At 38.0% G+C, this 288,358-nt stretch overlaps 6 protein-coding genes, 1 long non-coding RNA gene and 1 other non-coding gene across 23 annotated transcripts; 2 read left to right on the top strand and 6 right to left on the bottom strand.

Annotated features, from left to right (window-relative positions):
* Window positions 1-33,702: 33,702 nt before the first annotated feature.
* LOC114480821 (transmembrane protein 151B) lies at window positions 33,703-54,881 on the bottom strand. The gene is made up of 6 exons (XM_028475242.1): window positions 54,358-54,881; window positions 37,787-38,125; window positions 37,563-37,697; window positions 36,727-36,866; window positions 36,251-36,290; window positions 33,703-36,148 (listed from the first exon to the last, which is right to left on the bottom strand). The coding sequence occupies exons 1-6, from the start codon at window positions 54,424-54,426 to the stop codon at window positions 34,937-34,939; spliced, it is 1,935 nt and encodes a 644-aa protein (XP_028331043.1). The 5' UTR covers window positions 54,427-54,881; the 3' UTR covers window positions 33,703-34,936.
* A 2,146-nt stretch (window positions 54,882-57,027) lies between these two features.
* spag17 (sperm associated antigen 17) lies at window positions 57,028-79,450 on the bottom strand. Of its 9 annotated transcripts, none has more exons than XM_028475207.1 (48): window positions 79,067-79,450; window positions 78,848-78,970; window positions 76,899-76,952; window positions 76,657-76,785; window positions 75,908-76,040; window positions 75,587-75,799; window positions 74,463-74,647; window positions 74,180-74,323; window positions 73,002-73,047; window positions 72,752-72,897; window positions 72,456-72,638; window positions 71,391-71,495; window positions 71,142-71,292; window positions 70,883-71,056; window positions 70,065-70,102; window positions 69,874-69,990; window positions 69,629-69,783; window positions 69,421-69,530; window positions 69,281-69,351; window positions 68,505-68,705; window positions 68,283-68,403; window positions 68,064-68,201; window positions 67,865-67,969; window positions 67,182-67,306; window positions 66,967-67,069; window positions 66,573-66,730; window positions 66,344-66,455; window positions 66,067-66,221; window positions 64,791-64,956; window positions 64,331-64,668; window positions 63,986-64,171; window positions 63,381-63,505; window positions 63,162-63,292; window positions 62,876-63,009; window positions 62,599-62,781; window positions 62,356-62,469; window positions 61,671-61,722; window positions 61,426-61,534; window positions 61,307-61,357; window positions 60,985-61,078; window positions 60,597-60,698; window positions 59,978-60,086; window positions 59,793-59,832; window positions 59,640-59,698; window positions 58,621-58,757; window positions 57,460-57,638; window positions 57,324-57,384; window positions 57,028-57,216 (listed from the first exon to the last, which is right to left on the bottom strand). In XM_028475207.1, exons 1-48 carry the CDS (start codon window positions 79,175-79,177, stop codon window positions 57,043-57,045), a joined length of 6,150 nt encoding a protein of 2,049 aa, XP_028331008.1. In that variant the 5' UTR covers window positions 79,178-79,450; the 3' UTR covers window positions 57,028-57,042. The 9 variants fall into 9 exon arrangements, with proteins under 9 accessions (XP_028331008.1, XP_028331009.1, XP_028331004.1 ...); XM_028475208.1 differs by having other exon boundaries at window positions 68,499-68,705; window positions 72,752-72,870; XM_028475203.1 differs by having other exon boundaries at window positions 68,499-68,705; window positions 79,067-79,449.
* Window positions 73,109-73,180, top strand: trnam-cau (transfer RNA methionine (anticodon CAU)). The gene has a single exon. It is a non-coding gene; the product is annotated as a tRNA-Met (tRNA).
* A 6,178-nt stretch (window positions 79,451-85,628) lies between the features above and the next one.
* On the bottom strand, window positions 85,629-88,497 carry LOC114480487 (DNA damage-inducible transcript 4-like protein). Of its 2 annotated transcripts, none has more exons than XM_028474668.1 (3): window positions 88,420-88,497; window positions 88,187-88,307; window positions 85,629-86,711 (listed from the first exon to the last, which is right to left on the bottom strand). In XM_028474668.1, exons 2-3 carry the CDS (start codon window positions 88,275-88,277, stop codon window positions 86,224-86,226), a joined length of 579 nt encoding a protein of 192 aa, XP_028330469.1. In that variant the 5' UTR covers window positions 88,278-88,307; window positions 88,420-88,497; the 3' UTR covers window positions 85,629-86,223. The 2 variants fall into 2 exon arrangements, with proteins under 2 accessions (XP_028330469.1, XP_028330468.1); XM_028474667.1 differs by having other exon boundaries at window positions 88,416-88,496.
* Window positions 88,498-95,221: 6,724 nt separating this feature from the next.
* On the bottom strand, window positions 95,222-103,822 carry LOC114480878 (podocalyxin-like). Of its 2 annotated transcripts, XM_028475314.1 has the most exons (12): window positions 103,702-103,822; window positions 101,048-101,116; window positions 100,589-100,720; window positions 99,179-99,280; window positions 99,011-99,094; window positions 98,834-98,878; window positions 98,695-98,754; window positions 98,559-98,600; window positions 97,458-97,562; window positions 97,342-97,366; window positions 96,254-96,336; window positions 95,222-95,672 (listed from the first exon to the last, which is right to left on the bottom strand). In XM_028475314.1, exons 1-12 carry the CDS (start codon window positions 103,754-103,756, stop codon window positions 95,659-95,661), a joined length of 816 nt encoding a protein of 271 aa, XP_028331115.1. In that variant the 5' UTR covers window positions 103,757-103,822; the 3' UTR covers window positions 95,222-95,658. The 2 variants fall into 2 exon arrangements, with proteins under 2 accessions (XP_028331115.1, XP_028331116.1); XM_028475315.1 differs by lacking the exon at window positions 101,048-101,116 and having other exon boundaries at window positions 103,702-103,816.
* A 5,122-nt stretch (window positions 103,823-108,944) lies between these two features.
* LOC114480086 (serine/threonine-protein phosphatase 2B catalytic subunit alpha isoform) lies at window positions 108,945-209,543 on the bottom strand. Of its 6 annotated transcripts, XM_028473900.1 has the most exons (16): window positions 209,200-209,543; window positions 168,579-168,779; window positions 156,908-157,032; window positions 156,304-156,415; window positions 155,703-155,848; window positions 154,165-154,304; window positions 146,428-146,505; window positions 137,050-137,144; window positions 125,433-125,558; window positions 124,535-124,606; window positions 121,706-121,729; window positions 120,871-120,955; window positions 119,674-119,771; window positions 119,239-119,247; window positions 116,843-116,872; window positions 108,945-110,728 (listed from the first exon to the last, which is right to left on the bottom strand). In XM_028473900.1, the coding sequence occupies exons 1-16, from the start codon at window positions 209,258-209,260 to the stop codon at window positions 110,532-110,534; spliced, it is 1,599 nt and encodes a 532-aa protein (XP_028329701.1). In that variant the 5' UTR covers window positions 209,261-209,543; the 3' UTR covers window positions 108,945-110,531. The 6 variants fall into 6 exon arrangements, with proteins under 6 accessions (XP_028329701.1, XP_028329702.1, XP_028329703.1 ...); XM_028473901.1 differs by lacking the exon at window positions 119,239-119,247; XM_028473902.1 differs by lacking the exon at window positions 121,706-121,729.
* Window positions 209,544-214,602: 5,059 nt separating this feature from the next.
* On the top strand, window positions 214,603-250,874 carry LOC114480483 (B-cell scaffold protein with ankyrin repeats-like). Its single transcript, XM_028474662.1, has 16 exons — window positions 214,603-214,640; window positions 214,933-215,328; window positions 219,373-219,509; window positions 219,612-219,750; window positions 219,845-219,987; window positions 226,179-226,293; window positions 227,860-228,041; window positions 238,935-238,995; window positions 240,556-240,750; window positions 242,286-242,351; window positions 244,705-244,886; window positions 248,425-248,488; window positions 248,615-248,650; window positions 248,892-248,985; window positions 250,248-250,282; window positions 250,346-250,874. The coding sequence occupies exons 1-15, from the start codon at window positions 214,628-214,630 to the stop codon at window positions 250,261-250,263; spliced, it is 1,839 nt and encodes a 612-aa protein (XP_028330463.1). The 5' UTR covers window positions 214,603-214,627; the 3' UTR covers window positions 250,264-250,282; window positions 250,346-250,874.
* On the bottom strand, window positions 215,120-279,429 carry LOC114480484 (uncharacterized). The gene is made up of 5 exons (XR_003676117.1): window positions 279,383-279,429; window positions 279,161-279,231; window positions 219,570-219,715; window positions 215,759-215,863; window positions 215,120-215,310 (listed from the first exon to the last, which is right to left on the bottom strand). It is a non-coding gene; the product is annotated as an uncharacterized LOC114480484 (long non-coding RNA).
* Between the last annotated feature and the right edge of the window lie 8,929 nt (window positions 279,430-288,358).

Below are 288,358 nucleotides of genomic sequence, written 5' to 3'. Positions count from 1 at the left end.
AGTCATGTTTTGGTCATAATGAGAGTTCATCTCTATCTATTTTTCTCTTATCAAATACTGTTGTTTTTTTATATATGTAAATGGAAGTATGATATATTATTATGTAGTTGCATTTTTCACTGTATATTTTATTGTGTTATTCCTGTAATTTGTATTTTTTTAGGGTGACAATTGAACATTAATATTGTCCAGGGACTACACATAAAAAATAACCTTCTGGCTAAATCTGGTACATTTTCTGTCCCTGTTAAATAACCAATAAACAGATAAAATAAATTATAGCTAACTCCCTTTTTATTTTTATTTTACAATGTGATTTTATGTAATAAAATAATTAAATGCATTAGGCATTAAATTTCAAACTGGCCAAATGACTTAGGCAATTTTGTTATGAGGCTGACGATATGCAATAAAATTGTCAAAACATTTAAATAGATACAAGTCTAGTTATATTTATGTGTTTATCAAATGCTATTTCAGTATAAAAAAAAGATGCACTGTACCCTGAGACAAGATTATCAAAACATTAAGTTGTGTAACCATGACAATGCACCTCAAGGATCAACCGTGCATTGTTGTCTTGTCAAAAGTTGTGTTAACCAAAAATAAAAAAGATCCCCTTTGTCTTTAATTTAATGTTTTTGTCCTCCAGCAGAACATGAAAACTAAAGGGAGAGTGATAATGAACTTCATTTGTATGATAAAATGTTCCAACTTTACAGCTGGCAGCGGCTGGAACCCTTTGCACAAACACAAACTGTACTGTCACTGTGAGAGAAATGGGAGAATGTAGTTGTCTGAATCACTAACCACTTTCTCACACCGACTTGGCAAATATTACATAAATTGTTGCTAAAATATATTTTTTATTCTTCACAGGCATAACCGTCTTTAAGAAACAGCTTCTCTGACTGCGTGACAATATAAAATTCTTTTAGCTTCTGGCATACACAAGTACACACTACCTCAGCTTCTGACAAGTCATTATACAACCATCTGGCAACTTTTTACTTATTTCTTACAATTTTAACAATTTCAGAGGCTTGTGTAAAAAATGTCAGATATAAAAGATGGGGGGAGAGAGTGATTGCTGTTTTTTCTTTTTTTTTTTTAGATAATACCTCAACTTATTCCTTCTACCTCATCGTTTATTCTACTGAGCATTAACGGTGTCTCTCCTGCAAATATGTTGTCATGTTTCTATCGTGCACACCACACTTCTGCTGTATTTGTACAATCCAATGCTACTTATTCACACTTCTTTTCAGGTAACCTTTTATCTTTTCCCACATGTTCAAAACTAATGAAAAAATACATTTAAGTTAATTCCCTGCATTCTCAAATTCTCAATTTTATGGCATTTAGATAAAAACATGATTAAATATGATTCGTACTAATAGGACAATTCTTGTCATGGTGTTTCCTTGCTGCATCAGCCCATTGTTTTTAAACCTTCTACTAGTGGTGCAGTTCAACAACCAACCTGAGTGGCAGTAATGAGTCAGCAGTGTTCAACCCCTCTTTGTAAAAACGTAAAAAACTATTAACACATGACTCTCTTACAGCAGAGAGTAAATTGTTTATGAAAAGATCAGGAAGGATTAAAGAAAAAACAAGTAAACATCTTAGCTCCCCGCATAACTCAGTTTTGCCCACCTACTAAAAATACTATATGGCATTGACTAGATGTACTACTGAAAATAGTTAAGTACTTTCCATCAGGTGCCTTCACTGCCCATGTTGTTCTTGCTGACTTGAGACAGGGCAGTCCTACACGTTTTATGGTTTCCAATATTTCAATATTAGTAAAAGTTTAATAGCTAAATAAACACATTTTATAACATTTTCTTGAACATTATTTACTTAATAGCTAAGCAGTTAAAGAACCTGTTTTTGCAGATAGAGGGGTTTCTTATATAGCTGTGTTTCAATTAACAAAGGGATGGTCTGTTCAACCAACATATATCAATATGGTCGAATCATCTAACAGGTCATCCTGATCTGGGCTTATCACAATGTCACCAGGCTCCTCAAATCTTTTCCTTAACTTGCCGCTTAAGGTTATATTAAAGCCGTCTGTCACCTCAACAGCGTGTTTGGTCTTTGGGCTCTAGATAATTAGCACTGTGGTCTGAGGGTGGATATTTGAGAAAGGTTAGGTTGCACATGATGATCCAGTGTACTGAGGTTTATTTTAAACACACCTGAGAATGTTCATTACATTATTTCTAAGAAGTGAAGAATATAAAAACAAAACAAGACTTTTGGCTTGCAAGTACAGAACATGGGGAACATGAGGACACTTTTGACAGTTTTATTTTGCAGAGAGAAATATCATCTTCTTTGCCAGATATTGGCAGCTATCTGAATCAATGATCCTATTTATGGTAACATGATCACTCACTTTTAAGGTTTGGAATAAATTTACATACCCATTAATATTGACAGAGTAGGTCTGAATATATAACCTTGCCTGCAAGATGGATTCTCCTGGTGTTCACAAACACCAGGAGAATCCATCTTGTGCTGCTCCTGCCTTTGCCTTTTGAATGTGATTGGCTAAAACAAACCATGGTGGACAGGCGTTTCGCCCAATCAGCTTCAAGCATTCTGTTCATGTCCCTCCCTGGTTCTGAAAGGATTCACCAGACAAAGACCCAGATCGATGTGGAGAACTCGAGTTAGAGGGAGGGCTACACATCATTCTGGCTCTTGCCAGGTAACCATATTTATGGGCACCTCCAATTTTTTCATAACATTTTGATGAAATGCGCAATTTGGATCTGATCAGGATGAAACTCGAGGGTAATTCAGGAAACAACCCAACATAAGGGAGTCAAATTTCATAAAGATCGGTCAAATACAACAAGTTTTGCCAATGATGAAAAATAGGGACTTTTAGATTGATGAATTTAATCCAGAATCAGTATATTCATCTGGATAGTCTCTAAATTGTAAAAGAATCTTCCATGGCGTGATGTCTATCTTTGGTTAAAACTTTGTCAAAATTTTTTGAGTACTTTTGACATAATCCTGCTAGCAGACAAAAAAATATGTAACACTTTTTTAAACATTATTACTTTGACAGTTTAGAAATTAACTTAATTAATGCCCATTTAAGTTGTGGTCTACTTATGCAACAAGACTTGTGTCAATGACTGTACCTGTAAAATAAAATGCAAATTTTAGGCTCGAAATAGTTGACGTAGTTGGAAAATTAAAAACATACTGTGACTGACATTTACTATTTTGGAGTACATCCAGCTTTAGGTGTGACTTTGGCCATTTTAGCTCTTTAGGAACATTAACTTTTTATACTTTCTAAAAAGAAAAGCAGCAAAATCATTGGGGTCATAAGTGTGGGTATGGAGTAGGAAAGAGATTTTTTCTGCGTTGGAGTTGTGACCTTTTCTATTTTCTCTTAGCATCTCCACTCTAACCTCACTTGGCCGTCAGTAAAATTCCAATGTCGTACTACTACTACACCCCCCCCCCCCCCCCCCCCCCCCCCCCCCCCACTCTCTGCTTTCCCTTCACATCAACACATTTTGCATTTCCCTGAAAACACTTTGAATTTGCAATTAAAGTTTGCATTTATACTTAAACAGTTCTTGAAGAAAGTATTCAGATGAAGTCTATATGCAGTCACACACTTATATCAGCAGTGTGTCAGGAACTATCAATCACTTGCTAATTAATTGGCCACCAAAGTTATCGTTCCCCCGACTAAGTCCATGCAGTAGTGAGACTCAGACCAACAGTCCAACCACACACACCTCGACAGCTGCTTTTGTTTAAAGGGATGTCTTGGTAATACGTTGTGTTGGGACACTATTGTATGCCATCGATCTCATGGGGCTTGTGCTTCGTCAGCACAGATGGAGCCAGGAATCCGTCTACCAACTTAGTAAATGAGGATGTGCTTTTTGCATTCTGATTGTTGTCTTGCACTTGCTATTGTTTTGTTGATTAATTTCTAATCAACATAATTGCTATTTTTTCCCTCTCTGGAAAGAGCCTGTGGAGTTCTAACAGGGTATTGAGGCCAATCCCAGCTGATTTAGGGCACAACCTGGACAGGGCATTTTACTGTAATCCATATTATTGAACGAGTTTCAAGCTTGACAAAAAATATATTGATACATTTCCAGCAGTTTTTTTTTTTTTTTTAAAAGCTAAGGTCTTCCACCACTTCTGCACCATTTGTAGTGTCTCAATCACTTTAAGGCCACACTGCCATCATTAAAACATTTATTTCAGAGTAAAGTAGAAGAGGTGTTATCCCACCAATTATATGATCAATAGTAAAGGTGGGACGATATGTTGTGCAGCAAGATGTCATCACAAGATGTATTGTCTAGGGTATGAGTGGTATTGTGAGGATGAAGGGTAAGAATAAGGCTTATTGAAAAGACACCAGATAGCCATTATTGGCTATTGTGTCACACTCAGTGTATCGTCCCACTCCTGCTCAATTAATAATTGATATGCATTCATATATATCCTTCAATATTAAACTCACTAGTCATTAGATGGAGCTAATCAGGAATAATCTACATTTAAAAGTCCATAAGTGAATTCACATGGTATTTGAGTCTTTAAACTCAATATATTTGCACATAATTTTGCACACAGTGAAAATCTGAGCAAAATTCTGCAGCTTTGACTACACTATCCCCAATCCTCCTGACATGTATCAAAGATGCAACTCAGAAATGACACAAGAGTGTAAGGGAGGCAGACTTCCCCATCAGCCATCCGTCATGAAGTATAACTTCAAATTAAGTCTGCAGGAGACTCCAAGCGTTCACTGATGCGTCTTGGTATTGTGTTTCATTGCTGCAGTCATTTGGGGATTAGAATGACAGCGATTGATAGTCACCTCCTTCTACAGGCGACTTTCCAAAAACATCACAATGTTTGAAACAGACTTCTTTAACAATCCTTGCAAGCTTGGACATCACGTCTGAGAGCAATCTTAAACACCAGGCACTGAAACATGCAGTCAAATCAATTATTAAAGCAGGCGTTGCTGCTGGACTGCAGCAGCTGTCCAACCATATGTCGATGAAAACACCTTGATGAAGAAAAAGCTGCCTTATTAAATTGTATATTAATAGGCAGACAAATTCATCAGCCAGTACTAAAAAGCTGTAGCTAATGCCCCAGGGTCCAAGAACTACACATTGTTCACCTTCAAAACAAATACCATCAAGCAGCTGAGCACCATTTTTTCAACGACGACAGCAAGTATTGCTTTTGTTCAAGCCTGACAATCATTATGGATCTTTTATAATTCCATGTAAATGTATTAAATGATGCAAAAAAGCAGTAGCACTTTGCAAAAAACAATACAGACAATCCATCTCTAGGTAGCTGCAAAGGTGGAGCTAACAGCATCTACACACCCGGTGCTTTTTGTGGTGTGTATGCAGATGTGTACGAAGTAACTGAAAAAAACAACTAAATAAAAGTGCAAATTCAATAACTGAAAAGGACTTTGGTAAAAGTGAAAACCACATAAATGTTCTGCCCTTGTTCTCTTTATTTCACTTTTAGGTAAATGAAAAACACAGTTTGTTAAAACAAGTAACAAGTTACAGTAAGTGAATCAAGCGTCTGCCTGAGATGATGATGGATACTGACTGTTAAGAGCAACTCCTTAGCTTTCAGAAACTGGTGGGATTTTTCAGATAGAGAAAATATTAGCAAAGTTATGTTCTTTTAAATTAACGTGTTCTCGGGATGCGTTCAGGGTCCCTGGAAAACCTAGACATGTTGATGAGTTTGTAAAATCCAGCCCGACGGTCCGGACAAGACGTGAAAAGAGGGTATGTCTGGGTAAAAATTGACATATGGTCACCCTAATCAACAGTAACTGCTGAGGTAGAATGTGTATCTTTGCCGTTTCAAGCATCCCATTTACGCCATTACCGCCAATCCGCGCGCAAACTGGAAGTTGTTCTTTTTGTACTCTTGGACATGCCCATTCCAGATAAATTACCGGTATATTCATATTTTAATTTGTAACGAGGAGGCAAAAATAACACTAACGAAGTAAAAGTATATTTTTCAACCTTTAAATGTAGTAGAGTAAAAGTAAAAGTGCTGATTAAAAAAAATAAAAAAGTAAAGTATTGTTACAAAGTACATTTACTTCGTTACCTCTGTGTTTGTTTTTAAAGATATATCACGCAACAAGTAGACTTTCTTGAGTGTCTCCTATAGACATATATAATTAGTAGAAAAAGATGGCGCCCACAGGGAATTCTATTAGAAAAAACTGTCATCAATGATCGACCATCCCATGTGGTCCTGACCACATGTGTATACAACAGCAAATGATCTTACCAACATGCTGTTTTCCTTCTGAATAATTGACTTGGGCAGCTTGGGGTTTTTTTTAATATTCATTCTGAGGTGGAGCGCAACAGCTGCAGGCACCTGATGATCCCTCTGGTGAAGCTGCAGACGGCGCTTTGGGTAAGAAGCCTGGTGCTAATCTCATCAAACATAATTACACATAAACCTGTGTGCAAGTTTCAATCAGGATTTCTTTGGCTTAGCAGTGATTCCAAATATTATATTTTACATATGGGGTCATTCCATGTCATTTCAAAAATGGCAACAATAAATGATTATAAGACACAGAGGCAAGCTATAATAGCCTCATGTGAAGGATTTCCAATATCCTCGAGTGGTGAAATAACCCAAAGTTTGGGTCCAAAATAAAAATGAAGAAGTCGCATAAAGAAAAACTGTTTCATATTCCAAGAAAGAGTAATCATTATACTATGAATTAAAACAGAGATCAGATTTTTTTGTTGCATTCCCACATGCAGTTAAGGGCCAATGATAATAGTAGAGAAAAAGTATATTTTCAGATTTGTCACCAAAGAACCAATGCATATATCTGACTAATCATTAGTGATCTGAACAGTCTATGTTTACCATGTTTGACGGGCTGGCATGTCCACCATATATGATTTACAGCAGATATTTTTGTATATTCTAAGAGAGTAGGTGGAGCTGTATTAATATTCTAAATTTCAGTTTCCTATGTGATGTTGTTCCTGAGATATTGGAAGCAGAAAATGGAAGGAAAATAAGGACGTGCGAAAATCGACACATACCCACCCTCACGCCATACCTCAAAAAGTATTCATCCAATCAAACTAAAAATGTACAGTGTCCCAATTGAATTATTACGATCCATTGGTAATGTTTCTTAAACAGAAGTGCGTGGGGTGTCCTCAAAATGTGTTGAAATGACATGGAATGACCCTATGACGACTAGTGCCTAGAACACCAGCAAGCGTCCATCGCTGTTGGAAAGTATTGCTTCTTTGAAGGCCAACAGTAACAAGATAGTAAATCAACAACATTACAACAAAATGTTGTGTAAACAGACTTTAACAACGCCAAGAGGACTCAGTCGACTTAAGCACAGCACTTCCAGCTACAGAACTCAGGGTCACCTTAAGAATACTTTAGGCCTTTAGTGCAAACCCATTCCTTCCTCCACTCTGATCTCACATCAGTGTCTGATCAGAGCCTCTTACATGCTGAGCTTCAAACCCTGATACTGCTTTGACATCACTTTTCTCCCACCAGGAGTCCCAGTGATAACACCAAAGCAAACTGTCGCTCAACCCTTGGGGAAATAAAGTGTCGCCTTATAAGATAGAACCATGGAAGCTTATCCCCAAGGAACACACTTTCTGCTGAAATCCTGGTCATTACAGGGTCATTTTATGAGCAAAGTATTATCAAAATTCATGGCAAAAACTTACCAAATCCCAAATAGACTTTAATGCGAAACGAAAAATCACAAAGCGTTCCATACCTGCTCACTTTCTCATTTCTCAAAGCGAGAAATAGAATTAAAAATTGGTTTAAAGGTTTACAGAGGTTTATGGTCAAAGTCCATCTGATACTGCGGTCAAATGAAATACATTTAGACTTAAAAGAACACCAGTTGTTGAGTTTTTAATGGATAAATATCAGTACCAAATAGTACATGGAAACCTTTGCACATTCAGCATGCTTCGCAAGTACAAGACGACCCAGCTTCATCATAATAATGAAAACCTTTTACTCTTCCATTTGTTTCCAAAGTTAAAAAATGCTTTTTACGCTACGATGCAGTATCAATTTTCACAACAAATTTTGATTTAGTTTTAGTAATAGTCTCTTGAACTTAGTTTTAGCCAAACTTTAGTCGTCTGGACTATTTCAGTTATAGTCTAATTTTTGCCGACTCATTTAGATTCATACTTTTGTTGACTAAATTGGTTACCAATATAGTCCCCTAAAATATAAGGCATGAGCGTATGCATCTATTTTAAATATTTATTCAACATTTATCAATCTGATATAGGATGGTTTTAAGGTTTTCAAGTATACACGGACAGATTTGATCCTTATTACCCAAGCATCATTGATCATATTTACCTTTTCTGTGAAATAACAGCAAATAAACAATAAAAGAAGTTATTGTTTTATTTAAATATAATCAAATACAATATTCAACCTTCAACACTGTTCAGCGTTTCAACTGAAAATCCCAGTTATAGTCAATCTAAAATAAATATTAGGGAATTTTACTCAATATAAAGATAAAAACACCTTCAAAGGTTTTAAACAAAGGCGGTCAGTGTCAAAGTGCAATACTTTCATTCGCCTTTAGATGTCATGATGGTCTCTCCATCCAGTTTATGTACCTTTTTTTGCCTGTTTATATATCAAATGTAAAGTTTGTTCACACATCTGTTCTTCTTTCTGGTCCAGCATATGACATTTTTGATGTATGGTTGCATAAATTATTGTCGTATTGGCTTACATGTAACAAAAGAAGTGTTGGTTGGATACGTAGACCGCTTGTTCCAAAAACAAAGTTAGTTCTGATTTGATTCCGTCCAGTGTAAACATGTTTTCATTTTTATTTGTTAACAAAAGTATCAATACATTTTGATAAAGTTTTTATTCAGGTGCATTTTTGTAATCCAGTCATTGTCTGTTTTTTTGCCACGAGAAGTAACATCTACAAAAACAATGACGTAAATTTTTCATCAACAATATTAACGCTGCAATAATGATGTTTTGTATCGTTCCCTACATACTGTACACATAAACTACAGTGATAATGCAGTTTATCATTGGGTTAACTCGCAATTTGTTGCTCCAAAGATTTCTGGGCATATCTTCCTTGTGAAACCACTTTTCCGAGGTCATGGCACTGATGTTGGATCATGTCAAAGGCCATCCCATCACCTACAAATATCCTTATAGACCAACACTGACATGCAATAACAAAGCTCGCAGGAAAAAGAAGATACAGTCCAATCCCACAAAAAAAAAAAAAAACTCCAAACTCTCGACTTGTCATAAAGCAGCCAGACAAAAACTGTTCCCCTGGCAACTGCCAAAGCCAGACTCGAATTGCAAGACGGAGAAGCAAAATTTGTCACTCCACAGAACACATGCAGTATTCAATGCTCAACAGTCCAATGGCAGTATGCTTTATTTGCCTACAGGCGATGCTGCACTTGGTAATGTAGTGAGAGCATGCAGCGGCTCGGCCATGAAAACCCATTCAAATGAAGCTCTTTACATAACTATTAACTTTTATTTACGTAACTACTTCACATCAATACATTTTGGAAAGTCTGAAGCAACTGACCGCAGGCCGTTAGCAAAAAAACGACTTCTTTGGGGCCTACTATTTTCTGTGATCGCGGAAAACAAACAAACAAACGTAAATCACGTTCTGAGACAGAAAAATCAATCTGACACAAAAAAAAAGCTATCAGACTCTTTCTCTCTCTCTTTCTCTCTCTGACATTGAAACGCCCAACATGCAGGTTTTAGGGCAATATCATGCATTTACACAGTAATTTTTACAGAAAAATGAGTGATGACTCTTTAGAAAGTGTAACGTATGAACGAATACGTCCAATTCTGCTTATAAATATGTTACGATGAGACCAGTAATCGTGTTCTAATGAAGAGTATTTTTGATGTGTTTTCATGAACAAGCTGCTCAGATTATTATTTCTGCATTAAAATCTGAAAAGGTTCTGGTATACAAAGACATGTTTAGCTGATTGTGTTAGCTAAACTGGTGATCATTTTACCTGGTGACACGTTACAGCAGAAGCATCTACAATCACATGGCTGTGCAGGATTTTGTGCAAAACTTGTGGGTGATACACCAGTTGGTGGTAAATAAAGGTTTTAAAAATAATGCTTTGGGACCATATGAGATCATTCATTTCAATGGTATTTTCCCTGTTAAATGATTGTCTGAGGGTCAAAAGTGTTGCGAACAGACATGTTAAAGCTCTAGTAATTTTTTTGCGTGATTTCAGCGTAACGCTCTCGGTTTCTGAGAGCCCATTTGTAGCAAACAAAATGTTTAAATTAACTCTATTCAGCATGTTTGGTACAATTTCTAGCCAGTAAAAACATATAAAAAGGGAAAGATGATGAAACGAAAACAAAAATTACACTAGACTTTGTAACGTGACCCTAAAAACGAAATGAGGAATATGTTAGCTGGATAATTGGAGGACCTACTTTTTGCACACTGGTGCCATAGAATCGGAGCACCTGAAGTCAGGCATATGGACGGGTGTCTGCCTGTTGCCAGTATGATGCAAGTGGGATAAAAGGAATATATGAGTAGAATGTTCTTCAGAGCATATAATGTAAACAAACTGTCCAAAGCGTTACACTACACAACTTTCATTTAACATCAAAATACCAAAATGCCATCACCTGGTCACCAACACACCATCTCTTATAATCTCCCCTACATTATTCTCTTCATAACACTAATTCTGCATTGCTGGAGGTGCTACTTCAAAACATTTGACATTGGCCAGCAGCAACTCTCAGTCGCCTCCCCTATTAAGTATTAAGCGAGCATGACGTAAATCTGCTTCTCCTCAAAACAGGATTGCTGAAGTATGCTGGAAACCACAGTCGGCAGCACAATGAATAAAGGAGCTTTTCCTTATGTAAGGGCTGAAGTACATGCTTGAAACTGTATTCTCTTAAGACATACATCACTGTTTTATAACAAAAAAGGAGAAAAGACGTGTGTTATTATTGCCTCATACTTTAGTCATATTTGTCTATTTCAAGCATTACCACATTACATGTAAAAGACCCACAAAACTGGGAGCCGAATACAAATAACTAACCTCATCAAAAGCAATCACTGCCTTCTCACACAGTACATAATGAAGTGATTAATGACAACTAATTAACAATGAAAGAGGCATGCGGAACAAGATTAGAGCAAACACTCTGATTACAGCTGCTGAGATTATTGCTTGCATTGAGATAATGATGTTTGTGAACGATAATGGAAACCATTTTTTTTTTTTTACCCCTAAAACTTCTTTGCATACTGGGGGGCGAGAGACCACCAAGCATGACAGAGCAGTTCACTTAAGTTAGAGCTTGTTGGCAACACGTCACACCTCAGGGAACCCCACAATCCACCAGGCTAATGCTTAAGCCTACAGTGTGGTTAAAAATTCATACTGGGTGTGTGCTGCAGTGTGCACAAAGCTGGCTGCTGGAAGGAGGTCACTAATTCTGTTCCCTTTGGAAGAGGGGAAAACAGTCAGAAGAAAATATACGTATGTACCTAAAGCGCTGTGAACACATGCATCTCAAGCATTAGTTAATCTATTGCTGAAACAGAGCATGATCATCATTTTAAAGTGACAATAACGAGACTATGACTAGTTTTTAAAAAGATACATGTCAAAGAAAACTACATAAAAATATACTGACAATTTTGTTAACAATAATAACATAACAATAGTTATGTGACACGGGAGGAAATTCACTCAGAACTCGTGATCTAACGCATTGATCACATCAAATCTGTCTGTGGGTATTTACAAACATCAATACCATCACATATCAGGTAAAAGGGAAATTAATCTTGAGAAATGCATAAACTCTTATACTTTATATGTAAGTCGACTAGATCTGTAACCGAATTAGTAGACTAAAAACTAGACTATAACTGAAATAGTCCTGAAGACTACATTTTGACTAAAACTGAGTTGCATTTTAGTCAAAAGTCTATGATTAAAACTAAATCAAAACTTGCTGGTCCTAATTAAACTTTTTCACTTCCAATACGATACCGATATTGCTGTGTGGGGAATTGGGTGAAACTAATATTGATACAATATCAGCACGGATCATACACACTTTTCTTACTTATTTTGTCATGTGGAATGTTGGAAAAAAGCTTGATCAAGTGGTAATACTCAAACAGAGAATAGTCATTAACAGTCGTTATGAGAAAAACCAATAATCAATGGCTTGCATACATTCTAACCTTAAGCATAAGAATATTATACAACTGAATGAAATCAATTCAAAAAATAAACTGAAATTCTGTGAAAAATAACCTCAATAAATCCAGTAAAAGCAACACAAAATAACGATTTAACTTAAACATAAGAATATCCTCTATTTGAATAGAATACATTAACAATACATTAGAAGACCCTAAAAAAATAACAATAATAAATCAAATTTCTTTAAAAATGAGTGCTTATATTAAGATTTTAGATTTTAGGCCGATATAATCGATACTATTTTTCATTTTTTTTTGGCTGACATTGAACCAATATCAGATGTTGTTGTTTATCATTTATAAATCTAGAAGTACTGTATAAAGCTGTCATTTTTGTAAATCGCAAAAAAAAAATTATGCAAGGAAATCTTTCTTTATGATTAGTTCCCATCTTAAAACTGACTCCACCAAAGCACAACGACCTTTCAATAAATATTAGTAAAGACATAAATGCATGCGTTTGTGAGCCCACTTAAAGAATGATTTATCACCATGTGAATAATCCCAAAGTATTTTATATTGTTCTTCCCATTCACTCTTGAATGCACAAAGCATTAGGTAATTAATCAATACATCTATGCTGTCCTAGGAGCCCCAATCACAAACCCAAACCCATCCCCAGTCCCAGCATTCCCACAGGAGCTGAACTGACTCCGTTCTCAGTCTGATGCGTAGGAGATTCCTACCTCATCTTTGATTTCATTCACATTAGTCACTTCATTCTTCCACTGCCTGATGTGTCTATTGATCCCTGTAAAAAGAAAAGAAAGTAGACAGTTTGAATTGTCTTAATACAGGGGCAATACATAAATCTATCTATGAATCTAAATGCAGACGTTCTGCAAGATAAACTGTCTGTTTATGGTTTGTCGTAGAAAGAAATCCTTGAATCCTAAAATCCTTTTATTACCAAAAGCGTGGCAACGATATAGAGTTTAATGGATTATGTCAACACGGCTGTGCATTTCCCATATGGTGTTCGTTCTGAACAAGGACACAACTGTGTAAAAAGTACAGTGTGTCCCATATAGTGTGCAAAGCATTCACTCACAAATTCCTATTTGGAGGTTGCTTTTTGATGGCGAGCCGAGCTCCCCTGGTTATTTGTAGCAGCAGATAGAGTTCTGCTCAGAGACTGACACCTCATATCACACTGTGTGACAGATGTATTAAGTATTCTGAGTGAACTCCACTCGCCTAGAAACCGTCTCTGGACTCACGCGTTTTGTACGACTTTAGGATATTTGCTCTTTCCAACCAGGAGGAAAACATGACTAAACTATTCAAAACGAGGTTCACAGTTTTTTTTTTCCAGCACACATGAATTCAACATGTTTACAAGCCAATTACATTTACAACAGACAATTTCAAAAATCAAAGGTCAGTCCAGTATTTTAAATTCCGGGTGAATCCTGCAGCATGAGAAATTCTTTAAATCACACGATCTCCTTTAATGTAATCACAGGACGTTGATAGCTATCAGACCAAGGATAGGATTTCTATTGAATGATAAGCATTACAGGTGAAAACAGAGCTCAACACTTTTACCTCAGGGTTATTGTGTGTTTTCTTGCCATTTGTGAATTAATTATCAATATTTGTGATGGATTTTGTCTCATGTTATGACACAATTGAAATTCAAATGGTCAAATATTCACATACATTAAAGATATATCTGGTATGCATCACTTATCACAATGTCAATGTCAAAAACGGACAATTTATCACCCCAATGTGGGGCCTCCGATTTTCTGCAATCAGAGAAAATAGACGGAAAACACGCAATTTATGTTCTGAAACACAAAAAGCAATCTGAATCTGTTTTATTTTTTACCCCCATCTCTCTTTATTTCAAATCTGGCCCAAACATTACACAGAAATACCTGCATTGCATGTAAAAGGATAAAATCCTGCACTTACATGCTATTTTTCCATGGAAATCAGGCGACTGAACGTCTCGCAATTGTGGCAAGCCGACGATTATGTCCACGTCTGCATTATGTGTTCCGGTTTGACAAGTGATCATGTTATCCTGTGACCGAAAATAAATGCAGAGCTTTATCTGAAGTGTGTTTTTAATGTGTGAGGAACAAGCAGTTCAGATGATTGACAGCATTCCAATAAAAAGGCTCTGCTGGACAGGTTTAGCTGATAATGTACTAGTTTTAACTGGTGGTCATTTTATCTCCATGACACATCATGGCAGAACCATTACATCACACTGCGGTTGGCAGTAATTAAAAGTTTCACAAATAATGTTTTGCGACCATATTGCACAATTCCAGGGTATTTCTCCCATGAAACAAGTGGCTTTAGAGCCAAAAGTGTTGCTAATAGACACGTTAAAGCTCTCGCGGCGTAATCTGCTTTGTTTTTATAAGTCATTCGAGGCAAATACGTCTAAAAATCAAGAACAGTAGTTGACCCTTTTTAGCATGTTTGATGTGATTTTGTAAATTGTAATAGCCAGTAAAGTAATTCAAGCATGGAAAGAGTGTAAATCAAAAAACCAACCAAAACGTGAGGCGGTAATATGTATCCTCTGAAATGTAATTGGGGAAATTTTGCAATGAATAACCCGAGCCCCGACTCATAAACATACCATACAGCTGAATGTTTTTAAACTCCCCCCGACTCGTCATAAACACTCACATGGCAACACTTCAAAAAACTCTTGACAGAAGGATGTTGTGATCTTCCTGTTGTGGTTAAAAGGGAGTTGCTTCTTCCCAGTGTCGCTAAATGCTTGTTCATGGGGATCTTGTCGGGTTTTCTCTTTCTTATTATGAATTTTTTATTTTGATAAGCGCATTGAGATGACTTTGTTGTAAGTTGCGCTATACAAATAAAGTTGAATTGAATAGTTACACAGTTAACATTCATGCCCTATGATATGTGTGAACTAAGAGGTGACTATGTTAGTTTAACATTGTTTCCAATCATTTCACATGCATGCAACTTAATTTATATCATCACAAGACGTATTGCTTATGTACACTACTCGTAATGGAGTTTTGACATTTAGTATTTAAATCTACCCAATATTATATCTGAACAGTCCTATTTGTCATCCAGCTCATATTGTAATATATAATTTGATAGATTGTTATTAGTTATGTAGCTTTTAAATGTGTGTATATTACACACAGAGAAGAAGAACATAAAGAAAACCATCGACTGATTTTGGTTTGAGTGCAGCCTTTAGCAACTTAAACTCAGCAGCAGTTTGAAAGAAGAAAAGATTTAACAACATATAAGAACAAGGTGGTTTTCAGTAGGCCTGTAGTAAAGGTGTAGACATGGTGTTTTATCATTTTATCACTTTGCTGGTAAGAAGAATAGATACTTTATCCACACCGATGGCATTGAGATTCCCCACCATCACCTTCTGTCAAAGTAAACCTAAAGCTTGTGGTTTATCAAAGGAGTTTGGTCATTGTTGCAAAGATCCAGATTTCACTTCTAAAATACACAAAAAAGTGACTAAATATGCAAAGTTAATTGGTCCTCTTAAAGACTTTTACACAGTGTATTCTTCTTTTTGAGGGCTATACAAGAAACTAGTTTTACACCTTCATTACTTTAGAGATACACTGTTAGACAACCAAACTATAAGGCTATCGATTGACATTTCTTATTGTCAAAATTTGTGGAATATCAATTCCTGTCTGTAAAAACAACAACACGGCAGAGTAGAAGAGCTCAGTGCGCTGACACGCTCTGGTGGCTGAAGTTAGTGAGTAATAACAGACTGTTGAAGACACACAAACCCTGAGAATAGAAGTCCTTTTGGGCGGGAGTCCTTCAACAGTCCATGATTTACTTGCTAGCTTCAGCCATCAGAGCATCAGCTGTGCACTGTTTAAGGGGGAGTTAAGGTCTCTTAGGAGAGCTCTTCTTCTCTGTGTCATAATCTCCTAACAAACCGAGAGTTGGAACCGTCACCCCCTGAGGTAACAGATTATTTTTCGGGTCACAACTGTTTTTATCCTCTTTCTGTAAACAAAAGAGGGCTACATCAACATCCTTAACTTTACCTAATTATTTAGAGCAACCAAAATTAGCACAAATTGTCATTTTGACCGAAAAAGCTGCTAAATGTTTTAAAAAGCAGGCTGAATAATTCACTCCAATAGAAAATAGCAAATGGGGCTGTGAGACGTCATTAATAATGATGTGATTTCAAGATGGCGGAACACAGGTTTTAAAACACTAAAATAGTCCCATTTTTAGAAGTTAATGAAACTAATAAGGTGCAAAATGATGCGTTTCGTTAGGCTTAGATCTTCTCATAAGAATATTTCAAAAATTTTAGGCCACATCTGTAAAAACGGTGGAGGATCCCTTGAAAAATAACATTTACCTTTCTTTCAGCAGATTGAATCCTTTAGAATGACTCGACTCTACACCGGGTCAGGATGAGGCTGGACTGTCTGGTGATGGTTGCAGAACGCGCGACATTGGACAAACTGCTGGAATTTAGGAAGAAACATTTCACCCTGTTATTAGCAACAAGAGGAACCTGTTCACTGCACCTTCACTGAAAAACAAATCAAAAGAAATCATCAAGTCATTCATTGTGTCTTAAGTTTCACTTGCTTCATTTCTCATCATTTCACAGTCGACAAAGTGTCGCACCTTACTCCAAGAAAGAACAAAATTTAAAAAAAAAACACTTGTGTTTGGTAGCAACACCTCCAATAGCAATAGTCTCCACACAATCACTGCCAGAAGTGGAAATATCCCCTCCTGCTGTTGCAAAGTAGCCACCCATGGTACAAAAGGAGCCCTGCTGGTGCCTCAGATTAAATTACTATTCCCACCAAAATAAAATAGCATGCTGAGACACTCACTCCGTACATACAGCCTTTATGAGGTGAAAGGGTACAACTTAACCATTTTATCAGCTTGTGCTTGCATTTAAAAGAAAACTTTAATAGTTGTTTCTTTGAATATTCCCAAAATGTCATTTTATTTTACATTTTGAATCAGAAAGAACTAGGAATGTAACGATTAATGGTAAGGCAGTTAAAAATCGATTCATAGGTATCACGGTTGATATCGATTTTCTGAAAATTGAATCGCAGTCCTTTTTTTAACCAGCAGAGGGCAAGTGTACAAGTGTAGGCGGCGGGCGGAGTCTGCTAATACTTTCTTTCTGGCTGCCTTCTACTCTTAAATATGTTAATAAATGATTCATTGCCCCTTTAGCATCGAAAGAATATCTGTAATATTACTTGAATATCTGTAAAAGTCACGTTTTTCTATTAGCTCTGTCTGCTAGCATAGCTTCTCTTCTTCACTGCAAGAATTTCTGTATGCCAACCAACCACTGTGTTAAAAGCGCCCTCTGCTGGTCCAAACAAATATGACGTAAATCAGTGTAATCACGGTTTTTTTTTTTTTAAAGTCCAATTGTTAAGGCACAAAATACATTTTCAGTTGCACTTTTAAAAAGAAAAAGAACTATTATGCAGTTTTGCATTGTTTATTATAGAACCAGAATTAAAATTAATAGGCTTCATTTTCATTTCTATTATTCCTTTATTTATTTCATTCAAGATTTATTTTTAGTTAAATTGCATTGTTTTGAATAGTTTATCAAGGGATTCTTTTGACAATGAAATATAAAAGGAAAATAAGACAGTATTTTGTCTACATTCCCATTTTGTAAAATAAATCGTGAGAGAATCGTATCGTGAACCCAGTATCGTGAATCGAATCGTATCGGGAGTTGAGTGAATCGTTACATCCCTAGAAAGAACAAATATTCACACATGAATGAGTTATCTGATTCAGTTTATGCAACATGGGGAAACAAGTCATTCTTAAAGGTTGTGTTACATGGATTCGATAATCGACTGTGGGTGGATCCTTTTTAAATCACTTATCTAATATCAATTATAATAGAACACATTATTTGCCTCAATGTGGATGCTTCAACAAATCCAATCAATTTAAAATACGCCTATAGCTGCCTACGGACTGTGTGTGAGAAAATAACTTCATCTACATAACTTAATTTTCACGAAGCCAATATCCTCTTGTTTCCTTTATTGTTATCAGTATGCAACAGTTATTGGTTGATTCGAATTACCAGCTGGTGTAGTGAACTGCTAGTTTGTGTGAGAGCTGTGAAGGCATCGTTGTGTGTACACCTCTGTGCTTTGGCTTTACGAGGCTGTCTGAAAAGCCGTTTTCCTCTGTATCACATTAAACGTCACCTGTGGGATCATAAGTGTTGTCTTTGTCAAAGCTAATTACAACACCAGAGATCCCACCGCTACATGTGCACTGAATACAGTCAATTCAACACAACAAGCAATAAGCACAGCCTGATACTGTATGAGATGCATTTTCAGCATCGTTAGTTTAAGTCAGACATCTGCAACTGGCAGCATGGGGGCCACATGTGGCAAAATGTACACAAAATGACAGAAAAATACACAAAAAACTACAGCAAAATTACACAAAAACACATTAATACATCAAAATTGTACAAAATCACTCACAAATCACACAAGAAGACTGTACAAGTACACAAAATGATAGAAACATACGAAATGACAACAAGAAATAAACAAAAGGACAGAAAATTACACAAAATTAACCCAAAAACACAATATGACAGCAAAAAAGGGACACCATTACTCACAAAACAACTACACAAATACACACAAAATGATAGAATAAACAAAAATACAATAAAAACACACGAAAACAACAAAACTACACCTAATGAATCCAAAACAGAAAACACAACAAACCATAAAAGGAGAAAAACATACAAAAGGACAATGAAAAATACACAAAAGGACAGAAAATTACACAAAATTAATCCAAAAAAACCAATATGACAACAAAAATGCACAAAATCACCAGTACTTACAAAAATAAAAAATTACTGCAAAAGCACAATATTGTAACAAAACTGTACAAAATCACTCACAATTCACAGAAGAAGACAAAAATACAATAAACACGAAAACAACAAAAAAAAACACAGGCAATGCCTCCAAAACAACACAAATAACTATAAAAGGAGAGAAACACATACGAAATGACAACAAAAATATACGAAAGAACAAAAAATTACACTAAATGAACCCATAAACACAATGACAACAAAAAGGGACAAAATTATTCACAAAACACACAAGATAATTACAAATCTACACAAAAACACAACAAAAACACACTGAATGACCAACAAGAAAAATACACAAAACAGCAACAACAACAAAATAAATACACAAAATGAATCTAAAAACACAAAACAACAAACAAAATGAGAGAGAAAATATGCAAAATGACAACAATAACACAAATTAATCTCATTGTTATTTTCTGTATTAAATCAGTTTGGTCATTATTGTAAATTAAATAATTTCCCCCTGGGATTATTAAAGTATTTCTGATTCTAATTCTAATATGATTGTTGATAAGTTGGCCCTCAGATCAGAGACAGTCAATAGCTTCGTGGCCCCCACTGTGATAAAAGATTCCCATCTCTGGCTTAACTAAACCTGCTGTCAGATTAAACATTAATAAATACATCTGCAGAATATAGAACAAGAAAATCATGCAACGTTGAAAACACGCACCTTCCCATTAAAAACAACATGGAGAAAGCCTGAAAAGCTTGAGTACAAAAAAAAAAAGCCTTACCGAGGCTGTTAGTGTGAGAAAGTGCAGCGGGTCTTCAAGTGGGATTCTTGAACAAGCCACAAGAAGTCTTTATAAATCCAAACACAAACTTCTCTTTGGCCCAAAATAAATTCTAAATGTGTTTTGTTTTTGTTTTTAACAAAAGAGAGGCTGAGTAGTTATGGACGCGCATCCTCCGGTAATTACAGTAACCAGACTCAGGTGGTGATCAGCGCAGCAGCAACTGACCAATCAGAAACGAGAGTTTTACTGGTCACATGTTTGTTTGTTTCTTGCTTAATTTTTTTTTTATTTCCAATATTCTTCAACATGCATTTGTTAAAGATAGCCAATTGCATTACTTAAATGTTTTTTTTTTTTTTTTTTAATCTCCAATTTTCTTCCAAAAAAAAGAGGTATTTTTCTAATTGGTTATTTATTTAATAATTTCGTAATTTACTTATTCGTCTTCTTTATTAATTCATTTTATTCAGTTTTTTTTTTTTTCTTTTCTTTTTTTTTTTTTAGCTCACCGCCAAAAACAACAACAAAAATGATAATTAAAAAAAGGACATTAAAACAATAAATTACTTGCTGGAAGAAAAGCTTCAGGAAATATCAAGCAAAGAAACACATTAACTAAGTAATTAATTAATGATAGAATGAATAACTGAAAAGGTTAATTAATTAATTGAGTTAATAACACCTCTGTTGCTGTGTGTGTGTGTGTGTGTGTGTGTGTGTGTGTGGATAAACTTAAGAAAGCCATCCAACCATTTTCATCTAAAATGATAAGTTAAAGAGCAACTGCTTCACTCAAGAAACATACAATTATCTTCTTTTTTATCTAAACTCTCTCTTGTTTTTTAACTATTGTTATTATCCAAAATTGTTAGAAAAGACCATCTTAACAATTTCCCTGAAGTAATCAAACCAAATATCCACTGACAGTCGTCCACAGATGGCTGCCCCTTTACTTCTGAGGTTCATCAATCTGGCACGCAGAGTTAAGAATTAAACCTCATACAGAGTCAAGACTGTTTCACAGCAAGCAGCTCTGCTTTCCTGACTCTTATTTTGGTGTTTTAGCAGCCGTGTGTTCGTCGCAGCACGTCTGTGTCCATCTGAGGGCCCATCTGTCTGTCTGTAGGCCTGTTTGTTTGTGTGACATGCAACACGTTTGCCATCATTTCCTTAATGATCTTCAGATCCTTGGTTGCTCTCATCTCCTCAATGGGTATAAGATATAATTTAAACCCCAGATTATTTATGTCAGGGGTGTCAAACTCATTTTAGTCAAATAGGGATCCGCTTGATCTCAAGTGAGCCACAGTATTTATGTGGGAAAACAAGTCATTTCAACATTATCAAGATCTAAAGATTCGAGATTCAACGTGTTTATTGTCATCGTGCCCTAGTTTGCGTTTCTACGTACTAGCACGTAAGGAGCATGTATTGCTATAGAGAAGTGGGAGGGTAAGTTGCTTTTTCATGGATGGCCAAATTAGGTTGTGTTTGAAGGTTGGACGTCATCACTGTGGAGGTAGGACCGATGACATCATCACTGTGGAGGTAGGGCTGATGACATCATCACTGAGTCCGTAGACTCAGGAGGTGGGATGTTGCACACCCTTGAACCAAGCAGCAGCCATGTTGAAACTCTCATGTCAGTCTGATCCTGATACGCAGAGATATTTGAGGAACACACACACACACACACAGAGATTCCTTGCTTTTATAGAGATATATAAAATACAAAATATGTAAGAAACCAACCATATCCAAGCAATAAGTGACAAATATCAGTCCCAACAGAATTTGACATTTCCTAGATTTTGTGAACAACTTCTATTAAATTAAGGGAAATATGTCATTATTTCAGGAAAAAAAATTTCAACAGTACAACATAAAAAATGACAGCAATTGTGCAATATAAGCGTTGCGTTTCATTTACACAATGATTAATGTTGTCTTTTTTTTTACTTTCTCCTACGGGCCGAATTGGATGCTCCAAAGGGCCCAGATTTGGCCCCCGGGCCATGAGCTTTGCCACATGATTCATGTGAACCTCTAAGTGATGGTTGAGTTAAAAAAAAAAAAAAAACCTGCTTACATCAGCAGGTTTATGCATAAAGGCCATGCAGAAATGTAAGAGGCTTATCGACTTGTGAGTACACAAAGAGGAAACACAGCAGGAAGGAGAGAGCGGAGGATAGAGAGAACACACAGTGGGATTTAATGCTGGTGTAAAACCGAAAGAATTACAATGAAAACAAGTAGTCACTCGGTTCAGAGGTGAGGTAAAGATCACAACCCACGCATGCTGGAAGAAGAAGAAGAAGAATAGATCAGGAGCAAGAAGGAATGGAATTATAAGTGAAGTATCTGTATATCATCCTGAGGCAGAGGGAGGAGCTGCAGAAGGAGTGAATAAACACCAAGTGTGAAGACCATGAGCATATGGAATGGAAAGTGAGAGGAAAGGGGGAATGTGACGAAGAGAAGTGGGAAGATGGAAGGAAGGAAGGCAGGAAAGAAGCATCAGAGGAGCAGCAGGAGTCAGAAGGAGGAGAGAGAGGTGGGTTAAAGATGCAGAGGTGCTGCTGCAGGCATGTTGTGTTTGTCACTGTGAAAGAGAGGAAAACTTGACCAAAGCCTTTCCTCTGAGAGAAGGAAAAGAAAAGGGATCAGACCCTCACGTGACTGCACGGACTGAAACTAAGAAGAAAAGAAAGAATGATGGATAAAGCCTGAGCAGTGGAAAAGAAGAGTAACAATACACAAAGTGTTTTTCATTCATCTTATGCACCTGTTTATCCTGATCATCATCACTCACTTCCTTTTCTTTCTTTTTTTTTTTATTACCTTGTCTAAATACAGTGCAATTTTTTCGCAAGTTAAATAAATACATTTATTTTTATTGCATAATCACCAGCCCCGCCTAAGGAAAGATATAAAAGTGATGGGGGAAAGAACAGGGAAGAGGGAGTCAGGGTAGGACAATGAAAGGGGTAGGGAGGAGTTGACTATTTTAAGTTGAGAGTGCAACGTGATGTTACAGTTGTGCTTATTGTGCATATTGGGTGGAATCAATTAAGCCAGTCTGGTATCATCACTAAGGATGTAAGAAAAAATCGATTCGATGATATATCACAGTTTTTCACCGCGTGATTATTGTGTCGATCAATAAAATGTCCAAATCTATTTTTTTAATCATGTTTTTTAAAAACCGATCATGAACCACATCAGACCTTGTTGAACTACCTCACTCCTCAATGCATTTTAGCTTGGAAGCACTTTATTGGTCTCTTTGATAGATTTTTAAAAATAATTTAAAACAGAATCAGAATTTTGTTGTAGAAGCAAAACTTAAACTTTTCTGAAGAATTTAATTTGACACTTTGGTAAACATACAACTTGTTTTTGAATGTTGGTGCTTGTATTAAAGTTAGTTACCATTTTTACTTGTTCTCACAAGTTTAAAATAAAATAAATAAATTGCATTTCATAACATTTTGTACTTATTATTTGTAATTATTGATATTGTGATATATCGCGACGTATATCGTATTGTTTGGTATCAGGATATATCGTATCGTGATATGCAAATCATGGATCGTATCGTCAGATTCATGGCAATGCACACCCCTAATCATCACTCACTTCCATTACTACTGACCACATGTTGTTTCTTTATTTTATATTGTAAGAGTAAATTAAAGCATCTTTAAGGAGAACATGCAAACTCTTCATTGGAGCTTGACCCCACGATCCACACATTGTGCATTATTATTTATAATAATGCAACCACTTTATCATTGACATTTTCAACATATAATGTGATTAACATACGAGAGAGTATAACTGTTAAAATTACAATGCATACAACAGGTCGGGGTGGGTGTTTTTCAATCACTAAGCCATATTAAATTTGATTATTATAATTACAATTACTAAAATGCCCCCCCCCCCACCCATGGTCAAAAGTTACATTCATTTAAAATAATACAATTCCTAATATAATGTACATAATATACAATATATATATATATATGAACTCATTTGTTGTTCTTTTAAAAATACAAGTAATTTTTTGCCACTCGAGTCATGTGACCGTCATCTTGTTCAGTTGCACAATTCTTCTTCACAACGTAAATGGTTTGTTTATTTATTTGTTTATTCATTGTGGATCTCCATTAGCGCAGTCAAGCTGACGCTATTCTTCCTGGGGTCCAATAGAAATAGTTTTGTTAAAATACAGAAAAAGTAACTTCTTCCAATACAATCATCATACATTTACATTATCAAAAGAAAATTCAGTTCATTAATAAGTTATCTCACAATCATAATTCATCAAATGCAAACTCCATTTCATTTCCATTTTCAACCATAATACAATAATGTTATACGTTCTCAAATCTCTGCTATGTTCATAGTTCAGATAGGTTCCTTAATGACACAAATAGAACACTTTCACACATGGTGAAGCGACACTACGCCCAGCAGTTCATGTATGGTGCTGCAGCAAAAATGAATTGAAAGCGGCCGCCGGCCTTGATTTTATCATTAATTTACAACATTAAACACTGAGTCGATGCAAATTTTTGCAGTCAACATTGTCAATTGTGTTAGTATTCATTTTTGCATTCTTCCCAGATAGAACACATACATCTCGCCGACGTCGGCACGATGAATGAAGTTGCAAGGCGAGAGCGTTTGCTCGTTGGGCAGACGTCGCGGAGACATCGGCGTTTGGCCGATGGATTAAGGATGCTCAGCGCGGCCTCTCTACAGCTTAAATCTTACCTTTATTTAGCTCGGATCATTCAGTTAGTATAAATATCTCCATATCCATAGTCCAGTATTTACTTAAATCTGATAGGAATATGGCAATATCACAACAACAACAACAAACAATATACTAACACTAAATAGCTTAATATGTGTGGACAAAATAAATAGAGACACAGTTCATGATCATAAATGTATTTATAACAGCGTAGCCAAAAGAGCCCCAGCACAAAAACGGCTTCATGGAAGTGACATTTTACAGTTCTACATATTTATAAGTGGTATCACCGATTTGGGGGAAAAAACACACAAAATGACGTATTAGGAGTAGAATGCCGATGCACGATCTGAGGCCGACATCGGCGAGACGTACGCGTGCTATCTGGGTTGTATAATTTACACACATTGTGGTTGGTGAAAATTTCGAGAAGGTCAGTATATTTAGTTCTATTTTTTTCTTTTGTCCCCCCTGGCAAGAATCTCAAACTCCACCTATGCCAGCAACCCTGAACCTTGACTCCGTCTCATTCGTCTCAAATCGCTGCAACGGTAGGTAATTAAATTCTACTCCATATCAGTAGGTGGCAGCAGGTCACAGTAGTGCAGAGCTGCCATTTGCTGCTGATGATGCCCTGCAGCGCTTTGCTAATGCATGAATTGGTTGGTATCTTATATTATGTGGGAAACCACTGGAACGGGATCAGATACTTACATTCCTCTGTATGCAAATGAAGGGATCCATCCATCCATGAGTAGTAGTACTGCTCCAGTCCTGACTCCTGGGTGGCACCATGCTGGGGCCTATCCCAGCTTAGTGGGACCAGAGGACCGCGTCACCACAAACACACACATTCACCCCTGCAAAGATATTTAGAAATTCAATTGCATCAAACCAAGGCGTTTTTTGAACTGTGAGAGTAAAGTCTTGACTTTGAAGCTGTGAGGCAGCGATGTTTCCCTCTGCTTACCGAGGGCGCCAAAAAACACATATGAAGATTAAAAATCTAGGCCAGTCTCACAGGGCTTAATTTTACCAATTATAAGTAAGCTTCATTTCCAAATGTATGTTAATCCTGTTTGTCTATTGGGCATTTCAGAGGAATTAATAGCTACGGCCTTAATGTGGCGTTCTGCTGCTTTTTTTGAGACTCTGTGTTTAAATTGCAGTGCTTGTGCGCCACCCAGTGGTCAGATTAATTATAGCTGATTATAACCAAAGGTAGAGTATGGGAAGTGGGAGTAGCACAAGACAACAATTTCTCATAATAATTCCAGCAAGTTCATTTTGTCTTCTTTTTTGAATAATATGTTAAGGTTTCATTTATTCAGACATGTTTCGACAGCCATCTGTCAGTCTTCCTCAGAGGCATCCACTGATCACTTTCAGGAGATCAATGTAAATTTCCTGAAAAAAAGTTATCTGTATAAATGAAATACATGATATATAATATATTATGATTTATTTTTTGTACAAGGGGTTAATTGTAAGCACCAGTTTTTCTTGTTTTGTTTGGCCAGCTACTTCTACAACTTTTACCACAGCGGGGGGGGCCACAAAAATGTGATTATCTGATCCAAGGGCCACATTATCAACATTAGTGTCAGCATTTAGAACAATTATCAATTCGAACAAAGGGTTTGATTGTTTTTGAATCTGTTTTGTGTGTTTTTGGAGTCATATTGTGAAATTTTGTTACTGTTTTGCGTGTTCAGTTTATTTCTGTTGTCCTTTTGGAGTTATGTATATGTATGTACAGTATATGTCTCCATATAGCTGCCCCCTTTCATCTGGAACACACTCCCTGTACATATTCAACACTGTACCGACCTTTCAACTTTCAAACACTCATCATCACTCATCCTTTTAAACACGCTTTTAACTTGAGATTGTTGTGCATTTTTGACTTGTTTGTAATTGTTTTAACTGTAAAGTGTCTTGAGTTTTTGAAAAGCGCTTATAAATGAAATTAATTACTATTTGTGGTGTTGTTTTGTGTATTTTCTGTGTAATTTTGTATAATTCACAATTATTTTGTGTCTATACTGTATGTATTGTCTGTGTATATTTGTGTATTTACTGCCAATTTGGAGTCATTTTGTGTATCATTATGTGTGTTTTTGGTGCCATTATCTGTGGTAACTTTAGGTGCCGGACAATACTAGGCCAAGGGCTGCATGTGTGGCCCCCGGGCCCCCAGTTTCCCATGTCTGTTCTCGAAGGTTTCCATTCCCCAGTCTTTCCCTCCTTCTGTTTCTTCCAGTCTATTGATGATGGGAGTTATACAAACAGCCTGAGGTGTAGCCAGTAGCTTAGCACGGCTCAGACAACAAAGGCAGATCTGAAGAACAGCCGCTTCTCCAGCAGTCAACAGCAGCTGCTGATGGCTTAGGAACCAGTGAAAACAAACAGGAAGACATAGACATTAGTGCCAGAAACAAATGTGTCTGGAATCAAACAAAGATTCTTCATCCAGACAACGCCTTCAAAATGTCTTCAGACTTTTACCAGTTCTGACTCAGTGGGATTGGCCTTTGTTTGTATGACTTTAGGCCTACTTCCTCTTTAAAGCACCAATGTTCTCCACACATGAAATATCCAATTAATCCAGATTTTAACCCATGACTTGACAAACATGACGCCAGTCTTATATTTTCTTTAGATGGCAACACTACTGTGGAGCTCTTAAACATTCCCGTGGGAGGAGAGAAATGCAGAGAAGCTCTACATGTTTTCAGTACATTCTTTGATAAACAGTCTGTAGGATGCAATTCAGACAACAAAAGAACTCAAAGTGAGCTGAGAGCATCAATTATAGGCAATAGTGTGTTTACCAAGACAAGCATGTTTTTTTAAACACACTATAATAACCCTTCACAAACACAACATACTGCATCTAATAGTCAGTGGCATTGCCTTAAGGAACATAACAGACTTCTTATGAGACTAATGCTACTAAGAGGCTTTGGCAATGACGTACCAAGCAAGTAAAAAAGCAGAAATTTAGTGTAAATTGTGAAATCAATGTGGCATCGACTTGAAGTACGGAAATCACTTCCATTTATGTGAAGTACTTTTTTTTTATTTCTTGCTGTAATGTCCTTACAGTGGGATGGATAAAGGTGTATCTAATTTTACAATGAAGGGAAAAATCCCATTTACCAAGAGGACTGTCATTATTTGTCTAATATTCCAGTCATTCAATCATTTATCAGTGATAGAGCCATTAGCTTTTTTCAAAATTCATATATAATATATATAAATTCATATTATACACACATTTTATATACTGAGACAGCTTTATTTTCTTCTATTTTTTACTTTTTTTTTTCAAATTATGGACAAGTTTTTAACATTTATTTAAGTAAGAGAGGTTTATCTCTTAAGATAAACCTTACTTAAAGATCTCAGCTCTTCATAGCTGAGATCGGCTATTTTTCTTTACCTTGTTTTGATCAGACAGGCTTTATACTTTTAGCAGGGGTAAAACTGTGTACATATTTTTCAGTTGGGACAAATTTATTTATTTATTTTACTTTGCAAGATATAAGACAAAAGACAGGGACAAACAACACGTTTTTATTCATTTCAATTTTTTTAGCTTAAGTGGGCATATTTTTAATTCAATTTCTACCAGATAGATCTGTTTTATTTACTTTTTATAAGCTGTGACAAGTTTGTTTTTATTGACCCATTTCTTAGCTGATAAATGTTTAAATAAAAAACAGTAATTGAAAAAAAACGTTCATCATGCTATGGTACTGCAGTAATGGACCGCTTGATCAGTTCCTGGTTTGGCCAGTAAGGGGCACTGTTACCTTTTGTAGCAGCATCTACTAATGCTACAGTAAATGTTATTTGTTATTTATTTGTCCCTTTGTGGGCATTTTCAGATTCAGATTCTTTCCATTTGTTATTTCTTTAGTATTTATTTACATGCAAGAACCGAAATCTTGCTTCTCCTTCATGACGCACTCCTGAAAAGAATAGAAAAGAAATAAAAATACAAAACAAAATAAGGATATAGTAAGAAGACATATCATTATTTTTTTTTTTAAAGTACGCATAAATAAAAAAATACATTAAATAATTTATGTACACAAGGACGATACACTCATAATGCGCGCACGATAATGATATTGTTGGAGAGGAATATTAGCAATATTAAAAAATAAAACCAACCATTAAAAATTGTGTGATAGATACCACTTGTAACCTCGGCGACACATCTTGCAAAGTTTTTATATCATGTTGTTGCACGATACATCGTCCCACCCTTAATGACCACCAAGAGTGTTGTTTAACGTGATGAAGGTGGACATTAAGGGGCCAGTGCAGTGAAACATTGCTCAATTTTGCAAAGACGTGATTAAATGCAATACATTTTTTAAAAACCTGACACATTAAAGTCGCTTTATGTTATAGAAGAAACTTAAACAACCAAACCACCATCCTCTGGATTCCTTTATTACACATTTGTGTCGTAATGAGGAACAGACAATGATTTGCGTGACGGAAATGAAGGCTCGAGTCACAAAAATGTGAGTAGTTGTAGCTACCGATGCAGTCATTTCCATGACTGGAGCTCCTTGTTCTTTTTAAAGTGGTTCAAAACTCCGAAGCTGCTTAGCAACACCTAAGAGTCCAGCCAGAAGCGAGTATACGGCTGATATTGCTTTGCAACACATTCAGTCATTTGTCAAAAGGAAGTCGTGGGATCAGTGGAGATGGAAGGAGATAAATGTCATCCAATGATCTCCTCACATGTGATTGCTTTTTTTTTTTTTTTTTTTGACTTAATGAATAATAATATGATCTTATTGGGCATCACAGACATGTGGAGGTGAGTTCACCAAGGATATTACAGCTGATTGGCATTTCATTTCAAAACATGTGAGTTTTCAGAAGCACAATACGTTTCTTGGACTTGGAAAAACGCTTCAACTTCAAATGAATGCCTACACTTGACCCATTTAGTCAAAACTCAAACAATTCCGTGCATTACGTAATTTAAGTACACTTTCATCTTCATATGTGAAAATTACTTTGATAAAATCCTGTTTTAGTCCTCGAATAACAGCTATAATGTTGCACATCGACCCGTGATGTCTTCACACATTAGAGTTTTGTTCTCTTTTTTTTTTTTTTTTTGCTTTTATCAATAAATTGATGTCACAGGACAGCAGCCTTCTAACTCAAATCCAGAGCAAAAATAAAGTACACGCAATGTGAGACACAAAGGCAACAAAGACTTCCATGCGTTCAATGTGCAAACTTGTGACTGCAGGTTTTTGGGTTGAATAATGTCCCTTTAAGATGAAAAAAAGCTGTGTATAAATGCGGTTTAACTGCTGTGGTGCTTAAACATGCAAGCACCTGTGTGATCCAGTAAGACATCATGGGCACAAAGTCCTCTTGGCAAAACCTGAAGAAGCAGCTGTGAGATCATAAAACAGCGAATAAATAGCAGAGAATCATGTTAGTGTCGTACAATGAGTAAACAAATATATAAAGCACATTTATAAGCTGATTACAGACACTGGCCTCGGTTTTAAAACAGAAACCAAACCTCATCGTTGTCGTCTGAAACACACAAAATGTGTATTTCATATTTCAAGCATTGCTTACAAAGACCTTATCGATAATAGAGCTAATGACGGCGTGGATGACGTGTTTTCGTTGCTTTATCAAACAGAACCACAATAAAAAATATGCAAAACATGATTTTAAATTTGCACAAAAGTGTGTTCAGTGCTTTCTCAGTTTCTCAGTGTTTTTTTTACCTAGAATAACTGACACATTTCCATACGCAAGTGACCCGACTGAGATGATGATGTAAAAATAATTATCTTTAGGTAATCTCTCGTGTTCTTCAGTCATACAATCACTTGCGATCAATGTCTTCTCGCTGCCTTCTTGTGCCTGGGTTTGGTTTGGATGCATTCAAAGCTACAGCCGATGCAGAATGTGTAAATGTGCGTCAGTATTGTGTGTGTGTGTGTGTGTGTGTGTGTGTGTTAGTGGCTCCTGTACCAAACCAGGACTGAAGACAGGATGTAGTGTTAGTTTCCTTCCAGAACATTGCATGGAGAAAAGCGTTTCCTGGCTCAATCTGGACTGGATGTTGTCGTCTCCGTGTTCAGTCTCACGTCACATGAAGAACTGAATTCTTTAAGTGTGCTTGTTGCTAATCTCCATAAATTAAAGCCTAACAGAGAGCAGCTCAAGTGATTGTGTTTCCAACATTAGGACGTAAAAATGCTGCTGACGGTGTCTACAAAGCAGTGATGACTGTACTAACTACGTCAATAGCTTACGGTACTCTGAGTTATCTTTTCTATTAAAAAAAAATATATATAGCTCTCACACAGCACGCCATCAATTTTTTTATTGGCTGATAACTTTGTGGTTCTTTATCCCTACATTTTTGCATTGGGTTTTCCATTTTTGCTTTGCAGCAATTAGCTGTAGTAGCCAAGCTGCTGTACGTGTGGCCCACTTTACCATCACTTACATTTAACTTACAGAGGGCCGATGTATTTTTAAAATATGGAGCATGAATTTCCTTGTCAGCACTAGACATAGAAGGCATTACTAGTTAGATGTTCTCTGAATATATTTTGTACTTTAAGGATATATTTTCCCATGCAGACAAACCCTGGGGATACGATGGAGGAAGAACTGAGCTTTCATGGCTAAAGATGAATTAATGAATTAGAATATAAAGGGAGCCTCGCTATTTGGAAAAACAGGTCATTTTTTTTTTACTTAACAGGCCTTTAAAACACTATATTGCCAAAAGTATCTGTGTTTCATGGAGAGAACTATAAGATCAAGCACCTCAACATGCATGCATGACTGTCTCTAAACATTTCTCACAATTGGCGCACTGCAGTGGTGTATAAGAGCATCATAGAATATGAGTGCCATGGTAAATGTCTGAAATACTGGTTTAAAGCCACTGAGACACATAGTGGCAATGTCCTGAAAGAGTTTGGGTTCGATGGTCACCAGATACCTGCTTAATGTACGTCTCCACGTATTTCGATATGAAAGAAGAAAAACCTTCATTCGCAGTCATTAGTACATTTGATTGTAATAGCCAGGTTTCAACCCATAGAGAGCAGTCACTCTAACATTTTAACTACAAAATACGCCTAATTGAAATACTTTGACTAAAATGACTGCAAGGCCCATAAAAACCTGGATGAGTGAGTTTTAACTGGGTAGAAGCCTGACTGGGAGCATGCTCCCAGATTAAAGTGTAAGTACACCACTTTTTTATGTTGAATACATATATGATTATTAGGTATGAAGTAATGCAGTTGATTGATCCTCGTCCCCCTTTTCACATTTTAGTCTAAGTATTTAAATATAGTGTTTTTAGTTGTAAAATGTCAGTGACTGCACTCTATGGATTTAACACAGGCTATTACAATTGAATTTTGCTATTGGCTGAGATCAGGCGTCACAGTGGGCCCCGCCCCTCCTATAAATGATGGGAGGAGGGACTGGTTTCCTTCTCTCACAGCCCTCAGTGAGCATTGATTGACAGCTACATGCGAACTGTGCAATGCTGTGGGGGCAGGGCTGCTCTGACTGGGCGTGTCTTAACTACTCTAGGAGCCACGCCCATAATCAAGGCATTTTTTAATTTCCCCCTTGTGGCAAAAAAACTGGGGGTGTACTTACAATTGATCTACATCCCACCTTAAAGGGGACATATCATGCTAAATCCACTTTTTTAGCCCTTAAATGCGCTTTGTTGTATATTTAGAGTGTTTAGAAGTACAGAAAAGTTCAAATTAGTCTCTTCAGGTGCTCCGTTGATATCTTTATATTCTGTTTTGGTCATATTTTTCAATCTGTTTCGATTTTTCTATTCTCTATTACGTTTTTTTAACAATAACGTCACAGTATTTGCAGCAGAACTGCCAAACTAGGACATCGACTCCAGGCCCAACACTTTTTATTTCTCGCTTTTATTTTGTAGTCCAAGCTCAATGATGCCGAAGTTACGAGAGGATAAGTCAAAATGTTTGGTTGTTGGATGTAGTAACCCACACGCTTCATTACACCGTCTCCCAGCATCAGAACCTTTTCAAAGTGCCTGGTTGAGTTTTATTTTTCACGGAAATGTACCCACATCTGTGGGTAAGGTCATTTTTGTGTGCATGAAGCACTTCAAGGATGACTGCTTCAGCAACCTCCGCCAGTATAAAGAAGGATTTGCTGAAAGACTTTGTCTGATTGAGGGTTCAATTCCTTCTATCTTTGGAGACGACGAACAGAGCACTTCGGTAAGCTGTAAATAACGCTAAAAAGTGTGATGATAAGACGTCCCTGTCATTGTTTTGTTAGCATTAGCAGTTGCACCGTCTTCATATGTTAGCGCTGTGTGCTCGTTTTAGATCCTTGATGATATGGCCTACGTGATTTAATTTAAGTCTAAAGTTTTCAGTAGTCATTTCATTTTGCCGTTTTTGTCTCCGAAAAAGACTGTATTAAAATGCATTTCGTGACGTTAGCTTGGCGCTAGCGTTAGCTCGGCGCTTGTGTTAGCTCACTTGTTAGGGTTCTGCAGGTTCATCATCTTCACTTTCATCTCGCTACGCCGGGTCCGACTCTGGCTCGAACACGTAAGGCTGGATGGACAAGTCTTCCGTTGTTGACATTTTGTAAATAACATGTGAATAAAAAGTTTCTGCGCCGTTACATAATCGTATCTCTTCTATCAAACTACAAAAATGGCCGAACAGGGTGGAGTTGAACCAAGTGTCACCTCTGCAACCTGGAGAGGGGGCGGGGTATGAAGTGTCTCATTTGCATTTAAAGAGACCGCACCAAAACGAGTTGCTCTCAGAAGCACATCAGAAAAGGGGTAGAAAAGGGGCCTGTGGAGCTATAATAATGAGGAATTCAGACCACTTTATATAGACCACAACTGTATGATTTATATGTAAAAAGGAAGGATTTAAACGCATGATATGTCTCCTTTAAAGTGTATGTGCATGTAAGAACAATTTCCCAATACTTTTGGCAATATAGCGTAATTATTTCAAATCTCCAGATTCTGAGGTTGAAGTGTGCTAATGTATCATTTGTGATGTGCGTTCTCAGTGGATCTTGTGATTTAAGGAATGATCTCTGATGTGGGAATGGTAGTGTGCACAGAACGGTATATCAAAGAAACTGCCATGCTCATAAACCAAACATTACAAAAGTAATCCTGAATAATAATATCAAATAAATAGCATTTCCTACACTTACATGTTTAAAGTAAGGAAGTGAAGGCGTTGGAGGACAGGGAGGAGATGGAGCAAAGTGAGTTGATGCGCAAAGTGTGGTGAAACTGGTAAATGGAGGAGGAATATGCTCCACATTCCCTACTGGCTCCACAGTAATAGTTTGAGTGGTTGTGAGGCTAATGGTGAAGTAAGGCATTATGAAGCAAGATCAAACCCTGACACAGCACGCTGAGAAGAGCTGAGTGGGAGGGGCCTCTTTAAACCTGTAACATTTATCTGAATTTGGGAGCTGATTTAAGATTTTATCTTAATTTTTTTTAAGTTACACAAATTAAAAGAAATTGTGCTCAAGTTGCTTCTTTCCTTGTGGACAATATACTAACAAGGTTTCTCCGACTTAGTTCAGCACTATATGCCATGCTTGACTTATTCTTATTGTTTGTCACTGTTTAGCTGACTGACTCAGCGGGTTGATTTTTGCTATTCTAAGGTTTCAACTCAGTAGACTTGCTTCCATCCTGGTCTGTTCTCTCAGAGGTTAACTCCCTCTCTGCTGCTTTCATCACTGCTATCTTTAGAGCTGTTATGCTTCTCACTCTGCTCATGTGTGGCTTCTTCTAAAAACAGTTTTTGGTCCTTTTCTAACTCTGTCTCTCTGTTCCTCTCAGTTATGTGTAATGGGGAAGATTTTATCTTTTTTTCCAGTCTCTTTTTTCATATTACACCACCTTTCGTTAACACTTTGTGCATGTATTATACAGACCTAGCCGTACCTACTTGCTCGCCCTGAATCCTGCAGGTTTTCCCTGTCTGTCTGTCATTCTGTGTGCTTGTTCTTTTCCTTTTAGCCTCTGAATGAGTCTGTCAGATGTCGTCTCCGGCGTGGCAACTCTCCTCTCCATGAATGATGAGGACAGGAAAGAAGAAAGCATCCTGATAGGACGGAGGACGTTCTCTATTGCCCTCTCTCGCCTCTCCTCCCCCTCTGCTGTCTTGCTCCGCCTCCTCGTCCCTCTCCCTCCCCTGTCTTGCCCCATCCTCCCTTCTTCTCACAACTTCTTCCTGCTGCTCCTCTTCCTCTCCTTCTCCTTCCAGTACTCCTCTGGTCTCCTCATTGTCCTGTCTTGAACCTAAACCCAGGAAGCCACCTCCTCCTCCTCCTCCGCTGCTGCTGCCCCCTCCACCGCTGCTACCTCCATCCTCCCTGCTGCCTCCCAGTCCTCCTCCCATGCTTCGGGAGTGAAACAGGGTATTTTGGCGTCCACTTCCAAGTCTCCCAAGAGAGAAGCCGCTGCGGCTGAGTACCAGGCGTCCCCCGATGCCTCCCGCTCCTTGCCCTGCCGCCCTAATCCCAGCCACAGTGGCGTTCAGCAGGGCAGTGGTTCCCATGGGGGCCCTGAGCCTGGAGGGAAGACTGGAGCTGGACGTGGTCCTCCGACACCGAGGGCAGCTCTGCAGCAGGTACGCAGAGTTAAACACCACAGGCAGAGCCAAGGGGGGCGGGTTGGTCCCTTGGCTGGGGGTGGTGCATGAAGGCCCCGAAATGGGTGTAGAGGCTGTAGGGTTTGTTCCCCCACTTAGGTCCAAGTCCATAAGTAGGGCTTCAGAGTAGCTGGGAACCATCTGTTGGTTACATCGGATGTGCCACTCCAGCTCCGTCATGTCCACCGTGTTAACCCGAGAAATAGCTCTGTAGCTCGCCCCGTTTAGGCCAACACCAAGACTCATTCCTCCGGAATGGACTCCATTCTCAGTCCCACCCTCGACTCCGTCCCCTCTCCCTGACCCCCCGCCGCCAACTCCTCCACCCCCGACTCCGTCCTCATCCTCCCCAAATAGCTTCTCCACGTGGTAGTGGACGTACGCCGTGCGATACTCCGACACGACCCGCAGCGGCCACGACAGGAGGAACGCAGACGCCAGCCAGAATACTCTGTGTCTGGAGAACCAAGGTTGACGAGTTGGATCTGGGAAGGCCAGGATGTGTTCACGAAAATCCACATTCTTCAGGTGCATGCCCTCTCTGGCCTCCATGTAGTCGTCCAGACCTTCATTCTCTCCAAAGAATCGTGCACGCTTGCAATCAGAGCCAATTAAGAAAAACATGTTGTATAAGTATTTGATACAGACACATATCAAGCTACTGTATGAACTTAAGTATTAAACTAAACATCTTACCTGGGTGAGGTAGGCAGCTTCAGCACGTGCACTAGAGAAGCTAGAGAAAAAAATACAGTAAATACAATTTTGAGTCGACCATCCCCAATGATCTTTTGTGCAAGTACACCACAAAATATCACTATATTCCATTGCCATGGCGATGACCAGAGGTGTAAAAAGTACTTTGCATTACGTTTAATCTGATTGGTCTGCTATGATGTGATGCATTTGATTATTTGCACCTCTCGTGATGAGCAAATGTTTCTTTCCATTATTGTGATGAAAAAACTGAAAACCCTTAAATGATAGAATCAATCAATAAAATGACCACCAGCTGAAATATTTTTTGAAAGAACTAGTGGAGTTAGCATACTAAAAGATACTCGTGCTATCCAGCCAACATGGCTGCAACTTGGGCGTGGAAACATTATTATTATGACATGGACATATATGGTAGAGCTATAACAAGTGAAGTTCAACAACTGTGTATTTACCTGAAACATTTGGTGAAACGAAGGCGAACAGCGGGATGCAGCTGCAAGTCTAACAACTCCTTCGATACATCTTTCACACCGTAGCGAGCGTAGTCAAACTCTGAACTTGATGCATGAGTGTTCACACGCTCGTGGTAAACCTGACCGATGAAGCAGCACAAGGAAACAAAATGATAAAAAAGGAAACAACAAGGGGACACGGTTAACATATTGTAAAACACCATGAGCTTCACATAAATATCAGCATCAAAGTTTAAATACTAAAGACAAATTAAAAAAAAAAAATGTTTGTATGGACTTGAAAATGAATTAAAAATAAACATTTAAGAGTGGAGAGTAAATATTGTTTACCATTTGCAGTTAATATACTAGCTTTAGTAAAACCCTTTGTATTCCAAGTTGCCCATTACTGGAATGTTGTACCTGTAAATATTAGGGACACTCCCACATATAATTAATTTGGCTTTTGAATAATACGATCCGCAATAATCAGCCCTGATAGTCAGGAGTTCTCCTACATTTTATTGTATATTTATATTTAAAATATGTATTGAACAGTTTCATGAAACTGACTTATACATTTTTAGGAAGGTGAATGTTTTTATGAATGTATTTATGATGTGACATTTTTTTATTGTACTAATGTTGATAGATAGGCACCGGCAGACCCCATCGACCCTGAAATGGATGGATGGATGGATGTTGACAGATTTTGTTTTAAGGGTGACTTTTAACAGATATCCAGAGACAGCAGATGAAAAATGAATGTACATTGTCCCTGTCAAAAAAAACAAACAAAAAAAAAACATGTTTGTGCGTTAAAGGAGGCGACTCACCTGTGTGGTTGTGTATGCATCTCCGTTTCGATACCTCGTCACCTGTCTGGTCCTCCTAACGTAGTGATAGCTTATGGCCTTCCACCATATGCAGGGCGTGGCCTGCTGGAGTCTCTGCACGCGCTCATACACCTCCTGCACAAAACAGTTACAGACGTCACAGGGGCCAAACCTCTATTCTGTTGGAAAAGTGGAGTTTCAGAAATTTTCCGTGTCAATGTTACCTGAAATTCAGCATGGGCCAACATGGCGGTCTTAGAGAAACAGTGCCAACACTCCACCAGGTAAACCACATAAAGCATGGCCAGGAAGGCTAGTGGGATGTAGACGTAACCACTGGAGCACGGGCTCTCCAAATGCAAGATGTCGTTGTAGTAGGCCGCAGAGGCTGCATCATCATCGCCGCCCAGAGACATGGAGGTGGAGCCTAGGACAGGCACACGACACAGAGCGCACCAAGCCAGCGTTGCAAAACAGCCGAACATGAGCAGGGTCAGGAGGAGACACTTCCAGTGGGACTCCCGGCACAGGGAGGAGGTCAGGGACTGCTGCACCGGCCGCTGCTGCACAGACACAGAAGTTCGAAGAGAGTTAGCCTTAAAAAGATGCCATGCTACCTGTCACAGTTTAGTTAGAAGTTACTGGTTAATATTACTGTACAGCATTAAATAGAAAACGACAGTTGCCTGGCTAGTGGCTATGTACATCAGGTTTGATGGACTTTCCTATCCGGACTTTAGAATCACACATTCCTCACACCCTACAGACCCTATAGAGACTCCTACAGGCTGACCACAGTGCAAGTAATATCAGACCATTATAAATGGACCATACAGGATCAATCCTGAAATATCAAAATGTTTTGATTTGGCCAGGATCAATCATCTACAACCCTCAGTTTTTTCACGTTTTAGTTCTGTCCAGTTTAACTATCCACAGACAGGATTTTCTATTTTCCAGTTGACGAACACTGGCAGGACCATCGCCTACTCAAGACCACACCAGGTTGGGAAGTGGTTAAACAGCTCTTACCTTGCTCTGCACAGTGAGTGCTGTCTTCACTGCCGCAAGGCACGTGGAACCTCCGAGCTTCAGCTCCGGCTGACTGCTCCCTCCGACGCTGCTGCTGTGGTGCACGCATCGTTCCCAGCGGCCTCTCACTCCGGTGACAGCCCTGCTGCTAGCTCTGTGCCGCAAGGCCGGAGCTCACGGACCTCAGCACACCTAGCTGTCGTCCTTAACCACCTCAGCTGAACCGGGCAGATATCTCCTCACTTGACGAGGATGTCCTCGTGATCTGTGGAGAATTTGAGGACTCCTCCGACCCACTCCTCTCGGGTGTGGATGACGAGGACGAGCTCTTTGTCATCCGGGCTCGGGACGGACTGTCGGCTGCCTTTGCTGCCTCTCAGGGGGACATGGAGGGCTCAATGCCCTTCCCCCATCCTCAGAGCCTGGATACGGCAGGTGTTCGCAAATGTGCTGCCACATGGCTGGCCATTCCTTGGCCCGCCGTTGTGACTGCAACCACCAGATCCCGCTATGAAGGGAAGAAGCTCCCTGTTTCCAGTGGCGCTCTGAGGCAAAACCTCCCCATCATCCCTGAGCTGCTCATAGAATTAGCGCATCCCTGGGGTAGTTGCCCTTTCACCCGGAGGACCCCGGTGGCATGTGCCTCCATCCTGGACTGCGAGGCAATAGAAAGGACTGCTCAGGATGCCGCCGGTGGAGCCGCTCGTAGCGGCTCACCTGCTCGACCTTGCTAAGCTGACCTATGCTGAAAGATGCGACATCCTGGATGCTCCCATCATTCCTGAAGGAATCTTCTTATCGTCTTCCATGCAGCGACGCTGTGAACCCAGGAAGAAAGATGTTGAGGCTCTGCGCCTCAGTCTTCCCAGGGAGCCCCTGCTTGAGTCTCCTCCGGCACGGCGGAGGAAATAAGGCCCCGCAGCCTGCTCTCCAGGGTCCTCAGTTTAAAACACAGAGGCCCTCCGCTCCACTTGCACAGCCTAAGCAAGGCCCACCTCCGGCCCCAACGGAGCACGTCCAACGCACATAGGCAAGTAGGAAGAAAAAAGACGGTCTGACCGCTTTCTTCTCTCCCCCCAATGTTACAGCTGACTGTTCCTCATTCGCCAGCTTTGACTTTTTCGCTTTCACGCGTGCTCCCATGGATGTCTCATGCCCCGTCCTCCCCTCTGTCAAAACTCAGCCCTCTGATGATCGGGAGAGACAAACATGTTCTGCCGAATGTTTGGCTGTTTCCCCTCACTGTATGTCCACAATCACGCACTAACACACCTGTTCAAACAACAGTGGTGGGTTCATCACCTACACCCCTAGGCCAAAATAAGCAGGGTGGTGACGGGACCTGTCATGCCCACCCGGGGGGAGGCCTTGGCCCCCTCTTGGTTGGGTGTAGCGGGTCTCCCATTGTCACTTTGTCCCCTGGAACGAGTGGGGTACGCGGAGACTGGAGCGCTTGACCTCTCTTTCCCTGAGGAAAGACTGGTGGAGAGCGCTCGTGGCTCCTCCTTGGGTGTTATAGACAATATCAAAGGGATATAGGCTGCAGTTTGCATCTGTTCCCCCAAGGTTTGCTGGCATAATACACTCACAGGCCCGAGGAGATTCGGCCTGTGTGTTACAAAAGGAGATCGCCTCTCTGCTGCACTAGGGGGCTATCTTGGTGGTCCCTCTCGCTCGGTCCCGGGAGGGATCCTAACTCAGGTATTTTCTGGGAGCGGGATCCACCCTATCCTGGATTTACGGGCCCTGAACAGGGGCCTCAGAAAATACACTTTCAGGTCGTTCCATTTTGCATCTGGTGTACAGAGCAACTGGTTTACATATGTTGACCTCAAAGATGCGTATTTCCACATTCCTATATATCCCCCTTACAGAAAGTACCTAAGGTTTGCTTTCCAGGGGATAAGCTACGAATACTGCGTACTCCCATTCGGCCTCTCTTTGAACCCGAGGATGTTTGTGCGCTGCACGGATGCAGCGATTGCCCTGCTGAGGAGGCAGGGCATACGCTTGGCCTCATATCTGGATGACTGGCTGCTCCTGGCCCAGTCGGAAATGGAGCCCAGGACGCATACACGCATTTTGCTGCATCACCTGTCCGATCTGGGATTCATGGTGAATATAGAGAAGATCATGTTGTCCCCTACGGAGGAAATAGTCTTACTGGGCCTATCCCTGCACTATGTACCTTTCACCACGTGCCTGTCGGTGGGGCGGATGAGGTCGTTCGGGGCGTGTCTTACGCTGTTCCAACAGAACAGGTCTGTTCGGTTCAGGTAATGTCTTCAGCTACTCAGGTTGATGGCTTCGGCCATCTTCGTGATCCGGCTTGGTCGCCTGCACATGAGAATTCCAGCTATGGGTGGCCTCACATGGGATCAATCCTGCGTCATGGCACACGGAGAGTTTTGGTTACGCTAGAGTGCAGCACAGCGGCACTGGTGGGCCCCGACTTCCTGACGGAGAGGGTGCCTATGGGCACTGTCACAGCCAAGAAGGTGGTCTCCACAGACGCCAGTCTATCAGGGTGGGGTGGGAACCATGAGGGCAGGTCTGTGAGGGGCCGCTGGGATGCGGTCCTCCAGCGTGCTCACATAAACTACTTGGAGATGTCAGCGGTGTTCCGCTCGCTAATTACGAACGGGCCGAGGTGGACCTGTTCGCTGGGGTAGAAAAGTGTGCAATGTTTTTCTCCCTGGGCAACTTTGGGGATCCCCTCGGCATAGACACACTAGCATACGATTGGCCGAGCGTGCTTCTCTATGCATTTTCCCTGTTGGCTCTGATTCCCCCCACCCTGAGCAGGGTGAGGGAATGCGACCACTCTGATTCTGGTGGCTCCCCATTGGCCGGCCATGCACTGGTTGGCGGAGATTTACCAGCTGCTGAGTGCTCCCCCCGGCAGCTCCCGCTGTGCAGAGAACTGCTGTTGCAGGCGAGGAGCACAGTTTTTCATCCACACCCAGAGCGCCTGGTGCTGTGGGCTTGGCCCCTGAGTGGCGCAATCTGTCATCCGTAGGGTTATCACAGAGTTTGATCTCTACCATACAGAGCTCCCGGGCCCCCTCCACAAGATCTCTTTATGATTGCAAGTGGAGGGTGTTTGAGGAATGGTGTCTCCAGAGAGGCCACATTCCCTTTCAGTGCCCGGTGGGTGTGATTCTGTCATTCCTGCAGGTCCTGATTGACAAACACCTTATACATACATACAGTATTGCATGCTCGGTCACTAGGTGTCAGTAAACCACCACACCAGACCTTGTGAAACTACCTCACTCCTCAATGCATTGCTTGGAAGTTGATGGCACTTTAATTTCATAAAACATACTGGTCACTTTTATAGACATATGCAGGGAATTTAAAAATTTTTTTTAAAAAATTAGGAACTTCATCAAATCAGAAAGTTCAACTTTTTAGGAAAACATTTATTTGACAGTTTGATAAACATACCAATTGTTTCTGATATTGGTACTTGTTCTCGTAAGTTTAAAAAATTTAAATAAATTGTATTTCATACCATTTTGTACTTGTAAAGGTTAAACTTGTAATTATTGATATTACAATAAATTGCAATGTATATTGTATTGTTTAGTATCATGATATATCAGGATATATCGTATTATCAGATTTATGGTAAAGCACACCCCTAGTAGACAGTGTCCCATTCCATTGTGTGTGTAAGGTGAGGGCCAAACCAAAGGAATGCATTACACTGCCCAACACCCATCACAGGATAAGTGCTCTGCATATTAGGCGCACATGCTGTTTATGCCACTCTGAGTGCGCACAACCTGACTTGCACTGTGAGGACATCCGTGCACAGTGCACTCAAGCACACACACGCACACAGTCTGGGAGGATCGACATAGATGCTCTAATGTGCCCCTCTTCTCTCCCTCTCTCTCTCTCTCTATCTCTATCTACACGGAGGCCAGCATCCACATCCTCAGCATTGTAATGAAGCCAATTGAGTGTATGTGAATAATTTAGACAAGAACGATGCTTCTAGGCTGTTCTGAAGCCAACTGACCCCACTCCAACATTTGGAGAATATAAGAGCTGCTGCAATGTGTGTATGTGCATGTGAATAGACAACTGGAGCCAAAAGAAATAAGGCTTGTGTATAATGTATGCCATGTGAGTGCAAGCAGCACGGAAACATAAAAAGAGAAGGAAGCAGTTAACACACACACACGCACCTGAGCAGTTTCATGTATCAGCAAGTGTGTGAACTCATGTGGGACAGTCTCATTTTTAACCTCCGCCGCGCGCAGAATGCGCCAAACCAGGGGGAGTGACAAAGCAGATGACGGGATGACACGAGTGTCCTTCCCTCCTCAGGGTGAAGTTCTGCTTGTCTTGTCAGCACATCCCTCCCTCCCTACATTTATCCAGAGCCCTCCCTTCCTCCTTCTCAACCTATTTCACACACACACTCATCTCCTTCAATGACTCCATGTCCAGCACTGTGGAGCCACAATCTACTCACTTTCATGTTTGGTGGAACTGGAAAAGCGCACACACGCACGCACGCACATCACACACATCACACACACACACACACACACACACACACACACACACACACACACACACACACACACACACACACACACACACACACACACACACACGGACACGGACACGGACACGGACACGGACACACACCTACTGTACACAGAAGTTAAGCAGTGAAAGGCAGAGTGAAGGGCACCTTCACATCCCTATTCATTCTAGCTAGCACAGTAGCACTTCATATAAATTAGCTGTGTGCTTGAAAAGAAAAAGGAACAAAGAAATCATCTAGTGCAGTGGTTCTCAACCTCAGCCCACGACCCCCAAAATAAAGGTGCCAGAGACCGACCAATGAATACTGATAAACAGTCATGTGGAGACAGGGCCATCTATAAGCAGGAATAAAGGGGGGAGCTTTTTGGGGCCCATCCATACAGTCAACAAAATGATGGTCCATTGTTCTATGAATCTGTGATAACCACATTTATTTATCTGAATAATATCCACTGTTATCCAGGAAGTTTATTATTATTTGCGCCATAATATATAGTCATCTTAAAGATGTAAATCCTTGTTTTAATTAGAAATATGGCAGAAAAGGTGGTTAAATTGGTTAAAAGTTGCAAATTAGAGTGGCCAAAAACAGACAGAAAAAGTGTAAAAGGGTGGAAAGGGTTTATATAAGTGCCAAAAATGTATTGAAAGTGAAAAAAATGTGCAGAAAAGGCATTTAAATTTGATGGAGAATTGGCAGGAATGGGGGTAATGTAGCAAAAATGCATTTAAAGGAGCAAAAATATCTATGGCAAGAAAAGTGAAAATATGTTAAAATGTGGCAATTTTGGTGTAGTTGCAGAAAAAGGGTAAAAATAAGCAAAAAGTGGCTCAAAATGTTAAAATATTCTTAGTTTCTTGAAGGCCTCTAGCACCTCAAGGTTAAGAACCGCTGATCTAGTGTACCAGTTTTAACAGATTTATAAATGATGGCGCTTTGCTTCTTGCTCTCCTTCTTTAAATCTTATTTAATCTTTTTGCTTCCTATCCCTGAATCGTCCCTCCCACCTTCAGAGCATTTCCTCTCAATCCACCAAGCTCACATTCTGCATCCTGCTGGTCCTCGTCTATACAACAGCTGTGTTACACCTTCCTTCAAAGGCTGATCATAAAGAAAGGCAGAGAAATAAAGAAAGAGGCTGATGGGTGAAGAGTGTAAGAGAAAAATATTCATGAACTTTTAATGAATGAACGTATGAAAGGAGCCAAAAAGGAGAGTAAGGAGACATCTGCAAAGCAAGACTGCACCTCTCTCTAGGGAACTCCGATAGTCTTCTCTTTGTCCTTCTCTTTTCCTCTCGGTCTCATATCTACCCAATCGCATCGACTTTGAAAAATGAAAAGAACTGTCGAGCAATATCAAAGAACTCAGGTTTATAGTTCACCCTATTTATCAAGCCTGTGCACGGCCACTGCAGGGAACATCAGCTTTGAGACAGGACACAGGACCAAAACGATTGAGACAATCTGTCAGTACGGTCACCATCAGTGTTGTTGTTCATTGAAGAAGTCTAATGAACTTAGAGTGGTTTGATAATTGATTAACTACTGATCATTACAAAGCCAAGTCCTAACTCAGCTGTCCATGTGCAAACCTCAGTCCTCTAAACACCATTAGCACCTCATGACATAAGGCCTCCAATAATCAGAAATCGCCAAATACAGGCGGAAAAAACAGAATTCACATTCTTTATAAGAAAAATCAAGCAATGGACCCATATCTTTTTCTCCAACATGACATGAAAATGCCTCATATGCATGTTTTGGGACAATGTCACGCATTTCCATGGTATTTTTTCTGATAAACGGGTGTCTAAGGTTCTATCAGTGCTGCTAATGTCGCTCTTGTGATGTAATCTTGTGTGATTTCAGCATAACCATCTTTATTTTGTAAATCTTCTGACGCATGTAAAATTGAAATTTAACAGTAATTGACTATTAATCCTATTGAACATGTTACGTGTGATTTTTAAGTTTTCTAAACAAGGAAAGATGACGAAACGGAATTGAAACAGAAAAGTGTAACGTGAAGCAGAAACAGAAAATCAAAGCCCCCTAATGTTACTATAGGCAACAAACAAACACTTCTCTTTCATTTCTTTTTCTCTTTCTTTATCAGTTTATCACACAAAAAGTTTCAATCACAAACAGGAGGTTGCCTAAGCCCAACATAGAATAGCGTGGGTTAGCATAGGAGCTAGCATTCTCAGCAGCAATGCTAATGTCTTATTGTGACAATGACTCAGGAAATAGCTATCATTTTAAAAGAATTGTTTTATACTTGTACGTATAGAGATGGTGAGAATAAAAACAGCTGTGCTTTCAATATTTCACATGCATAAAAAAATGGTTAATAAATATTAACTGAAATAAACAGCTGAGAAATACATTCAATTATCATGGCTTTCAAAAAATTTAATTCCACTAATGCAAGTACTATTTTTTTAATATGAAGCCTTCATTTCAGAATTAGGTTTTTTTTTTTTTTTTTTTTAAATCAAGATCTACTGTAACTCTTAATTTTCAATTGTACTCTTACTTGTGTGACATTTCATGAAGTCATGTCATCAAATCTTATACATTTCATAGCCAACTTTGAGGTTCAATCCTTGTCAAGAGGCTTAAAATGAGGCAGAGTTACATATTTTTCCCATTTATTTCAATATGTGCTTCAACTGTTAATACCAAAAAGATAAAATTCCACTTAGACATTGAAACATTGTCATCAATAATATGTTGTACTTGACAAAAAAAACCCCTAAACCTCACCTCGGATCAAATTATAAAGTGTAATGTTGAGAGAAGACAGTTGGATGAGAGGATGTGGAAGGAACATTTCATTAATTTAACAGATACTAACAACTACACTCTTAGAGGCGGATTAATTAAAATCTGTAAAAAAGGGTGGTAAACCAGGTGCATCCCTAAATCCTTTGGTGGTGCTGTTTGCTCACCTGCTGTGGGGAATTCACTAACATTGCGGCACTAATAGGTGCACATATAGACGTGGTTGAGACCACCCTATTTAAATGAACATTTTTGTTCGTTTAACGTGTAGAGGTGAGTGCACAGAAGCACAAAATGATATTTGAAGAACTGAAATTGGAGGCAGGTGGACTTCTACATTCAATACTGTAGAAAACAAAATAAACCAATACAAATGCAGTTTAATAAACTTTAAAACCTAATGTTATTTCCCCCCCTAATTTAGTGCGGCAGTCCATGGAAAACATCATCCAGCAGGTATGAGCTCCTGAGCAGCGCTGTGTCACGCACACTCTCAGATGTGAACATTGTTCAGTCATTGCGTAAATTTCGCAGCTGCTCAGCTGATTCTGGCCTGATGCTCCTCAACATCAACGTAAAACGAGAGTTTAATGGTCAAAACATGGAGAGGAAGACACAAAAGCTCACTGGAGCGGTGCGTCCAGAGCGACATCCATGGAGCTCTGCGCACAGCAACCCTCCGCACCGCAGAGAGGATGTGCATGAAGCCACACTGACCTCCAGCTGTTTCTCTCACTCACACACACTGTACTCTGTGATTTCTTTCAGTGGCTGTTAAAATTGACAATTGTTTTATTTGAATTATTTTCTTATACTAAAAAGGTTAACTTCTCCACTGTGTTTTGTGTCAACATTCAGTGCAGCGATGATCTCTCCGTGTGTGAGTTTGCACCTGCCTGTGCCGTCGTACTATTTTCAGCGCAGAAACAGTCACTGCAAACAGTTCCAGATTTGATGAATTGCATTGCGCCCACTGCATTCATTTATTTGCATTTCCCCCTCCGATTTTTTTGTGCCCCATATGAGCTCCGCCTACTTTACATATTCATCAGAGGGAAACGCGCTAAATGGATTGTGGGCTGAACACGCGCAGTCCTGATTCCCTGGGGTTAGTACCCCTTATTAGTGTGTGGAGTGACGTTTGCACCCCTAAACTTTTAGTGAATCTGCCCCTTAAACTAACCGCTTAGCTCAAGGAGAAAAAATAGACTTTGACTGGTGCAGCATTTTAAGGTTGACCAAAATCTTCTGACCTAATCTGTGCTTCTCTCAAAGATTAGTAGAAAAATCCATTGGCTTGGATAGCAGTTCATGCTAAAAACACCAACAGTGCCTTTGGGTTCTGATCCTGTTTCTATTGCAGCTGCTTCTACCGTAAAGCCACGGCTCTTATGTCGAACATATCAAAGTCGAATTTCCGTCTCCTTGACATCATTATGAAAATAAATCTATACAGCCCTGTCTGGAGGGTGTCAGCTTTCATTTTCACAAAATGAAATTTGTACCTCCATGCCTTGCTCCATGCTAGAAATCGGTGTAAAAGAGAAATGTTAAAAAAGAGAGAGAACAACGCACCATTTGTTCAGAGAGAAGCATATTTGTTTACACCTGTCTTTGTAATAAGGTGCTTCTCCCTTGGTATCTCAACTCCTACGGATTCAGGCGGTTAAGGGAGATAGGGGGAGGCTATAATTAGCAATGCTAGCATGTGGGTGGCAAATGAAAAGTATAAGTGAAAAAAGACAATGTACTGTTGATGCCTGCAGTATACTGTTTGAAAAAGAAAAACACTTTAAAACATAGTGAATCCTTCAGGAATGATATATTTTAACTAACTCAACCACAAAAAGAACAAGATAATCTGAATTTATGTGATGCCATTATAAGCTCACAATAGTAAACAGGGAAACAATGTTCTGTAACAATAATGAGGTTAATAAGGGGTAGATATTATGTAGATAATATGACATGGCCTTTGACATTGGCTGAAATACATATTTACATGTTTGTAAAATAATAAACACCAGATTCAAACACTGGTTATGTCTGCTGTCTAGTAATGTTCAATTCTAAAAGTCTAAAGCTCACGTGTGTAGCTCGAATGGAGTCAAATGTAAAAAAAAAAAAACGTCATATTTAAAAGAGTATATCTCATCATCAGCATCAATGGTCAATCAACAAGCAAAGTTTGTCAGTGTTGTTATGAGGACGAAAAACGTTCTAAAAATGTTCTAACTTTATACACAATCTTACAAATATCTTTCAATTAATTTCTAACAGATTTAACTTCGAAATTTCATTAATTTGACAGCGGCATCACCCTGTGAGTGGGGTTTGTTAATCAAACAGCACATGTATCTGAAGACCTGCTCACTGGATGCACTGGTTACAAACAGAGCCGTATAGAGAGAGAGAGTTGTGACGACTCCGTTCACTCCAATGGTTCGTTTTCTTTTACAGCAACGGCAGCTCACGGAGCACCACATTTTGTCCTGGAAGTGAACAGTTTACCATTATAGCGCATTGAAGCTACAGCAGATCAGACAGTTTGTGATGCACTTTTGAACTTTAAGATGTTTAAATAATCATAATGGATATTATTATTATTATTATTATTATTATTATTATTATTATTAGCGTATCTAAACCCATTAACGTGTAGTGTTTTATAATTACTCACTTATTAAAAGAAAATTAAGGAAAATTTAAAGCAATGAATACATACTGTATACAATACATGTTAATACATTTTTAACCAAATTAATGTTGGCCTTAACTATGTCAAAAAAGGCAGATAAGCTAGCTTCTATAGTGAGGAATACAGATATTAAAAAAACACAAAACTGAGAACAGTTACAAAAGAAAGGTACATTTTAGCTCAGGGTGTCGGAATATGGAACAATCTAAATGATAACATCAATTATTATATTATTATATAGCTCCCTTAAATACACAGACAACTTGACTCAAAGAAATTCACAAAATAACAACAAATACACTGAAAATACCTCCAAAAAAACATGAAAAAAAAGGAAATACCAAATACACAGAAAATGACTCCAAAAACACACAATAACTCCAAAAACACACAAAAATAACGAAATACCACATAAATAGACAAAATGACTCACAGTTTGAAAAAAAAATTCAAAGCAATACATACTGTATATAATAAATATGAACACATTTTTTAGCCAAATTAATGTTGGCCTTAACTACATCAAAAAAGCAGGTAAGTTAGTTGTTTACACTAATTATTAACATGAATTTACGTTAGGAAAAAAAACTATTTATGGAACTACATAAACATATATTGTATGTACACATACATATTAGGTAGGGATGTAACGATTCACTCAACTCCCGATACGATTCGATTCACGATACTGGGTTCACAATACGATTCTCTCACGATTTATTTTACAAATTGGGACTGTAGACAAAGTATTATTTTCCTTTTATATTTCATTGTCAAAAGAATCCCTTGATAAACTATTCAAAACAATGCAATTTAGCTAAAAATAAATCTTGAATGAAATAAATAAAGGAATAATAGAAATGAAAATGAAGCCTATTAATTTAAATTCTGGTTCTATAATAAACAATGCAAAACTGCATAATAGTTCTTTTTCTTTTTAAAAGTGCAACTGAAAATGTATTTTGTGCCTTAACAATTGGACTTTAAAAAAAAAAACGTGATTACACTGATTTACGTCATATTTGTTTGGACCAGCAGAGGGCGCTGGTAACACAGTGGTCGGTTGGCATGCAGAAATTCTTGCAGTGAAGAAGAGAAGCTATGCTAGCAGACAGAGCTAATAGAAAAACGTGACTTTTACAGATATTCAAGTAATATTACAGATATTCTTTCGGTGCTAAAGGTGCAATGAATCATTTATTAACATATTTAAGAGTAGAAGACGGCCAGAAAGAAAGTATTAGCAGACTCCGCCCGCCGCCTACACTTGTACACTTGCCCTCTGCTGGTTAAAAAAAGTACTGCGATTCAATTTCCAGAAAATCGATATCAACCGTGATACCTATGAATCGATTTTTAACTGCCTTACGATTAATCGTTGCATCCCTAATATTAGGAGTGTGACAATAGCTCGATACGGCGATATATCGTGATATTTTTCTGCACAATTGATTATCGATATGCTCCCGCTAAGTATCGATTTTTTACCAAAAACTTTTCTGCTTTTTCACTAAATGTGCAGGTAGTCACTGTTTGTTGAAGGAACCAATATATTTGTTTACTGGAATACTGCACTATAATGGTGTCACTGGTAAGAAAGACCCTATTTTTTTGTTTACAAAAAGCACTATTAGAGATACTTAGTTGTTTACATTGGTATGTTGACACTTATTTACAGAAATGTTGCACTAAAATAGTGTCACTGTTCATAGGACACTTTCAATTTATTGTCTTTCAAAGATATGAAATAAAAAATTGTATTTTTTCACTTAATTTTTTTTTTTCTTGTTATGTCAGATTATTGTAGATTGATTTCTGACCAATATATCGATAATCGCAGCATCGTCATATCGACATTTGTTCCCAAACAAATTGTGTTCAATGAAAACAGTATTGTTTCAAAAAATATATATAAACATCCACACAGTGATGCCAAAAACGGCCAAAATAGTAACTTCTTTGCGCCCTTTTGTATCAGCGTTAAAGTTAACATAAACAAAGAAAAAACAGCGTGCATTACATTTACATTACGGGTAACAAAGAGCAGCTGAAAATTGTGAGTGAAGGATAAATTGTGAATACGGTAGCGTAGAAAGTTTAATATGTGTATCGTTTCACCAGTGTGGATAATTGTTAGCAGGATATCTCAAAAAGTTCCGAATGGATTTAAACTAAATTTGGTGACCTAATAGACAATGTCAAAAGGAAGAAATAGTTCGATTTTGGAGATGATCCAGAAGGTACTGTAGATACAGTACCTCTAAACATGGCGGATGTTTGCGCTCTGAGTGCTTTTGTTAGCCATTGTTTTTAACAGTTAAAACAACACATAGATGGGGAAAAAAACTTCTTCATAATGAACTGTGTTCATATAGTTAACTAGTCTAGAAAAATGCCCCTAGTTTTGCCAACAGAATTACTCTAAGGAAGCAAGAGCTTTACAAAGGATGAGCTCGGGCTGGGCAATTTTGCCTAATAAAAAATAAAATAAAAATAAAAATAAAAAAATCGGAAAAATTTGAGTTTGAGTAAAAAGTAAATGAGGCTCTGTCATTCAACTATTTCAAGCTTTAACCCAGATTTAAACAAAAGTGCAACAGCAACTTCACAGTAGCTTAAATTTTCTGATTAAGAAATCAGATAACTACATATTTTATAACATATAACATTACAATTAAAAAAATAATACACTCTTCCCATAGCATCTCAGCATAGTGTGAATAAAAAATGAACATGCCTGTGGCACACATATAGCCTACTCAAAGGGTAAACACATGTAAACAAAGAGGGGGCTGGCTCACATCGGAACGCCAAAAAGTCTGAAAAAACTGTGGTGGAAAAAAATAATAATAATAATAATAATAAAAAGGTTTTTAAAAACTCAAATTTGCAAAATAAAAATCGTTTCAATCTACAAATTCCATTAATCGATTTTTTTGCCCAGTTTTTTGTGTGGTGTGTAGGGATGTAACGATTAATCGTAAGGCAGTTAAAAATCGATTCATAGGTATCACGGTTGATATTGATTTTCTGAAAATTGAATCGCAGTACTTTTTTTAACCAGCAGAGGGCAAGTGTACAAGTCTAGGCGGCGGGCGGAGTCTGCTAATACTTTCTTTCTGGCTGCCTTCTACTCTTAAATATGTTAATAAATGATTCATTGCCCCTTTAGCGCCAAAAGAATATCTGTAATATTACTTGAAGATCTGTAAAAGTCACGTTTTTCTATTAGCTCTGTCTGCTAGCATAGCTTCTCTTCTTCACTGCAAGAATTTCTGCATGCCAACCGACCACTGTGTTACCAGCGCCCTCTGCTGGTCCAAACAAATGTGACGTAAATCAGTGTAATCACGGTTTTTTTTTTTAAAGTCCAATTGTTAAGGCACAAAATACATTTTCAGTTGCACTTTTAAAAAGAAAAATAACTATTATGCAGTTTTGCATTGTTTATTATAGAACCAGAATTTAAATTAATAGGCTTCATTTTCATTTCTATTATTCCTTTATTTATTTATTTAATTCAAGATTTATTTTTAGTTAAATTGCATTGTTTTGAATAGTTTATGAAGGGATTCTTTTGACAATGAAATATAAAAGGAAAATAATACAGTATTTTCTAGTTTTTTCCCAAAAAAAAATTTGTCTACATTCCCATTTTGTAAAATAAATCGTGAGAAAATCGTATCGTGAACCGAATCGTATCGGGTGTTGAGTGAATCGTTACATCCCTAGTGGTGTGGTGCCTTATGTCTAGTTTCTCGTCACCATTTTAGGCATTAAACTGTGTTTGCAGGGGTCTGTTTCTGTGCCATATGTCTTTCTGTGAATTTAATCATAATGTCTCATGTCTAGCTGAGTCAGTGAGTGTGAATTACACTTGAAGATATGAGCCTTTAGGTGCATGAGTGATAGAGCCGTGTGGGACAAGGCTGTAAACAGCCCAGTGGCAATAAACAGGAAGGAGACCAAGAAGGGAAGATCATGGCAGAGAGTAATGGAGTCAGAGAACAGATTCACATTAAAATGATTGCATTAGATTACACTCTCTGCACTGCAGGAAACAGCGTAACAGATGAAAGCGGTAAAATTAAGAGAAACTCCATTTAACAGGCTTAGTGACTCAGTATATCATCTACCTGAAGCTTTGAGTTACTGCTAAACAATAATCAAAAACCTTTGTTTTGCTATTATAGTCAGCTCTGTTTTCAAGATGTTATGCTTAAAAACCTCCCAGACAGTTATTATGACAGATTCCTGTCAAGATTATTTAAAAAAACTGTCCCCCCCCCCCCCCCCCCCGTTTTTTTAAGCTAACTGAGCTAAAACAACCCATTAATAAAACACACATTTATTGGGAAAGAAATGAATGTTCATCTCCATTTAAATGTGTGAAAATAAAACATGTTACTTTAAACAAACATGACACAGCTGGTTCCTCTCATAGCAAATACCCATTTTCTCTTGTCCCTTCATCTCAGATACACACAAGATGCTTCAATGTTAAATTTTCAACATATTGAATTTGTTATTCAAAAGTGGAAGTGTCCTTGATATAGATTTTGTGTAAATTTCAAAAATCTGTCATGTGAATACTATAATACAATGATTTATGAGGTAATGTGTGTCTAATAAGACAAAAATAAACAAATGACAGGTATCACGTTACTAAGAATTTAGAAACTGGATCCTTTGAGATCTTAGTCTGGTTTTACAGGATGGGTTTCATGAAATATTGTCATTTTAAACATCTGCTTATGTAAACATTCTCTGAACTCCAAAACACGTTGTAAACAGATCACAACAATATCCTGCATTAAATGTAAAGTACACATACAAAGAGTGAGAGGAAGAAATTCATTCTGTGTGGAAGGGAAGAAGAAAGTGAACGCATGGTGTCATGTGACAAAAAGGGAGCCGCTATGATGGACGGTTTGGAGAAGTGAGGCTGATATATGGCAGCCGATAACAACATGCTGAGAAGAAAAATACAATACAAATAAAAGGAGCAACTCTTCAAAGGAGTTTGCAGATAAGGTCAGATATTGTGTAAAATTGAAAAAGGGTGAAGGTTTAGGGATGTAGAGATTAGAAGAAGTATATAAATATAGTTGGTGTTTGCAAACAAACAAACAAAACAAGAGGGGGGGGGGGGTATTTTCAAGGTTGTTATGTTTTCTGCTCATGATGAAGGCTTTTATGTCCTACAATTGAAAAGACAAAGACTCTTCAGTTAAAAAAAAAAAAAAAAAAAAAAAAAGAGCCTTAAAACTGGATCTTTGGGAAGGGCCGATCTCAATTATTCCAGTTGACAATGAATATATTAGCACTATTAAATGTTTACATTAGTTCATTAAACGAGAAAGTTAGAGAGGAAATATTACACATATGAATGGAAATAATGGGAAAAAGACTGTTTTTGTTATTTATTTCATATTGGGGTCACTGAGGGGGATCTTTGTTTAGAGGTGGGTATTCAAACTATGACGTCACAGTGTGTGTGTGTGTGTGTGTGTGTGTGTGTGTGTGTGTGTGTGTGTGTGTGTGTGTGTGTGTGTGTGTGTGTGTGTGTGTGTGTCAGACATGTCATTCAGCTTGTGTTTACCCACACATGATGTCACACATGCATTGACATGAAGGTATTTTCTAAGTGTAATAATGCATAAAGCAGGATAATATAAAGCAGTCTGATACAGTGTGTGTCCTTCCTACCTGCTCTCGTCCTGAGCCTTCCTCCAAAATGGGCTCTTGTGCAGCGGCCGTCTCCTCCTCCGTCTGCATCTTCCCTGCTCCGCTCCTTCCTCCTCTCACAAGCGGCCACGGGCGGCTCCTTCCCGGGTAACGTCCGACGGCGGGGGTTCGGTCACCCCATCCGCCGCATGTCGGTATCCAATTTCACGATGGCGCGGCCTGCGGCAAATCAGCATCCTCTGCACGGGTTGTTCCTCCTCTCGTCCCCCCCTCTGGCAGCGGCTCACCGTGTGTCCTCCAGCCGCTGCATCCTCCAGGTCAAACCAAACGTGACTAAGCAGCATCCACCACGGGTCAGGGCAGCGCGAGGCCCTCCTTCACGCGCCGTGGGGGCGCGTATTCGACAGGCACGAGGCGCGTGTCATTAACTCACACCGGAGACACGCACGCCAGACCAAACAGACACCGGATGAAAGGAGACGGTTTCACTTCAGCTCCTCAAGCTGACTGTGAAAGGACTACCTACTGCTGGGTCTGCGCTGACGTCATACAGCAACACCCCCCCCCCCCCCCCCCCCCATCTATTCACCTGAACACGTGCTGCTCCCAGAGACATCAGAAAGTGTTTCTCAGCCTTTCAGAAGGTGAGACCCTCAGCTTCATCTAATGGAGGCTAATCCCAGCCTGGAACTGCAAAGAGTCATTAGAAATACCAACCCCACCTTCCATAAAGACACCCAGAAACCTCCTCTGATTTATTCATTTATTTATTTATTTATTTTATTTATTCAGTTTATTTCCGACATGGTTACATTCCCTTTTTTTTTTTTGTACATGCCGAAAAAGGAGACGAGAGAAGCAGTTTGCTCCATTCATCCTTTCCACATTCTCCAATACATCTATCCACTTCCTCTGCATATCCAAACTATTTCATCTATTTCCGTTGTGCTCCATAAACTGTTCCTCTGATGTCATCATATAGCAAAGTAGAAAGCATCAACATTTTCCCCTACTGTAACTAAGGATGTAAGAAAAAGAAAAAAAAAAAAAATCGATTCAGCGTAATATCGCGATATTTCACAGCGCGATTATCGTCTCAATCCCAAAAAATCTCCAAATTAATTTTTTGAATCGTGTTTTTTTTTTTTTTTTTTTTTTTTTTAACTATTTCATTGCGCTAACATATGCACAGCGTGTAAACGCCCGGTCACTAGCTATCAGTGAACCTCGTTAAACTACCTCACTCCTCAATGCATTTTAGCTTTGGAAGTTGATTGCACTTTATTTTCATGTTTATGTTTTGTTTTTTTTTAAAGACGTCAACAATTTAACAGAATGAGAATCTGTTGAAGCAAAAGTAAAACATTTCTGAAAAATGTAACTTCACGATTTGATAAGCACTTGTTTTTGACATTGGTATTTGAATTGCAGTTCAGACTCAAACATACTCGAGGGGACACCTGCAAAGCGGAGTCCGTGTGGACTTCGCATGCCAATTGAATGCAAAGCTCATTTTACTTTCTCGAGGACTGCGCCGCGTAGTTAGTGTCACACAAAACACTGCTCGGCATCGTATCGACGCGCATTAAATGTAACACCGACCTGCATTTCACCCTCCTGGTGAAACAGAGCAGGAGAGATGAAAGAGAGGAGAAGCTGGCAGACACCTTCAAAACACATCCCAGGAGAACAAGGAATACAGAGAAGTGCTAAGAATCATGGGACATGTAGGATTTTAATAGAAACTACAACACGGTGGTTCGTCCGGGTATGTACAGTAAGCTCTAAGGAGAGCGTACAGTCCTGGCAAAGTCCGTTGTGTGCGGGGTCCACCTGAGTATGTTTCAGCCTTTAGTTACCATTTACTTGTTCTCGCAAGTTTACAAAAAATCAAATGCATTTTATTTCATACCATTTTGTACTTGGAAAGGTGAAAAACCGGTATATTGTATTGTTTAGTATCGGGATATATCGTATCGTGACATTCAAATCGTATCGTATCGTAAGATTTTTGGCATCCGGCTGTAACTGCTAAACAATAAGTTCCTTTTTTGGGCCAACAAGGGAAACATGCACACTAAAAAAAAATTCCAATCAACCCAAGATTTAACATATTAGGCCAAAATGCTAAACACAAAATCACAATGATGCTATCCTTTAAACTGGCCATATTACACACTATCAAACAGATACTCCAAATGTGCATTAAAAAAACAATGTTGACATAAAATTAAAACCCTCCACCCATCAAATTAAAAAATGTGCTCCCTAAACATTTTACACGTCATAATCATGCATTTTTCAAGTCCACTGAGTTGAAGAATGGATGTATGAGCAGACTGAAGATGGTGCCATTAATAATATAACCTGCAAAGGAGAAACAAGCAGTAATAGTTACCATAAATGCAAAAGTGTAGTATTTAGTTGGCTGTGTGGGTGACACAAACTGACCTGTGTTTACTGTCGGAGCAAACAGGAAAAACTAGTTTCCTCGCTGCAGTGTTTTCCAGTGACCGGGAAGGATATGACCTTCTGGTTTGGTCCTTTAGATAAATGTCATGTAGTTTCACAGAGATGACAGGTGGCACTGATAAGGACCAACACTAGTTTGGTTATGTGCTACGTAACTCCTCCTGAACTCCAACGTGATATAAATGCAATATAAAGTGTTAAAATATAACAAGAAGAGGTGTTCCTTTAAGGATTTTATTGACTTAGATTGCAGAGGATATTAGCAGTGACAGGCAGATGCAGGATTTCTGTCTCAGTGTGAATGATGACATCCTCAGAGATGGATGTGTGTGGCTCTGCTACACCTGTCTGAAGTGCACGCATGGCAAACAACTGAACCTGCAGTTCTACATGCAAACCTGCTGCTACCTATACACATAGTGAGACAGAAAAGAAGCCGACAAATTACTTCATGACAAAATGTAGAAATGTTTTCAAAAAAAAAAAAGGAGGGAATCAGTTTGATGGTAACTTACCGGTCCATGATTGTAGTTGACACGGAGGCCAGTGATAGAAGAAGGCTGTTTAACCTTAAACCTGATGGGACCAAAGTAAATAGACTCAGTTATGGGTTAACGGTGGAGTATGATTTTCTTTTGGTCGACACCATACCTGCATGTGTCCACGCCCACATTCCTCATGATTACGGTAACAGATGAAGATGTTCCCTCTCGCACCGTACCAAAGTCAACCCTGGAGGGGAGAAGCTCAAAGCCCCTGATAATAACAGTGGGGTCAGCGAGAGAAACAGTGCGACACATCCTCCTCACTGGCTGATCCACAGCCCAGAACTGGAATAAAAAGAAACACCCACAAAATACAGCAATGGTCATGCAGACATCAATAATATCTGCTATTCCTGAAAACACATGATAACAGGTGCAACTTCTTCTTTGATGGATAGATAATATGCAAAAGGTAAAAAGGAAGGGTAAAAAGATGTAGTTTTATTGTCATATACTGTACACACAAATATGAACTTCCACTTCTGATCTTTCAAAATAAGAGCCCTGGATTACACCCTCAAATGATTGATGACTCACGTTCATTATCATAATATTAATTAATAGAGCAAACTGCTTCTCTTGTCTCCTTTTTCGGCATGTGCAAAAAAAAAAAAAAGAAAAGAATAACAAAACTTCTGTGAATGCATCCATGTCGGAAATAAACTGAATAAATAAATAAATATTGTTGATTTTTTTTTTTTTTTTCAAAAAAAGAAAAAAAAGTTTAATATTTAAAAAATAAACAAGTAAAGCCCCTCATGATTTTTGTTTAAAAATGCTATTTTAAGGTTTCATTTATTCAGACAACTTTTTTCAGAAAATGTATATTGAAATTTACAAAGAACTCATGAGGACACATGAAAGCGATCAGTAGATGCTTTCCTGAAGGAAGTACTCATAAGGATACATCAAAGCAATCAATAGATGCTTCTGAGGAAGACTGACAGTTGGCAGTCGAAACATGTCAGGAGATTAAAGTAAATTTCAAAGTACATTTCCTGAAAAAAGGAAATGGAACTGTAACGTATTATTTGAAAAACAAAGACAAAATGAACTTGCTGGAGTAAAAAAAAAAAAGCTATATTTATTGATTAGCCACTCGCTAGCTACATTTTCTATGACACAAGACGTTGTGCCCATAATCTATTTCAAAGTAAAAAAGTGAATAGATGACCTATATACAAACTACATCTCATATACCAATAAATATGATTTAACTCTGATACTTTCTTTATCATGCACTAAATGTGTGATTAGATTTGTGTACCTGTGGGTTTGGCTCACTGATGGGTTTGGAGCTGAGGATGGCAGCTGGCAGCCTGACTCTAGTTTTTCTCGGTTGTCCCGTCACGTCCACCTGTAGTGATCTACACGACCTGCCTGAACCCCTCACACTGCTTTTATCTGCACACATGACCGGGGACGCACAATTATGCACACATGTACAAAAATGCACAAACAATGTGCTGTATCTGTACGTCATCTAAAGGTTGCTCTCATAAATACTCTGATAGGGAACAAATGATGAAGGTAGAACTTTTTTTTTTTTCTCCACCATAAACAAACGGGCTATTGTAAAATGGTCATGTGACGTCAAATTCAAAACATTTTTGTACACTGCATTGTGGAATTTTAAGTATTTTTACTTAAATGGTAGCGTGATTTCATTTGTCTCTTTGGACACTTGACACCATGTTTGGTATTCTTTATTTACTGTTTTCCCCGTGATTGCCTATGGCAGTGGTTCCCAACCTTTTCTGGCTCATGACCCCCATTTTGTTATATCACAGATCACCCCAAAAGACATTTTTTTTTTTCATAGAATTAGTTTTTGATCATGTTTGTTTTACTGTTTTACAAATACAGAGTCGCCAGACTGCATTTTATTAGAACTAGATTTCTATTTGAGAAAGTGAAAGTATTAGAATATAGGTAATTAGGGTTATGTGTTGGGTTTTAGTTTTTTTTTTTATGAATTACTAGACATTTCAAGGGACCCCATTTAAATTCTAAGCGACCACACATGTGGTCACAACCCCAAAGCTGAAAAACACACAGATTTCGGCCATAATCCGGTGGTTCCGTGGAAGCCAGAATATCAACATCCACCATTATAAAACTACCAGAAGTGTCCCTTTGGCAGGGTTTTTGGGGTCACTCCGGCATCAGTGGTGGATAAAAACTTTTGGATGACATACTGATAGGTAATTTAAAAAATAAATATGATTCATGTGGTTATGCAGCTTTAAGATTGAGTCGTTAATGAGGGGAAGAAAGGTCACAAACCAGCACTCTGCAGGGTTGGATTGGTGGATCTCTTTTCAGGCTTCCTACTTCCTGCATGGCTATGAGGGAAACAATGTGAAACATAACAATGGAAACTAAACCCGTGATAAATATAAAAACAAAATAAAATAAATCACAGGGCGTTTTTATTACCTAGCTGATTGTGAAGGTGTTGGGTTTAAGGGTCTTGGGGCTGTAATAAACAGAGAATATTTTTACAAAATTCCACAACACATTCAAGTCAGTTTCTTATAGTAGATGGATGTCACCCAGGAGCCGTTTTAAAGCAGGCTTCTTTTAAGCGTCTCTCGGTAAACGCTGAGCTCTCAGTGACTTACTACTCTCTTGTGGGACATCGTTCAGGAGAAGCTCCTCACTCTCTGACTTTATTGTAGTGAGATCCGGGGATAGACTCCTCATGTCAGGTTTCTGGAGCGGCTGCATACTCTGGAAAAAAAACAATTGTGTGTCTCCTCCAGCATTCAAGTACCAAACTGATATTGTGGATTGCACCAAAATTCTTTTTGTTTTCTTTTTGAATAGGTTATTGTTTCATTCATTCAGAGAACTTTTCCTTAGGAAATCAACTTTGATGTTCTAACATGTTTCGACTGAGAACTGCCATTCGCTTTGAGTTTCCCTTTAAGTTTCCTTGTCTTCTGCGTAGCAATTTCAGCAACCTTCTTTTTGAATATGTTAAGGTTTAATTTACTCAGGCAACTGTTCCTTTGAGAATCTTTTGTCTTTTATTATGTGGAAGTCACAGAAACTTCAAAAGAAACATCAAATTGATTAGCAGATGCCTCTGATGAAGACTGCCAGTTGTCAGTTGAAACATATAAGGAGATCAAAGAGGATTTCCCAAAGAACAGTTGTCAAAATAAATGAAACTATAACATAATAGATATTGTGGAGCTTTTTCTCCAGATCGATGATGTGAAGTTATAGATACAGTACCTTGTATAAGTTGACGTTTTCTGGGTGAACAATAGGAATAACATTCTTCTTCCTCAGAGCTTCTTTAAGCATTCTCTCCTCAGCTTCTTTAAGCATGCTCTCCTGAGGAACATAAGTATTTTAACACCCTGCAATTTTGCTTTTAATAAAAAAATTAAAAAAATCAGGAAATCACATTGTATGATTTTCAAATTGATTATTTCCTGAATTTTAAAAAAAAATCTCTCTCTCACAGTGAAAATGCACCTACGATGTAAATTTCAGACCCCTTCAAAATTTCGAAATGGGAAACCTTGCAAATAGCAGGGTGTTCAAATACTTATGTTCCTCATTACAGATATTGTGGAGCTTTTTCTCCAGATCGATGATGAAGTTATACATACAGTACCTCATATAAGTTGACGTTTTCTGGGTGAAAAAAAGGAACGACGTTCTTCTTCCTCAGAGCTTCTTTAAGCATTCTCTCCTCACTTAAATCCCACCTGAATTTACACACATATAGTTATTATTGCAGATTCTAAATGGAGATGGATGCTTTTTTTGATTCTGTTATGCATCATTGTAAGCTACACCCTAGTAGTTGCATTAATTAGATCCATTATTATTGATATGAAACTTAGTTAGAAAAGCTCCTTTAGGTCAAACATGAAAAGTTGTTTTGATTGATGGAATAAAACATCTACAATCCAACATCTGTACAGTCTATGTACCTGATTTCTCCAAGTCTTTCATTCCACTTGGAATATTTTCTATCTGAAGAACTGGAACAGAAAAAGTATTACAAATGCAGCACATTTTAAGGCAATCGCATGTTGGATCATCTACACACCATTTGAATGTTTCCAAGCTGTCACTGGCTACGGTGGCTGTGTCGTCTGAAACATCTGAGTGCTCGGTTAAAGCTCCAATGCCTTGGCTGTACAGGCTGGCAATGTCCACTGTGGAAGCACAAAGAAGGAACATTTCCACAAATGCAGACATGATTTTCTAAATTTGATTCAGGTGGAATGTTTGGATTTTTGTTCCCATGTTATTGTTTATACAATTTTTCAATTCAAAGCTTGTGTTACACACCTGAAGTGGTTTTATGGACAGATGGACTTGTGTCATCCTCCTCTGTAAAAGACTACAAAAAGAAGCAATTATTTAATTTTTCGTCATTGCAGGCAAGTATTTAATGCTGCTGGAGATTACATTTTTTTATCCAATAAATGCATAGTGTGGATCAATAAATCTAAGATAATTCGCTCAAAAAAAAGATGTCAAAGCTTGAAAGACTGTTTTGATCTCCACAGTAAACGCTCTTTTATTGACATCGTCGGAAATGCTCCACGCAATGTATTGTGGGATGTGGAGACGGGTGCATAGAAGTGTTTTTGCTTAATTGTGATATCCCGAGGAATACGGGGAACAAACTACAACAAAAATGATGTCACCGTCGTCTTTGTATGGTGAAGAAACACAAGAATTCACGGTAAGAATAAAGTAAAAAAAACTGTACGTATCCGTTTACAGGACTCCACATCCCACAATGCAATGGGCAAAACTTTTCCGACATGTCAACAAATTGAGTGTTTATAGTGCAAAATCAAAAGAAAATTTTGGGCGGCAATTTCAACCTTTCCTTTAACATCTTTTTTTGAGAAAATTATCTTCAATTTATTAATCTATGAGGGCTAAACTACGTCTTAGTCTGGTAAAAATTTATCATCTTTGAAAGTCAAAGTGTGTTAAAGTTCAAATGTGTGTGTACATTCACCAGAATCAGATTTAATAGGTTGCTTGCATGAGCTCTCTCCTCTCCAGTGCGAAGCTCTTTAGGTTTCATGTCTTCAGATTGCAGTTCTCTCATCATCAAGATCTGAAGGAAATCCTGCAAGCGGATGAACATTTGATTAATTGTCACCTTCAGATTCTGCAATCGCCTCAAAAAGCTCAGAACTTCAACTTTTTCTTTGTTTACTATAACTTTTTCAAACTGTGAAGATAATAAATGTTCCACCTTGAGTCGTGAATCTATAACGTCCTTTAGAGGTGTAGTCAATGGTCGGTGCTGATGCAGTTCCCTTATCTCCAAAACCTTTGGGCAGCTGCAGACTGGTTGAGGTTGAGCAGTGGAACCACCTAACTGTACATTTAGTCCACGTCCTGCATTAGTTCCAAATTCAGGACCTGGGCTCTTTTTCTAGAAGCAACACAGTAGAGAGTATAAATCCATGATTATAGTATAGTTAAGTAGCACATGTGGTTCGACCTGAAACATGTGAATTGAGTCGTACCTCCACTTGGGGGAAGCTGTGCCAGCTGCGGTTTCTGAGGTTAGGAGGTGTGATGTCAGGACTCTGTTTATCAACTAACCAATGAGACCACACATTCTGGTGGCTGGGCTTCAGGATGGTTATTCCAAACTCATCTGAAAAAGACACACAATATATATTAGAAATTCCCATGGTTTTGTGCAGACATATTTTTAATTTAGCAATAAAGTGAGTGGTGCATTGGCAAACACTAGTTATTAGTTCATCTTCTCCTTGAGCACATGACTCAATTTGGTGGTTGTCAAACCTTGTGTGTCTGTCAGAGGTTCCTTCAGTAGTGCTATCCTGGGATCAGAGTACGCGTGGTAGAGCAGCTCCTCAACAATATGAGAGTTCAACAGTTCTGTGCCAGAGCCGTCCTTATGCACAATAAACAACCTAGAGGGAGACATGTTATCATACTTGGAGTAAGACTCTAATATGTTCATTTACTGGAAAAAATATTAGTACTCGAAAGGAACATTACCTGGGATAATTCATGACATTAGTCACATCGCTTTCCTCCTCTTCCTCAAGCCCATCTTCATCCTGCTGAGCTGTCCTTGGTGCTGAACCGGGGTTTAGCACCGACACCTGCCCATCGTCCATCACCTGCAACACAATTGCCATCATTGTATCTGATTCTGCACACAATGCTTAAGCATTGTTTGTGTTTGTCAATAATGATCAGGTTCCTCTCGAGAGAGAAAAAAAAAGGAAAAAAAAAAGAGAAAAGGAATGACAAAAATAATTGAATTAAAAAAAAGAAAGAAAAAATAAAAAGGGGGAAACAGGAAAGAAGAAAAACAAAAATGAAAAGAAAAAAAGAAAAAATGGGAAAAAAAATAGAAAAAAAATGGAATTTTTTTTTATTTTAAATTAATTAAAAAAAGGAAAAAAAATCAAAAAAGGGGAAAATGAAAAGAAGAAAAACAAAAATGAAAAGAGAAAAAAAGATTAAAAAAAATAAAGAAAATGAAAAAAGACAAAAAAAGAAAAAATAAATAAAGAGAAAAAAAAATGAAAGGAAAAAAGGTTTTCACTTTGAAAGGTTTTCTCTTCGAACCCATCAGCCTTTCTGTGAAAATTTACCTTGAAACAGTTCCCTTCCAGGTCTGTGACCTCACAGGCTATCTTGTCAGTGTGACTCATGGTGTATATTCCTGCACTGTTACTGGGACTGTCATCCCCTGGGCTGGAGGCTACAAACAGGTCAGAGGTGTAAACACACTTTCCGTCACTTTGAATCTGCAGCAGTCCCTCACTGGATGGAAACACCTGGGATCAACATGTGAAAAGGAAAATAGAATTAGAAACCACTTGATGATTTGTGGGAACGTATGTGTTGACTGTTTTCAATTATCCCCAGTTGGTAGTGACTTTATTTGATGAATTGTAATAGAAGTAATGTTTGATCACACAGTGCAGTGAACACACCTCGTACTCTCCTTGGTTGTTCCCGGTAATGACAGTTCCATCTGCTAAAAACGCATGAGCCAAGTGTTGTTGTGGATACATCACCACGGTGGCATAGCCCTCCTTCTCCACCAGCACCACCTGCTCTTTATTGGCCACTGTCATCTCGTTGCTCTCCCGTGGGCTCCTCTCCTCATTCTCCTCCACTGTCTCCTTCTTAATGTCAACCTCACTAATGTCACTGCACTCCTTTTCATCAATTATATTCAATTGCTCACTTGTCTCTCCTGTGATGTCAACCTGAACACTGCGAGTGACACTGGAAGCTGATTGGTGGGTGGCAGTCTCTGGTCGCTCTGCTGAAAAGGAAAAGATACATTGGCTCAGTAATTTAAAAAACACAATCTATATTTAAGCATTCATTATGCAGTAAAGCTGGTGTAAATGTGTGCACGCTGTTGAGGAACTGGCGTGTGCTCACTGCAGCACGTCTGCTCGTCCCCTGTGAGCAGCAGATGGTGAGAGGAGGTATCTTGACATTTGTCTCTAAGGAAGCTGGTGATCCTGGTCCCGTCTGCATGATCTACACACACAGATCCATCGTGGTTCTGAACAGACACTACCAGATCCTCTCGGCTCAGCATCACCTGATGAAGAAAGACGACAAAGAAGAATGGTTGTGAAGGGCAACACAGAAATAAATCAAGTTAGGAGGCTGTTTTTGTTTAAACTAATTTTGAAACATAGCATTAAAGGTGAGCAAATAATTAAAAATCTACATGTTAGGCAGACACATCAAATCCATCTATTAAGCTGTAACAATCTCTTAAATCAGACATGGGCAACAGGCATTCAGAGGGCCTCATGTGGCTAAGTCTAATTTTGTGTGTTATCTAAATAAACAAAATTACAAAAAAAAAAAAAATTACAGATTTATACACAAAGGGACAAGAAAAACATCAGAAACATCTATAAAACTACAATAAAAATACATAAATTGGCAAATTACAAAAGACAGGAAGAGGATGCAGCCACCACCTTTCCACTGTAAGTGTTCAAAAAACCTTACAAAAAATAAGTTTAAAAAATAAATAAATACTCAAAATTGCAACAAAAATACACAAAATTAACCATAAAAAACCCCCAAACAAAATAGTTGTGTTGTACATGTGTTCATATGTGTGTATATATATGAACTGTCTGGAACAAATTAATAAATAAAACCATAAAACAGACAACAAAAACACACAAAATGACTCCAGAAATACACAAAATTAACCAAAGAACAGAATAACCGAAAACAGCAGAAAGAAATTTCCAACAAAAATACAAAAAGTGACTGAAAATATATAAATTACACAAAAGGACAACAACAACAAAAACAACACCAAATACACTAATTAAATTAAAAGTTGCACAAGATGAACAAAAACACAAGAAATAATAACAAATATACACAAATATACCTTAATGATACACAAGATAAATAAGAAGAAAAACAGAAAAGTAAATAAAACCACAACACAATTCTAAATAAATTATTCCAGAAACTAACCAAACAACAAAACACACACACACAAGCCCTTTGCTCTTTTTCCCTGTATCCATGCTCAGTTTGGTCATTATTCTAAATGCTGACATTAATGTTGATAATGTGTCCCTTGGATCAGACAATCACACCACTGTGATAGAAGTTGCCCATCTCTGTCTTAAATCATAGAATCCTTTGTAAAAAAAAAAGCTGGAACTATGTGAACCTGCTGAGTGATGGGGTCCACGGCCTTAATGGTAAGCAGAGGAGTGGTGGGTATCAGCTTGTGTGTGTTCCCAACAGTAGAAATGCGATGGCCTGATGGAGTGGTAGTACACCAACACCCTCTCTCCTCCTGAGCATCCGTCCCTGCGCACTGATCTGTGAACACACACAATACTGCCGTGTTCAGCCACTTAATTATCCTCTTGGCAAGTGGACCATCATGTTTATTGGAAGGTGGAGCAAACAATGATTTTCTTTCTGTGCTGATTCATTCTGACCTTCACCGTCCTTGGCTTCCTCTCCAGAGATTACTTTCTGAAGCTCGATGTCTGGCACCCATACCGGACCAGAATCCTGACTGAAACTAACGGAGCCGTCTGCAAACAGCACCTGCAGATAATAGAATATGTACAAATAAAGGAATTTACGACAGAACTAACTGGCCATTCATACACAAATCGTTGTTGATGCTGATGCAAACCCTCATCAGTGTTCATAATGTGTTACCTCTGTGGATCCGTCCCTCATGCTACGGATCACAGCCCCCTTGCTGGTAATAAGACGGGATTGCTCTTTGGAGAGTGATGTGTCATGCAGGTATCTCTGTTCCTCTCTGGGAGCGTGCAGAGGAAAGCTCTGTCTAATTAGAACACCCTTTTCTTCTGCTGAACACACACACACTGGATAATTAGTGATTCACACAAGCAAAAAAAGCTACAACTTTAGGTGTTAGCCTACATTTTTGATTTTACAAATGCAAAGCAGGCTGCATATGAATGGGTAGGAGTGTGAGTGTGTGTGTGTGTGTGTGTGTGTGTGTGTGTGTGTGTGTGTGTGTGTGTGTGTGTGTGTGTGTGTGCAGTGCATTCCCAACACAAATCTAATAAAGTTTACTTCTGACCTTGAGAGTCCTCAGGCAGGAACTGCAGCAGGAGGCCATTGGGAACAGACACGTTGAGACTTTTTATCAGGCTTGATGCCAGACCTGCTTGGCTCGTATCTCCCTTTAACACAGCATTACTAAGGTCAATGTCACTGAGAATGGTTTTGTATGGTTGAACAGTTTAAAGCAGAGAGAATATAAGATTGATTTGGATCTATGGGAGTGGTGGGAACCTGTGCATGTGGAGGTGTGTCCCCGCTTTGTTGAGTTTGCGGGTCTGTTTCCATCAACTGATCGGTAGGAATGGGGTCATTAGCAGCGTCCTTAGATATTTCCCCATTAGTCTCCTTGGAATTTACTAAAACATCAATAACAGGAATGATTGTTAAAAGGTGGAAGCAGCATTCCTGTTCCAAAACACTTTTTGTTATCTTTGGTGAAATGGTCCTTTAAGTCTGACAGTAGTCAAAACATTATGAATTCAGAAAAAAGGAACAAAACAATCAGAGCTTTGTAGCAGCTGTAGTCCTTTAACAACTCTGACATATCCCTGCTATTCGGGACGAATTTGGCCACTCTAATTTGCAACTTTTAACCAATTTTTGTGGTTCTTAAAATCCCATTTCACCACCTTTTTCACCATTTGTGGTCACTTTTAACCCATTTTATTTCCATTTAAAACAAGGATTTACATCTTTAAGATGACTATACAGTATACTATGGCACAAATAAAAATAAACTTCCTGGATAACAATGGATATTATTCTACTATTCTAGCTTTCTTTGATTGCAGACTGTACCTTTAACCCTGTTTAATGAAGGTCAAAGGTGCAGTGTGAAACTGAAGTATGACTCTTTTTGGTAAGACTAGAAATAGATATTGAAGCAGGATGTTATGTTATGTGTCTAGTAATACCTGTGCATTCGCCGGTGGGACCATAGGAACTGTATGAGAGGTGGATTCCATTGTCCAGCAGAGCAGAGAGGGAGCCCTGCTTTACTGGTGTCACCTTGTCACGCTCTGCCAGATAGAAACAGACACACAAACATTACCATTGAATAGTAAAGAATAGACATTATGAAGGTAGTTTTAATGCTCCTCTTCCACATTTTACCATTGTCAGTGGATTCAAGGTCAGCAGGTTTGTCATCCTGGGGTGCAGGCACAGCTTTTACTAGATCAACAAACTGATTGATGTGTGTGAAGAAGTGATGCCCATCCTTTTTCAATGCGATTTTCAATAGGCTGGAACCTGCAATAAGATGAAGTACAACAAATATTAGATTTTTAAAATTAAATTATAAGATACTAAATGGCATCTATGGCTGTGTACCTTCGACAAAGGTGGTAGTCTCCACTGTGATCTGTCCTCCATCTGATGGGTAGAGACGCTGAAGCTGGCCTGAAACATGAATCAACTTTCCATCCATGTTGTAGCCTGTGAAGGCCTTCACCTAAACATACACGAAGACGAATTAAATGAAGCTCCATACAAACTGTCTGATTTAGCTAAGGTAAATTATGACAATGAATGTGAAATCTAATTTACAGGTACATCCAAAGACTCCTCTGGCAGCTGCACATCCTCAGGAGGCGCTGTGGGGGACTGAGGTCTGCTATTTGCAGATGCAGCTTTATTTTCCTTCTTGGATGTGGATCTGTCCTCCTCTTTCTCACGCTTGCTTTTTGGCTTATCTTTCTTTGATTTTTTGCTTAGTTCCTCTTCCTCCAGCCGCTCCTGCTCTAATTTCCAGGCCTGCAATGCAATGAGGTTAATTTTGTGATAGCAATTTTATTGTTTTTTTGTTTTTTTACTCATTTTATTACATGTTTTTGGCACTCAATTAACAAAGATTTCCACATTAAAAACAACAAGGATCAAGGATAAACCAAAAAAGGTCAATAATAACAGTAGCAATGATAGTAATAGTGGGAATAATAGGGACAATAGTGTTAAACAAATAATCAAGCAGAGCAATAGTTCTTGAATACCCATGACATTAAAAAGAAGAAAAAAAAAGGTCACACAAAATTAGAATGTACACATATATATGTATATAGATACCCACATACCATAGATATATGTACTGTAAAGAAAATTTACTAAATGAATTAAAAGTAAATAAATAAAATACACAGAATAAAAACAGCATACTGATTTTTAAAATAAAACTAAAAAATAACAATTAACTAAATAAAAATGAAATTTGGGATAGATCAGATGGTAAAGAGAGGTTCATCTTTCCTTCAGATTTGAAATGTGAGATTAAAATGACACTTATTTGCTTCAAATTATGTACAATTTGTGTTCCAGCATTAGTTTGGACTCACTTTAAGGGATTCTTTCCTGATGATTGGTTCCAGAGACTCCTCCTCTTCTTCTGCAGGTCCATCTATTTCATCTATTCATGGAAAAAAAAGACAAGTATTGTATTTCCATGTTAAAAATGCAACTGTTGTAAATTCATTACCTTTGACAGATTCAGTGGGACTCTGTGCTTTGATTTGAGTTTCATCTATTTTTTCCTGCTCCTCTCTAGTCCAATCTGAAATTGTCTCTGCCACATGCTCCAGATACTTCCTGTCCAAATTAGACGCGACACAAGAACATTTAACGTCACTTTGTTTGAGCACTAAACCTTGAACAAGAAGTCACAACACAAGGCCTTCAGCACGGACCTGAACCTGACGTCTGTGTGCACAGTCTTATTCCAGAACTCTTTGACCTGACGATGACGAGTCATAGGATTGTGACAAAAAATGAAGAGTTTGTCATTCTGGCTGCTTCTGAAAGTGTCCAAGCAGTGGTATTCCTCTGACGCTGCCTGGAGAACCTGGACAAAAACAAGGTGGCTCATGAAATAAATGAGTTCATAATAACATTGCTGGTCCTGTGATCAATTTAAAGCTGCTGTCTGAAGTACCTGAGGGAAGATGGTGGCATCATGGTGTTCAGTGTAGTGCCAGTCAAACAACGATCGCAACCGACATCGCTGTATGTCAGATACATCCAACTGTGGACACACTGCTGCATTAAACTGCTGAAAAGGGAAACATTTACACAGTTTTTGTACAGAAAATCAAAAAAAAACCAATGTTTTTCCAGGTGTTATACCTCTGTGTTATCAGAGTCCTCCCTTAGACAGGTGAAGCCTGTGGTCACAAAACAAAGAAAGCAGAGATGTATGAACAAAATACTTTAACTCAGTGTTTTCCAACCTTTGGGTTGTGACCCCGTGTGAGGTCGCATGAAATGTTTTGTAATTGGTAAAAAAAATAATTAATTCAAAATTTAAAAAAAATATTGTAAATATTATTCTTTTTTAAATTAACACAACACACACAATATTAAACAACTGTATTTTAAACTTAAACTTTTTCAAATGTAAATCCAGTTCAAATAAAATGTGTCACACAATATAACAGTGGTTCCCAAACGGGGGTACAGCAGCACATTGCAGGGGGTACTCAGAAACGCCCTACCATGCCTGCACCTGCAGGCATGGTAGGACGTGGCCCGCACCACCCACCCCGGAAGACCCCCGCTATATTTTACCGTATTTACTTAATATTGAAGTAATCACATAAAAGTTGCATGATATTTAAGAATATGTTTTGAATTTGTAAATCAAGCTTTGGGAAACCAATGTTCAAGACACAGTAAGGGGTTTAGGAGAGCCCGCTGTTCCAGAAATGAAAAAGTATGCAAAATTATGGAGAGGGTACTTAAGAGGGGGTACACATGATTTGACAAAAATGCAAAGGGGGTACATGGGACAAAAAAGAGTGGGAAATACTGCACTATAGCAAACATGATCAAAAACTAATTCTAGGTCACCAGAAATTTGTGATATCAAAATAGGGTCACGACCATAAAAAGGTTGGAAACCTCTGTTTTAAGTCATAAACAATGAAAAAGGAAGCGATGCAGACCTTTAGTTTGCATGTCACTGAGCTGCTGTTGGGCGTAGAGTAAAGGATTGTCCCAGCAAAGGACTGGTGGCGTTCCTGGAGGTTTCAAACCGTGCTCAGTCACAGTGGTGAGTGGCATCGCCTCAAACACACTCTGATGAAGCACGTGCTCCACATCTGACCATGACACAGCATCTGTAGAATCAGATGCATGTCATTACGTCAGATAGAGAAAAGATATCAACAATGGACAAAGAGGTTAAAATAATAAAGGTCTGACCATCTGTGAGGTAGTGTCGTAGCTGCTGGTTGAGGACCATCCGACTGGAGTTGTTGTTTGGCTGCTGAGCTACAGACTGAATCAGCTCACACACAGAGGACAGCCTCATCATGGACACCTCCACCTCTACTGGATCAAACCCCCGCACTGCCTGAAAAGTTCACAACCCAGAAAAATACCCTTGTTGACAGGTTTTATAAAGACAAATATGTAATTTTATGAGAAACAATATTTTAAAAACTGACTCACATTGACATCCCGCAGGCGTAACTCCCTCTTATTACAGTGTCTGATAACCACAGGTTCCTCTGCTGTCTTCTGACTTCCTGTTCCTCCAAACTTCTCCACTAGACTCTGATCAGAAGAAAGTATATTACTGTTATGGACATACAGTAAAGGATATTCACTAAAAGCTCAGATAAGACAGTTAGACTTCACTTCAACCACTTTTCATTCTGCAGAAAAGAACGTTCAGAATTGTTCATAATGTTGATTTTGGGGTTCACACATGACCTGTTTTCAAAATCCAAAATTCTGAAATGTTTTGAAAATATTCAGGAAATGTTTCATAAAAGAGAGGAAGGTTAGAATTTAAAAGGGGAATCAAATCTGTGGAGCTAAACTGTGGAACAAACTGAGTATTGAATTTAACATAATTCCGAGCATAATTCTGTTTAAGGCATAAAGAAATAATTCTTCAGAGGTATGTTGATAAATAATTTTGTGATTTGGAGTAAAAAAGTTGCGGGATATGGTGCATTGTTTGAAAATTAGGTGTAGTTAATGTGAAAAACAATTATTTGCATGGTTTCTGTGTGAGTATTATATTACATTGATTGTTTATTCACATTATAGTTTATAAATTGTTAGTAAATTTAGACTTTGTTCACGTTTAAGGAGAAAAAATGAAAGAGGTATGATTAGATAAGTTCATACTTCTTCCTACTCCTTCATGTAACTTCATGTAAACTGAGATGCTTAAGAATTTGAAGATGCAAGATACTGTTTTGTTGTCATTTCTTGATTTATTTCGTTTTATTTTAAACTGCTTTTAAGTTGTCATTTTACATGATCAAAATAAATAAATCAAATCAAACTTGATATATTTTTTCACATCTACTTGGTATCTATTTGTACTCAAAAGGCAGCTAGAGGTAGATGACACAAATCTACCTCCATACTTATGGGTCTACTACTGTTTTCTAATTATGTAGTCTTTCGCGCCATCTACTGGTAGTTCAACAGAATGCACATCAAAAACAAAACATTCATGAAATGAATGCCCAAAAATGCATTTACACTTGCTCATTGTACCTTCTTATCCTCCTCAGATTGTACTGTAGTTAGGAGGTCATTTATGAGGAAGTTACTTTCCTCCTGTGTGTGGATCAGAGGCAGGAATCTCTGCAGCATGTCGCTGACCACCTGAGGGCTTAACCAGGGACCAGTGGATGGTTTGGGCTCCTCCACAACATCACACTCTGCAGAACTCACCGCCTGCACACGGAACGCATACATTCATGCTTAATTCATTATTTTTCTTACCTCATTAAAAAAAAAGACACAAAGAAAACATGTTTAAATTTCATTATTTAATTATAAAGTATCACCTGACTGTCGCTCGTGTTCACAAATACTTGTTCCAGCATGCAGTGTAAGATCATGGGTACTGAGCAGGTTTCAGGGGGAACCAGGTCCAGCAGAGAGCGATAATGAGTCATGTCCACATCTACTGAGAGTTTAGACACTTCAGCCACTGGCAGCAAGGAGAGAAAACACGATCAAACCCGGGTTTATACCAACAACACCAGGTCTTTTATGTAGGAGAGGGAGAAATGTAACAAGACGGTAACAACTAACCCTGGTTTGATGGATGTTGCTTCGTGGTGGACTTCTTCTTGGATGGCTGCAAAGGATCAGACATTATGCTAGGGTTGTAGATCGTGCCTGCTTCCATTTCGCCGCGCAGCAGAGTGGCGCAGCGGAAGCGTGCTGGGCCCATAACCCAGAGGTCGATGGATCGAAACCATCCTCTGCTAACCACCTTTTTTTGTCTTTGCAATTACAATTATCCATAACAGCTTGACAGTACTTTATTTTTAAATATTCATAAATTATGAAAAAGATGGGCGCCGATTTGTTGCACATACTAAAATAAACAGCAAGTTTTTGCAACATTTAGCAACAAACCACATATAAAAAACGTATGTTTTTATGTTACTTTTGACCAGATTTAAAGCAATATTTGTGAAATTAATGATTTGTTTCTTGAATCTAAAACTAAATGTTAAATCTAAATGTTACATTTAAATAATTTTTTTTTTTAAATATAAAGGCTAAATTTTAAATACAAATGTTAAATGTAAAGCTTAAATGTTAAAACTAAATGCTAATCGTTACATCTAAATCTTAAATGTAAATGTTAAATGTTAAATTTAAACGTCAAAAATTAAATCTAAATGATAAAGCCAAGTGGCACGAGTGAAACTAAATATTTATCTTTGAAAATTGCTGTTTACTTTACAATGGGCAACCTATTAAAGATTAAAGATTAAATCGGGGCTTTCGCCTTTAATTGGCCATGTAATGTTATTACATTAATGGAATTTGTCCTCTGCATTTAACCCATCCCTGAGGAGCAGTGCGCCTGGGGAGCAGTTCGGGGTTAAGGGACTTGCTCAACATCCCACAGTGAAGCTTTTTGATCCTCATATTTTTTCCCATATTACAAATAACAAAGGAGAAGATATATTGTAAGGGATGTATGGAAGTTTAAGGATTATTTTTGCATCATTGTATATTTTAGTTATTATGGTATTAAATTGTTGTTTGTCCGAAATAAATAAAACATATCAGTTAAATAAAATAAAAAAAATAACTCAGGAAAGTCTTTCAACTACAGTTAGACTCAATCTTTTTCTGACAAATGTGAAAGTTGTCAAAAATGTTATTGCTTCAATTACTCCTGGTACACATGATAAATCATCCTAGTATTGAAAAAGATACAGTTGCAAATATTTTAGTGTGTGTGTGCGTACCTCTTCAGGTATTAAATCCCTCTCAATTGTAGGTATGTTGATGAGTTTCACATTGTTTTGGTAATGCTGATGCTGCCTCCGCCATTGCAGACAGTCATAGATGATGTTGGCCACACCATCAAAGATATGTCTTCCCAATTCACACTGGAAACACACACACACACAGACACACACACAGTATGTTTCCTAAAGGCTTGAGTCCATTAAAAAGCAGCAGAACTAAAGGGGGGTAAAAAAAAAATCTGCAGTGTGTAGTGGTGTTTGAAACCTCAGCTCTACTCACCACAGCCTCTGGGTTTTGTTTGTCGAATGAAAGTAAGTTATGTGAGACAGTGAAGCGGAGATGAGCCACATCCTGTAACTTAGAGTCTGGAGGACCACTTTCCAAAGTTGGCCTCAGACCAGACCAGAAATGATCCAACCTTCTGGCCTGCTCTGCCAGCATATCAGCACCTTCATCAGTTTCCTCTGTGGCACACGGTGGAAACAATAACGTGAAATATATCAATTTATAAATAAACAAGAACATGTAGAACAGTGTTTGGCTGTGTTCAAAAAGGAACATTCCATACTATACACTACAAACTCAATGAGTATATACTGTCTACTATATACTATTAGTATGATTAGGATGATGAGTGTTCTGAAGCACTGGAGTATACTTCAAAGTTTCCCAAGATGCATTTCAAACCTACAACAAAAACCTGAAGCACACGGAGGCAAAATATCTCTGTTGATTCTCTACCTTTGAAAGTTCTGAAATCCTTTCATACTGGGATTTTAACACGTACTACTTGGCTTTACTGGTTTACTGGGCTACTGCTAACACTAGGCTAGTGCTAATACTAGGCTCATGCAAGGCTAATGCTAGGCTAGTACTAGGTTAATGCTAACACTAGGCTAATGCTAGAAGCATTTTAAGCGAGAAAGTGACCAAGTCAAATATCAACATGTGGTCATTTGATCCATAAAACACATTTCATGCTGACATTTCAGAGATTTTCAGAGACCCACCATTGTGCAACTGACAAAACGTCAGGTTAACTTCAAAACCAGAGCCCTATTTACAAGTGTTAAAAAAAAAAAAACTAATGGAAGACAAGAGGAGATGCTTTTGTTTTGAAAAGGGAATGTTTGATTCATAGCTTGAAGCCAGTCTCAGGATCATTTTATGTTCCGCTCGCAATGCATCATGGGGTGGTTGAGTATGACTAGTGTGCCCACCATGTACACTCGAAAAATGTCCCAATAGTATATACATCCAGGTATTTCTCATTTACTTGTTCTTTCCATACTATCTAATGTGAATGCACTACATACTCATCTAGACGTCAGACTTAGTATGAGTAGTATGTTAGTATGACATTTCAAACACAGCCTTTGATTTGCTTCCTTAAAGCCGTTTACCTGCATCCAAAACAGAAGAAGCTCCTGGACTTTGCTTAGTGCTCTTAAGGCCGTCTGGTTCTTCTGAACTTTCAAAACTTTGGATGTGCTGTGAGTGCAATTCAATGACATTAGCTACATGTACACCCATGCTATTAAGCTCACTGATCAGGTGAGGTTGATAGAAGCCCATCAGCAGAATGTAGTGCTGTGGACCATCCCCCGGCTCATCATCTGTATATAGAGAAACAAGGATTTTTTTTAATTTTATTTCATTTTGACAATTGATATACCGACTCTAGTTAATTTGGTATTTATATTATTTTCTAAGGAGTTATTTACCAATAAACGTAGGTGGCTCCACATAATCCCTGCGTTTAAGATTGGTTTTCTTTTCTTTGGATGGTTTGGCAGCTTTCTTTCCCTTTTTGTCAGCACCTTTGTCTGGGGGATGAGCAGCATTTTCTGCTTCCACCTTATAGAACAAAACATGAGTTAGCACTTTGAAAACGAAAAGCAGCAAAAAAAAAACAGCTTTATTAGCACGATCAAACAAATTTACTTTGCCAAAGCAAAGTGTGACAGGACGATGTACACACAAAATGAATAAATGTGAAAAAAAGGGGCAAGATTTGTGTTGTGCAAAAGAATAAAAACAAGGTTTCACTATATAATTTGATTTAATTTTTATTTCAAACATAAACAGCAGTGTATTTACCACAATGAGAAGGTAATAATCAAAAATCTAACAAAGCAAAAAGAGAATAAGTGGTTGCAAAATCCTGCATGTTTAAGCCTGTACCTGTTTGAAAAGTATAAACGTATAATAATAATAATAATAATAAATAATAATGCATCAAATTTGTATAGCGTTTTTTGGACACTCAAAGATGCTTTACATGGGAAATACAAAAAAAAAAAAAGACTCAAATACGCTTTATATGAACATAACTCATGTCATATACACGAACACTTGTATATATATGTATATATACATACATGCATGGGCAGACTATTCATATATACAGTACATAAATGTAGTGTGACTATATGACCAGTTTCCTGGTCTTGGTCTTCGTCACATCCCCCACCTGCTCATCTGCCCTCCGCTGCTGATCATTGGCTTTGATCTGCAGCAGCTGGAACTTCACCAACTTTGCTATCAGGTCACATGGTATCTCCTGTCCTGCATCTGTCAGCTTCTTAACAGCCTCCGTGACCTGCACACCCGTGTACACGCACACACCACAATCACAAAGCCATTGGAGATTGTTGGGGAATATAAAATATCTGATGTGATAATGTTAAATATTATTCTTCTGAAACATCCTACCTCAGAGAACATGGGGCGCTGATCAGGTTTTTTTGACATCTTCAGTTCATGGATCTGTGAATAAAAATTCCAGAGTTTATTACATATGCCTTCTTCACTCAATCTATGTATCAACAGGATAGACATACTGTATTCCATAACTCAGTTATGCCAAAAAAAGTGCTGATGTTATAACGAGAGTACTGATATATATACTCAAGTATAAGTACTATTACTTGATTGAAATTGTACTCAAGTACACATAAGTCATACATAAAATACTGAAGTACAAGTAAAAAGCAGCTAAATAAAATAGTAAGCATAGTAAGAGTTACTATACTTTCACCCCCACATTTATTTTTGGTAATAAATCGTTGCCACGGTTCCCTTGCATACAGTAAACATCTCATGTAAAAACTTAAAAAGTAAGAGACCAAATCTTGCACAAATGGAACTTAATTTATTTTCCACAAAGGCATCCGTATAAAATAAAAGGTTTGTCAAAATGTACAAATATGTTTAAAATAAAACACCAATTCATGCAATTCATAAATAAATAACTTCTCAAGCTCTAAGACTAGCTAAATGTATGAACTCTAAAACAGTGCCATGCCACATGTGCCATGTGGGTAACAACATAACAAGTAGAAAACCCAACCTGAACTGAAGGAATGGCATGACTAAGAACATATGGATTATATTCAAGGTAGTGTCTCCTAGTATGTAATACTCATCTATATACCGGCAGTCTAACTGTACGAAAGATGATGTTTCCGGATCTTTTCTACATAATTGTAATGTTCCTGTGATATCACCGTGTCAGGATGGCCGAGTGGTCTAAGGCGCCTCACTTAAGGATTCTTCCTTCCACTCCCGTAGGTTTGAATTCCACTTTTGACATATATATATTATTATTATTATTTTTTTTTTTTCATTTTAACATAATTAACACGGCAAATTCCACCTTTAAAAATACATATATGAAAAAAAATTACTTTTTAGGGTATTTCCTGGGTTAGGGCTAAAATAAAAGGGTTAGCAGGGTAGCTAAAAATAAATATGAGCTAAAATACAACTGACGGAACTTTAAGTCATGTGGTGCACATATCACGTGACCTAAACTGACCAATGAGGGGCGCTGCGTATGCATAGACTGATGGTCAATTGACACGTATTATGTACTGATGACAGCCACTGCCTATATTCAATGTGCCATGAAATGGAAATAAAAAAAATAATCACCAAAAATTATAATTTACTCAGCAATGTTTGGATGTATAAATGTAATGAATTACTTTACTTACTTATTTTAAAACATGATTAAGCACAAGTAAAATTACTGATTTGGAAAAATACTCAAAAAAGTACCCATAGCAACTCAATTAGAGGAACGTGAGTACTTATATGTATATATATATACTTAATAGGGGTGTCCCGGTCCAATATTGATATCGGGTATTGGTCCGATATCAACCAGAAAATGAATATCGGATTTTATCGGACTGCATCTAAAATCACCTATATAAGCGCTCCGATAAATTGTTCCGCTCCAGCACTTCTATCCATAGGTGACTGTGGTTCACACTACAACAAAGTTTTTATTCAATTGTAGATTACTGTAGTTATTATGAAGGTTAATATTTATGTAACCGATTGGTTAATAATAAATGGGTCAGTTTCTCATACCTACTGTTGCTGACTATTCTCTGTTTGAGTAACATCACTTGAATAAGCTTTTTCTAACATCCCACACTACAAAATAAAAGTGTGTATGATTCATGCTGACATCGTATCGGATCAATATCGGCATCGGTTGATACGCAAGGGTGCAATATCGGTATCGTATCGGAAGTGAAAAGTTGTATCGGGACATCCCTAACACATTTGGTAGTTGAACTAGTTGTACATGTTAACACAGCAATGGCTGCTGTTATTGACATAAATAAATAAATAAATAAATAGTTAGTTACCTCGTCCCATGTGAGTGAGGTGAAAAGCTTCCGTTGTGGTGATGCTGAGGCCAGGACTGGGAGCAGATCCTCCTCTACTGGACTCTTTCCAACCACCATAGTCACACAGGCCTGCCACGAGTCCTGGGACACAAGTCCATCAATCAACCACCACCAGGATGAAATACATTAAGTGGGTACATTTCTGATAGAAAAGTGACCGAAAACTACCGCACAAACCTCTTCAAACGGAGCTTGAATGAGCCCAGCCTCCCAGTTCTTGTCGACAGCTGCGGCTCCAGCACTGTCCGCTTTCTTAGCAGAGCCTTTTTTATTTCCCTTCGGGGCCATTTTGAGCTCGAAGTGTCTCTTAAGTACATTAGGACACACACGGCATTTAACTTGGCCTGTGGTCGAACTCTGACGTCATAACTACTATATCGTGATGCCAAATTCGATAATGTGCAAAGATTAAGTGCGCGAGAAATACCCGAAAGTACACTATGGCCGTGTGGTAAATGTCATCCTACTGGAGAAGTTGTTTCAACCAGTGACGCTAAAGTAGCCGATGGTGTGCAGGTGTTTGCGTTGTCCCTGGCAACAGCAGCACCGCGAGAAGGTAAAGCAGAGACATTTCCTCTACACCTTCAAATTAAAAGCTCGATGAACCAAAACCATTCATACTATGGAGGGTGAAACTTGCCAAAATTCAAATCAAATTAATGCGTAAATAAAAGGGAAAAAGGGAAAATTCAAATCAAATACAAATAAATACATATAAACCCCGCCACCATGAAAACAGGAACAAGCAGGTCAGAAAATGGATGGACGGATAAATATAAGTAGGGGGAAAAAAAAGTTTGAATATAAGTACATCATTAAATATATAAACGCTAAAAATATATATATTGTCCAAAAATTAAATATAGATTGATAAACAAAAGTTGTTTTATTATTATTATTATTATTATTATTATTATTATATTATTATTATTATTATTATTATTATTATTATTAATAATAACATTTACTTTTATTCATTTAATCATTTATTGTATACATATAAAAAATATTTTTACTTTTGTTTTTATTTTTACTTGTGTTCTTTTATTTTGAATCTTGGCAGGTTTTGGTCCTCCACATCATACAACGTGTGTCATTTTGTATATTTTTCCATACATTTTTTTTTTTAATTTTTTTTTTTTAATTTTCTCAACTCAGTTTTACGGAAAGGGTGTACTGTATTCAGTAAAGAGTTGAATTTAAAATTCTTTTTAGAAAAAAAAAACAAAACTTTATTTTTCATTATTATAAACAGAAGCTATATATTTTACACACGAGGTTCTTCTAAAAAAAACTGATTTATTTGATATTACTGCTATTCCTCTTGTTGTCCACTAGATGTCAGAATATCACAGTATATTCTGGATATTATTACTGTACTCAGAATCACAATAATTCCCTGGCCTGTGACTTATTAGTGGAAAGATGTTGTTGCTTGACTACAAATCTTGTAAGAAGCTTAGTCAATATTTTTCACCTTCCATTGTTTTGTTTCTTAATCTACTCAGTCAAGCACTAGGATTAAAATGAGAAAACAAGGTCATAAAATGTATTTTTCACAATGTTTTGATGTATGCTGAGCATGCTGAAATAAATATCATCTAATGAAACTCAGTGTCCTACAAACGATACCAAGGTCACACATCCTACCAACAGCAGATGACCAGACTTTTATTTTGGAAATAAAATTATTATAATAAACATGGACATCATGCATCTGCTGGACTTTTAAAAGATCAGATCTTTTTACATCATGTGACCAAAAAAAATGTAAATAAAGCAGGATTCCTGAAGAGGAACTACTTGTAAAAGTCATCATGTGCTTACAAGCTGCCTGGACCTTTATTTAGAACAGTGTTTGTCAAATGGGGGGTACGCAATGGCACTACAGGGGGTACGAGAGAGAGAGAGAGAGGAAAATTAACAAATAAAAGCATCAAAAACATGTTGTTTTATCATTTTTATTTTTAGTTAAAAATGATAGTCGTACTAAATATTACCAGCAAATCACAGAAAGACAACAAAAACACACAAAATAAGAGAAAAAATGTGCTGAATAATAAACAAGAGCAGACAAACAACAGCGAAATACACAAAATGACACCATGAACACACACACTAAGAGAGAAAAACACTTAACATTACCAGCAGCACACAAAATGACAGTGAAGACACACTGAATGAGAGAAAAATACACACTATCACCTCAAAATACACAAAAAATAACAGAGAAACATACAAAACGACACAAGAAACAACAAAATTGCACCAAAAACACACACACTGAGAGAGATTAATGTAAATTAATACCAACAACGCACAAAAACGACAACAAAAATCACACAAAATAACAGAAAAATACACTGAATAATAAAAAGAAAAGACAAACAACAACAAAATTACACACAGACACACACAAAATGATGATAGAAATGATCTTGATTAGAACATGAACAGTGTCTTGGTCCAGAAATAACAAAAACTATAGAAATAAATCTATTAAGGAGGCTTTAAATACTATTTAATTCATTTATTTACAAAATCATATTTAAAATGTGTTTTATCACTCATTTATTCCATCATTATGCTCTATAGTTGTTTTCTTTCATAGAATTCTGAGCAAAATGTTGTAGCTGGACAAAAAGGAACTTGGATTCAGAAATAAGAGAAAGAGAAAAAAAAAAAAGGTTTGAAAACCATTGATTTAGAATATTGATAAATAATAGTCATAATAATGTCAGCAACATAACACTTTTTATTGCAATCTCCAATTTATCATCCTGCAAATGTCATGCTGCAGAAATTGGACCTGCCCTCAAATGTCTTTTATTTTGGAGGTGTTTACCTGCAGAGCTGAAAGCACTCAGGGTCACACTGACCTGCTCACTGCTCATGTGTTTGGATGATGGCGTGTGTTTAGGAAAGTCACATTTAGAAATTCCACTCAGGAACATGTTATTCTACCAGCATTAAAGAGAGGGACACTTTGAAAGTTTTAAATGTCAATAAATCAAAATAATTTCATAGAAAAGTTTTACTGCGAAAGAGGAGGAGAAAGTTTAGTGGTCCAACTCTTTCTTCTTCTTCTTCTTCTTCTTCTGTGATGTACAAAAAAAAACTAAATTCAATAAAATACAAATACAAAGAGATAAAAAATAAAGCAAAATTTAAATACACAATTGTTTTTTTGGTGTCTTAAATATCATAAAACATTAATACAATGCACCATTCACGTGTATCCATTAGTGCACAGTTTCTCAAACGGGGGTACGTGTACACCTAGGGCTACGTGATGGCACTACAGGGGGTATTTAAAAGAGAGAGAGAGTGGAAAATTAACAAACAAAAGCATGGAATAACATTTTTATCATCAGAATAATGATGAAAAAAGTTTGATTAGAACACAAACTGATAAAAAATACTGTTTTTTTTCCCACTTACTGTATTTACAAAGTTAGTTTCTTTAAAATGTGTGTTAATCCTCTTTCATTCCATAATCATGCTCTATATTTGTAATTTTATACAGTAAAATGTTTTAGCTGGACAGGGGATATATATATATATATATATATATATATATATATATATATATATATATATATATATATATATATATACATATACACAAATAAGATGACTAACATGTAAAATAACTCTAAACTTGTGCCACAATGGGTGAAAAACATGTGTACTAAAAGTAAAGTAGCATTGTCGAATACAACATAATATTAAAATGTGTTTTAATGGCACATTTATCTGAACGTACTGTAAGTGAAGCCAGACGGCTCGTCTAAAAACATTCTTGATCTTATGAAATTTAATTAGACAAAAAAAAAAAACAAAAACATTCTGTCCGTGCCAAACCCTGAGCATCAGAACTGTAAAGACAGGTCAACATAGGGACAAATCCCAGACCAACGTCATCAGATTTCAAGGCTTTGCCCCACAAATGAGGAACAAACACACCTATCAGGTGACTGAGGGGAATAAAGAGGCCCCCTGTGTGTTGGTGTGTGAACAATGACTGGATGATTATTATACCACTGTAGATGCCTGCCTATCCCCGTGAGAACAAGGAAACTGCACAGTCAGCAACAGAATGAGTTGAATCCTGTTCATAGCAGCAGTTTGACAGTTTATTGTAAAGATAAAGCTTATGGGCCCAATCTAGAAACTGGGTCACTTTTTCATAGTCCATATATTTTAATCATTCAGCTAATTTTTCTTTCATTTGAGACAAATACATGTAAAACAGCATGTTCTATACCATTGTTAAAAATGTGTACACATGAAAAATAAATCTAAATGTAAATGTCAAAAGTAAATGTTAAATCTAAATCTAAATGTTAACTGTAAATCCAAATGTTTAATCTAAATGTTAAATCTAAATCTAAATGTTAACTGTAAATCCAAATGTTAAATCTAAATGTTAAATCTATATCTAAATGTTAAATCTAAATCTAAATGTTAACTGTATATCTAAATGTTAAATCTAAATGTTAAATCTAAACGTTAAATCTAAATCTAAATGTTAAATGTTAAATCTAAACGTTAAATGTAAATCTAAATGTTAAAGCAAAATCCAAATGTTACCTCTAAATGTTAAAGCAAAATCCAAATGTTAACTCTAAATGATAAATGTTAAATCTAAATGTAAAATGTAAATCTAAATGTTAAATGTAAATCTAAATGTTAGATCTAAATCTAAATGTTAAATCTAAATGCTAAATATAAATCTAAATGTCAATCGGTAGCCAAGTGTAAAGCTAAATGTTTGGAAATTATGCAAAGTGGGCAGGTCAGCGTCTGTCCATCACAAGGCCCCACCCACACCACCTACTGCGGTTCAGTAAGTGAGGAGAGGGGAAGAGCAATTTAACATTTGGATTTAGATTTAACATTTAGATGTACACTTGGCAATCGATTTAACATTTATATTTACATTTAACAAATAGATGTACCATTTCGATTTATATTTATATTTAACTTTTACATTTAGATTTTATTTGTCACATTTTTAATAATGACATAGTACATGCTGTTGTAGATGAATTTGAAACAAAAGAAAAGTTAGCTAAATGATCAAAATATGTCGGCTATGAAACTTTATCCCACATTAAGCGCCGGCCAAAAAGCTCAGGCACGCAGCGACCAGCCCCGTATATTTTATAACGTCTCATAAATCAATCTCTGACACTTGGTTGGCCTCAGGCAACAAACCTGCTTGTCTGACACAAAGCAATAAAACAAAGGTCTAACCTACTTTCCTTACTTGTTTAATTATTTACTAATGCTGATGAGGAATACAAAAAACACACACACTCGTCCCACTCGAGTGTGGAAATCTTTGGCTCGTGTGACTCGGTGTAGCAGTAACAGCCTCCATTTTATCCAGTCAGTGAAATGTTACATAAGCTCTGCAACTACAGCAGGAAAAGCAGTGAATCCTGACCTACATTAGAACATCGATAGTTCAGACAGTTAGTGAAGACAGAGCAAAAACAGCCTGTAATACAGGAGTAATGAGGGTGAAGTCTGGTTCTAAGAACACAACGCTAAACTAAAGCACTCAGAGAAGGTCCACCATTGATTAAAAGTTAGTCCATGAAACACTTTTCACCTAATCCTGCTATAAAAAAAACCCCAAGGTAAACATGAAAGTGGATACAAAGGAGCTTAATGATTTAAAGCTGCAGTATGTACGTTTTTTTGTTTTGTTTTTTTTGCATCATTTAATAAAAAATCCATAATAATCATTGAGCATATTGCTATTTAAAGTGTTCTGAGTGGACACTGGGCCTCTGCTCCTTCTAATAACTCTGTATTCAAGCTTTAGAAAACAAGGATTGTTTTACTCTTACAGCCAATCAGAGATCTTTTAACAAAGGGCTCCATGAGGTGTTTTGGGCATTACTACTGGCTGCTCAAGAAAAGTCAATGTGTGTTTACTTCTTGTAGGTAGTAAAGGGTCAATGAACATTCCAGACGCTCTAAAACATCAGAAAACTTTCCAAAAACACAAGAAAAAGTCACTAGTGAGAAATTGACAGCAAATAGCTTCAGTCGTGCGCATTCGTGAGAATGCTGGTGGATTCGAAACAGGGAGGGGGGAAGCGTGGTTGACTCCATTCCAGTCTCAAGATTCTACATACTGCAGCTTTAATGCCTATGGACTTTAAATAAAAAAAATCAGCACAAGCATTACTCCTAAGCAAATATTTAATTATTCATTCAGGTCAAAACTTGATAGGTCACCCATTTCTTACGGATGGCAAGATTTTGAAATGTCACCAAATGTATTGGTGACATTTTAATAGTGTTGAAGTGATAATGCAAGGTATTTGTTATATTCCGATTGAGCTGAAAATGTCCAGAGTTAAATAAAAGCATAGATATTTTTCCAACTGCAAACCTTGTGGAGTTCTATTATATTATCACGGTCACTTAGAACCCATCATCATCTATTGTATTGAGTTCTGTATTGTTGCATGCTTTAATGTTACGCAAAACTAAGGAACCTATAAACATAGGTAAACTGTACAGTAGTTCATGAGCTGCATGTGGTTAAATACAGACACTTTATAGCTAAAAAAAAAAAAAAAAAATACTAATTAAAATAATAAAATGTGTCCTAGGCTAACAAATGTTTAAACATCAAAAAGTCTCTTCCATTGTTTGACCACAGCCAGTCACACAGTCACAATCTGACAAGGCAACGACTCAAGCACATACACCGGTGGAAAAAGTAAAAATATTTTATTGTCTGAGACAAATAGTTTTTAATTTGAACATATAAACACATTTTACAACTTAGGCAAATTCTTGAGGGAACTGAACTTTCTATTAATTTTAAAGGTTTTGTATTGTGGTGAATGAATGGAAGCAAAGGAAAAAAAAAAAAAAAAATGTTTAAACTGAGATTAAACACATCAACTGCCGTCCAAGTGGAGAAACATATGATATTTAAGGCATTTATTTAGTGTGAGAATCTCACACCATGAATTACAGCAGAATTAAACACAAACACCTCAACATTTTAAAGTGTTGCTGGCTTTTCTATTGGCCCCCATTCAGAGATCAGACAACATGGACACCAACAAAGTGCTAAACATTTTTAACTAAAGTGCACAATACCATGTGATCAGAGCTTGTGTTTATCAGTAGGAAGTACCATTTAAAATAGTGTTTAGGCTACAAACGCTTCCATAAAGACAACAAAACATGAACATTCAGGTTTAAGAGTTTGCTGAAAGCGAGCAGACTTTCATTTTACAACAAACAGACCAAGAACAAACAGAACAGCATTCAGATTAACTATGTAAAGCCACCACAGGTCAACACTCCTCTATTACTGCTCCAGAGGAAGAGTACAACTTCTTCTTCACCAGCCTGAAACCTGGACTGAGTTTTAGTGCACGCCTGAAGTTTGGCCCGAAACAGGTTCCCATGTAGAAGAAGTCTCGTAGACTAGGCCAGGCTATGCCGTCCTGCTTAAAAACAAGGCCCAGTTCAAAGGTGGGCACCACCGTGGGGTCATAGGCAATGCGCTCCAGCTGCTTGCAGCACTTGTCCAGCTCCAGGTGAACGTAGAGGACGCAGCCGCGCAGGCCGCACGGCTCGCCGGACGCCAGCCGCACCACCTCCGCTGCTATCCTATGCGTTAGCTTCTCTGGTACCAGCACAGAGGAGCAGTGCAGGGTGGTCTTCTTAGCCCGGGACAGGCAGTTCTCAAACACGGTGGCTAGCTGCTGACAAACGCGCTCTTCTGAGGCGTCAGCGTTTCTCTGGAGCTCACAGGACGAGTAATCCCACGAATCAAAGCCTGGAGGGGGAAAAAACAAAAACAAAACATTTACTTCACAGAAAAACTCAAGGTTAAAAAAAACAAAACAATTGAACCTTCATTACTACCAGGGTTCTCAGCGTGAACTTTTCACAGATTTTGAAATGTATAACCCTCCGAGGGCCAAATTTTGTAAAGGTAAAGTTTGAATGAATTATTGAAAGAACACGATGAATGTAGTTAGCTACTCATGCTTGGTACAGGTCCTCCTCTAATAAATACTCAGACACTGTAGAGACAAGAAATAACATTTTATTCAAAAAAATAATTTGAAGACACACTTTTTGAATTTAAATGAGACCCGCAGTAACATTCGGACTAATGTGGACACGGGGTCCTCAGACAGAGACGGGAGTGTCTGAGCAAATCGCCTGTATTAAATAGATGGTGGAGGTGATGTGTGCAGATTAAAAAGGGAATTAAAACAACCCGTGCACGCCTGGAAGTCCCTTCTGTGTCCAAGTGTGCAACAAAATCACAACATAAAGGGCCCTTATGCTCAACAGCACTGGTGAGAACCCTGACTACTACTATACTTTGACAATTACTGCCCTGTGTACCACTAGATCCCTTAGAAATGTACAAAAACGGGTAGTGCAAGCAAATCTCACATTCACTACATAATGCCACAAGTATTGGAACATGCATTTTAATACAGGAATGTGACTAAGAATTGATTTAAATTAAACTTACCTTTAACAATCCTGAATTTGTTCATATTTGTATATGTAGTGTACTGTACAAATAGTCAGTATAGCAAATGATAAATGACTTCCTGGAAACTTAAATCAAGTGGATGATATGAATTAAAGGGGGAACAACTTAACCTAGTGTTCAAAAGTATGAGCATTTCTGTCTGTAGGGTAACACAGGAACGGACTAGATAAACATAAAAATGAGCAAAAAACATTAAATATAAGATGAGGGTTTACAGTAAAGGGTAATAAACAAAACACTGGTGACTATAAAGGGAGAGTAAGTCAGAAACGAGGCCTTGAAAAGCTTCTGCTTCCTCCTCCTACTTCTTTTCAGTCACATGAAAAACACTATTTATTTGTTAAATAGAATTCTGGAATTGAATAGTTGAGTTTTTTTATTTTTTTATTTTGTTTGTCTAAAATCAAGCAAACATGTCCTTCCTGTAAGACCTTGACCTTATTTAATGCACAGTCAAAGTAGTCAGTGCATGTGTGGATATATGTCACTACAGTCTCCTATATAGTCAGCTTTAGCCTAAATAAAAATTTAAAAAATTGACGATAATCAACACAGGCTGCAAAAATGTGTGTAAGTTACAGCAAAACAAAAACATTTAAAAAAAAAAAAAAAAAGTGTTTTCGCAGCAAATGAGACTGGAGTGATGTGATTGATTGGCTGAATTAATGACGTCACTGCTGCAGCCTGGCATTGCATACACAGAGAAACACAGTGACAGGTGGAGGACGTCATCTTACCTTTCACTTTAGTCACGTGCTGTCTTTTCTCCTCTGTTTTTTCTATGATGCATTCACTGCTTTTGGTCTTTAATGTGCCTGTGGCCACCATGATGGCAGTACTGCCTACACACACACACAACTAAACACACACACACACACACAGGCATAATGTTAACACCAGGAGCTCAGCAGCATTACGTATGTCGTTTTATAAAAAATAAATAAATAGTAGTTCTGGTAAAGTTACTCACCTTAAAAACTATTATGAGGCACAAACAACAGCTTTCCGTTAATAAATAAAACACACAGAGCACTTCCGGTCACAGACTCACACTGACGTCCAAAAACTCCTGAGCACTATTTATACTTTCTACCCCTCAGCTGACCCAAGGGCTCGACCAATCAGAGCGAGGCGAGACACAGTTCTCTGCTGATTGGCTAGAAAATGAAAAAGTGAAATAAATGGCCAATTATAATAAATGAGTTAACTGTTGCTAGGAAGGAGCGCAGACTGGATGTGACGTCACAGATCCTACTAAACCCTGTTTATATTAGCACACAGAAAAACAACATATATGTATATATTAGATTATTAGATACAGAAGAAGAAACACACACACACACACATATATATATATATATATATATATATATATATATATATATATATATATATATATATATATATATATATTAGGACACAGAAAGAAAGTTTCTTTTTTACTCTCCAAATGAAATGCACCTGTACTTGAATAATGTCAAATAAATATATAAACGTTTTGTACAAATGTTATATATATGTTTGTGTGTGGTGTTTGCTTATTAACTTTACATTTAAAAAATATTAGCACACAAACATCTATTTATCTGTTCAGCGGAAAACTGACCATACAACACATTTTTACAATCTAAAATAATGTTTTAAATTAAATGACTTATAAATAGCATTTATGGATTACAGCTGATAACTAATAAATGTAAATATCGTATTTTTATGGCAGCTTTTGCACTTTCTGCACCTGATTTTATTTGAATTTTTGTTGAGCTGTTATCTTTGTTTCTTATTTATTCTATTTAAAATTCTTGTTTTCACTGACTGAAGGGCTTTTGCAATTTCTTTGCACTTGTTGCAATGGCAAATAAAGTTATGTTGTTGTTCTTCTAATTTAATATACATCAAGTGATGAAATTACTTTTACTCATAATACATATAAAAAGCATAGCATTTTACACTGAAAGCAAAATGAGCGGTGTGGGAACAAGGGAAATAATGAAATTAATTCAGTTAAAGTTTCAATCCCACTAAGAACCATTTTTTATTTACAGAAAATAATGTTAATAATTAGTCACTCATCATTTGTGCCTATTTTATCCTGTACATCACAATGTGTCAAACTTAGGGCCCAGGGGCCAAATCTGGCCCTTTAGAATATCCAATATTGTTTATGATCAATAATTCAGTTGTAGACATCTCAGTCCCTCTAAAGTCATAAATTCAGTGAAATGTCAACATTTGCAGGGGGTTGGTATCTTTGTTTCCCAGTTCAAAGTCATCATTCAGTTTGAAAACAGTTGGTTTACAGCATGAAAAATGAAATATAAGGTCAAACAGAAACTGGTGGCAGAAAACGACCAAAAAATGTCATTTAACTAAACCTATACATTGATACTATAACCAACCAGTGCAGAGGTTGCTCTGGGAATGAGTGCTGTGAGACAAAAAAGGATTTGATTGTGAAGTGTGTGCACACTGAGTGCAGTTGTTCCACTCATCAGCAGCTTGTCTCTGGTCACACACCGTCTCAAATGTTGTTTATCCGCCTGCAACTGGATCTGTCGCTCTTACACTGGGCCGCTCTGCTGGATAAATAGTAATGGAAACCAGTCAGTGGAGGGAGGGTGAGCACACGCTCTCACTTGGTCACATGAAGGAAGATTTCCTGAAGTAAAAAGTCACACTGTATGGGGGGGAGGGGTAGGTTGGATGTCATTTATTATTTCACAATCAAAATCTGATATGTGCAAAAAGCCTTCTGTACAGTGAACAAATGATTCCCCTCATTATTCCTTCATGTTTACATCTTTATCACAGACAGTTTATCACAAGACAAGTAAGTGAATTAAATTAAACACAGGTTAAAACATATAATTACTAATTTGTTAAGGTTTCATTTATTCAGACAAACTTTTTTCAGGAAATTTACATTAAAATTGATTTTGATCTCCTGACTAATGTTTTGACTGCCAACTGTCTGTCAACCTCAGAGGCATCTACTGACTGCTTTTGCTGTATCCTTACAAGTTCTTTCATAAGGAAAGCATCAAAGCATCTACTGATTGCTTTGTTGTATCCTTACAAATTCTTTCATAAGGAAGGCATCAAAGCGTTTACTGATTCCTTTGATGTATCCTTAGGAGTACTTTCATAAGGAAAGCATCAAAGCATCTACTGATTGCTTTGTTGTATCCTACGAGTTCTTTCATAAGGAAAGCATCAAAGTGTCTACTGATTGCTTTGTTGTATCCTTGTAAATTATTTCATAAGGAAGGCATCAAAGCGTATACTGATTCCTTTGATGTATCCTTATGAGTTCTTTCATAAGGAAAGCATCAAAGCATCTACTGATTGCTTTGTTGTACCCATACAAGTTCTTTCATAAGGAAAGCATCAAAGCATCTACTGATTGCTTTGACGTACCCTTACGAGTTATTTCATAAGGAAGGCATCAAAGCAACTACTGATGCTCTCCTTGTGAAAAAACTTGTAAGTTTACATCAACGCAATCAGCAGATGTCTCTGAGGTGACTGACAGTTGGCAGTCGAAACATTTCAGAAAATCTAAGTAAATTTCCTGAAAAAAGTTTTTTCTGAATAAATTAAACCTTAACATATTATTATTAAAAAAGAAGACAAAATGAACTTGCTTAAACAAATGCATGATAAACTAAAAAGTGATTAGCGTTCTTGTTGAGTCATTAATTAGATGTGATGAGCAGCACATCATCAGCGTTGGTGGTAAAAGTAGGATTATCTTCTTCATTATCTGAAAATCTACAGTTATTGTTTAAACTTTAAACTCTATTTAAAAAAATTACTAAAGGAGAACATAGAGAACAACACGGTAAGAAAATGTAAAGCTTTGAAGTAGCTTGTAAATAAATAAATCTGGATTTCAATTTGAGTTCATTCATAAAACAAGGACAGCAAGCTCTTGATTGCAATGTTGTCATTAATGTAAGAAGGAATCACCGAAATTTGTAAAAATTTATTTTTGAATTTTATTTTGATGGAATATTAACATTGGTATGATTCAAAAAAGCAACAAGTGAAGACGTCTACTGGTCTTTTCTGTGAATAACTTGCCATCAATCAAAGAAAACGCCTCATGGACTGCAGTTAAGTTTAAAGACGTAGTTGCATTTTCACTCACAAAGGTTTTACAAGCGGACAGATAGATTTGTAAAGACAGTATATGTAAAGTCTGCATGTAAGCGTTCAGCTTTACGTGCAATACTGCACATCTTTGTAGGTTAACAAGGTCGACGCTCCTCTGGTTACCGTGATGTTTACTGCAGAGGAAATTAGGACGACTCAGTGCAAGTAACAATCTTCACATTCTCTTATTTATAAACACTTGATTGAGGATTGACATTAACTTTCTTAAATATATTTCATATATATATATATATATATGCTTGTGTGGGCTAAGAAGGGTGCAGCTTTAATGTCACATATTAAATTAAACATTTCACTGCAATCCCAGGAGACTGAAATAAATTGGCTCATCTGAGTGGGATTAACTCTCAGATCGCATTCTTCCATAGCAGTAATACGGCACGTGGTTTGAATCTGTATCAGGTATGACAGCTATGTGTAACACAAGCAGCATTTGGCTCCTATGCACGTGCAGCACTATAAGGTCAACTGTGTACAATAAGACAGCCTTAGCTCTACTGTATAGCTTCAGTGTGAAATGTGTAGTGTGTTGGATTACTGATGCACTGCACTTTAGACACAACTCCTGTCATCACATGTCAAGACTAATGCTCTGACAGCCTGCTGCTGTTTCTGACCTGCAGGGGATTCACAAACACTTTACTGGTTGTTAAACAATAATGAAAGTCTATAGATAAAATGATAATATTGTAAACATTAAAAAAGGAAAGTTATTTAAAAGCAAATTACTTTTTTTTTTTAACAAATTAGTTTATGTGATACGAGTCAAATCAAAGTTGAGTCCTAGTACCTGACCAAAATCATGAAAAAACTCTTTAACTTCAAATTTATAAATCTGATTTATCAAATGATTACAATTATCTTCATATATACATTTGCTATATTAACGTGAGCGTTTTCAGACATTATTCAAACTCTTCTTAATACGTTATAAGATAAATTTTTTTCAGACAACTGTTCGTAAGGGAATCCACTTTGATCTCCAGACACGTTTCGACTGTCAACTACGAGCCTTTGTCAGAGGAGTCTGCTGATCGCTTTGATGTTTCCTTGACCTCTGCATATTAATTCAGCAAGATTATTTTTGTCTTCTGCAGGAGATTCACAAACAAAAAGACAAAAAGAATCTTCAAAGAAAACATCAATTGATCAGCAGATCAAAGTAATCAGCAGACAACAGATGTCTGAATAATTAAAACTTAAATTATTCAAATAGGAGACAAAAATTATCTTGATGGATTTATTACGCGGAAGTCAAGGAAACTTCAACGGAAACATCAAAGCCATCAGCAGATCAAAGCGATCAGCAGATTAAAGCAATCAGCAGACAATAGAAGTCTAAATATCTAAAAACTTAACAAATTATTCAAAAAGTAGACAAAAATTATCTTGATGGATTTATTACGCGGAAGTCAAGGAAACTTCAAAGGAAACATCAAAGCGATCAGCAGACGGCAGTTGACAGTCGAAACATGTCAGGAGATCAAAGTAGATTCCATAAGAAACAGTTGTCTGAATAAATGAAACCTCAACACATTATTCAAAAAGAAGACAAAAAAAAAATCCTGCTGGTCAAACTTTCTTAATTCAAAGTGTTAAAACAAACCTTTTCATGACTTTTTTCTCATTGCTGTTAACCAGGGTTAACTGTATGGAGCATAAATCAAATTTATCTGATTTTGAATTAGTAACAAAAATCAAAACAAGCATTTTAATCCACTGTAGAGACCAAATCTCTTGCTAAGGTTTAATCTCTGGGTAATATCAGGAACTTGTCAACAGGGTTGTAGCAGAGGGTAACAGTACATCTAATTACATGCAATCATTAGTGATCATCATCAAAAGCCAGAAGGACTTAAATTAGGGAGAGTTGGAATCAAAAACAAGTTCGCTGAAGAATTGTTGTGTAAACTTGTTTACAGAAAGTTGAAGTTGGGAAACAAACTGTGTGTATATCTAATATATGTGAGGCCTTATCTCCTTAAATAAATTATATAAGAAACAGTTTTCAGGTTTATTTAGTGTAACATGTAACATATTATATTTATGTTGGTAATTATCTACAGAATCAATAAGTGAGAGTTTTACTGAGGCCTTCCTCCTGCAGCTCCAGCTTTATTCCGAGGGTTAGTGCCCTCTAGTGGTGACAATACAGTTTACAGTATATTCTCAAAAGTAACAGCTTTATAAAGTCTAAGATAATAATATATACATACATATTTATCTATTCTAATAATCTCAAACAACAATGACAGAGAGGTCAGTCATACCAAAGTAGGAAGAAAAGCTTTAGAGAATACAGTAAGATTTTAACACACAAAATACAGTGTTGCTGATGGACCTTTCTGTGTGGAGTTTGCATGTTCCCCTGATGTTTACATCGTCTTTCTCTGATATTAATCTGTGACCTTTGATCCATGAACGAAAGCTTTGAAAACTCTGTAAATGACACGATTAGAGAAATCAGACGCATATTAGCTCATAATGGGTGGACACAATAATAACTACTTTTGTAGACATTTATTTCAAGAATTTGAGGTTTACATGAAAAAAATCCAGCCATAAAGTATTTACAGCAGAAACAGACCTTTTTCTACCATTTTTATTTTTTATGTTTAAAGGATGACATCCATATTTCCATGGATCATTCATTTTTAGAGATTGAGTTCAGCTTTACAAACATAGATAAAAGTTGAAAGAGAAAAAAAAAGTGTTGTGGAAAGACTTCAGCGATAACAAAAAAAAAAAAAAAAAAAAAAAATACACACACACACACAACCAAAGTGGGCTGCAACAAACAAACAAACAAAAAACAACAATAGAAAACTTAAAATGTAAAAAAGAAGATCTGAATATAATATGTGGAAGTGAGCTCAGTACATGATTAAGTAGACATGTTTGGAGTCCTGAAAGTGTTTTTTGCAGAGAAAACAAGATCAAATACACACGCATTCACTTGAAGAGGGCGACATCTAGTGGACAAATTTTAAAATACACGTGAAGCATTTGAAAATACTGTAATTTTTAACCCTGTGAGTGTTTTTAGGAATGTATTCAATAGTTTTAAAGCATCAAATAATGGAAAAAACTTATTATCAAGTTTGTGTGACTCTTCAACTAAATAAAGACAATGTACAATTGGTCCTAAAATCCACAAGTAGCTGTTGAAAACAGCTTTGAAAACAGCTGGACACATTTGTAGGTTTTGATTATCAACAGTTACTTTAATATTGCCCCTTTTACGTGTACAGTATTGTATTTTTACATGCTTTTTTGTTGTACAGTAAATAAAAGGTGTCAAACACACGGCGTGCGGGCCGAAAGCAGCACACGAGAGGGTTCAGTTGGGCCCGTGGAATGAAATGAAAGTGATAAAATGTGAAGAATGAAGTAATTAAACTTTAAGTGGAACACTGTGTTGTTCATTTCAACAAGAAATTGGTTCTTATCAATCAATTGTGTTCGAAACTCGTCTTTATATTTAAAATGAAGCGTCAGAACCAAAGGGTTTTTTTTATTTTGATTTGTGACATTAGCTATTAGCTTCCTAGCAAGGATTTCACTGCATGATATTTCATAAAATGGGCATCATCAGGGAAGATTTGCATGAATATCATGATGGAAATAAAAATAGAAATACTTTGAAATCTTATACACGACTACAATATATAACTAAATCAGAGCAGGAAATACATTTGAATAAGTTTAGGGTAATTTAAATAATTTAAAGTTATGACATATTTGGCATATTTTTATGCATTTGAACCTTTTTTTTTAAACTAAAAGAAATGCAATTCGACAGAATATCTAGATGTCACGTCATTAACCTATTAAAAATGTTTGGTTCAGAAAAGCTTTTTTTTAGTTATTTATCATACTTTAAGTTTGGAAACTGAACTTTAACGTTTTAAAGACCTTCGTAGCTCCTCTTTCTTCCCAGTAAAGTGTCTTAACGTGAATCTTTTTGGATCACACATATAAAAAAAGCTGTGAGAGTGATGATGCCTTCCGTAAGTTTTCTTTGTCTTCTTTTTTATCTCGCTGCAGCTGAAACACACAAAACAACACAAGAAATCAAGAGATTGTTACTTTATAAAAAGTGGTCATGATACACATCAAGTCGATGAATTCCCTAACTTCCTTTAACAAAATAAACATCTTAGAATTCCTAAAGCGTGATGTAACTTCCTGCTGAATCTCACCGTGAAACTGTCAAGTTGTGATTCCTTCACATTTATTTTGGACCACATGTTTTAAGGCAGGGTGAGGAGGATGTGTGTTACGCATGCGCACCTGTGATTGTGCGAACGTGCACACACCCAAACGCCCACAGCGCTGACATTTACAGACTGCACAATAGCCCCCGTCCAAAATAATCAGTGTTTATGGGAGGAAGTGCCCTATCTGTCAGGGCCGGCTGCTCGCTGAGGAAATATCACAGGAAACACCTTCGGGTCAAACAAGCACAGCAGCAGCACAGGCCGTACAGCGCAGAGAGGACAATCACACGCTGGCTAAACGCAGCGTGTTTGGGAAGAAAAAATCCTCACGGAGCGATGGAAGGAATGGAATAACAGGAGGAACCCGTAAGAAACCCAGGCAGGAAACAGGAGGAGAGGTCTGCTCACCATTTTCCTCTCCGCTCGATGACTTCACCCCGAGGAGCATGACGCCATCTTTGGTGATTTCAGGCCTGCTCTGGAAGGACGCGCTGCAGCACCACACATGCACACATTAATAACATCTGCTAAGGGTTGGGGTCAATTTCATTTTTTAATTACAGTTATGCTTACAATTATCCATGTTCAATTACATTTTTCCCAAATTTTTTTTTCCTTTAGTACAGTTTTTTACAAAAGCAAAGCAATATTTCTAAAGTTTCAACAAAATATAATTGTGCTTTGAACGCGTTTCCACTAAAGGTTGTTTTGCGCAGGAGCCTCGTCGTAACTCCCGTGAAATCTCATCCCGCGAGACTTCGCAGCAGGAAGATGGACGCTCCAAACCTCCTTATAACACATATTCCTTTGATGTTTCACGTCTAATGTGGCCCTAATAATTTTTTAGTATAATGCTAAGAAATGTATCAGTCCCCTCTTCTGTCTACATGTACTTTTCCATGTCTTCTCGGAGTGAAATGGTCATGTGACCAGGTACGTCACGTTTTGTGACTTGTATTTGCTGGAAAAAGTGTTTCCACGTTTCAATATCGAGTGTTTTTTCGAAATTCAGGCTTTTCCATTATTAGTTTTTATTGCGCTATTTAGATTTTGCGCATTTCCAAGGGTAATGGAAACCCAGCCAATGATGTACTCAATTACAATCAATCACAAATATTGAGCCTAAATATCCCCATAAAACGCAACTTTCCTCTTGTGTTAGCATCTCTTATGACAAAGGGACAGTTTTGACCTTTTAAAATACACTACAACAATTACCTACCATCTAATTTGTTTTTCATTTAATAATTAATGAAGAATGTGTAAGCCATAGAACTGTAACATACATGGTTTACCAGTTATGCATTTAATGAAATTATAATTACCATTTCCTGAACCCAATTAGAATCCAATTAGGATTACAAAAGTGACAGATTTTTTTCAATTACAACTACAATTATAATGAATTATCAATTACGTGATTACAACTATAATTGACCCCAACCCAGGCTCTGATCCATTATAAATCCAAAACACACTTTAAAGGTTTAACTTACTTCTCAGTTCCAGCGTCAAGAGTTTCTTTTCAAAGGAAAACACAAACATACGTTAATACCATCAAACCAACATGGAATCCATCTTACGAGAAGCTGAGATCGGGGTGGATTCATACCTTGGTGATTGTGGACTTTCTTAGATTTGAACTTGAGGATGATAGCAGCAGCAGCTCCCACCAGGAGGACAGGAAGCAGAATCCACCACAGGCGTTTGTCTGAGGCTGAAGATTATCATCAACTTATCTTAACTTAATACTGGATGTAGAGGTTTCATTTATTCAGACAATGACTGCCAACTGTCAGTCTTCCTCACATGCACCAGAAAGAACTCATAAGGACACATGCAAGCGACCAGTAGATACATCAAAGCAATCACTAGATGCATCTGAGGAATACTGACAGTTGACAGTGGAAACGTGTCAGGATATTAAATTTCCTGAAAAAAAAGTTGTCTGAACAAATGAAACCATAACATACATATATATATATATATATATATATATATATATATATATATATTTTTAGCAGTAACTTAAAAAGCTAAGAAATGGTTAAGTTTCAACATGCAATGCTTTATTTCTCCCAATTTATGCAACTGTAACAAAAACTTAAAAAAACCAAAAAACAATTAACATTTAAAAATATATATCATATATATATACAGTATATCATAATAATAGCTTAGATTTATATAACACTTTTTTCAAGGAGACTTAAAGGGCGTACAGAAACTATTATTAATTCGCACCTGTCACTCACATCAGTCATACCAGTGGTAGTAAGCTACAATGTAGCCACAGCTGCCCTGTAGCTTACTGACAGAAGCGTGGCTGCCATTTTGCCTGCACAAATCATACCCATTCATATGTGGCATTGTGGGTAAAGTGCCTTGCCCATAGACACAACAACAATGACTATACACCATAATATATATAACATACCACTGATCATACACCAGATCTGCAAACGTTTCGGTAAAAATAAACATTTAAAGATGGTAATTTATTACTAAAACTTCATCACATGCAGCAGTATTTACCTCTACAAAGTAATAACTACATTTGTTGTATTTATCTTTGTGAGTTTAAATCCTGGAAAGTAAATCATTGTTTAGATAAAGCTCATTGGTGACGAGAGCTCCTGAAGGCAGCTCACATGGTCCACGAGGGCAACCTGTGCTGGTGACCCCTGTATTAGTGTGACTGAGGATAGTTTACCTGATTTAGGAGGTATTTTCTCCTCACTTCCTGTCTGCAAACCTTTGAACAGAAGAAGAAAGAGACTCAATCCAAAACAGAGGCACACAGGAGCAGACTTCATAAAGAAATACATCATCACGTATGCTGATGATACCTCTGTCTTTGGACTCTTCTTTCTCATGTGGCTTTGCAGGCGTTGATTCAGTGTGGTGTGCTTTTAAATAGATTTTTAATCATAATTAGTCAATGCAGCAAAGTGTGTGTGTGTGTGTGTGTGTTTTATCTTTACACACCTGTTTGGGGCTTTTCGGTGCTGTCAGGTTCTAACAACTTGGTTACTATTGGAGAACAGATTGTGAATATATTTATCAGAAACAGACAAATCAATGTCATATTAAAAAAAGATGTGCTTTAAATCCTGCATAGAACAACATATGTTGTATCATCTGGTGTAAGTTGAAGCAACTCACAATCCTTTACGTCTGTCTCTTTTTGGATGTCTGAAGTGCTTCCTGTCCTGAAAGGGCGATTACCTCTCACCTCCAAACCGCCGGCTGTCAAAGACAGATCAGGAGATTTAACAGATCAGTAGATTTACCAGTTTTATGCCTTATCGCCAGAGTCAGTGAGAGGCTGACTTGTATTGGTTGTCATGGTAACAGCTGCAGATGTGTGGGTATCTGTCGGTGCTGCTGAGGAAGCAAGGGTCTTCACGGTTGAAGCAGGAGGAGCAGTTTTTCCTTCAAGGAACAAAAGGAAACAGATTTATATGGAATGAGTTTACATGGACTGGACAAATAGGAAATTTGAAGGCTAATAAGTTAGATTCTTTTTTATTCCTTTGTACACCACAAATCACTGTTAATTTTGACAGCTACTTTTGATTTAGTTGTAGTTATAGCATTTTGGCTAAAACGTGACCTAGTTTTAGTCAAAATGTAGTCATCAGGACTATTTCAGTTACTGTCTTATTTTAGTCAACTAAATGATATTAAGATTTTAGTCGACTGAATTTGTTACAGATATAGTCGACTAAAATAGAAAGCACAAGAGCTTATGCCGTTTTTAAAGATTGAATTAGCATTTATCAGCCTGTTATGGGATGCCATTGATGTTTGTAAATACACACAGATAGATTTGATGCATAAGACCACATTAGATGTCATACAAAAACACAATCAGTTTACTTCCTATTGGATCACTTACCGGCTTGTCCCGCCTTTCACACAACAAAAGAAGCTTGAATTGGATACTGTCCAAAAAAATAAACTTAGTTCTGGTTGGATTTCATCCCATGTGAGCATTATAGTTCAGGTTTTTTTTTTTGGTTCACGAAAATATTATTATATTGTATTGTATTTTCTTTAATTAGTCATAGTGACATCATTATGACTTATTTTAGTCAACAAAATGAACACTGCCACAAATTCAAGAAGCAGAGAGTGTTTTTATTTTTTCAAATTGCACAGCCTTGATTCTTGGGTATCTTGTTAAAGGTAACGGACACAAACCACCTAGAAACTGAGCTCCTCTTCTTTTAAATATACTGTTCATGTGCTGCCTGGTACGAGGCTAGTGGATGCAGAATATAAAGTGACAAAAAACACCAACAAGGACTGGAGCAGTGAAGCTGGTACCCTACAGAATAGTTGAAAAGGCTCTCCTCATTGTCACGCAACCACACTGAAATGATGCACATGCTAGCAAGCTTTAACACCCCCCAAATAACAATTCACAAGAACCGTCTCCTCCTTCCATCCATCCTGGTCTCTGTGGCCAAATACGACAGCTAACCAGCTGTTCCCTTTTAGATACCAAATTACAAAAGTATATCTATAGTAGCAACCAGGCAATCTGATCAAAAAAACACATCTAACCACACCCCATTTTGTGTCACCGCCCACTCTGCCAGTTGTAAGAGCTTTACTAAAAAAAAAAGGTGAAAGAAACCACTAACTTTACCTTGTTTTTGATGTATTTACAGGCCTTTGAATGCATAGATATGACACTGAGTGTAAATGTAAGTGTGTTGGTTGGTGTGTACTCACTGTTTTCTGGAGTAGTAGTGATGGTGGTGGGAGGAGGCGGGGCAGCAGAGGTTTTCCGGGCTGTGGTTGGTGTTAGATGTGATGTGGTTCTTGGTGATGCTGGCAGCGTTGGTGCTGGTGCACTTAGTGCTGCTGATATGTGAAGATAAACACTGACATGTTCATACTTTTTCAGATAGTGGCCAAAAAATAAATAAAAAATCATTAATCAATGCATCTATCCCATTATGGACTTGAAATGGAACTGACATGACTAATCCTTGGTGAAAGAAATATTTGATTTACTCATTAGTTATACATTGGAAGTTTTGCTTCACTGAGGCACTAAAACTCTTTATTTGACTTGCAGTTTCAGGTTCTCCTTGTAGTTGTACTCCTACACAGTAGAACCAAATGGTTTGGTATGTCTGTGCTACTGTGTGGTTTATACTCTGACACCTTATCGTCTGATGGACTGACCTGTGCTAGATCCAATTACTTCCTCAGCTGGTGTCGTCGCCTTGTGCGTCACTTCATCAGGCGACGCCGCTACAAACGTAAACACCAATCAGAGCACTGAAGTGATTTCCTGAATCTATTGTTTCAATGGCTGTGTTTTGTCCTTATCTGAGGCCAAAGCACAACATATAAAACCAACATGTCATCCAGGAATTCTGACATCTCTGAGACAAAAAACCTGTGTTGTTATGGTAAGTGTATCTATTCTTGTCCTGTAGTTGTGTATCTCTATAAATCCTGTTTGGCTCAGGTTTAAAGAACAGTGTGGGGATAAGTCAAGCTCAAGGTGGAGATTTCAGAGAGTCAAGCTGGACATCCTCTGCTTTAGGAGGAGCAGCAGAGCGAGGCTGCATCCTGTCCCACACACTCTATTGTTGTCCTGTGACCTGTGTCAGTCTTCCTGTCTTCACTCCTGCCAGACTCAATTCCATATATTTTAAGCTGAAAAAGCCGCATGGCATGTTTTGGACTTGGCCACATGTTCTGAGTGAATGAGTCTCATCAGGAAGACTGAAGTTGCTTCTCCGGCCAAAGACGATTAACGTGAGTCACAGGTTTTAATGACAAATGACACCTTAAATTAGACACAATGTTATAGTATAGTATAATGCAATATATACTAAAGTTAGTAAGTAAGTAGGTGAGTAACATTGTTTTCTATAGCACCTTTCACAGACAAAAAGCCACAAAGTGCTTCACGACACAGTTTAAAACAAAAACAGTACACAGTATAAAAGGCCAAGACAACATAAAACCATAGCAGCCCAAGAATAGCTAATTAAAAGCTTGAACAAATAAATAGGTCTTAAGTTGGCTTTTGAAGGTGGCGACAGTCAATAGAACGCAGAGAGCGCTAACCAACTAGCCAAAAGTTTGTTTTTTGGTCTTGTTTTCATTGTTAGCTACTCTAACATCTGTCCTCAATCCAGCAAGAGATTGGTCAACGCCTCCTGTACCGATGGTCAACAGGATGCGGCTTGTTGACCATCAGTAGATTAAACTGTTGATACAGAAATTCGTGAAGCACTTGAAGAGTCATGTGTAGGTAGCCTAGCCAGCCTATTTGTGTGTTTTGTAAGTTACACAGTCAACTTAATACTCAATACTTAAGACTCTTTGTGGGCAATCAAAACACTAAACCAGGTGTCAATCTCAAGGCCCGGGAGCCAAAACTGTCCCTTTAGCATTAAATCAAGCTTGCTCGACGGTAAAAAATATAGAAAAAACATAAAACATGTTGTAAATAACCAACTAATTCAGTTGTAGAAATTTCAGCCTCTCCAAATACACAAATTCTATTAAAACACAATATTTGCAGAGCTTCAGTTTTCCAGTTCTTATATCTTAACCTCAAACTGGTCCATATTTGGCCCATGAACTAAAATGAGTTTGACACTCCCTGCACACAACCAATTAGAAAACAGGCGCTCTCTTAGCTAAACAATCTTGAGCACAATATTCTACACAGGAAACACCAACATTGACACAATACAACAGCTGATCCCTATAGATTGTATATTTAAATGGTATTTTATGCTGTTATCGATCTCTGGAGAGACTGTCCTGAATGTTTTCAATGTCAACATGAACTGAGAAGCAAAAGTTTAACCTACTCATCCCATTTCAGTGGTTTAACGCAAAAAAAAAGGCAGGACACTGGATATTCAGGACTGGATTTGGAAAAATTTGGATTTAGCCATTTGAGTATATATGATAATCTGATTTGCTTTCAAGAGAATTAGAAAAGAACATGAAGTAAACCAATCACTTCTTTGTAAAACTGACTTTGCACCAGAAACATCAAGCTTCAAGATATGGTGATTCAGTAAAATGTGTTGTTTTTAGGAGTATCCCAAGCCAAACCCTAAACCACAATTAATTTAAAGAACAATGAAGTCTAAAATGATCTTGTTTTGAAAATGTCTTTCTGAAAACCAGCTGATTAGTACAGGATTAAGTCTTAAGACTTAATGATCTTTTCCTACGTGCTTCCTCAGCCTGGGTGAGGTTGTTTCCTCCAGATGTTTACCACAAAGGGCTGGAATCAAGTTCGTAGCCACTGGGAAACAATATGTGGCCTCTTGATAATAATATGTTTATTTTGAGAGGGTAATCTGTTCTGCTGTAACATCACTGAAGTGAAGATGCGGCTGAAGTGCAGACATATTTCCAGAGGTTATCAGAGAGAGAAGGAAAAGACGGATTCTGAGTGGACGTCTCTGAGGAAACTTTGAAAGTGTGAGAGTTTTGAAGCCTGCAGTGATCTTTATCGTAGCAATGACTGAAACCACTGAACAAACAACAAAAACACCGACACACTGACACTGGGACTGTTTTGACACCCACTTTTTTCAACTAGTTTTTGCCAGGAGGTTGAGGGTATGAGGTTATCCCAGTGTAAATCTTTCTGAAAAGTTTTGATGTTTTTTTCTAATTTGCTTACACAGTTTTAAATCCTGTGACTATGGACCGGCACACAATCTAGGGTGTAACCTGACCTTCAACTGGAGTAAACTGAGATATGCCCCATCAATTCTGAAGAAGATGTACCTAAACATGAAATGTAAGAATTATTATGATTGAAAGCCTTTTTCTCAAACAGAATGATGACGTACCTGATATGAGGACCTGATGGAGCAGGAGGAGGACAAAGACCCTGAGAGACTTCATGGCAGCTTTGTGCTGTTGAACCCTTGGACGTGTCCCACAGCCAGCGGTCAGTGTGAAAGGTGTCCGGGCTCTGGGCAGCTCTATTATGGCACTTCCTTTTAGATAAGGGAGGGGGGGGGGTAAATGCAATGACTTCCCCTGATGACGTAAAGTGGCTAGATGTGGAGACTAGTTCGTGCTAACCTGAGACCTTTACACCATGACTGCTGGTTTGAGAGCAAAACACCCATCACTTTATTTTCCTCTGCTCTGAACTCAACTGTTTGGAAGGTCATTGGTTAATGGTTTGGGCTTGGAATAAATCTTTCAAACATAAAACTACGAAATGTTGACGAACCTAATGTAGGAAAAAGTATTGGGATAGACAATTTAAATGGACAAACTTTTCCAATAAAGAAACATTCCCTGGCCTCCCTGTAGGATACATTCGTCCATGTCAAATCAGCCTGCAACCCCCCAAAATAAAGGTGCCAGAGACCAGGGAGCCTCATTGTACCTTAAAGAAGACAAATCATGCATTTAAATCCTTCCTTTTTTACATATAAATCATACAGTTGTGGTCTATATAAAGCAGAACTGCAATGCTTGGGTCTGAATTCCTCATTATTATAGCTCCACAGACCCCTTTTCTACCCCTTTTCTGATGTGCTTCTGAGAGCAACTTTGTTTTGGTGCTGTCTCTTTAAATGCAAATGAGACACTTCATACCCCGCCCCCTCTCCAGGTTGCAGAGGTGACACTCTGTTCAACTCCACCCTGTTCGGCCATTTTTGTAGTTTGTGGGAAAGAGATACGATTATTTAGCAGTGCAGAAAATGTTAATTCACACGTTATTTACACAATGTCAACAACGGAAGACTTGTCCATCCAGCCTGACGTGTTCGAGCCAGAGTCGGACCCGGCAGAGCGAGATGAAAATGAAGATGATGAACCTGCAGAACCCTAACAAGTGAGCTAACACAAGCACCGAGCTAACGCTAGCGCCACGAAATGCATTTTAATAGTCTTTTCAGAGACAAAAAAGGCAAAATGAAATGACTAATGAAAACTTTAGACTTAAATTAAATCACATAGGCCATATCATCAAGGATCTAAAACGAGCACACAGCGCTAACATAGGAAGTCTGAAGACGGTGCAACTGCTAATGCTAACAAAACAATGACAGGGACGTCTTATCATCACACTTTTTAGCGTTATTTACAGCTTACCGAAGTGCTCTGTTCGTCGTCTCCAAAGATAGAAGGAATTGAACCCTCAATCAGATGAAGTCTTTTGGCAAATCCTTCTTTATACTGGCGGAGGTTGCAGAAGCAGTCATCCTTGAAGTGCTTCGTGCACACAAAAATGACCTTAGCCACAGATGTGGGTACATTTCCGTAAAAAATAAAACTCAAGCAGGCACTTTGAAAAGGTTCTGATGCTGAGAGACGGTGTAATGAAGCGTGTGGGTTACTACATCCAACAACTGAACATTTTGACTTATCCTCTCGTAACTTCTGCATCCTTGAGCTTGGACTACAAAATAAAAGCGAGAAATAAAAATGGCGGATTGCTTGAAGTGTTGGGCCTGGAGTCGATGTCCTAATTTGGCAGTTCCGCTGCAAATACTGTGATGTAATAGTTCAAAAATGTAATAGAGAATAGAAAAATCGAAAAAAGATTGAAAAATATGACCAAAACAGAATATAAAGATATCAACTGAGCACCTGAAGAGACTAATTTGAACTTTTCTGTACTTCTAAACACTCTAAATATACAACAAAATACATTTAAGGTGGATTTAGCATGATATGTCCCCTTTAAGGTGGTTAACAAAGACATGGACATTGAAGAACTGTCATGTGGAAACAGGGTTGGGTTCATATAATTTAAAAAAGTAGAACAATAAGTTTTTACTGGCAAATAATGGGCATGACAAATCGTAAATGTAGTTAAATTGGCATAATAAGCATGAATTATGGTAAAAAAGAGGTTAAAAGTGACGATAGTAGGTCAACGTATGCAACATTAAGTGGCAAAAATGGGAGTAATGTAGCAAAAATGCATTAAAAGATCAAAAGTATGGCAAGAAAAAGTGATGAAAATAGGTTAAAGGTATACATTTGGTGTAGTTGCAGAAGAAAGGATAAAAATAAGCAAAAATGGGAACAAATTGTTGAAAAAATATTCTTAGTTTCTTGGAGAAATCTGGCAACCCCCTCCCAGTGTCTTGAGGCCCCAAATGGGATCCTGACCCCAAGGTTGAGAACCCCTGATATACCCAACCGCACAAAGATCCAATGATGACAAAAGCTGACAAATACCAGCCATGGCGTCTATCCATCAAGAAAATAAAATAAAACCCAATATTCACTTTAGTTCCTACACTCTAGGATCTGGTTTAATCCCATTCCTCACGTGAATTGAAGGATTATCTGATTCTGATGTCACTTTCGGAGCAAGCTTTTGTTTTCGTGGCTCTCCCAAAAAACAGGATGTGAGGGTTTACTTCCCGTCTGTGGCGCATTGTGTTCGGTTGGAGCTGCAGCTAAAATAAAGAAAGAATGGAAACTGAGGAGTGTGAGTTTTGATCTTGTAAATGTAAGCGGTTTCATTCTCATTCTAAGTGTTTTGTGCAAATGTTTGCTTTTAATGCCTGGTAAACCCAGGACTCTTTAACTCAAGCTGCTGTAGAAGTGGAGTTTACAGCAAAATTCAAGAAAATAGGAAAACAAAAAGGATCAATAGTCTACATCAATCCCAGCAGAGCTTCAAATATCATTCAGAAAGAATCTGACGTGTCCTTCACTCACGCTTTCATGATGAGGAGCCATTGTATGGGTGTCGACAGTTGTTAACCTGTTGGATGGAGAACCTTCAGGAATTATACTCCTGCTTTACCTTCATGAGAACCTTTGTGATTGCCCTTTGCTGCAAAAACACAGCTTCACTTATTCATTATATTCTTGTCATTTTGGTGCGGAAATACATGTTTTTGACTTACCAACCATAATGTGATATAATGCAGCATCTTCATGTTTACTGCCTTTGCGTGTGCTTGCTTACACCTGTTGCTAGGTTACAGTTGTTCACTCATAGGGTTCATTGTCCAATCAGATGACTTGAATAGTCAAGATTTCCAAAGACGCTCCAAGTGTTGAACCAGCAGCTTCAAAGGGAACTAAGCCAACACTATAGTGTGTGTGTGTGTGTGTGTGAGGACATTTGGGAAAGAATGTGCTCGGTCAAGTTCAATTCTTGGTAAGTTATTAAAAAAACAAACATTTATCTCTCTCTAAAACAGCAAGAAAACTAAAATTATGTTAAAATGACATCTTTACCTGATGATGTCACTGTTTATAAAGAAAAAAAACTAACTCTTTTTAGTTCTGAACTCACTCAATTTTTCAGGGGGAACAATTATTGTGTTTGAAGTTTAAAAGTTAAGTTTGCAAAGCAGAATTGAATCTGCATCTGCAATCCACAGTACACGTGGTAACACTTTACTTGAAGTTTTATACATAAAGGCTGACATTACGCTGTCATTATTATGAAGCTGTCCTTAGCATTAATCAGGTGTCATGAAGGCTGTCAATATTGTCCACCTTGTCTTTGTATTTTTGGTTTTTTACTGTTTTAACCTGTTTTCTGTACGGTGACCATGGATACCTTAAAAGGCGCCTTATAAATAACATATATTATTATTATTAGGTGTCGTTCGTTACTCTAAGCCTAACCCTACCTAACCCAGCTAGATCCCTCTACAAAACACATAATTTAGCAAATAACACTTATGACAGCCTTCATGACACCTTATTCATGCTAATGACAGCGTAATGTCAGCGTTTATGTCTAAAACTTCAAGTAAAGTGTTACCGTATGCAGTATGTTGTACTAGAACAATAATACTCTAACCTGGCCAGGGGCAATGCAGTGATCCTGAACTCACTCAGTAATCTCCCTCCTATGATCACACAGTGGGCCAAAAGACACAAGCATCCACAGACTTTCAGCTCCCTGTCCTCTGCACAGAAACAAACAGATTCACTTAATAATGCAGTGTAATACAGTGAAGAGTTGGTGAGCAAAACAGAACAAATACTTTATTTCTATCGTAACACTTTAAGCTTTTACACTGCTGGCATTTACTGCCATTGATTTAGCATCAGAGTACTGATGGAATTTGGGGTTAAATTTGTTCAAAATGTTATCAATTGGTGGATTAATTGTCCAAAAGAATCTTGCGGGAATTACAAAGCGGAAGTCAAGGAAACTTCAAAGCAATCAGCAGACGCCTCTGATGAAGACTGGCAGTTGACAGTCAAAACATGTCAAGAGATCAAAGTGGAGTTAAGTCCTAAGTAAAAGTTGTCTGAATAAATGACACCTTAACATACAGATTCCTTGTCACTTGGTCATAGGTACTTGCATGGCAAAAAACTAAAACTTTGTTTCCCAAAGAAAACGCAACTATGCATAATCTGAGCACCTCAGAGTAAGTATAACCCTTTGGAGTGAGTATTATTGATAAAGTAAACTGTATTCATCGTGACAAACAGCAGGCATTCAAAAATGTTCCCATTCGAAGTAACTGTCCTTTGATGTCACTTGATTTCAATGCAATTTTGCCAATTACTGAATAACCGTTACATAACTTACAAAAAAATGTCAGAAAATAGTGAGTGTGAGAGTGTCATTAGTATTCTGTACTGTGGGGCACCCATAAAACTTGAAAACATTTTGGGGACGAGTTATTTGACAAACAACATTCTATAAAAATAAAAATACTAACAAAGTACTTGGAAAACAATAGTGAGGATGTAAATAAAAAAAAAAACATACAAATATAGGGATTTATTAATGCAATAGAAGGCTGTGGCAAACAGATTTTTAAAAAGATATAAATATTAAATATGTTTAGACATGTTTTCCATTAAGAAGCAGTTCATAAAGAACCGTTATTACCATAATTTTGTACCCTCGTAGGAAATTGAAGCTTGTATCTTTAGTAAATCTATTCTTAGGTGTTGTGATTCACTATCCCGAGGTCAAACTTCACTATTGTTTGGTTAAATTTGCAGTAGAAGTTGAGAACATTCAATAGGAAACACCTTTGCTGAGGAATTGTCAAGAAGCAAATTCCTGCTTCACTTGGACGAGGGATCTTTTCACTCAAAAACAAACGGATGACAGACGCAGTTTTTCATGTCAGGTTGAAAGTCATGCACATTTTTATTGAACAGTTATATAAAATACTTTTCATAGTTGCAGGTGCATGCCTCATCTGCCGAGAGTTTTGAAGTTTAAATTACAAAAGCAAGGCTTCATGTCGTGTAGTGAATTACTTGGGCACTTAAGCAGGTCTTAAAAAAGATCTAAGTTTTATATAGATTTTTTTTTTTGTTTCATCTTAAAGTATTGAGCAGTATCAAACCTGTAACTGATATACAAAGCAGAGATCCAAATAATAGTCATAGTCATAATAATAATAATAATAATAATAATAATCAAACTTTTGATCAAAGTTCTGTGGCACGTTTACAAAACAAAACCGATTCACCTGTTAATATGACACAAACAGCTAATCATGCATTTTGGAGTTCCACGTTACCACACACCTCACAAGAATTGTCAAACATGCGTAAATCGGACCGTGCGCACGTACAGAGCGCCGCTTAAAAATATGATTTCTCATCCATCGTAGATAATTAAATGCTTCAATTACAAAAGAAGTTGAAGGCATAGAGCGTCATGGTGTTATTTGAAAGTATGCAGGTATACATTTCCAGTATATGTTCATCACTAAAGCGCAATATATTTCAAAACAGGCCTCCACAGCCAAGGTATTTCCATTTTCTATCTGTTTAGATTTTTATAAAACATGCATAGGCAGACACTTTTAAGTTTATTGTACTCTTTTTTTTTTTCTTTTATACACAATATAGGTCTCTATTTTTATTTGTTCGCAATACTTAAGAGGAAAAAATTAACACTCACTTCCAGCAAGCCACGATAAAACCTATATAACCCTTTTAAAAGAGACAAAAATAAACATTATCTGCAAATGATAGATGGTACGTATAATTTCCAGTTATGAAACTCAAGAAAATAGGTTTCCATTAGAGAGTTTTTTTTTTTTTTTAGCCATTATACAGAAAAATCAGGTCAAAAGCACACACCAAAAGAACCTGAGGTAAGCATAATATGTACAAAAACCATAAAACGTCCCATTATTTGGCATTTTGACAACATTGCAACATTCTTTTTTTTTTTAAGACTGCCTAATTAATTTCAGAGCTATTTTAAAAGAGTAGCAAAAAAAAAAAAAAGTTAGCAATAAATAGTCCTTATTTAGTTTGTACACCCTTTATATGTTCAAAAACATGATCTCATGTTCCGTCCTCTGTAAACGTAGAATAACTAAGTAAGAAGTACACGGATTTTCCGTATTTCAGCGTAAATGAGCGGATGAAGGGTTCTCCGAGAAAAAGAAAAGAAAAAGAAAGAGAAAAAGCATCCCCGTTAAGATCTCTCATGCGGTGGTGAGGAGACGACCCGGCGCCTCTAGCGCCCGTTTTCACGCAGATTTGACTAATATTTTAAAGGCAGCTCCAAAGATGAGTGAGTGAGCTGTTACGGTTACCCCCCCCTCCCCCCGCCCACACACACACACACACACACAATCACACACGCGCACACACTAATCCACTCCACTAGTACACCCCCACTCCTCTCGTTGGGTTTGTGGGCCGAGACGAGGCCTGGTGTGTTGGAGGGAGCGTCTCCCAGCAGCCTTCACTGGATGCTGCTGCTGGTGCTGCCCTTGGCGTCCGTGCCGTTGGTCTCAGAGGACAGAGCCTTGTTGAGCGAGTTGAGGCTGGCGTCGGACGGCAGTGCATCTCGCCTCGGCGGCATGCGCTCGTTGATGCGGTCCAGGCCTTTGGCCTCCTCGAAACTGGTGATCTTGTGCTGAGGCGAGAAGCCTTTGATGGCTGTGGAGATGCGGGAAAAAGAAAAAGAGGCAGGAAGGCGAGAATGAGGAGCGACAGCGTGGAGTGTGATCTCTCCCTCACTTTATCTCCATATTTGATAATGCCCTTTTCTTTTTTTTTTTAAAGTAGCCTCGATTGCCTGATTTAGCTACACAGTTATAGGGATTTGATTGAATAAATGTCAAACAAAAAGTGTGTCACGCTGTTGTAAGAATAGCAGCATGAATCAAATCAATGAGCCCTGGCCTGATAACAAAGGGATCCTCCACTGTTTTTCACAAATGTGGCTTAATCTTTGAAATGTACTTATTAGAACATCTATGCCTAACAAAACACATCATTTTGCACCATATTCATTTTTATAAACCTTTAAAAATGGGGCTACTTTACCGTTTTAGAGCCTGTGTTCTGCCATCTTGAAATCACGTGATTGATGACGTCACACACCCTCGTTTGCCTGCCTTTGCATACCCCATTGTTTTCTATTGCAGTGAAGCATTCAGCCTGCTTTTTAGATCATTTAGCAGCTTTTTTGGTCAAAATGTCAATTTTCGCTGCTTTTGGAGGCTCTAAATCAGGGGTGTCAACCTCATTTTAGTTCAAGGGCCAAATTGGAGTTTGATCACAAGTGGGCCGCAGGTTTTAGACAGTAAAAAGGAACAACTTCAACATAAATGTGCCCAAGTTTGCACTTTCAGTTATAAATTAGACATTAAGTATAGCAGGCATCAAGAAAATCTAGGCAAAAAGTGACTTAAATACTTAAATGTCTTTTGATTTATTTATTTTTTGACCAATTTTAATTTTATTTGGGGCGATTTTGTGGAATAACAAGAAAAATTGCAGAATTTTGAAACAGCAATTTACAACTGAATTATTTGGCAATTTACACAATGATTCATGTTTTTTCTGCCTTTTTCACTTTCTCCAGCGGGCCAAATTGGATGCGCTGAAGGGTCAGATTTGGCCCCCGGGCCTTGAGTTTGATATATATACGCTAAATAATCAGAAAAAGTTAAAGATGTCCATGTATCCCCCTTTGGTTTACCGAAAGAGGATTAAAAAAGTTGTGATCCGAAAAATTATCTTAATGGCCGCAGGGGGCCACAGTCCCGAGACAATGAAATAGAGAAAAAGAGCTCAGTGTGCTGACACGCTCTGGTGGCTGAAGTTAGCAAGTAATCACGACTGTTGAAGACGCACAAACCCTGAGGATAGAAGTCCTTTCGGGTGGGAGTCCTTTTTCACGTCACAACTGTTTAAACCAGGGGTCCCCGATCCTGGTCCTCAAGGGCCACTATCCAGCATGTTTTAGATGTTTCCCTCTTCCAACACACCTGATTCAAATGATGAACTCATCATCAAGCTCTGCAGAAGCTTGATAATGATCCTGGTCATTTCAAGTGGGCTACATCGACATATTTAACTTTTCCTGATTATTTAGAGCAACCAAACGCAGCACAAATTAGCATTTTTACCAAAAAAAAAAGCTGCTAAATGATCAAAAAAGCAGGCTGAATGCTACACTCCAACAGCAAACAATGGGATGTTTACAGACAAATGAAGGTGCGTGACGTCATCAATCATGTGATTTTAAGATGGTGGAATACAGGTTTTAAACCGTAAAGTAGTTATTTTTTTTAAAAAAGTTAATAAAAACAAATATGGTACAAAATAATGTGTTTTGTTAGACATAAATCATCTAATAAGTATTTTTTTAAGATTTTAGGCCACATTTGTAAAAACAGTGGAGGATTCCTTTAAAAAAACCAAAAAAAAAAAACCTGTGGCGTCGATTGCCTGATTTAGCCACACAGTTATAGGAATTTGACTGCACAAATATCAAACAAAAAACTGTGTCACATTGTTGTAAGAATAGCAGCATGAATCAAATCAATGAGCCCTGGCCTGATAACAAAAGTACGACACATTAAGTATCAGTAAAGTGTAACTGACAGACAAAAGGACTGTAGAATCAAAGGGGCCGTGCTGGCTCAAGGTCCAAGGCTTTTCACTGTGCCGTGAGCATCACTCCTAAAACATCTGCACTCCAACAGCTCATCAAACATGGTCTTACTTTATTCACACTGTCAAATTAAAAATATCTCAACACAGGCACATCCAGGGAAACCCTTGGACCCTGAAGATCCAAACCGGCCCCATCACATCACAGGTCAGAACAATTAACAGGGAAGGAGAATGATGAAATCAACGGCAAATCAAAGAAACAACAACACAGGGAAGTTAAACAGGAAAAAGACTGGAGTGGAGCCCACTGAGACATTTACTTCCACAAAGTAGAACCACGGGAAGACTTGAGCTCACGTACAGAGACACTGCAGAGGTGCTTGGGATGCTAACCACTTGTTTTGTCTGCTTGAAGCATGCAGCAATAAGGACGAGTGTTATGAAGGGTGGAAGTTACAACACGGCCAAGGATGGAGCCGACGGAAGCAGAATCAGAACAAACTGCACTGATGGCTGGTGAATATATGAGGAACGCACAGAGCATCATTGTCCTGATTAATGTCACCACTGCTAACTGCTTTATATAAAGCCATTGCTAGCATTTACATTTTTTGGGTTTGGTTTTATTTTAGCTTTAAAATAATAATTTTGTGACGAATGTGTAATATTACCACTTTTTTTATTTGATGTAAAAATATGGTACACATAGGAAATATACCACTACTGGAACAAGATATAACTACATGAACGTGTCTTAGTTAATATTTGTTATACTCAAATAAAGGTGCTTATGTACTGGTATTTAGTTCCAAATGAAGTAAGCAAATACACTTTAAATTCCTTGTTCCAAAGAAGTTGCAGTTTGTTTGTATAAATAACTTTATATAAATGGAAAAAGAAAGACAGGTAAAAACTGAGACGACGCAATTTGGAAAATATTGAAATGAGATTTTAAAGCTGCTGGAGACGATATTTTTTATCAGATTGAGACAAAGTGTCGGTCTCGCAGATCAATAAATCTAAGATAATTTGCGTAAAAAAAGATGTAAAAGGTTGTTTTGATTTGCACTATAAACGCTGGGTTTATTGATGTTGTTCAAAGAATTTTGTGCATTGTATTGTGGGATGTGGAGTCCCGTAGACGGATGCATAGAAGTGTTTTTACTTCACTCTTGCTGTGATTTCTTGTGTTTCTTTGCCGGACAAGGAGGACAGTGATTCACTTTACACCATTTTTGTTTTAGTTTGTTCCTGGTGTTCCCCGAGGTAAGGCTGAATGATTAATTGCATTTACAATATTATCGCAATATCATAAAATGCGATTTTCTAATCGCAAAGGCTGCAATTTTTTTTTTTTACTTGTCCTGTCAAGTTCAGAGAGTGTTTAACAAGTGCAGTCCACACGTTTCATGAAATGTGAAGTTAGTTAGATACGTTGAAGAGGTAAAGCCACAGATTTGTTTGCTTTATTGTTGTTATCTGTGCTTTAAAATTTAAATTTTATATTCAAAATTTAAATAAATCTGACATTGTTTGTTATGAAACAGATTGATTTATTGCTCGTGTTTATTGAAAAATACATGACAAGAGGCCCTTGAAAAAATAATCTCAATTAGATTATTTTCCAAAATCGTTCAGCCCTACCCCAAGGTATCACCTACATTTTTTAAAACTGGGCTAGATTTGGTTATTTCAGTGTAAACTCTGAAAGTTGAGGCAAAACAATGTTTATTTTAGTCTGAGAAAAACCCTAGAAATGTGTTGGGGAGTCACTTTGGTGGAATTTTGAGGGGGAAAACGCAAGAAATCAAGGCAAGAATGAAGTAAAGGCAATTTAATCTGTCTACGGGACTTCATATCCCATAATGCAATGTGCCGACAAAGTCAAACTTTTTACATCTCCCAGCAAATAATCTTAGATTTATTGATTGATGAGGCCTACACTATGAATTTATATGATAAAAAAAACTGTCTCCAGTAGCTTTAACTGAACTAAAGAAAGTCTTTTGTGTATTTATTAGGTTCATCTTTAAAAACACTGTTAAGAAACACACTGTTTTCCTTTTTCTTTCTTTTTTAAAGTATACTTTCACGACAAAAAAAATGTCACTTCCACCATTCATAAAGCTTTGGTGATTATTATGAGCTTTGTAAAATGAGCCTTTGGCAGAATGGGGGTGGGAAGGGTATCGTTTAGAGAACAGATTGTTTGGTAATTTGTGTGGAGAACAGCGTGATGGTCAGTGTGTTGCTGCATAGCACAGGCCAGACACAGGTTATTAGCAGCTCACAGGAAAGAACACGACACAGCAGGGCCACAGGGGATCCACATGGAGAGAGAAGCAGAGGAGTGTCTTCACACTACAATGAACTGTCCTCTGTGGGGCTTAAGAGGAAGTACTGGATGGACACTGTCCACGTAAATAATGGCAGCTAGCCGACTACGCTTTAGCTTGCAGTTGAGGGTTGTTCTTGCACTGCAATTGATGTACATTTTTAGAGAGGATCAGATTTGAGGCGTCAAAGCCTTCTTTGGAGCCGCAGGGTCAGATTCAAGTTGAAAAGCTAAATGGTAAATACTGGAGTGCAACAACAATGCATAACTGCATCAGGAGCTTCAAAGAGGAAACTCCGTGAGAGGCTTTTATAGTAAGGCTTCATTGGGTTGTGTGAGGGCACAGCAGAGTCTACTCATATTGATAATTGAACAGATGATCTATTACACATAAGTGTCTAATATTAAATGCCTTGGATGAGTGCTGACAGACTCAGGCTTTAAAGGGTAACTGAATACCGATGATGACATGCGTCTAGGATGGAAATGTAAAAACATGTCTCAAGACACGCCCAGTCTATACTATAAAATCTGGAAAGAACAATTTATGCTAGGCTAACTAGTACCTACTCAATACTCACTATATCTCTTTATACACAATTCTCTCAATCCAACCTCCTCGCCGCAGACTGCAGGTGCTAGTTTTTATAGGAGGGGCGGAGCTAATAGTGAGGTGAGAAGCTTTCAAAATGTCACAAAAAAAAAAAAAAAAACACTGACTAAAATATCAAGAGTCAGACACGAATCAATCAACAACTCTACTGAATACCCAATAACAGTGATTTTGGGGTTTACTTTTAAGAGCAACAACCTTTTTTCTACTGCAATCCTAAAGATGTTTGTTAATATTTTGGGTACAACTTCCTGTTCTACTAAAGAGTTAACAGTAACAGACAGCAATGATTTAATGAGGTTCATTTATTAATGAAAAAGGAAGTTGCTCCCAATAACAGTCTTGTGGAAAAAATATATACATGAATCTTAAGTCTTTAGGGCTGAGTTTTTCAACACTGGGGTCGTGACCCCATGTAGGGTAGCCTGGAATTTAAATGGGGTTGCATAAAATGTCTAGTAATTGATAAACAAAAATAATTATTACTGAAAAAATGTATTGCATAAATAAACAATTGTTTTTTTTTTTTTAATGAAACAACACAATGTTAAACAACTATTTTATACTATCACTTTCTCAAATATAAATATAGCAAAATAAATGAATAAATATATGAATAAAATGCAATGTAAAAATATCTGTCACTTTGTGCACTAATCCTGGCTACTCTGTATTTGTAATACAGTATCACATACATAATCAAAAACAATTCTTTTCATTTTTTCTTAATGAAATTGAGGTTTTTAAGGTTTTTACTGACGCACCATTATCTGGTTATCTATTGAAGGACAGCTCTAGCTGCCAGAGGACTGCGTCTCCCACGCTGAGAACGAGGTGAACGTGTAATCAGGATGCTAGAACGTGTTAAGTTGTGTAATGACACTAACACCAACATATTTTTCATTTTGGTTGAAACAAGTATTCCTTGCTGTGCACTCAGCTAAAACCACTGCCTGAGCTCTGTGACAATGAAACCTGTGCTATAAAAGGAGTTCCCCTTTACAACACGTGACAACAGAGTTTCCTTAGCTTACCCACTGACTCCCCCCACCCCCTCTTGTTAATACTGTGCTGCACTTTGTTAGCCCAAAGACCCACACACTCTACCCAAGCACCAGCGAGATGGATGATAAACTTAACGGAGCTCCCCATCTATTGCTATGAGAAGCAACAGAAGAGGTCAGCAAGACCCATTTACCTTCATCAGCCTCAATAGCTTCAATAGTAGCTGAAGAGAAGAAGAGGGGGGTTGCAAAATGAATGAGAGAAGTGAGCAGAGGAGTTCAATTTGTCCCAGGAACAAGTCAATGAGCAGCAAAGACAGCCAAGGCCGACAACAAAGGTTAACGTCATCTCCACATTATTTTATCAAAGGACACATGGATGTTGGAAAAAAGGAGGGTTAAATGGCAAAGGAGGAGTGAGGAGGAGGAGTTTTTGTGATGTGTGGCCTGCTTTCTTTGAAGATATCAGACCAGGATGTAGAATGCAGAAACAGGAGGTGCACATGTTGATGGAATCAACAGAAAAAAGAGGCTGAAGTCTGTTTGTTAATGTGACAAAACAGGGTGTAGATGCAGATATGATGAGAGTCTGAGAAATGGAAAACAAACAAAGACACATCTGTCGTGTAGAGGAGAGTAGTAAAGAAACTACTGAAGGTGTGTGAGAAAACCTTTGGTGTTTCAGCCACTTACCATCGACTTACATCACCCTTAAGATAAGAACTTACACAACACAACTACAACACAGCTTTACAAAGAGACTGGGATGGTGGTGACGGCAAAGAACATAAATAAAACCAAAAAAGACTAATACCTTTACAAAAATCATAAAAGAGGGACAATGACGTGATGCTTCATGGCTGATGGAGTCAACATTACAGTAGAAGCACACTGGTGTCAGACTAAATGAGGGGAGAATGTGATTCTACTGATGTTGTGACAGCAATCTCCGAGCATCGCTCTACCTTCACCAGGGGTTCTCTTTAGTGTGTTTGAACACTTGTGTGTTTTATTGTGTGTTTTTATGAAACACTACTCTTCTTCACTTCTAGGGCCTGTACTAAGAAGCTGGATTTCCTCTTCTCGTGTTAACTTCCGGGATATAATCAGTGTCCTATACTACGACGCTGGCTAACTTCTTACCGGGCTAAATCACCGTGGTAACTTAAGCTGCACTCCTAACCTGGTCGGGAGCAGGTTTTGTTCTGAATGAGATTTGAGAGAGTATGAAAGTCCTGCCTCCTGACCAATCAGACCTCTTGGAAAATGACCAGCACATTGTTAGCAGATCCTGGTTGGTGCAGATTTGACAGCTGTGTTTAGGAAAGAAATAATATTAATGGATAAATGCAATCCTTTCATTTACTGATGACATCCTGTAGGAAAAGTATAGATTTACATCTGATGGACTGATCTACAGTCAGCTGATGAAGCCTGTGTCGGATGCGCGCACGGATTAAATCATTCATTCTTTAATTCATTCATTCATACATATGCAATAGTGTCAGCAGCTTCCTGCCTGCATTCTTTTCTTCCTGCTTTATTCTGCAGCAACAGTGTTGTTTTTGGTCTGAATTATGGATTCTAAGTCTCCTTTTTACAGAATTATTACTCAATTGTGACGTAAGTTGCCCTACAATTCCTCCGTATTTGCGATTGATCTGACGCTGCAATAACCACCCCTGTCACAGGAGCGCGCACATCTTTAGTGAACGTGTCTATATCCCGCTTTGTAGTACAGGGTCTTTCTGACATGGAATGTTTGGTTAGGAGACGCCCGCTAATGGAGAGATATCCCAGATATACTTAGCCAGCTTCATAGTACAGGCCCCTAAAGAAACACCTGTGCACCAAAGTCCTAATGAAAAACAGCCTTTTATAGGTTTGTGTGACACTGAAATTAATGTATGATAACTAATATAATTCACCTGTATGAATTAAAGCAACACTAAAACACCTAAAACAAGCCTGAAAGAGACCTGAACGAGGCCAATGCTCAAACAAATAAACAAAGCTGAAAAAAACCATAAACAAATATAAATAAAAATAAAAATTTAAGCTTACTTTAAAAATTAAACAAGTAATTTAAACCAGAAATTAAAAAACAAAAGGTAATTTTGGCTTTACCATTCTCCAACTTGGTGGGTGGGGCTCATCAATGTAAACAAAGCTAACAAGTATTGTGATTAGTTCTATTTCTATTTTACTATGTGTTGATGTCAAAAAGCTGCTGAGGTTGGAGAACCTGTGAGAGGAGAGGGAAGTGGTCTGGATTTCTGCTTCACTTTGTGAATGACAAGCCCAACAGCAGCTGCCCCCCTTCAATCATGAGCTCTTTATGTCTATTCCAATTCATCTGCTCTGATCCTGACATAAAGCTGCAGGGATTCACACCCACAGCTCCACATCTGGTAGATGAAGGTGGACACTTTGAAGTGAATCCATTCACTTCTCTGCTGTAGGAACTTGTCAGACTCACTCTGTTTGGAATCTACCATGAGAGGGGGGGAAACTGAGCTCTAAATGTGTCTCACAGAGAAAATGAAGGAAACAATCTATCACAACAGAATACTTGCATAACCGACTATACCTGCAGTTTCTAGGGAGAAGGGAGAAGGGAGAAAGAAAAAGATAAGAGGTAATATTTGAGATAAAAAACCAGTGAGATGCAGAAAAACAGAGATGGGACGAAAGGGCAATAACTACAGATATTTGAACAGAGGACAAAGAAAACCTGTAAAATGTGTTGGACATTGTGTGGGAGGATACAATACTCTATCATAATGTTTTATCATCATTTACCATCACAGTGAATGCTGGGATTTAAGAAAAGGAAAACACAAACATACTAAGAGAAACATTCAAAAGTGTTAACATAAAATTCCAGTGGCATCAATAAAGGAGAAGCTAAGAAGTCTTTCCGAACTCTGACATAACACTTTGTTCCAGCTTGTGCTGTGTAAGGCCAATGGGAGTGCAGCTCCCTCCCGGGGCTCCCAGATGAGGGTCTTTGTGACGGTCTTACCATTCTGCAGCTTCTCCTTCCCACCAGACAGCACTCCACTGGGCAGCATGCCGGTCGGGGTCAGTCCCTTCAGTGTCAGCACGCTCTCACTCTCCTCTCTGCAATAGCGACAGTTTCATGTCCATCAGCTTCATAACATGGAGGTGGGTGCAGATTGCGTCATTAGCAATAGATAAAAACAGGGAGGCTGATAATGACCAAAAATATGGAAGAGGATTATGGCCAATTTTGATGGAGGAAATAATTTTGGGCACATCAAGATTAAGGTCGAAATGTCGAGATGAAACTGAAAATACAATAATGTATCATAATAATAGTCAAAGGTTTGCAAATAAAATAAAATCTACGGAAGCCGATTAGCGCCAATTCACCATATGACAGCAGTCTCTATCAAAACTGGCCCTCATCTGTTTCCGTACAGCTCCTCTTCCAAATGTGACTGGTTTTTCCTCTGAACAGATTCTGTTTTTGGCAATCTCTCTTAAAAGTCCTTAAAGAGATTACAACGCCATGTTTATGAGCTAATGGAGAAAGAATCTCTTTGTTATTAAATTCAACTTTGAAGAATAGTTTAACGCATTCATCGATACACAACATTTTGTAGACGGCCATGATCTGCTGTTTGTTGTCGTATATGGTGAAGTGGTCGTTGTCAGCTTTGGTAGATTTGACTTCATTAGCAACCCTTTGACTTTTATCACAATATTGTATTTTGAGTTTTACTTCAAAAGTTCGACTTCAGTCTTGACATTAGATTTAAACTTTATTCTCGAAATTTCAACTTTAATCTTGACATTTGAACTTTATTTCCGATTTGCCCGAAATTAAGTTCTCCATCAAAATTGGATAATTGGCTTTGTACAAAAGATCTATGTCAAGTTTTTAAACGAGTAGATTTCTCAGACTACTAAGCCACAATTTTGCACATACTAGTGAGATACAAAAGTTACATGGGCATTGGGCTAAAGAAATCCTCAAATTTGAAAACACAATATGCTCACGCAATATAAATTGTCTCCTGATTTCCCAATCCTTCTGGAGAAGAAACATTTTTTATAACCAATGTTTTAAACAACTCCTTAATCAGCAATTGTTCTCACAGCTGCACAGATGTTTGGCTTACTAAAACAGTTTCTGTATTATAGAAGTTTGAGAGCAGTTATTTGGAAGATAAATGAGTGTTTCCTGTTTTCATACCTGAGCACAGAGAATACCCGAGCCATTTTCCCAATTGCTCTTATCTTATTGCGGATGACCTCCTTGCGAGCTGAAGCCGTGGCACCTGCAGAAGTCAGAAGCCAGGAATGTCATGAAAACTGTGCTTCACTTTAAACTACAACATCACAACTGTGTGCATGTCTTCTATTTGTCTAAGGGCATTTGGATTGTGTCTGTTTGTGGCCTATTAGGTTGATGCGGCAGGTAAAGTCATCTCTGTAAAAAAAAAAAAAAAAAGCTGAAGTTTGCCAAACACAAACCAGTTTGAATTCATTTACACGTCACATCATCTGAGTGAAGCTCAGCATTCAGTGCAGTCATGCTACCTGCCTCTCTTACAGTTCTTACATTGTGTCAAAAACGCAAACTTTCGGCATGGTCGATGACTCATCACGACTGCTTTTCGCCTGCGTTTTGATTTTGAAGACAGAAGACGAGAGTTTTCCAGGCCTGGAAGTAATAGCTTGGTTATATTGAGACTATTTGGCAGAATGAAGGATGGAAATGAAGTGGATGTGTCATGAGAATCAAGGGGAAGAAAGAAATCACCTCTTTAAGCTCCTCAACTCACGCTCATGTAAAATAAATCAAACTTCCATTTTGGGATATTAATCCTGAAAATGACCCAGAATGTTTAACATCTGACTAAAGAAGAATAAACCAATATTCACTGCATAGACTATTGGGTTAGAACAGGAGTTAGAAGATGCTTCAAACATTGCCGTTAGTTCTATAGATTTCTGCCACGCAGCGAGCAAGCAGCATTGAGAGGAGATTTAATCACTGTACATACCAGTACGGCTAGTGTTTGTACCTTTTTTGGGATATATTAGCTGTCCTTCTCATGAAACACCCCCAAGAAGAGAAGACAAAAGAAAGGATAGAGAGATCAGTGGATGGCTGCAGAATGAAAGAGGTGGTGAAGCTGAAGGAGGCACACGGCAAAATAAAAGACATAAAGAATTAATAAGAAAAAAATAGAAATGTGATGCATTGAGCACAAAACTCTGGAAAACATAGAGAGAAGAAATGTTAGATGAAATAAACCAACAGAGAGAGAAAGAGAGAGGGGGGAGGACAAGGGAGATAAAAATATGTGCAAATGTTGGAAATATCAATACAATGGCAACTGTGAAACAATAGCACACACAAAAAAGATCAGAGCAACCAAAAGGTTAAGAGAAATAAAAGTGGCACAGAAAAAAGATGAGTGAGATTAAAGAGGAATCCTAATGTGACATCTATGAGATGGAAAACAAAGTGAATCAGAGTGTGTGAATATTGAACAGCTGAACAGAAAAAATGAAGAGTTAAATAACGGGAAATAGAGAATAAATTTAGATTTAAAAAAACTAAACTAAACTCTTTTATCGTTAAACAATGAGCTAAACCTTTAGAATATTCCATAAAGCTACAGTAAATGTCTAAATAAATTGAAGTAGGAAATGTTTCCTATTTTAAACAAAGTTTACTTTTGCATACACTGAAAAAAGTACATTAAAGTTATTCTATTACAGAACGAACATGATGAGATCCAGTTTGTCAAAACGGTAGATCTCTGGAACAGCTGCACAGATTAGTTAATATTATGTACCTCTCTCATACTTTAAAAAAACCTCATAAATACTACTTAATAAATATAACAAACTCATTTAAGGTTGTGCATAAAAACTAATATTTAGTTTATCATTATTTTAGTCTGTATTGTTATAAATGCTATGTTTGATTAGCTGATGTGCTGTAAGATCATTTACAAAGGGTCGGCATTTAGCATTAAGCTTCAGTCAACCCTTTTTAGCCCGACCACAGGAATAATTATTTGATGAATTAAAGATGTATTATATTTGTGAGATTGTTGAATCTGTGGACTGGATGTATTAGTGGATTGTTTTGATTCTTAGACTGAAATAAAATAAAACCATAATCTTCACGGACTAAGAGTGGACCAGAAAATGTTCATCCTCCTTAAAGCTGCAGGTGGTAATTTTTTTGGTGTTATTTGGTCAAAAATCCATAATCAATTTTGAGCATATTGTAATCCAAAGTGTTCTGAGTGGACAGTGAATATCTGCTCTTTCTCCTGGCTCTGTAAATGTGCTTTAAAAATACAGCCAATCAGAGATCTTTCTAACAGCAGGGCAATATATGAGCTGTTTTAAGCATTCACGATATGAGAATAGGGACAGTCCCATGGCATTGCATTCCAGCTGAAGTCTCTAACATGAATTTTGGCAGAGCAAAGTAGGAGGGAAAAGAAAGACAGAGGTGGAGAAGCAACAGAATAAAATGTGCAATTCATTTGCAGTGTGGAATATGTCTGCATTGGTAAGCCGGGATCACTGCAGCATGGCTGCTTGTGTGAGAGGAACAGCTGTGGCTTGAGCCTCTTACCCTGGATTTCAACTGGATCCATGACTGCGCTGTAACTGCAGCGTCATTTGCTGTCCACTGCCTCCGGTTTTGCTTCGTATCTGTTGCAGCAAGGACTGGGGAGATCCCGCTAATTCAGGTGTAATCGTGCAATACATATATGTGATTAAACCATATCTATATGTGAAATACAATTTTAAAAGTGCTCGGATCGGGCCAACAATGAGTCCGTATATGTGCTTGGTTTTTGTGTAGAATCCCAATTGCGCCTGCTAGAACCAAGATCCACAATTTTCGGGTATCATCGGACAGGTTTTATTCTCCTGAGTCCGAATATGTGCTTGGTTTTGGGATAAAGTCCGAAATGGGCCCGCTGGAGGTCCCGGAAGGTTGATGTTTTTCTCTGAGTATTTTATTTTGTAAATAATTTGGATATTTTATTCTGTCGATGCACTACTTCCTGTCCTGTACTGGCTTATTTTTGTTAACTTGTGCAGCACAGCTCGGGCATCCAGCAAAAATAGAAGTGCTGCATATTTGCAGCAGAGGGCAGCAGCATGTTGCAGCAGTTACGGCGCTGTGATGGTGCAGATTCAGTGGAAACTGACACATTGACTTGAATGGAAACCTCAGCTGCGTTGCTGTTTCGGCGCAGTTACGGAGCAGTAACGGATCAAGTGGAAATCCTCACAGCAGCGAGTGATATGTGCTTTCATGTCTCTAAAACATCAGAAAACTGTCCAATAATACAAAATAAAGTCCCTAAATTTATTAGTAATCTCTATGGAGAAAACAGTTGCAAAACGTTCCACAGTGTGCACGTGCATGCAAGCGTTCCCAAGAAGACCGGTGAAATTAGTTCAGGAGGGGAGGGGGGAACGTGGTGCGCCTCACGATTCTACAAACTGCAGCTTTAACAAAACTTGATATGTGTTCATTTGAGGGGTTGCAGAAATGTTAACACTTATAAAGTATGCAAGTGAAGTAACGCACATAAAGGTAAAGAAGGATGAGAGTGTGATGTCACTCTTTGAAGGCTTGGGTGGAGCTCTGACTGTTATACAGGTTAGTTTCAGCCATTTTTCTAACCTTTGGTATACTATGCATCTTCTGATTCACAGTGTCACCCTTTGAAACTGTAAATCTAATCAATGAGTCACTGGCTCTTTTTCCTCTGGGTGCATGTTTGCTTGTGAATGAATTGCATGGTGATCCATTTAGCAAAGGAGGTCTCCCTCTAGTGGTTTCAATGCAAAATGCAGCAGGAGCTCACCGTCTAGTTCCTCTTCAGTCGTCAGCTCATCATTGGAACAGATGCTCAAAACGTTCACCAGCATCTCAGTCACTGAAAGATCAGAGCAGCAGATATTCAAATACTTTTACCGAATAAAACCAGTAATTGCAGTTGATATGAAGTTGATATGTGGCAATGTGAGCATTAGTGACCTGCTAGCACTGCCAGGAATGCCCGTGTGCAGGAAGGTCAGGGCCTAAATAGACCTTCCTTCCTGGAGTGAGTGCGTCAGCCATAGCTATGTATGATTAATTGACACAGATGCCTCACCCTAAGAAACACCCAGTGCTATCTTTGATGCCTCCGTCTGCGACACACAAAAAACTACAATTTCTAGATGCTGGTTTCAAGGACTTGACAAATAGTGTCTCTTAATGCAGCAGCGGCCTTAAAAGGCTGCAGCTCATCTGCTGACAGAGACAAAACGCAGGCATGTGACTGCTGGCTCTGTGTAGAATTCAATATAAACTTCAGCTTATTGCTTTTCTCAGGCTCTACAAAGCCAAGTCTCTGACTGCTTTTTTAAATAGTGGTGTCCTCGTGTTGACTCGAGGTCGACATGAGGACACCACACCTGCGTATTAGTGCAACAACGATATTTATCACTTTTTTCTTCTTCTTCTGCATCTCTACCACATTTAACCTTTTCAAGTTTTGAAAGGACTCTTAACATTTACTTTAAGTGCCTCCATTTATAAACTACAAAGTCATTATGTGGCACTAAGAGCTTTATTTCCCATGACCTGGCCATTCCTAGCTCTGACTCAGGAAAATGAACGTTCATTTCCACATAATGAAGGGGGAAACGTTTGATGGCTAGTATGCAATGTTCTCCCTTTCCATATAGCCGCGTGTGCGTGAGCGTGCACGCTCTCACCCTTCTCGCCAACAAACGGCAGCGACCAGGTGAAAACGTCCATGAAGTTGGGCAGCCAGTAAGGGTGAGGTGAGCAGTTGAACTGTCGGATGTTCATCACGTTGTTCTCGTACTTCAGCACTGCCGCTGTGGAAGGAGAGGAAACAGTTCACCCAGACGTAAATGTGAAATTTATTCAAATGTCACAGTTGGCTCTCTTTTCCAGGACGCAGACTTTAAAAACTACAAGCATACGTCAGCGTTTACTGCAGCTTTCCATTGCAGCAAAAATCACAAGATGAAGAAAAACCAAAAGCCAACATTGTAGGTTTTGAAAGATGATTAAATATTACATTAAAATACATGTGGATGTTTGGAAATAAAATGCTGATTCACCCCAATATGCGCTTACATATGTTCAGGATTTATGTTTCTATTTCACAGTGAAAGCCTCAGCTCTACTCTGCTATTACCAGTTTCCTTCCTGTTTCCAACCACCACTTAGAAATGCAAAGCCACAACAGCCAGTCCTATCAAAGTACAGGGAAAACCAGAAGAGAGGTCATAAAAATGTGATATGAACATAGAAATATAGAAGCATATTCACAGTTTAGCATTGTTTTATCAAATAAAGAAACAATACTAACTTTAACTGTAATGTAACAAAACAGTATAGTCATGATCAATGGTGTGGTAGACCAGGGGTTCTCAACCTTTAGGGTCACAAGACACTAGGAGGGGGTTGCAGGATGCAGGATGAAACAACTAAGGATATTTCTGAGCAATTTGAGCTTGATTTTGCTTATTTTTACCCATTTTCTGCAACTACACCAAACTTGCCATATTTTAACCTATTTTCATCACTTTTTTGCCATATGTTTGCTCCTTTTAATGCAATTTTTCTACATTACTCTCATTTCTACCGCTTCTCCATCAAATTTCAATGCCTTTTCTGCACATTTTTTCCACTTCATGACATTTTTGGCACTTATAAACCCTATCCACCACTTTTACCACATAATGTAGCATATGTTGACCCTTTATTGTCACTTTTCAACCTCTTTTCACCATATTTCATGTTTATTTAACCACATTCAAGATGTGTCATGCCAGTTACTTTAAACAAAGTTTTCCTACTAATTGTTCCAATATTGATACTTTAAACCCCTTTATACCACCTTTTCTGCTTTCCCGCTCTAATTTGCAACTTTTAACCCATTTCTGTGGTTTTTAAAATCCCAATTTCACCACCATTTTCACAGTTTCTGGCCATTTTCCCCACCCATTTTATTTCTGATTAAAACAAGGATTTACATTTTTAAGATGACTACTGTATATACTAGGGCTCCAATAATAATAAACTTCTTGGATAACAGTGGATATTATTCAGATAAATAAATAAATGATATAACAAAGACCTTACCCACACAAATGAAAAAGAAATGCTGGATGAAACCCAATGACAGCAAATCCATTTCAACCCAGTGATCATCCGTCATTCTCCTGCTTTGGAGCAAACTTTCATTTAAATGCAAAACTACAAATTAAGTTGTATAAACTAGGCTTCATAAACCATGCAGAAAACAGAATGAATCAGTGCATGAGAGGAGGAAAAAAAAACCGTGTAATTGATCCACTCTTTTTCTCTCTGCTGGAACATTTCCTTTGCGTATCGATTGTAGCCACCGGTCAGTGAAACCCGTTTGTCATTTACAGGATTGGATACGCGATTAACTTTACAGAAACACATGGCTCAGCATTTTGGGGCTGTCCAAGACCGAGCACTTTTCATTAACGAACAGAGAAGTAATTTATGGTAAGGATGGAAGGGGAAATGAGCAGGAACAGAAACTTCAGTCTACGCTCTTTAACAGAGATGAGCATACTGCCTTCCTTTCACATATCTAACTGACTCACTGATATTATACTTACGGGATGATGTCATTGATAAATAGTAGGGATGTAACGATTCACTCAATTCCCGATACGATTCGATTCACGATACTGGGTTCACGATACGATTCTCTCACGATTCATTTTACAAAATGGGACTGTAGACAAATGATGATTGAAATGATTAGAAAATACTGTACTATTTTCCTTTTATTTTTCATTGTCAAAAGAGTCCCTTGATAAACTATTCAAAACAATGCAATTTAACTATAAATAAATCTTGAATGAAATTAATAAAGGAATAATCCAAATGAAGAAAAAGCCTATTAATTTAAATTCTGGTTCTATATTAAACAATGCAAAACTGCATAATAGTTATTTTTCTTTTTAAAACTGCAACTGAAAATGTATTTTGTGTCTTAACAGACTTTTTAAAAAAAAAACAAAAAAAAAAACAGTCATTGCACTGATTTACGTCAGATATTTCTTTGGACCAGCAGAGGGCGCTGGTAACCCAGTGGTCGGTTGGCATGCAGATATTATAGCAGTAAAGAAGAGATGCTATGCTAGCAGACAGAGCTAATAGAAAAATGTGACTTTTACAGATATCCACGTAATATTGCAGATATTCTTTCGGTGCTAAAGGGGTAAGGAATCATTTATGAACATGTTTAAGAGTATAAGTCGGTCAGAAAGAAAGTAGTTGCAGATTCCGCCCGACGCCTCAGCATTTGGATGAGAAGGATAAATATATAAAAAAAAGTACTGCTGTACTGCAATTCAATTTTCAGAAAATCGATTTTTAACTGCTGATTAATCGTTACATCCCTAATAAATAGTGTTTCAACTGCGGAGAAAATTAAATTGTTGCATGAGTATTATTATTTTTTAATTTCTTTAAGAAATCGGATAGTTCCTCAAATGTGGAGCACGCAGTATTTCTACAGTATACATGTCCATGTGTTGTGAAAAGTTAGCATTTTACTGCATTTGCAAATGTACAGTAGGAGTTTACTGCAGTTTAGTTGCACAAACTTCAGCACAATAACTGAACTAAGGTTCTATTAAGAATTTAGTAAAAAAGTACTAGTTTGTATGAATCGTGACATTAAAATAAGGTTTTGATTAATAGATTGATTCATTAAAATGAAATATTCATAATTACTGCACTGAAGATGATGTAGAGCAGAGATAGGCAACTTTTATCACAAAAATGTGATTGTCTGATCCAAGGGCCAAATTGTCAACATTAATGACAGAATAATGACCAATCTGAGCATCAATACAGGAGTTGCTCTCAATTTGTGTGTTTTTCTTGTTGTATAATATTGTTTTATGTATTTTTATTGTCATTTGGTATATTTTTCTTTTATTTTGTGCATTTTTCTCTCACTGAGTACATTTTTTTTTGTTATTTTGTTTGTTTTTGGAGCTATTTTCTGTATGTTTCTCTCATTTTGTGTGTCTTTGAAGTCAATGTGTATATTTTTCTCCGATTAGGTATCTTTTTGTTGTTGTTTTGTGTGCTTTAGGAGTTATTTTGTGTACTTTTTTAGTTATTTTGTGTATTTTTATGTCATTTTATGTGTTTCTGTAGTTATTTTGTGTGCTGTTGGAGTTATATTGTGTATTTTTCTGAAATTTGTGGTCCTTTTGAGTTATTTTGTACATTAACTTTGGGGGCTGCACAAAATTAGATTGAGGCTAATGTTGACCAAAAATTATTATATCACTGGAGTACTTGTTGTTCAAGTGTAAATGCTGCTATGACTTTTGGTTCAGCAGGGGACTGAGGATGGAAATTAGCTTTGGCTACAATCCTGCATATTCACAGTACATGCTTTCTTAGCATTTTGTTGTTTTTATTATGCATAGTCCCTTGCATAAATAAACAAATGAAATCCAAAACATTTGTACTGAGATACACATTAAAAAAAGGAAAGAAATTGAACTTGCGCATAAAGTTTGATATAAATTACAAAAAACACCAAAACTTTTACTTTGAGTTCTTGGATCGGTCATCACACTGCTAAAAGTGAGGGCTATTACATTGCCATTATCTGCATTCTTTTGAATGTGTTTTCATTGTGTTACATGCAGTGGTTTTGACATATCTGGAACAACTTAATGAAATGTCAAAATGTCAAAAGGTTTACAAGAGGATTCTAAAATTGCTTTTCACACGATATTTTTTCAGCGCTAAAAAGGAAACAAAAACTATATAGATTTTTTGTCTCTCATCCAAAGGTGGGTCATAAAGAGTTACATTGAGAATCACAGAATAAATAATTCACATCTTTGCATCTCACGCTGAGCTGAACAAATTACACAAGAATGTTTATAAGAATTGATACTATTCCCCTGGGATTACTATCTCATTATAAAAACCCACACACAGTAGCTTTGAAATATTCAATGAGCCATATTATTCAAGGAACAGTTGAGATTGCAGTGGGTGGGAAAAACCTGCTGTTTATAGAATGGTGTGCTGCTAAAAAGCTGAATTCAATATTGAAACATTTTTCTTTAATAACAGAAAAAACTTTGCAGTTTGAAGAAGCAAGTGGGGGAGAACAGTTGTTATGAGCTCATTAAATTGTATTTACAGTATCAGCTCGCATTAGGAATAACATTTGTAAACTACATTCACTGAGCAGAAGAAAAGAAGGCTGTATACTTTGAGCACAGTACGCCCTAAGTGAACTCAGCCATAAATAAGGTGCAGTGTGAGCGCTGGCTTTGAGGAAAACATGACACCTGCCAAATATAAATATATCCGCGCTGTATATAGAGGCCCTCGGCTTCTCTAAAACACACTGCTGGTCTGGTGGCCCAGTTCTGAAGAAAGCGGACACCGCGGCTAGGTCACCGTAGGGGGGGGGGGGACTTTCCTCCTCATCCCTCTCCGGCTCGGGAATAGCAAGTCATCAAACCTGGCATCCGAGCGGCTAAAGTCTCTGTCCCGCACCGCAAATCGGTTTAAAGAATATCCTGCCAGCCAGGGATTTCAGCGTGCGTGTTTGCATGGGTAAGGGATCAGTCGAGCACAGTAATGCAGTGTGTGCAATTAGAGCAGTGCTTATATTGCTGTAGAAGCATTTCATTCAGTGCAGTCCCCCTTTTGGTCCCTGACTGCACGACGTCTCCCTTTGCTTACATTCTCCAACACTAACACCGACGCTCCCTCCAGGGACAATCCCTATACTTGTATAATTAATGTGGCATTACCGACATCAGCGAAAGCACCACTGGCCAGTCCAACATGTTCCACTCATACAAAAAGCTGTGGGTGAATATCCGTGTGCGTTGGCGAGTTTGAAAGCAATACGTGGGCAGATGTTGCATAAACATTAGATACTGCATAAACATCGTAGAGGCACTTGATTGAATGCAGCCATGAAAGCCCAGAGGGAGAAAGGCAGAGCGGGGGAGAAGGTCAGCTTCTCCACTGTTGCTCCCTCAAATCTAAATTTCCTTTAAAGGAACAGAGACACAGGGTCCATTTCCCAGTGCCAGACAAACTGTTCAATAAAGTGTTAGGGGTGAGACCGCATAGATGTCTAGTTTTATTTTCATTAACTGTCGCACTTAATGTGAAGAAGCTCTCATACACCTTCACCAACCAGCTGCCACTCTTTCACTGAGCCCCACACTGCATGACAGCCACTAGAGGGCCCTGCTGCTAAGGTGATGGCTATAAACACAGCACCAGAGGACAAACCTGCTGCTGCTGCTGGTGCAGTGAGAGCAGGGTTACTGCAAGGCGACGCCACCTCATTCATTATTTATATGGGGGTGCCTCTAACAGGGACTGGTAAATCTTGAGACCAGGGGGAGATTCCCCCAGACTCTCCTTGAGACACTTGCTCCTGACTGCAAAGCTGTCACTGATACCCTCCTGTATAAAGTTCCACTTGGTTAATATTCCTCAGCAGACACTTTTGGATCCCTACATGCAGGCGTCCACTGGTTCTAAGCACAGAGGGAATGCTGGACACGTACAGAGACCACGCCAGGAGTCTACCACTTATAGTGGAACAACACGCATCAACAAATAACGCTCACTCCACCCATCTGGATTATCTAGTTCAGGGCTGCAAGGTGATGAAACAAATCCCAGTTTTATCAGTGTGGAAAGGGAGAACAGTCTGGACAGCTCACCAGTGTATCTCAGGGCTAACACACAGGAAACAACACATAACACTGCAGGTAATCTGGACACGTTTCTTTTTTGGGCCGAGGAAGAAAACAGAGTTCCTCAGGGAAAAAAAATAACCTACACACTAAGGAAGAACCCATACCCTCACTCAGTGTGTTTACATTAGTCCTGGGCAATATATATCAAGTATATCAAGATTTAGAAAATTACAATATCGACTATAACGATATATCTTTATTCTATAGCTTTTTTTTAAAATTAAAATACTCATTTAGAAGTTGCTGCTTTTGCTACTTCGCAGAACAGCATAAAAAGCACATTTAGATGGACTGCTGAGTGCGACCTAACCTAGGCTTACCCCTCAACAAGCTACACTACAGTACTCACTCACACATGCTGTCCCCTATAGGAGAAAAAGTGGCACATATTTGGTTTTTTGTTAATAAATGGGCCTGTGTGGCATTTTGCTCAAATGTAACCCGAATTGTCTTTCTGGTAAGACTTTATTAAGTCAAAATAATTGAGATGTACATCAAATACCGTCATTTTAAGAAAAAATATTGAGAGATTAATTTTTTTACATATGGCCCAGCCCTAGTTTACATGCACACAGCCATCGTGCTACGCTAACAAGTAGTTCATATAAGTGGACATCCAGGAGAGAAAATCTAAAAGCACTGACTGACTCCGCCTCAATAGGTGGCGCTGTATCCTTCACAAAACAGTGTGTATTGATGTAGTTCCGGTGTTTCTAGCTATAGGCAGACTATGCGATTGCATAGGACCCAATGAACCACAAGGGGGCCCTCAAATCTGAGAAATTAATCTATCTCCATCCCTATGCTTAAAAATAAGGGTAGCATATAAGAATAAAATAAGCCACTTAGTTTCTCTATGCAGTTTGACAAACTGATGGACCCCAACCAGCATCTTGCATAAAGCTTACACAAAGCTAGAAACGGCTCTGTTAAGGGATCCATAGAACACAATTTTCGGGCTGCTGTAAAATTGATTTACGCTAATGAAATAAAATTACATCCCAGTAAGCAAACATCTGCTAAATAAAAAAAACAGGCAACCACTGCAATAAGGAAGAAAAAAAAACCTGCTGAAATTTGACAAAGAAGGTCTGCTTAGTATCACATTGCACATTTTTCTATTTTGATGGGAAGTGGTGGAACAATATGTTGCATCGGACAGAGGGAAGGCCCAGTTATAATGGATGGGCATCAGCAGCCAGGGATGTGTTCCTCACTGGCATGTGTGACAAGAAGGCAAAATAGAATCCCCCCTGCTGTACCCACGTCACTAGCTGCCCTAGCGTTAATCTTTACTGTTTACACCAGTGGTGGGGCCAGGAGACACTCTTCCACCGTGCTTCCTTGCAGGAAGGAAATGGGTAAAAAAGTGTGATTCCTGTCCTGTTTGACCTACAGTTAAACCTCAACAACTTTCTGATCCCTTTGTAGTTTATCAGCCTCACATCTGTAACAGACATGTATACTTTTTTATGGGCAATCCATTAAGCTTTGTATCAACTTCATCATTAAAAGACTTGGCAGAATCTATTCCATCCAGGCAGCATCACCATTAGGTTTCAACTTTTGTGGACCAGTCAATAATGATGCAGCAGAATTCATTCCATCGTTACTAAACCGCAAGCAATCTCCAAAGTGTGCTTCATTCCAGCTACTTCACCACCTCCATCCTACTCCATCCCACCCACTTCTCTGCAGCCACTTTAGTAATAAAACCATGAAAGCTCAAACAGAAAAAAACTGCTAAATGGCTGCTGTTGCGTTTTCATGTGCGAAAGAATCCCTGCCAGCTCAAAAGTGCTGCTCACATTTCTTTTTTGTTTATTACACTGAAGGGATCGGGAGTCTGAGTGCTGATGGACGGCTCGTCAATGCTCGACACCATCAGTTCAACTTGATGGTATACTTGTAAAGGAGAGTGATTTAAGGCCAATGATGATGGAGCTTTTTTTTTTCTCATCCTCGTCATCGTTCACATTGTTGACTATTCTGACTCAGCTACAAGTATAAATTACAGTTGTTTATCTGATTGTTCTGTCCTAACTGTCCTATCTAGACTATTTTCTATGCTTCCTAACTGAAGGTGCACTTGCTTGGTGAGGTCCCATTGGTTCATCTTGCCTACTCCCAATGTACGATTGATGGGAACTGCTGATGCCGCCTCCCCCGTCAGGATTTATGTCCCCACTCGATTGACCATCAATCATAGCGGCGTTGCTCAGTGGTCTTGGAGCTCCAGCACGAATCTGGAGCTGGGGCAATTCATTACAGAGGCTTTGGGTCTATTCCAAGCCCCACCCACAAGCCTGATTAGAAAAGGATCACCAGGACTGACAGCACTGTATCGGTTGGCTGTAACTAAATGGTGCAAGTGGGGATAATATCTATGAAGTAGAGTAAGAAGGTAAACAAGAGCACTCAGAGAGCAAAAACCTCAGCCAAGCACCAAGTATCCTTTTAGCCAGATATTGGCAGTTAGCTGAAACAATGATCCTGATCATGGTACCATGATCATTCACACACAAAGACATTTCTATCCCCATTAATAACTATGCAGTAGGTCCAAAAGTATGATAATTACGGATCCGGGTGAAACTTGGTGGAGTAATTGAGGAATCAAACTGACATAAGTGAGTAATACAAACCGAGGTGTGAATTTTTGAAATTTCACCGATGATGAGAGATAACAAAATATAGATTTTTTTTAAACTGATCCAGAATCAGTATATTGATCCGGATGTCCTGCAAAATATGATGTAAACTTCCATGGCGTAAGGTCTATATTTCTTTATTTTATTTGCGGAGGTAATTAGGGCATTGAGTGAAATTGTAAAGCATTCCGGTATTAAATAAAACTACAATTCGGCATGGTTTTACCCACACGTTGTCAACGTTATAACTCAGGGTAATTTATAATCGGTTGTTGTCAGTGCAACACAACATACACAGGAAATCCCTGGCCAAGGACAGACAACGTTTTTATCATCACAAGCACAAAGACAAAAGCAGCACTAGCCAGAACTGACACTCGTCCCACAGTCCTGTAGTAGGAGGCCAACATCTTACTGGTGATGCAAGCAAAATAAGTCCACTTCACTGGGACTAAAGTGCTGACTCATACCATATCAATGTGTGGGCACAGCACAGGGCGCCATTGGACGCCAAGAGAAGTGGCAACGAGCCATTTCATCGAACACTCTCCTCTGTGCTTAAAGCACAAAGGTTAGTGACACAGAGCTACTGAATGTTACTCTGGACATTATTTCCACAACATTGGCTACAAACATCAGAATGAAAACCAAACTGAATTCCACCTCCATCCTGCAGTTTCTCAAGAGGCAATAACTATGACTGAATTAATATGAGAGCTTATCAGCAATTACCAATTAGTTTTACTAAGTTTAGTTTCGGTTTATAAAGGCTCTGTATTAGGTCATTGTCATATTAGACAAATAAAATAAATGTATACAAACTTTGCACTTAAAGTAGTATGCTAAAGCAGCCAGTTTGAACGTGAACTGAACGTCCTGTATTTCTCCTTATGAACGTTACTGTGAGCGCGCTCATTCTCACAGTTAAATTTGTTTAAGAGAGTGCCAGATTTCCATAGAGCCTTCCAGGCGAAAACCCAGCTAAAGCACACCGTAAACGAGCCTTAATATGTAGGGGGAAAACACCCAATCTGGCAACATCAGCCATCACAGAGTCACACCGCCGCATGCGTCATCAAAATGCGAAGCGAAACACAACACTGCACTGCCCTCAAGTGCTCCAGTAGAGAGGCTCTTCAGCATCGGTGGCCTAATATTCAGGGAGGGATGAAATGTGATTATGATCCATAATTAATATGTTTTGGTAATAAGTACAGTAAATACCCGGCCTCAATCATAGTTCTGTCTTGGTGATATTATTCTAATGCTTATGCAGCTAATAGTAATCATGGCTTTCAAAATAAAAATTTGGTCAAATTATTTCAGTGTTTGCCTCAGTACACAACTCCTTTAATACAGATTACTGTTACTATTTTGGCCACAATAATCATGATGTTAAAATGCCTTGTTTCATCTCATTCAGGCCCAGGAGAAACCGGCTGGGAAATGCCAACTTTGAGAAGCAGCTGATCCTGAGTGCCAACAAAAAGATTTGAAGGTACTGTATATTAAACATTGTTGTGACCTGTTTATTGGGTTATAGAAGTACAATGTATTGCCAATGGAGATCAGTATATTGGTGTGCAGAGGTGAGATGCATAAAAATAACAGATCATATCTTGTTTTTACAGGAAAGCAAGAAACAGAAGGGTCATTCAGATAAGGGGTTTTCAGGCTGGACAAAAAGTAACACTGCCTTTGGCTCTGCACACTTTTGGACTTTTTTCCCCATCAAATATTACTATTATTTTAGTTATTTATGTGCACTGTAACCAGTGACAGATCTTCATTCAGTTACTGGACAGAAAGTAGTAGCCTGTCCATGACCTTAGACTCTGACTGACTCTTTTTAAGTTTTTTTTTTCTCTTTTACTTATTTATTTGTGCTGAATATTGCACTTTTATGACACGAGTTCTCGAACTTTTCTTTTTCTTTGGGCAAACAAGTCAGGAAAAATCGATTCACTAAAAACTGAAAAAAAACTTAATGAAAAGATAAATAATGTCTAAATGTTTTGAATGTTGCACTTTGAGGCATCTTTAGTTTCCTACCTCAGACTGTGTTTGTGTTAATACAAGACTTTGTTGTTAACAGTATACTGCAATTCAGAATGGTTTTTGTTTTAATAACTCCTCATTAAAAAAGATCATTCAAGCAGCAAGTTTTTCCTCGTGTTTATGTGAATATACTGTAGGGGTGGAAGCTGCAGCTGGCTACTAGTGTGTATAGGGAAATGCCAGTATTCTGAGGGTAATAGCTCGCAGCAACATATTAAAAAAAAGAACAATGAACTAGTTCATTTTTGGACCTGTGAATTTAGTTCAAAATTTGTAATTATGAACTATGGACTGAACTAGTTCATTTTAAAATTTGTGAACTGAACTTTGAACTAGTTCATGTAGAAATTGAACTTTCCCAACACTGAAAGCAGCATTAACTATTGGCTAATAGAACTTGAACCAAATAGTTCTCATGTATTTTGTCATGTGCACATTTACTTTACTTGAAATAGGCTTAGAACAGGACTCTTATCTTTAGTAACAGTACTTGAATTTAGTAATTCAGACCAGTATACTTACAACTAATTTGTAGACCCACTGTGCCAGCAATAGTTTTGTTCTAACAAGCCTTTAAAATGTGGCCTTTAGTTGTTAAAATCTCTGTTCTGTGGTTGTGAATATGATTGAGTTGCCCGTTGCTAAATTTCCCAACAACCCTTACATCTTAAAGCAACATAAATACCTTGGTTGTCATTGAAATCAAGACGAGTTGCTGAGCCACAGCCCTTTAACCAGTTGTCTCTGAATGTGATGTGTCCCCAAGTGCCATTATAACCCTGTGGGACTCCACTTTCACACCTCTGGAGATTGATATTGAGTCACCGAGTCGTCCTTACCTTTGTTGTTGTAGACGTCTAGATAGTTAGGTGCTGAGAAGATGGTGATAAGGGATGGGAAGCCTGTGGTCTGACTCTTTCTGTACATGCGATATCTGGCGAAAATAAACCCAAAGAGAAAAATCACTCAATCTTAAATGTGTTAATGAGTCAATCATTAGGAATTCTTCAGGCTGGTTTATTTTTGTTGTTGCTCTGTGGCCAAGGGTTTGCGTCTCACAGCAGTCTAGGACCAAAGGGGACACATTCCCAAAGGGATAAATCCCAGTGTTACACAAATGAAACACACTTATCAAAATTTCATCACAGTAAATAAACTTATCATCCTTAACATTGTTTATCTGCTTCTCTTTGAATATATATTTGTTTTCAGAGTATTTAACAAGAGCTTCAGCCTTTAGATCATTTAAGTCTCATTTCAATGATTTATTTACAATGTATTTTATTTGTATGACAATGAGCAAAGAAAACAAATGCAGCCAAGAGACACACTTTAATTACATGTGTGGTCTGAAGTGTCATGAGGCACAAATGCCTTCTGAGATATGCTACGGTGCCCCCTGTGAGCAGAGTGTGGGAGTGAAATGAAAAACAACTTTGGTCTGGACCTCCTACCACCACCGTAACCCCAAAACATCCATCCCTCTGCATCTCACAAAAAACCTGAAGGAAGGATACAACCAAAAACAATCTAAGACCTCCAGAGGCCCTGATGGGTCAATTTTACCTCCAGCAAACTTTTAAATGTTGTTATCAAGTTAAATGTTACCTTTACTTATAAAGATAATTCCACTGAGACATACATGATAACTCACAGGACCTTCTTTCAAAATAACTGAATCTAAACCTAAAATCCCATTTTCATAATACAAAAACTAGGGTGACCATATTTTGATTTCCAAAAAAGACGAAACACTTGGGCCGACCCCGGCATATTCAGTGCTTAACGTTTTCTTTAATCTAGTTTGTAACAGCAAAAGGTAACACTTTATAATAACTATCCATTATAAGTAGTTATTAAATCATTAATAAACTGTTAGTTAATGAGTTGTAAATTGCTTGTTGAGTATTTGCTAACAGTTTGTTAAGGATTTATAACTGTGCCTTGTAGATAGTTAATAGATAACTTACAAGCTGTTAGTTAACAATTTATAAATTATATGTTAACTGTATGTTAATGATTTACAACTATACTTTATAAATTAGTAATAGATCATGAATTAGCCATTAGTAAACTACTTACTAATGACTTGTTAAGTGTCAGTTAAAACTTTATATACATTATTGGGACGTTATTCTAAAGTTGCAACTATTCCTCATTTACTAACAGCTAGTTAATGAGGAATAGTTGCAACTTTAGAATAACGTCCCAATAACATATATAAGCTAATTACTAATACTAAAATGATGTATTGCTCACACTTTACACCTCTGTTATTAATAGTTTGTTAACCATTTGCTAATAACAATGAAACTTTGTACAACAGCAAATGGATGGAACAAGTTCAAGGTACAGAAATCTGATGTGATATTTAAAATAGCACATTTTTTAACCTCAGCCTTGTCACATCCATAGGCTTTTCTGCTGCTGTATTTTACCAAAGAAACACCACAGGTGAAATTGTTATTGATAACATTGTTGTGTTTAATGTTTTCAAACCACAAATTAAATACAACACAAACTAAGCCATTGCATGGCAGAACAGCAGTATACAACAGTATGGATTATCCAGACATAAAAACAAAACACAATAACAAGATATGTCTTAGCACAACTTAGACCCTCAATACTTAGTGAACCAGGCCTTCACCCGAGCTACAAACAAACTGCTCTATGGCACCATGCTACAGTGACATCAGACCTAAGCTTTCTTAGACAGAGGAATCAGTTTCCCCTTTTTCTTTTGATGTTCAACATCCCTTAAAAGATTTGGATCATTCATTAACACTTCCAGACATTTTTTTGCAAAGTCCTGCAGTCGTTGCTGTGGGGTATGAGCAAACAACAACTCTTTGTATTTCTCCGGGGCCACAACAGCCAGCTCACATATTGGGGCATTGGTGGCGACGGTGTTTCGGTCAACACCAACTTTTCTATATGCCGCACTCAGCTTTCTTTCTTTCTTGTATGCCTTAAGGACTTTCTGGTATCTCTTGACGACCTCCTTAGGATGACGTGCTGAAAAAAATAGAAATATAGTTAAGTATAATAAACACAACACAAGGAAACACACACGCAGATACAAATTGTTTGAAAAAAAATAATGATTACATGGACACGGAGCAATTGGACGGTCCAAGATAATATATCCACCAGGAAGTACATTTTGGAAAATTGTACTTCCTCCTGTCTGTGAATAGTGTGTATATATATATACACACGTATATATGTACACTCTATGTACATGCCTGATACACATGAGGGAAGAAGCCTAATTGCATCCCTCCTCTCTTTGCATTTACCTCTTTGTTTTCCATGCTGCTCCTTTTTCCTCCCTTTTTTCTTCCTCTTATCTTTTTTTTTGTGACTCTGGTGGTGGTGCTTTTTTTTCTTCTTGCGTCTTTTCTTTGATTTCTTGTCCGAATCAGAGGAATCAGTAGAGGAGGAGCTCGATGAAGAGGAGTTGGATGGGCTGGAGGATGAAGCGAAAGAAGATGCATCAGGAGTCGAGGTGGCCGAGGAAGATGTGTCAATTGTCCCGCTGTCATCTGCATCTACAACAAAATAGAAAGTCCAATACAAAACAGAATGTATTACTCAGAATGGTGATACAAGTCAACTCACAAACATTATTATCAATAGCTTTTGCCATTTATCAAATGTTAATTGGCGAATGGACTCTGCTTGTATAGCACCTTTCTCGTCGTTGCAGCACCCAAAGCACTTTTACATTATATATTTCATTCATACAATAATGGCACAACAGTGGGGGCAATTTGGACTTAAATGACTTGCCCAAGGACACATCGACATGTGTAATGGAGGAGCTGGGAATCCAACTACCAATTTTCCAACTCTACCTCCTGATCCACAGCCACCCCAATGTGTCTACTTTTGTCAATCAATGCTACAGATATTATCTTCCAGGTATAAATTGTACATGTGTATTGTTTGAGTAATAACACACTCATGCAGATGAAGTTCTTGTCACTGTCAAATGTCGGCCATCCTTCCACTCAGTTGTATATATATTTTACAAAACACCCAAACATCACTGTCAGGTGAGCAAACGTGTTTTTCTCAGAAAACCTTAGGTCTACTTACTTTTGCCAAGTTGTTGGAGGAGGGAGTATCTCTCCTTGGTCAGGTCACTTGTTTTTTCTGTAGCAGTGTGCTTCTTCTTCTTAAGGAGATGGTTCTTCTTAACATTTAAAAATGCTGTTGGAGCGAGAGTTGCCTCAGTATCTGAATGATATGATAGAGAATAAAAAAAAAACTGATTATAAACCAGGTGAAGGTAAAATAAAATAAGCAACAGGCTCTACTCTCTAAATATTACTAATATTATTCATCCTCATTGTAAAAACACAGTTACCAATTGTTCAATTTTTTTTTCTGTACTGTTATCTTGAACAACATCTATTATTTATTTATTGTTTTTTTCTTTTTCTTTTTATTGTATATTTTATTATTGCCTTATTTTTTTTCTCTTCTGTATTTAGATTTATTGTTTGCTTGCTTTTTTTTGTCTTTGGCAGCTGTAACATGTGAATTCACTCACGGTGGGATAAAATAAAGGATAATCTAAGAGTCAACATACAGTAATTGTTTAACTTTAATTCATCACCAGCAAATGTAGATATATTAATGGACACATAAATCTTCTATTTTTGGCAAGCACGTAAACATGTGCGCACGCACAAAAATTATTCACTCAGCAATGTATCAAACTAGTTTAATTATGTAGAACAATTATCAACCCGTATTATCCTAAGCAGACATTTTTAATGAAAAGATAACACACAATCTTGCTTACCGTCGTCATTGTCGTCCATGTGCACAGCGTGGTCCACAGGTGTAGTTTTCATTGTGCTATTACCCGCTGTTGACTTCTTTCTCTTTCTCCCAAAAGTACCTGGATTCATTTCGGTTTTTTGCGCATCGCCACTGCCGCTGGGAACACTGGTGTCTGATGTTTTATAAGACCGTGTATTCATTTTGTCTATTCAGTGCTAACGTGGGCTGCGGTAACGATTAGCATCTGGCTATTCATCCAAAAACAAACTTGCTGAGTGATCGAAGGGTGGGCGTGTCTGTCTAGGTTGTCGAGGCCGGATGGCTCCTCCTCCAACACGTAAATCCAATTGTGATTGGTTTGTTTCACCCCCTTGTCGCCCATGGCCCATGATACAATTCAAACATGTAATCTGGCGGGAGTCAGTCACAGAAACTCGGGAAGGTTGTGTGAGGTGTGTGAAAAGGATAAGAAAATAGGTTGCAATCCTAATCAAACGTCATATAGTAATAATGCCTGGTTTAGCCACTGAGCTAAGAGAGCTTGTTGAAAGCAGAACTAAGTCTAAAAGAAGACACAGGAAAATGATCAAATGGCTGCAGGAGAAAAAGCTTCTAAGAAGACGGATGCGATGCCAAAAATGCAAACACAAGATGAAATTAAAGGAATCCGTTTGTGTGGACTACTACGCATGGTAAGTTTTTTTTTTTTTTTTATTGGATGAAATGACAACGTAATGTAGGTATTTTGGTCGAGAATTAAAATGAAAATAAAATCTATTTAATTGTAAAGAGTGCCCAATATATCATAATTCGTGTTTAAATATTTATTTCTAGAAGTGCACTGCACTACATGTCAAAACGTTGTGAGGTTATAGATCTGCTTTTTACAGTATTTTGCTATTTTTTAAAAAAAAAAATGTTATTAAAATAATTTTAATACATTTTATGGGGGTTCCTGGCACAACATATTTTCAGATGGGGTCCCCGGCCAAATACACATTAGTTTGGGGGTCCTTGACATGAAAATGTTATAAAATCACTGCTCTAGCTACTACCCTGGCCTGTGTCATTCTTATTTTTATTTGTATTTACCTTCTTCAGGGTTTGCAAACACAACAACCACAGAGGGAAGAAACTGAAAAGGTCGATTAGACACAAATCTTTATTCAGCAAGTCAAAGGTCTCCCTCTTCAACTGGATGCGCTTTGTGTACAGGTACGCTATGGGATCGCTATATGATTGTATTCTGTCTATGATGATATACTGTCTAACTATGTTGTCATAAACAATAACTGGTGACTATGTAGTAAATTGTGATTGTAATATTATGGAACATCTCTTGACTCATGATGATAACATAGGTGCTTGGAGTTGTTTAACTTTTGTGATTTATTTGCTATAAGGTGTAATTTTTGGCTTGAATTCCTAACGGTTTAATTTCGGAAATGTGTTTATTTGCTGTTACTCATGGGATGCTGTGTGGTTCAGCATTAGGCCTGATTGAGTAACATGAGTATCTGACCCTGCCTCTTGAAGCTCGATGACTATTGGCTCTCTTAATCTAGTGGCTCTGGCTGTTAACATTAGAAATAGGATTTTACAAATATTCTACAGTATTATTAGTACCAAATGTATTGACCATAGACCGCAAAAAAACATTGTCACAGCAAATCCCACAAAACATATTTCCAATCATTATTGTTATTTTTGTCTTACACATTAGTGGACAATTTTCATATCCTAGGTTGCAGTAGTTGCACATTTTATGTATCAAACCAAAACTATCAAAATAACTCTGGTATATTATACACTTTTTCTATCAGATTTGCACAAGGCCTGCGTCTACGTCAAGTGGACATGATCAGTGATGACATTTCTGGAAGCTCAGCAACACTGTCCAAGATGGCCCAAAAGCTGCGAGATGTGTGTACTACTGCGATGGACAGATATCAACAAGCCAGAGGCCAGTACATTGGGGGACAGCAGCAGTTTGTCACCATTGATGAGAGCCACTTCAGGCACAAAAGAAAGGCAGGCACTTTTATTGAAATAGCAATGCAAATTACCAATGAATGACAAATGATTCATTTTGTTTATAGAAAAGTAATTACACATATTTTATGTTTTTGACAGTACGGACGGGGACGAATGGCTGGTGGCTGGAAGAGGAAGAAGTGGGTGTTTGGGATGCTCGGTGTGAACATGAGAGAGAGAAGACATGCAAAGCCTGTTCTTCGCTTAGTTGAGAGAAGAAGAAGGAGAGATCTGGTGCCACTTATAGCTCACCATGTTAAAGTGGGATCTACAATAATAAGTGATGAGTGGCGGGCTTATAGAAATGCTCTACCTCAGCTTGGTTACACCCATTTCACTGTCAATCACAGTGTGTCCTATGTTGATGCCCAAACAGGTGCACATACTCAACATATAGAGAGGGCCTGGAGAACAGTCAAGGAAAATGTGTGGAGACTCAGGGGGAATCGTACAGAGGAGTTACTGGTAGAACATCTCAAAGTTATTGAATGGCATGAGTGGCTTGCCCGTAAGCATCGCAAAGGGCCATTAGGACGGATAATCCATGACATTGCTGTGATGTTTGGACATTAAATGTCCCTTTAAAATTCTATTACCCCAGTGTTTAGCACAAAAAGTACTATATTGTTTTATACTGTTGTATACTGCTGTTCTGCCATGCAATGGCTTAGTTTGTGTTGTATTTAATTTGTGGTTTGAAAACATTAAACACAACAATGTTATCAATAACAATTTCACCTGTGGTGTTTCTTTGGTAAAATACAGCAGCAGAAAAGCCTATGGGTGTGACAAGGCTGAGGTTAAAAAATGTGCTATTTTAAATATCACATCAGATTTCTGTACCTTGAACTTGTTCCATCCATTTGCTGTTGTACAAAGTTTCATTGTTATTAGCAAATGGTTAACAAACTATTAATAACAGAGGTGTAAAGTGTGAGCAATACATCATTTTAGTATTAGTAATTAGCTTATATATGTTATTGGGACGTTATTCTAAAGTTGCAACTATTCCTCATTAACTAGCTGTTAGTAAATGAGGAATAGTTGCAACTTTAGAATAACGTCCCAATAATGTATATAAAGTTTTAACTGACACTTAACAAGTCATTAGTAAGTAGTTTACTAATGGCTAATTCATGATCTATTACTAATTTATAAAGTATAGTTGTAAATCATTAACATACAGTTAACATGTAATTTATAAATTGTTAACTAACAGCTTGTAAGTTATCTATTAACTATCTACAAGGCACAGTTATAAATCCTTAACAAACTGTTAGCAAATACTCAACAAGCAATTTACAACTCATTAACTAACAGTTTATTAATGATTTAATAACTACTTATAACGGATAGTTATTATAAAGTGTTACCAGTAGGGCTTTCACTTTAATGCGTTAATTGCGATTAATTAATTACAGGAAAAAATGACATGCTAAAAAAATGTATCGCTTTAATCGCTTCTTTTTTTTGCGCCCCAAACAGCGCAGAAACTCTCTCATTGCACGCGTTTCCTGTATACCCATAATACTGATGCACCGGTTACAATGACAGAACCTGCGGAGAAGTCTCTGTGGGTATTAATTTCAGTAAAAAACACTGGATGGAAAACTAAAGCCCAGTTGTGTGCAAATTGTGCAAGAAAGAATTTGTTGATCACCAGAGCTCTTCTAGCCTCCATGCCACCTCAATGCTAACTATGTAGCAGCTAGCACAGACAGCTGTCCTACGGACACTACACTAGAACAAGTGGCCAGTACACACTGGACAAGAAGACAGGGTTCAGAGCCAAAATGAATAAGTCCATGAGTGACAAATGAACAAAGTCAGTGGATAAACCATTGTAGTGGACAGTCGACCACTATCGGTGGTAAAGGATGTGGTGATGACTTGATGTTATTACAGTACTGTATTTTGTGATGAACAATATTTTATTTTTGATGTGCTAATTTACAACACTGTGATTGATGGGTCTGTTTTATTATATATTATCTGAAAGAGAGAAAAAAACAAGTTCAGTGTTCATTAATTGTTTTGATCATAAAAGTGTTCTTACTGTTTATGATGTGCTAACTTATAGCACTTCATATAAACCTGATGTTTTATTTCATTTGTATTTTCTATTATTTGTAGATTGACTAAAGTACATCAATATTTCCCCCTGATGGTCTAAACTAAAGGTGTCAGCAGCTTTTGGGTCTAGTCTCACATACAGTGAAATGGAAATGGTTCAAGTCTGTTAAAAACAAACAATACATGACTTTATAAAGCCACTTTGTTATACATAAATGTTTTGATCTGCCACAATAATGTAATTTAAATCAAAATACCTCAAATCGAGGGTGTTTCTCAGCAATTTTTAGGTGAGATTAAAAAACAGATTAATTAGATTAGTTAATCACAGAGCATAATTAAATAATCACACAATATTTTAATCTATTGACAGCACTATAAATAAGTTATTATTGTCCATAAGGTTTAAAAATTATTTTTTCTCTTCATAACAAAGACTTAAAAACAATCTGAAATCAGTGATGACTCAAGTCAATCACCTTTATTATGCATGATAACGAACAATCTGTCCTTAAAAAATCTCATATAAATCTCTCAATCATTGAAACAAGGTGAAACATCTCCTAGAAATGAAAAACTATAACAAAAAACCCCAAGGCTAACAGAACATTAAATAATCATTAAATATACACTCTAATAAATAACTGTGACCTTGACTTCCTATAGGATAAGTTTCTCTGAGCCTCCATGGAGGTTTTATCATCCAGGAGGGATTTCCCCACAGACTTTTTTAATTAAATCCACAGGTATTTGGTCTTTTTCAGTCGTTCTCTTCTCTCTGCTGTGTGTCTGACGATTTCGTCAAAACAAAGCGGCATCTTTATTGATTCTGCCACGTGTGAGCAAGATTACTGTAATGACATGATGATACTGTAAAGAGCAACTCCTTAGCTTTCAGAAACTGGAATTTGAGCTACAGTCTTTTAAATTAACGTAGATGCGTTCAGGGTCCCTGGGAAACCCAGACAATTTGATCTATTTATAAAATTCGGCAGGACGGTCTGGACAATATGTAAAAAGAGGATATCGCTGGGTAAATCCGGATGTATCGTCACCTTAGAAAAACACAAGATACTTTTTTTTTTTAAGTGTTTTAAGGATAACTGTACCAAATCTTTTACTCTTCATCACATCTGGTCAGCTCACTTATGCTGAATTCATTTTTTGCTTTGCAGACTCCCCAGACCTACAGTTCTGACAGGCTGAAGAAAAGCCCCAGACATCCTGAAAGCTTTTTATTAAACACCCAGGCTGAGTCACTCTGCTATGTGACAGCGCGCTGGCAAAAAAAGACAAAATGCCATAACACTTACCCAGCATCCTGCGCTTCATGGGCCCGGATGATAGATAATAAGTTATTGTGATGTAGAAAGTCACAAACCGCAGGGTAGCTGTTGAGTAAAAAAAAAAAAAGACATTGAATTAGTCATACATCAGTAAAAAGTCACAGTTAAAACCAAGAAAGATAATCAATAGAAATAACAAAATAAGTCGTGGCCGTATTGATCGGGGCTAAAAGAAACAAGCAACCCTGGCATAAATTTGACTTTGAAGCCAGTTTTGAAAACAACTGCAGCTCATTTAGAATCACTTTAAAACATATGTTGAAAAGACACTCGAGGGGAATCATTTTAACATGAAATAATGTGCTTTACACATTTTAAAAGCCATTATTAGCAAAGGTGTGGCATATAAAAACAACTCATGATGTTGAAAACCATTATACAAGCTGTTATAATAACAGATAAGTGGGTGTAATTCACCATAAATGTTGAGATCAATTGTAAAAATAAAACCCAAAGAAGGTCAAACAAAACCAAAACAACAGGTTGTGAGTTTTAATGAAGATTTTAACTTGTTCAGATGTTTTATGGAAACTGTCCCAAACCCCAAGCTAAGACTTTTTACAGTAATAAAAAAAAATCAGACAGAAATCATTGAGAATATCTCTGGAAACCTCTCGATCTCAAATTTCACAATTACCATCACATATCAGAGAAGTGCATCAACCAAAGATGATTAAAACCCCAGGGAATACTGAGAAAAATTATGAACCATGGGGTGCTTTTAATGAACTAAATGACTGACAGCTTGCAATGAATGAGCGGCAAAACTGCTGCTTAACGTGTGAAAGGCTTGGCTGTAGGAGGGCGTAGAATAAAAAAAAAAAGACCTTGATTCAAGGGTTTATTTTCTTTGCTGTGTCATTGCAAAATTATTTTATGCAGGAATACCTTATTATATTAAATCACAAAAGGCATGAATGTCACAGTGCAAGGCAAAAACTAAAGTGATTATCTAAAGCAATGATTCTCAACCCTTTCAGCCCGTGACCCCCAAAATAAAGGTTCCAGAGACCGGGGACCCCCACTGCACCTGAAGGTGGTTGAACACAGACATGAACATTGAAGAACAGTCATGTGGAGACAGGGCCATCTATAAGTGGGAATAAAGGGGAGAGATTTTTGGGGCCCATCCATAAAGTCAGCAAAATGATGGTCCATTGTTCTATAAATCTGTGATAAACACATTTATTTATTTATCTGAATAATATCCACTGTTATCCAGGAAGTGTATTATTTATTTTTGGGCCATAGTATATAGTCATCTTAAAGACGTATATCCTTATTTTAATCAAAAATAAAATGGGTTAAAAGTGGCCAAAAAAATGGACAGAAAAAAAATGGTAAAAAGGGTTCAAAGTGTCAATATTGGCATAAAATTGACAGAAATGGGGGGCGGGGTGGTTGGGGTAATGTAATTGAAAAACTAGGAACTAAGAACAATTTGTTTAAACTGGCAAATAATGGGCGTGTCAAATGGTTAATGATAATAGTTAAATTCGCAAAAATAAGCATGAAATATGGTGAAAAGAAGTTAAAATTGAAAATAATCGGTCAACATACGCGACATGAGTGGGAAAAGTGGTGGAAAGGATTTATAAGGGACGAAAATGTTTTAAGAGTGGGAAAATTGTGCAGAAAAGTGGCAGAAATGGGAGTAATGTACCAAAAATGCATTAAAAGAAGCAAAAATAGGGCAAGAAAAAGTGATGAAAATAGGTTAAAATATGGCAAGTTTGGTGTAGTTGCAAGAAAAGGGTAAAAATATGCAAAAATGGGCACAATTTGTTCAAAAAATATTCTTAATTTCTTGAAGGCATCTGGTGACCCCCTCACAGTGTCTCGCGTGTTTTGACTCCAAGGTTGAGAACCCCTGATCCAAGGTGTGGCTGGACCCAGACTTGTTTGAGAAGGCTAAATATATACGTTGTGACACAAATCAACACCCACTAAGGCTTCCAGAGGTGAAGCAAACGGACTGTCAGCATTCCAATGATGTCAGGAGACATCAGGAATGGGGTTGATATGGCCTCTTGATGAGCATTCAGTCTGTGAACACTTGTTGGTGCAATTAAGTGCCAACAAGCTTCTGCACCGTTTCCTTTCGCCAGCATAGCACTGTCCATTTGCCAATAATTTCAAATCTAAAAATATTTCCATTCATTTAATGTGCTTTGAATCTCATTTGATTTGTAAAACCTGCGAAAACAAAATAAAAATCATGACTTTTTTTTTTTGTGATTGTAGAGACAAGATGCCATCTGTTTTTCTACTTGTGCTGATGTCATACTAGCATTGCACCAAGAAACTCAGCCATTCACAGCTAATTTCAAGGTCAGCAGTATAGGCTGTGAGCACATTCTTTGGTCTGACGACAACGCCAAATGTCTGAGTGCAGACTAAATAATCTGCTTCAGGCTTGAGTCCTCACTCCAAGGTTTCCATCATCAAAAAACAGTGATATCGCCCGCAAACAATTTGTGTTCTGTTGTCTTTTAACCGGAGGTATTTCAAGAAGAAATTAACCCCGTAAAAATATTTCAATTAAGCATTTTGATTTTAATCCTGATGAATCCTTATTTAATATTTAATCATTATTATTGTGTTATATACTGTAATTATTGTCTTGGTCACTATGTTTTTATCTTTACTTTTACTTTACTGTAGCCACTGTAATAAAAGCAATTTCCCTCCTATTTCTGATTTAGTTTTTATCTGAATGAACCAATATAATGTCCATAGATAAAGATTTTATACTGCAACTTGCGTAATCCTGCTGTAACACCTCTGTGCACTCATATTCTGCATTAAAATCCAACATTTACAATTTCCTCAGCCAAGCATTAAAACAAAACCTGCACGTTTAAACACCGTCTTTCAGCCATGATTCATCTCAGTGAAGATTCAAATCCACTGAGCTTGAAATGTAACAAATGCCTATGCAGATCTGTCCCCAAATGCAAAATATTTGAGTTGCAGGCTCTGAGATATTAAGAAAAGTCTTTTTAAATTGTAATTTGTTTGTCAGCATGCTGATCTGATACAATGCTTATTGAAAATGAGTGCACTAGAAAAGGTTTATAACTGATATAGCTGCAAACAAATTACAAAAACCCATGCATTGCTGATGATCATCTGCTTTGGGGGAGGGGTTTGTGGCAAGCAGAGTAAGCAGATGCTAAGTAAGAAATAAAAAATGTTTGTGTTTCTAAATTGAAGATGAAACATTTAGAAATAAATGTTTTTCTTTTCTCGCTTTATAGCCAACGGCTGAGGCACAAACGTGCCATGTGGTGATGTGTTTGTGGGCAGTTTGTGTGCTATGTTTAGATTATTCCCCCATCTGTGTGACAAAGGCCACAGATGTAATGTGGCTCTTTGGACACCGTCAATACTTAGGCAAGATAATCAGCTTGCATAAGCAACACTTTGTGCTAAAAAACACGACATTATAAAAAAGGAAACCAAAGCTTTTATCTTTAATAGCTGTGGACAAACAGCAATGATTAAAGATGTGTGAAAAATCACTTCAGGCTGGCAAATCTACATTGCCCAGCGGAAGCAATAATAAAAGCATCCGTACTTGAAACACGTGCAATTTCATGCCCGAGTTACGTTGGTAAAAGTGTTACGAGCGTGCCTGTGGCTGTGCAGGAAATATTGGTTTGCTGTGAGACAGAAGCAACAAAGAGACTGATGGGGTTCTTTTTTTTTTGGGAGGGGGGTGTTGAGAAATGGCTTTCTGTCAGTCGGGCTCAAACTGTCCCATAAATCCTGAGAGCCAGTGTGATGCCAATTAGCCGCCGTCCCCTGGGCAGATGAAGCAGAGGACACTGATGAAAACAAGACTCCAGAGGAATTTGGACCAAATGGCAGAAGGTCAGCTAACACTAACTGTTAAATATGTGGTCGTAGGGAGAAAAAAAGGGGACATATGTTCAGATAAAAGACGACATGAGTGGGAAAACTTTCATTCAACATTGAGCCATTGGCTTAAAAGTGGCACAAATGGGGGGGGTTGGGGTAATGTAATATAAAAAGTAGGAACAATTAGTTTAAACTGGCAACTGGTTTTCAGGAATTTTTATCTCTCGACATGTTTTGACTGCCAGTCTTTGTCAGAGGAGTTCTGTTGATTGCCTTTGATGGCTCCTTTGAAGTTTCACTTGACTTCCATGTAATAGTTCCAGCGAAATTCCTTGTCTCTAATTTTTTGAACAGTATGTTAAAGGAGCATAGGGCAAGATCTAAAAATTAGACTACATAGCTACACCACGGTGGTTATGGTAACTGCAGTCATCAACCAAGCCGCCACAGTAACACGGGACCCGACGGCACTGGACGAGTTGGGTTCGGACAGATATTTAGAACTTGTGTTTGGGTTCGGTCACATAGTGTCGTTTGAGAATGGAGCAGAGGAGGACAATTATAAAGTAATGCACCATTGAAACATTCCTTTTTTTTTCTGCACAACAACATGGATTATCCTTATCTTTGATGCATGAATTATATAAATAGATCCGATGGGTCTCTTGCGTGCACTGCGTCCCTGTTTATGTTTCACTTTCGATGCTTACCACTAAAACAAACAAACATGTAATTTCTTTGAGAAAAAAAAAATGAGGCTTTCACTGTTGGGTCGGACTCAGACGAGAAAATGCAGCATGATCTGCACACCAACTATGACACGGTTATTTATATTCTCGCCGTTCATGTGACTGTTGAGTGCAAGACCTGTGCACATGCCTCTGCATTCATCTGTGGAACCAAACAGTAGTTTAGTCCACCATGCTTGTCTTCTATTAGTCTCCAAGTCGTCTTCTTCTTCTCCTTCTTCTTTATTTCCAGTTCATTTCCAAACCGTCGAGAACGTACACCAGCGTCATTTTACTTCACACCTACAGAATTCACACCTACAGAACTGTGCGGGAAATTTGAACCCAGACCAGCAGTACAAAATGTATCACAACATCTGTTCAAGGCAATGGGAGAAATGTGTGTGGGCTTATTCTCTTTACTTGAGCGTTTCATCAACCATTAGCATTAAAAGACTTAAAATGTATGTTTATTATTTCACAAATCCTGACCTATGCTCCTTTAAGTTGAGGTTTAATTTATTCAGACAAGGTTTTTCAGGAAATGTTTATCTGCCCACATGTTTTTCGACTCTAAACTGCCAGTCTTCTATTACATGGAATGGAAGTCAAGTGAAACTTCAAAGGAACCATCAAAGGTAATCAACATAACTCCTCTGACGAAGACTGACAGTCGACAGTCGAAACATGTCAGAAGATAAAAAATTCTTGAAAAACCTTGTCTGAATAAACTAAACCTAAACTTAACATACTGTTCAAAAAAGAAGACAAAATGAATCTCGCTGGAACTTTTACTGGCAAATAATAGGCATGACAAGTCATCAATCTGCTTAAATTGGTAAAAATAAGCATGAAATATGGTGAAAAGAGGTTATAAGCAACAATAGTGGTTCAACATATGCGACATCAGGTGGGAAAAGTGGTGGAAAGGGTTTATACGTGCTGAATGTCTTGAAAGTGGAAAACAATGTGCAGAAAAGGCTTTGAAATTTGATTGAGAAGTGGAAGAAATGGGAGTATTGTAGGAAAAAAAGAATTAAAAGGAGCAAAAATATGGCAAGACACAAGTGGGAAAACTATCATTCAACATTAAGCAATTTGATTAGCTGCAATGTAATTATTAAGAATCTGTCCTCTCCAACAACACTGAGATGGACGTTCTAAGCATAGACATTAAAATGTCATTAAGTCTGTAGATATGAAGCACCTGCTCCTCAAAAGAAAAAAATGGGAAAAAACACATTAGGAGCCCGTGGACTTTTCAGTCTACTTCTGCTGGCTTGCTCAAGGCACGCTCAGGCCAAGTAAGCATCGTTCAGGCCTTAATGAGCAGTGGGAGTGCTGAGCACATTTAGAGACAGGACTGAGCCTCGTGGTAATGTGCCAGTTCATTACATTTTGTGACAGAGCAAGCTGCTCGCTCCCAGCATTTTCTCTATTTGTCCGGTTACTCAGCGCGATTGAAGGTAATGTGGCTTACATAAATACTGGCGGCAGTCTAAGGAGGGATTTGCTCTAAAAAATGCCATGTTTCCTCCCTTCCTCGCCACAAAGGCACAGAAATAACAAGAGGCTAAAGAGAAGCTTTCGGATTCATCGATTATGCATTCAAATATTCTAAACATTTTGCAAAACTTTCTTAACCCTCGGGGCACCTTTGAAAAAAAATACACTCTTTGAGCTTAGGTACCAAAATGCAACCTTTCAAAAAAGTGTCTTCAAAATGTCATATATAAATATTTTTTCCCTACTTTTTTCACATCCGATCTTTTCAACAACTTCAGACCTCACCATAAATATAAAGTTTTTCTATTATATTTTTATACATTTGATATTTTATGCCCTTTTTTTTTTTTTTAATTCTTTAAAAAAGAATAAGCTGCTACCCACGATAATTTGATTATTAGATAAATCCATAATGTAGGCCTCATAGATCAAATTTTCAACAATAATTTGCTCAAAATAAAGACTTAAAAGGTGGAAATTGCCACTTCAAAGTTTGTTTTCATCGCCCATGTAAACACTCCTTTTATTGACATTTTCTGCATAGCACTGTGGGATGTGGAGTCTTGCAAACAGATGCATAGAAGTGTTTTTACTTCATTCTTACGGTGATTTCTTGCATTTTTTGCTATACAAAAGGGGGACAGTGATTTTTGTTCTAGTTTGTTCTCCATGAGATCAGAATGAAGTAAAAACTATTCACTTGGAAATGAAAACAAACTTTCAAGTGACAATTTCAACTTATTTGATTTATTGTTCAATGAGGCCTATACTGTGGATTTATGCGATTAAAAAAAGATCGTAGGTAGCAGCTTTAGGTTAGAAAAACGTGCTTCTCTTTTGTTAAAGGTATTGTGGAGGACGTTATTTTGGCTTCCACTTCTAGGTGGATCATCTAGAATATTGGTCTTCCTAATTGTCAATCTAGACTAGATTACATTCAAATCAATATAAATGACGCAACCTCAAGTCATCTCCCCTCAAGCAACGTGTCTTGCGTGATTTGAGCGACAAGGTCAAGCGCAACCTGGTCGCTCAAAGTTGAAAGATTTTAACTTTTTAAGCGACTTCAAGCGACAACTCCCGCGGCCGTCACTGTCTGTAGAGCCGCGGAGCAGCCCCTCCCACTCGCTACAGTGAGACGGCAGCATCTGCGTGAATTCACCCTTTACAGTCGCGTTCGGTGTGAACGCACCTTTACAAGTGTTTCTGTGTCTCGTGAACTACGGTTTCAGCCATTTACTGAAGCTCGCCATTCTCTAGCTTGTATGAGCGATGCCGACACCAACTTGCAAACAGAGCTGTTCACGGGGAGATCTGGGCTCATGCACGCTCTCTCGCACTTGATTAATAGGCGTTCCCTCTTGGGAGCAGGTAGAGGGTTGCGCATGTGCATTTTTTCAAAAAGTGGAGAGGGCATTTCTTTTTTAAACTTCTTTAAAATCCTTCTCTATACCTTTAACTCTCAAAGTGAAAGCCTGACATTTCAAGGCTCACAATGCTCACACCCAAATGGGTTTCAATTGCAAAACAGATATTTATTGCAACCTAATCATTATCTTTAAATATGAGCTCATTAAACTTGTATGAGGAAAAAAAAAGTGCCCACCTGTAGAAATAGGAGCAGCCTCGCACTGTGTTGTGTGTAAAGTGCTCTTGGCTCTTCTCGTTCCCAAAGTCCTCCAGAGGGTCAGACCACAGCAGATCGCACATTGGCCCGTATGCTGGAGGCTCTTTGAATCTGTCTAGCTGTGGAGATATTCAACAGGTTTTGGTCAGTCTGATGCTGCAGAATAAAACACATTTTGCTCCTGTTTAGAGAGCTACAGAAGCCATGGTCATTAATGAAGCAGCCTCACGTGGCTCCTGGATCATTTCCTAATTGTTGTCATGGTATGAAAAAAGAACAATGTTTGGAAAACAAGTGTTCATCTTTTAAAAACTCATTCAAAATCAAGATTTTTAAAAATTGAAAAGTCGTTTTTCTCAAGCCAAGAAATTGAAAGAGGGTTTTTTTGTTTGAGGAAGGAATGATGCCAATTTCTCAAACAGATGCTTGTGGATTACTGTACGGATGGCACTGTGGACAAGGAGGAAATCACCCTCTTTGCAGCAAGAAAATTAATTTATTAGAAGTAATTGGCTTAAAAGTAGGACCCACACGTTACAATCAGTAGAAAGGAACGGACTGGTGCACAAAACTCATGGTTTGAGTGCAATCCCAATGATAAATCCTAAGCAACGTTTCCTGCTGTACTGCTGTAGATTTTTCTAAATATTTTTTATGTCAAAAACCATCTGGAAAACACAGAAAGCTTCATTATTCCACTAAGTATCTGTATTGTGCTGGGTTGGGGTCAATTACATTTTAAAATGACAATTACCTATGCTCAATTATGATTACAGGGACTAGCATTTCTTCCAATTACAATTAAAATCCCAATTATAATTGTTTCCCCCAAAAGTAAATTACAATTACATTCTCAATCTCTGAAGTTCAATTACAATTAATCACAATTATTGAGTGTTTAATAAGCCCATAAAACTTAACCTTCCTCTTATGTTTGCTTTCTGTTAGCATCTATTATGACAACAGGTCGGTGTTGACCCATGTCCAAAATCAGCTGTAAAATACATAAAAACAATAATCTATCATCTAATTTGTTTTTCATCTCTTGGTTACCTTGTTAAGCTTAATATCCATGAGTGTGGGAGTCTAAGCCTTTTTTGTCAGTTTACCCCTAAAGTAAATTTTTTTTTTTTTTAATCTGTAAACTTAATATGAAACATATTTCAATAATTAAGTACGTATGTGTAAGCTATAGAACTTTAACATGGTTCCACAGTTTTGTGTTTAATTACATTGTAAATTACAGTTTTTATAGAATTTCCATGACAATTACAATTACGTCAGCTCTCTGAACCCAATTACAATTCAATTATGATTACAACAGCAACATATTTTTTTATTAATATTATATACTTATGTCAAAATTGTAATGATTTACCAATTACGCACATACGATTATAATTGACCCCCAACCCTGGGATTATGAAAGCCATAAATACTGTCAAACAGTGAAATAACAGATCCAAAGGTGATGCGTTTCTAAAATATCAGGGTGAATATTGTTGTGTGACACATACTTTCCTGATGTCATCAAGATTTGTGATTTCTGGAGATAGTCCTCCGTGTACACACAGGAACTGCTGGTTCATAAGTGCAGCCAGGGGAAGGCAGTCGAAGGCGTCCATACATGCGTCATACACCCTCTCTGAATACTTAATTCTACCTGTCATGGGGGGGGAGGGGGAGGAAACAGGGCAGGGAACAGAAAGTCATCCAAGTCAAACATCAGCGCTCTTAAACATTGGACCAGTGTGCTAGTCTGGGACGGAAAAGGCTCTCTGTGGTGCCAAAAACTTCCCAAACACACTTTCAAAAACAGCACAATTTCACAGTACTCTGCTTGTTTTTTCTTCTCCCCTCTCCTTCCCCTCGTCAGGGGCCAACAGAAATAGTTCTGACATGTGTAAATATCAAGAAGGGCAAAAAAAAAAAAAAAAATCTGCCTGGATGCTGCAGAAGGCCAGAGGGGCCTTTTAAAGTGAGTGTTTTGAGGTCAAGGGCTGAATCGGGAAACATAATTAACAGCTTTTAGAAAGATTTTTTCAGTTCTGAAAGCAGCTTCAGATCACAAATGGGGATCAAAGAGAGAAAAAAGAAAAGTCCAAAAACATTACTTACATTCCTGCTTAAATGTGAAATACTCTGTTAAATGTCGACATTCATGATTCCCACGCAGCAAAAACAGTGTTTTTGGATAAAGGATCTTTAAGGCCCACAAGTACAGCACACACTGGAACAAAAGGAAGACAGAAGAGATAGAAGAAAGAAAGTAAGTTTCATCTCATTGCGTAGAACGGGCAACTCTTATGCTGTTTGCTGATGATGAAACATTTATATGTGCATTTTCAAGCTGCTTGCAACAAAGAAAAAGAGGTGACAAACCTTCAAAGGACAAGCCTTTCATACTCGTTTTAGATATATTCTATCAATAAAACCAAGGTTCAGGCCATGAGACATGTATAAATACATGTATTTTGCTATAATGAAATCTTTTCTCTGAAAATATCCTTGAGCTACGTTGACATTTGCAATCCTCGCAACATTTGAAGTTATTGCAAATACCCATTTCCAGTCCAATATCTGCCGCCTGATTTGATCTACACTCTCTGAGAAATGTATTAATAAACACAGCTTCAGTGGAGCACATGGTGAGCATCATACTTGATTAAGGCTTGATGAGAAAAGGTTAAAAAAAAAAAAAAAAAAAAAAAAAAAAACTCACTTCAATACTGAAATATCCTCTGTCAACATAGTCTCCCAGGAAAAGGTAGCGTGTGGATGCTGGTGATCCTCCTACTTCAAACAGCTTCATCAGGTCAAAGAACTGCCCATGGATGTCTCCACACACTGTAGAGAGGAGAAAGAGGGAAACAAGTTAGTTAGTTTTTACCTGAAGTGAGATAAAAGCTTGGCCATTATGTTTGCAGGTCTAAAGCTGCAGCGCGTAGGCCAGGGATTGTCAACCTTGTGGTCGTGTCTCGTGACACCATGTGGGGTTGCCTGGAAATGAAATGTCTAGTACTTTTTAATTATTAAATTCATATTATTATTAAATTAAAACACAACACAATCTTTAACAACTGTACAATATAACTGTATTTCAAATATAAATCTAGTTAAAATAAAATGCAGTATAAAAATATCTGAGATGGCGCAATTTGTCACTAATTCTGCATTGTATCACTGTAACAAACGTGATCAAAAAACTAATTCTAGAAAAAAATGTCTGTGGGGTTGTCAGAAAATTGTGATATTGAAATGGGGTCATGATCCAAAAAAGGTTGGAAACCACTGGCGTAGGGCCTGTACTTGTCTATGCACATGACTATATATATATATATATATATATATTACACAGAAGTTGCACAAATACAGTATGTAAATATATATTTTTTGCCCTTTGTATCCCAATTTTTATTTTATTATTATTAATAATAATAAATAATAATTAAAAATATCTTTTTTTTTAACCCTTATGGCCTTTAGTGTGGACAGCAAAGTACGAATTTCACTGTACATTGAAACACGTTTTCTACTGTACACAGGACAACAAACGCTTTGAATCTTGACTTTAATAGATAATGTCAACAATGAATTAATATTTCACATGTGATTTGCATTATTTCTTAACTCTACCTGCAACTCTAATAATCAGTACAATTTATACTTCCTTTTAAATTCTTTCAGCAAGTTTGCAAACACAAATTAAGTCAACTAATTTACTTGAACACAAGATACTCTAGGTGATCTTTCTAAAGTCTGACTTTTGTCAGAGCTCTGATTGAAAAAAAAGAAAAACAACAGTATCATACATGTGGGACAGCATGGTGTAATGAAAAGAGGAAAAAAACAGATACTTTACTAAAGTGATGGGATGTAAAGAATTATTGAGTTCCTGATGTTTGTTTCCAGAAGTTTGAATCTCAATTTTACTCTTCACTGGAAACTCAACAATCACATGTTGGATCTTGTCTATCCCAATAATGATACATACATTTACTGTCCTTTATTATGTCTACTTATTATTGTGATATCTAACTGCATGACTAGATTACTTATTCTCATGATTGTGTTAATTTCTTGTGAACATTTACATAAAAAAAAAAAACAAGAAGACAGTCATCAACATCCCTGGCCAAATTGGTTCTCATTATAACTCACAACCTTTTCCTAAATGTCCTAAATCTAACTTAGATGTATACATAAGAAAATATTATTACATTAGAATATAAAATTACTATCTTAAACAATTTCTAAGAAAAGCTGTCCCCTTTGAAGATGACTCGACCAAATGAAAGAAAAACAGATCAAGGGCAATAACTCCGGAAAAAATCTTTGAATGCTTCTCATTTTCGAACTCCATCAAGGTATTGATACCCTGAAGCCACACACCAAATTTGATTATCCTATCTTAAACAGTTTCTAAGAAAAGCTGTCCCCTTTGAAGATACCATGAACAGAGTAAAAAAAAGGCACATGGGCAATAACTCCAGAAGAAATAATTGTGCACTTGTCATTTTCGAACTTCATCAAGGTTATCCTATTTTGAACAGTTTCTGACAAAAGCTGTCCCCTTTAACTTGGACAGTCGAACGCACAGACGGGCGGAGCTCAAACCTATATCCCCCTTCCACATTTTTGTGGCGGGGGATAATTCTTCTGTATTGTCTATTCAGTTAAAATTCATCATCATTACTACAATAACTGTTATTATAAAAATATATTTCATTCCCACACTGACGTGCAATTAATTAAACACTATCATCATGATCACAATGTTGCGAAAAAGAAAAGGTACAAAACTGTACTTATATCATTGGACCATTACCATTAGGAGGGTTTGAATTGACAGACTGTTTGGTATTTCACTAAAATACCAATAGCCATGAATAAATAAGTAAATACATAAATCTCTAAATAATTCCTATGAAGTGAGTTGTTTTTTTCTATCTAGCCATAAGCTGTTACTACCATTTAGGATATGAACACATGCATTAGAAATGAGCCACCACTAGTAATAATATCAAAAGCTAAACCCACAATTTTTTACAAGGACAGAAAGACATGATGTTTCCATCCTTTCATCATAACAACTGCATAAAAAACTTCTGTCTATACACAAAATCTGAAATCAAAACCATAAAAATACTGGACACATATATAGAAATACTGAATCTTACAGATAATTATAGGCTTTAATGTATTTCTTTATTATATATTTTAGCTAATGTGGTGGGAAGAGGAGGGAATACACAAGCTGTCCTTTGCAGATAATCTAAAAAGTGCTTTTCGCCGTAGTCTCTCTTTTTGTGCTAATGTATCAGTTTGGTTTTAAGAAAACCACAAGACTCAAACAGAGCGACTCCCAGTGCCTGATGAGGCATTAGAATAATTAATGTGAGTTACCACAGCTGCCAAGTGTAGTTAGATGTTTTCTGTAAATGACTGAATTTAGAGAGCGTGGTGCTGCTACTGTGTAATTGTACAAGAGACCTCCTTAAGTTAGAGTAAATATCTTAAAGTGCCATTTTAAAGGCTAGATGTGACATTAATGCTGGCTTTAAGTGCAATATTAATTATACAGACAGAAAAAGGAAAGTGTGGGAAAAAGCTTTAGAGGGAAAACAGATGTTTTTGCACAATGGTATTAGAATGGCATCTGATCAGTCCCAAATTCCCACCATGCAAGCAAAAAAAAAAAAAAAAAAGATCCCAAACATGCTGTCAAGTTTTTCATTCTGTGCCACGAGCAAGTCACGGAACAGATGTTATGATTCCCACAGCGTGTGGATGGCAACATGACGGTAAGAGTCGGAGACACGTGTAGACAGGACATGTTTGATCCTATAAAGATTTTCAGCCCCCAACCGGTCGACTACTTTAATGAAACTGAAGCAGTTTTAAGGCTTACATTGTTTCCACAGCCGAGAAAGAACGATCGAGTCCACACTCAATTGCTGGGCAGCATTTCTACATGGCTTATCGACAGTTTGTCATGACTTACATAAGGTTAGGAGTAGGAGTGTAAAGATACACTTAACCAATGATTCGATTCAAATCTCGTATTTAGAATTAAAAAAATAAAATCAAAGATTGGGATGCACATAACTTCTTTTCAATTTGAATACATACAGAAAGGAGGAAAAAAAAAAGATTAGTCAAAATGCAAATTCTTATTCTTTTATTTAAATTGTCAAGAATTTTTTTAACTCACATTTTCTTCTTATAACCTTCTTACGAACCATTTGAACTCATAAACCAAAATAATCTGCACATTTCTTCATTTCATGAAGGAAAGTTAGTTTCACTTGAAGTTTTCTACATAAGGCTGACACTACGCTGTCATTATCATGACATGACACCTGTCATTAGCATGAATAAGAATGTTCATGTGGATTTGTTGGGTTTTTTCTCAACAATTTTATATTTTGATAGCGCTTCGAGATGACTATTGTTGTAATTTCGGCTATATAAATGAAGTTGAATTGAATTGAGTAAGGTGTCATGAAGACCGTCATTCAGTGTCGTTTGTTATCCTAACCCTCCGGTAATCGGTACCCTAACCCTACCTAACCCTAACCCCTAACCCTACCTAACCCCTAACCCGACCTAGCCCCACTAGATCCCTCCAACTAACCCAAAAATGCCAACAGCCCCAAATGTGTCATAATTTAGCAAATTGTGTCATAATCCAGTGTGTGTGTAGTTCTGTATTTTTTTTTAATACTTGCATACAGTCTTTTCCCTTAGTTTAATCTTTTCACCTTTGTCATTTTACAACTTTAAAAAGCCAAAATGCTGCCACACCTGCTCTGACTTAAAACTATTAATGCTCAAATTCTTTGCTCGGACTCGACGTTCCTTAATTTCCGACGCATAACTGTATTCTACATGCGAGCGCCAACTCTGTATAGTGTCTGGTTGAAACAAGATCTAGCTTAAAGCGACAATAGGCTTCATTCAGGTTGGACGAGTTCAGGCCGTGTTCTGTCAGTGTTGCTCTTCTCTCATAACGTCTAAACAAGCGGCACTAAAACAGTCACAGCACCCCCTATTGACCCCCAAAAGTATCGAAACACATACCGTGCTTTATTGATTTTAATCCCCTCTTATTTGCATCTACAGTATCTTTAGCCGATTTAGGAAATATCCGTACATCCCAAGTCAGGAGTTAAATTCCCACAGCCAGTGGTGGACACTGACCAGTGCTCAACTCCAACAGGTAACTGTTCTGAATTAAACCATCTACAGCTCAATTTTCAGGTTAGCAAAGCCATCCAATTCATCTTCATTTATAATAAACAACACAGAGGGACACTAAGCTAAAGTATTCACTTACGTTACCACAGTGACAGCAGCAATAATTGTGGCATCCCTGCTTGATGCCGATTTGACTCAATTCATCTACTCTTTGAATACATGGGCTAATTGTGTAATTACCAACAGTGTGAACAGATATAAATCTCATTTGGAAAAAAGGACATGGTCTTCCCTTTCATGAGGCTGTTGCTTTATGAACTGTATCTCAGAGCAAGACATGCAATAGGAGCTTGTGAAAATCTCTTTCACATTGATACCCAATTAGTGGGAGCTGGAGGACAGCGTTAGAGAGCAATTATCTAAAGTTACGAGCCTTGTGAGACAGCTCGGAGAATCGGCTCCCCTCCACTGTATCGTAAACCTCAACTTCGCCATTTGTCTTCTATTAAACCCACACTGTGTTACTGTTTAACTCCGCTGCAGGGACCGACTTCAAAAAGACGTTTTTGTCACTTTAAAGTAGATAGAGTGGAATCAACTACAAAGGTACAGCCAGAAAGTTTCAGACTGGTTACAAAAGTCTTGGGAGTAATTCAACGTTTTGTATGTAATGTTGTGAAAATGTTTAATGTCTAAAATGTCAATTTTTTGTAAAACAGTCTCCAACCTCAGAGTGGTAAACCATTTTAATAGGAATTTTCAGCCTTCCTGGTGACTTGTCCAGCTTCATCCTGAAAGGCGTTGAGGCTGGTTATTGCTATGGAAACATTCCCATTGCTTGACTTGTTAAAACAATGGCAGCTTGTGTCACTGATGCAAAACAAACCCATTATAGCTGCAATTGACCCGATAAAAGTTCACTGCGAGCATCACCAATAGTCACCATGCAACACGACTATTATATAAAGACATGGAAGGAAGAGAAACAATTTCCTCTGCAAGGCCACTGGTGAAAACATCCACGTTTGACAATTTAAGAAAAGACTACAGTACATTTATACTTACCAAGGGAATGTCTGAATCTAAATGTTGGTTTGTGCTCTAATTCAACTCATAACATGAGTATTTTTCAATTATGGGCTCAAACAAGAATTACAATTGTTTGTTATTCCACAAAGAGGACAACTAAGTCTGTATTTCCACCTGGAATAGATCAACTATAAACACTGTGGCATCACTGCAACCCTAAAATTAGAATCGGAGAAAATGTCAGATGCAGTATGATGAAGTCTGGGAGTTCTACTAGTAGATTCTTTGAACAGGTAACTTTTCGAATTGTGTCCTGAATGACTTCATAAATGTTTTGGATTAGCCGGCAAGTGTAGCTACAGTAAAAAACAAAACATATTTACTGATTTAAATATGAAACAAATACTACAGGTGTCCAAATACAACTTATACCAACATTGCATCCTTTAGTATTGGCTGATACTGATATCAATCCGATATAATCACACGTACTTGTATTACTTTCTTATTTTGTTGTGTGGAATGTCAGAAAAAAAAATCTAGTGATATTACTCAAATGGAGAACAATAGTCAGCAACAGTAGGTATGAGAAAAACTGACCCATTTATTATTAACCAATGGGTTGAATAAATTTTAACCATAAACTTATCAATATTCTACAATTGAATAAAATTAATTTAAATAAATAAGAATACCCTGAAAAACCAGCAAAAACAAGAAATGTTTCTAAAATGCAAAATAACCACTAGTTTTACTTAAACCCAAGCATATTCTATAATTGAATAAAATATGTAACAACGACCTGAATTGTTATTCATTTTTTTTTTATAAAACCCGAAAAGTAACAACTGGTTAATAATGTAACAACATTTAACAACTTGTGACATTTTGTTTTTTTATAACATTATGGAGAAGGCAAAGCATATTTCCCCTAACAGCATCTTGTTACATTATTGACCAGTTTTTTAAATTACATTTTTGGCTCAGCACTTTTGTTAAATTATTGACCAAAAAAATAATTCAGGTTGTTGTTACATATTGGGCTCTAACAAGGCAGATATAATCTGATACTCTTGTTTTTGCTGATATCAAACCCATATCCAATATCAATATTGGAATTAGGACACCCTTAGCAAATACCATACTGAAGGCACATGATCACATATTTTGGGTTTATATTAGTCTAACTGTTTAGGATACTTAAGGACATATGATCAAGTTATGTGTGAAACCCTATGGGCTGCCGCATCGATTAATTTCACCATCTACAAATGATTGGTGCAGAAATTTCTGTAAACAGCCAAAATAATGCTCACTGGTAATAACAGCTCCATCACCTGTGTGAGCCCTGATCATGCAAATCAAACCTGCTACGCTACAATAACGCCAGTCCTGCTGCACCGACTCTGCTGTATTACAGTGAAAAAACTTTGATCCTTTCCATCAATCTCTTTTCCACACCTACAGATGTGCTTCTCTCTCTGTTGTCACACAAAACACACAAAAAATGAGGTGGGAACCAAAGCCTACATAAGAAGAGCAGGTGGGAGTACATTATCTGCTGTGAGAAACAATTCACTTGGGCCATCTCCTGCTTGTGCTCTAAAGTGGTCTTCCTGAGTAGTAGCATATCAGCGGGCAGCAGCTACCGAGTGGGTGGTGGGCATTACACAACCTGGCTTCTGATCCTACACGGTTCACTCCAAAAAGCCAGGCTTACATGGTGGGTAAGATATGCAGTATGGCATCCTCTCTCTGCGTGCTTTTGATTGAAAACTGGATGATAAACTCCCCGTTTTATGATGACAGTCTGCAGGCGCACAAACCCTGCACAGCGTGCATTTATGCAGAAGTGGGGGTGGAGCTTGAGATGTGTTATAAACAACAATCTGTATGCATGGTTTTAGGAGCACTGCATATTAATGTTCAAATGTCCTATATATTCTCACACTTTAAAGCTGAGATGTTCAGTATTAATGGAAATCAGTAAGTAAAAAAAAAATCTATAATTTGGAAAGACATTGATTAAATGGTGAAGGGGCAATTTAATACATTATAGGGTTAGAATCTCTCTCATAAAACTGTATTGTTGCCCAATCAAGTCTTCTTTAGGCAAATACTGCACAAATACTGTATCTAAAACTGAGAGAAAACCGAAATAATAATTCCTTTAAACAACAATATCCTGCCCTGCTGATTGGTCAATGCAGCAGTAATGTGCTGAGTTTCTTTTTTTTTTTTTTTTTTTTTTTATGAGTTAAAACCTATTGGAAAGATTCAATTACACTCCCACAAAACATTAGAGTTATGCCGGGCAAAAGATGAAAAATGGTTTATTACAAGCAAAACGACCACATTCAGTGCTTTTCAAAAATCCATCTCCCTTTAGACGACAGAGCATGCACAATACAGACGTGTGTATGAGGAGTGTATAACTGTGGGTTGCCTAGCGATGAGCCTGTCGGAGCTCTAGTGCTGAGTGACTAGTGAAGGCCAGGGTAGCTGCTTGTTCATGGTCACTCCTTTTTAGTAAAAGCTCCTCCTGCCATCAGAGCCAACAAGGAAGCGAGTGTGAGAGGCGCAGAGAAACACTGCACGTATAATTTGATAAATATTTAGATACAAATACACTCGTCTTATGTTTGAAATGTGGGGTCAGTGTTTGTGTACGCACGAGAGAGAAACAGAATGAGCATGAACACACGGAAGAGTCAAATCCTTGGTGAAGAAGACCACTGAGTGGGAGAGGGATTGAGATGGGCTGGTGAGTGGGAGTGTAAAAAAAAAAACCCTGCTTGTACACACAAGTAGCATGAACACAAATACTGTATGTACATACATGCATGCACACGGCACATTCACAGATATGTTGGAGATGTAGAATCTCATTCCTTTTCTGTTTAAATTAGGTGCACGAGCCCATTCTGTTTCTATAGAAAATCCAGTTTCACAACACTGCAAAGCTATTACAATGTGCTTCAGCAATACATTTGGCTTGACTTTAGTAAACCATATCCTATACTGGCCCTTCAATGTCAGTGTCACTATTGTCTAATTTAATGTTTTGGTGACAGGTCAACTTGACACATGTTCAAGTACAAGGGTGTGTTCGAGCCAATAGACCTACTTTCATTCAGCAATCAATCTCTGTCAGACTTAACAGTGATAATCAAACAGGTGAAATTATCAACATTTATATCTGCCTTTAGAATACGGACTGATCTTAACATTAATATAAGAATAAACTAAAACGTTTTTATCCATAATAATCATTTTGTGTGTAATTTTTGAGTCATTTTGTGTATTTTAGAATTTTATTTTGTCATTTTTTTGTATGTTTTTGGAGTCAAACTGTGCATTTTCTTCATTTTTGTCAATTTATGTATTTTTTGTCATTTTGTGTATTTTTTTAGGTTTAAGGTTTAGTGGTATTAAAACATGCAAACGTCACTCCCCGCACTAATAAGCCATACAAACCTTAGGGAATCAGGAGTACGCTGCTGCTGCTGCACGTCGCAATGCACAGCACTGATGTCTCTACATTACACGAGCAAAAACGCTCATTTAAATAGGGGCGGTCTGTACCAGAAATGCTTGTGCACTAATGATTGCTGCAATCTTAGTGAATTATTGAATTCCGCACAGCAGGTGAGGAAACTGTGTCACTGAAGGATTTAGGCAAGCAACTGAATTACCACCCTTTATTTCAGATCTTAGTGAATCCGCCCCTAAGACTTTTTGTATATTTTTAGAGTCAATTTGTGTATTTTCCTGTCCTTTTGTGTGACTCTGGAGTCCTTTCACGTGTTTGTGTTGTGGCCACACAAAATTAGATTGAGGGCCCGTGGGCTACCAGTTGCCCATGTCTGGTGTCAATGTTTTAGAGTTGAAACCATACAAATTATTTGCTCAAGTTCAAAATGAAAAACAGGGGAAAACATCTAATGAAATTCTGGTTTAAAATAAACAATAGCAGACTCCCATCTGGCCTTTCACTACAGAATATGTATTCATAAAGTAGGATTTATGCACATTTCCAAAATTTCAGCTCGTAACCAGATACTAATACCAACTTCTCCCTTCTCTTTAACAAGCTGTTTGTTCTGTACGCTTTTATTGCACCACTAGAAAAAAATCTAAATATGTTAGATTTGTTGCTAGCTAATTAGAAATCTAGTGTTGTTTGAGTGGCTCTCTCTTCACCTTTCACTATTATTGCTGTAAACTGAAAAAGAGATACAGAAAACAGAGCTCACCATTGTGCCACACAAGGTATTCTCTTACCATAATGACCTCAATTATTATTAGAGACCTGCACTGTTTAGCAAGGGCCGGTGTATTCATGAATTTAAGTGAGTACGATGGCTGCCATAGAAGAATACGGGGCCCGTGCAGACTGTAATGTGGAAATGATCTCGTATAAGGTAACGCTGGGTTGCCATAGATCCTTTGAGTAGGTCTCTGCCTCTGATTATAACAGCTTCAAAGGAGCCTCATCAGAAAGTCTAATGGAGGAACAGGGCACTTGACCAGACGGAAAGACAACAATGGACGCCTTGAATTTGTGCATATGCAACAATGACCCCCTCCTCCACCGTATGCGCCATCATAGGTGCAGGGCTGAGTGTGCTCAGCTCCTGTTGGGTACTTCAAATAAGCACTCAAACCCCCAAAAAAATACTATTAATGAGAACGATTTTAGGTCCATTCGACTACGTACAATTTCTAACAGCTTTGATCAATAACACTTATGTTGTGCTGCAGTTTTACAAGCTCGCAGGTGTTGTTTTTTTTTATCACTGTTTTTAATTTAAAACATATTCTTTAGTTTTATACAAATTCTGACTAGCCAAGTGAGTCAAAGCTACCAGTTTGCCAAACTGAAATAACTAAACTTTTAAGAGTCCTGAAATAGACTATTATGGCTGGTTACATAGCTGACATGCAGCCCAGAGGCTACAGTGACTCAGGAAAGTAGGAGAAATAAGATTTTTTATTTGGGTGCAAGATGTCTGTACGTCCTAATTCTACAACCAGATGAAAAAAGACTGTATGAAAGGAATAGAATAAAATGATCTGAAATCGTGAGAGGTCTTTTGATACACATGTCTCTGTTTGCCCCAGGAATCAGTACATCAACTGTAGAAAACAAAATTAACATTAGATGTAAGAGCAAAACTAAGAATACCAAAGATACCAAATACTCAAGATACGACATTTAAAAAAACGGGGAGAATTCCCAATGAAGAGTAACAAATGTGTAACAAATCTTTGTTGTTGGAAAAACTATTTGACTACAAAAGAGTGAGGCAGTGTGTGGGAGTGTTTAGCTTCACAATTAAAGAATGAAAACAAATCTAACTGTTTTTATTATTATTATTTGTCATTTCGTTAACGTAAAGTTTTGAAAGCTGTATTATGGACCTGCCAAAATAAATCCAAAAATGCAGCTTGAAATGTTCAGCACCCTTCCGTAATTTAAAGAAGGCGAGAGAGAAGTTGCTCAAATTAAGCAGTGTTATTACTTATGATATATCATACAACACTCAATACATGTGCTTTAATATGGGAGATACGCTTTAACAACAGAGGGATACACTTTCTGTCTGTTGTAAATCACTAAGTTGTGGAACAGGTAGGATAGAATAAAATGACACATGAGGATTAAAAGCATTTAAGAGTCCATCAAGGTAGATTATGACAATGTGGGGGGGGGCTTTATATCCAGACAAGCGCGCACTGAGCATGGGGTTAGCAGGTTCTCTGTTCCAGCCGGCTTGTTTTCTCAGTGCATATACACTATAAACAACATACTTATGAGTCTACGGAGCACCTGTGGTGTCCACCATGTTGTAAACATGGCACTGAGCTGCTATGGGAAGTAGGAGGGTCAAATGTCTTTGCGCTGCTGTGTTCTTTTCAAACTTTTCAACTTGATTTTATTTTGTGAACCTTTGAAGTTCATATTGCCATTTTTTTATTTCTCGACTTATTAGACAGGCACAAGTACTTTTAAATTGAAGTGATCTTAATGTAATAATGTACACATTTCTGAGGCCTTCGATTGGCATGTTAACCTTGGGTGAAAGCTTTAATTGGTGGTTAAAAGAACGTTATGTTGTGCAGGAAGCTGGTGACAAAGAAAATGTGAAAAAGTTTCTGACCTGTCACAGGGGCCTCGATGTCCAGCAGGTTCTTTTCTGCACGCAGGATGGCGGCGCCCTCTCCTATGAGCCTGAGGGCCACCGTCTCATCCACCCGGCCCTCCTTGGTTAGGTGAGCTTTCAGCACATCCACTTTGGGCTTACCCTCGCTGTCAAAGACCTCCTTAGCTGTCAGCTTGTGACTGGGGGGAAAGGGGACAGCTGCGAGAAAAAAACAAAAAACATCATTACAAATCAGGTACTTTTACAGACTTATATTCACTTTTCTGTGACAAGTTCTTTTGAAGCTAGATGCTTAATCCCACCTCGCGAAGCGATGAGTGTTTAAGCTGTTTGATTAGCAGGTGCTTAGTGCATTCCAGGGGAGAACTTCCTGCAGTTAAGAAGCGAGTGTTCACCCCGTGCTTGCAGCCCACCATCTGAGACAATTCACTAGATTGCTGCAATGATCTGTGACTCATTAAATTTTCAAAATTCCTATCAGACCCACATATTGTTGAGTTTGCTTCGCAAAATTAATTGTTAACAGAAGCCAACTTTTAAATAAAAGACATATTTCACTTTATTTACATTGGAAGTCTAAATAACGTGGTTTCATATGTAACAAACTGTATTTAAACATTCTGTTTTATCCATCTAATTAAATTAATAAAAACAGCTTCTTTGCTGTTTTTGCTTCTTTGCAAATCCCAGATATTTAAAGACAAAGGAAAATTATGTTTATTTATGAGTCATTGTAATATAGCAAAAAGAAATTAGACTAAGCAAATCCACCATAAATCCCTGCAACTTGCAATTTCCATAATTAGCTGCGTAAAAGGGCGAGCTCTGTTCTCTAACAGACAATGCATGCAGTATACCTATTATGAATTCAACAGAAGCAGCAAACTGCTGCTTGTGTGCATTCAAATATTTAAGTTCAACCACCATAAAGTGGCACTGAGTGGCCTTTGCTGCAACAAAACTCAAGTGTTTGCATGGATTAGTTTTTTAAATCCCCTGATTAGACATTTTTATCAAGCGAAAATAGAAGACAAATGGCGAGACAGGTTTTTTTAAATTACTTTTGACTATAAACCTTAACTCAGGTGTGACTAATACACCTAGCCAGAGACACATAGTGTGGAATCCAGGGCTTTGTCTGTGTACACATACAAGTGCAGTAACATTTATTCTTCCCAAATGTGACATCAGTGGTAATCAGAGCAGTGCTTTATCTGTGTCACAGTGTGCTCGGTGATAAATGATAATTAGGGCTTTGGCTTCAGGGGTCGAAGCGTTCTAATAGGTGGATGGTGAGATAACACATTTAGCAAACTTCAGCTGTCAATGACAATGCCAGGGAAGGGACTTCTTAAGGGGACAGGAGTCGGAATGCTGGTGATAATGGTATCTATTTCTCTACACTTCTTTATTCTGCAAAACATATCCAAATAATACCAACCACTTCTGATTATATATCAGATCCACAGAAAAATAGTAGCTAAAATATTTTTCAGTCAGGACTGAGGGATCAATAAAGAGTTGTTTCCAATATAACAACAACTTCCACCACATTCAAAAAATATGTATGATTTGTGCCAATATCGTATCGGATCAATATTGGTTTCGGCCGATACGCAAAGCTGCAATATGGGTATCATATCGGAAGTGAAAAAGTTGTATAGGGACATCCCTACCGATAATAGTATACAACCAGGTATTTCTCGCGTATTCAGTGTTTCCATGCTGAACGCACTACATACTCATTTGGATGTCAGATTTGCACTTTGCAGATGGTGACAATTAAAAATGGGTGTGGCCAAGCACTCCACCGGTAATTTGATCATTTTTTTGCGATATTTATTAATATGTGAAAAAACAAAGTGAACAAACTCAACAGATTGTTTTGCAAGTAAAGACGACCGTTGCCTAAAAAGGGATTTAGACAGTTTTGGACGTGGTTGCTGTACACAGTCTGCATCGTCCAGGCTATTGTGAGCGAGCCCCATCTGCTCACCCTCACGTAACAAAACATGGCACGTTGAAAAACTAAGATCACATTCTTAGTAAGAAAAACAAAAAAACTTTAAAATCAGTGGTTGTTGGTTCGCCAACAGCCTCTCAACATAGTACACTTCCATTTCCTAGAGTCGTGACAATGGAAAGACTTCAAACTTCCCACCCGTGGAATTTCTGACAGCATTCCTATTAACTAAAGAAACACAAACTCCTGCCAAAACATTACATGGCACATGGTAATTGAACGTTCTGAACTATGAAAGGAAAAAATGCGTTACTCCGACACAAAACTTTAAGAGCTCAGATTGAAGGAATGGACCAACATAGACTGTATTCAGTTAAAGGAGAAAAAAAACTGTTTTAACTCTACGAAAGCAGCATATTTCTGGCAAAAGTCAACATGCTCCTTTGAATTTACCAACTTTTCACATTAATATTTTCTGACCAGTGTTCTTTACCCTGCAGTTTGTTGTAAGCCAGATACTGCATTGCAGTCTAACGTGTAACTTCCGATACGAGTGATGAGGGACTGTGGAAGGAGGGAAAATGTATAGTTTGATTTCCCGTTGCAGGGTAATTTGTCTAAAATTAGTGTTGTAATTTCAGAGAAATAAATTAAAGCCATCCATCAGCCATTAGGCTGCAACTGTGATGGACGACTACACGTCATTAGGCCTAGAAGATTTGAAACTTAACTTCACATTTATGGAATAAAAAAGCCATCTATACTTATTACTGATTCCCTAGCAAAGGTATGGATTACTGAGCTTTGAGTATCTGTCACATAAATGCATTTGTTTGAGAACTCTGAGCCTAACCAATGTAGAAGCTGCCAAGAAGTGGAAAACTGGGCAGTTTGTATATGCTGAGGTTGGTGTAGTTCAGAGCTATTGCAATCTCTGTGGAATGAGACCGCAGGAGGTGAGCAGTCGTACGGTGTTGGACCGATCAGCCTAATTGGAGAAAGTGAGACACAGAAGCGCTGAGCCCACCAACCTCTGGCCTTGATTTAGTCAGGAACATGGAGAGCAACTGCGTGTGCTCTGATCTGTCAGCTCAAACAGATACTATTACAGCACAACTACCCTTGGCTCTTTCAATTTAAATCTAACATTACAAAAGGGGTTTTGGTATATTTACACAAAGCTTTCTACAGAAACCCCAGGATTGTTGCGCTAGGCACGTATTATGTTTAGTATATTGATATCTCCAGCTTGTGGCCACATAATATACCAACAACAGCGACTCGGGAAGCCCAGGTCATTACCTCGTAACTACCTCTGTTTGAGAGAAAATTAATTCCGCACACTGCTGGTCTGGGACTCTTTCCAAAAAATGAAGTCCTTTAAACCCTCACAGACACAGCAAACAGGCCTTCTCAGGAATGAAAGCAACAGCCTCTGATAAATGCTTCCAATCCCACAGCCACAAACCCCAAATCACAGCCTAAGACTGCGGGGGGTGGGGCGTGGGGGGGGTGATCAGTCACAGCGATCTTACCAGCACAAGTCCAATTGACACAAGAGAAAACGCCGACTCTGTTTGATGTGGTTGGGGGTCCCTCAGCTTAAAGTGTTGTCACTGCCCACATCAAACCCTCCACCCCCCGTTTCTGCAGACAGGCCAGAACACCAGCAATTTTTCACCCACTCAGCATGAAAATCCAAACCTGATCAACAAAGAGCTGGGGGCGGAACAAAGGCTCAGGAGCCACATGTTGAGCCAAGTAAGGTCAACGATAGAAAATATAGAATACAGAAGGAAGCTCGTCTTCAGAGGGAGTGAAAGGAAACCTGCTTCAAATATTTTCCTGCCATATACATAACTGCATTCTGAATTACAGTCATTTACAATGTGATATTATTGAGGTCAACCTGTAAGTTAGCTTGAAAATTAGGTCATGCAGGAGTATAATGAATTACACTGAAATATGTCCCTCAAACAATTCTAATGAATTATAATTCAGTTAATTAAAAAAAAAAAAGCATATTAATGAATGTGACAGTACGTAAATAATATGCCAGATTTAGCACTTCAGCTAATTTGCATTTGAACAAATAGGAAAGGATAAAACCAAGTCCACAGTCCCAAGTTACAATAAAATAGAATAAAAACAAGAAAATCACTAAAATATATAACAAGAAAGCTGTTACAGCAGCATTACATAAAGCATATAACAAAGCAGCGATTCTCAACTGGTGGTTCGGGACCCAAAAGTGGGTCGTGGACCTGTACTGGGTAGGTGGTGGACAGTTGGTCAAAAATAAATAAATACTTAATGTGGCTCATGTTGGGCCTGTCTTTTATTTTGAAAGAAACTTTTCTATTGACAGGTATGCTGTGAAATGCATGTTGCACCAACCCAGTCTCACTCCCAACTCGTCACATATCGACGTTCCGGAAAGACCCTTTGACGTTCATTTTTTACACTGAGGGTCCGTAAGCTGCTTTTCACTGCAACTTTTCAAAATAAGACTTCAAACCCTAAACCTAACCTGAACCATAAGTTATGGGTAAATGTCTCACTAGAAATGTAATGAAAACAACTGTAAAGCCACAATCTATCTTGAAATAAGGCAATTTTGCCACGGGCCGACCCTTGTTACGCCAAGGGGATACATTGTGCCCTCCCGAACGTCAATATGTGACAAGTTGGGAGTGAAAATGTGTTGGTTGCACAGGAAAATATATAGATTTACGTTTTAAAAGCTTCAGTCAAGATAAATTCAAGACTTTTTAAGACTTTTTATTGCCATTTGAATTTAAATTTAAGACCAACTTCACAGTAAACACAATGAGGGGGGAAAAAACGCCACATTAATTACATAGGGTTTGGGTCACTTTTTTCCAGTGTCTAGTGCAGACGTGCAACTGGCGGCCCTTAAAGTAAACACACAAAATGACAGTGAAATACACAAAGAAAAACCAGACCAAAATAATCAAAATCACTTCAAAAACACAAAAGATGACTACAAAAATAGCCAGAAATCTATAAAACAACAACAAAAATACAAAAAAACAAAAACCATTAAGAAAAATCTTAATTAATAAAAAAATAAATACAAAATTGTTACTATTTATTTGGAAATGTGAGACTAAATACAATCATAAATTCATACTTATAATGATGACATTTAAGACTTTTGAAACACTGATTTAAGACATTTTAATGACAATTAAGGCCTTATTTTTAGATTCATTAATTTAATGCCTTTTAAGACTTTTTAAGGATCCACAGTTGGTTGAATTCTAAAAAATCAATAAATAAAGTGCGTCACGATGTGACCGTGGCAAAATGTGGGTCAGAGGGTGAGATCAGTTGAGAACCCCTGTTATAAAGTGCTTAAAAATTTGCAGCGTGACTATGAAGTGCATTAGAAAGCAGCGGCAAACAGCGTAAAACACAAACAAAAATGTAATACATAAAAGAAAGTGTCTGGAGGTACATTAAACGTAGTCATAGTCCCCAGGACTATAGATACAGTTCTGGAACTTTTCTACATAAGTGCAATGTGCCTTCAGGGCGCAAGCAAAGCTCACCGTTAATGTGGGAATCCCACGGATATGTTTAACGTATCCATAGCCACGGCCTACATAACATTTAATGTGTATAAATGAATGGCTACAGAGTTGGTACATTAAATATAGAAATGCATATAAAAGGTTTCTAGTTTTATTTGTGACTTTTTTATGTAAAACTGTGTATGGGTTTGATGTTATACTGTGGTGGTATTTAATTACACAGTTTGCTGTAAAACCACTGAACCCGCTTATAACTAGAACATTGGTGCATTATGAATGACAGTTTACATGGCCAGTCAATTCCTTAGAAAAACATTAGCAATACTTTTCCAACTTGACACAAATGGAATGGATAACCAACAACTTCCAGCAAAAGGAAGAAAACACAACTGCAATTAGGCTTCAGGTAAAGAAGAGTATACTACTGTATGCCCACATGTAATCAATCTGCTCCTGACAGCAAGGAAATAACATAATTGTAGCACAATCAGACTTTTTTTTTCTCCAAGCCTAATGGTGCTAAGTAACCACTGTGTGTGCTGTATGATTAGAGGATGGCTGCCAAGTGTTGAACAGGGCATCAAGAGTGTACAACTCACTTTCCACTGCTAGACAGGGTTTGTTAACCAAATTACATAATGACAGTGAATTACAGTGGGGTAGCAGTCCAGAAAGAACAGAACACAGGAAAAGCAGTAGGCGGGATGAAAACAAAGAATACAGTGTACACCAGAAAGAGGCTCTCGCTGCAGCTTCATCCCTACGTTTTTACACCGTTTAGTCCATTTCAAAGAAAATTACCTGACATAAATAATACATGAGATTAAACTCCCATGGTTACAAGAAAAGAAGAAAAAAAAAAGTTGAGATCATGAACGGACCGCACCATGTATTCACCAGGCAATGAATTATTTGTAACATGAGGGTACCACACACTAAAGTGAGAAGTTCATCAGTCAGCACTGCGTTTATCATCTTGGCAATAGTTCCCAGTTTGCTTTTAGAAGCCATGAAGACACGTGGATTTCATTTGCAGAAAGGAATGACGTGGACCATTTAAATGGGATAAAATGTAGAGCCTGACCCAAAAAAACACTGAATTCACATCAGTTTTTAGATTTGGCCTGAAACCATTAGTGGACTAAACCTACTGAACCCACCAAAAAAAAGTAGTTGATGCAAATATTCTGAGTCAAAGCATCATTTGAAAACAACAATTCACTCAACATAAGTTTAGTTAAATAATTGCATATAACACTATAGCGACCAGTAAATGGACATTTATAAAATAACATATAACCTCTGTCATTTTGTGTATTTGACACGTTTAAAAAAAACCCACATAAAATATATTCAAAACCATAAAACCTGAAACTTAATTGCATAAATATTGATAAAACACTGAAAAATCGATAGCAATGGTTGCACACGCCCCTAACAGATATTAGGTCACATGTAAGTTGTGTTTAACTTTTTAAGTTTGGCAACAATTTATTTGTTTAGTGCAATAAAAAAGGGCTTAAAAGGGTTTTTTGTGTCAAGTAAATCTGTTAGTTATGGAATAAGATCAAGAAGCAGAAAGACTACAAACATGCAATTTCTATTATATGGTTAATCATTTAAAAAATGGATGAATCTATTACTAAAAGAATAGTTAACAGCAGCTCTAGTTCAGATGTTTAAAAAGAAAATATATCAACCAATCATACAATGAATAATCAAAGAATGTTGTTTTGATGACGCTTCTGAGAAAGGTTTGATACACCATACTGGTAACAGTTTGGATTCCTCTTGTTCTACAATACAGCCTTGATTCATCAGTTTCTAAATATTTGAGCGAGTGCAGACTCTAGCCTCAGTTTCCTGCTGCTTTTATCTGTTTCTGTGTTTTGTGTGGTTATAGACGGCCCATTGTGTGTGTACTTTTGTTCTATTCATAGGTAATAATGATAAATACTGCTGGTTTTCTATCATCCTAAAAGCAAATCATCTGTTCTCCTCTTTTGTCAATCATTATAACATTATACCTTTGTATCATGAGAATGGTGGCGAGCTCAGCTGGACATTTTATTTTTTCATGGATAATTCTCAGACAGTTTTGCATGAAAACTTCATGAGATCGCCAGTTTCTGAAAAAGGCAAACCAACCTGTCTGTCTGGCACCAAAAGTTAAACCACATTCACAGGCAATTAATACAAAAAAATGACTTTGAACCTCATCTGATCATCTTGGCCATGTCGTCATGCCTAATTACATGGAGATGCTTTCATGTGATGCTTTTTTTTTTTTTTTTTTTTTAGTTATTTGTCCTAATGAGGACTTGAACATGTTTTCCTAGTTAGAGGTATATTGTGAGATGTTGATGGACCTTAAATCTCCTCCTTCTGATAGTCAGTTTTACATTTCAGCAGATCTTTTTGGCCATGACCACCTCCTTAAGTGGCTTAGTAGCAATTAGCATTAAAAACCCTTTGAACAAGCAGTGTAAGCTAACATAGAAGCCTTTAAAGGAACTATCATATCATGCTATTTCAACCGGAATAAATATTTCTAATATTACCATCTCTACTGGCGTGTATTATATACTGTATCAGTGACGTTTGTTTATAAACTACAAGATAAAGCGCAAAGTTCATGGCGGCTCTTTAATAAATATCCTTGAAAATGGAAACTGCTCGTCTAAGGTATTTCTGTAAGTCCATCTAAGCTTAATTTGTAATTACTGCTATCAGGGTTAGTCACAAATTGGTACAAATGTTCTTTGACAGTAGAGTTCACATTAATGGGCTTGGGTTATGTGACTGACCAAAACAAGAGAATCACATCAACAAACTTCTTGTTATTTCATTTTTTAATTAATAAATGTTCATTTCCCTCGACCATAGAAGCCCACAGGCTTAAAAACGCACATGGATTCAAACTGCTTTAAAATGCATTAGCCAGAACAGAAGCTGGCCCTGAAATAAAAAGTGCTCAGCGGAGCGTAGCTTTAGAGGCAAAGCGTTTTAAATCTTGGCATCACAGATTATATCTGCATGTCATAGGAAGGAAGAATAATGATGTTTCTTTTTTAAAAAGCCCTCAACTCTATCAGATAAAACGCGATAGGGAAACATTGCATGCTGCAACCCAGACCATGCTACAGAGCTCACTCACACGGATGTTCCTTATGAAAGAAATGGCCAAAAGTGGTGCAACATGTTGATATTGTGCAGCTAGCTGTGTTGTATTATGCAACAGTGATTTACTAGCAGAACTAAATATTCAAATCAGCGCTATTTAATTTAAAAATACCAAGTTTTCGAAAGACCAGGAAAAGTTTTTGTTTCTGTTTAGGGGGGTTAGGATATGGAACAGTCTGGATGGGGAACTCAGGAATAGTCCATGCATGAAGCAATTGATAAAAGGTATATAAAAAAAAGATTTTTAAATGATATTGTGAGGACAATCCATAGCAGTACATTTCTGTTTGTTTGTTTGCTATATTTGTAAAATTGTATTTTGGTATATGTCGACTGTGAATGTGTGTCTTTTAAATATTTTTTAAGACTTTGTAAGTTGAAATGAAGAGTTTGTGTTGTTAAATATTATAATGAGAAGCTAGGTAATTATGGGATTAAATATGTATGTACTACTTCCCACTCCTAATCCTTTTCTTTTCTTTGTTTCTGATGATATTCTGTTTACATGTTCAAAATAAATTAAAAAAAAATCTAATCAAATCCATAAACACCTTTCTGGCTAGGCTTTGTTAAGATAAACATACAGAGGTATGAATTTTTTATCTATCTCATCCAGTCCAACTGTAAATAGGCGAGAGAAAAATTTGAGGTATATATTATCCATAAGTGGATGTTGTCTAAGCTCTTTTAAGTCAGCAACCAAAAAAAATACTAAATAAATAATGCCGCTTTTTCAGTCAAATTGACAACTTGTGCTGCTTTGGGTTGCTCTAAAAGTCAGTAAAAGTTAACTACACTACAGGGAGCGACAGTTCCAACTCTGCCGTTTCGTAAACGGCATGAAGAAGAGAAGAGCAAAAAATCCGGACATAAACCATTAAACCATACCTTCAACCATTTCTGACAAAAACACCAGTTCTTTGCATAAGACAGATTCTACTTGAGTCGGCATTAATGAGCAGCAGTCAACCCTGGTTGCCTGTATTTACATGCACGGAGCTCTTCTTCATGCCGTCTACAAAACAGCAAAGTTGAAACCATCGCCCCCTGTAGTGAGTTAGATTTTTTCAGGGCACGGATTTTGTTTATAAAATTTTGGTAAACAAAAGCGGTTTCCATTAACTTTTTTAACTTTTACTGATTTTTAGAGCAGCACAAGTTGTCATTTTGACTGAAAAAGCTGATAATGATCCTGAATGTCTTTGCTTCTTCCTACTCCTTTTCGGACAAAATATATTGTATGGGGTGTACGGGAGTTTAGGGATTACTTTTGCATTATTGTATATTTTAGTTATCATGGTATTAAATTGTTGTTGTCCGAAATAAATAAATAAATAATAAATAATGCTTCACCTCCAATAGAACTCAATGGACTAAAAAGGAGCATTTCGCATCAATGCGTCATTTCAACACGGCGACGCACAGGCTCTCAAATGGTGAAGTAGTCCCATTTTTAAAAGTTAATAAAACAAATATGGTGCAAAATAATGAGTTTTGTTAGTCATAGATCTTCTAATAAGGAAATTTGAATGTTTTAGGACACATTTGTAAAAACCGTAGAGGATCACTTTAAGGTACAAATCAGATGCACATTTGGTAAATTGTTAACTGCAAATGTATAGCTTTCAGGTTTTAGCCTATTTCAATGGTATGTTATATAAAACACTATAATGTAAACAATACAATTATTTCATTCTGAGCTTTGTCTACATCTGGTCATCAATGCAGTCCATGTCCTAAACGGCTATAGCAATCATTTAATGCCACCAGCGGATGATTGCTCTACTATAAAGAACCACTGGCTGTAATCATCTGCTGTAGACATGCAAGCTTTTACATTGCATCTACAAACAGCAGAGATATTAGATAGGGAAAAAAAAAATGAGTACACGGGTTGCCAGGGAAACAGTGCTGCGGAGTCGTAGTCTTAATCTTTCATCCATCAAAATATTGGCTTAAAAATGAAAAGCTGGTGGAATGTTACATTCTTCACTGAGCTGATTCAATGGTGTGCTCATACAAATCTCCCTCCTCCTATGGTTTATATACCATAAACCAGCAGAACGTAGCAAACGCATACCATGAGGATTGTGACGGTGCGCCTAACAGCTGTTTGCTGTATTAACATGTGGGGGCTGCCTGTAAAGAGGTTCTCATCAATAACAGTCAAGTTCCCCCTTTCTCTTATTTCTGAATCCAAGTACCCCCTTTGTCTGACTACAACATTTTACTTAGAATTCTGTGAAAAACAACAATAGAGCAAAATGATAGAATGAATGAGTGATAACACACATTATAAAGTATTTTAATCAACAGTATTTAGAGCCTCCTGAATAGATTTATTTCTATAGATTTTATCTTCTCCTGTCACTCCCTCCTGATGTGGGACCAAGACTGACTGTTGTATTTTTAGTTCATGTTCTTAATCAAGATGATTTCCATCATAAGTTTGTGTCATTTTGTGTATTTTGTTGGTCTTTGTCTTTTCTTTTTATCATTCAGTATATTTTCCTCTTATTTTGTGTGTTTTTGTTGTCATTTTTGTGTGTTGTTGGTATTAATTAAATTATTCTCTCTCAGTATGTGTGTTTCCTATAGAGCTGGGTATCGCCAGGTACCTTGCAATACGATATATTGCGATATATTTTTTTATTTTATTTTTTGCCCACGATAACAATATTATCACGATACAGCGATTCTGCGATAATCGATATATCACAGGAAATTTCATCCACGATACATTACAATATCTGTGCCACTGAAGGAATTCAGAATTCATCAACTGCACTGAATCCATTTCACAGGAATTACAAAACATTGTCAATCAATTTCACATGAATGACCAGTAACACTATGTGTTTACTGCACAGTGACTCTTCTTAACACACACTGACCACAACTAGTCACATGTCCCTGTGTTGTCTTTAAGGGAGGGCTGACACAAAATAATGCTTCAACAAAATATTGTTAATGATGTTTGTACAAATTAACTTTAAACGAATGGAGAAAATACTCATTTCAGTGCTAGTATTATCAACTTATCTGTAAACATGGAAACATGGAGTGCTGCTTAGCAAGCAGAATTAACTTGTTTTGTGAAAATTGAAAAATTTCACTATATATGAAGAACAAGCATTTCAGTCAGTGTATTATAATAGATGAAAACCTGGGCACACATTTTGACACTTACCACCATGTGTAAAGTTCAACTTAAACCTGCACTGCAGACTGCACATACATTTCAGTGTTAATACAAATATCAATTTGTTCTTTGTAAACTTTATAAACCTGATGACATTTAACTTGTGCTCAGTACTTAACTTGTGTAAAAAGCACAAAAAAATTGCTTTGTATGTTTCCGTTATTTTTGTGTCTTTTGTAGCGATCTTGTGTATTTTTCTCTTATTTAGTGTCTTTGTTGTTGTTTTGTGTGTTGCTGGTAATAGTATTTTTCTCTCTTAGTGCATGTTTTTAATGTCATTTGTCTGTTCTTTTTATTATTATTATTGTGTTTTTGTTGTCATTTTGTGAGTTACTGGTAATATTTAGCATTATTATCATTTTCAACCTAAAATAAACATTATAAAACCTCATTTTTAATGCTTTCGTTTGTTAATTTTCCCCCCTCTGTCTCTCCCAAGTACCCCCTGTAATGCCATCACGTACCCCAATTGAGAAAAACTGATATAGACAACACACTAAAGAACTGCTTCCATTCTGCCATGTCACTGTAATCAAAGATTATGAAACAGCAGCGTTTTGGGTGAGAAACATTAAAAATAAGCAAAAGCAGGTGATGAAAACGCACTGCTGCTCACACAGCTCTCTGACCAAGGCTCTGATTAATTAGTGAGGTGAGGGCCGGAAGTGTGGGAGGCTGACGTAGGTGGATGCAGGGACAGATGAATGTAAATATGCACATCAGAGTGAACACAGAGAAAAATAGAGAGAAGTTGGCAGTGGATGCTGTGGTAGCTTGTACTAGTGGGTGGAGGAAGTGTGGGGGTGGTCGACTGGCGTGTTCTGAGGGATGTCCTTTCACTGTTTTTTACATTGATGGCCTGGTGTGTGACAGACAATCAATGTAGCATTAGATCGATGACACAAAGAGATGATGCTAGAGACCTAAATCTGGGTTGGCTTCAGTCATGTGGAGCTTGAGTAGGCAAGAGTGCATTAGTACGGGACAAACCTAAAGATCAGTCAATGAATTTAAGAAAAGGGAATAAAACCATCTGTCAATCAACGTAATAGATCTACACAATAAAATCTTCCCTGCAGATTCACCAATTTAATTAAATGTCCAAACACACATTTTTTCTGTCAAATCCTGATCGATACAAGGCCAAATATGATACATTACTTTACTCGGGAGGCATAAAAAGCTGCATCTTAAACTAACAGTGACACATAGATTTTTGTTTTGCACTGCAACAAAAAAAAAAAAAAAATCAAAATCTGTCTTGCCATTAACGTTATTATGTTGGTTTTGGCCCCGTTTATGGAAGTTGCAACGCATTAATGTGAATGAGTCAAATTAATTGGTTGGGGTGGAACACTAAGTCAACTTAGTCATCACAAAATCGCTGTTGATGCACTCAAGCAAGCAACTGCAGCCAAAGCAACATCATTAGTCTCATCTAAAATCTGATGTACCTTTATCTAGAATACGGCAAAAAGAAGAGCTACATTTAAGTTACATGTAATAAAACATTAAAATTGGCTCGACACTTATTGTTAAGATTGTGCCCACTATTAGCTGGTATTAGAGCATGAGTATGTGATTCTAAAAGAAAAACTATGCAAGACCACGATATGTTGGCGACAAATTGTGTTGCTTCTGTCCATACAAGAACAAATTTGATTGATGAACACATTAGATAACAGAGCTGAGTATGTGGTTTTGCCCTTTAAATAATTGCCAAATCTTTTCTGCCAAAGAAAAAGGGCTTATTCTGTCAATGACTCTTGTTTGGTGGATTAAAGTCTAAATTAACAAGACATGTTAGCAGTTTAGCAATTGAGTCAATGAACAAACGGGAGCCTCAGTAGCGTGTGGAAGAACCATAAACAGCTACAACAGCCTGGCTCCTCCTCCTCATGCTGGTCACCAGCCTGCTCACACACTGCTGTGGGATGGCATCCCATTCTTCAACCAGCATTTGTCGAGAGTCAGCCAACATGGTTGTGTTGGTCACACTGGCACAAACAGCACGCCACCAAGCTGATCCCACAAGTGTTCAATGGGTTGAGGTTGAGCACCAGAAGCTCAAAACAAGAGGCCGTAGCAACAGCAAAATAAGACGTTTGGCTTTGGCCGAGAAGATTTGACAAATCTTTCATGGGTGCAACCCACGTTCTCAGCTCTACTGCTCATCCCATAAACATATGAGACTTACTATTGTGGCACCATTTTAAAATAAAAATTAACAGGCGTTCCAAAAATATAAGATTTTTTTTTTGCCAAGAAGCTTAGTTACAGCAAAGGCAATCTACAAACACAAATGTCCTTACTTTTTATGCTAAGTTTATTCATTTTTAATATTATCTTTAATGTACTTTAAACTGGGGTGTCCCGATCTGATATTGATATACGTCTGATATCAGCCAGAAAAAGAATATCGGATTTTATCGGACTGCATCTAAAATCTCCGATATATTCTATATTATATTTATTGAACTGTAGAATACTGTAGATATTATGTTGAAGATTAAAATGTATGTAACCAATTGGTTAATAATAAATGGGTCAGTTTTTCTCATCCCTACTGTTGCTGATTATTGTTCTATGTTTGAGTAACATCAAGCCTTTTCTAACATTCCACATTACAAAATATGTAATGAAAGTAGGTTGCTGCCACTCTATGATACGCAGCACCCCTCAATGGCCAGTTTAGTGATAGGTGCATTAAGTGACTTAAAATTCCGTCAGTTGTATTTTACTTCATATTTATTTTTAGCTACCCTTTTATTTTAGCCCTAACCCTAACCCTAACCCAGGAAATACCCTAAAATGTTTATTTTTGTCGTATATGTATTTTCAAAGGTGGAATTTGTCGTGTTAAATATGTTAAAATAAAAAAAAACATATATGTCAAAAGTAGGATTTGAACCCACGGCAGCGGAAGGAAGAATCCTTGAGTGAGGCGCCATAGACCACTCGGCCATCCTGACACGGTGAAAACACAGGCACATTACGATTATGTAGAAAAGGTCCGGAAACATCATCGGTCGTACCCATTGTCCCAGGGGCTATGGCTACGTTTAACGTAGACACCTTCATAAAAGTATGTATGATTTGTGCTGATATCGTATCGGGCCGATCTCGGTATTGGCCAATATGCAAGGTTGCAATATCGGTATCGTGTCGGAAGTGAAAAAGTTGAATCGGGACATCCTACTTTAACCAAATAATTTACTAACAAACTAAAAAGAAAAACTACAGATGGGTGATATTATCAGTCAATTTTTGCCAGAAAATGTGATATTGGTTGAAATCAGAATTGTTTTTTCCACAAATCCTTAAAAAATATATATATCTTTTTTATTTTGCCAATGTCTGCAGTTTGGTTGACACTACATTTAGTGTAATCTTTTGACACATTTGAACATTTTTTCGGCAAAAAGCACCAAGCTTAACCACAGCTAATAAGGAAGGGAATGAACTTTAATAGTGGAAAATACTTAAAAAGAGGATCACAGCTTTTTCTTCACTGAAAATCCGTTATGAGCTGTTGTTTGAGACAATATGATAAAAAATAAATATAAAGCCTTTTTAATAACTGAGTTTTTTTCTTATTTTGCACGGATGATGTTTATTTATCAAATGCGTCATGCGGGGCATAACATTAAAGTAGGCTTAACGTGTTATTTCCATAGAGATACATACTGGTTAATAATGGAAATTAAGTCTTGGACAAAATCATATATCGGCAAAAAGCTAATATTGAACATCTCTTAAGAAAACAAACAATGGAAAACAGTGGAAACCATTGTACAATAATAAGAATTTTAAAAAATGTATCTAATGTTGTTAAAAGGCTTTAGAATTATGCAGTCCAAGTTGGCAATAAGAATAATCTCATTACTTACTTGACTAAATGTGTGTTGTCATCTCTTTGGTTTTGTCCTTAATGGAATTATAAATTACAGCAAAAAGGGGATTTGAATCCTGTTCAAGTGGATCAATATTATCTGACTACATAACTGAAACTGTATGTTTACCAAGCTTCTTTCCTTCCGAGGGTTTAAGATTTAAAGGCACTGGACTACCCTCCACAAAGGAGCCTTGATTAAAAATTTGGCAAGTACCTGCAAATAAGATTAGTTAAAAATACAAATTGTTCCAGGAATCAATAAGCCCAAAAGAGTCTCGCACCTTTGTGTCACTCAGTCCCAGCAACCTGATTGAAATGCAAAAACCTCAAGAATCGTCTTATTTTATCACGTTAAAATGTATTTGTGCTTACTGAGCATTTAAATAAAAGTCTTCACTAAAGTTTTTTAGAGAACATTACAAGTATGATGATGTCCTCTGTGAGACGACATGGATTAAGAGGGATCAAACTGAATGTTTCCATGTTTGTGGTTTGTTTAAGTTAATTCCGGTCGTTCTGCGCATGTGCAACTTGTCGCGATGACACGCTGGTGATAACATAGTCCAGTCGAGACTATTTATTTAATAAGAGCCTTAAAAGACATGGATATAATGAAAAGAGTGGATGGAAAAAAGAATAATACTTTAATTCCGAATAATTGAATTCCGAATAACTAATTCCAAATTAAAAAACATCATGTAACCGTGGCCAATGACAGGACATGAAGAAGACATTCCCCTGCTGGGGCCTGTACCCCCACCCCTCCCTTGTCCTCTTACTGCTCCTTCACAATGCCATGACACAGGATTAGCTTTCATTAGAGAAAGCACAGTAATCAGCTTTGGAGCATAGCGGAGAAGGAACAATGAAGGAGGTTGGAAAGAACTGGAAGACGGAGAGCTGTAACGAGTGCATGCTCGGCCGTGCACGAGCCATTTCCACCAATTGGTCCAGTGGAACAGAAGCCTGATAGTGTCATGGTGGACACACTTATCTTGCACAATACCTGTGGGGTTTGTCGTAGATCAGGGGTCGGTAACCTATAGGATCATAAGAGCCATTCAAGCCCCGTCCACCAAAGAAACAAGAGGCGGAGAGCTATAATTAAATTATTATTAATAAATGAATTCCCTGGAGTGCTAACACAAGTCTCCAGGTCAACATGCAACATGTATAATATGTTTCATTTGACAAGGAGGTGCCCCTAGGTTTCATTTATACAGACAACTGTTCCTTACGAAATCCACTTTGATCTCTTGACACATTTCTCCTGATCTACTGCCAGTCTTCGTCAGAGGCATATGCTAATCACTTTGATGTTTCCTTTGAGGTTTCCTTTACCACTTCGTAGTAATTTCAACTAGATTCTTTTTTTTATATTATGTGAAGTTACTTCTGCGTGGGAAGGAAGGAACTGTTGTCTGAATAAATTAAACCTTAACATTAGGAATGTCCGATATGTTATTGTTTACGGTATATCGTCAAAAACATTTTCACTGGTAAGAATAAGTCATCCCACAATAGAAACGATAAATGCCCATGTCAGAAATTTTGTGAAGCCCACGGGCTTTTTGTCCATCAATTTAGCCAAAAATGACTTGCTCCAGGGGTCAAAATTGCCCCCAAGTTTGTTGTCAACAACCCTCCCGCACACACAGACAACAGTGCTCGTCACGGGTTACCTGAAGCTGCCGTGCTGCGATAGATCATGGACTGTTCCCACAAACACGGGGACAGAGATGAACCTGCAGCAACAATTATGAACTGGAAACTCAACTAAAGCTAACAATGCTAAGCTAATCCACCGACACACAGACTGGGTTAAGAGATAATGCTAACCATTCCATATAAGGAATAGACCCAAGTAAAAAGTACACGTTCATCAAATCACAGAGAACCACAGATTTGTTTATGGTCAGATTTAACAAGGATAAGAGCTAACATGTCACACGTTGTGTGAAATGAATGTTAGCATTAATACTAATGTCACTATTCATTCGTCCCAACTTGTGAAACGCAATATTTTTTAATCATATTTCACGTGTTCAGAAGACAAAGCTGGTCTCATTAGACAATAATGTAACTATTGTGATTATTACACCAAAATATCCTGAAGTATTAAATCAGCTTATCATCATCTGGTTTAATTGTAAGAAATCAGATATATTACATAACTTTATGTAACTCATTATCATACATATTATTATTAAACTAGATTCAGCAGCAGTAAAAACAAGAAGAACTGAAGAAATAAATGAATTGCATACAATAAAACTGACAGAGTGATCAACATGCACAAATATATTCCTAAAACTAGGCAAGACCTGTATTCGCAAGGCGTATACATATTTGAAATTGGCGAACAGAATTGTTCATGTGAAAGACATCTTATTGTGTGTATTTTGTTGTGGAGTAATGTCCCTTTATGTTGTTCTTTCTACTAATTAAATTGAAAGTAATAATACAGGAAAAACTGAAGACTGACCTTGACCTTAAATATAACCTTGAGCAAAGGTCAAGGTCACACACTGAAAGGAAATGTTGCTCAATGGTACCAGTCTGAGCACTGTATTTGTGGCCAAGTTATAGGGATAATTGTTGTTTTTTTTCCACACGTCGTGATCTTTGACCCCTACCTACTGATCCTTTTAACTGGTAGGTTGTACAGCTTTTGTCCAATGAAATAAAATACTCCACTTGAGATGAGCTTTTCATAAATGTAAGCATCAAACTTGTACGATAAATATTCATAGAGATATGGAAAATTTTGATTTCTGACAACCTTTCTGACGCAACCTTTACCTTGACATTTTGGCTCAATAAAAGGTTGACTGCACATCCTTGACATAGCCCCTATGAGATGACATACGTGTCATTAGTGCTACATTAATAGCCTAGAATGAGTTCTACGACAAAGGAGTTGCGGAAAAAAAATAAGAACTCCTACGATAACAATGTATCAGCCCATGAGCTCTTTGAAGCAGCAGCTATTGTAACCTTTTTAATGTGTCAAGTGTTGATGTATTCAAATGTATTTGTGTTTGTAAGGAACCTGTTTACACTTTAAGTTGGAAATTGTTTTATTTATTCATAGTTTTTATTTATAGTGATTTTTATCGTTATTGTGATAAATACCAGAAATTATAGAGATTTTTTTTTTTTGTCTGTATCGCCCATCTCTACTTAACATATTATTCAAAAAGAAGACAAAAATAATCTTGCTGGTGCATCGCTTATGTTGAATGACAATGAATGAGCCTGAAGACGTCATTGATAAAGTTGAATTTAATTGATGGTCAGAGGGGCATCGTGATTGGTCGCTGAGCTATAGGAGAGGGGTGAAATAGCCACTTCTTTTTGGGGCCTCAAAATACCAAAAAAGTCGTTTTTGAAATACTTCTAAACAAAATTATTAAAATCCTTTAAAAAGGAAGTTAAAAAAAATTAAATACACTAGTAAATGCAATAGTGTAGACATTTTGTACAAAAAAGTTTAGAATTGCTATTGGATACTTTGTAGATTGAGAGAAAGCATGAAAATTCTTCAGAATCCTTACAGAAATGTCTTACACAACAATACAATTTAATTTGGATATCAAGTGAAGAGCTTCTTCTCTTACAGATAATGAAGGCTTTCTGCAGGGCTTTGAAGCTACTGTTCCAGCTTCTTCTTCAGAGGAGTAAACAGAAAGGTCAGACAGCTGAGGAGAGATCTGTGGTTATGTTTGGATTCCAGTCTGGATTAAACCCTTTCCCATCCATGTTGACAGAACCACCTTTGTGTGAGTATTCGCCCCCCACTCTATCATGCTGTCAACTGGCGCTTGTATTGGGAAAGGACTGATGACACAGGTCTATCGAGAACATATGTCCCCCACTAACCCTGGAGAGCCCTGCAAGAGCAGCAGCAACCACTTTACAAAGTGGTCTTGTGGGCGACTTGTTCTGAGTGTGTGCAGTGACACATAGACGGGAGGACGAAGGCAAAAAAGATCGGCTGAGTGCGTTTCAGCAAGAGAAGCATCTAGAAAACCAGTGAAGCATGGAAAATCACAGTAATGACAAGAAAAACAAATACACAAATACCACAACTCATTCTTATAGCTAGCCAAATGTTTTATATGTGTATTACAATATATTAAAAAAAAAGACTGTCCTGGTAATGGAGCACCAGTATATTTTCAACTTCAATATTGAAAGCTATGAAAGTGTAATTGCCTATATAATCACAAACAGCAGTCCAAATGTATAGAAGATAAAACAAGATGCAGCCCTACTGTGATCCAACATAGCTGTAATGGCTCTTTCATTATTACATGTACTTGTTTCTTTTTATCATCTGTACTTTCATTGTAAAGTGTTTGAGTGTTTTTGAAAAGAGCTATATAGAAATAAAGATATTATTTTAATGATACGACAAGGTATGTATGTAAAAACTGATTAAAAAAAAAACATTGGATTTGTGCTCAGAATTGCCAACAAAATGTAGATTTTGCTTGACACAACAGTGTGATGATTGTATGTTGCGAATAGTAAAAATACACATAAGCATACAACTGTAAGATTAACACATGTTAAAAATATAAAGCTCTTGACTTTTTTTTAACCTAAAAATAGGCATCAAATCATGCAGTGAGTCAATCAATGTTCAATTTAAAATTTTACAGCAAATACTTCACATACATGGATGTTTAACAACAACTTTACCTATAACTAAAGTCCTGCACATAGTACATAAACTTTACCTTCCTTTCTCTGCTTCATCAGTGTGTACGTGCCCATGGTGAACATGACAATACAATACATGTGATAAATATGCATCAGTATTAACACAAAATGACAATACAGAAACTCAAGTGGACTTCGGTGTTTTCTGTGCTCATTCACAGCTTGCCTCTGAGATAATATGCCTCAACAGGCGTGATCGCACCTCCCAAGGAGGGCTTGTTGGCAGCCTCCATGTTGGCATTTCTAGAATGCAATTACTAGACACATACAGAGGGGATGAGGCTATAGTCTATATTTGCACCCGCACTTACTAAACCAAGCATACCAGACCTGAGACTGACCCAAATAAAAAAGAGCAAACTGTAGACAACATTGCTGATCATTATTTAACCCCTTCCCGCAAAACTCAGACCTCTCACCCTCCTCTCAGCTGTAAAGGTTACCTGCTCCACTTGGAAATGAATACTGAGCTGCCAACTATCACAATGATCTGTGGACCGAGAAAAACCCTCCCAACCGTACAAGAATAGCCCCATCACATATGTGAAATGGCATTCCTCCATGCTGTGTCAAAAGAGCAAGGATGGGTCATAAACAGCTTACGAGTTATAAGGTCTGTGTAAATTAAAATAGATACTGGATAATTATCAATAAAACGTGCATTTCCGTAAGTTCAATTACTATTTGTGCCGAAGTGATGCATGCTTTGTGTTTTTCACTGCTGGCTCAACTAACAGGGATTTTTAGAGGACAGGTGGTGAGGCGATGGGATGGCACAGCCAGTCCTCTCCTAAAGCCTCTCGCCAAGATGACACAGCCTTTAAGAGTCCTTTTCCTTTGCCCACGACCATCTCTCAAGCCTATCTGTGTGCAGGGCCCAGGCAGTGTGGGCGTGGTGGCCTCTCCTGCCAGCAGGGGCACCTCCTTGCCAAAAATGAAAAAACACAAACAGCGCTAAGATCCGAGGGAGGGAGGGCAGGCAACAATGGAATGACTTCTCTAAAAGACCAAAGGAATTCTGAGTCAGCATAGGATATAACGCCACACTAACCAGTGAAATTACTAACACATAGATCTCGTCTTGTCAAACCTGGTTGCCCACCTCCCCAAAGTGCTCTATATATCATGAATAACCTGAAGTGGCCGCCAACATGCAACCCTTCTGGGCTAAAAGTGACAGTAAAGTAAATCGTGGTGCTACCCTGTTGCCAGGCTGACCTCTAAACTGCGGAGACAGCACTTTCAAAATTCAGTAGTAGTGCTGTATTAGCCTCAACGCACCATCTGTGCAGGCTTTACGAGAAGCCATGAGATTAAAGGCAGTTAAAGCGTCATCATCAAAAGCCATCGCCACAGCCAGCGTCCAATCAATGATGAGAGCAAGGGGAAAGGTCAAGGCCTTCAAAAGGCATCGGGATGGTGCAGGTCAAGCAGCAGTGGGCTGTATGGGTTGTGACTCCTGTTCCGTTGGGGACAAACAAGCTATCGACCAGGGTCATATGTTCTTTAAGATCAGGTTGAGTAAGTTCAGATCACTTGACAGCTTGACTGCCCCAAGGGAGTCTCGACTCTCCTGTAGTGGGCTTTACAAGCTGTTCATGAACATCTTTGGACGTCATTTAAACCCGATACTGTGAATGCAATATATAAATGTTTCATTTTTACGAGTGATGGATCGAAATTCCGGTTTTAGTGAGAAATGTGACTCTTTCAGCAGCTCAGTCAGTTATAAGCCTGTACATCATTATTTAATGTATGAGTGGGGTCAAGTTAAACATTTTTTATGTTTATTTTTCTATTGTATATTATTGGAATGTGACTTGTAATTTGCATAATAATTTATTTCTGCCTTGGTTTTCTCATTTTTTGTTTTGGCCAAGAATTTTCATTTGGTGCATTCCTAATTTTTACAATATATGTTAAAACATTTTATAACGCTTACTTGACATAATGTTTGTAATGCATCATCGTTTTTGCTGAAATATATCCAATAACTGTTTTTGTTTACAATTTCTAATCAATTTACAGATTTATTTTAGGAAAAAAAAAAAAATTGAAATCTAAAGTGCCTAAAAATGAAATCCAGTTTAAAAAAAAAAAGAAAGAAAGTGGAAAATTTTATTTTATTTTGTGAAGTTCACAATTAAATTGTTCTGACTCTTTGTTTACATGACGCAAATCTGTTGATTGAAAACCTAAAATCTAGCACTTTTCCAGACAATTTAAGTAATAGGTAAATAAAATTTGTAAGAATAGATCAAAACAATCACTGGATGCCTCTGAGGAAGACTGACAGTTGGCAATCGAAACATGTCAGGAGATCAGATTAAATTTCTTGACAAAAAGTTGTCTGAATAAATGAAACGATAACATATTATTCCAATTGTATCAATTTACAGATTTTAAGCAAAAGAAAAGAAAAAAGCTAAATTTAGGGCCTAAAATGATAGCTAATAAAATCCAGTTTAAAAACAACAACATAAACATATTTTTTTAATTTTTTTATTTACAATTAAATGTTCATTGACATGATGTAAATCTATTGACCGAACACTTAAAACGTAGCACTTTTCTGGACAATTTAAGTAATAGCAGGTGCTACTTCAATGTATGCTATTGCTGTTGTTATGAACTCCAATTGTAGATGTGCTTTCAATGCAGTGCAGGACTCAATGCTGTAGAGCGGTAGCCTGAGTGTACACACCATCTGTTGGGTTAAGAAGAACCCTTAGCCCTCTTAACTGTTGGCTTCAAAACAGACAGTGCTCAGCAAATGTTTAATGCAGCTTACATCTACTATCTGACGTCATTACACTCACAGAGTGCTTATGCAATAAAATAACTATGAATTTGATCTGAAAAAGGGTAAATACTAGATTAATTTAAGTCTTTACATTGCGGCTAAAGTGCTAGCTTAAAATCACTCAGAAACACACTATCTGCAGATCGACAGCAGGCTGATGCGTACCTCGATTTGGATGTCCCTGAGGCTTGCTACATTCTTCCCGGGGGATCAGTTTTCATTCTATACAAGGAGACGGACCCAAAGCATTATGGGTGTTCTGCTCTTACAACACAAGTCGGGCATAGTTGAGCTGCAGTCTAAATGAATGGGCAAAACGTGCATAATGAATGTGCAAATGATAACAAGTGGTAAATACCAAGAAATTACATGTCAATGTCAGCATAATAGTTAACAGTAAAAGCAGGGCTGGCAGAATAAGGCTAAATCAGATTTGTTTGTTTTTTTTAAAGCATTTTTAGAATGCAGGGGAAGCAGGAAATACAAAAATGTTTTAAATAAGTACACACACAAAAAATAATCTGCCTCATAGTGCATGTTCCCTGTGTGAAATATGACTATGTGACAATGCCAGTGAGCTGAAGAGTCACTTTGTAACCTTGCAAGTTTTCCATAGCGACAGGCGTCCAATAAAGGTTAGCATGAAATAGAGAGGCCACATAAAAACCTTCAAAGCAAATGACAAATACATTCTGATAATCAAGATTTCATAACACACACAGAGACTGCAGAGGAAAGTGAGGTTTTCTGTACACCAATCCTTTGGATATTCTTCTATGCCAGGGTTTCTCAAATGGGGTTACGTGATGGCACTACAGTGGAAAAATATGATATGAAAGCATTAAAAATATGGGGTCTTCCATTGTTTATTTTTAGCTAAAAATGATAATAATAATAATAATAATAATAAAGAAGGAAATTATCTTCATTATAATGTGAACTGAAAATTCAAAAGTCAGTCTTGGTCCCACACCAGGTAAGAGATGACCAGAAAATAGGGATGTAACGATTCACTCAACTCCCAATACGATTCGATTCACAATACTGGGTTCACGATACGATTCTCTCACAATTTATTTTACAAAATGGGACTGTACACAAATGACTGAAAAATATTCCTTTATTTTTTTTGGTACTGTACTATTTTCCTTTTATTTTTCATTGTCAAAAGAATCCCTTGATAAACTATTCAAAACAACTAAAAATAAATCTTGAATGAAATAAATAAAGGAATAATACAAATGAAGAAGAAGCCTATTAATTTAAATTCTGGTTCTATAGTAAACAATGCAAAACTGCATAATAGTGCAACTGAAAATGTATTTTGTGCCTTATTTCAAAGTATTTACATCATTTGTTACGTATTTGTTTGAATCAGCAGAGGGCGCTGGTAAACCAGTGGTCGGTTGGCATGCAGAATTCTTGCAGTGAAGAAGAGATGCGACGCTAGCAGACAGAGCTAAAAGAAAAATGTGACTTTTACAGATATTCACGTAATATTACAGATATTCTTTCGGTGATATAGGGGTAAGGAATCATTTAAGAACATGTTTAAGAGTAGAAGGCGGCCAGAATGAAAGTAGTGGCAGATTCCGCCCGCCGCCAACACTTCTGGACAAGAGAAGGATATATAGCGCCCTCTGCTGTTTAAAAAAGTACTGCGATTCGATTTTCACAGTATCGATGTGAACCGTGATACCTATGAATCAATTTTTAACTGCCATACGATTAATCGTTACATCCCTACCAGAAAATGATAAAAACTATAGAAATAAATCTATTCAGGAGGCACTAAAAACTGTTTCATTCTACTGATTTACAAAATGAAATTCTTTAAAATGTGTGTTTACAATCATTCATTCAATCATTATGTCTTATAGATGTTTTTTTTTTACAGAATTCTATGCAAAATGTTGTAGTCGGAGTCGGACAAAGGGGGTACTTGGATTCAGAAATAAGAAAAAGGGGGTACTTGAGCTAAAAAAGTTTGAGAAACACTGTTCTACGCCATCAGCACAAAAGCACACAAATGAATGTCTGAGAGTGACAGCAAACCAAAGCATTACCCTACCAGTGCAGAGAAACTCCATGTGCACTCAATGAAACTAAATGGAAGTGCACATTATTGGCTGCCCACTTCACAGCAAAAGCACTGTGGCAGGAGTCGGCGAGTTCTCGCTCTGGCCCTAACAGTGCAACAGGGAGTGGGTCATTAAAGCAGAAATGATTGGCCGTTGTAATGTATGGATCTCCATCACTGTTCACATAATCAATCTGAGCCATGGAACACGCTAACACTTAGCATGCACTGTGATTCGAGACCAACTCCATTGTTAAAGAGAGGCAGCCGCTCCAAAGTGTAAAATAACTAACTTTTAATGAGGAGAACATTCCTCCAGCATGCACTTTGATGCTTTCAGCCTCCAGGGAAAAACCTAGAGACATGGATGGGAGAACAAGCACATGCTGCTTCTACGGTTTGTCAATCCCCAGCCACTCGTCAGCACAAGGCCACAAATCAGGTCTGACTCTGGTCAGCCTCTGTAGACACAGAGGGTGTTCTGAGTGAGCGGCCGAAGCAGCGGTTTCTCTGAGCCTACCTTCTCCACGTGGGAGTGAGTGACTGAGTGACCTGCCATGAACAGCTCAGAAAAAACACCTTTTTTCTTCTTTTGTTTATGCTTGGGGTGAGAGCGGAACAGCTTGATGCAAAAATCACTTGAAACAACCTCGGTAAGTCACAAAAGCAAAAACCTTGAAGGCAAGAATTTCCAGACAAATAGTTTTTTTGAAAATGAAACTGAAATTCCATTTCAGAGTTTACTAATTTCTGTTTTAAATCTGTTTCACATTACATCGTCTTTCTCTGTTTACATGACTATACTGGCTATTAAACGTCAAACATGTTAAATATGGTGAATAGAATCAACTGCTGTTATTCATTTTGCATTTTATATGTTTCAGATTATTTATTTAAATAAAGCAAGATTAAGTCACAAAAGAAATGTTAGCCACACTGCTAAACCCTCAGCCACCAGTTTACCTGAACATACAATGGAAATGTGTTGTATGGGCTGTTTTTCTAACCGCATAAACGTAGTACTCATACCTAGTTTGACGTCAAAATGAGTATGTAGTGCATTCACATTAGATAGTATGGCAAGACTAAGTATGTGAGAAATACCCAGATTTAAACTATATCGGGCAATTTTTTAAGTATGCACGGTGGGCACACTACTCATACTCAACCGTCCCATGATGCATTGCAAGCGGAATGTAAAAATGTCCTGGGACCGGATTCAAGCTAAAAATCATAATTTTTATTTCTTTATTTTGTTTCATTTCTGAAACAAAATCATATCTTTTTGTCTTTCATTCAATTTTAAACGCTTTTGTAAATAGGGCTCTTGTTTTGAAGTTAACCGGAAGTTTAGTCAGTAGCACAATGGAGGGTCTCCGAAATAAAACTACGAAATGTCAGCATGAAATGTGTTCCCGCCTGTTTTATGGATCAAATGACCACATGTTGATATTCTACTTGGTCAATTTCTCCCTTAAAATGTTTTCAGAACTTTCAAAGGTAGAGAATCAACAGAGATATTTAGCCTCAGTGTGCTTTCGCTTTTTGCCATTGTAGGTTCGAAATGCATCTTGGGAATCTTGGAAGTATACTTCAGTGGCAACGCTCATCATCCTAATCCTCCAAACCATACATAGTATATAGTAGACAGTATATACTCATTGAGTTTGTAGTGCATACTGGAGTATGCCATTACCAACAAACCCATGGTCCCAAAATGTGCACTTGAGGCATTTCCATGTCCTGTCGGGGAACCGATTTAAAATGAAAAGGGTCAGATTGATTTTTCTGTTTCAGAATGTAAAATCCGTTCTCGGCCATAGAATTTTTCTGAAAGTTTCCTGAAGATGACTTTCATTTCAACCATAGGCTTGTACTCCATCCCATATGCAAATACCACAAGACATCTCTCCAGGTTGATTACAAAACGTCCAGACACTACTTACAAAATACTTTGAAGTCTCATCAGTTGATTTTGATCTATACACACAATAGGATCACCTACACGTGGTCAGTCGGGGAGGGTTAATTTTCAGCCAGGTGGTCTATAATTAACGAGTGTGAATGAATGTAAATAAACCTTGAGGCCTTAGCTCACCTCCAGCTGTATTTGTGTAGCTGGAGTTTCTCTCTTGCACAAACACTGGGTGTTCTACGGAGCAGGCTTATAGCTCTTAAAATAAAACGTTGCGATAGGGGAGAACTTTTCATTTGAGGAAGGCAAAAACTAAGGTGTTCAATAAAACAGTAAAAATTACACTATATCAGAAAAATGTACATTTTAAATAAGTCGTACATTGTAAAAACCCTGGTGTCCAAAACACAGTCAATCAAACGTGACAACTTTCTATGTTTTTGTCTCTGGAGTAAATATTGTGTTAATAAAACATATCCACAACACTAGATGAAAAGTATTGATTGCTCTCTTAAATAAAAAGAACTGATCAATGTCGTCTGTTCAAATAAGTCTCAGGCTGCAGCTGACAAGTGCTCAGAAATAAGTCAGCAAAATGTGTGGTCAGCTTGAGGATATACTGTAACTGCATTTTTTATATTAGTTGCAGCATCGCACAGGCATTTGGTGCAGATACTTCCAAAACCACAAGCCAACAAACCCTGTGGAGAAAAAAAAGCCTTCATACTACTATGATGACAGCCTCATCCAACACACTGGAACAGAAAATGATGCTGGTTGGAGTGGGTGCAATCTTTAGAAGCAAACTTGGTTTTTAAAGCTTTTGTCAACTGAATATAAGAGGTGGAAACAAGCCTTTTCAAAAAATGTCAAGGGAACGGGTTACATTTTAATCAATAGGTGTCAGTACACTTGCTTAGCTGATAAAAGGCAATCCTAATATGACAAGCACCATCTTGAGATATAACATTATCTGAAAATACAGCGCATCATTCCATGTCATAACCCTCTGCACACACAACGAGCCGATGAGCTGATATAGGAGAAACAACATCCCCTATCCTGTGGCGACTCTCATCTGCTTACTAATCTGCAATTTATAGGCACGCTGCAGATGGCTTTAAACATTTTCCCCCCATATTTAAATACAAATGGCTGTCTGACACAGCGCAGCAGTGTGTGTATATATCTGTGTATCTGTCATGGATCAGCATGCAGAGGCTTGTCCCCACCGCATGAAGACAAGCCTTCCATTTAGTACGTAAGTATGCTTTCACCACCAGGAAATTCCTCTTCTAATACCACAGCAGGAAAATAGGACGTGCATCCAAGCAGACAGAAGCTGTCCCGTGTACAATGCATCACTTAGGAGATATTTTATCCTTGACAGATTTAATGTTACACAGCAGCACCAAAAACATTTAGCATTTGTTTAAAAGGCTGCCTGAAGTGAATTTTATCTGCAAGCTCCATCAAAAGATCATATATAATACTAGAGGTTTAGTCGGATAGCGTTCTTTAAAAGTCCTTGTAAAGCAGCCAAGAGGGGGAAAAAAACACACTTTTCTTTCTCTAAATCGCTTCAAAAGTCCTCTTGGACTCGTCCCCCCCAGTGCTGATTTTGTCAACTAAAACTATCATATTTTTCCGTCAATTAACATTTTTTTAAGTGACAATAACTAGACTACGAGTAATTAAAAAAAAAAAAAAATGCATGTTAATGAAAACTACATCAAAATATATTGATATTTTGTCAACTGATAAAAACAGAACTATAATTTAGTCACATAGGACAAAATCTAATTAGAACTCCTGATCATGTGGTCTCACTTATTAACCAAAACAAAACAGTCTGTTTATATTTACAAACATTAATACCATCCCATATCAGGTTGATCAATGGTAAATGACTGAAGCTAAATCAAAATTTTGTGTCAAGATTAAGACTGGTGGGTGCTCCAATACGCAACAAGAGCCCACAATATAAACATCTTCATACACGTCTAAAGTAGCTCCGCAGTAATACTGTATATAAAACAATATTTAAAAAAATTTGGAGGAAAGCAGTGCAATAATTAAAATAAAGAGGCAAAGAAACTACCTAATGTATCAACGACTTGGCGTCACATCCAGGCAAATATGGCTGCTCCCCATGGATTTTCAGATTAAAAAAATTGTGCAAAAAAGCACTTAAAATGTGTTTTTCTTTTAAAATAAATGTGCAGACATTTTGTTTATTGGTAATACATTAAACGCATTTCATGTTTTATATACTACTGGTAAAATTACACTTTAAGAGAATAAAGCATGTGTACAAGCAACACAACTAAAAAATATGAATATGCCATAGTTTCCCTGCTTGTTCTTATCGTTTAGATACAGTGTTCATTTTGGTGACTAAATATTTTCGTCATTGACTGAGACTAAAACTATGACTAAATTGATTGACATTAACAACAAAAAAAGGACGAGACGAAAAAAGACTGACGAAAATGCAATCACAAGATGAGAGAGATGTAGCCTGGAATCATCCTAATCTCCTTGTATTATTCACCAGGTGATTAGTCTGGAAGCACTCACAGCAATTGAGTTCTGGTGACTGAGCGGGGCGGGACAAACACGCACAAAGTAACCAATCAAATGATGAGCGGACCTGATGACAATAGCGCAACAAGTGAAAACATTTTTCCCGAAACGGAGCCAGCAGACGAAAACAGCGTGTAATAGGTAATAGACTTACGGTTTTAAAGCCTCTTCTTGTTGTGGTTTCAACAAATTATCCAGGTGTCTTAAAACAGAGCAGAGCGCAGCTGCGAAGGCCTTGTCCGTGTCGGCCGCCATATTTGTTTTGATACTGCATTGCGCAGATGATACGACGTAGTTTCCTGTACGGCTCTCATTGGCTTGACCAACTCTGGGGTGAGGAAGTGAGCAGTGATGGCCGCATTGCCAGACCCACTTTCTTACAAAAAGTAAAGAAGTGGGTGTGGCTTCGTTTATTATCTTTGACATTTGCACTATTTGTTTTCATAAATTAAATTGCAAATTAATACTTATTGCACATTTGTTATTTAATTATTATGGGAGAAAGATATCATTTCTAGCTTGGCAGTCTGTTCGTGTTATTCAGTACTGCTTTTGTATTAAAATAAAGACACAGTTGAGTAGAAATAAAGTTAAATTTGTGTTTTATATATTACATACACACATAAATTACAGTAGGTTCAGTTTGTTTCGTATACCAGCGATAAAATAATGTTTAGTAAATCTGTTAATGACGTAGTCGACTAAAATTGCTTGGTATTTTAGTTGACTAAAATAAAACTAAAATTAAAACAAATCAGATAATGAATACAAATAAAAATAATTTTAGTCAAAAGACTAAGACTAAAACTAAATTAAAATTTCTTGTCAAAATTAACACTGTTTAGATAGAAGAATGTCTGAATATGAACTTCAACATAATTCATACAAATTAAAGGTTTTGACAGTGGTGCAAGTAAAACAAATTAAGTTTCAATTAAAGTACAGAGAACATCCTTGTTTGATGAAGTCTGTAATATAACTGCTGTTCTAATCTGGGGCTATGTAGAAATTAACACACACAATTAAGACAAAAGACATTTTGCTTATAATATTAACATTTAAATGGGGAAATGCACACGGGACACTGTTGTAAACTTTGTTTACTAATGCTGGAGAGAGTATTTACCAAAAAACTTGATAGTAGAATGGTTGCATAATTTAATAAATATAATTTATTTAGGGTGACTAAACTGTAGACCTAAAAAGCAAGCAAAGGATTTATCCAATTAGATATATAAAAATAATTGAGTGACAAAACTCGTACTGGGTGTCAAATTCATTCAGTCTAGTAATGACGAGGCATTCATTTACCCAAGTGTGATACCAAGTAAAGATGCCATTTATAAATATGATACGCCAAATAGACTTTTGACTGGTTTACTACCTTTAGTATCTTTCATTTCCCCCCCCCACCAAACACACACACTGCATTCTGTAAAATGATGTGCCATAAAGACCAGTTGAGGTGGAAACTGTAAAGTAAATGTGGGAAGAAAACTTCTCATATCAAGCACTAAATTTAAAGAAGCTGGGATTAATAATGACCTATTATTTATTCACAAGCAGAGATTTTACAGCAAGTTTATTTGTATAAGTGAGTAGAATGAGTTTATAGTTACATCAACGTAGAAATGGCTAACCACAATAAATCTTTATTGGCAGAGATGCAAACTATTGCTGAATCAGCCCATCATGCACACACTGAGTTTGTTTAGTTGATCACTGATGCTCTCTCTGAAAAAGCATTCGCTCCCTGTTTTCTCTCAGCGGCTCTTGGCAACAATACTGCTGCAGCTGCTTTTCTACATTTAAACTCTCCCAAAATCTGCTTTCTCAATTGACGAAAGAATGACCTGAGACACATCTGACGTGCGTGCATGTGCGGCGAGAGATGATGGGCTCCAGATTTACTCCCATAGGCTTCAGTGCCTCTGCAGCACTTTCACTTTTACTAGCCCACTCGTCTCGACTATAATCCAGCAACCCAACTAGTCCCAGTTCACTAGGTTAGCCCCCTCCCATCCACACACACTCACCCACTGTAAAGGGCAGCCGACATGTACTTACATGTGTTGTCGAGGCTGCATTGATTGATTTGTGCTGTGACCGACTCCAAAGGGGGATCTAGTGACACCGCTGCCGCAGTTCCAAATGGTTTTTGTTAGCTAGTCGCTCTAGCTTGCAGCACTGTGTGTTGGTGTCTGCCGGCTATGAAATCTTTGTTTATTGGGGGGGTAGGTTTTAAAAACACTGTAGAACAGCACAAACAAACTGCATGATCTATGTTTCCCACAATGCCTCTGCTGGGTTGTGCAGTCAGGACTCAGGAGTGGGTTTTTCTGTTCTGCAAAGACGAAACGTGTGTGTGGTGTTCATCAGACCACAGCAGAACAATCAACATCTAAGCTACTAAACCAATGCTTCTGATGTATTAACAGTATATGAATTCAAGGGTTTGCTAAATCTCCGGAGGGTACTATAGGGCTTAGCAGCAGTCCAAAGAAGCCAAAAAAGGTAAACAGATTTGTATCTGCCTTTTGCCTCATAGAGACACAACATCCATTTGTTCACATGAATTAGCGAGAGCAGCAACTAATGCATGGAGTCAGATTACAACCTCTGAGTAGAGCCGCCTTTATCCCCCTATATGGAGCTTAATCTGGCCAAATCCACTGCTTTGCAATGCCCTAAATCCATAACAGACCCTAATTCATCTTTAATCTAATGAGCTGTATAGGTGCACTTACTCAGGTTGGGCATAGTGCAGACTACTGCACATGTGAACAGCAACAACACAACAGATAGCTCAGGTATTCCCTTTCCACACAATGACGCAATAAGCTGCCATCACAAACGCATGTCACAGCAGGCCAGGAAAGCATGGCAGGCTTTTATCGCCTTATCTGATTGTCACTTACGCCGTCTGCTAAGGGCGACATTTCCATGTTCGAACAAAGAAATATGCCGAGGAGGTCATCAATGCTGCAATTGATTCTGTGGCAACAAACAGGAAGACCTTCTAGACCGTAAACTGACACACTGAATCATTTTCTCCAACCAACTTGAAAAGCAGATAAATAGAAATTGAATATAGTCAAGTTAAAGCTTGCAAATTCAATGTCTGTAAAGGTTCTGCAAAACAAATAGTTCTTACATTTATGACAGACAAGATAAGGTATTATAATACTCGTCTTTATGAACATGATCTAGTGCATTGAAATGTGAGATTAACATTTGTGCAAATTAAAAAGTATGACAATCGTCTCTACAATCAAAAAAGCACCAAACATTTATGTCACACCTCTCCCAGTTTACCCCACATTTCTTTTGCTCACTCCAGATTACATAAAAATCCATCATATATTGCTTCAGATTCATACCACATTAAGCAACTGTGGATAAATAGAGAGATACAATGGTCAGACTAAGTAGTAGTAGTAGAGTTGTCAGTCAAAGGAAAAAGTACAAAGCCCGAAGGTTCACTACACAATTGGCAATACATCAATCACAATTACCGTACAGCAATCGCACTTGAACAGCACATGTATAGATATAAACTTCATATTAAGGCTGGGTTTAAAAAAAAATCAATCAATCAATTTGAAACGATTCTCCTTTGTATAGCCAGATATAGATTCATAAAACCCTTGAATCGAACCTTTTAATACGTCTTGCTGCCTGTAGATTAGTAGCGCAGCACCTCGCGCTGCAAGGGGGGAGGAGGTGGGGCAGGCAAGCATCGCAGCTTTACCAAAAAGGTATTGTAAGCGCATGATTCAAGTTGTTATCACAGTTTTACAGGCTTTAATGGAGGTCGTAGTAACATGTAGGCAATAGTCGATACTAAAGATAAAAAATCAAACACACAAAGAACCGTCAATAACCGTCATTCACTCACACTTCCCTGTGGGAACGTAATGTGTTAACTCAAGGCGTCTTTCCCCGCTTATGAAAAAGAATAACTAGTTCCGTCATACCACAGAAAATAAATTAAGAGGGGCGAAGACGTTGCATCTTTTGCAAACAACTTACCTTTTGGACAGAAACAATTTTTAAGCATTTTTTGCACTTAACTATATTTTGGTCAACATCATCCTTATTGTATTCAAAGAGTTTCCAAATAACTGACGAAAATCCTTTTGAGTACAAGCTGCTTACTAATATAGCCCTAAATTAATATATTACAGCTGGGTGAGTATATTATATATTGATGATATGATACATTTTAAAAAAGGAATTGCTATTTTTTTCATAAATTTGGTGTATGTCAAATTTATCCAAACATTGATCAGGTAATTAGATCAGAGGGTGCTATTTTAAGCAAAGCAGCGTGCAAACAGGCAAGTTTGTCGACCAATCAAGACAGCAAGGCTGGATCGGGCCAGTGTTAATATTTAAAAATCAGTCTTCTAATTTACAGATCAGAGCAGACTGAAATAAATAAAATCCACAGCCGCAATATGTATTATAAATGAGCTGGGTTTCCTACTGCAAAAGTATTTCCATACAAATAACCCTAATGACAGGGGTTATGAATGCTAATGAGGAAATATTACTCAGCATGACAACACATGGAAAAGCCATCTCTGCTGTCAAAGTAACATCTATGTAGCACTGTGTTTGTACCTGGTGAAAAAGAGCGACTACATGCTAGGTGAGGTCCAAGTATGTGGCATTACTTCATGTTCTGTGCTATAAATGACTCGTCCTATCCAGCTGAGAGCAGTGGCTGGCATTTTGCTACAGTTACCGCCGCCATCTCTCTGACCTACGGATGTCTGAGCATGGGGGCCTCAACTCAAAAGTCAAATGTCAGATGTTATTCATCCCCACTAACGGAGAAAGATCTGGAGCTCAGTCGGGGGGCTTGCAGCCCCTGCTTCTCTGATCAGAGATGAAAAAGAAAAACCATTACTGAGCTTGTACCTCATTGGAACACTGCTGCTGCTGCTACGACTGCACTATGACAACCATATTGCTTTTTTTCTATATCATACTAAAGGCAGCGCTGAAATGAAACACACACCTATACGGCAAGGTGTCAACTCTTATAATCATTTTGAGCTAGTAATAACACTGTAAGACTTCAAAATACCAGCCTGGCTTTTTATTCATGACAATGGCTGGAATAAAACAGTCTGCGGTTTCAACATTTTCAATGAAATGGGTTTTTAATTCCTCGGAATATGGAAAACAGAGTAGAAAAGTGATTGTTCCATTAAAGTAAATAAAGGTGATCTACACAAAACAGGTGGTCCATCAAATACTGCCAATTATTCATCTTCATTTCATGAATAGGAAAGTTTGTTAAGGTAATCGGTCGTCATAAATTGGCACTAAGTTAATTTCGCATGTGTGTGATTGCAGTGTTATTCAGCCCAGCTAATAGCCTTCATTTTTGCTTGTTTGGAATTCCCCTGAAAAGGATCATGCTGTACCATCATGGATAGATGGGTATTTATTGATTCAAAGTTGAGACACTTGTGTCTTTATTTCATTGACTATATTAATGTTTGTCTATGATTACCATTGCTTTTTATCAAATAGTTTCTTTAAAATGCTCAAAACACAAATATTATTCTTTTCATGAAATACACAAGATGAAAGGTAACTGATCTTCTAGTTTAATTATATATCCAAATGCAGTCTATGCATCATGTATTTCAGTGGATAGGTTTAACTGTTCATTCAACTCTATACCTAAAATTATTTTTGCTGACCAACGTTTCCTAACCCCAGCTTGAGAAACCCTGCTCTCGCCTAGCCGCCATCCAAAGGAATAATGAAAACATAAGAATGTGTGATGTTTTACTTTCGCATGCGAGTGTTACTACTGTAGAACAACTTTCATCACACTTTAGGGCAACAACACTTTTCTTTTACCAGATAAGAACTACACAAAGAATAAATGCAAACAAAAGCAGGAAGATTATAAACTATGACCTAATTTATTTTAATTTCTTAAAGACAGAATCCAATGAAAAATATTGCTTTTCTTCCCTTTTTTTGTCTGTATTATGGAGATTGTTTAAGGTGGGGGAAAGCTGGTGTGAAATAGTAGAACATGATATTAAATTAGTAATTCAAAGAATCATTGAGTCAGATGTCTCATAGGCTTTGGTGGAAGTCTCCATGAGGGAGAACACTGGTTACAAATGTAGAGGATCCCATTTTACATTTTAAATTTCAATTTAAGATTATACCCATCTCCGCTTTAGTTTAACCTTTTTCCATTTTGTTTCATCTAGTTTCTCTAATCAGATGTAATTACTAGCTTATAAACTTCCTGAAATCATGTAAAATATGGTTAATGCACATGCTAAAATCACTTGAGATTTTGCTCAAGATTTGTTTGTTCATTTGCTAAAGTTGATACACATTCGGCCACCTGTTTTACGGTGGAAAAATGCATGTAAATGCATGATATTATCCCAAAATGTCGGCGAGGGTTTAACCCGTTTCATTTAGCTATTTCCATTTCACGAGGTGATTTCATATTAGCGTCATATTTTGCATGAGGATTAACGTTTCTGAATCTTTGTTCACTCATTTACAGTGAAAAGTTGTGTGTAAATGCCTATTAATATGATCCCAAAACTTGCATGTGAAGTTCCCTGTCAAATTGCAATGTTTGCTTAATTTTCTTAAAACAAAAATAATTCTGAAAACAAACAAAAAAAACCCAAAAATGCCATTTTTATTTCAGGAAGCAAATTCCGTTTTTCCCCATCCGTTTTAACTGTCTAACTAACCCCATTGCAGAAAATGAGAGCAATTAGAAATTTAATTAGAAGTAATAGTGGTTGTCTAAATCCTCTTGTGATTCTGGTGACTAAAAACCTTTGTCAATTTTGATAAAAAATTAAACTGACCTTGAACAAATTAGACTTCAGACGACTCGATTACTCCTATTTTACCATCAATTCTTAAGCCGATGCTAAAACTAAAAAAATTCTGAGTAAATTAACAATACTCTAAGCCATTATTTTACTTTTTACTTTGCACCCAATCTGGCATGTCTTAAAACAAGTTCTAATGAACTACGGCCGGGCCCGCGGAATGTCTCAGCGCCGAATAGCACGTACCACGTTCCTGAGAATTCAGTGAAATGACCGAGTAAAACAAATGAAATTGTGCGACGTAAAATCGTAATCTACGTTGAACTGCCTTTGAAACGATATATCACACGAATATGTTCGCATAAATTTGGAAATTACCGGAAAAAGGGGTGGGCCCCCGTCCCCTCCTTTCCAAAAAGGTGTCTGAGATGATTCGGTACCACCGTCGCAATATTTCACTCACAAATAAATGAGAAAATGATTTTAATGGAAATTGCATAAAAAGGGCCCGTAATCAAATTGTGCTGGGCATAATCATAATCTACATAGAATTACCTTTGAAACAATATATCACAAGACTATGTTCCCATAAATTTGGAAATTACCGGAAATGGGGGGTGGGCCCCCAGGCAACCTACCCCATTTCAAAAACAGGGCTCCGAGCGTCTCATCATATTCATTCATAGAGTATTCGTACCAAACTGCGTTCCGATCTAACAAGAACTAACAGAGGAGTAGTCATTTGAAAAATGGGGCCACCGGGGTCCCCCTGGCGCCCATGTGACACGTAAGGGGTAATGAACTCCATTTATATATTGGTATGTGCCAATGATTCTGTACCACCAACAGTTGTAAAATTTGATTCGCAAATAAATGAGAAATCGACTTTCGTTTTTATTCTTCTTTTGGGCCACCTGGGCCCCAAATGGCAAATGTGTCAACGTGTACACATCCATAGATTATACCTACCCGATCTGTTCCTGAATAACAGAGGAGTAGCCATTTTAACACGTGTACAAAAGAAAAAGAAGAAGAAGAAGAAGGACAAAAAGTCAGTGATGTTTTGAGTCCGGTAGCCAGGCCTAAAAAGTGAAAGACAATGACCATAGGGATTCATCGCATGCTATTGGAAAATTGTCAGATACCAGATAACATCATGAATATTAGCCACTTTCTCCTACCTAAGTTGATTAAACTATGAGTGATTATTGTGTGCCAGGAGCTTTGTGCTGATCTGTTTACAAAACAAGTGAATACAAAGCACATATGATAAGTTGGACTGACATTTTGCACCACGGTAAAGTAGGTGCTCCAAACAAATGACTTCACACCAACAGCCTGCAGTTATTTTGGAGAGGTGCTTTGTACACAGCCAGCGTCTGTGTTGTCATAATACTGATGCATGACCAAAACAGTGACTCCACCAAAACTTGATGAATGAGTAATGAGTTTGATTACTTTCTCCATCTTTACATTGGGTTTAAAAGTGAGTTACATAAACCTAGCTCTCAGATTCCCTGGCAGCTTCTATAATGAAGAATCAATACATTTCAAGCTGATTAAGACCAGCGTGGACTCTCACTGAGCAGAGCAGCATTGAAACGTCTCAGTATTACACAGGGCCAGAAAAAATAACTTTTATATCCATAAAACACGCCATAACAACCAATTCAACCAGTGATACTGGTAAATCCCTTTAAAACCCATACTTGTCACATCTAATCTTTATCACCCTTCAGTTCACGTTGGTGCAGACTGTATGGGGGTATGATCTCTTGAAATATTCATTACTAAATTACACAAAAAGACACTCTAGCTGTAACTCTCTTCATTTCACAGAGAAATTGCAGCCTTCACACAAATGGTTGACTTTGAGTGCGTTTCTCTCAATTCCAAATAGTGCATAAGAATAAACAAAGACGTTTTTTAAATTTGTGATGGAGCTTCGTCAGCAAAAAGCTCAAGCATCTCCGAATTCAAGCCCCGCCTCTCCTAGCTGTGGGGAAACTGAAAGCTCTTATCAAAAACAGCAAAGAGCAATGAAATGATAACATGGGGCAGCACGCCTTGTGCTTTATTGCCCCACACATACAAACTGTATAGAACAAATGGAAGCAACTAATCATGTGAAATCAACAAGAAACATCAAAGCATTCCCAATATTAATGAGATGACAAAACTATTCAAAAACTTCCTTTTGCCATTTTAACGATAAATGTTGTATATGCTGGTAAATTCACAAAGGGTGTCCAAATACTAGTCTGATATCAGCAAAAAAAAAAAAAAAAAAAGAGTATTGGATTATATCGGGTTGCATTCTGCTGCACTCTAATACATAATTTGTTTTTATTGGATTCATTGTGGTTATCTTTAAGGGTGTTCTCATTCTATAAGAATTCTATTATTTGCTTTTGTTGAAGTTAAACTGGTGGTTATTTAGCACTTTTTAAAGAGATGTTTTTTTGTTGTTTTTATTGTATTTATTAAGGCTAACTTTCAGGGTCTTCTGATTTTTTTTTTAAATTTATTTTCTCTTTATTCTACAAAAATTGTAGAATTTGTGTATGTTTAAGGTAAACTTCTGGTTATTTTGCACTTTTTAAAATGATAAATGAATAGGTCAGTTTCTGTTGCTGAGTATTCTTCTCTCTACCACGCCTTTTCTAACATTCCACACTACAAAATAAGTCATTAAAGTATGTATGATTTGTGCTGATATCACATTGGATCAACATCGCTATCAGCTAATAACGCAAGGCTGCAATAACAGTATCTGATCGGGAGTGAAAAAGTTGCATAGGGACAACCCCAAAAATCTACATTAGATTGTGACTGTGCAAAAAAAAAAAAAGAATCTTGACTGGTAGCCACACATGATCAAATCATGTCAATCCAATTGAAAGAAAGGCTGAGTGAAAATTCCGTCGACCCTTGTGTACAGTATATATGTGCTGACTGCTGCACAGGCTTGGATTAGTTGCATCTACAGATTGTGCATCCAAAAAACAAACAATGCTATCCATAGCCATGCACAGTATGTATAAATTGCCCCTATTAATGAGTGAATTTAAATTCATATTCAAACATACATGAGCTTCACTGCTTGGAGCATTTCAGTCCACCTTACTAACTATATACTGCTCCTATTCCAGGGTAGGTCGACAAGATTATGATCTTTATGGCATTCTCATGGTAGACTGCAAAGGGGGAATGTCAGACCTGTAAACACAGAAGGCAGGAAGAACCACCCCGTGCTGCATGAACACACTACTAAACACCACACAATGCAGAATGCATGCTATAAGATGCACACATCTGCATTGTGCAATGGGTTTAAAAAAAAAAAAAAAAAGAAAAGAAAAAAGGAGGAGGTAAAAGAAGAAAAAGCATCTTGGTGCATGCAAGATTAGGGGATGTGGCCCTTAGGAGGGGTTGAATGCAATGGTTGTGCAATATTATTGTGCGTGCATAGAGTAGCTAGAGCCCACTATGTGAATTAAAATGAGCGTGCATGTGTCACAGTGCTATATTCTGATGGTTACTAGTGAAAACACAGTATATACACATTACATACAGGCGGTCTCCACTCTCTCTGACACATATTGTGGTCGATTCCTACTCGCAGTGGTCCACACACACAGTGGAGCTATACCCCTCACTTCCTAGTTGCCTGTCGCTGTCACAGCTCGGCTAACACCCTTCTTCTTCCTCCCATAACTGTTCTTTCGACTACATTTTGCGTGCCACCGCCACACCAGCACCACAGCGTCAATCCCGTCCCAGTCTGTCTGCACTGGTGCAGGAGTCCGTCTGCTATGTTATAATGTGAGACATGAAATGAAATAAATAAAAATGAAGTGCACTTACATTTCACCACCCTGTCCGTCGTAGATAACTTCGGCTCATCATTTGGCTTGTTTTCGGACATTTCCAGTGTGATGAAAGAATAAAAATTTGGTGTGTATATATAGGAGGAAAAGGAGAGTGAAAACGGTCCCCTGCGTTGCTCTTGTTTGAACAACTCTTGAGAGTGTCCGAGGGAGAAAAAGAGACCACAGCGAGCACCACTGGGTCCTCCTTGTGCAGCCAAAAATACTCGGTAACAGTTTCAGTGCCGGAGCAGTGCGAAGCCGAGCCGAGCCGAGCCGAGCTGTCTGATTTACTGTTACTCTATCAAGTTGTCCGAGTCCAGCGCGCATGCAAACCTGCTAACTCGCAGCGCCCGCCTCCAGCTGACTAACGGCTCTTCTCATTGGTGGAGAGCGGCAGCTTTCCCCAGCTGCGTTGACGTCGTCCGCTGGTATCAAAGGACTGCCTCCGTGTCACTATAGACGACTGATGTGAATAACAGTAATAAACTGCTAATGATTGGCCATTAGCAGTTTATTAGCGCCAAAAACATTACCCTAAATCAAATCTCAAGAAAATGCATATAATAAATGCCATTAGCGGTGAGTAACGAGATACTGTAATATATTCCATTTTTCAGTAACGCAGTAATATAATGTATTATATATATGCTCATTACAATCTCAGTAACACAAGTTACTTGGAGACTTAAATGAGTTCCATTGATATCCCAATGAAAACGAAAAAAGGAGTCAAATAAGTAAATAAACCATGAATTCTACTCCTTTCTGCAGCGTAGAAGAAGAAACTCCTTAATTAATTCATACCTAATGATACCTGAACATTAAAGCTATCGTTTGTGTTTTTGACTAAATTTTTGTTTGTATATTTGTATTTATTTAACAGGACTAAATGGACTCTTTATTTTGTCATTGTGATATAATATCCATTTGTCTGTTATTTAGAAATGTTATATCTTATTTCAATTACATTAAAAAGTATTTGCAGTTACATTTTACATTTCCAGTCATTTGTTTTATGACGACTCATTAAATGTTGTATTGCAAGAGGATGTTTTTGCCAGCCTACGTTTGGGCATTGTTTTGCAAATGTCGTGCATTTTAAAGCAATGATTATATGTTTACATTGTTAAATGAGAATATGTTAAGGTGCTGATGACTGATTCAAAGGTTAATCAAATATTTTAAGGAAAAGGTGAGTGTTTCATGGTGTCACATTTGTAGACATTAATCTATAATGGTATCAATGCAATAAGATTAGTATTTTAAAATGGCTTCACATAACATAAATGTGCGATTAGCTAAAAGTAACTTAAAATAGTGTAACTCCGTTACATTTTGGAGATGGTAATATTGTAATACAAATATGTATTACAATTTTACAGTAACTTGCCCAACACTGTTCATTTGGAGTGTAACGAAACAGTTAACTCACGATACAAAATACTCAAATTACGATATTTAAAAAAAAAAATAATAATTAAAACAAATTCCAATGAAGAGTAACAAATGTGTAACAAATCTTTGTTGTTAAAAAAAAATTATGACTGCAAAAGTCAGTGTAGACAGTGTGTGGGAGTGTTTTGCTTCATAAATAAAGAATGAAAACAAATGTACCAATCTAACTGTTACAGAGATGAGAAATAATGATGTAAAAAAAAAAAAAAAACACAAACACAAACATTTTGGACCTGCCAAAATAAATCCAAAATGCAGCTAGAAATGTTCAGCAGATTTCATACATTTCTTTCATACAAGTGGAAATACAGGCTAATTCATCTTAATGTATTATTTAATTCGCAAATTATTTAATTTTTTCAAAAAAGCAATTTTTATACTTAAAATTTCTGTCTGACCACTGTACTGTAACCCAGATGCACATCTGGAGCACGGGTGCTTAATCATTGGAATGGTCTATCCACCTCATTCCTGGAGATGCTACATTAGATTTTTGTTATGGACATGCATTAGAGGAGGTGATGGTATTTTAATACATTTAAATGGCTATAATGGGGAGAAGGGGATTGTGTCCTATCAAAATCAGAATCAGAGGAAATTAATTTTGTTATAGTGGCTCCAAATAGAATTAAAACACGGTGAAAAGAAAGACGAACAAAAGATACATACATTATTAAAAGTAAAAATATAAAAAGTGTTAACACACAAATAAGAATTAAATATTAATTAGGATTAAATTTGGAGAATCAGACTTAAATACAAGTGCACATACGCATGCAAATAAACACAAATATACCAGTGTAATCAGTCGTCTACAAACTACACTGTCCAAGCTAAGAAAGCAGTAGGGCTAAAGTGAGGAAAACATATTGTACACTAGTACCATATTGCTTAAAGTCAGAATATATACATTTACAGTGGTGTGTTAGTCTCGATTGATAATAATAAGAATTTGTGGACACAAAATAACTGAAACATGCAACATGAAACAGCATGTTTTTTCTGGGTTTAAAAGATTTACTACAGTATAATTCTATATCCACATTCCACATAGTATGGATTCAGATGTTCTTGCTACCGGTAGCTTCTTATCTCAAGTTTGGTTTAAAGTATCCTCCCTAAAACCTTCCCAAAAATATCATCAATACTCACCAAATTATGCCCTGTATTTATTTATTTTTTAGGGGGTGAAAAAAATTGGAAAATGGCTCTTACTGTTCCAACAACAAATAAACCTTTACATTTAAGGCCTCTACATTTTGCCTGCTGGCACCAACTAAAGAGAGGATTAGCATTTTCAGCTTTGTTGTTAACGCTAAAGGTGACAATTATAAACAAGGACGTGTAAAAATTGATATAAAAAGTCATGAAAAAGTAACAGACTTTAATTGTCATAATCTCTATGAATAAAATAAAGTCCTTAAAGACACGTACAAATATTTATGCTATAGCTAAGCAGCAAAGTCAGGGCACACAGGAAGAAAACATGACTGCGTCCCCGTATGTAGCGCTAAATGCCTGAGAATGGAGCAGCTGGCAGTCAAAGGGTACACAACAGCTATAATCGACTGAGGAGAGAACAAGTTCCAAGTTCAAACGTTTAATGCCTGTAAGATCAACTCGGTGTCGCTTTAAAAACGCACAACAACAACAACAACAAACTGCTATTAGTGAACCTGGGGTCTGGTGGATTGGCAGGTGGAGGCATGTAATGAAGCTGGGAGCTTTACATTAGTCTCAGTGAAGAACTGTGAGCGGCACTGCAGGTCAACGCCACCATTCCCAGTGCATCATTAGTTTTACCATACCTAAGGTTCATCTGGCTTGCTTTGCAGACACACTTAATTAAGCAGCTGTCAAAGTCTGTCACTCACAATCTTCCATTCTATCTTGTCCCTTTGACTTTGACCTTCGTTATTTGCATTTATTTCCTATTTTCACATGAATACCTACTCTGGGAGCATATGAGATATTCCAAACATCAAATACAGCTACAAGTGAAATAATTGGGTTCAGCAAAATTTGAGCTATCACAGATAAGAGCGATGTTTTTTGCAACACAGTCTCACTCCCAACTCGTCACATATGGACATTCCAGAATGACCCTTTAGCCTTAGTATTCAACGCACGGGGTACCCCCTTGGCATTAATTTTCGACACTGAGGGTCCGTAAACTGCTTTACACCAAAAAAAAGACTTCTAACCCTAAACCTAACCCTCACTGCGTCCCTGAACTCATCGAGGAAAAACCTTAAGTTATGGGTACATTTCTCACTAGAAATGTAATAAAAACATTGTAAAGCCACTATCTATCTTGAAATAAAGCAATTTACCACGACGCCAAAGGGACCCTCCTGAACGTCAATATTGTGATGTGTTGGGAGTGAGACTGTGTTATTTTTTGAGTAATCCTCCATGACAGTAGGTTGCAGTGGATGGTGTATTAAGACTGAAATGTAGAGTAAATAATTGGACACTGTGTTGCTGTGTTCAAAACCGCATACTAACGTACTATACACTACACACTCAATGAGTATATACTGTCTACTACACACTATTAGTAAGGTTAGGATGATGAGCGTTCCCACTGAAATACTTCCAAGTTTCCCAAGATGCATTACAAACCTACAACGACAAAAACCTGAAGCACACTGAGGCTAAATATCTCCATTGATTCGCCACCTTTAAAAGTTCTGAAAACATTTTAAGCGAGAAAGTGACCAAGTAGAATATCAACATGTGGTCATTTGATCCAGTAAACTTGCGGAGACCTGCCATTGTGCTGCTGACTAAACTTTTGGTTAACTTCAAAACAAGAGCCCTATTTACAAAAGCGCTTAAAACCAATTGAAGACAAGAAGAGATACTTTTGTTTTGAAAAGAGGATGTTTGATTTTTAGCTTGAAGCCGGTCCCAGAATGCATCATGGGGCGATTGAGTATGACTAGAGTACTCACCGTGCATACTTAGGAAATATCCCAATATAATATACATGTGGGTATTTCTCACATGGTCAAACTTTTCACACTATCTATAGTGAATACACTACATACTCAACTAACAACTTCATTAATATTTCACTACGTTTCATTGCTAACATTGTTATTATTTATAGCCATTGACTTGGAGTAAGTTGGTGTTTTATGACATAAATATTGACATTAAATATTAATATAATGATATTAATACTGAAAAAAGCCAAATGCATCTTGGCTCAGCCCCAGCATCCTCTGTTTTCGGAGTTTGTCGTCGTTTAACGCCCCGGCACGGAAAAGAAATCGGTTTTCCAATTCTTTTGTGCCCTCTGGGATTAAATTGTGAAATTCAAATGGTGTAGTTTGAACTGATATTGTATTCTGATGTTTTTATTTTTAATTGTATAAATTAAATTTCATTGTAAATGGTATCCTGATGCTGCTCCATAGACTGTGAATGTAATGTACTGACCACCGTGTGTGTTGTATGTATGCGACTGCTCTGAGAATTGCTACAAAATGAATTGCCCTATGGGATCAATAAAGTTTTCTGAATCTGAATGAGTATAATTCTGAGAGGAATTTTCAGAAAAGAAATTTGTGTTTTCACAAAGTATACAAGTTTCCAAATTGAAACTTGTATTACAAACAGTGCTGACTCGTCATCTAACTTTACAGTCTAAAAGTTGAACAACACAAAACATTAGCCAACAAATATAGCAGCCTGAGGCATATTTTTTAAGTTTTGATCAAAATATGTATGACACTATTAAGATAATGGCCTAAAGAAATACAAAGTTGTTTAATTTTTTTTTTTTACTTCATGTGAGTAAGTGTCCAAGGCTGACTTTAGGTCTTTTTTTGAGGCTGTCATTTAGAGTCTTTTCTGACAAACCAACCAGGAAACTCTCTTATCAGACCGTGACAAAAGCTCCACTGTTTTCCCTCTCAGTGTGGACAGAGTGTGAGCTGCACACCAGCAGCACAGTAGACATGAGCCACACAGGTAAGCAGCTCCCTTTGCATTATTTATCCATGAAAATCATTGTTTCACTCATTTATACTCCGCCAATGAATGTGATTAATGATTTCATTAGCATGTCTCAATGACTTGTGGCCCTTTTGCAATGTTGGGGTTGTTTGAGTTTGCAATAATTCAGTGAATATGATTAAATAATGTACTTAGATTAATATTTAAACTGAGCTTGTTTGAGAAAGTTTCAGGGGTTGTTTGCATTTGATTAATCTCATTTGAAAAGAAGATGGTCACACTAAATATGAATGTTTGGGGACTATAGGAATGGATCTGCTCATTATTTATGAGATCGAGTCAAAGTCGTGGGTCGTCTACCTACAGTCAGTGTTTGCTGGTCACATTTCAAACGCTGGGATTCGCTGCTTTGACATCACCACAGTCTCAAGCCGGAGGGATGACTTCCTGGACATGGCCCAGTACAAGTGCAAAATCCTCATTCTTACCTCCAGCATGCTGCGGGGACTGTGCCAGTCGCGCCGATTCTTCCTGTCCCGTGTGCTGAGCCCTGCAGCTCATGTGGTGGTGCTGCTGAGTGGGGTGGACAGTCTGACACCTCTGCTCCAACTGGTCCCACTGAGTGGAGACGAGTGCTTTCACATCTCCAAAGCACAAGACACCAGCGAGTATCTGTCTGCTGTGGCTGATATAGTGAGCAAAGGTAAGATATTAATCATTTTTCCAACAGTAAACTATAACCTCAAATGGAAACCATAAAATCTTAAATAGATTTTTCAGCAGTGCTTGTGAAATCTAATCATTCTTATATTTTCCCTAAAGAAGGTAGAGCGGTCCCTGATCTTATTTGGTGAAGCAGCCTGGTGTGCAATCCCACCTGCACTATACCTCAAAACTCCATCAAAACTTTGTTTTGATTAAAATAACAGAGTTGAGATGAAATGTGTTGGATATTGTCATCCATATGCTTCCAATAAACAGTGCACAAGTATAAACAAACAATAACAGTCTATTGGTTTTGGGATGTTCTGTGGCATTTTAACCGCTTTACCTCCTTTAGGAAGGCTTTCCTTTATGTTCTTTCACAAATATATTTCTATGTCAAAAATGTTTATGTAGGCTTTTTTCTTTACCAAGCTTGCTAGATATCTATCGATCTTGTAGAATAGTTGTCCACAACCTTTTCAGCCCGCGACCCCCAAAATTAAGGTGCCAGAGACCGGGGACCCTCACTGTACCTGAAGGTGGTGGAACACAGACATGAACATTTAAGATGAGACAGGGTTATCAATACGGGGAATAAAGAGAAGAGATTTTTGGTGTCCATTCATAAAGTCAGCAAAATGATGGTCCATTGTCCATTAAAAACCACATGTATTTATTTATCTGAATAATATCCACTGTTATCCAGGAAGTTTATTATTATTGCGCCATAGTATATAGTCATCTTAATAATGTAAATCCTTGTTTTAAGCAGAAATAAAATAGGTTAAAAATGACAAAAATGGTGGAAAAGGTGGTGAAATTGAATTAAAAAAAAAACACAGGAATTGGTTTCAAATTAGAGTGGCCATAAATGGACAGAAATAGTGGTAAAAAGGGTTCAAAGTGTCAATAATGGCTTAATTGTAGCAGAAATGTAGAGTGTAATGTAATTCAAGTATAAACAATTAGTTTAAACTGGCAAATAATGGGCATGACACATCATGAATGTGGTTAAATTGGCAAAAATAAGCATGGAGTATGGTAAAAAGAGGTTAAAAGTCACAACAATGGGTCGACATATGTGACATAAGGTGGGAAAAGTGGTGAAAAGGGTTAATAAATGCCAAAAATGTCTTCAAAGTGGAAAAAATGTACAGAAAAGGCATTGAAATGTGATAGAGAAATGGCAGAAATGGAAGTAATGTAGCAAAAATGCATTAAAAGGAGTGAAAATGCGGCAAGAAAAAATGTTAAAAATAAGTTAAAATATGGCAAGTTTGGTGTAGTTGCAGAAAAAGGGTTAAAATAAGCAAAAATGGCCTCAAACTGTTCAGAAAGTATTCTTAGTTTCTTGAAGGCATCTGGCGACCCCCTCCCAGTGTCACGCAACGCCAAATGAGGTGCTGACCCCAAGGTTGAGAACTCCTGTTGTAGAGATACAATTTGTTAAAAATCATTTGTTGGTCATTTGATTATAGAAATGGGTTGATCGTAAACAAATCCAGCAACGTTGGGTGCATAAAATTGTTACCCTAACCATGTAGATATAGAAGCATCAGAGCTAAGAAAAGTCAACCATTATTTCATAACTTTTAAAGAAGCTAGCCTAATTATATAATCTAGGACTGTAGAAGACAACAAAACAGCTCAATATGTATTATTTGGAGAGTTGAACAAATTATGTTGATAGAATAGCGTAAAATGAGTCTCATAGTACAAATAATAAAGATGACACTTATTTGTTTTTCTATCATAAAGGCTAAGCTGTTTCAGGCCTTATTACTGGTGCATGTTAGCAAAATATTGGGAGTGTTTTTTGATGATCTGGGCTTTGCAAACCAAGAACATTTTACTCAAATTGCTCTTCCACAAAAAAAAGGGGGGGGGGGGATATTCAGATGGTGCAACCACACTGTGAAGAGAAGCTCATTATCTGTGAGGGAGCCTGGGCAGCAGCTTGGAAACCTGTTTTGGTTTTTTTCAAAGGATTCTTATGTAGTAAAGAATGACATGTAAGATTTCCTAACATCGGCTGCAGAGATACCCTGTAAAACTCTGCTGTATCCTCATCTGCTCCGCCAATTATCCTCTGCCTCCTTGTCTGGGCTTTTTTTTTTTTTTTTCTTCACTTGCGCCATTTGTGTGAAATCATAAAGCGGAGGAGTGGGCTCGTGTTTAAACAGGTGTGCCAGCAGGAAGAACATTGGATGCAAATTAGTCATCGTGAGCCATGCAAATTTAAGAGCACTCTGCTGCCTTCATTGCGGCGTTACAGCGACGAGCTTCGGACCAGGATGTAATTGACAGTTGTGTTGTGACACAGGAGTGCTCTGTATATTCATACTGCATGATGCTGGGGCTTTGTTGGACGAGAGCTTTAAAGAACAATGAGGGACTGTGCACTTGAGTAAATGCCACATGTTGAATATTCAACAATACATGTCGTTAAAATCTGCAACAAAGTTGTAACTGTATTTTCTGTAAAATAGTTTTTTTCCCTTAGGCCAGTAGTTCCCAAACAGGAGTATGTGTACCCCTGGGGGTACAGGAGCACATTGCTGGGGGTACTCAGAAATATTTAATAATTAATTTAAAAATAATAAGGAAATGTTCCTAGTTCCTTTTTAGCCTTTTTTTTGGTTTGGTTTTTTTTTTACAATTCATCACAAACTAACAGTAAGATTGCTCAATAAAATACTATATTTTCTTGTAATTCATTGAAACAGGATTATTTTATACTGTAAAGGCCAGTTTTATCACACTTTTGATAATAGGAGTAAATAATTAAAAAAGACTGTATTTACTTACTATTGAAGTAATCACATAAAAATAGAAGTTGAACTAAATTCCACCTTAAATTCCACTAATTGTTTAGAATTTGTAGATAAAGCCTTAGGGGACCAATGTTCGAGACACATTTAATTCGGAACTAAAATCGGAATAAACCAGCTACCTAATTCAGATTTAAGTTTAATTCGGAATTGCAATTACGTTCCAAATTAAGTGTTCACAAGGTCAGTTAAAAGATGATTTAACTTTTATTCTGAAATAAAGAGGAATTAAAGCTCTTGTGTAAACATGGCCATTTAGGGGTTTAGGAGAGCCAGATGTTCCACAAATGAAAACACATATGAAACTATGGAGAGGGTACTTATGATATTAAGAGGGAGTACATATGATTTGACAAAAATGCAAAGGGGGGAACACAGTACAAAAAAGACTGGGAACCACTGCCTAAGGCCACATGTGTGAAACTCAAGATCCGAGGACCAAATGTGGCCCTTCAGAGCACTCCATTTGACTCGCAGGAGAAAGTGAAAATGACTGAGAAAACATGAATCAGTGTGTAAATTACCAATAAATTCAGTTGTAAATTGCTGTTGAAAGAAACCAATTTTTTCCAAAATCCTGCAATTTTTTGTCAAATTGTTCTACAAAATCTCCCCAAATGAAATACAAATTGGACAAAAAGTAAGTCAATCAAAGGACATTGACGTATCTGTCACTTAATGCTTAGATATTGTTGATGCCTTCCATACTTTGTCTAAAATGCACCATGCTTAATAAGATATTAATTTGGTCTCACGCCATAAGAACTCTTAAAACCTTATTATGAACAGCTTCACTACTTTCTTTTCTCTTTTATTTTCTCCTTCCATTATTTATGGTTTTCCTTTTTGGTCCATTTCTGGGGTCCGCGGGGTGAGGTGGGTGGGTGGGTATGGGCTGGATGGGGTGTATTTTGATTTACTTTTCCTTTATGCATATATTATATTATACATATTGTAATGACTGAGAACAGAGAGACAGCTTTATCTTAATCTTACATGCTTTACCTGTTACCTTATTTGCTCAATATTACTGTATGTACTGTATATGCAAGTATCTTCCCTCTCTAAACAGAACACACAACGCTATGTACTGTTCTGAAAATATATATATATATTTTTTTTTAATGATCAAAAAATAAATAAATAAATAAAAATACACACTTTCCTTTGTGCATAATTTATCAAAACCATTTCATCCTGAACTCTTTTAGGGACGTCTGTCTCAAATGTCAACCCCGTGATCCAGAAACCGTTGGGTTCAAAGCAGAAGGTGGCTCGAAGGCAGCCATCTGAAGCTGATGGTGTGACATCAACCATTGTGGTCATACCTGGCAGAGTTCCCCGTGGGGTGAGAACCTCATCAAGTCAGTAGTGAACCATTTGGGTTTTTCCATAAAGCGCCACTTACGGAGGATGCACTGCTATCCCCCCACGCCGTCTGTTTTGGCAGAGCTCCACCGATGTGTTCATTCTCTTGAAAAACGAGTTGGCCGGCTACGACTCTGTGGTGGAGTTCACTGCAGTGAATCAGAAAGTGCGAGTGAAGCCTGTTCGCTGGAACGAGAGAATCCTGTGTGTCAGAGCACCAGGTAGACAGAATCACAGAAGCAAAGCGAAGCAAAATCCATACATATAACACTTGATGGTTTTTTTGCCCTTATTATGGGATTTTTCCTATCACAGATTTTCCAGCTGGAAATGTGCACGTAAGTGTCTATAGTGGAGGAGTCCTTCTAAACACTGCTGAGATGCAGTATTACAGCAGCATGGAGGAAATGGCCTGCCTCTTGTCACAGGTGGCAGACCCTGTACTCTTCATGTGTCAGGTACTCAGTTAACACACCTGGATGGATGGATGGATGGATGGATGGATGGATGGATAATTATCTCTTTTGTGAACAAGATGATTGATATTAATGATTTAGGACACGTGTAAAACTCATGCCCCGGTGCTTATATTGGATGGCTACAGTCATTTTTAATGTTAAACAGTTGAAAAAAACTCAAAATATTTACAAAATCCATATATTTTTCTCAAATTATTACATAACATTTACCTTAATTAAAGAGAAATTGGTCACATAATCAAGGAAATTTAAAGTAAAGATCCTGTTGGCACTGATATCAATCAGTTATTGCTTGAATATTGTCGGTTTTTTCCATATTTTTAATGTTACGTATGCGTACAAGTGCAATGTAATGTAATGTTAAAATTACTCCGTGGCCCACTGGAGATCAAACTCCTCCGTATTTGGCCCCTGAACTAAAATAAGCTTGACACCCCTGATTTAGGACTTTGGTTATGGTAAGACAGCAGATTACATATAGGAAGAACTTAAACCTTTTAAGGCGTGGGGATAAAAACTTCAAATTGATTTTTGTTTTTGTTAGTCAACATATCTTGTGCCGTGTGAAAAGCTACTTCACTTATGTAGGGCCTCCAGTTTTCCCTAATCGTAAGAAATGGAGAAAGTAATCAGACTCAATCCGTGTCTGTGCCCAACACCAGCTAAAGCGAAAAGGACACGTTTTGGATTCACAGTTGGAAGCAGCGATCTTGTCATGCCGAACTGCCGTTAGCATAGCCGTTAGCGACGGATGAGAGTACACCTCCGGGTCACGTGCTTTGGCAAATCGGTAATGGAAAAAACGAAAAAAGGTGTTTGTTTTCTGTTTTTCGTTTTCTGTACCGAAGCAAAAGAGCTTGAATTTTCATTTTGGTTTTGGAAACAAATATCAAATAATGAGTGTTCTTTTTTTCGTTTTTCATGTTTTTGTTACATAATGAAAAACGAATGAACGAATGATACACGGATTAGACTCGTTTTGTTTTTTTCACTCTTCATTTAGCACGAGAATGTCTCACGTGCATGTTTTAGGTCAGGACAATATCATACATTTACGCTCTATTTTTCACTGGAAAACAGGTAAATGAATGACTGCAAAATGAGACAAACGGACAAATACTGGATGTACAATTCGGCCAATAATTGCTCAAAAATCTCACACTACGTATTAAGTTTATAGTCGTGACCATGTTATCCTGTGACTGAAAATGTTCGCAGAGCTTCATCTGAAGTGTGTTGTGATTAAGAACTTTGTTTATTATGACTCGTTTTCCTGATGACACGTCAGTGACGTCATGGCAGAAGCATTACACCTCCAAATTCACTGTAACCATCCCGTTTACATAAATTCTCTGAAGCATAAGCATTAAAACATAAAATTAATAACAGTAGTTGACTCCAATAACTATTTAGCATGTTTGGTACAATTTTGAGACATTTAATAGCCATTAAAGTCATCAAAACAGAGAAAGACAATGAAACGGAACGCAAATGGAAACGAAAGTGTAATGACGTAATGCACAAACCCTGAAACGGAATTTGGGAAATTTTGAAATGAAAATTCAGATTGTTCCTGTTATTTAATTATTTGGACTAGGCCTAGGCAATGAATCAAGATTTCTATTTAGGCGATATAGAAAATTACAATATCGCCTACAACCATATATTTTTTATTTTATATTATTATTTTATTTTTTATTAAAATACTGGTTTTAGGAGTCGCTGCTTTCGGTACTTCTCAGACAAGCATGAAAAGCACAGTTAGATAAATTGCTGAGTGCGTCCTAACCATAGACTGTAAAAAGAATGGATGATGTAGGCTCACGTGGAAGTGAAGCTTTTATTTTTAGAGCTCCCCCTGCCGACTGGCAGCAGTATAGGTCATAAACCCCGCCTCCTCAATGATAACGGATGGGATGTGGGTCAAACTGTAAAGTTAAAATACTCTAATCATTCTTTTCCTAACCTAAACTCTACTGTGATCATTAGTTACTATCACCCTACATTGTGTTCAAGAGCTCATTTTTCTGTGTAGTCTATTTTAAATAAGTTATCTGAAGTTGAAAAACGGGATTTGACGTGATATATGACAATGATTGACAGCCTCAGATCTTGTGTAGCTCTCTTTGTGAATAGCATAAACAGTTACGTAGTGAAGGAAAGCCCAGACACATTTAACGTTTCTGTTCAGTTTTTTTCGTCTTTTTTGAGCTACTAGTACTAACCTCTATGACCTGATCATCTGAACAAGACATTGGTAGAATTTCCAGTGGGAAAGATACTTAAGTTCTTGGCATAGCTGGGCTGCGTAACTCAACAGGGAAGTACGCTAAATGGGCGGGGCGTGTTACCAGGGCTCCTCCAGCCGGGCCCTACTGCACAGACTCTGGCTCCAAATGACGTCAAACTTGCAAGATGGCTGCACCCCTAAGCGCTGTATTTTGGCTTCAAGAACATTGAGTGGCAACAGCTCCAGTGTACGCCCACTGGTCCTAACCCAGACCTTCATCTAAACGAGCCACACTGCAGAACTCACTCACATATGCTGTCACTTATAGGAGAACAAGCCAAAAGCAGCTGCAGCTGTTTGTTCATAAATGAGCCTGTGTGGCATTTTGCATCAGCAGATTTTACCCAGAATTATCTTTCTGGTAAGACGTTATTGAGTTAAAAATATTTTTGGTCCATATCGCTAAGCCCTAATTCAAATTCACAGTTTCCAACTTTCTGTAAGCTGTCAGTTTACATTATTCTCACATTCAAACTCGGAGAAAGGATATCAGCTTGCTCAGTGCATTTATGCATTTGCAGAGATGTAAAGATCAACTGTGATGTAGGAAGCTTGCGTTATTATACAATACTAATTGTCAAGGTAACAAATGTTGTGCAACCATTTAGGTAATAGGTAGGGCTTACACAAAAGACTCATTCTGAAAGCCCTTCATTCAGCAGATCATATAAGGCTGTACATTAAAATTTGACCGCTTTACTATTATTATTCTAACAATGGTCACCCATTGATTCTTTTTGAATATAGGGGGCACATTTGTATGCAGATCTACTCTTGCCTCAAAAGAACTCTTCTGAGGCTCTTTGAATGTGCTCAGCCACTTAGTGACTCATCCTTATGTAACTCAGTAAGTGAAAGTATTCAATCACAGGCCTCAGAGCTGTGCTCACAAATCAATTCACATGAGGCGATAGAAAGATGTGGAAAACTAAATGACGAATTGGTATCCGCATAATTCTGCCCAGTGTTTATTGGAGCCTCTGTTTACGAGTTTGAAATGAAGGAAAGGTTTCAGATTCCTGTCGCTACACTTGATTTGATTAGCTCTCCTTTGCTGAAGAGGCAATTTTGAGTCACGCCAAAAGATAAATTTGGCAGTAAAATTTGGAAATGAATTGTGTGAACTTGCTGGGCACAACTCTAGTTTGTGCACAGTTAAATTCCACTTGGCATTTTTATTGCACTTGTATTTGCAGCTAGTCACTGACACCACTTCCGCCTCATTTTGGATTTAGTGGCCAATTTACCTCCTCCATGAACCGCCACCTTAACGTGGTGGAGGGGTTGAGTACCCAAATAATCCTGGGAGCTATGTTGTCGGGGGCTTAATGTCCCTGGTAGGGTCTCCCAAGGCAAACAGGTCCCAGGTGACGGGTCCGACTAAGAGCGGTTCAATAGCTATATATGTACATTAAACAACAAAGGCAGTTAACGTCGCCAGGATTGGCGCTACCGGGGCCCCACCTTGGAGCCAGGCCTGGGGTTGGGGCTCGAGCGCGAGTGCCTGGTGGCCGGGGCTTTGCCCACGGGCCCCGGCCGGGCAGAGCCCGAAAGGACGACGTGGGCCCGCCCTCCCGTAGGCCCACCACCCGCAGGAGGGATCATATGAGGCCGGTGCAATGTGGATCGGGCAGTCGTCCAGGGCGGGGGCCTTGGCGATCTGATCCCCGGCTACAGAAGCTAGCGTTAGGGACGTGGAATGTCAGCTCTCTGGCGGGGAAGGAGCCTGAGCTTGTGTGCGAGGTGGAGAAGTTCGGACTAGATATAGTCGGTCTCACCTCGACACATAACAAGGGCTCTGGAACCAGCCTTCTCGACAGGGGTTGGACTCTCTTCTACTCTGGAGTCGCCAATGGTGAGAGGCGCCGGGCCGGGTGGCTATACTTCTTGCCCCCCGACTTAGTGCCTGTACGTTGGAGTTTACCCCGGTAGACGAGAGGGTAGCCTCCCTCCGCCTTCGGGTGGGGGGACGGATCATGACTGTTGTTTGTGCCTATGGGCCAAACAGCAGCTCGGAGGAGCCACCCTTCTTGGATTCCTTAGAGGGAGTACTGGAGAGTGCTCCTTCTGGGGATTCCCTCGTTCTGCTGGGGGACTTCAACGCTCACGTTGGCAGCGACAGTGAGACCTGGAGGGGCGTGATTGGGAGGAACGGCCCCCCTGATCGGAACCCGAGCGGTGTTTTGTTGTTGGACTTCTGTGCTCGTCACAGATTGTCCATAACAAACACCATGTTCAAGCATAAGGGTGTCCATATGTGCACTTGGCACCAGGACACCCTAGGCCGCAGTTTGATGATTGACTTCGTAGTCATGTCATCGGACTTGCGGCCGCATGTCTTGGACGCTCGGGTAAAGAGAGGGGCAGAGCTGTCAACTGATTACCACCTGGTGGTGAGTTGGCTCCGATGGCGGGGAGGATGCCGGTTAGACCTGGCAGACCCAAACGTATAGTGAGGGTCTGCTGGGAACGCCTGGCAGAGTCTCCCGTCAGAAGGAGCTTCAACTCCCACCTCCGGGAAAACTTCAACCATGTCTCGGAGGAGGCGGGGGACATTGAGTCCGAGTGGGCCATGTTCCGTGCCTCTGTTGCTGAGGCGGCTGATCGGTGCTGTGGCCGCAAGGTAGTCGGTGCCTTTCGTGGCGGCAATAACCCAAACCCGTTGGTGGACACCGGGGGTGAGGGATGCCGTCAAGCTGCCCAACCTGTCCACATGTGTTTTGTGGACCTGGAAAAGGCATTTGACCGTGTCCCTCGGGGATTCCTGTGGGGGGTCCTCCGGGAGTATGGGGTATCGAACCTCCTGATAGGAGCTGTTCGTTCCCTGTATGACCGGAGTCAGAGTCTGGTCCGCATTGCCGGCAGTAAGTCGAAATCGTTTCCGGTGAGGGTTGGACTCCGCCAGGGCTGACCTTTGTCACCGATTCTGTTCATAACTTTTATGGACAGAATTTCTAGGCGTAGTCAGGGCGTTGAGGGGGTCTGGTTCGGGGGCCTCAGTATTGCATCACTGCTTTTTGCAGATGATGTGGTCCTATTGGCTCCAACATACTGTGACCTTCAACTCTCACTGGATCGGTTCGCAGCCGAGTGTGAAGCGGCCGGAATGAGAATCAGCACCTCCAAATCCGAGTCCATGGTTCTCGACCGGAAAAAGGTGGAGTGCCTTCTCCGGGTTGGAGATGAGGTTCTGCCCCAGGTGGAGGAGTTTAAGTACCTCGGGGTCTTGTTCACGAGTGAGGGAAAGATGGAGCGAGAGATCGACAGGCGGATTGGTGCGGCGTCTGCAGTGATGCGGAGTCTGCACCAGTCCGTCATTGTAAAAAGGGAGCTGAGCCAAAAAGCGAAGCTCTCGATTTACAGGTCGGTCTACGTTCCACCCCTCACCTATGGTCATGAACTTTGGGTCATGACCGAAAGAACAAGATCACGGGTACAAGCGGCTGAAATGAGTTTCCTCCGTAGGGTGGCTGGGCTCTCCATTAGAGATAGGGTGAGAAGCTCAGTCATTCGGGAGGAGCTCAAAGTAGAGTCGCTGCTCCTCCGCATCAAGAAGAGCCAGATGAGGTGGCTCGGGCACCTAATTAGGATGCCCCCTGAACGCCTCCCTAGTGAGGCGTTCAGGGCACGTCCCTACGGAAGGAGGCCCCGGGGAAGACCCAGGACACGCTGGAGAGACTATGTCTCTCGGCTGGCCTGGGAACGTCTCGGGGTCCCCCCGGAAGAGCTGGAGGAAGTGGCCGGGGAGAGGGAAGTCTGGTCCGCCCTACTGATAGATGGATGGGTGGATGGATGGATGGTGGCCAATTTACTTGCCTCAGTAGTAAAAAGAGAAAGGGTTTCTCACTTTCGCAAGTCAGTGGGTGTGTCTTGATTTTAGGCCCTTCAGGTGTCTTCTGTTGACCAGTTGGACCAGAGGCTGGCCTCCATGCTTTTGGAGAAAATGTCCAACAGAAGCATTCGAAGACTGAAGAGGGAAAACTCATCAGAACGAGGTAGGAGATTGTAAGGCTGCGATTACAAATTTCACATTTGAGTTTACTTGGGTTGCTTAAGCCAGGGGTACTCAAAATTGGAGTCAGGACCCCTTTTGGGGTTGCGAGACATTGCCTTCAAGAAAGTAAGAATATTTTCTGAACAATTTAAGCCAATGTTTGCTTATTTTTACAACTACACCAAACATTACTCCCATTCCTGCCACTTCACCATCAAATTCCAACGCCTTTTCTGTACATTTTCTCCACTTTCAAGACATTTTTGGCATTTATAAGCCAGTTCCATCACTTTTCCCCACCTAATGTCACATATGTTAACCAATTATTGTCATCTTTAACTTCTTTTCACCATATTTCATTCCCCCTCACATTTTTGGTCACTCTAATTGGTAATTTTTAACCATTTTTAAAATCCCATTTCACCACCTTTTCCACCATTTTTGGTCACTTTTAGTTCATTTTATCTCTGATTAAAACAATGATTTACATCTTTAAGATGACTATATGCTATAAACTTCCACGATAACAAAACTGCATATTCTCCTAATAATATGCCATAGCACAAATTAATAATATTTAACTTGGTTTAAAGACTAAACGATTTAATGCAATTTTGTACCCAATCTGCTGTATTAATAATCCATCTTCAAAATAAAAGCACAAAAAGTTCCCCACATTTTTGCCAAAACATTTAGCTTCCAATACACAAAGACATACAGTAATAAGTTTCTTATTGTGATCAATATATTATGACATTAAGACATTAGCAGCAGTTAATGATAATGCATTACTATTTGATTCAGTCTTCAGTCTCGCCAGGATCACAGCTCAGTGGCACAGTGCTGCTCCTGAACGATGCACATTAGCCTTCAGTTATTTCTCGGCTCATTATGGGGCAGATTGATGGCTTCATCAGCTTTTAAGATTGATTCTTAACTCTGCTAAAAAGGGCAGAGGGAAATGTTGCCATGACAAACACGTCAATACGTGGCTCAGAGCTGTCTTTCTTCCATTCCCCTTGTGTTAAGATTGTCAACATTCCATTGGATATTAGAAAGCTGTGTGTGTGTGAGCGCGTGTGTGTGGAGTTTCAAGGCTAAATGGACTAAATACATGTGGCCATGCCAGCCTGTCATTGCCCGATCCCGTTAGATCTGTGAAGCTAAGCAGGTCTGGGCCTGGTTAGTAGGTGGATGGGAGACCACTGAGAATTCCAGGTGCCACAGTGGGGTGGCAGTCACCCCAGTGGTATCTGTCATTGTGTCCTTGGGCAAGGCACTTTACCCACATTGCCTAGTATGAATGTAGTGTGTTGGTGGTGGTCGGAGGGACCGATGGCGCACTTTTGCAAGCCTCGCCTCCATCAGTCTGCCCCAGACTGTAGCTGTGGCTACAACAGTAGTTTACCACCACTAGGTGTGGAGTGAAAGAATAATCCCTTAATTCTGTAAAGCGACTTTGAGTGTCTAAAAAAGCGCTATGTAAAATTGATGCATTATTGTTATTATTAAATAGATTTTCCCCAAACAAATTCAAAAGTATACACGATTATACTTTCCTACACAGATGTTCACTCGCTGCTCCACTTCATGGCTCAGTATGGATTTAGAAGTGCCTCCAGCGTGCTGCTGCAGTGTCCCGGTGCCCAGCATGCACTGCATACCACCAATGCACATGAACACACTCCCATGGAGATTGCCAAAAGTCATGGCCACACGGAGCTCCACGCCTTACTGAATGAGACCCTGGTAACCACCCACTCTTCAATTCACTTACACTCGTTCTGGAATGTTACTTCTTTAAACATGTGCAACGTTTGTTTTTCTGAGGTTGATCAGTAGAGTTGTGCTGGTCCGGTTCAGAGAAACACCTTTAGGTTGTTTACCTGTTAACACACTTTATTGTGCTAATATGGCTTGTTAGAGCTTGATATGTAACAATGACCCGAAATGTTATTAAAAAAATAAAAAATAAATAAATAAAATGGTATAAAACCCTCAATAATGTAACAAGATGCTGAGCCTAAAATGTAAAAACTTGTCGTTATTACATTATGGGGTACGCAGAATATTTTTTCCATAATAAATCATTGACTCACTCTATGATGTAATACAATTATTTAACTATTATTGGAAAAAAACTTATACAATATTTTAATGGCAGTGGCTATCCGTACATAGCGCCCCTCATTGGCCAGTTAATGTGACATGATAGGTCACATGATTAAGACGCTACATACTTGTTCTTCTGTTTGCTATTGATACGTAGATTCCTGAACTACGTTACGGACTAACTAACCCGAACCGTAACCCTAACCTATGTTACGGACTTACCCTAACCGTAGACCTAAATGATGTTACGGACTGACTAAATCTAACCCTAACCCTAAACTACATTACGGACTAACTAACCCTAACCGTAACCCTAAATCTAAATTACATTATGGACTAACTAACGCTAACCGTAAGCCTCACCCAAAACTAAATTACGGACTAACTAACCCAAACCTTAAACCTCACTCTAAACTACATTACCGACTAACTTACCCTAACCGTAAGCCACACCCTAAACTACATTACTGACTAACTAACCCTAACCGTAAGCCACACCCTAACCTTCTGAAGTAGATTTCTTGCCATCGTGAATTTTGTACGTGTATAGCTTGTTCACCATTTTTTCTTCTGATTTGAATGTACATAATGGTCACATGACTTCCGGTAACATCATAGGCCACGTACGAATAGCACTGGGGGTTGTCCGTACGGCTACATACGAATAGCCACTTTGTATTTTAATTGGTTGTGTTGGTACAAAATAAGTGTTTAAAGGGGAAAAACAATTGATCAGTTAGATTGAACATGTGATTGTTATAATTGGATGTAATAATATGGAATAGATGAGATGACTGGCACCTTGTACCCTCAAGTGGTTTGGAGAAGCTTTACCGTTTGCAACTATACTCTATGACCCGATTTAGTGAAGTACAAACAACGTGTCATCTAGGAATAATGTCAGCTTCAAAAGTAGAGGGACAGCAAATACGTGTTTGTCATGATAACAAAGCATTACTCAAGTTTCAAGCATCCCGCTGTTGGCAGCTGACTTTATCAATGTTATCAAAAGTTACACATAAATGCACTTTTATGGTTCATAAAATCTGGGACAATAAGGACAGTTGACTAAATATTCAAATTACGGCAAATGTTGTCTTTCTTCACAAACTACAATCTATGTTTCTACTTGAATGAATAGGTTGCCTCTGAGCCCTGGAGAAACATTAAAGAAACCCATCCACTTGTTTTTACGACAGCACAAAGGCCTATTACACACACTGCATACTACAGACAGAGGAGACACTTCTGAAAATGTCAATATCTAATGACAGCAGCTAAATTTAATCGATTTGTGAGCAAATTAGAGCGATCCATTGATCCACGATTACTTGTTATACAGCCAATAGGACATCATTTTACCTCTAAGTGGAACGTTGTGGTTTGAGTTACCTGCAATCACTACGATCTGTGCTACTGCTCGAGAGGTGCGACACACAACGCAAGAGATGCTTTTTTTAATAACCAATAGACCAGCAGCGCTGAAAGCAAGCAGTAGTTTATCAATAATGAACAGGATGAAGGGGGTAGAAAGGTAGAAAGGAAAGCAATAGAGTGACCTGTATATCAGCAGCCCTCTGATGACCGTGTTAACATCCAGCTTGTCGGGATGGAATGAACACCCACTCTCTCATCCAACAATGGTTTTCCTAATGGAACAACCCAACAGAGATTTGACAGGCTGTTTGTCCAAGCATGCACTGTGGCTCACTAAAGCATACGTTCAGGCAATTATTGCATCCACTAATGTTGAGTTGTTCTGCCTAATAGCAGCTGTTTTTTTCATGATGAACTATAGATTAACCGCATGTTTTATGATACCATTCACTCTGCAGCCACACGCTCACCAATAAGATGCAATCAGAGTATATCGCTTGATATTAATGCACCCTCACTGAAACAACATTGGACACGACGTCTACTTTCGTCTGATTTCATTAGCTAGTGAAATCATATTCATTTCCAAGGGAAAACTTCAAATATCTAGGTAGAGAGTTTGAAAACAACAGGTTGGCTGTGTTCTAAATCGCATATCAACGTACTGTAAACTACACAATCAATGAGTATATACTGTCTTACTACTGTATATACCACTAGTATGGTTAGGAAGATTAAGATGGTAACCGTTCCCCACTGAAGTATACATCGAAAAAAAAAAGAAAAAAAATGAAGTATACTTCGAAGTTTCCCAAGATGCATTTTGAACCAACAATGACAAAAACCTGAAGCACATTGAGGCTAAATATCTCCGTTGATTCTCCACCTTTGAAAGTTCTGAAAACAAGTGAGAAAGTAGAATATCAACATGTGGTCATTTGATCCATGAAACTTGCGGAAAAAACATTTCATGCAGACATTTTGGAGATTTTTGGAGACCCGCCATTGTGCTACTGACAAAACTTCTGATTAAAAAAAAAAAAGACAAAACAAGAGCCCGATGAACAAAAGCATTAAAAAACTAATGGAAGACAAGAAGAGATGCTTTTGTTTTGAAATGGGATGTTTGCCTATTAGCTTGAAGGATAATTTTACATTCCGCACGCAATGCATCATAGGGCGGTTGAGGATGGCTAGTGTGCCCATTGTGCACACTTCAAAAATGTCCCAATAAAGTATACATTTGGGTATTTCTTGCGTACTCAGTCTTTCCATACTAATTGGAACACACTACATACTCATGTTGATGTCAGACTTAGTATGAGTAGTACGTTAGTACGACCTTTCAAACACAGCCATTGTTTTGTGCATGAAGCAAATTCAAATTCAACAGATCGTAACTCATGTCTGCATGGAGCGACTACGGGGAGAGAAATAGTGCCATGCCACCATTTTTCAAAAGAAACAGTTTTTTTGCTTGATTACTTTGTTTGTTTTTGTTCCTTCTGTTTTTATTCTTACATACAATATTATAAACAAGTTATTAAAAACTGTCTTTTTGCAGTAATAAAAGTCACTCAACTTCAAAATATTTAATCTAATGCAAATATTTGTCTTTAAATCATCTCTCATTGACTTTAAATCTAACAATATCAACACTAATTATACAATAACAATATATAATAATATCACAACTAATTACCACCTTGCTGCAACATTTAATAAAGTGTGTTGAGTTTAACTACTGGTAGTAATAGATACTCAATGGATATCTTTCCATTGGATGCTGTTGGTGGCAGTAGTAACACCAGTTAATGGATCTTTTGAGGACAAAACTGTCATGCTGATATGTTTTGATGCATTTGATTTATTGGTGGCTGACCATTACCATGGAAACATGGCAAAGTCAAAGCCCGCATTCACACAAAGAATCACAAGGTTTAGTGCTAAGGTGGACGGTTGGCTGCATGAAGTGCATTATTAAGTAAAAAATAATAGTAACTCAACATGAAGTTTAAGAACATAAAGACCAGCTATAAAACCACAGTTAGGTAAGTAAAGTGTCTTTAGTGATTAGCAGCTAGTAAAATGCATCATTAAACATTCAATAAAAAAAAGTTCTAAAGTACCTATTGAACTAATAAACCAAATTAAAGTGCAATAACATTTTGTTTGAAAATAATTTAGAAACAAAGTTGTAGTTTGTATCCTTTCTCTAAAAAAATATTCACTTTTCTGTCACGATCCAGACCCCACAGCTGTAATTTAATAATAAATATATAAAAAAATACATTACTCTATATTTATTTTTCTGTTTTTCCTTCTCTCTCTGTCATTTCTCTGTGTCTCTTAGCATTCGCCGTATCCTTGAGTTTCCTCTTTGTGGTTGGTATATGACATTTGAGGGTTTTCTTTTCCCAAGGCAGTAAAACATATATTTATGTTTATATTTTACTATTTGACCAACAAGAAATATTTTAACTTTTATAACCATAGTTTGCATTTTACTGCAGCACTTTTTCTGTGATGTGGCCATGACATCCTGTAGGTACAGCAGGTAAAACATAATGTAAATGTCTACGTGTGTATATCTACTGTATTACTTTTTCTTTATTTAGTAAGGACAAACTCCAGCTTTTCTGACGCTTTAAGTCAACCTGTAGAAAACGTCTCTCTGGAGAGACATTTAAACCCTGGAACAGCTGTTGTGGATGTATTTATTCCCGTAGCAACACAGCTCAGAGTGACTGCAGACTGAGCGAGGTTGGATCTGACTGCTCATGCAAACATGCAGTGAGTTTGCAGAGCTGACAGGGGGGTGTAAAGTCAAACAGAGGGTCTGTCCACAGAGACATCAGCATCCCTACAGATCTACTGCACGCACACACACACACGTAGGCAGCTGACATATTTTGTGTTATAGACAGTAATTAATACTCATCCTGACGGCTAAATGCGTAGCGTACACGCGTAGCGTGCTATTAGAACTGTTACAGTTGTGACTGTGAGGGGAGGTGTAGATTCTCTCTTGACTTGTCTGCAGTGTCCCCCCCCCCACCTCCATTTAATCAATCCATGATGCATCAGTGATTTTGGCGTCTGTGTACCAGCGCTCTGTCAATAAACCCTGAATGGATCGTCCCGTGCTTCATTCACAGGCTGAATCACTCACAAGCCCCTGCGTCAGATCTACTCGTCTGGCCTGGCCCTGCTGCACTTCTTTGTTAATTAGCTGTGAACTGCTCCAGAGGGGGAAAAGCTGAATTATTCAAAGAGCACAATAACTAGAATACAAATATAGAAAGTGCTCGGCTGTTTCCCCCCACTGTGTTTACGTCCCCAATCTGTAATATTGTGCTATCTTAATTAGCAACACAATTTGCCGTTTTCCCTTTTGAATAATTTAACGCAAGGCGACTGCTTTTCCTGTCGATTACATTTAGATTGACTGCACTAGGACCGTATGATTTCACTTTGTGCGTTGGGATGCTGGGATAATTACAAACTACATCTCACTCCTTTGGTCTTCCATGTGCTGCAGGCGATGTGTGTGTGTGTATAGACTGCAGTCTTATCCAAATTCAAGGAAGTCAAATTAGGCGACATCCTACACTCTACTCTTGGAGGTTTAATGATTCCTGTCTTTACTTTGCATATTTTTCTTGTTTGGTTAGTGACCGTACAGTCATGATGCAAGAAATCCAAAGATTTGTTCATCATTTGAATGAATATTAGACTTATTGATATTATTGATATAACAAATACTTTTAAATGAATATTTTAAACACAAGCACTCAGAGAGGGCAAACCTCCACCAGGATATTACAGTCATCTGGATCAGTGATCCTGATAACAAAACGCCACAGGAAATCATTCCTCCAATTATTAGAAAATGGAAGACATACAAGACCACTGATAATCTCCCGCGATCTGGGGCTCCATGCAAGATCCCCCGTGGGGTCATTTTGACCCCACGGGGGGACCTAGTGAATGACCTGCAGAGAGCTGAGACCAAAGTAACAAAGGCAATCATCAGTAACACACTACGCCGCCAGGGACTCAAATCCTGCAGTGCCAGACGTGTCCCCCTGCTTAAGCCAGTACTTGTCCGGCCCCATTTGAAGTTTGCTAGAGAGCATTTGGATGATCAAGAAGAGGATTGGGTGAATGTCATATGGTCAGATGAAACCAAAATAGAACTTTTTGGTAAAAACTCAACTCGTCCCGTTTGGAGGAGAAAGAATGCTGAGTTGCACCATACTTAATGTAAAGCATGGGGGTGGTAACATCATGCTTTGGGGCTGTTTCTCTGCAAAGGGACAAGGATGACTCATTCGTGTAAAGGAAAGAATGAATGGGGCCATGTATCGTGAGATTATGAGTGAAAACCTCCTTCCATCAGTAAGGGCATTGAAGATGAAACGTGGGAGCAAATATTTATTCCCGGTTATTGTTTTCCGGAGTTTTACTGGGCTTTTTATCGGTGATTAGCACACACACAGACTGCAGTCGCTACAGTCGCGTTCTGAACGCACCTTATACAAACCCCGCGTAAACAAATAGAGCAAGCCGCGGAAACAAACTTGTGTGGGCATTTAGGAATCAAAAAAAAGAATCGAAATGCAAACATCTTCGTGACAGTTCCTTAACTGGACAATAGGAACCGGTTCCTATTTCCCTTTTTTGCGAACAATGTTGATGAAATGCGCAATCCGGATCCGGTCCAGGTGAAACTTGGTGTGGTAATTGAGGAACCAACCCAACATAACTGAGTGCAATTTCATAAAGATCGGTAGATTACAAACTGAGATTTACATTTTTTAATTTCCTTAATGATGAGAGATAGGAATTTTTCCATTTTTGAAATTGAACCAAAATGGGTAGAATGATCCGGATCCCCTCCAAAATTTAATGGAATCTTCCACTGCGTAAGGTCAATCTTTCGTTAAGATTTTGTCAAAATCCACTAAGTACTTTTGACATAACCCTAACAGACAAACAAATAAATAAACCGGTGAGAATATTGCCTCCTTGGTAATATTAGTACAGGTTTAAATCATTAATTGTCACCTATGTAGGGGTATAACATTAAATGCATTCTCTCAGTGGGGGTCTAGAGCCCTCCTCATGGGGCCTCTCAAGTCCTTTAATTTCTTTAACCATTAGATCACCACTGCACAGATAGTTCAGTGCCAACATACAGGGTTAATTCACAAGTAGTTCGTACATTTGATTAACGCATTCTAATGTAGAATACAGTAGCGTTGCACATGGAACGTAACATCTCAGAGTATTTCATATGGCATGTGGTAAAGGAATAGTTCTTTCCACTTGAACTTAAATGCAGTTGCCAAACTGTAGCACAAGCCTGATTACTCTTAGAACTTTCTGTTCTTTTAAATGTCTTAGCAATCCACTTTTGGCCATTTCAGTAAGGTCTTAATCAACACAAAAGTACTTACTCAATCCTTATTTAATGCAATTTAAAGTTCAAGTCTAGTTCAGTAAAGTTGCAGGGATTAAGTGCTATTGTTGCATTGTTCCCCATTACTGAGGGCACGCATATTAGCAACGTCTTCTCTGCAACAAGTTGGAAGAATCCGACCATTGATTGCCTTTACACTTGGAGCTGAATGACTCACTAATACACGTGACAACAAAGTTACTTTAGAAGCGTGAGTCACTGTTTGTTTACTGACAGCTACAGTACTTCCACTATTAAACCTGAAGTTGCAGTGAAGTCTAATATCTATGTCAGTAAGTAACTACTATCGCTGCCCTTCTATCACAGTTCAGTCCTTTAAGTAGCACATGCTGACACACCTTCACAGGTTCACCAAGAACAAGGATCACACACATTTAACTGGTATTAGTCTTATTTAACAGTGTACAGGACAGCCTGGATAATCTCTATTAAACTATTGTTATTAAAGCCACCCATTACGGCTATGGTGTTAAAATATCAAATGATGTACATCACACTTTTCAAAGCAAAAATTGTCTTGTGAAAGATGTGTGAAATCTTTATATTCCTGCCAAGCTGACCACTTTCTAAAGTCTGTGCCAAAATAAAACAAGTTGGATGGATTTTGAGTGGTTCAGTGTTACACAATGTTATCCATCAAGCATCACACACTTTGGTCCTGCTGACACTACTAAAAAGAGTAAGTGTGAATTGACCATTTTATCTATGACAGACATTGGCAACTGGTGGTCTGGGGACAACATGCGGCCCTCAAATTATCTTGTGCAGCCCCGAAAGCAAGCGCACCAACTAAATCCAAAAAGAAAAGAAATGACTGAATAATACTCAAAATGACAATTAAAATGCACAAAATGACAAACAAAAAAAATACACTTAATAACGAAAACCCAAAATGGCAACAAAAACAAACAAAATGTTTCAAATAATACTCAAAACTAGAACAAAAATACACAAACAGAATCCAAAAGTATAAAAAGTGACAAAAAAACGCACTTAACAATAACAAGAACATACAGAAATGAAAGGAAAAAAAATACAAAATGACAAAAAAAACAATCACACACGAAACTAGGGGTGGGAACCTCTGGTACCTCAAGATAAGACACGCGATACGAAGCTCACAATAATGATTATCTCACGAGGGGACAATACTGTGATTATTGATATATTTGTCAGAAATCAATGTACGATAATCTATGACATAACAAGAAAAAAAAGATTAAGTGAAAAAACACAATTTTGAAAGACAATAAATTGAAAAAGTGTCCTATGAACAGTGATACTATTTTAGTGCAACATTTCTGTAAATAAGTGTCAAGATAACAATGTAAACAAATAAGTATCTCCAATAGTGCTTTCTGTAAACAAAAAGGCTTTCTTACCAGTGACACCATTATAGCGCAATATTCCAGTAAACAACATATTGGTTCCTTCAACAAACAGTGACAAAATTTCTGTGAAGACGTACCTGCACATTTAGTGAAAAAGCAGAAAAGGTTTTGAAAAAAAAAAAAAAAAAAAAAAAATATTTTTTTTTTTTTTAAATAAAATCGAAAAAAAAACTATACTTAGCAGGAGCATATCAATAATTGATCGTGCGGAAAATATCGCAATATATCGCCGTATCGAGATATTGTCACACGAAACCCTCTTTTTCTTGTCTCTACTAATACTTAGTTTTGTCATTATTCTAAACCAGGGTGTCAAACTAATTTTAGTTCAGGGGCCAAATATGGAGCAGTTTTTGGGTGGGGGCGGGGGAAAGAGCAATTTTAATATTATTGTGCTCTAGTTTTCCCTGCAAGATCTTCACTTATTAAATGATTGATTTTGTAACCAATTTTTTGTGTAGTTTTGTAGAATTATTTGTAAGAAATTGGAAGATTAAAAAAAAAGGGATTTCTTTCCATAATTAGCAATAAAAATGACTGCATTCTTGTGATATAAGCATGGGAAAACTACAAACCCCTGAAAATATTGTGGCGTTTCATTAAATTTGTGAATTTGAGATATCTACAACTGAAATATTTGGAAATTTACATAATTATTCTTGTTTTTTTTCTCTGTCATTTGTACTGTCTTCTGTGGGCCGAATTGGATGCTCTAAAGCAGCGATTCTCAATTGGTGGGTCAGGACCCAAAAGTGGGTCGCGGACCTCCACTCGGTGGGTCGCGGACAGCTGGTCAAAAAAATAAATGTATACTTAACATCACTCATGTTGGACTTGTCTTTTATTTTGAAAGAAACTTTTCTTTCGACAGGCATGCTGTGAAATGCATGTTACACAGGAAAAGATATAGATTTATGTTTTAAAAAAAGATGTGTGTGTTTTCAACAGCTATTTAAAAGAAAAAAAAAAATTGGTTGGTTGAATTCTAAAAAAAAAAAACTGGGTCACAATTTAATGACCGTGGTAAAATGTGGGTCCCAGTGTGAGACCAGTTGAGAACCCCTGCTCTAAAGGGCTGGATTTGGCCCCCGGGCCTTAAGTTTGACATGTGTTCCAAATGCTGACATGAATGCTAATAATGTGGCCCTTGGATCAGAGAATCCTATTTTCTAAAGAGGTCAAACTGAATTGGGCCCAGGGCTCAGGCGTGTGTATAATTATTTGGCATTAGTGGGTTAATAAATAAAAACCACTTCGATGTCTGAAGGAAAATAGTCCACATAAGCCAATCCTTTGACTGGGAAAATCCAAGCATCAAAATAATGGGCCTTTCATCGACCTCGACTATTCAAGCAGCACATTCGCAACAGCCAGAAAATAATTTGCAGCGCTAGAAACAGTGTATTATTGTAATTGAATCATGATTGCATTGTTGCTTGGAAACGGCACACGTAGAGCAGCGAGGTAAAAAGAGGATGTTTTGATCTTCGCGAGCTGCCTCGTTCTCTTTTACCTTTTTATTACGGTACTTTCCACCACTTCTGCACAGCTTTCTTTACGCTGACAAAGGATTTAATTCTGATTCTTATTAACAATTATCTGGTGCTCTATGATCAAGCCCATTCTTGCCCTGAATCTGCTACTAAACAGCTTGACAGTACAATAAATACAAATCAAGAGTGAGTCGAGACTTCCTCACACATCTATCACAATCGCTCGCTAAATGATACGTTTGGATAAAAAGGAAAAGATCGTCTGATTTCCTAATTACTCTGATCATACCCCTGCCTGTCCCTCAGCATGCTATTAGCTAATGGGTCGACTCTGCAGTAGCTTTTGTTGTCAGAAAAAAAAAAGAAAAAAAAAAAAAGCCAGCACTCTGCTGCAGGGATGGGCCAAACGTCTCTAACTCAGGAAACAGGCTGCAAATTACCTTTGAGAAAGTCCAAACAGATGCAGCAAGAAATCTCCATTAATAGTAGGGAAATTTGCTAAAACACAAATGAAGCTCAACCAGACCCAGCTTTGGATGAGCATCTGTGCTTTCATGTTGGATTTATATGCAGGAATCTGCATTAGAGCCAGCAAGCTGAGGATAAATTCACATTTTGACCTATAATTTTGAAGCTTGTATGGAAACAAAACATGCAGTGAATGCATGAATGCAATAAATTATTTTCTTGTTTTTATTTCAAACTATATTTCTCTGCAGGTGGATTACTTGTGCCTGAGATGAAGGCTAATTAATTTTTAATTGTTCTTGTTCTGCTGTTACAGAATATGTTCGATTCAGCCAAGGACGGTGACGACAACGCCAGCGAAATGATGTGCAGTGCAGGTAAGTGACGAACTGATGGGAAGGAGGACAATGAGAATTCAGTAATGGATTTTCTTTTCACCGAGCGCTTCATTATGCAGGATGGGCATTGCTTTTCTACAGCTGAATACTTTCCTTTTAACGATGAAAATGCCAGATAGCTTCGCTTCCGATCAGCGATCAAATGGAGCATCACAGCATACAGTAGGCAGCTTCAAAAAACTGTCGGAACTATAAAAAAAACTGGGTTGAATTTAAATAATCCCATCATTTGTAACTATTGTCCATTTATTTTAATCATCCATTATTTAAATGTTGTGGTGGCAATAATTGATCCTTCACATGTATAGACATCAAAGTGTGCACTTTTGGAAGGAAGTAGTTTATACATTATTTTAATAATCTATTTTTAACAAGTAACTACACCCCAATACTTTTGTTTTCTGCTGAAAACAAAAGTATTGGGGTATGAAATAATGTTGTTGGTTGATTGTTGTCCAACTCTTGACATTTTAGTCAAAGGTGGGCTTCTTACATCACTAACCACCACCTTCTATAAAAAAAAACTAGCACCGGTCAACTCTGACATCTGTGGCGAGTAGACTGCATGAAGAGAATTGTGAATGAAGCAGAATAGTGAGTATTGAGTAGGACAGGGACTGTATCTTTTATCACAGCAGGGTCGCAACAATGTGATTTTCTGAACTAAGAATCACATGATCAACATTTATGTCAGCATTTAGAATCATGATCAATGAACAGTCACAGAGAAAAGAACAAAGGGTTTGTGTTTTTGTAGTTATTTGGTATATTTTTCTGTCATTTTGTGTATAAAAAAGAAGTATTTTTTGTTTTAAAAAAAAGTTAAAATAAATAAAAAACAAAAAAGAAAAGTATAAAAAACTTTAAAGAATAAGAAAAATAAAACAAAAATAATTAATAAAACATTTTTGTGCATTTTTGCCATTTTCTGCTTTTTCTTCTAAGACCCATGTGGCCCCCAGGCCACCAGTTGCCTATGTCTGGAGTAGGACGTTAGCAAAGCATAGATTCTTCTTAGGAGATTTGATAATATAGATTGGGCGTGTTTTAAGTGCTCCAGGAGCCACGCCCATAATCAAGGCATTTTTAGAACTTCCAGCTGAGACACAAGTTAGCCAAAAACCTCTGGGATTAAAGTTTTAGCTTGAAATTAAAATGCAGGGGTAAAGAAATCCCTAATCCCCCATCCAATTTTCACTTATTAATCTTATGTAATATACGAGTCCTTGGTATTATGGTTTTAGTTTACCCATTTAATACATACATTTGTAATTGAACAATGTGCAAAATCGATCCATTTTATCAGTAAGGTTATGTATTCAAACCTCTTTCTTTACAAAAAGGACTGGTTCTCCCTAAGCCTGCATACAGTAGGTTTCCTTCTCAGTATTTGCACTAATTGTGTTAAGCTCCAGAGCTTCAATACTCAGCAAAACATCACTTTTTCTCTTCTCCGTAGCAGTTTATCTAATTACTGAGGAAGAATAAAAATGCATCCATGAAAGAAATAAACAAGAACAAAGACTCTCTGTGTTACAGATGTACAGCAAAAGCCACCAGAGGAAGACGGTGAGGAGGAGGAGGATTTCTATGCAGCCCTCAGGGTAAATGATGAAGATTACATCCCCCCAAGCTCACTAAAGTCTGTGATGATTGTGAATCGCCCACCAGCACCCATACCACGTCCACAGAGCACCCAGGTTACGGAGAGCAAGACCCCTTTCATCGCTCAAGGTAACTTCCACACAGATGTGAAACAGACGAAAATCCACAGCTGATGTGGGCAATGGAAAGCACTGGAATGCTACTGAATACATTAAACTATATTATTTTGCTGCTTTTCGCTCTTTTTTTTGGTTTTGATTTCATAAACCGCAAGAATATAATCACTCCCTGTTGCAAAACAAACAAGAGCAAGAATACTAAGAGACCAATTTGCCTGCATTGAGAACCCGCAGTCCTAAACTGCTCAATATCAACTGTGTGAATATTTTATGAAGACGAAACCTCTAAAAGTGACTAGTATTATTAAGGCTTATGAATCATTCAAACCGCGGGTACTTTTTTCTTTTCATCTCGCTAATGCAAACATCATCATCATCACACACACAAACATGCATCTGCAATGGATTGTTATTATGCTAGCAGTAAATATTACACACATCCCTCATCATCATCGCTTAAATCAAAACACACAAAAATGATTACAACTGCACGATCAGGCAGTGGTTTATTGAGCCTGTCTGTCTCGGTGAGCCTGGACTTTTCTCCATGGCCTCTCAAAGCAAAAACAAGAAATCGAGAGCGAATTCTCCGTATCCAACTACTGGGCATCCATCTGCAACCAATCTCAGCCATACCAAGGCCAAGCCAGGCTGAATAAGTCATTACACATGTTTTCCATCGTCCTTGTCCCCTGAGCGCTCAACGGCAAGGAGGAATACCAAGATTTCCATCTTTTGAGACCATGGAGCTTCGAGCCACACAGAAGGATCACATTTTGTTCCTCACTCCCACTGCAACAGTGCGAGAGATGTGAGGCTTTAGTGGAGGATTCGTGCACACAACACTACACTACACAAGTGGAAATAATGAAGTTTGTGTGCTTTTTGTCTCCAGGAAACATCCAAAGCTCAAGGAGAAATGGGAAAGCAGTTCAATCCAATAGGGAAGTAGTAGAAAAGATGCAAAATATGCACAGAAGAAGGCATGATAAGTTTTGTATTAAAGTTGTTTATGGAAAAAGCAGGGGGCAGAACAGTGGTTAAACACAAAGTAGAATCAAGGGATGCTGTCACGGAAAGAAGTCAGAGGTGAGATTATCTGTCAGGGTGTGGATAATGCACTTCAATTCAGAGTTGGTCACATAGCCACAGCTCCATTTCCTCTGACGGTTAAATACTGCATCCTTTCATTCCCAGCAAACAAAAAAAACCAACAAAAACCCATCTCTGCCCTTTGGTGTGTGTATGAACATGACGTGAAACAAAAATTCCGTCCCTTTACAAAATGCTTCAACAAAACCCAGACGTAGATTTAACAGGATTTCAGACACATAAAAGTGATTTGAGTTGTTGCTGTTGCCGTATCTATGCACAAGCCACTTGTAAACAGCTTCAAATCTGGCTCGATAGCACCACCCTGTGGACAAACTGCTAAGTTGCAGGACAAAAACCTGTTTTCATCAGCAAAAAAATAATAATCTTTAGTGAATCTACTCAGAGAAAACTGGCAGTAATTCTCACACAGTAACCGTTGTACATTTCCAGTGTTCCAGAAGACGAGGACGACCACACAGGACTGTGTTGATCTGTATGCACTTCCTTCAAAACTAGGTGAGAAAGTAAGAAAATAACACCTCCATTTGTCACTTGATGGTGATGCAGAACCTTATAAAGCTCTGACAGCCTTAAACTCCCTTTTAAAAGTTCTCCGTTTCCATAAATGTATTGGGTTTTGTTGAAAGCAAGTTGATCATCAATCTAATCCTAATGCTGAATTTTGTTAACCTGAGTAAAGGATCTGGGAATAATGTAACTCCCATTGATTGGTGTCTTTATTGATTCAATGCTTCAAACAAAAACACACTAAACCGCACCTTAACAGTCTTTTAAAATGAATTAAAGCCCCAATGTATGGAAAGCTGTTTGAGCTTAAATTTGATATCAGTGTACTCAAATATAGAGCACTGGTACTCAATTTAGGTTTGGTAGTGCATGAGTACACTTTACTAGTGAAGCAAATAGTGTCACTAGTACTATTGGTAAGCATTACATGCTAAAAATGCTTGTTTATGTGGAATTGTTTTTTTTTTCTCTTAACAATATTATATTTTGTGATGAGTGCTACATGATGACTTGTTGTAATTAGTGCTATATAAATAAAGGGGAAAACCAATTGCCATTGGCTTCCAATCAAGGAAATATTGTTATAATCCCTCCTACTTCATTTGCATTAGGTCTACTAGCACTACTAGTGAATCTTTTTGGTTTTACTAGTATTAATTGTAGTTTTCTAGTATACTTAATTAGATTTGGAGTGTACTAGTAGTAATAGTATACAAAAACTTTGTTTTCGTAGTAAAGTTTTTTGGCAGACTATTGAGCAATTATACCATTCTATCAAAACAAAAATGTCTACTAATAAACAATTCCATGTTGCAAGCAGCACTATTAGACCTAAAATGATGTGACTAGTAAAAGCTCTACTACTAACACCCAATTGTCTACTAGATTTTGCTTTACTAGTAAGGTCTACTCACTCACCGTGCACAAACAACTAGAAGGCCACATTTTTACTAGTACACTCAACATCTCACTAGTAGTACAAACGTTTTAGTCTACTAGCATTAGTAAAGCAAAGAAATTCACTAGTACCAACTATAGGCCTAATGCAAATAAAGTACAGGGATTATAACCAAATCCAGCACCCTGACTGGTTTGTAGATCTAATAACACCATTTACTAGTATTGTTATTTACTTCAAATTTAAGTTCGAGTAGAGCTTAACTATGGTTGATATCACTGATATATTTATGCTCAGTACACGTCAATGAACTAATAAAAAAAAATAATTCAAATTGTACCATTAGAACACTATCAATCACATACAGTAAATTCATAATTTTTCTATACTGTCTCGTCTTTTATTCAATAACTTAATCGTGTGTGTATTTTCATTTGGAGCGACTAAATAATTAACAATTATTTAACAAGAAGACGGTCATCAACATCCCCCACCAGATTGGTTCTCATTATAACTCACAACCTTTTCCAAAATGTCCTAAATCTAAGAACTTAGATGTATACATAAGAAAATATTATCACATCACAATATAAAATTATGAACAATCTTAAAGCTGTCCCCTTTGAAAATACCTCGAACAGGCACAAGGGAAATAACTCCGGAAAAAATATTTGCGCACTTCTCATTTTCGAACTCCATCAAGGTATTGATACCCTGAAGCCACACACCAAATTTGATTATCCTATCCTAAACGGTTTCTGAGAAAAGCTGCTCCCTTTAACTCGGACGGACGCACGGCGCTCAAACCTACTGTATATCCCCCTTCCACACTTTGTAGCGGGGGATAATAATTAAGTGTCTATGTAAGATAACCCAATACAGTTTTGCACAGAAGAAGGAGAAAATAACTTTTACTAAATTATTACCAGATTTGAGTATTGAAATTCTTATTTTAACCTTGCCTTAGTCTGATCTTTAGACACAATAGCCACAAAACAGTGATTATTTGGAGTAAAACAGCAGGGTTTCTGCTCTGCCATTCATTTTTACTCTGCTCTGGGATTCCCAGTAGGAATTACTTATCAGGTGAGATCCATTAATGGTGGCAGCTCAGATAATTGGTGACATTATGTCAAATTAAAACTGTACAGATTCCCAGTGGGGAGTAATTCATTGTCGCAGCTCAGTAATGTCGACACAGATGCTGATTATTTGACTGTATAAGTAGGCGGCGTGAGATAATAAGGACAGCATATTTACACCATTCATCTGGCCTGTCTGGTGACACACTTAGATCACAGGTTTTTTTTTAATTTTACCACATCTGGTAACTCATCTTGTGTGTGATTATGCTCCACCTGCATGAGAGTATACTGTTTTTAGTGAAATCTCATGCATCCCAGCAGCAGCTGTGTGTTTTTTTCTTTATTTTATTCACTGTAGCACGGAGCAGAGCGGCCGGCCTCACTTCCACCTGTGACACCTTTGTACAAACGAAGCTACAAAGGCCGAAGCAGCTCAGTGAACAGCAGAGAGTGGAGGCAGGATGGCTCAATGAGGATGGAGCACCTGAGCGCTCGGGTGACCAGCAGGAGGCCTGGCGGGGTGAAGATGCCAAGCAGCAGGTGGGACGAGCAAGCTGTGACCACACGCACGCACAAATGATCATGAATAAACAGACACACAGCACAACAATAGCCATCTGCTACTGTTTTCCTGCAGAAGGGAATGACAAATTCTAGGAAAGTGTGTGCTGGTTTCAGGTCCATAAAAGTAGACTTTATGGTTCACGGCAGGAGTGATCGGTTGGAATAATTACTACTAGTCAACTGTCGGTCACTGACTGACGCGAGAAGTGAGTGAAAAGAAGCAGGAGAAGAAACATCATCTCGGTGCACCACATTCATTTCATCATACTGAACTGCAGGGTTTTTCAACCACTATTTTTTGTTGTTGGGTCAAATTTTAAAACAAATCATGTTGAGCGGGGACTGACATTTTTCTACAAGTGCCAAAATTCAAATCAAATGTATGGCATAAAATAACCATGAATTTCTATTTACATTTAGGGAAAAAAACTTAATTAAAAAACATTTTTCATTGCAAAACACCAGTTTCGTGACGATACAAAGTGAGATCCATTCTTTAGGCCGGGACGTCAAACTCATTTTAGTTCAGGGGCCAATACAGAGCAGCTTGGTCACAAGCGGGCCACAGATTTTATGCAGTTAAATGAGTCATTTCAACATTATTGTGCCCTAGTTTGCACTTCTACATATACTGTATGTAAAATACTAAATATGTAAGAAACTGACAACATTCAAGCAATAAGTGACAGATATCAGTCCCAACAGGGTGTTCACTTAAAATTTTCTAGATTTTGCGACAAATTTCTATTTAATGAAGAGAAATATTATGTCATAATTTGGGGAAATTGAAAAATTTTGTAATAATTTTTAGTTTTTTCAACATTTTAACATTAAAAATGACTGCAATGATGCTATACAAGCACTGGGAAAAGTTGAATTTCATTTACACAATGATTAATGTAATATCATTTAATAAGAAGGAACAATTAGTTTAAACTGGCAAATAATGGGCATGACAAATCGTGAATGTGGTTAAATTGGCAAAAATAAGCATAAAATATGGTGAAAATATGTAACAATAATCATTTTAAAATAATTTTTGTACATAATATGCCAGCACAAATATGTCTTTTACTGATCAAAACAGATTCAGGGCCACTAAAACTACCTAGTTACATTCTATAGGTTAAAAACTATGACTTTCCGATGTAATTTTATCTTACAGAACCTAAATTCATCAAAGCTTACCTCCAGATGTAAAACAATCCAGACTAATTTGTAAATAAATGTAATACAATGACTCATACAAAGAGGAACACTGAAATTACAACCAAAAAAAAATAGTCAGAATCCTATGTGCCAGCCATTAAATCAGGGTAAACTGAGGACATCTACTGGGCAGGGAGAAAAGATGCAGCTGTAGATCAGACAGATATGTGAAAAAGGCTGAAATAAGGACCATGACAGAGTGCTGCAGTCATTATTATGAGAGCGAGGTGACAGTGAAACGCTGAGCCCCATCTGTCTTCAGAAACCTGCTTCACAGAAATCATCCTGGCACGTCACAGTGGGAAACAACAAAGGGAATGATGGGTAAATGCCATTTAGGAGGCTCGACTGAAGCGTTCCACCATCATTCCTGCTGCTTCACTGTCATGAGTTATTAGCTACACCTGTAACATGCATTACTATGTCCCACCAGGACGACTGTCAGCTCTGTGAAAACTAAAGGATATCAACTGGGAAAAAAAACACTAAACTAAAAAATGGAATTAGTGAATTAACTGCAAATGAACGTTAAACACTATATGTTTAACTGTAGCGAGAATAATATAACGTATAAATTCAGGTGAAGAGCAGTGTATTCACAGTCTGGAAGTAAAACGTTTAAACACATTTATTTTTTACCCATGTTATTTTACATATTAAGTATCAAGCAATAATGCTAACAACAATACTGAAAGCTACTCAGGTTTTATCAATGCAGTCACTATTTTAGCCACCAACATTTAAGGCTGGTGTCAAATGACAGAAGCCATAATTAGAGATAATAGCGAGAAAAAAGCTGAAGTTTTCTGAATTTGTCTGAACGTAATCATTATATCCCAAATGTTGCAAAGTGATCACTATATATTAGAGGTGGGCATTGAATCTTACGATACGATTCACAATTTGCAGGTCACGATACGTATGAAATATGATTTTTTTTTTTTTAAACTTGCGAGAAAAAGTAAATGGTAATTAACTGTAATTCAAGTACCAATATCAAAAACAAGTGGTATGTTTATCAAAGTGTTTATCAAACTTTTGCTTATACGACAGATTCTGAGAAGTTATTAAATTCTTAAAAAAAAAAAAATAATAACCACATACATCTATAAAAATACCCAGTATGTTTTATGAAAATGAAGTGTAATCAACTTCCAAGCTAAAATGCATTGAGGAGTGAGGTAGTTTAACAAGGTCTGATGTGGTTCACTGACACCTAGTGACCTGGCATTTACGTGACATGCTATGCATGTTAGCACAATCAAATATTTTTTTTTTTTTTTTAATAAAAAAACGTGATTAAAAAAATCAATTTGGACATTTTTTGAATCGATATGATAATCGAGAGATATTGCGATTTATCGCCAAATTGATTTTCTTTTCACTCTTACTATATACAGTATATACATATATATAAATAAAATCTGAAAATTAAAGATCACAGTGTCTTATGTTCAGTTAGAATTCATAACATGGTTTTAGCAGAAACAGAGTTAAAACAGGCTGCTATGAGCTGAAAGACAAAGATTAACTAATAAAAAAAGAAAAGGGAAGTACTCAAGGCTTTGTAAACAAATATTGTCAGTAACCATTTCATTTTATGTTCCGTATGTTTTTAATAAAGAGTTATGTTCTCATAACGGTCTCTTAAAGTTTCAATTTAAATCCACCATGGTGTGGTACAGAGCAAATGTTAAAAACATATACATTTATTCATTAAATAATAAATATTTTTGAGCCTGACAGTAGTTTTTCCAATATAATCATCATGTACTGTATGTATAGCTGAAGGCAGACACACGTGAATACATCACAATAAATAGTTCAGAGGGAAAACATTGTCATATCTGCTTAATGCAAAAAATACTGTGTTCATATTGTAATGTATTGATATTAGAGCAGGTTTTAGATGAAAAGTAACAGTGATTGACACCACAATAAAGATAACAGGCATGTGTGCGTGAGTATTTTCCATGGTTATGCTGACAGTTCATTAAAGAGATGTATAAAGCACAATATTCTCTGTGAAGTCCATGACCACAAACTGTTTGTCTATCGACTTATTTAGCGTTGCCCTTTTGTTGCGTCTCATTTACACTTTATTTTTGTTGTACTTTTTTGTAGAATATTTTCCCTCTGAACTGCTATGATTTATGGCCGTGCCGCAAAAACCTGGTTCTAATCTTTGTTTTCTCAGCCCTCGCAAAACGCGACTGATAAATCAGAACTTACAGAAAGTGTTAAAAGCTGGAGGCTTTCTGCACATTGGGCTACGATATTAAAGCACGGATCTTTCACTTTACAGGAAACGCTGAGTCATCTGCAAGCCGGCAAAGTCGAAAACAGAGAGGACAGCAATGGGGTTTATGGTAAATATAATCACACTAAAGCTTTAGGGTTCAGTTTTCCTTCAAGACACGCTAAAGTATCTTTGTATACAATATAAATAACTCAATTAAAGTGGAATTCTCTCAGGACGTCTTCTCTTCTTACAGATATAATCAAAGCTGTTTACCACATGCCAAGTACAGGTAACTGTATAAAAATCTATCTGGTAGCACAGAGGTAACCTCTTTGTTTGCATGCTTTGGGAGTTTCCTGCATTCCCAGTTGCACTAAGAGGAAATTAATCCAACTGGAAGTCTTACTTAATCAAATCCCTAAAGCGGAGTTTTGATCCAGCGAGTTTCGCTAACATTAAAGAGTCCTTTATTGTTGTTTTACTAAACAATTCTCGGTTCAGCTGTGAATATTGGATCATTTCTCCCCAAGGTGCTACAGTGAATAAAAGTGGAGGAGGAAGCCAACCGGTGGAATCTCGTTTCTACAGCGAGCCGCTGAAAAAAATGGAGAAAGAAAACAGCAGGTACGTTCACTTCACCTGCCAACGGGAGAGTTTTGGCAGAAGTTGGCAGGAATACAGTCAGGTGAACAAATAGGAACACATCATGGAGGACTGCTGGCTTCTGTCCACGTTCGGATAAACAAACGTTTCCTTCTTTGAAAGCGTACCTGTAATAAGGATTATGTTTACGAGGATGGAAACATACTGGCTTTTAAAATGTCCTTTTTAACTTTATATTCAATCGATGTCCATTTCTTCTTTAAAATTTTGTAAATACACCCGTGCCATCAAAGGCCACCTCTACTCCATTTAGCAAAAATACTTTCTTGAATTTAATGGGTAACTGTGGTGAGTTTTAATTGCAAGTTCCATCAAAAGATCATGTAATACGAGAGGTTTAGTCGGGTTATTTTCTTTAAAAGTCCTCACTGAGCAGCAAGGAGGAGAATAAACTGTCCTGTTCATGAGAGACGATGGCCACCGTCCATTACGCTCGCTGTCGTTGTAGTAAGTGTTGTATTAAATGTTGGCTGCATTGGTAAAATAAACCGACGAAACCTCTAGTATCTATTGATAACAATTACAAATCACTACAGCAGTGGTTCCCTAAATTTTTCTGCTACGCCCCCCTTTGAAGAATGAAAAATCTACAACCCAGTCCCCTGTTTGTTTAATATTATGTTGCATGTTCCAAAATAAAAATAAAAAAGTTTAAAAACCACTGTACAAAATGTTAAAAAAAAAATGTAATAAAATTTGGTTTATTCATAAAATTAACATTACAATAATAAATAACAAATATATTTTATTATAAGTTCATGCTCAAGGTTCAGCAAGGCCAATCTAGCATCCATTTGCCCTGTCATGACGTCAGGCCCCGCAGTTTGGGGACCACAGGTACCCAAACATTTAATTCCATGTATGCTAATTTCAACGCCATACACACACTGTAACACAGTATCTTTTAAATATATTTATGTAATTATAATTTTACACAATCCTCTAAATCAGATTCTTTAATTGCGGGCTATGGGTCCCTAGTGGGCTTTAAAGGTACTGCAAGTACAACAGCAGAGGTCATTTGTATTAAATACATATTTTTAAAGAGCTCCAAAATGGATAATGATATGCAATCCTATCATCATCATCATCAATGAGATCTATTGATGACAGTCTGTGTTAAGATATATATATATAAGTCCTTTATGTGAAATGTTGATGACACTTTCCAATGCTACAATAAACAAATAAATGTCTAAACTGTTTAAACACTTATTTTGCAGTTACATTTCTTTCTGAAAGTAAATACACTTTAAAGGTATGTATTCAAATGTATGTATTTTTTCTTATCAAACCCTGCTAATGTGCGTCTTTATTTAAGGGTGGATCTTACCAACAGATGACAGCTGATAAATGATGAAAAGAGGAGGACGTGGACTGATTTGTATTCATGTGAACTTTATTCATGTATGGATTTGCTATTAGTACATTTGGAGCACAACATTCACTAAACAAGTAAAATGTTTAATTTCCTTCCCTCCAAGGAACGATTGCCATGTTGGGTGTGTTGTTTATTGTGTTATCATACACTACCAAAGCTGTAATTGTAGATATGTCTGTTTTTAATCCTGCAGGTTGAAAATTGCACGTCACTTCTGAAAAACTTAGCAGGTTTAAGGCACAGCAGCTTGTTTTTTTTTCCTTGCACTGCACCAAAACACATGGCTGACCCCTTGCCATGTTTTAGGTTCCCACACACACACATGAACACTCTGCTAGTCTTAGTTTGAAGACTTAGAAAAATCACCTTGCGTAATGCTTGTAGAAGTAGAATTTTGTAAGTAGAAATAGAATTTTGTTGGTTTAGTTTTATTTGATTGATATGTTTTTCCGCCCAATGGAATTATGTTTCCCCGTGTGTACATTTTTAATCCTTTTACATATTTTAATCTTAAACTTGTCTCATCATTAAGCTAATTCATTACATTCTATTGCTAATGTCTTTGCAATTTTACATACATACATTTCCATTTTTCATTCACCCGGTGCTTTCACCATGGTTGGCTGGAGTAAATGTATGTCTATGTTTCGTATAGAAAATGATTTCTGAGCATGAAAATCCCAATGTTAGTCTGTAGAGGGAGCCATATCTCTGTATAAAGCTCTCTCCCCCTCGCACAGTCTGAGGCGACCATGACATCTGGTGAGCGCTGAAGCACCTGCTGACCTCCTGTTTGCTCAGAGGCAAGCAGTAGAGAGGAAAAAAAAAAAAAGAAGATGTATCCATACATGTTTATGAATGTAAACGGAAAGTAAAAACACTCCTGCAGAAGGTGAGAACATCAATGAGGTGCGTCGTGCTGTGCCTGGTGGCAAACAGGAAGCATATGTTTGAGCTTGGTTTACATCAGCCAGGAAATGTCAGAGTCAATCTGTAAATAAAGCACCATGGGGCAGAAAATATCAACTGTCGGATGGTATGTTTTTCAAGTCATTTCATTGTCGTGTTGCATGGGGTTTGAGTTTTAAAAGGCCTTTTTAAGATCTAGGTGAAAATGTGCTGAATATGCCGGTACTTGTCAAATATCTAAATTTGCTGCGACTTACGAAAACTATTCAGAAACTGCCACAAACGCACATCCTGGGTTCTCACGCACACAGACACCAGTTTGTTGGTGCGACCCAGCCTGTGCCTGAATGAATGAATAAGAGCTGCATGGGGAATTCAGTGAATGCATGGCTAAATCCGAGCTCGGTCTTGAAACCCAGGCAGAGCCCGAGCTGCGTGCCAACAAAGCAGCTGGGTACACGCCGGGCACATTTTTCTGTTCAATCATGCTCTTTGTGAATAATATGTATTAATGCCGTCCCTACCCAGACCTGCCAGTTAGCCTTTGGAGATGATCCGGCTTCAGGACCCCATGGCATTTGAGGCATATGTTTGCCTGTCACCTGCTGAGTAGATTTCAGTCCGTGCATCAGGCATGGCCACCGAGATATAGGCCTCCAATCATTGTGTATGCAAATATCTGAGCAGCACCACAAGGAACGATTCCCCTGTCACAGAGAGACAAGGAGATGGAGAACTTCAGTGGCATGTGTCGCCAACATCAAACATGCTCGTGTTTGTGGGCAGCACCACATCAAAGTCGAGGGATCAAAGAGCAATTGCATCGCTAATCCTCCCTCAGTACATTCACTGACACCAAATCCTCCCCATATCAATGTAATGTAAATCACAAATAAGAATAGATCACCACTGTGGAAAATGGAAACATCATTTATGACCCATTTCCAGGCAAATATCTAAACGTGGGAGTACAACTAATATGATTCACATAATACCTCTCCATCAAAGCAAAGCAAGAGCTACTTCATATTTAAAATACTTTTCAGTGCTACAACAACCACTTATAATCGATCCATAAACACCCACATTTGATCTTTTACTGTGTCCAAAGGCTAAATATATTCTTACATCTGCTGACCATGTCTCTTGACAGACAGGTAACAGATTCCTAGTTGTAAACAATGTCCCTTTTCACTCATTCAAGCTGTGATCTAATTATTAACATAATCGGTGCAATTTTGGTGCATTTGGGACCTAATTTGCCAAAACATTATCAAACCCAACTCTTTAAGGAATGTTGGACTTCCATTTGTTATCTTGGCATGCCTCAAAGTAGAGCTGGGCGGTATACCGGTTCATACCAAATACCAGTTTATATTTTTGTTATGATGTGAATTTTTAATATACCGCCGTACCGATGTATTTGATTACACAATTTTCGGAACGCTACGCTGCATTTCAGACCGGACCCTTTTCAACGTTGCGCTTCTAAATAGGAAGGTAAACAGTAGCGCTCTGGCATTAGTTGCAGTGTAAATCATACGTGTAAATGGATAAGAAAGACACAATTGAAAGCTTTGAAGCTGCATGTGAGCATGTGTCTGTGTGCGCATGCCTCTGCTACAGGAGAACAACACTCACGGACACGGAGGCACGGTTAGCTTAGCATGCCGGCAGCTAGGCAGTAATACACAAAAAAAGAGAGCAAAGGATCGCAATTTGTAATTCCTATAAAGTGGAAATAAGTCCTGGTGGAGCTGCAAACAAAACGCTACCTTATTCACCATCAGAAACCACCACACCACTGAGTACGCAGCATTTAAGGCTAGAAATCAAGCTAATGCTAAAGCTAAGCTAGCATGGCAAAGAGCCATTGGGCTGCTGTTACAAACTTGTATTACTACTAGTGTGGAATTATTCTACAATATTCACTTATCATGACAGTAAAATAGACCATCCTAAGTCAATCTACTGCAGTAATTCCTCTCTCACCAGTAGAAAATGCTGTGAACACCTAACTATGCATTAAAAAAATAACGTGAAACCGTAATATACATTTTTGGTCATACCGCACAGCCCTACCTCAAAGCTTTGCAAACAACCAAAGAAGACCACGGTGAGAACCGTTTTGGGCCTCATATTCAATGACAAACAACTCTTTGACATTGTCAGGGCAAAATTGTTAGTTATGTTTATTAACATATTTACTCATAGACCTTATTCTTTTTAAGGCTTTAAGTTGAGACTCTTCATTTCTGCTGTCTCATGTTTTCTGCTCTCTTCTCGAGGTCAGCTTCCCAAAACACATCTTATCCCTCAGACACAGAAGCATGACACACTCACATGCCTACACACACTCGCATAGTCACACATACACACCCAATACACATCCATTCATACACACAAACACCATACACGCACACACCTCCAACACTCACGACAATCAGGAGATACCAGAGAACTGGTTGTTTTGACCTAAAGAAGAAACTGTCTCTTTTCACCCTCTTCTTTCACCTCCACCCTGTCCTCTTTATCTCCTGGCGGGAGGAGGGAGGGGGACTGAGAGGGAATATATACGTGATGAGTTAGAACTGTGCCACTCTGTCATCGGACGTCCGCCCGGGGCGGTCACTAATTTTGTCAATCTTTATACTCTTTTTTATTTATTTTTATAATAAACCTTTTTTATAAAATCATCAATGCCTCGCCTGGACTCCATCATTCAACCAGAGCAATAAATCATGTCTCCAAATGAGGTCAACCGCAAATTTGCCGTAACAACATCTTTGTCAATCATTCTACCTGTTCTGAATATGACTAACTGAATACGAAAGTGAATCAGTGGTTTAATTATGCAGCTGAACAATAACTTTAAGTCATTATTTTGACGATTTTTTCAAACTATTTTTGGCTGCTCAAAAGGGCAGATATCACGTGTATTTAGGGGCCTGAACACACAGCTGTTTGCACATTTTTCTAGAATGTAACTGAGTTTCTACTTCAGTTCAGTAGTGCTAGCAATGTAATAAACTGGTGACCAAAAGAACAACACTGTACTGGTCTTATTAGAGCATTAAACACTGTCAGGAAAAAAAGCTTCAATAAATGATTTTGTGTTTATCCAAAATCTATAAATATGATGGACTAAAGTGCGATTACCAGAAGAAAAATATTCATTATACCAGCAGCGATCAACACGTTAATTAATTCTTTATACATGCTTATCTTGAACAGGGTGTGAGCATGTGCCACTGGATTGAAAACGGTAAAGAACACCCATCAAAGGACACCAGTTTACGCCTAAGGTCAAAATGAAGAGAAGTTTTTAGAATTGAATTTATATGTCCCTGAATAAAGTCATTATTTAAAGATTTTTTAACAGTTTTCCCTTAAAGTCAGGCATGACGGGACACTGAATGGACTAGATTATGGTCATTGCATCAATAACTTTGTTATCCCCTGCTCTTAACCAATGACCACCTTTATTAGCTGAAACGAGCTGATGCCTCATTGGATTGGTTCATTCCCATGCACTGCTGGAGCTCGGCTTCTTCTACACACACTGTTCCTGCAACACCAGAATAACTTATCACCAATAAGATAAACACTCAAACCACCTCCACACACACACACACACCACACACTGCAGTCCCCCGCCTTGCCCAATGCAGTGCCCTCTCCAGCTCTGAGATTAGGGCAGAGGATTGTGCGCAGCTGCTCCTCCAACATCCCCGATAAAAATCAGGCAATTTCACAGTCAGTGGCATTCTTTCATCCCATAATCCACAAACCGCATCCAGTCCGAGATGGACTGTAAGTACAAGCTGTTCCGAACTGACCGTGCCAGTCAGCGTGGACACCTCTGATTGGCTGGGGAGACAGGGAGCAGTCAAACTTCTGAGGTTGCTGCAGTAATGTGTGGAATAGCTTCTTCCTTTTTCATCACACAGCTACTGTTTTTAGGTGTCTGTTTGCTAAATCAAACTGGGATTAAAAATTGTGAATCCTTTTAGTCTGGATTACATCTTTTAATTAGGACCTAATAAGATGGTTTTTCTTTTTAATTGAAACTGTTCTTAAAAACAGATTGTTTGGCTCTGTAATGGTTTTATTATTAACTTTCTCTCAAACTCATTTGTTCTTGTATGCACAGCCAAGTCATACTACAAAGGTAGCCATCATTTATAGACTTTATTAGGTCCGTTTTTATCATCACTGCATGCCACCATTTTTCACGGCCCCCTCCACATCTTAAGTCATTGGGTTCACCCATTCTGTTTGACCCCAGCCTCCATTTTCCAAGCAATTCTTCACCCAAGTTCAATCAGGGGACAAAAAGGTACTTCACAGGGAAAATGAGGAGGAAGGAGAAGTATGAATCAAAAGGCAAGGAAATGGAATTCACTGTACAAACGTCGGGGGAATTTCAATGTCCACTGAGGCACAGTAGAGCTCTGTGTTCGCTTCTCGTCGGCCAAGGGGTGAAAAGAGCAGCCGCCGCAGCAGGTTACATCGATTCTGACAGGGCCTCGCACACTTTGAAAAACCAGAGCTGGGCCTATTAGTTTAAGAGGCAACAGACCCTGAAATGTACAGTAACAGGATGATTATGAAGGATCTGATTTTATGAAGCATGTTTCTCGTCTTGTCATTAATTCAATATGATAGTTATCACAGCCTTAGACTAAAGTTTAACTTTGCAAAGAGTCAAAAAAGACAGCTATATCGTCTCAGATGTGACATTTTTATCAAGTGTCATTTCAGGCAAGTAATAAATTAAACTGATCTTTGATGATGAAGGTTTTGATAACAGATATAGTTGGTCCTCTGTGCTTTGATTAATGACAAATGTCTTTAAAAGAGGCCGTGCACTTCTGTCAACACTTTTTCTCATACACTCTGAACTGATTCATGGGATACAATAACATCAACTTGTATTTTTCTTTTTTGGGGGTCAGGACACTTTGCCAAAGAACAACAATGTATTTGACAAATTCACCTCTGAGACTGGTTGTTGCTTGTAATAGATTGTTTATACTCCATTTACTGATGAAAATCAACATTACTTACAATACTTATCTATGTTCACCTCAAATGGCAATGAGGTAACAAAAACATGGTCCCCTTTTTACATATAATACATACTAGATGAATGAAGATGCAAGCGACGATCCCTTACGTTTTTTAAACTGGTATCAGTAGTGTATTTCATACACTACTGATACCAGTGTGACCCCAAACACACTGCCTAAGGAACTTCCCAACACATTTCTGGTGTTTTCACAGATTGAAAATAATGCCAAAACCATGACAGATGTTGATTTTGTAGTTTTCCACAGAAACACCCGAATAAGGACCAAACGGACCGTTTGTGAAGTGACGACATAACAAGATGTACAGCATAAACAAACCAGAACAAAAATGCTGTCAAGCAAATCACTGTCTTCCTTGTCTGGCAAAGAAATCAATAATAATGAAATATTATTTTTTCCCTCAAATATCTGAAATTTAACTTTGAACATCCCAGTCTAACCTAGTGTCATACATTTTGCATTATAATGGGAGGTATTTTATATAAAGATAAAAAGGATGATGCTCCTTTGAACCATCCTTGCTTATTTCTTGCCAAATCGGTCATGAAACTTTTACAAGTCAAATACAATCTTGCGAGCACTAACTTCAACCTTCGACATTCGTTTGTGTGAACATTCTCCCATTTGCGGAAGAAATACCTTAGATTTATTGAGGTCTATACTATGTCTCAAAGACCTCGTGACCTTGAAAAAAGTAGCATGTGGGTGAGTATAAATGGAAGAACTTGGGAGGCTTTTAGGCTAGCTACATTGTTCTTTATTTAGAATCAACAAAAACATGAATTTACCTTTATTTTATTCAAATTGATTGATTAATGATCTAATTCATATACTGTAGTTCCAGCCCAGAAAACCAGATCATTACTGCTGTTTTTTAGGTTCTACTCACTGTATGTGGGAGTACCAGGAGCACTTTTAATGTGATTTCATAATTATGCAGCAAAATAAATATTAGTAATTCAGCTAATGAGCAGGGGATTATTTGTAGTACTTAAAAAAAAAAGGCTAGTTTGTTACAATTTGCAGCTTTTGGAGATAAAATGCACTGTTGTTAAACAAGCTGTTGTGTTTATGTTTACTCAGGAAAAAGTTCCTAAAAATGGTTCGCAACCACATGCCACATGTTTATTATCTACTTTCAAATCAAAGGATCACATTAAAACCTTATACATTGGCTCCTTCTGATGGTCTGTGGTTTGAAGGGTAAACAAAGATGCAAGTGACGTCCTAAACAGCACCTAAATGGATGACAGATGTGAGTGAAGGCCATTAACGCAAGGATTGATCCTCTCCACTCTGCAGAGCCATCCTCAGCCTGGCATCTGCTAAAGGGCACAGGTACGCCGTCCCCTGCCCTCCTCCCACCCCCATCTATTTTATCCGCGGATCGGATTGACCCCTGACTGTGGGTCCTGGGCACCAGACTCAGGGGCCCACATTGGTGTATTTCCTCTTTGAAGTTTTGGGAAGATTAATAGGCCTCCTGTGTGGAGTGCCTTTGTGAGGCAGCACCCAGGCGTGTTCAAGCTGTTGGGTTTGCAGGACACGAAAAGGAGCAGTGGATAATTCCTTTGCAGGTCAGTTTGTTGCTGCTCTGCATTCTCAATTATTCCAAAAGGTCATATCTACCAGAAGTCTGAATTGTCCCTCCTATCCCCTTTCCTATCCACTGTTCCTTCACCCCCAAAAGTGTTTAAGTGGTGGCCATGATACAAGTGTCCGAGTTCTCTTTAAGCTCAGGAAAAAAGACTTAATGCTTCCTTTTTTTTTACCTCCTTTAGCCTAGGAAACAGTGATGCATCCTTTACCAAAGGAGGATAATGCTGAGCCACAATTCCTTGCGGCGACAACATTTAAAGGGAAACGCACACAGGAGCGCTCCCAGAAACTCACAATAAGTAATGGCGATCATGTAAGTTACCAAAGCAATAATATGTCTTGAACAACTTTAAATAAATCATCTAAAACCCATATATTATGATATGCAAGACATTATCATTATTATAATTGACATAACAGACACTCTGTGGTGAAAGAAAAATGGATCAGAGACATTTTTAGCCACATTATGTGTTATTCAACATAATTCATATTTGAGTGGAAGGTGAGTGTGAGCAACCATTGTCAATGTGACGTTTTTTTAGTGTCACTTTTGTTCCTCGTAGCCTGTTTTCCTTACATTCAAGCTTTGGAATTTTTGAGATCATATCAGCAGAAAGTGAGCTTTTAGTCTATTTTCAGAAATTTGTAGTTTTTTCACCAGACGTCACTAACATTCGCGGCTGTCAGATTATTACGTCACCTAGTGGAAGTGCGTTTGATTGTCAAAGCAAACGTGTTGGCCTTTCCCTAACTCCTCTCCTTTCCCTAACCCTATGACGTCATCCACAGGGTTATGGAAGAGTGGATAGCAACGGAGATAGGAGGCACTATTTGGACGCAACCTATGTCCTGAATGAAGCTGAAAGGTTGATGAACACTTTAAAGCAGAGGTTCTTACACCAAGAGTTCAGAACAAACAACGTGTTTGTTTTTTTCTTTGAAGATGACTTTTTTAAATATTGGTAAAGACTTTCCATTCTTAAATTGATCTTTTTGTTTTATTTACTACATTTTTAGGCTTGAATTCAATATATTTGAGCATTTAAAGATTTTCCTCATTCTGTGTCCCAGCTTGTATCCAAGGAGTAAAGGTGTGTTCAAGAGCCAGACCAGTTGATAAAGCTGCTTTAAAGCATCTTCTTTGCTGTGGAGATTTTTGCACAAAAGCTTAATTTTGCACTGAGAGCTCCTGCAGCCACAGCTGAACAATCAAACTCACAGCAGCACCACACTGTTTTCCACCGGTTCAGTTTGGATTATGGATTAATGGTGAAACGAATGACAACAAACATGCAAATGTACATATCATATTTGCACAGCCGCTTTCAGGAAGGGGGGGGTGCTAATCACGCCAAATACGAGGGTCACCATACCGTGCTGTGAGCAGCACTGCAGCTTTGTCTTCCAGGAACCTGACAATCTCACATGGGACAGTATTTCTATCACTCGCACATTTCCTCACACCTGCTGTAAATACCAAAAATTCAGCCAAGAACTTTGAATTTAACACAAAAAAAATTGAAAGTTGCTGGGTTTTATGCAAAGGCTTTCGGCCTGAAACCATTTTTAATGATTTGCCTTCTCACTCGGTTGCAGGTGAGGGTCGTTGATTTTCGTCTTGTCACGCCTTCACTAGTGCAGCCACCAATAACAGCCTCTTTCACCCTCTCTCTGTCTCACATACACATACACACACACACAGACAAGCACACGCATGCACATCGACCTTCTGGCTGTTCCAGGTGCCAGGGTGTGAAGGGATCAGCCAATCCCAGCACTCGTCTGTAGCTGGATGGCGGCCATCGTGTTATTAAAAGCTACGGGTGAGCTTTGCAGCTTTTCTCAGCTTTTCAAACAACTTATGAAAAAAATTACTTAGGAAACAAAGCCGTGTTAGGTAGTGGGTGAACTTCCCCCGGAGGGAGAACACAATTATTTGAGCATTCTGTTAGTTGTCCATCCATTTGCATGAGCTGATAAAGAATCAATTTATGGGTCATCGTTACATGATTGATGTCTCCATCTCGTGGGCTCTTTGTGTCCAATGATAATCTTCAGTGATATTATTTCCATAAACACCATTATCAGACAGAGCCATGCTATCTGCTCACTCAGGACGACTGGGAAAGCTGAAGTGCCTTTGATGAGATGAGATCACATTTTAGAAAGAACTGCTTTCTCTTTGCCCGTAGCCAAAAACAGCCTAATTGTGTTTTGTCCCATATGTGAATTATTATTAACGACGATTCATTTACTGCACTTCCTTTGCCAATTTCCTAAATTAAAAAAACACCATGTTGAGATTTACAGCGCTACCCCCCATTTTCAGCACCGGCTTCCAGCGTCGCCATGGAAACTCCCAATCAGCAAGGGTGGTGGAGCCTGCCGGCCGTGTGTTTGGCGCGAGTCTCTGAGAGGCGCAGGTGGAGCACATATGGAACAATGGCCCAGTGAAAACACACACACACACACACGCCCGCCTGTATGTGCCAGCAGTGCCCATTTTATTACCAGCGATACCTTCTAGTGCGCTCTGATGGAGACGTTCTGCTGCAATCACAGCCTCAGACTGCTGTTGGGACGTTGCCAGACATCACTTGACAAAGAAAATCCTGGAGTGATTTTGGAAAACATTGTCTCCGAAAAGTCGCAGGTTCACCATCTCTTGACAAAATGTTATCATCACTCTGCTGACGTCCACTAAAACGACGCTCACGATTGCCGATTTCTCCTTGGTTTAAACTCTGAATGACATTTTTTATTAAAATGTGAACTTTTGCGTTGATCTCCACCTCATATGCTGGCACATCCATGTCCGTACATACATTGAGCATTAATGACTTTGTGTGCCTCATATGGCTAGTAATTGTGCTAGTAATGTTATGGAAATCACTAGCATGTGCAGTAAATAAATCAATCATCCAAGGGGCCTTATCTATCATTGCACATTTAGCCAGGCAGCTCCTATGTAGGTTAATTAAAGCACAATGGCCAAGGAGAGGACCTGGCACCAGTCCTGCTTATGTTTAAGCCTCCTCTAGGCCTGCTGGGCAGGAGCTTTCTACAGCCAGATGAAATTTGCCCATTTTATCCTCCCCCATATCCAGCTGAATACATAAATCATCTGTACGGGACTCTGATTCAACCCCTAAAATCCATGAACAATGGCGTTTGTCCACAAATACCACAAATAATTGCTGGATACCCTTCAAAGCAGAAATGGTATTTCTTTGCACTTATCTGGGGGCATATACTGCAGATTTTCGTGAGTCACTTCATCTGGTATTGGAACAAATCAATTAAGATGTTGTGCCACTTCCAGCATTAAAATTGGGTAAAATGTGCCACAGCTGATTTGCTTTTTTCCCCCCTTGGTCTAAGCTCTGCAATAAGAGTGAAAGAGAGTCTGTCAAAGTTCATACAAAGGTACATTGGGGATCAGAACTTCACAGTTGATCGGTTGAGGTCAGTATTCTCTTTACTGTGGTCCGTAGATGTGTTTCCAAGCATCTCATCATCTGACCGACCTCAGCTCAGAGGCCAGTGGTTCTTTTCTGGAGACATTTTCAAATCCAACACAAATTAAGGTCTGTGCTTTCCCCAAAAAAAGCAATTAGAAGGGCATTCAAGTAAACATAAGCATCAATTCATCTCTTTTCCCACTCGGGGAGGATCAGAGTGGAGGCACCAGGCCGGTGGAGCTCCTCGGCCCTCGGCTGTCACTGATAACAACTGTATCTCATTATCCTCCTTGTGGGGGCCATGAAGGTAGCATCGACCGTAAACACCAGCGCTATGATTCTTCCACAAAGCCGTTCTTAGATGCTTGAACCCAAGCCAATAGCTCTCTATTCATGTTACCACGTATAGCAGATGTCTCAGTGAGCCTATGGAAGATTCCAGATCCTTGTTTCGCATATAGACCAGTGCAACACATACAGTACATGTCTTAAGTTATTTTTTTGTAAAGCTCTGTGATAACATTTTGAACTTTTTTTTTTACGCAGCAGGAGAAAAATCTGTTAGTTTCAGTGTTTTGGGTATGAACTTTTGAATGTCAGTTAATATTAAACAAAACGTAATTTTATGTTCACGTGATCCATACATTCTAACACACAACATGTACAGGTATATGCTGCTGTTAGTATTTTTGATTATTCTCAACTAATCAAGCATTTCTTTTTTTCTCTTCAGTGTTTCATTTATACATCACATCCTACTGCAGTTGGGAAAGATCAGGAAACTAAATATTTGAAATGCCCCCAAAGTAAAGGAAAGCAGCCATAATGATGCAAGTAACTGCTGTTACTCTCACTACATGATTTTGCAGTTTATTGTCTTTGATTTCCATACAGGTATAGTCTGATTGAGGTAATGAGATGTCATTCTTAAGGGAGACCGGTTTCAGACAAACTTGTTGACCTAAATTGAGTTTTTGTACATGGACAACCTGGAAACGTTACCTGCGTGTCAGTGAGGCTTTTGCCTTGCCAAAAATGCTTTCTTCTTTCCATATGTTCACATGTAATAGGGCTGGGTTAAGAAAAAAATTGCTTAATCGATTTGAATCGATTTTTCTTTGAAAGGCCTGATTCCATTTAACAAAATCCTAAAATCTGTCATTTAAATAAGTTTTTCCAACCGTGTGTAATGTTGCATGGGTTCAATTCTTAATGTAAATATATATATTTTGAATTCTACACCAAGTTAGAGCTACTTTCTACTATTTACAGTATTGGATCTCTGAGAATCTTTTCCGTATTCAAGTAAAATTGGTGTGTGACTGAAATGTCCCTAATCGAATCAAAAATTGAACTCAATTGTGAATTGAATCAATTTATTTGGGGAATCTGTTCAGTAATGATTAAAAATACAAAAAAAAAAATCTATCAATCTCGCAAAATAATGTTTGGTTTTATTACTCAAAAGGATGTAAACATTCTACTTTCTTTAATAAATAGTATAATCTAGACGAAGGAAACAAAAGAATGTAAATAAATAAGACAATATATGAAATATGGAGAAATGTTGTTTATGAAATATGTAGATATAATAAACAATCAAAGACACAGATCTGTTCATTATTTGGCTTTTCTTTAGCAAAAACAAGCAAACAATCTTACTCCTCATCAACACACATTAAAACATCCTCAACAACTAGAGATGATATTAAAAACTAGAGGAATCAATCATTTTTGAGTGTTGTACCATTGCTTTCATTAGAAAATCATATAGATTAAATGTTAATCATAGCTAAATCTATACCAGTGGGGTTCTGCCAAGATGACAGATGGACCATTAATGAGAAGAACGAGTCTAAACACGGATATGGAGATGCAACAACAAGCATAGTGCCACACTTGGCTTCCAAAAAACTGTTATTGAGACTGAAATAGGGAAAGATAATCAGTATGTGCGCTGAGCATCGTTCCTCTCCCAACGTCAAAAGAGTATGTGTTAAAAATGTGCGAGATCACTCCAATGTGGTCGGGATGTGTTTTAAGGTGTTTTCGTTGTGGGGGCTGACACAGAAGACGGCGGGAAATTGGTGGTAACACCTGTCACACATATTCAGCATCAGATATTAGCATCCGTCTCTTTTGCTGGGCTGCGAGAGATGAATAATTACTCTTGTTTAAAAATCTCCCTATTAGCGCTAACCAGGTTATATTGGACATCTGTCTCAAAAAACCTGACGGATATAATTGGCTGCCATCATATTGAGCTTCGCTCTATAGCAAAGCACACCGCAATGACAGGCAGCCAGGAGCATGTGACGTAGCTTCCACATGTCACTTTCACAAGTGAGTCAAATGAAATTGTATGAGATGAAAGTTGCGGCAAAAACAGGACACATATGCCCAAGCAGAGTGCTCAGTGGCATGTTATTGGCACCGCGTTTTCATCAGGTCTGCTAACATATGTTTAGAGCTCAGGAGGCTTTGGGCAGGGGGGAATAACGCTGTGTTTGAAGTCAACTGCCGCATTAAGCAAAGAAACGGAGCAGTCGTGTGGCGATGCTCTCTTGTTCAAAGGGATGGAAGGAACCGCTCCGGGGAGCGTCCAACATCAAGAGCTGACCCCGGCACTGCTTCCCGCTACCTTCTGCCATGCATCCCGCCGCCGTATGCTGTGATTCCCAAAGACCGGCAGGCCTGTGCCATCTGGCCTCACTTCGGATTCCCCGGACTCACATTGGGAATCCAAAGTATGCCACCTCCCTGTCTCTGCCTTCCCTCTGCGTTCTCTCCCTCTGGGTCGTCTCTGCGCATGCACTTCATCCCTGCTTGAGTGTTGGCTGAAGTGGAAGGGGTCTGCAATCCAAGTGATCCCAGTTGCCCTTTTCCACTTTAATCCCCTTGTGATTGGATCCAGTAGGAGCCCTCTAAATTCAGGGGAGCGGTCGATAGTTTTTGGGATGAAAGAAAACCCCCAGTGAATGATGCACACCTTGTGAAGTGTATCTCTGGCATGGTGTTGATTACATGACCTTCAGACACTTTCAACGTGATGTAACACAATACTTCATCAAACAAAAAAAACTAAATCCACACACACTAACCTCAAGTGTCCGGCTACAAATCCTTTAGCAGTTATTTACTTTTAGAACAACTTTTACCTGCGTTCATAGAGGGAATATAGCGGTGGTGGGCTGTGCAGTATGTGTTGTAACGCTGCCACAGATTTCACACTTTTTTTGTGCATCTCTTTTTCTTCCTCTCCTCTGGGCGTTTCCACAGTGGGGAATTCAATTCCCTAATAACTGGGGTATCAAAGTTGGACAGCACCACTGCTGAGAACCATAAAGGAGTCAGTGGAGTGGGTGCGCATTCATTCAACCAGGCCCACTACAACGTATGCCAGATGGACACTGCACGTCACCTGGTGACAATTCAAGACTGCCGAGGCCGCTTGCCTACCTGGCACAGAGAAGATGAAAGTTACATGGATGGGAGACAGGAGGCAGGTTGTGTCGTACGGAAACAGATCGGATCAACAACTGCACAGAGATGGAATCAGGGTGTTTGAAGCATGTGGTGCGAGACATCTGGTAGTCCAACAAACAGAGGCTAGCAGAGCTGCCAATGCTATCAGGGGAGAAGTAACGTATTCGCTAAACAGCCACGAGCAAGTCTAAAATAAAGGTTGGGGAGTTTTTTTGCAGTTTTAAGATTACTTGGCGTGGTTATGGTTTTTGTTGGAACTTTCTTTGCAAGTTGCAGTGACTACGTTATGTGGCACCTGCGCTAAAATTGGAAGATTAAAAGCTGCCTAGTAGTGTGTCAAAACAACTAAAGGTGACTTTCAGAATGGTTTACGCAAGAACTAATGTTTTCTCAAAGCTACCCACTATAATGTTTCATTAGGTAAAATCATAGTGTATGCCTCATAGATCGATGAATCAAACATCTTTTACTCCAAAAACAAAGGAAAAAGGTTGAGATTGTTTTGATCTCCACTGAAATCGTTTGTTGACATTTCTACGCATTGCATTGTGGGACAGATGCATTTAATGTTTTTACTTCATTCTGATATCGCGGGGAAATACAGGAATGAAACTAAAACAAAACAAGAGTCAAGCGAATCATTGTGCTTTTTACCTGACAAAAAAAAAAAAAAAGAAATAACGGTAAGAATGAAGTAAAAACAACTTGCATCTGTCTAAGGGACTCCACATCCCACAATGCATTGCGCGAAACAAATGTGGAAACTTCAACAAACTTTTAAATGGCAATTTCAACCATTTTTCTTTCTTTTCTAAGGAAACGATGCTGATTTATTGATCTATGAAACACACTATTATTTTATCTAATGAAAAATAATCGTGTGTAGCAGCTTTATAAACTCTGCTAAATTTCTTATTGCTAAGCGAAGCAAGGGTTTGAAACCACTTTTCTGAAATACTCCTGAAATACTCCTCTGGTTTGCTTGTATTTTACAAGTTATCAGCAGAAATTAAAGAGGACTTGTTGTAATGAGGCACAGTATTACATGTGGTGTATCGTTCTACATCTGCACATCAAATGAAGAAGACCTGTCAAGCTCTCCTGGCATTGATTTTACATTTTATACAACTTCCTGCACAGTGTGCTGTGAGCATCTGATCCTCTAATCTCAGAATGCCAGCTTTCACTCAATGTCATCTGCCAATGAGCTGCAACCAGGCGCCCATCCTGCCTCTGGCACCAGAACTGCACCCATCCAGCTTGTGAGCGTTAATACCCGCCGTTGCTAGGCTACGACAAGAGGAGTCAAATTTAGGTGGCGTCCACAGCTGCGCTGTACTGTTGTGCACCGAGGGATGTACATGGCAGCGTTCCCAGTATGCACCTGGATGGAATGAAACAGGAAGAAGTGGAAAAGTCTAATCTACTAGAAACAGTAGTGGCTGTCTGCCCTAAAAGTATGTCCGGAAACTGAAAATTGGATTTTAGATTTCTTTCAGAATTTTGAGATATTTGACAGGGAAGTGGGTGTGTTGCTAAAAGCAAAGGTTTTATCTGAAAGTGGTTAGCGTCTGACCTCAAAGCAAACATTTTTATAAAAAATATAGCCAATTAAGTGATTTACCTACCCTTTCCCCCTGCAAAAAATCTAAACTGAGATTTGTATTAGATTATCTCTACAGACCCATTAAACCAATGCTAGTAAACGTACTGCTCACGATTCAGGACTGTACCAACAGTTAAACTCAAGGGTTGACTTTGCAATAAATTAATGTTTGAGAGGAGACAAAACCCTGCATACATTTATTACTTTATCAGAACAATTATATTACTACAGATTCATTTGTAATAGTCAATGAATAATAAAAAAAAAGTGCCTGTAATACATTTATCCACCATATCGTTGTATAAAAGTTGTAAATAAGGCTTACACACAAAATTTATTGATTTTTTTAGGAGAATTTAAAAGGTTTTCTGGAACTTATGGCATTCCTCAGTGCATAAGACTCTTAAACTGCGATAAGTCTAACAGAAGTGCAATAATCTATAACTTACCATGAATCCAATGCAATAACTAACACTAATCCTGCGTCGGCACTTTACTGTATGTTTTTATGCTTTTATTTTTAAACCCTAAAGTCGAGCCAAAAAAATGTAATCATTGTATTCGCCTATGATGTGTGTATGTATGAATGCCAGTAAAAACTATCTAACTAAAGGTTTTAATACTTAAGGATGTTTTTTAAGTGGGTTAGAAAAATACAATATTTAAGATTTTAAAATAAAAGGTAATTGTTGGTGCTATATTAATTTGTACATAAGAAAATAAAAATAGCACAAAAAAACTTTTAGCCACTGAAAATACAGTATGTTCCCTTCGAGCAGCCCTTTCCATACCAAATGCGATAAAGTGCCTCCAATGAACACACCTATTTTCTAATGTTGCTCAAAGATGTTAATTCAGCGGAAAGGTTCTAGCAACTGTAGCGTAAGCCGTTTCAAAGAACATGTGTGCCAAAGGCTAAAATGTTGAATCTTGGGAATGTCAACCTTGTGATTCTACCTCATAGGATTATTAAACTTGTAAAGCTTGATCAATATTTAAAATATGATTACCTAGAGTGATCAAACTGTTGAAACACACACACTTTATCGTGTTTTTAAATAAAAACACGATACTTTCCTTCAGTTTAGTTTGAACAATTAAAGTGGGAAACTGCAACCTAATTTCCAATTTGTACTTTTATCATGGGGTTATGTGGCACCTTACAGTATTTCTTGGCAGTCAATTACTGCTTCCATAGCAAATTTTACATACCTCATTAAAGCACAAATTGTCACTTTTACATCCGAGTGTGTTGTATGGATTACACATAGCAGATCAAATCTGTTTATTAAGTGAGCTTTACAGACTTTGGCAGGAGGATTATGTCACCTTTGAAGAAAGCCAAACCAGCTTTTTTTTCACATCTTTATTTAACGCTAAACTAAGCCAAACAGCTGCTGGCTTTATGCTTTGTTTCCGAGTGTCACAGTAGCATTTGTTGTTCCAATTTAAGTTTGACAATGTTCTTTCACAAAGCATCTGACCAAATTCTCAATAAAGTTGAGTTTGTATTGAAAAGCTAAAAATGAAGCATCTAAATAGAAGCTCGTCCTGATTTAACTGAACTTGGCAGCGACTGTGTCTGAATACCGAAAACTGATTTCTATTGACTTACTAGCAAAAGCCTGCATTGCTTCAGTCACTCACTGGACTCAAAAACGGAAATTAAAGAAGCAGCAATCAGTGAGAGTATTTTTCTTTTCATTTTCTTTTACCACTGTTATCATACATTTATTGGTAATCCTTTCACGTTAGACTTCAAAGATGGACTTAACTGGCGGGTGCAGGGCAATCATTTAACACAGGCGGCCAGAACCCACTGATAAATGCACAAATACACTCTCATTTGAAAATGAGCCAAGTTTTCTGGACTCTGGGCTTCACACGGTTCTCGATGGAGGGAAGTATTCCTGTCTGCATCGAGGCATTGAACAATAAATAAAAAATCATCTTCTGAACAGTGGCATCGGGACTAACATGGACATTTTGCTTGGTCATCATCACCAAGAAGCTATGAGCAAGATTTTGCTCGATTTTTTTTCTCAAAAGTGAAAAATAAATCTGTTTCCCTCCTTCGGCTCCTCCTGTGAGGCAGAAACAGATGCTGGTACCACCGAGCTGCCAAAGATGACAGTGGCTGCCAAAAAATTCACTTTCCTTTAGCACCAGAGGCTCCAGTCATGTTCTCGGTTTTAAAGGAAAACCGCATTACTCAATGATGGCGGGAGGAAATAATGTGGACAGCATTCTGTGTTTGAAAATGCATGATGAAGTCAAAAGGAAGCCTTGAAATAAAAAAAGAGCACAGATGTTTCTTCACTCCTCTTCACGCACCTTTGCTCACGCTGAACTTTAAAGCAGGAGATGCTGTGACCGACAGGAAGAGCCGGGAGTCCATGTGTGACCTTTCCTTCCATCTGCACTCATGAGTGGGAGGGATTTTTGGTTTGGAATTATTTTAGGGAGAGCGATTTGTAAAAAGTAATACATGGTAGACATAAGCTTGTGTTTATAAATCACCACAAAATGCATTAAATTATGTATTCATTCATTCCTCTTCTCACCTGCTTGTTTCTATTCAAGGTCGTATTGATCTTGATACGCGCACCTGGACAGGGCACCAGTCCATCACAGGTCACTGACAGACTGATAATTACACTCCCATTCAGTCCAATGGGAAATTGTGAGACTACATTTACCCTAATGTTCTTGGATGGTCGCAGGAAACAGGGTGAATATGTGAGACCTGGGGCAGACATGCTAACCACTACAACACCTTGTTTTCCTCATTACAAAAGTACAATAAGTTTGATGAGTTTTGTGGAAATTGTACAGCTTTTAAATTCAATTCTACTATTACCATTACTAAGGGTGTCCCGACAAGGAGCTGATATATCAGATAATGGTCTGACATCAGGGGAAAAATCAGTATCGGATATCGGCCTTCATTTAAAATCTCTGATAATAATGAATGTGAGTTTTGTGATTTATTTATTTCATTCAATTGTAGAACATTATCATGTTTAAGGTTAAAATATATGTAACAATTGGTTAATCCACCAAGTAACGTTCAATAAAACCATTCTGATTCTAATATTAAAAGGGTCAGTTTTTCCTCATACCTAATGTTGCGGAATATTGTTCTCTGAGTAATGACACTTGATCAAGCCTTTTCTAACATTCCACAGCACAAAATAAGTAATAAAAGTAAAGCATGTATGACCCGTGCGGATATCGTATCGGATCAATATCGGCCAATACTCAAGGCTGCAATAATGGTATCGTATTGGAAGTAAAAAAGTTGCATCTACACACTCCTAATCCTTATCTACAGCAATTTGGATTATAGTGGGCTTTTACTCTTTGTTGGGTTTCAAATCCGCAAATGAATCTTTTGTCAAACTAATACAAGTTAATTAAAAAAATCCAACTGTCCCTTCATAGAACGTAGTTAATTAAATCCTCCGAAAAAGGGCTTAAGCAAGCCATGAGTAAAACTTTCTTTCTCGTGGGCTATTTTCTAAAAATATATATATAAATAGTTGAAATGCAATAAATGAACACTAGATATAAAGAAAAAAGACTAAGTTTTGTTGGTATCTGAAGTCCCACTGGGAAAACATTCAGCTCATTATTCCACACGACAGAAGGAACAAGAAGTCCTCTCTGGGGAGATGAAAAGCCCTCAGTTTCACCTTTATGAGGCTAAAAATCTTTTTGTCAATGGAAAACGTCATTGTCATTTAATTAGACCGACAAATTGGTAAGCTAATTGTCAACACAAGTTCAAATAAAAATTTTCGTGCCATAATATAATTAAAATTTCTGTTGTTCAAAAACAAACTCAGATTAATTTACAAGTTGTTCCTCTTTAAGTAGATTTAAAATCAATTTACAACTGTTTATTCAATGCAATAATGAAACATGTTTAAGTGCATTTGAAAGAAAAAAGTAATCTAATTAACCATTACATTTATAAATGTATATAAATGAAAATACACATGGAACGCTTTTCGTATCAGTAATATTCATATAATTTCTGCTAAAAAGGAAAACTAAAAACACAAAAAGAACTTGAAAAAAAAATATTGGTATTATAGATTTTAAAACGTTTTTATTAATGGTCATTTGTGAAATATTTTAAGTACCCTAAATATTCAGTCTATAGGCCCTTCAACACCTGATAGCTATTTATTGCTTGTGGGAACTGACATATCTGTAGCCCTACATGATTTTTTCTCACACACACACACCATCTCACACCCCATGTGAACACTCGTCTTTAACGAGCGGAGAGCTGAAACCATGCGTGATTGTTTTAGAGAGGCTGCCCTAAAGGCACGCTATCGCTCAATGTGGAACTGCTTCTCCCAGTCGAACGCACTCTCTTGTTGATTGTGTGAACGCAGATCAGCAGCAACAAAGGCATCATTAGTGGGGCTTTGGTCCCCACCAGACTTGGGCTAATTATGAATGGGGGGCCCGGTAATAATTCAAGGGCCCATCGGTGCAGCTTGAAACTGAAGAGAGAACTTCACGGATTCAGCGTTGGTGTGTTCGGCCCATCTGCCTCCGCATCGCAGCCACCTGCTTGAAGATCTGACCCACGTCATCGGCAAGATTGAAGCCAGCATTTATCCCAAAAGAGACTGGCACAGCAGCATATGGGATTTATATATGGGCTTTGATGAATGATTTACAGTGGTCATTAAAAAGCTTCAGACAATCACTTCGTTAGCGCAGAATGGCCTGCCTGGTAAATTATCAAACGATGGTCCATTTTAGATGCATTTCCACATCCAGACATGATTTATCTTCCTTTAGTCACAAGCTATAGCAAATTATAGAAATAATTCCCCAGATTATAAAGAGCACACATACAAACACGTTGGAGCAAATTATGTTAAGGATTGTTTAAATATTTGCATTAGGAGGGATCATCTTTATACTTTTGGGCTTCTTGGCAATATTTCACAGATTTGGGTTGACATTGTGATCAGTCTTTCTGCCAGAAGAGGGCAGTGTCCATTTTCTGAATCCCATTTGGAGTGAATTCCCCCTTGGCTCAAAGCAAGCACAAACATTGCTCTAATTCCAAAGCCACAAAAGAGGGAATTTGAAAGTAAACAAATGAGCCCGATGGGATGATCAGCCTTCTCAGATTCGTTGCGTAAACTCTTTTCCCATGGAGACGGCTCACAAGTTTAGATTTATCTCTCAGCACGTGATTCATTTGGTGACAAACCTTTTAATTTATAGCCACGCTCAGATTTGACATCTTTTTCTTGTGCAAATCGTGAAAATCAAAAGGAAGACATTGTAAGCTTGAAAGGAAGATTACAAAGTGACTAAAGGGGCTGCGACGAGAACAAACTATAATCACTGCAAATATATAGAAGTGTTGGCTGTCAGATTAGATGACCAGTAAGTTAAACTATTTTAAATCTGAGCCATTTGTATCTCTGTATCCATAAAGTATTCATGAAATGCTGAAATTAAGGCTTATTTTCCACGTGCAACTAAAAATAACATTTTGAGAAGTTTCTATGTTGATCAAAAAAGATGTTAAGCGTCACCAAAGTGCTGCTCAGGTCAATCATTGATATAAAAGCTGTAATTTGGGCCTCGACATATAGAGGTGCATAATGAATGGAGCAGCTAATTTGAAAATAATTTAGAGTGGCATGTTGTTTTTGTCTGCGATGACATCACTCTGTGGATCATTCACACCGCTTGTAAAGACTGTTTTTCAATGACGAATTCAATGGTAGTTGTAAGCAGTGCCTGGGGGCAATGAGACCTCTGTCGTTTTTCTCTTAACCCCCCCACTAAGAAATTCTTACACCAGACCCCCTGGTCGGTGAATCTCAGCCATGCACTATTCTACAATTTACAAGACATTTTAAAATGATACCAACTAAATATGTATTACCTTGAGAGATGGTCTCATTAGTGGCTTGTAATGCTAAACTATGGTGAGTATTTGCTTCCCGTCTTCATTCTAATAGCAGTGAGTGAGTGACAGTGAAGAAACAGGGAATTCAAAAGCACCCAGGGCTGGTTTTGATCTGGATTCAATGGCCTGGAATAACTGGCCCCTGAAGAGCTCTTGTGTCAAATGGTATCTGTGACAGGGAACAGGAAAAGGGGACAAACACGCTGCATTTACCATGTGGACATAACGCCTCCCTCTAACACCATCTGGAGAGAAGAAAACAACCACATCCTCTACAGAAGAAGGCCTTAGTTTAGAAAGAACAGGTTTTCTCCGGATTCTGGACAAACGCAATTTCTTGAAGCATTTTGACAATGTGCGAATGAAAATGTTCAACAAAAGGAGAGCTGTTTGTGCAGTGAAGACACATCGACAAGTTGGCTGACACCCCTTTCCCTTTGAGTCATCCTCTGCTTTGTAATGTGAGGGTGTTTGGAGGCAGGTCAAAAGGCCCTTTCAACCCAAGGCCTCACCTTCTTCATAATGAATTCCCAGGGTCCATCAACCTGCAGGCGCTCCCATACAAGCTAACCAATGATTACACCTTAAGGGGGAGAGGAGAGGGGGCGGGTGGAGGATATGTTGAGGCTGGTGAGATAGAGCATCCTCAGAGTCAGTACACACACACACACACTGAAAACCTCACGCTCAACCACCACTACCATCACCCCCCAGATTGGAGGCAGGTGCAGCAGCAAATCAAGCCTCATTAGCTGCACCTTCTGCTAGCATATACTGTGGACAGATGGAAGCTCGCCCTCACATGTTACCTCACATCAGATGGCAGTTGGAGGAGGGTGGCTAGGGGGTAACAGGGAGGAACACTCACCCCCTTCTGCCGACACCACTTCCTCCAAGCTACAAGATGCCCCAAAGCACAGATCCAGCACCAGAATGCTCCTTAACCTTAGTCCTGCTGGCAACTTCTGGTTTCCACAGAATATCTAACATCACATCAATTGTAACTTCTTCGCCTCCCCTCAGGCCCGGCCCTGGTTAGAGACAAATAATTCGAGACCCGAGGAGGAGTCAAAGACCTGCAGAGGCACCCCTCCTCTACCGGTTGCCTTTCTGCCAAATCCATGTAAAAAGAGCCGGGAGCTTGTATGTGTTAGCTCAGCTGCAGGGTATCACATCACCCCCTTGTCCTCATGGCACTGACACAAGATCCCAAGCAGCTAATTGAGGCGACGGAGCCATTGAGTGGTGCTGGGCCGAGTGTCAACACCTTTTCCAAGGTAACAGAGGATTTATGCCCGTCCCCTCTAGGGACACAGGCAGAAATGTGTCAAGGGGAGAGGCCATGTGCAAACTGATCTTTTTGGTAAAAATTAAAGCTCATGTGCTTTTAAGGGTAGAAAAGAGTTGTCAGAGTGCAACGGGTTTAGGAAACTGCAATTTCCTGTTGGGCCCCTAAAACTGACATGAGGCATCAGCAAAATCATGTGGGGATGAAGATGTCCACATGGTGACAGACACTCACCCAGTCTGACACTAGAAGTTGAAAAAGTCCACGCGGAAGACAGAGGGAGAGAGAGAGAGAGAAAAAACATTGGTTGGTAGAACTTCATCTACTTAATGTGCAAGAGGAAAGAAGTCCAAGGGGTGGACAGGCTGATTGGAAAGCTGGATGCATTAACAGCCCAGGTAATGTTTAAGTGCTTTATCAAGGTAATGAGGTTATGCACAACTTTATGGCTCAGATAAGTGGTGTTTGGCAAGTAGTAATGCATAATTCATCAAAAGTATACTTTCTTAATTGCCAATATCGGTCTGTATGACTAATTTGGAGTCAGCAGGGGTGGGGATAGGAAAATTCTTAAAAGGGTGCAGCAAGAAGAATGAGGACAGCTGTACAATGGATACTTTGTGCAGACTTTGTAGATAACGGAGGGAGGAGTCACAGTGGTGGGAATCGAGCTGTAGCATTAATGGATTAAACCTAAATCGCTGGTTTGGAAGTGCACAGAATGCTCACATTCTGAGGTTTGAGTGATACAAACCGCACCTAAATGGATGTTTTCCAAAGTCCTGGAAAACATATACTACACACAAAAAATAGTCAGAGAGGATAAAGACCCTCAAAAGAGAAGAAACTGATCCTTGAAGCTTTCTGTCGCTGAACAAGCGTTTCACAAACTTCTCAGAGCAGCTTTAATGTTTTGGTTACATCAACCTGCTGCTTTTGGCCAACAGCTCCACCATTAAAAACTAAACACTGCTTCAGAAACGGCAAATCTACTTTGGTCCTCAAAGCAGGGTGTGCACCATCTAAGTATTGCAAGGTGGTGCAGCTGCACTGTCAGTAATTTTACTGTTAAGTTGAATCGTTTTCAGCTAAACACTACTTTTTAGTTGACTGTAGATTATAGAAGAATGTTTGAATGTTCAACAAAACTGAAGTCCAATCGACAAAGTTCAAGAACCACAAATTTAACCAAAGCAATAGGTTGTTTTAAATCAGTGTCGTTTAGGGGCATTATACAGTTTGTCCAATCTGGATTCTTGATTGGTTACACAAGCAAATGATGTGCATTTGCCATTTACTCAAAAGTAAGCTCTATTCCTACTTCGTGCACTTGGGGGTCACACTTTTTAGACAGAATAACAGACAATGAGAAAAAATAACAATGAGAAAAAATTTGATTTGTCAGTATTTATTGGTAATTATGCCTTGATTTTACTGGTTCTGCCCAATTTACATCAAACTGAGGTGTATGTGACCCCTGAACTAAAATTTATTTTATACCTCAAAGATTATGACTCAAATGACCATGTATTTTACTTTATGTTCATAGATGCACTTGCCAAAGTTTTATTCTGCACTAACTTAAACTTAGTTTTAACCCTTCCTATGTATTCAGGTATACTCAGAATAACCATTAGTAGCTGTACCAGGCCGGACAAAGCTAGGTCACGTCAGGTACCCTAATTAATGTCTGATGAAGACAATATTTTAGGCAAAGAAGCAGTAGGACACATATCGAACTCAACACTCCTCAAAATAAACCATTCACATTCCAAAGATCTTTCAAATGTTCGAATGAGGAAGAATCTCAGAGAAGAAAGATTAGCGTTTGTGATGTCAGCTTTTCTTGTAAATGAGTTGCCTCTGTATTGTCCACATTAATTTCAATCAAGCTGGTGAGCAGCTACTTCTGTTTTGCTGGGAGCTAATGAAGAAAAAAAAGACACATATGGGACTCTTTTTTTTTTTTTTCCTTCGCTGTCTTATCCTTCGATCTGAGCCCACATCCATATGGCGTATGGGAAAGTGTGGATGAGAAGATCCAGGAGCTCCATGCATGTTCAGTCTCTCTCCGAATGTGGCTGAAAGAATCAAAAAAGGACTCCTCTTGTCTTGCTCACTCCCCTGGGCACATGAAAGTGAAGGTTACACTCACAGGCCTTTTTTAAAGGCAGTGCTTTTTTTTTCGGGAGGGGGGTTTGTTTCATTTAGAAGGTTCGTCATTGTTAATCCATTGCCTGTTGCCAGGTTTGAACACACGGTGCCATATGTTGCACGTTCCTCACTTCCTTTACTTCTAAACCAGGGATTTTAAATTAGTCATTTTGATAGGTTTCAGAAACAGACAGCATGTTTCAGGTAAGATGGTGGTCTATTAAACACAGATACTGAGCTGTTTTCAAACCCCCGATGGATAACCGTTTAAACACAATATTACTTTAAAAATTAAGTTCAGAAAAAAATTTGGATAAGGCTTCCAGTATTTGTGATTTGTTAAAAACACAAACACGAGCAGGCTTTCTTTAAACATACGAACGTCTCGAAGGCGGTCACAGTTTCAAGCTTGGAAAGAGGGGAGTTCTCACTCAATCACAACAATGTGTTTCAGGCCAAAAAATGAGGTCTGGAAACCATTAAGGGAGCGTATAGCTGGGCTTCAGCGAAAGGGTACAGTAAATGTTAAGCAGGTGAGGGATTCCAAGGCTGCAATGATGTGAATCCTATTCATTCTCGTACAGAAACAAACTGATTCAAGCGCCTCTGCAACCAAAACCAGCTTCACTACAGCAGGGGTTCGCAACCTTGGTGTCGGGAGGCACTGGGAGGAGGTCGCCAGATGCTTTTAAGAAGCATAAATAATATTTATAAAGAATATTTCTTGAACAATTTGAGCCCATTTTTGCTTAATTTTACCCTTTTTCTGCAAATACACCAAACTTGCTATATTTTAACCTATTTCCATCCCTTTTTCCTGCCATATTTTTTCTCTTTTTAATGCATTTTTACTACATTACTCCCATTTCTGCCACTTCTCCATCAAAGTTTTTGGCATTGATAAAGATCTATGGGTCAGGTAAGAGCCAAAATCATATTGGCTGGGCGCACTCGGAGATCGTTTCCATTTGTTTAGTGGTCTATAGGATGAAGAAGAAGGGACTTGTACACATTAATGTATATGAATGACCACCGGCAGTAGACCATAGTAAAAGACTGGATAGGCATTTTTTTGCTTTTCAAAAGAATCAAACAAACATAGATTTCTCTCCAGATATCAGCTTTAAGAAGAATATATACTATGGAGCAAATAATGATAAACTTCCTGGATAACAGTGGCTGTTATTCAGATAAATAAATAAATGTGGTTATCACAGATTCATAGAACAATGGACCATCATTTTGCTGACTTTATGGATGGACCCCAAAAATCTCTCCCCTTTATAACCCTGTCTCCACATGACTGTTCTTCCATGTTCATGTCTGTGTTCAACCACCTTCAGGTACAGTGGGTGTCCCCGGTCTCTGGAACCTTTATTTTGGGGGTCGCAGGGTGAAGAATACAGGAAACAGCCTTCCACGTAGCGTGTTTCGTGTACATGAAGCAGATGTTCATATCGATGCCACACTTTGGCTCCACTAATGTGTGTCTGCGTTAAATAAATAAAGTAGCTTCCCACAAACAAAAACAATAATCCCGGCTAGTATTTTCACAGGTGGGAGGACATTATTATAGTGCCATAGTCCATACATCGCACCATTCATCAACTAATTAGATTTTCATGAAGTAGATTGCCTCCTTATTGGCCGTCACTTTGACTCTCTCCTGTCAATGAGAGAAGCCCCTCCTGTCGTTGTGTGTGCTTTGCATACCTGCCAACACAGCTATAGAGAAATTGCCCTAATCATTAGGGTAATTAACATCAATAATTATTGACAGCACCCAGAGAGCAAAAGGACAAAAGAGCAGCTTTTCAATTTTCTACTAAACGTGCCGTTTCCGCCATTTAATTGCGCCGTGTAGATAAGTTACAAAAGCATGGCTGACGTCATGTATTTTCTGATGTGGTGTGCCAACCAACAACAGCAGGTGACCCCCACACACACACACAGACACAGAGCGAGAGAGACTCTCTAGCAGTACTTCCCCCCCCCCCCCCCCCCACTCCATCTCCTCCCTGTTTGCCAGCAGTGCACCTGCATCTTATTATCAGAGCCTTTAGGTTCCTAATGTAGCACAGGTGCCAAAGTGCCAAAGCACCATTGTAACACAAACACGCGTCAACAACCGCGAAGAGCTAGCGCACACAAATACAGATGTGGAGGGATTAATTAATCACATTGATGTGAGTCCTACAGAGAAAAAACAAAGGTTGTACCATCTACTCTTTGGCTTTACTTCTTCTGTATACATGTCTACCTACTACTAAAATAAATGTAAATATTGAAGCTGTTGCTGCTAATGACAATTAAATTATACATACGTGACCCTCACACAGGGCTGTGTATTGCTCGGTACCTCGCCATACAGTACATCACAATATTTTTGCCCATGATAACGATATTGTCACAATGCAGCGATTCTACGATAACCGATATATCACGGGAAATTTCACACACGATACATGACGATATCTGTGTCACTGAAGAAATTCGGAATTTATCGACTGCACTGAATACATTTCACAGGAATTACAAAACATTGTCAATTTCACATGAATGACAGCCAAGTAACACTGTGTTTACTGCACAGTGACTTTTCTTAACACACACTCACCAGTTACGGTTAGTTAGTCCGTAACGTAGTTGACTTATTAACCTGAATAAATCTCATGGCCCAAAAACATTATATATATACACACATCAATATTTGAGCGGTTAGAGTAGATATTAGTACTTATTTTATTTATAAAATAATTGAGAGATTGATTAGTTTGCTAAAGGTATTAGCCATAGCCGTGGTCAGCTAACAGTTTTAGGGGAACAAGCTTACATTACATTGACAAAAAGCTGACAATTTTATAATTTTTTAAATAGGAAAAAATGTATAATATATATAAATATTACAAATTTTCTGTGGGTAATCAATTTATTATTTTTTCTTTCAAATTTGTAACAACATTTGACTCCTTTTGTTCGTCATAAAAATAACTAAAAATGTTTTTTTAATTGTCCTGTAGTTAAAGTGATGTAGATTAAAAATAAAATAAAAAAAAATAATCAGGTGGATAATGACAGTTTAATATTAAACATTTTAGCCTGAAAAACATAAAAAAATTTCCCTCTTTACACAGCACAAAACTCAAACTTTACTCAAGTTAACAAGATTTTTAAAACTATAGGACAGAGTGAAAACTTACTGTTATTTGATGCTTCAAGACTTTAGCACAGCATAGTCTCCTTGATTAGCACATGTTGGTGGTGAAGTCATCTGCAACACGGAAAATAAATGTATTCAAATGTACTTTAGAGGAACTTAAGGCATTGATAACACATTATATCAACAACATTATGTATAATATTATAAAGATAAAATGTCTTTTGGTGAACAGTATCAATTATTTTAGTTGTTTGGTAGCTACCTGCTAACATTAACAAATGCTAACTCCCGGGAGTCCCGACCTTTGACCAAGCTCTTCACTGATTGGCCAACGTAAAAAAGCTGATCAGAAATTGAGATGTTCAAAGACTGTTTAAAAAGTCAGGATTTTCCAGCACCTCCCTTCTTTAAAATACTCACCTAGTGCTGCTTTGAAAGTTGTATCTAATGTAATCTACTGTATATACACAACATTCTTTGGTTGACAGAACATCATGGCAGGACATCAAAAAAATCCTTAGTAAAAGATGAAGCAAAATGTATTGTCTGTATTTTTTTTTTTATTGTATCAACAATACATATTACAATATAATACGTATGTATTTCTTATATTTTAGTGGTGCTCCACACTGCTTTACAAAAGAAGAAAAACATCTATTCAGCTCGATGAATAACACTCTTGTCAGCTTATTTACCAACATTTTTTTAACCCAAGAAAATCGTTAAACTGCATTCGTAAAATCTTATTTTAAGTACAGAAGCGAAAAAACAGCTTGCCCTTAAAAACACACACACACACACACATATCTCAAATACATTTTCTGTATTTCCTCTGGCTGTTTCTCTTCTTAGAGACGCTCTTGGCCCGGTGGGTTGCATCGCTCCCTCACAGCAACAAGGTCATGGGTCCAGGCCCCAGTGGCACCAGTGTTTCTGTGCAGCATGCATGTTCTCCCTGAGGGTGAATGGGATTACACTCCACCCACCGTCTAAAAAACATGTATGTTTGGTTCATTGGTGTTTGAAATTGACTGTAGGAGTGTGTTTGTGTGTGTGTGTGTGTGTGCGTGTGTGTGTGTGTGTGTGTGTAATGGACTCGTGACCTGGCCAGGGTGCACGACCGCTTCAACTCAAAATAGAGAAGTGCAAGATTGAAAATGGGTAAAGAAAAAAATGCATGAATGGCTGGATGGATGTTTATCCAGATGTTACATTTAACAGCTGCATTTTTGCATAGTCTGTTAAAACACATAAAACACAATGATCAGGATTGTAGTCTGTATACTGGATGGGAAATCAGCTACTGAGGTGCAAAACATAGTAGAATTAAAAAAAAAATACAATTAAATAAATAGGATAATTTTTTTTTTTTTAATCTGTTTTTTTCGATTTTTCAATGTCAGGAGTTTTATTTGGGGTTTTTCTTGGCACGTATGTGTATGTGTATGTGTTGTTTTATTTTTACATGTTCAAAAATAAATAAATCAAAATCAAAGGCTATATATTCCCAAAGAAAATGCAAGTGAGGATGCATAAACTGAGCCTCGGAGTCAGTATAACCCCTTGGAGTCAGTCATTATAATACAGTTTACTGTATAAATAACTCTAACAGCAGGGGGCGCTGTGTTCACTGTCTGTTCCAATAGGTTTTAATGGGAACATTTGAATTACATTTTGTCAACTAAAGGGTACCTGTAGTGAAAATGTAAATTACTAAAAAATAGTTTCATGTTACTAATAAAAACATGTGCACTTTTTAATAATAAAAAAAAACATTAAAAAGTTTAAAATCCATAGTTTATGCCTGAAGGTATAAAATCATTCAAAAAAAGTAATTTTAATGTGTTTTTTTTTTACACACACACACACATATATATATATATATATATATATATATATATATATATATATAAATAAATAAAAGGTGCACATTTTTGTTATGTTATATACATTTTCACACAGGTACCCTTTAATTAATAACCATTAAACTTACAAAAATGCCAGAAAATAGGAGTTTCCTTATAGTATTCTGTACTCTGGGTCAGTGTTTCCCAACCAGGGGTACGCGTACCCCGAGGGGTATGTAAGCACATTGCAGGGGGTACGTGGAAAAGTTAAAAATTCATTTTCAAAATAATAAAAAATTATTCTGTCATTTCACAAGTCCGTCAATAAAATTGTACGTGTACGCAGTGACTTGTTTTTAGAGTTTAAATGCCTGTTTAAAGAGGACAATATAACACAGGCAGGTTAATTATTTGTTTTGTATTTATTTGTTTATATTACTTATTATTTTTTGTTATTCTATTTTTTTTCTAATTTCAACTTTATTATTTTTTCTATAATAATAATAATGATATATTAGTATTAATAATACAAACATTTACTATAATATTATTTCTTATATTTATCATTTTTATTGCCCTGAAGACAACATCATTTTATGCTTAATTTGCGTTAAATAAGAAGATAATGCCTGAATATTAATTGTTCAATTTAAGAAGATGAAATAAAATGACTTGCGTTGAATATTCTATTGTAATATTCTATTATGAACACGTATGAGTGAGGGGGTACTCGTGGTGTGACAAAGAGACTCAAGGGGTACACAAGACAAGAAAGGTTGGGAATCACTGCTCTAGGTTACCATGGTTAAATGTTGTTGTTATCTGACAATAATGAAATACACAGGAAACCACTACTTAGTTTGGATCAGTTGTTAAAAAGTTGAGGTAATCATTGCCTTTAAATTTACAATAATTGAAACGTCCCCTGCTGTAAACGTTGCTTCATTAATACCAAATCTATTGTGTGAAAGCTGTTTTCTCAAACATCACCCCCATCACTTGTCTAAAGACTAAACAGCTCAGCCAAAAAACACATCAACACATCTGGCAGATTTATAGATTTGTCCTCCAACCCCACCAGTGAGTCCTCGCTCTGTCTTTGTCAATAAAACATGTGTCTCCTTCACCACTTAGAGTGTTGCTGCACTACAGCAACCAAACAGACGTCGTGCATTTCATTGTGATCCATTTTCTATAACGCTAATGCAGGAGAATTGTTTGGAAAAAAAGGGACAGCCGCACGTCTGGGTGTCCTTTAGTAAAAAATAACCTTGATAATTGAGGTTTCGGCCATGAAAAGGCTAAAGTCAGAGTGAACTCTAAGGGCAAATCGGACATTTGGTCTCTTCGGCTCAAACGGGAAAAGAACAGGCTGTGAGTAAAAGAAGAGCAAACATGCCACGGGTCGCCCACTGAATGCTAATGTCGCGCTAAAGTCATAGTTTGTATGAGAGGGTGGCTGTTCCTGCTCTCCGATGCATATTCTCTCTGTGAGGTGACGCGATGAAAGCAGCCTGATATGGAAATGGCTCAGTCCCCGCGCTCACGCTGAGGTCAGAGGTCACGCTCGTGTCCAGACCAGCAGCTTGTAGCAGAAGCTGGTCCAGATCATGTTCAAGGACACTTAATAACATTGTGCTAGTTTGTGAAATTGCAAGGTCACCATGGATGAGCATCAACGCAGCTGCTCTTTTTTTTTTTTTTTTTTTTGCCCACAAAGCAAGAAAACCAATGTTTTTAGTTGTTGCCTTGGGTTGAAGAAGTAACCATCAGCGTATGACGCTAAACCAGTGCCTCTTAAACCGCCCTGGTGGGGAATGGAGGTATGACAGGTGGGGTGCGACAAACAGGAGGGATTTTTCAATTTCATGCCAATCCTCTAAAATTCCTTTCTTCAATGACAATAAAGACTATTCACACTAAATAAAACGCCTACACACAAACAAAGCAAGAATCCTTGATTTACTTAGAGAAGATTTTGTTCAGTTAGAGGTTTTTCAGACAATTTGAATAAGTCTCAGGGCCCTTTTCTCTCCTTTGTCAATAATATGTCATCTTTAGAAGACTAAAGTATATTTGACAGTTTTGTGTAACAGGATATTATTGGTTTATACCGACCAACTTGAAACACACTGTAATTCCTCGGTCGTTGATATATTATTTTTGTGTATTTCCACTGGTTTTACTATCTTTGTTTACTTGTTTGAAATAATTTGGTGGTTTTGCTCTTTTTTTGTGTGTGTGTATACGTATGTACACAGTTTAATTTTATTATTATTACTTACTTATTTTATTATTATTGCTTTATGGTATTTTTGTGTTTGAAAAATATCAAAAACTAGTTGTATGTACCTTGAGAAAATATATATATGAAACCCAATAAAGAATACTTGAAGCAAATAAAATAAAAGACTGCATTAGATGTGCAACTGGGAACAAAATGTGATGTGGAGCTTCAGTGCAAAAATAATGATTGAGGTCTGCATGTGAATTGAAGCAGAACAATAAACTTTTCATAGCTGACGTAAATTAATTTTGTTTAGTCATTTCCTGTATTTTTGATAAATTCACTTTTATATTTGTTTTTTTAATGCAGGCGATTAGTTTTTTAGTTTTGATTTATTCATGAAATATGTTACTTGCATTCTGAAACTTGGTGTTCCCTGTTAGTTCATTTCATACGTGCACTGAAGTTTTAAGGTTTTTTTTTTACAGATTGCAAACAATGTTTCATTATTTCCCCTATTTTTGACGAATGCAGGTGATTAGTTTAGTTTTTGAGTTTTTATGTATTTATGAGATATGTTACTTATGTCATTTCATAAATGAACTGAATTTGCTTTTATTTTTTGTTTTCTTAAGCTTTTTTGGCACAGAGTGCAAACAAGGTTTTTCACTTTTACGTTTGTTTAGTTCTGGGCTGTTTTCTCACCGTTCTCAAGATCATTTGTGCCCCACGAGGTCAGATCTTGCATGGAGCCCCAGATCGAGGGAGATTGTCAATGATCTCTTCCCACCAAGCTGCTCGCCTATTGTACCATTTAGTCCCTGGTGTCCATAGACAGCTCTCTGGTCTTGGCCATGATGGTGGAGGTTGGTGTCTAACTGGTTAAAGGTGCGGACAGGTGTCCTTTATCCAGATAACAACTTCAAACAGGTGCCTTTAATACAGGTAACGAGTGGAACCCTTAAAGCGGAAGTAACAGGTCCAGAGCCAGAAATCCTGCTTGTTTTATAAGTGCCAAATACTTACGCTTATGCAATAATTTACAAATAAATTCTTTAAAAATCATACAACGTGATTTCCTGGATTTTCTTTTCCTGATTCTGTCTCTCATGGTTGAAGTGTACCTATAATGAAAATTACAGACCTCTCTCTTCTTTTTAATTGGGACAACTTGCACAATCGGGGGCTGCCAAATAGTTTTTTTTTTTTGCCTGACTGTATGATGTTACGTGTTCCCTGTTTCAGGTGGGGGCTCGAAGGTTTACCTTCGTTCAAAGTGGGAAATACTAGTGTTGTGCTTTAAGACCGCACTATCCGAGGCCAAGACTTGCTCGAGACCAAGACAAGACCAACACTTTTGGCAATCGAGGGCGAGTTAAGACCGAGACATCTGATGGACGAAAAAGATGTCTGCAACTCTATCAAACATGTAAAACTCTCAGCTACACGCACACACAAAAAATGGTGTAACTGAATAAACTCATACTGTATGTATTAAAACGACTTCGGCCACTGATGAATTCACAATTATTCTAAATATCTGATTTTTACATCAGGGGAATGTACAGCAAGTGTTTAAAAGTATTTCTGCCAAGAAATAACATGGCTAGCCAGTTTGTGCTTTAAAGATTTTGAAGGACAATCAGTGAGTCAATGGCAAAGGCTTTATTTGGACCTTCAACACCAACTATTCTGTAAGAGTTCAACTGTAAATTACATGAAATGCCCAGCCTGAACAAGTTCTGTACAAAAATACAAAAACAACTGAAAATCAAGCTCACATAAAGACCAAACAGGTGTGGTAGCTAAAGACAAACATGTTGTTTTTGTCAAGTTCTTCTCTTTGTTATCACATTTTTTAAAAAAGTTTAAAAAATAGCAAGAATTAGTGCTGGTCTTGACGGAAAATCCAGAGTCCGGGTAGTTCGAGACCGACACCAGATCGAGTAAAAATTCTGCCGAGTCCGAGACAAGACCAAGACCGGTGTCCCGGACTGAGTTTACCTCTGTACTGAGATTGTCTTAGTACGAAGTCACATACAATCTCAGTACGTACTGACATGTACCCATGCTGGAATTGCCATGTGCCATGTCATACAGAGATTGTTGTACTGATTTTAAAAAAAATGCTTAAAACATCACATCAGTCGACCGTCGATAAAAAATCGACCAATGATAAAAAAAAATGTGATCGTCATGATCAGATTGCTAATTTATATGAACAGAACAACTTATTATTGTAACGTTACATTTGGTTACGTTAGTTATTTATTGCAATGTATATTATAAGCATGTATTTTTGGAGAATAAACTATTCCTATTTGTATTGAGATTGCTACATGAGACACTATTACATAGTTGTTGACTGAGATTGTCACTCACTCAGCACGGCGGAAGCTGCAAAAATCACAGCGGAACTAGCAAAAATTCATTTTCCAGTAGTGCGCATGCTCATAATCGATCTCAGTACGAGGTGAACTCAGTCCGTGACGCTGGTCTTAAGCACTACAACACTAGGGATTGCCCCCAAAATAAGTTTGAGAATCGGCGTGCTAAGCTAACAAAAACAGCACTTTGTTTTTCCCATGCCACTGCGCAGAAGAGAGGACATCGGTCTGATTCCCATGTCTCATTTGTTGGACTATGCTCCTAATATATAACACACTTAATATGGGGGTTTTGTGTTTGTCGGAGGAAATAGAAACATGCATTTCCTGTGCGGCGATGACTTTGCGAGCCGAATCGAATGAAACCACAGGGAGCTGCTGCTGCAGGCGGTGCTGAGACACTGACCACAGGCACCCCATCCAGACGCAGTGACAGACCTTGTGGTGACATCTGCTTTTACTCAGCCAGAGCACTTCAGCACTTAATAAAGCATGTAATCATACTGTTGTAAGTTAGGAGCAAGACAAAGCATTGCAGCGAATGATTCCAACTGTATTTCTCCTCAATCTGAGATGTCTGTTTCTGCTTATCTGATTTTTAGTTTATCAGCCATTTTGCATGAGGTACAAAGTGCTTCTCAAAGCCCTCTATGATTGATTACAGGTCTTTACAGCGCACACACACACACACACACACACACACGCACGCACGCACGCACACGCGCGTGCACACCAAAGAGCCATTTGCTAAAAACTACTCCTGTAAAGGTGTTGATCTCCTTTCCTACATACACCTGCATGCAATTTTCCACATGTAAGTGGCCAGGAAAGAGAAAAAGAGTTGTTGAGTTTGATGCCAGTGTCCGTTTGGAGGCTGAAACTCAAGGTCGTTTAGGGAGCGCTACATTAGCCTCCTTGCACTTTTTCCTGTGATTTAAGCAGCAGCAGCAGCGTGTTTGCAAAAAAAAAAAAAAAAAAGCATCTAAAGTAATAATAATAATCTGTCAGGTTGTTTCTCAGGTTGTGCACGTACGAAAAATCTTTAGGGCTGCACCGGCTCTGCAGTGAGTGCAGCGGGCAAGGCTGAGGCTGAAGTGAAATCCACTTTGAGTGTGTTCTCTGCATCTCTTCTCATATTTCAGCTAAACTGCCTCCTCGCCAGGGCCAAGGAATGCATCAAGCGCCATAAATCAGGGGCTTGATAGGAACTTGGCGGCCAGACAGCAGTGCAGAGAGCTGTGTTATGTGGCCCACAGTACAGTAAAGATGTTTTAAGGTGAACATTACCATCTTGGTTGGAGAAGAAAAACGAGGGGGGAGGATAGGTTGATTCAGGGGAGTTTAGTCCAAATGAAAGAGCAATGAAAGCCCTTCTCACCTCCCTCAGCCCTTTGCATTCCTATACTTGTGAATCACCAGGAGGAACACAGGAACTGATGGTGATGCTTTAGGATTCACAGTTTGGGACGTCTTATGGTGGAAAAGAAGGTGACGGTGGAAAAGTAACAGATTACAAGTACTCACGTTACTGTAATGGAGTTGCTTTTATGGGTACTCGTACTATTAAATCAGTATTTTCAGTACATTATAAAAGAAGTAAAGTAATTTGTTTCACTTCTACACCCAACTGTTACTGAGTAAATTATATTTTTTTAGTTTTAAAATGATCAACAGACATTGTGAAACGACAAAAATCGAATTGACCAAACAATCAAATGCATCACATCATAAAAGACCAAACAGGTTAAATGTAATGCACGGCGACAAAACATCATTGAATGCTGGTTATTTTCTTAGTTGTAAAGTTCATAAAAGTACTGTAGCTATTCCAATTGTGCACGATGAGATGCTTACTGGGCGCACAGTGGTTAGCCCTGCATGGGTTCAGCTCCCGTGGTGTACACTTGGGTCCTCTCTGTGTGGAGTTTGCGTGTTCTCCCCGTGGGTTTCCTCCATGATCTCTGGTTTCCTCTCACAATCCAAAAACGACCGTGAATGGAGTCTAAATTACCCGTAGGAGTGAATGTGAGCGTGAGTGGTTGTTGGTCTGTGTCTTGCCCTGCGATGGACTGGCGCCCTGTCCAGGGTGTACCCCCACCTGACGCCCATTGAGAGCTGAACCCCCAAGCAGACCCCTGCGACCCTGAAAACAGAAACAAGCGGGTCAGAAAATGGATGGATGAGATGTTTACTGTACGCAAGGGAACCGTGGGAACATTTATTATTAAAAATAAACATGCAGGGGTGAAAGTAAGAAGTAACTTTTTTACTTGGAGTACTGTTTAATTGAGTTACTTTTTGCTTTTACCTGAGTTTTTTTTACTTGTGCACAATTTCAATCAAGTAACAGTACTTCTACTTAAGTAGGATATGTCAGCACTCTTTACACCTGTGAGTATAGGCAAGTGTGCAGCCTGCGTGTGTGTGCGTGCGCGTGTGTGTGTGTGTGTGTGTGTGTGTTTGTCACATCTTTGCCTGTCTGCGCCTTATGCAAATGCGCAAGGGGGGGCTGGGAGGGACGGCTCCATGGGAAACTGCTGCTGCTAATCCAGCATGTTGAACAGGGGAGGAGAGGAGCACTTTTCAATAAAGCGACCCCCCACCCCACACACCCCCCCCCACACCCCCTCCCCTTTCTGTCAAGTCACACACAAACACATACACACATGTACACACACATGAGCGCCGGCCGAGCTGCTTCGCATCCCATGCTTTCCCAATAAACATCCCCAGCAGGAACACACACACACACACACACACACACACACACACACACA

Source organism: Gouania willdenowi, chromosome 18 (genome assembly GCF_900634775.1).
Source record: "Gouania willdenowi chromosome 18, fGouWil2.1, whole genome shotgun sequence".
In the NCBI taxonomy this organism is placed as follows: Eukaryota; Metazoa; Chordata; class Actinopteri; order Blenniiformes; family Gobiesocidae; genus Gouania; species Gouania willdenowi.
Note: the sequence above shows the minus strand (reverse complement) of the source record. Positions and strands in the feature narration are given on the sequence as shown.

Coding starts and splice junctions, on each gene's coding strand:
- LOC114480821 (XM_028475242.1), bottom strand. CDS start 54,426: ATGCAGACGGAGGAGGAGACGGCCGCTGCACAAGAGCCCATTTTGGAG. Junction 37,698..37,786: donor TGGCCCATGCTGAATTTCAG/GTAACATTGACA, acceptor TGTTTTGTGCAG/GAGGTGTATGAGCGCGTGCA. Junction 36,149..36,250: donor AAGCTGCCTACCTCACCCAG/GTAAGATGTTTA, acceptor TCTGATTGCAAG/CGTGCACGATTCTTTGGAGA.
- spag17 (XM_028475203.1), bottom strand. CDS start 79,177: ATGGCCCCGAAGGGAAATAAAAAAGGCTCTGCTAAGAAAGCGGACAGT. Junction 68,202..68,282: donor GACTACCACCTTTGTCGAAG/GTACACAGCCAT, acceptor ATCTTATTGCAG/GTTCCAGCCTATTGAAAATC. Junction 58,758..59,639: donor TCCAACCCTGCAGAGTGCTG/GTTTGTGACCTT, acceptor TCATGTGTGCAG/ATAAAAGCAGTGTGAGGGGT.
- LOC114480487 (XM_028474668.1), bottom strand. CDS start 88,277: ATGGTGGCCACAGGCACATTAAAGACCAAAAGCAGTGAATGCATCATA. Junction 86,712..88,186: donor GCACGTGACTAAAGTGAAAG/GTAAGATGACGT, acceptor TTCCCCCTCCAG/GCTTTGATTCGTGGGATTAC.
- LOC114480878 (XM_028475314.1), bottom strand. CDS start 103,756: ATGAAGTCTCTCAGGGTCTTTGTCCTCCTCCTGCTCCATCAGGTCCTC. Junction 100,721..101,047: donor AGTAATTGGATCTAGCACAG/GTCAGTCCATCA, acceptor TTCACATATCAG/CAGCACTAAGTGCACCAGCA. Junction 99,281..100,588: donor CACTACTACTCCAGAAAACA/GTGAGTACACAC, acceptor TGTTCCTTGAAG/GAAAAACTGCTCCTCCTGCT.
- LOC114480086 (XM_028473900.1), bottom strand. CDS start 209,260: ATGTCCGAAAACAAGCCAAATGATGAGCCGAAGTTATCTACGACGGAC. Junction 154,305..155,702: donor ATCTTGATGACATCAGGAAA/GTATGTGTCACA, acceptor ATATCTCCACAG/CTAGACAGATTCAAAGAGCC. Junction 120,956..121,705: donor GCTAATATATCCCAAAAAAG/GTACAAACACTA, acceptor TGACTTCTGCAG/GTGCCACGGCTTCAGCTCGC.
- LOC114480483 (XM_028474662.1), top strand. Junction 240,751..242,285: donor GACCCCTTTCATCGCTCAAG/GTAACTTCCACA, acceptor GTACATTTCCAG/TGTTCCAGAAGACGAGGACG. Junction 244,887..248,424: donor GTGAAGATGCCAAGCAGCAG/GTGGGACGAGCA, acceptor TTCACTTTACAG/GAAACGCTGAGTCATCTGCA.